Here is a 288,358-nt window from a genome sequence, read left to right on the forward strand (position 1 = left end):
CCTCATGATGAAACTCAGACTAAACAGTTTCAGCAAGAACACTGCATAGTTAATGCCGTCAGATCCTAATACAGTCCATCTAGTGGCAAAGAATGACCGGGTTGACATGTTGCCTTCTTCCAGTTGCTCCTGATGCCAGTGTGTGGAGGATGAACATTGAGACGAGCAAGAGTTAAGGTCTCTCCAAACTGTGACCATCAAAGCATTGGTCTCCTTATCGATTGATCACACTTGGAGGCTGATGACTGGGATTTCTTCCATCAGATCTATGTCTTGGAGTGTGGAGAGTAGTTGTTGGTTGTAAGGTTGATTCTCAGGAAAGGATCCCTCCAGTGTTCTGTTTGGGCTTTAACTTGACTTGCTGCTGTAGATTTTTTTTCATCAAATGGAAAAGGTACATTTTATAATGTGGTTTCTTCCAAATTGGCGATATCTTTTCTTAGTTCCTAAAGTAATTGGTATCTGTGAAAGACAGAGAGAGAGAGAGAGAGAGAGAGAGAGAGAGGGAGAGAGAGAGAGATGAAATGTTAGTTTTGTTAGGTCCTGCTGAGAGCTGAGCCTGGAGGGATGGCTACCTGGTGACAGAGGCCAGGGGCAGGCTGAGCTCCTGTTGACAGGAGGAGCTGAAGGGGGAGCCACAGGCTGGCTGAAGTGGAGAGTGAGGTACATCAGTTAGAAGAAATACCTCCCTAAACTTTCATCCAGCCTGTGGTGCAGAATCTAGGGACCCCTGTCCTCACCCCACCAGTGCTTGGTGACATCCCAGCTCAAAGCTGCTGCAGAGCCTTAGCCAGTTTCCTGCCACCCAATTCTCAGCAGCCACGTCCCTCTTGAATCCCCTTCATCTGGACTGAATGATGACTTTCTCACATGTACCAGGATGGATGTGCTTAGCATACCTTGTACACATTCAGAAACAGACTGCTATGGGAGCAGAGGATCCTTGGTAGAGAAACACACCCTCTTCTATCTCTACGTCCCTGCCTTCTGAGGAGGAGGGGCAGGCTACAGGGAAAGCCCTGGAATGTGGGAGCCAACAGGGACCTCAGAATGTATCCAAGTCCAGTTCCACCTTTTACAGATGAGGAGCTATGTTTCCAAGGGGCTAGGGACTAACTAAAACCACGTGGCCTCCAAAGGGGCTGAGGAACAAATGGAAAAACAGGAAACTCAAATGAAATTAGCAAAAAGAGAGCAGGGAGTGTAACTGTGGCCCAACCCATTTGCATCCCATAGACACCAACATTCTAGAAAGGTAATTTCATGCTGGATCCACCTTAGGGCATTTCTAGGAATATTCTCAACATATAGACAAAAAAAACTCTGAAGTAAAAGTGAAAAAGCATTAGTTTTAGTTATACTAGATTCTCATCACTTTTTTCTCAAACTTTTCCCAAAGAAAGAGTCTCTCCTAGTATTTTATGCTAGTGCATAGAAGGGCATGAAAAAAGATAAACATAGGAGAATGAGGCCTAAGATTCATTATGGGGTTTTTGCATAAGGAAAAAATTAAATGAAAAAAAAAAACAATTTGTTGATTCTGCAGTTCTGAACCCATTAGGGAAATCCATTTAGTGAATAGCAAACTGCAAGTTGCATTTTCACAGTAGAAAAGGAAACACTAAATTTCATTATTGTGGGAAGGGGAGATACTATTTTATACTCTGGGTTTTTATGTAATTTTTTTTTAACTCTATTTTGTATGATAAAAATTGTGAGAAACTTGGATCCAAACAGAGATATTATATATCTAACCTATCTTTTTTCTCTTTTCTCTTCTCTGAGCTGTACAAATAGTTCTGTTGAGAGAAGAATGCTAATTCCCTTAATGGCTGATATTCAGCTTTTCTATGAAGTAGCCACACAATGGACACTGCCATACTGGTTACTGATATCCTACCAGATCCACAGTCCTTCTAATCCCTAGATGCATATTAGCAGAGCTTTTAAAAATACTGATACCCAAACCTCACTGCAGAACTTTAGAATCAGAATTTCAATGGATTGGGTTAAGGCATTCATGGTAGATCAAAACTCACCCAGTTTTTATTTTATAATAGCATGATTTAGAACTACTCATTAGACCTACACTATTTCACACCATTCTTTTTCTTCTCTCCATCTACTCCAGCATGGACTTCTTTCCCACTGGCCCTAAAGATTTTTCGGTCTTTCTCTGACACTCTCATATAAATAACTTGCCTTCTCAATTAGATTTGTCTGAAGCAATGATCATCTTGTATTCTTGTGTATCTCCCTGGGTCTTCATAAATCTGGCCCAAAGTTAATTCACTACAATGCTCTCCTACATTCCTTGGCCTCAGATTCCAACTCAGTTCATTTCTTCTGGATTCTTACTGAACATGTAGAAGGAGTAATTTTAAGAAAGGGGAGAGGTCTGAATGCCTATGCACTTCATGCTCTTATGCATATTGAAAACCTGGCCTCTGGATCTCCTTTTGGCCAACGTCCCTTTAGGGTGCCATCTACTGTCCTCCACCTACTGCCAGCTCGTCAGTCCCTGGAAGCCCCATGCACATTAGCACAGAACTGCCCACCTGGGGCTGAGGGGAACCTGACTCCAGGCCAGTCCAGCACTCCCACCTATGACCCAGGTTCTTACTTAGTTTTTATACTCAGTGCTCTTTTTCCTCAGTTTCAATTCTTCTTATTCATGTGCAGAGGTTGAGGGTTAAGGGTTTTCCTAGATAAGGTTCTCCAAAAGCCAACCCAACATGCAAGTGATTCATTAACACATGATCCTGGAAGAAACAGGCAGTAGAGTTTGGGAACAGGGAAGGGAGAATAAGGCAAAGAAACCAAGAAAGTGTGTGATATCAGGCGAAGTACTATGTGTTCAGTGGCCTAAATGATGCTCTTCTGATGAGGAGGACCATGGATTTGGGCTTCCCTGTGGCTAAAAGGAAAGGTCAGAGGGAATATTAGGACAGCAGCTATAGGAACTCAACAGAGTTCAGAGTGTAAACAGGAGATGGAGATGGAAGGGCCATGGCAGGGTGGCAGCCCCCATGGAAAAGAGAGGAAAGACAAGACGAGGTAGCATCAGTTGTTGAGTGAACAAACGAGGAAGAGAAAAAATAGTGGGAGACTGAGCTATAATCTTAGGTAAAGAGTATAAGGAAGAAGTACACGTAAGAGCCTCAGATGTGATTATCGCTGTACCCTAAGCTTGAAGGCCAGGGAATCGGCGTGCTAGTCTCCACTTGCTGAACAGCAGTTTTCTTCGGATAATCTTCTGTTTCAGGACACTTAAGGCATTAATCTTGCTATAGACCAGACACTCATGCTTGCTGGCAGCTAAGACCTCACCCTTCAGCTTGGGAGGGTTCTTCATTCCAATGGAAGCATTCAAACCCAGCTCTGAAGATAAAACCACAGCCAACAGGATCCGTTTTTATGCATGATCTAACTATGACTTACTCCCCCACTCAGGAGGGACATCAAGTAAGGAAAGTGTTCAGGAACAAGAAAGGCCATCTGAAAGTCTATGGTGAGTGGAAACCAATGGAGACATTTTTATATTTGCTTTTTGTTGATCTTCCTAACACTACCCAGTACTGGTAAGATTGCCACGGGGCAAACATGTTCCCAAATGCCAAAGGAAAAAGTCAAGAAAAATAAAACTGATTAAAAAAAAGTTTCCTAGGTAGAAAAGACAAAGGCAAGAAAATCATGCTGGACATAGGCTATACTGCCGGGAGGGAAGAGATTGTAGAGATCAAGCAAAGTCAAAATTGAAGGAAAACCTCAGGATAGAAAAGAACTGGGGAGGTCTAAAACTAGAAAAATTTTCAAATGTGCATCAATATATATTTCACATATATATGTATCCATACTATGTGTAATACGTATACATACTCAATCTAAATAAGGCATGGAAGATATGATAAAAATGCAACAAGTGTGTGTGTGTGTGTGTGTGTGTGTGTGTGTGTGTATAATGGAACAAATGCATGAGGGTGTTGAGATACTGAATGGACCATTCTAATATCCTTCTGATGAGCTGAATTTGGAAAAGAAAAAAGAAAACCAAGAAGAATGAGACAGAAGCTCTGGTGGGTGACAGGAGCTATTAGATATGGGGGGCAGGAATCACTGGGTGGAGGAGTGTGAAAATAAAGGGCATTAACATTATCCTTTGCTGCAAAATCTTCTGTGAAGCCTGGATTCATCTCAGGCCTCCGTGGAAAGTGAGCGGGAGACAGAGTGACTGAGCCAGTGGGGTTAGGTCTTGGCTGGTAATGTGGGAAGCCAAGGACAAGAAGAGGAGAGACTAGAGGGAAGAGAAGACAACTAAATACCACAAGACCTAATGGCTCTTGTCAGGGCTACGCATTCCCTACATTCCCTGAGCACTTTCTGTGAGACTCTCCATGGTGCCACAGGGGTGCTCCTTCTTATCTCACCTCCACCTGAGGACGTGGGTCTTCCCTCATTTCTCAGATGAGGTCATCGCCTGAGGGATGAGCACCAGCCAGCCCCTGGCTCCAGTGCAGATGTGGAGAGAGGTGGAGGGTAAGGATGAACACGTCCCAGAAGAAATGGATGTGAGGGTTTGAAAGCTCTTTTAAGAAAATCTGAGCAGAGGTGGATCCCAAGGAGAAGAAAACTGAGGACATGGCCATGGAGATGAGTGAAGATGATGAATTAAATGGAGTGTCATAAAATAGACAGATCAGTACACCTCATGGGTGAGGGTGGCCCTTTATTTTAAAAAGAGGGGAAAAAAGGAAAATAACCTGGATATGAAAACTAAACTGGAGGCTGAGTTGTGTGGCCAGGGTTTACATTGCTACAGAATGTTACTAATACACTGTTACTGAGAGCACCTAGCAGGGGAAAATTGACTTGAGGGTGGATGTTGAAAGGAGAGGAAAATACTGGCCAACCTGCCTTTCTGAGGAAGTCAGGGAAGACGGGTCCCAGAGAAAGTGGGGATCAAAAAAGTGCTCTACCTCAGAGGAAACAACGCATGTGCAATCATTTTGTAAGTGTTAAAGCACCAGAAAGACACAATGGTTAGATGTTATATATTCATAGTTGTTATCAAACCATTTTTACTGATCAGGCATTCTGGACATCATGTTGCTTAATATTCCCAACAACCATGGAATGGGGATACAATTTTTCAAGAGTTCAGATGAGGGATGTGAGATATGAATACCTAAGGAGATAAATAACTTGGCCCAGTTAAACAATCAGGAGTTTGCAAACCCAGGGCCTGAGGCAGAGCTGGTCCTAAATCCCAGGCTCTTGCTCACCTCACTCTGTTAGAGCATCACAGATTTCAACCAGACCTACAGCGGGCGTGGGAGAGGCCCCATTGCCTCCTTCACCCTCAACCCTGAGACAACTAGAGCTTCCTAATCCCCTTTTATTTTTTTACCTAGGAAGAGTGGTCCTTGGCTTCCAGAATCGGGGTTGGCAGTAAAGCCCCAGATGGTGGAGGAAAGACCGAGTGTGACTTTGCTGTGCCCACAATTGAAACGCTGGTCCAGCTGCAGTTGCAGATAATTGGTCATGTGGGTGCTTTTCTGCAGCTGTGCTTGTGAAGTTTGTACCCCTGGGCCTTGGAAACTCAAAGGCCTTTGGTGACAGTCCTCCCAGTCACCTGAAAGGAAAAGAGGGTTCAGTAGGACCAATCCAAGTTTTCCTGTGCTAATCCCTCCCAGAACACCCATTTCTGATGTCCCTGCCTATGAGTGAAACCACCCAATAACTCAGACAATAAAGGCAGACATCACGTACATGAAGGAGATGTCATTTTTATGGCTGTGCCTGGGCATGCTGAGATGGCAGGTGCTAGGCTGCAACATCCTTGAAATGAAAAATCACCCCCTTGAATCTAGAGGGCTTTGGATGGCATATGAGGTCGCGCCTATTATTCAGCTATTAGCCTTAGTCCTGTAGCTTAGAGAGAAGGCTGTAAACAGGCCGCAAGGCATGGGGGAGAAAGAGTTGTTGATATCTACCCACAAGAATAAAAGAACAGGGGAAGAAGTATGGCCTAAAGACTTCAGGTACCACTAGAAAAAGAAATTGAGAATCTACAGTATATGGACCAAGTTAATAGAATGTTTCACAGTTCTGGAACCTTTCGAACTTCCTTACGTTTAATTTTTGTCTACCTTTCCACTCACCCATACATGTGTATATTCTATTGCCACATGGGGCAGAGTGGGGATGGATGGTATTAGCAGATAGAAGTAGTGTAGTAGAGGCCTGAATCCCTCATTGGAAGCTTAGATACAGAAGTGTTACAGAATCAGCTAGCCACACTGTCCTCAGGTTACCATCAGAACCCAGACACAGGTGGATCTGTGTATTATTTACATGTTCCATTCATTCCTCTCAGCCCATCTGTGTGGGGGGGAATTTGGCCTTTCCTGGCCCATTCTGAATGATGGCCTGGCAGGGCTGTGCCATATCACACACATCTCACTTCTGAGACGTGTGTCTGAGAATTTCTTCTCCTCCTCATGGAAACTCAGACCCAGCTGTTGGTGTTTCTGAGACAGAGCTCTGCAGCTTTTAAAGGGCACCAGCACAGCCAAATTCAAGGCCTCCCTGGACCCTGAGTGAGAGCAGATAATTCTGGGGGCAGGAGGTGCTGAGAGACATGGACCTCTCACCCCTGGCTGATTTTCCACAGAGAGCCTCGTGGAGCTGTGGCTTCGCCTGGAGGGGCTGGATGAGCAGCCGGCTCTGCTCACGGGACAAAGTGCACTGATGGATTAGGAGCTGGCAGATCTGAGCGAGGGACCACAGGAGTTCTCTGCGTCAGTCTGGCAACTTTGTGTTTAAGATTCAGATAGTGTCAAATCATTCGGTTCAGGGCAAAAAGGAAAAGGTGAGCAACATCCTCTCTTAGTCGCTGACGGGTCCGACTGCTGAGAGGAGCGCACAGAGCCTGAGCCAGGGAGTCAGGCCAAGGAGTGGCCAATGTCCCACATCCCAGTGGCCGGGAGTCTTGGGCAAGTGAAGGGACCTTGCTGAGCCTCAGTGCCCTTGGCTCTACCATGAGATACCACACCTACCTGAGAGTGTCCCACGAGGACTGAATGGGTTATGGCTCACGTGGAGCTTGCTTAGTCAGGTGCATGGTATACAACAGGCGCACAATAACCATGTGTTTCATTTCTGGTTTGTGAACTACTATAATCCTGAGAAAGCCTTTGCTTCTCTCTACCTCAGGGAGGAACGGGAAACAGGAAAGAGGATGATCCCAATGTGAAAAGGCACACACTAAACAAGAACGATTTCTCATGGCCAATTTAATTATACAAGAAGACAGATATAGTCCGATACATAATGGGGTTTCTTCTACTTTTTCAAGATGATTTTATGAGTAAAGCTTCTAACAATCCAAATGCTTCTCATATAGAAGAAAAGTCAAAAAAATAGCCCGAGAAGTAACGCAAACCAGGTTTTAATCTACACGCCCTATGAACTGCTGCCCAAGGGGATCTTGCTCATAAATTAGGCCAATACCCCCATCAGGTGTACAGGTTGTGGATAGTTTCCATGAGATTATACCACTGAGACTACACACACGATTGAAACTATAACCCACACATGGAAGGCTCGTCGTTGCTACACAAAGGAGGAGAACCATGGCTATTTCTGAAGGATGGGACACCAGAGCCAGATCTTTGGCTTCCTGGAAATCGCAGGGCATGGACAGGATTTCATATTCAAGATCTGGTATGTAAATGCTTCAGAGGGAGGTACGCAGCCCAGGGAAAAAGCCTGGAGCTGGGGAACAATATAACAGACACTGCAAATATGGAGCAGACTGCAAACGTGTGGAAAGCCAGAAACTTTGTAAGAAACTCTTCAAGAAATAAAATTAGCAACATAATTTCATGAGTATGAGGATCCTTATCTTGAAAAAAAGAGGTCTGTTACACAAATTCCTGCAGGTGAGACCGTGGCAGCCGAGATCCTGCCCTTACCCCTCCACTTCCCCTCTCTAGCCTGACTTGATACCGAACGCCTGCACTGGTGAGGGGGGTCCAGGTGACAGAGGGCAGCCTGGGACAAGAAGAATGAAAAGGCACATGATGGATGCCTTTTAAAAATTAAATCCAAGAACGTAATTCAAATCAACATGAGTCTGAGGACCTGTTTACAGGGATGCCGTTCATAGCCTGTACTGGTTGTTGGATACAAAGAATATAGATGCTACCTCGTGACCTACTAGGATCTTACTGCTCTTTATAATGGGAGTACTCACCATTTACGGATAGAACTGAGGAGACCTCCCTTTTATCCGACTGGAATGAGGCACTTCTGTAAGGCGTACAGGAGTCTGACAGATGATGGCCAATAGAACCAGCCAAATCACATTCATCCAGTGAGTCCTGCTGGACTTCATTCTCTTCTATCACCAGCAGCTCCATACTGAGCTTTGTGGGGTCGGGAGGACTGATGATTAAACAGCAAATATTCGTGAACACAGAGTCCTGGCGGGTTTTGATGGGAGGGTTAAGGGACCGGTCATGTTATGGGTTTGGTGTGCGTTGTGTTGGAGAGTTTCAACCGAGGAGGTCAACGGACGAATCTGGACCAGCCACCTCGGTCCTTGTAATGGTAAGCAAAGAATTGCAGACTAACACTTCGGGTGTAAGCTCAAAGCAAAGTTTACTTAAAGCATAGACACACTCTCAGAGAGAGAGCGCGAACTGGCTTCTGCGAAGTGAAACCAGCCCAGCTATACGGGCGCGGGGTGTTTATAAGTGCTTTGAACCTAAGGGTAGGGGTTGGGTTAAGATCAAGTGACAAGGTCTCGTCAAGTGAGTGACGGGTTTTACTGCGCATGCTTTTACCCCAAATTCCATGTTTTACCCAAAATTCGCTAAGAAAAGCCCATGGGGTAGGGGGTGGGGGTGAAGCCACATGTAAATTCTATTATAGTGATGACATAATGAGGTTGGGGTTATCTCCGGTTATCGCTCGGCTCAAACTGCGCCTGCGTGCCTCGGGGAATTCCCCTTCGGCCAGGTGCTTCCTGCTGCTTCAGGATGTGCTGACCGCAGCCTGCCCCTCAGGCCCTGTTTGGCTCACATATCCCGAGTCTCCACCTCCACCTTCCCTTGCTGCTCATCTCTAGCTAGCTGCCTAACAGTCACAGAAAACAAATGGGAAGTCCCCATAAAGGGAGGTATAACAATCCTCTCCTATCTGGGGAAAGGGAGAGAGAGGGAGGGGGAGAAAGTGAGCATGAGGTGCTCTGAGTACTGATCAGAAACGAGCCCAGGAGGAGGAAGACTGAAGTACCCCAGTACACAGCAGTCACATCACACACGCCTTCAGAAACCATAAAGGCAGCTTCAACTATAGCATAAGTTTTTGGTGAAATTTTCATGTAGCAGCCAAGTGAACACAGGCTCTGGCAGCATAATGGGCTCCTAGAAATCCTGTGTCTTCAAGGCCAATTTCTCTAATACTGAGATGTGACACGAATTTTTTTTCTCGTTACTTTCCTTGCCATCAAATACCTGCCAGTGTGGTAAGGCCAAACAGGCAGAGGCAGATATGCATCTCATGCTGGTTTTAATAAAAAGGAGAGAACAGGAGACTGCAAGAAATTGGGTGACTGATTAGTACCCCTGCATCAACTGACTGTAGGTTACTATAATTGAGAGGGATTCATAAAGTGGCCTATATAAGTACCACAGTGAAAACAGACAACATTATTAAAAGAGACACTTTGTGGTTGTCAGAATGGAAGAAATAGGCATATTCAGCACTTTCTGATTTCCCTGCATCTGAGATGACCAGAAGTCACCACTGAATTAAGACCCATGTTTCATCATCGTTACCTAGAACAGATAAGGTCTTGGTCTTCCTCTTCCTCAAGAACAGTATGACTTCCTACGGATAAATTCAGACAGGGCCAGAAACATTAAGCAGATCATCCTGTGTATGATAATAATCCAGTATCCAATACTACCATGGGGACAAAAACATCACCAGTGGGACGATAGGATATTTTAAGAAGAATATTCCAGGAGGCCTCAGGTTGTGTCTTGTGTACCTGCCTTGGTTTGCTTTCCTGAGCCATCAGCCAAAATCTCCCTGACCTGGTAGATCCTCACCACAGTATCCTCTTCCAAGTCTGAGTAAAAAGTTAAACACATCTTTTCCCCACAGATTCTGGGGAATAGCTCACCTGCATTCTAACAGAATACTGTAATATTCAGGCTTTTCTCATAATATGCTGGCTGGTTTAGCAGAATGATGGATGGAATCTACAAAACCTTGAATCAAAATGAACATTTGTTGCTACACTGAATCTTTGGCCATTCATGGGTAGGGAAATGCCAGGGCTCTGCCTTGGTTCATGGAAACATACAAGCAAGGTGATGGTAGAGGTCTTCGTGTCCTGGTGTTCAGATGACTGCTTCACTAAGACAGCCAACTTAGAGGAGACAGACACTGGGGATGACAGCAGTGACACCAGGGAAACAACAAATCCAAAAATGGAGTTAAGGCTGTCAACATCTCTGGAAAGGCACAGAAATTTAAGGGACATTCTTTGGGTATGAAAATGGGAGGCTTGTATGTAGGAAGAGACATTTCATAGGAATCAGGAAAAAAGACAGTCATCTCTGTGCACTTGTACAGCTGCAAGTGAGTGAGTTTGTCACACCTGCCTTGGATCCATTATCTAACTTGGGGCCTGACCCATAGGCTTGGCCTGGATGAAGAAGAGAGCACAGCTCCCTGACCCACCCGATGTCTGTGCTTAAAACTCTATCATAGAGCCTGATTTTAATCACTATGTCTACAGAGCTTCTACACAGGTATGACAAATCTCAGCACTGCCTGAGGGGTGGGATACAAAGAATACAGAGTCTACCTGGGAGTCCAGTTGGAGTTTTATCACATTGATAAAGAATACTCACTGGTTACATCCCGAGCATAAGAGACATCCACTTCCTCAAATGAGATGAAGGCAGCACTTGTATAAGGCCAGAAGGAGTCTGACAGACCAGGAAGAACTGAGTAAATCAAATAGTATTCATCCAGCAGTGAGTCCCATGGGACACCATTCTCTACCATCTGTGGCAGCTCCCTGCTGAGCCTGGTGGGGAGGCAGGACTGAAGATTAACCCAAGAGGGACCAGCAATCTTAGAGTCCTATCTGGTTCTGATGGCATGTTTAAGGGAATGGTGAAGCAAGCCAAGGGCCTGATCCTTTAAAGAGGGAAAAACTCCCTTTTGTGTGTGGGACAGAGTCTGCTTTTTCACAGGGGCAGGAGATAGAAAGGACACTAGGTGCTCAGTGCTCTGGCCAAATAACAAGCTGATGAAGAAAGAGACTGAATTATCTCTGGATGGTACAGTCATGACTCACAACATATAGAGTCACGTAACAGTGGCTTTCATCCTTTCATTTACATTGCATTGAGTGTCACATGAAACGGACAAGTGCATACAGGTTTTGGGGCATCTGGTGTCCCAGAAATCTCATGCCATCGAGGCCTCTCTAAATACTGTGGCATAGTATAATAATATTATGGTCTATTTACATTTCTTGCTATGACATACATGCCAACATGCTAACGCCAAACAGGCAAAAGACAGGTATGCATCTCACTCTATAAACCACACTGGAGATAACAAGTGAGTGCAAAAAATCACTCTGACTTAGTTCACCTGGGTCAACTGGCTTGGGTTATAAACTTGAGAAGTTAATAAGAAATGGGAAACAATATAAGTACCACAATGAAAGCAGAAAACATTACAAAAAAGGATAATTCGTGGTTGGGAAAATTGATGATACAATATATTCAACACTTTCTGCTTTTCCCTGGACCAGAGATCTGCAGATGTCATCACTGTATTAACGGCCCACAAATATTAAAATTACCTTGTGGCAATAGCCTCTGGTCCTTTCAGGTCACTGTGATCAGTTTGGCTCTCTACAAATAAATTAACAGGACAGTTACATCAGGCAAAACCCCTTCACAAATGCCCAATCCTGTTCCAGTCTTCATAGTGTGATAACAGGCTATTGTGAGAGAAATAGTCCAGGAGGCCCCAGACAGAGCCTCATAAGAAGGCACTGGGTTTCCTTCTTGAGCCATTGGACAAATTTCCTTGATATGACAGGTCATCTTCAGAGTATCCTATGTCCTGAGTCTGTGCAAATGGCTAAACAAATCCTTTTTCCCACAGATCCTGGGGAAATACCCAGCTACCATCCTAGAGAGTTGTTTAATAGTCAGGCTTTTCCATCTGAAATGCTGTTTATTAATGGGTTAGATGAATTATACATTGAGATTAGATGGGAGTGGAATCTACACACCATCAAGTCAAAAGAATCTTCAGGGACTTTCCTTGTGGCACAGTGGTTAAGAATCCGCCTGCCAATGCAGGGGACATGGGTTCGAGCCCTGGTCCGGGAAGATCCCACATGCCATGGAGCAACTAAGCCCCTGCACCACAACTACTGAGCCTGCACTCTAGAGCCCGCAAGCCACAACTACTGAGCCCGTGCACCACAGCTACTGAAGCCCGTGCACCTAGAGCCCGTGCTCCGTAGCAAGAGAAGCCACCGCAATGAGAAGCCCACGTGCTGCAAGGAAGAGTAGCCCCCACTTGCAGCAATGCACGGAAGAAAGCCCGTGCAGAGCAATGAAGACCCAACACAGCCAAAAATAAATAAAAAAAAAAAAAAAGATTTATTCTCACTGGTTTGTGATCAACCAGCTTGATAGATATGTACATTATATACCATTGTATACAGTGAGCTGACTGTCCTCTTCCTTTTTACCTGTTTCCTGTTAGGTGCCTGAAAGGTGGTATAATGTCACTCACTATTTCCATTGACATTCCAGGATGACATTGTGGTAATCTATAAAAACTTTTGTCTTTGTTTTTCTTTTTTTTTTTCTTAACATGAAAACTTTATTTTGCCTTTTGCCTACAAGCAAAACTAGTGAAAATTAAAATTAATGTATAAAAATAAATATAATTTACATTAATGGACATTCCACTCAAAGTAAGAATAACAAAAATAACATACATAAATAAAAATCCATTAAAAGCACAAAATAATGTCTGGCACTTTTATGAGAAAAAGCTGTGAACATTAAAAAATTTGTAAAACACACAAGGTTTTATCCTAAAAAAAAAAAACTCTAGTTTTGCATCCTTAATCTAAAACTAGTTTAACTTTCTCTGAAACATACTATTTGTTGTAGCCAATTTGCATTACTGTACACAAAACTTTTAGCATCTATCTTTCATACTGAAAGACCCACAATGATATGAGTAAGCTGTATCCTGAGTTTTCAGAATGATAGAGCACAATTTATCATATTAAGAAGATAATTTTGATACACTTTGCCCACAAATATAAATTGGTAACTCAGACATTTTTGACTGTGTTCTATTTCTAATTTGCTGATTCACTCATTAAATAAATGATACATCTCAATAAAGAAAATCAAGTTTACACCCAGAGTGATTACTATTTTCTGCCTACAGCTAGATGTAAAAGTTAAATTTTAAATGGAACAGAAAATCGAAGAAAACAATCTTTATCTCAACATTCTTAAGAGAATGTTAAGAATATATACAGTCTGCATTTTCAAAATCCCAGGATTTTTTGAAAATTCAAGTTAGAAAGATTAAATGTAAACAAATATGTTCCCAATTTTATGTGAGAAGCACAAAGCCCTTTTGGAAAGGGCATGATAAATTAACATTGACATTCTTTTTCATAAAATCATATTCTCCTGGTAATATTTTTTGGTTTATATTTTAAATGAATGTGTAGGTGATGAAAAACCTTAAACATTAGTGCCTCTTATGTAATGCAGACTTTCAACTGGACAATATTATTATCCCATTTGAAAATCTGAATTTATCATATTATATAGCCCTTTATTCTCTCCTAAATCAAGCATGCTAAAAAAAGCAGACTGGAGACAGGAGAAGCAAGAAGAACAACAATCTTACAGCCTTCAGGATGAAAAGCACAATCACAGAAAGACAGACAAAATGAAAAGGCAGAAGACTATGTCCCAGATGAAGGAGCAGGATAAAACCCCAGAAAAACAACTAAATGAAGTGGAGAGAGGCAAGCTTCCAGAAAAAGAATTCAGAATAATGATAGTGCAGATGATCCAGGACCTCGGAAAAAGAATGGAAGAAAAGATTGAGAAGATGCAAGAAACATTTAACAAAGACCTAGAAGAATTAAAGAACAAAAACCAGAGATTAACAATACAATAACTGAAATGAAAAATACACTAGAAGGAATCAATAGCAGAATAACTGAGGCAGAAGAACAGATAAGTGACCTGGAAGACAGAATGGTGGAATTCACTGCCACAGAACAGAATAAAGAGAAAAGAATGAAAAGAAATGAAGACAGCCTAAGAGACCTCTGGGACAACATTAAATGCACAAACATTCACATTATAGGGGATCCCAGAAGGAGAAGAGAGAGAGAAAGGACCTGAGAAAATATCTGAAGAGATTACAGTCAAAAACTTCCCTAACATGGGAAGGGAAATAGCCACCCAAGTCCAGGAAGGATAGAGAGTCCCAGGCAGGATAAACCCAAGGAGAAACATGCCAAGACACAGAGTAATCAAATTGACAAAAATTAAAGATAAAGAAAAATTACTGAAAGCAACAAAGGAAAAATGACAAATAACATACAAAGGAACTCCCATAAGGTTAACAGCTGATTTCTCAGCAGAAACTCTACAAGCCAGAAGGGAGTGGCATGATATATTTAAAGTGATGAAAGGGAGGAAACTACAACCAAGATTACTCTACCCAGCAAGAATCTCATTCAGATTTGATGGAGAAATCAAAAGCTTTACAGACAAGCAAAAGCTAAGGGAATTCAGCACCACCAAACCAGCTCTACAACAAATTCTAAAGGAACTTCTCTAAATGGGAAACACAAGAGAAGAAAAGAACCTGCAAAAACAAACCCATAACAAGAACATGGTAATAGGAACATACATATCGATAATTAACTTAAACGTGAATGGATTAAATGCTCCAACCGAAAGACACAGGCTCACTGAATGGATACAGAAACAAGACCCATATATATGATGTCTACATGAGACACACTTCAGACCTAGGGACACATACAGACTGAAATTGAGGGGATGGAAAAAGATATTCTATGCAAATTTAAATCAAAAAAAGCTGGAATAGCAATACTCATATCAGATAAAATAGACTTTAAAATAAAGAATGTTACAAGAGACAAGGAAGGACACTACATGATGATCAAGGGTTCAATCTAAGAAGAAGATATAACAATTGTAAATATATATGCACCCAACGTAGGAGCACCTGAATACATAAGGCAAATGCTAACAGCTATAAAAGAAGAAATTGACAGTAACACAGTAATAGTGGGGGACTTTAACACCTCACTTACACTGATGGACAGATCATCCAGACAGAAAATTAATAAGGAAACACAAGCTTTAAATGACACAATAGACCAGATAGATTTAATTGATATTTATAGGACATTCCATTCAAAAACAGCAGATTACACTTTCTTCTCAAGTGCGCACAGAACATTCTCCAGGGTAGATCACATCTTGGGTCACAAATCAAGCCTCAGTAAATTTAAGAAAATTGAAATCATATCAAGCATCTTTTCTGACTACAACGCTATGAGATTAGAAATGAATTACAGGGGGAAAAAAAGGAAAAAACACAAACACATGGAGGCGAAACAATACGTTACTAAATAACCAAGAGATCACTGAAGAAATCAACGAGGAAATCAAAAAATACTTAGAGACAAATGACAATGAAAACACGACGATCCAAAACCTATAGGATGCAGCAAAAGCAGTTCTAAGAGGGAAGTATATAGCAATACAAACCTACCTCAGGAAACAAGAAAAATCTCAAATAAACAATCTAACCTTACACCTAAAGGAAGTAGAGAAAGAAGAACAAACAAAACCCAAAGTTAGCAGAAGGAAAGGAATCATAAAGATCAGAGCAGAAATAAATGAAATAGAAACAAAGAAAACAAGAGCAAAGATCAATAAAACTAAAAGCTGGTTCTTTGAGAAGATAAACAAAATTGATAAACCATTAGCCAGACTCATCAAGAAAAAGAGGGAGAGGACACATATTAATAAAATTAGAAATGAAAAAGGAGAAGTTACAACAGACACCACAGAAATACAAAGCATCCTAAGAGACTACCACAAGCAACTCTATGCCAATAAAATGGACAACCTGGAAGAAATGAACAAATTCTTAGAAAGGTATAAGCTTCCAAGACTGAAGCAGGAAGAAATAGAAAATATGAACAGACCTATCACAAGTAATGAAATTGAAACTGTGATTTAAAATCTTCCAACAAACAAAAGTTCAGGACCAGATGGCTTCACGGGTGAATTCTATCAAACATTTAGAGAAGAGCTAACACCCATCCTTCTCAAACTCTTCCAAAAAATTGCAGAGGAAGGAACACTCCCAAACTCATTGTATGAGGCCACCATCACCCTGATACCAAAACCAAACAAAGATACTACAAAAAAAAGAAAATTACAGACCAATATCACTGATGAACATAGATGCAAAAATCCTCAACAAAATACTAGCAAACAGAATCCAACAGCACATTAAAAGGATCATACACTATGATCAAGTGGGATTTATCACAGGGATGAAAGTATTCTTCAATATACGCAAATCAATCAATGTGATACACCATATTAACAAATTGAAGAATAAAAACCGTATGATCATCTCAATCGATGCAGCAAAAGCTTTTGACAAAATTCAACACCCATTTATGATAAAAACTCTCCAGAAAGTAGGCATAGAGAGAAACTACCTCAACATAATAAAGGCCATATGTGACGAACCCACAGCAAACATCATTCTCAATGGTGAAAAACTGAAAGCATTTCCTCTAAGATCAGGAACAAGACAAGGATGTCCACTCTCACCACTATTATTCACCATAGTTTTGGAAATCCTAGCCACAGCAATCAGAGAAGAAAAAGAAATAAAAGGAATACAAATTGGAAAAGAAGAAGTAAAACTGTCAGTGTTTGCAGATGACATGATACTATACATAGAGAATCCTAAATATGCCACCAGGAAACTACTAGAGCTCATCAATGAATTTGGTAAAGTTGCAGGATACAAAATTAATGCACAGAAATCTCTTGCATTCCTATACACTAATGATGAAAAATCTGAAAGAGAAATTAAGGAAACACCCCCATTTACCATTGCAACAAAAAGAATAAAATACCTAAGAATAAACCTACATAGGGAGACAAAAGACCTGTATGCAGAAAACTATTATACACTGATGAAAGAAATTAAAGATGGAACAAACAGATGGAGAGATATACTGTGTTCTTGGATTGGAAGAATCAATATCGTGAAAATGACTATACTACCTAAAGCAATCTGCAGATTCAACGCAATCCCTATCAAATCACCAATGGCATTTTTTACAGAACTAGAATAAAAAACCTTAGAATATGTATGGAGACACAGAAGACCCTGAATAGACAAAGCAGTCTTGAGGGAAAAAAACAGAGCTGGAGGAATCAGACTCCCTGACTTCAGACTATACTACAAAGCTACAGTGATCTAGACAGTATGGTACTGGCACAAAAACAGAAATGTAGATCAATGAAACAGGATAGAAAGCCCAGAGATAAACCCATGCACCTATGGTCAACTAATCTATGACAAAGGAGGCAACGATATACAGTGGAGAAAGGACAGTCTCTTCAATAAGTGGTGCTGGGAAAACTGGACAGCTACATGTAAAAGAATGAAATTAGAACACTCCCTAACACCATACACAAAAATAAACTCAAAATGGATTAGAGACCTAAATATAAGACTGGGCACTATAAAACTCTTAGAAGAAAACATAGGAAGAACACTCTTTGACATAAATCACAACAAGATCTTTTTAGATCCACCTCTTAGAGTAATGGAAATAAAAACAAAAATAAACAAATGGGACCTAATGAAACTTCAAAGCTTTTGCACAGCAAAGGAAACCATAAACAAGACGAAAAGACAACTCTCAGAATGGGAGAAAATATTTTCAAACGAATCAATGGACAAAAGATTAATCTCCAAAATATATAAACAGCTCATGTAGCTCAATATTAAAATAACAAACAACCCAATCCAATAATGCACCAAAGACCTAAATAGACATTTCTACAAAGAAGACATACAGATGGCCAAGAAGCACATGAAAAGCTGCTCAACATCACTAATTATTAGAGAAATGCAAATCAAAACTACAATGAGGTATCACCTCACACCAGTTAGAATGGGCAGCATCAGAATATCTATAAACAACAAATGCTGGAGAGGGTGTGGAGAAAAGGGAACCCTCTTGCACTGTTGGTGAGAATGTAAATTGATACAGCCACTATGGAGAACAGTATGGAGGTTCCTTAGAAAACTAAAAATAGAATTACCGTATGACCCAGCAATCCCACTACTGGGCACATATCCTGAGAAAACCATAATTCAAAAAAACACATGAACCCCAATGTTCATTGTTGCACTATTTACAATAGCCAGGTCATGGAAGCAACCTAAATGCCCATCGACAGCCGAATGGATAAAGAAGATGTGGTACATATATAGAATGGAATATTGCTTAGCCATAAAAGGAATGAAATTGGGTCATTTGTAGAGACGTGGATGAATCTAGAGACTGTCATACAGAGTGAAGTAAGTCAGAAAGAGAAAAACAAATATCATATATTACCGCATTTATGTGGAACCTAGAAAAATGGTACAGATGAACCGGTTTTGCAGGGCAGAAATTGAGACGCAGATGTAGAGAACAAATGTACGGACACCAAGCGGGGAAAGCCATGGGGTGTGGTGGTGGTGGTGATGGGATGAATTGGGAGGCTGGGATTGACATGTATACACTAATATGTATAAAATGGATAACTAATAAGAACCTGCTGTATAAAAAATAAATAAAGTAAAATTCAAAAAAAAATGTATACAAAGAAATAAGATTTTCTTCCCCTACTTTGTTTCTAATTTCTGCACCAGTCCCTAGGCTGAGTGGGGAAGAATAGGAAAGACAAACTGTCCCTAAGAGCTCACCTCACTGTCTAATTCTTGAAGTCTAAGTTTAAAAGAATGATTTACCCTCTTGTCATTTTGTAACAATCCCCTATCTAAAAATATTAAAGGGCAGTTCTTACTTTTAGAGTGCCTCAGAATCAGCTGTGGAGATTACAGAAGCTCCTCCTGGGCTCCAATCCCCAGAGGTTTTGTTGGCATAGGGCCCTAGAGTCTGCATTTTTCACATAAACACAAACCACATGTTTCTGATGCGGGTGGGCTGCAGATTCCAGTTTAAAACTTATTGTTCTATAACACTGATTCAAACCTATAAATAAGCTTGTTTTCCTTTAAGAATCTTTAATTGAAAAGTGTATAAGTCATACCACAAATTGACATAAAGATCTCAAAGCATTCCTTGGGAAAGTCCTTAGTTATGTTCTTTTGCCTGCCAGAATTAAAATCAAGCACTCACGCCACAATTATTTCCTAGTAATGGTTGAAAAATTAAGCAACAACATGAACAAAAAACTCAACCATTGTCACCACCACCACCATCAATCACGAAAAGATCCATCAAAAGAATCATGCCTGAGGTAGACACATGCCCTCCTTTCGTAGTAGATGAAGTGACCTCGACTTCTGCTTTTACACTTGGTTGTTTAAGTATTTTCCATGAGTGCCTTTAGCTGTCACTACAGAGGAACTCACTGGCAGAATTAGCAGAATGGATGAAAAGTCAGCCAAACTATGAAGTATTACTTAAAGACAAAGTAGTAAAATTTGAGGACATCTTGCCCTGTGGTTATTCAAGCATCCCAGCAATTCTTCCTTCCTCCCTGTGCTGCCAGGGCTGGAAAGCATTGATAATGTAATCAGTAATCAATGGAGAACTCAAATATTACTTCTAAGAACTTCATTTATGGATGTAACATTTATGAAAACAACAGCATATGAATCCAGTAAATCTCAGACCTGGTCAGGATCAATTACTTTTAGGGAAAATTCCTAAAAGGCATTCTTGTGTTTCATCTTTGAAAAGTAGTTATTCACCCTAATAAAAAAAAAGTTGCAAAAAATGTAACTTTGGAATGGAGGATTCTACAGTATTTAACTTTCCATAAATTATATTGTTTCACTCTACATGTTAGAACCCATTCTTTTTTTTTTTTTTTTTTATAGTTGAAACAGAAGGAAGGGTCCATGCAAATGCTCCAGTTTTTTTTTTAAATTTTATTTATTTATTTATTTTTGACTGTGTTGGGTCTTCGTTTCTGTGGGAGGGCTTTCTCCAGTTGTGGCAAGCGGGGGCCACTCCTCATTGCGGTGCGCGGGCCTCGTACTATCGTGGCCTCTCTTGTTGTGGAGCACAGGCTCCAGACGCGCAGGCTCAGTAATTGTGGCTCACGGGCCCAGTTGCTCCGCGGCATGTGGGATCCTCCCAGACCAGGGCTCGAACCTGTGTCACCTGCATTGGCAGGCAGACTCTCAACCACTGCGCCACCAGGGAAGCCCAGAACCCATTCTTAAAAGCAAATGTGTCATCACCAATGTCTTCAATTTGCTGTAATTCCAATGAGAACCATCTTGGGTACACCTGTACAGGAAACAGGGTGAGAGTTCTTTAGGGGAAAAAATGGAAAGGAAAAAAGATACCTAATGTAATGCTTCAAACATGTACCAATATCTCTTGACCTGTCAGCCTAAGACAGACAACCTGCAGATTTATACAGGGTTCATTATGTCCCCCATCTTATTATTGCTAAGGTGAATGTGCTAGACACTTATTGAATTGGTGTTCTATGTCTGCTGTAATAAGTGACTATGAGTTTAGTGGCTTAAAAGAACACACATTTATTATATTACAGTTCTGTAGGTTAGGAGTCCAACAAAGGTCTCACTGGACTAAAATCAAGGGGTCAATAGGGCTGCCTTACCTTCTGGAGGCTCTAGGGGATAATTTGTTTCCTTGTCTTTTCTGAAAATGTTTTAGAGGTCACCCACATTCCTTGGCTTGTGCCCTCTTTATCCATCTTCACAACCAGCAACAGCAGGTAGAGTCCTTCTCACTTTGCATCATCCTGACCTTCTTTTCTGCTTCCCAATTTTAAGGTCCCGTGTAATTACAGGGGGCCCATCTGAATAGTCCAGGATAATCGCCTCATCTCAAGGTCTTTATCCTAATCACAGCTGCAAAGTTTCCTTTTCTACGTGATGTAATATATTCACAGGTTTGGGGAATTACAACAGGGACAACCTAGAGGGGGCATTATTCTGCTGCTGAGAACACTACTAACTAAGGTGCCAAGTAATATTGGAACAAAGAAAAAAAAAACTTGTCTACTTTCAACAAAGTTTAGTAAAATTAAGACAGTATATGAAAGTGCAATGTAGAACAGCAAAGCAAGACAAAGTCAAGTCAGAACCCTAGAAACGCTCCATTGATGACCGTACTATTGCACAAGAAGTAGTCAGTTTAGATTAGGTTTCTTTTCCCAGATGTTGCTTCCTCACCCTCCCCCCACCCCCAGGTTGACTTTGATGGTGGAAATCTCATCCGAGACTAAGAGCCTGTGGTGGAGGAAGTGAAGGTGGTGGTGGAGTCGGTGTGCCTGGGACCCCACTAACTTCTGACTATGAACTTTCAGCTGGTCTCCATGGAACAGATGGGTTTTCTCAGACCTACCCTTGCGTAAACACCAGGTGGCCAGTGGGGGACGCCATGCCCCTTCCCCTGGAACTTGCCTTGTAAAGAAGGCAGGCACCAAGATATTAACTTGTCTGGAATCTTGTGGACCAGATGTCAGCAATCCATGTCCAGAGGTTCCTGACTTTTGGTCACACATCCCCGGGGTCGGCCTAAGGCCCGTGCTGCCTGGGTTGGCTGTGGAGGATGAGCTCCTGAGGCAGCATCTTGCTCTGTCTCCTCCAAACCAGGTTCTGACCAGAGAGAAATGTATTCGTGTTTCTCAGGCTGGTGGAAAATACTCCCTCATCGTCCTCTCGGACTGGGGCAGCCCCTTCCCATGTTGGCCTGCTTTGTGGGGGGAAGGGATGGGGAGGATGGGAACAAGAGGAGCGGGGACAAGGAGGAGGAATGGGAACAAAATAAGCCTGGGGAGAAGATAGCGGAGGACGGCGAGGAAGGAGAAGGTGGAAGCTGAGGAAGAATAAGGAGGACGATGACCAGAGCGTGAATGCCATGGAGGTTCTAGCCTCCGGTCCCAGAATGGCAGCTGCCCTCTCTTGAACTTCCCCTGACCTCATGCTGGACACACACACACCCCAGCCTCCTCTCTCATCCTCCAAACTCCTTTAGTCACAGAAGAACAGCCTCTCAGCCCCTGCCCCCTCCCGTGCCCTGATTCTGGGGATTCTTTCCTTTTTCCCTAGGTTTCCCCAGAGCTAGGCACAGATTCCTCACCAGCAGCCAAACCCTGGTCTGTGGGTCTGGAGAGTCCAAAGCATGGAAATCTCCCATGAGAAAAGGAAATGCAGGCCCCGTGGGGTCATGGGGGCACTCTGCAGAATCTCAGTCCAGCTGTCCAAGTCATGCTAGGTTGATATTTGGGAAGATGTCAAACTTGTTTAAAAAAAAAAAAAACTCTAAAAAGATCCTTGGTGCAGGTCATTGTTACATGGAGTAAATTACACTACGAAATCCTAAACCAAGTGATCAATCTTCATTCTAAAGTCACCGATCAGCCCTAACAAGGGCAAAACAGGTTGTGAGTACTAGTTACAGGGAATGAACAAAACTGGGGCAGATCCCACAAAGGCCCAGGTAGGAGAAGCTGCTTGGGCCAATGGCTAAGTAACGTCCTGTATTAGTCAGCTTGGGCTGCCATAAAAAATTACCATAGACTGGGTGGCTTAACCATAAAACTGTTTTCACACATTCTGGAGGCTGGAAGTCCAATATCAAGATTGACGTTCTCGCCAATTCAGTTTCCGATGTGAGCTCTCTTCATGGCTTGTAGATAGCAGATGCCTCACTGGGTCCTCACATGGCCTTTTTTCCTTGCTTGAGCTGGGGTAGGGCAGGAGCCCAAGCTCTCTGGTATCTCCTCTTGTAAGGACACTAATCCTATCAGATCAGGGTCCCAAGGCTATGACCTCATTTAATCTTAATTACTTTTTTAAAGGCCCCTTCTCCAAATACAGCCCCACAGGGATTAGGGTTCAAGATATGAATTGGGGGGCGGGTGGTGGGACACATACATTCAGTTCCTAACACCCTCCCCAGCCTCCTCCTCCCATGAAGGCATTTGCAGCTCTCAGCTCTGGTCCCTGGGAACTTCCCAGGCACTGGGTCCTCAGATTCCTCTCCCCACAGACTTTCTCCTTCTCTCTCTCTGACTCAAATGCCTCAACACAGGGCACAGCTGTTGACTGGCTGACACTCAAAGACAGTGGACTGAGTTGCTTTCACCTGGCTGACTTTCAGAAGAGAGGGGCCACCACTGACTGATAGGTTTGCAGAAATGTGTTCACTGAGGAGACTGGCTGTGGTGGCAGAATAATGTTTCCCCAAAGATGTCCACATCCTGGTCCCTGGAATTTGTGAACATGTTACTTGACATGGCAAAGGACACTTTGCAGGTGTGATTAAATTAAGGACCTTGACATCTGGGGGGGGGGCGGATTATCCTGGTGGGTCCAATGGAATCACAAGGGTCCATATAAGTGAAAGAGGGAGGAAAGAGAGTTGGTGTCAGAATAATATTTTGTGAGAACAACTTGATCAGCTGTGACTGGCTTTGAAGATAGAAGGGGGCTTTGAGAGTAAAATGTGAGCATCTTCTAGAGGCTGGAAAAGGCAAAGAAAGAGATTCTCCCTTAGAGCCTCCAGAAAGAACCTCAACTCCACTGTCACATTAATTTTAGCCCAGTGAGGTGCATCTTGGACTTCTGACCTCCAGAACCATAAGATAATAAATGCATGTTTTTACAAGCCACTAACTGTGGTAATATGTTACAGTAGCAACAGGAAACTCCTACATTGGACATTGGTGGATAGAGAGGATTTAGAACCAGTTTTGGTGGCTATTTCTTACCATGGCTTTAGACCAATTACTCTACCCCAGAAATACGAACTTTCAAACTTTTCAATTCTCAGTGGAGATAATGTAAATAATACTGGATGATGTACCCACCATCCCTGTATAAGAGGTTGAAACCCTCACCCTGTGCTCAGGGATAAACATCTAGTATGCTCTGAGGTTGGGTTGTGCACGCATGTATATTTGAGGCAGGGCTGCCGTGGCTTGGGCACCGGACTTATAATGTTCTCCACAGGGCTGGCTACAGGGTGCTGGGTACAGGGGGGGTCTTATGCCATATCTAGGCCATCTACTATCTGAACCGCCTTCCTTTGTATGAGGAACTTCCCACATTCTGCAACTTTTAAGGATCACGTACTTGCTTTCTTAGTTTTCCTAGGGGCTAAGATGTGGGTCTATTACCGAGAGCTGGCCAATCCCCATCAGCAACAACTACTCCAGCATTTGACAGGAGTTGAGAGACACAAGGAGCAGGCCCTGGGGAAATTTTTTCTGTCCCCTGCAACAGAAGAATCTCCCACCTCAATATCCTTAGTTTAACACCGACCAGGTGCAGCAGAAGTCATGGAACCATTGAAGGTGTCTAGTGTCCAGGGCCAGTAGTGTCACCTGTGCAAAGCTACAGGGTCTGTCACTCAGCAGGGGGCACTAGTGTCCTTCCCATTTGGTCTGTGTGCTCCCTTCCATTGGCCTTTCTTATTCCTCCCTGTTTGTACAGTCTAGTTCTCCAGTTTGCTGGAGATTCTCTGAGCTATTACTATCCCTGGAATAAAGCATATTTGAGATGAAATGAGCCAGAATTTATTTCTGGTGGCTGCAGAGAGAGAAAGGAGGGGAAAGGGGGAAAGCAGGGAGGAAGAAAGGAAGCCTCTTCCTGGAAGTTGGCTGGGTGCTGAGTTCCTTTGTTGTCGGCTCCAAGATTCTCCGGAAGAGTCAACTTCCCCCTTAAGCCAAAGGCACCCTCAAGGATCAAGTTACTCCACTCATTGCTCTCTGGTCTGAAAACACAAGTTGGCTGCTTTCTGCAGTCTCCCCCCTCCCCGCCCTCAGGTCTAACCCAGTCTCACCCAGTAAGAGAAAACAAACCAACCAAGCAACCTCACTCCTCAAGCAAACATGTCATCTATCTATCCCTTATCTTGGTCATCAGCTTCATTTTCAGAATCTTCATTTCTTGTATTCTGTATGGTGGGGAAAGGAAAAACATGGTCCCTGGGATACCATGAGAATGAAGTAGGAAGGACGTGCACAGAAAATACACCGAGTAGCACTCTGAGATGTAACCCTAAATCTGTATGTTTATACACAAGACATACATAAATATATACTTGTATCCATTGTTTTACAACTTCTTTATTACTTAAAAAATTTTTGGATCAGCGTAACACACGACCCCAGAATTCCTTTCCCCGGCGTGTAACGCAGGACAAAAGGTAAGAATTCGAGGAGAGTGGCAAAATCCGGCTGTATCTCAGATAAAGGATAAGTTACCGCCGCTTGGTGGGCTCCCAAAGTGGGTGGATATGGTGACGTCACTCCCCCTTTCAGCAGCCGGCCCGCCCATTGGTCATCTCGGCAGGGCGGGGACAGGGCGGGGGTTGGAGGAGAGGAGCCGCCTTAGAGGTCAGGAATGGGGCTTGGCTTATGTAAATCTTGCAGCGCAGGGGTACAATTCCCCGCGAGCCACTTGCCGGGCTGTGGAAGTTTTCCAAAGAAGTTGCTTGGATTTTATTAGAAGAGTCGTTTGGAGGGGCTGAGAGGCATGGAAGGGGGGGGGGGGGGCGGAGGGTGGGTAGGGAGCGTGTGTGTACAGTGTAGGAATCTAAGGCTGTACGGGGGGGCGGGGAAAAAGCAGTTCATACTTACCTGGCAGGGGAGATACCATGATCATGAAGGTGGTTTTCCCAGGACGAGGCTCACTCATTGCACTGCGAGTGTGCTGACGCCTGCGATTTCTCCAAATGGGAGAAACTCGACTGCATAATTTGTGGTAGTGGGGGACTGCGTGCGCGCTTTCCCCCCGCAATTGCTGTTGAACAGTAGAATTAGTTTGTGTAGATTATTAAATAAGGGAAACGTAAGGATCTTGTATGTCCTGTTAAATTTTTTTCTCGTGTTTTGGAAAAATACCTTAAGAAAATCCCAGTTTTATGGGGTGGTGGGTGTTAGTCGTACTGATTTTTTCGCTGTGGAGAATCGTATATGAACTTTTCGTGCAATTGGATTGGTTCTTTGGAGATGAAAGTTTCGAAAAATTGCCTTAATACTTAAAGAATTTCTGCAAAAACTACTTTGTATTTCCACAGATTTTCTTTTTTTTAATGTTAGGCTTTGAACAGCAAACAACTCCTGGGAACGGGGAACAAAGGACTTCCGGTGTTTGGCTCTCCGGGTTTTCCTGGTAGAGCAGTGATTAAGAATCCAGCAGGCTACGCAGGGGACATGGGCGCGAGTTTGCAGGAGTCCCCGTGTCGAACCTACTGTAGTCTGCGGGCGGGAAAGACCTGCTCTGCAGCAAGACATGCCACTGCGTTAAGAAGCACCGCGATGACTAATAGCCACCGCCACCGCTACTGCTTACCGCAATAAGAGGAAAGCCCGCGCGGAGCAACAGAGACCCAACGCAGGAGAAGATCAGTGAAAGTAATTTACTAAAAAGACTGGGCGTCTGATGAAAAACGGTAGTGAATAATCCTTCATGGATGCGGAATTATGGGTCCAGTTTACTGCTTGGGGAGTTTCCAAGCGACGCACCCGAGGGCAAAGGAGCCCAGTGGACCTTGTTCAGTTAAGAACACGGAGCTTTACAGTGCAGGGAGGCCGGAGGAACTAGCGTCCACAGGACAGACTCACAGAGAAGAGAGAGATGCTGAAAGTAAAACAGAACTGCACAGGAGTTCTGTTCATCGTGCAGCACAGTACTGAGCAGTGCGGCCCTAGGAGGAAACTCCCCAAGGTCCGGAGAAATCTTTGACAAGACAAGAGACTCACACAGATAGTGCTTTCCCCAAGCAGATAGACTAAAGGGAAAAACAACAAGAAAAATCGTGATTCATGAGGGCAGGGGCTGGAGTACGCGGTAATATCTTGCCTGAGTAGCGAAAACTAGTTAGCCCCAGACTGAGCGCTGCTCGGAACCACTTCGCAAATCATAAAAGCAAGACCAGAAACGATCAAACTCTAAGGAATTTACTACATCCATGAACGAAGTTCAGCGTTTACAGGAACACACAACTGTCCAGTCTCCAACAAGGCAACATCCCACAGTGCGTGGCGTTCCATCAGCGATCTTGAGGTATCCAAAGAGGCAGGAGGAATGACCCATAATGCAGAGACACATCGGTCATTTGCAAATCACCCAGAGCTGATACAGATGTTATAATCACCAGAGAAGGACATTAAAACATTTATTCCACCTGTATTCCGTAAGTTCCAACAGTTAAATGTACACACGGGAACCATTTAAAAAAGACCCACTCTAACGTAAAGAGGTGAAAACTACACTGTCTGAAAGGGAATGTACTGCAAGGGATTAACAGCGAGCAATTCGAAAACGCAGAAGAAAGAATTTTGAATAGGAATTGCATTGACTCTGCAGATCACTTTGAGTAGAAAGCGGCAGTCCCAAATGCAAGGGCTGAGGCGTCCTGAGATGGGGCGGGGGATACTCCGCGCGGGTGGTGCCATGGAGCTTGATTGCCGACGTCGCAGCTTGAGTAAGGGATTGCCGCCACCCGTGTGCGTGTGCCTTCATCCTCTGGCAGTTGTCCTGGAACGTACAAGGCAGATGACTTAGTGAGGGCAGCCCTCCACGTGGTGCAGAGAGACCAGGGGCACCAGGTAAAAACCGGGAGCAGGCCGAGATCAGCTGGGTGGAGATTCCGGGAGAGGGGCGCTGGGGAGGAACTGAAAGGGCAGACGCATAAAAGCGACAGCTGAGGCCTCGCTCATCAGATTCCAAGAACCAAGTTCGTCCCTGGGTGGGCTCGAACCACCAACCTTTCGGTTAACAGCCGAACGCGCTAACCGATTGCGCCACAGAGACGAGCCGCTGCCAAGCTTTCTTGTAACATCCTGGAATCAGAATGTATTCCCCGTCCCCTCCAACCCCAGCGGAAAAGAGATTCAAATGTCTCTATCTTGTCCAACCTCGCCGGCGCCAGAGACACTGAGCGTTGTCGTCGGGCATGTCAGGCCGTGGACACCGAGCCCGAGTGAGCTGGAGGCTCAGACGAAGCAACGCCGCGCCCACGACCATCCTCGCCTGCTCCTGGCCGCCTCGAAAGCGGCCCCTCTACACGAGACGACTGCCGCCTCTCTCGGCCTCAAGTCCTCCATTTCCCACTCGTGATCGGCCTCACCCGTCGCGCTCACCGCAAGTCCCCCTCCAGGCCCGGGTGGTCGTACGGGGGAAGGACAGCAACCGGCTGTGTCCCCACCGTTCTGCCCCCTCTGGGCGCCTCCAGAGAAGGGCTCCACGAGGCACGACCCGGAGTTTGCTCACCAGGCAGCCCCTCGCCCGGAGTAGGGCCTGGCATCCAGCAGGCGCCCAATAAACCTCGCGGAGGATGCATTCCGCCGCCGGGGCCAGGGGTGGGGGGTAGACCAAGAATTCTTATGCCACCTGTAAGGTTTTAGTCCTCAAGGAACCTAGGCTTTTTCAGATCAGCTGTTCTTCAAAACCTTTCTTCTAGCAGCTGATTTAGAACCAGATAAAAGCCCTAGAAAGGCCAGGAGGGCACCGCCCCGACCGGCTCTGAACTCCCCACCCAAGGCGGTGCTGCGGCCTCAGCCTGCGGGCGTAGGTGTCGGGTCTGAGAGGCGTGAAGGAGGAAAGCTGCAAAGGAGAAAGACGGCTGCGCTAACGTGCATCCGACCACAGCTCCGTAGGTCCCCGGTGGAGCACAGTGGTCGTGGTGTGATTGGTGCGGTGATGGGAGGCTGCCTGCTTGGGTCTGAATTCGAATCCTAACAAAACGGGCTTCCCGTGCCTGATCACCCCCGGCAACACCGTATGGTTCTACCTTTTGGACTTGGTGCCTTGCCCCCTACTGGCCACAGAGCAGGCGGGCGAGGTGGCGAGGCGCACACCTCACCGGAGGACTCCACGTTCTGAGGACGCCCAGACTCCCCGCCCGAGACCCCCAAGGCCTGGAGTCAGCATTCCCTCCAGCTGCGCCCTCGCTGACGCTCCCGGTGCCGCCCACCCTGAGGAGAGCGCCTGCGGCTCCAAGAACAACCTTCTCCTCTGTCTGGGAGCATTTGGCTGGGTTCATTTGTTACATTGTGTTTTCAATGTCTAGAGGCGACCTTTTAAAAATTAACTTTATAATGATTTAAAAAAATGAATGTGGTTCCCAACTCAAATCAAACCAAACAAGGCATATTCACTGTAGTCTAGCCTTGACTATAAGATCTGCACGTGTCTCAAAGGCCTGGGTGGAGGTGGGTCAGGGATCCCTGCTCTCCCCCAGACGCCGGAATCCGCAGCCCGGGCTCCTCTTTCTGGCTGAGCTTGGGATGAAAGGATGAGATTTCCTGGAGAGAAGGTTCAAATCTTAGCCTAATAGTGCCTTTTCGTGTCCAATGGAGACTTAGAAGCGAGAAATTCTGAATAAAATGGGAATAAACTGGAATAGGATCAATTAAAATTCTGAATAAAATAGGGCACCTGAATACAATACAGTACTTCCCATCCAGGTCTGGAACGCTCGACCCGAAAGCTAAGACGCTGTCACCCTGGCTGCTCAGCGACGTCACAGCCCCGCCCCGCGACCATTTACTCACAGGGACAACCGCGCAGTTAGCTACAAGACGTGCGGGGCGAAGCCCTCTCGCGGGGCAGGACTCAGTGGGCGCAGCCTCTGTCTTTCGCCCCCGAGACCCAGGGTGACCCGACGAGGGGGCGGCACTGGCTCGGTCGCTGCGCCCCTGGGCGGCGGGGCCGGGGCCTCCGATGGCCCGCGACGGGCAGAGTCGCCAGGGTCCAGCGGGGACGCCGCGGGCTCGTCCCCTCACCTGCCCGCCACGTCCGCGTGGAGCGCGCGGACCGCGCCTCTCGGGGACGCGGGAGCGGGAAAGCACGTCCCATCTGAGGAGTAAAAAATCCCCTTTTTCTAACTAAACAGAAAGGTCCCACCGAGATTTGAACTCGGATCGCTGGATTCAGAGTCCAGAGTGCTCACCATTACACCATGGAACCTTCCGCCGGCCGCTCTGCTGCTGCCGCCACTCAGCCAGGCCGCGCACCGCCCCGCGGGCCCAGGAGCGGCCTCCCGCCGGGTGCTCACGTCACCCCGCCCCGAGCCCGCTTCCTCCGCGACGCCAGGAGGCGCCTGACTCGCCTGCCCTAGGCCGTCTCTTCAGGTTTGTTTGTCGTGGAATGAGATGAAATCCATTCGGGGTGAGCGACAGGGAAGGGCTTTTAGGGCTCCGCCAAATCCACCTGCTCTGCCGCCATTTCTAGAGTTTTCTGCCCTGAGGTAAAATTCCCGCGAGGAAAAAAAAAAGGTTCCTTTCCTCTTCTTTCCAAGTGTCCTCTTCCCGCTGCCGTGGGAGCTCTGAAGACCCTCAGAACAGCCCTTGGGACTTCGTGGGATTGCCTCCTCCTCCTCCTCCTCCGCCTCCGATTCTACTCTCGAGAGCCCTCTCTCCTCCCTGCGTTCCTTGCTGTCTTCCTCCTCATCTTTCCCGCTTCCTGCATCTGCTTTGCTATCACTCGTCCTCACTTTCCCTGCGCCCGCCCCAGTACACAGCTCAGGCTATCAGAACATGGGGAAGAGCGGCCACAGTCTGACAGGAAGGTGAGGAACATTTTCCATCAACGCGAGAAGCCCGACTACTTCTCGGGTCAGGACCCTTTAGGGGACTTTGCTCGAGGGAGTGGCTGAGTGTCCATAGCCAGTGCTCGAGGCCTTTTGCCCGCCCGGGACCACCCTGGAGCCGGGGTGACTCCAAGATGAAGAACTTTGGGTTCGGCGCAGCTCCTGGGTGATTGGTCAAATGCCTCGAAAGTGAACCGTCAGCACTCTTCCTTTAGGCCTTCAATTGGGACAAATCAGTGGCTCATATCGCCCCCTCGTGGCTACATCCGGTACCGCGCACAATGATGGGGTGCAGTAGATACCAGAAAATTCAAAGAACGCTGGGCGATACTCAAGACCTTGAAATTAAAAGTCTGACAAACTACCGACTAAAATAGATTAATGGAGGGAAAAAAGCATGCTCCTCCCTTTTGGCTACAAGCGGGGCTTGAAAAAGCAACTTTCTAATGTTTTAGGATTCAGGCAGAAGAAAGATGAATGGGTCAGAAATGGCAGTTGGTTTGTGGCCTTTTTGTAGCGTATTGTTCATAATTGTCCCAACAGTGAAGGTGTGCAGTTATTTTTAGTCCGTTATAGTTTCTTTGTATTCTGTTGCTCTAGGAGATGTTTGTCCAGGTGCAAGCACTCCAGTAAAGGGTCCTAGGTCCCAGCCTATCTCAACAGGATGCTATCTTTTATGTAAGGAAAAGGGGAAATAGATATGCTTATCTTGCAGGAAGGATAGGCCAGAAACTAATGAAAATGTTTTTATCTAGGGTTGCACAGGAATGGAGTCTAAGATATGGAGATGGGAGGGGATTTTTTCTAAGTGTATCTTACAGTTTTCATTTTTTAAACGATGTCACTGTTTTACATATTCCAAAAGAGGATGAAAAAGCTAACCTTAAAATTAAAAAATAAAAGCAGAACAAAAGAATTTAATTATATATCAAATGATAATATAACCACATAGAATATAATTAATTCAAGTAAATTTTGAAAGCAGTGCTTGTCTGTACACCCACAGTGGGATATATCCTAAGGACATCTTGAACTTTACTTAATAGGTTTAAGGTTGGTCATAGAATTGGTATAATAATTCTGAAGCTGTCTTGTGTGTATAGTAGGATAGAGCAAATAAGTAAAAATGTTGATATTGTCAGGAATCAAGGTTATCAACTTGGAAGATGGAGGACAAAATGATGAAATGGGAAGAGCTGAGGAAGAACCTTATAGTGTTGGACTGGAATTGGAGATAGCCATATCAACTAATTGTTACCAAGTCCAAGCTCTCCTAACGTGTGCTGCACAACAGACCAATAAATTGAGAGGTGAGTTGTTGGGACAAGAAAAAGTGACTCTATTCAGAAAGCCAGCAGACAGAGAAGATGGCGGACTAATGTCCCAAAGAACCATCTTATGGATTTAGAATTCAGGCTTCTTTTATACTGAAAGGGGAGGGAAAGTGATTGATTATTGAAAATTTCTTGGTGCCAGAATCCTTTGTTCTTGCAGCTGTCTGAGTAGGTCTGATCACAGTGTTCCTATAAACCTCCAACAAGACATTATGCCTTTTAAAGGTCAGAGCCTTGAGAATGGGCTGTCTTGTATATTTCAGGCTATAGGCAACATTCTTTTAGTTATTAACTTGTAGCAAAAGCAATAGAATACAAAGGTTAAAGTAAAAGAACCAGATCCAATCTGAAGTCAAATTTGTTCTTCCCTATTACATAATGATACCCACTGATAAGGTCTAGAAGCAGTGATACCTCACAGCAATGAACTCATCTAGTGGTCAGTTTCTAAATACCATTTGTCTGGGATCCCTTGTAGAAATGCCTGATTTTGTGTTGGGGAAGAAAAGTATAAGTGAGCCTGCAACATTTTGTTGTGTCCAAAGACTAGTAGAGACATGTCAAAAGATCACAGAAGCCAGCCTGAAAAGTTCCCCTGTTTAAACTGGAGACCAATGGAGCATCAAAAAGAATAATGATTATAACATACTGAATGAGGGAGGACTCCATATTATATATATGTAGTATACACATAGTATAATCCATGTGCTATACTTAAAGAAAAGATGGAGGAGGGAAAACTGTATTTTATAGAAGAATAGCAGTTAATAAGTGTGGAAGGAAAAATAAGGTTGTTTGTTAGAGTGCATGTTTACAAGAAATGATTAAGTTTTCATTTTTTGGGGGGGGACCAAAGCTAAACTGGGTGACCACAGGTTTTTTGTTTATCTCAGGTTCTAGATGTGTTTATTTTCTTGACTGCAGATGGTGTACATGTTTATTCATAATGGTGAAAGGGCAAAATGTCAGTTTTACTACCCTAGTTCCTCTCTGTAGTCAAATTTCTACCTGTAAGGCATGGTTCCATTCACCTAAGTGGTTGGCAATTTTCTGGTTCAATACAATTATTTTGAATTTTTCTTTTATTTGACAAGTTTTATTTGCATAGCTGTAAAAAGAAATGTTGATTAATGCTCATAAACATCCTTGTTAATATATAGTTAATATAATTAGATACTAAGGCTATGAGTTAACTTCTTTCTGGAAGCCTTGTAAAGCCTCTGGGGTTGTCATTTATTTTGGAGGGAATGCAAGAAGTATTTTATTCTCTTATCAGTTTTACTGAGATCAAGAACTAATAATTATCCAGACTACCTCTACCAGGATTTATCTGCTGCACCTAAAACTGTATGGGTCCTCTTTCCCTAAGATCCCCATACTTGTCAATGTTGTGGCCTATAGAAAGGGACATCTTTTAGTATCTGTAAGCCTGGGATTCCATAAGCCGTATACCAGGTAAGGGACCATTTTTCTGAAAGGACTTTGTAGGCATCAGTTCTATAAGTGAAGTATGGCTCTTATGCCTTAAAGTGAGCTTGCACACCAAATTTAACAAGATCTGTGGCATGGTCATATATTACAATGTAATTACAATATAATATATTATTATGTTCTGGTAGGAAGAATAAGGATTCTTACTGAATATTTGTAAGTAACTACAAGATCATGAAAAGTAAAGGAATTTAATAAAAGCATTTTCCATTATGTTTAACCATTGTTACATTATGCTGAATAGTTTTGTAAGCCAATCAACACATACTTTTTTTTTTTTGACCGTGGCATGTGGGATCCTAGTTCCCCGACCAGGGATCGAACCCTTGCCCCCTGCAGTGGAAGCATGGAGTCCCAACCACTGGACCACCAGGGAATTTCCCATATTATTTTCTATAGAGTCATTATTCTTAAAATTTCTTGATGTTTAATTAGCTTACAGTCTATAGTAAGACTTCCCCAGGATGTCTTTTCAGTATTCCAAAGACTCAGGTATCATAAAATACCATTTAAACAATGTTTCATTTCAGTTTGTACAAATAGACCCTGTTAAATTGAGGAGTCAAGGTATATTAAAAAGAAAAGGGGTTTTCTCATGTGCACACTAAAGAGAGAATATTAACCACAATTTGATTAGTTCTTTTGGTACATTTAGACCCAGTAATTAATTCATGTTTTGTTGATCTTGGGTAAGTAATCTACTTCCTTACAAAGTCATCTGCTTCTGGGTAAAAGAGTCCTGGAAATCCTTGCAGGAATCCTTGTACAAGTTGGAGTCACTTGTACAGTCTGACAAGTGTCTGTCTGAGGTGATGATGTTAGCTTACACTGGAAGCTGTACCCATGAGTCTATTTCCTGTACTATTAACAGTTAAGAAGACTAGATACAGTCTTTTACTGAGGCTCTTTTGATGTTTCTTTCAGAAGCCTCAATTTCTAATCTGTAGTTTGTAGGAGGGACATTGCATAAGGGAAAAGCAAAAATCACTGTGTATGAAAAGACTGAATGGCTCTGGATAATTCTGTATTATAACCAATAATCTCAGTATGGCTAAGAGTGCAGTTGTCTATAGAAATATACAGAAAACAAATTAATTAGAATTTAATCAGTGATTACCCTGAGACTTGTACCAATTAAGCCATTAAGTTATGTCTTCCTTGCTAACATAGGGAGTTTGAGAGCATTCATGATTGGGGGTATGCAGGTAACATGGTGTTCAATCTCTCTCTCTCTCTCTCCCTCTCCCTCTCCCTCCCCCCCTCCACCCACATACAACTGCCTTATTTGCACAGATTTACTATAAATAGCGTTATGCATTTAGTAAGTTACAGGCCAATAAATTCAACTGAGCAGTTGTGAAATCTAACATGCAAGAGCTTGACTTAACCTCAGACAGTGATTCACAATGTTTCTGACATGTCTTCAACTGGTGAAAGAGAATATTTGATTTCCTTCTTATTTTCAACCTGTTATTTGACTATCTTCCCAATGAACATATTTCATGTTCTTCTTTTCCATTCTTGTTTTTGCTTTTGGATCAGAAGCAATATGACTTGCATACACTTAAGCCCAAATAAAGCTCTTATATTTCTGTTGAACAGTTTCAATGCCTGTCAACATATTTTGCTGAAAAGTCAAGATTTTCAAGTCTACCTTGGTTATATTTAACTTCAGCTTCCGGCTGACAGCATCCCTAGATCTGACAGGGTGTGTTGTGTGGATTTGTCACCATAAGCTCCTCTAAACTAAAGTCTTCTTTGCATAATTGTGTTCATTGATGTATAGTTCTACAAGTTTATGCTATGCTTCTTGGTCCCCAACCCAGATTCTTCTAAATACTCATTCATGTTAATTCTGAACAGCTTCCACATTTCCCCAGGGGCTTTTTGAATTTCAATTTTATGTTTTCTTATAGAAGTATCAGCTGGATCTTCTTGTAAAATTGGGTCACATAGCTATATAACATCATTATATCTTTCCATGGCGTCAGATTTCACTTGACTCTGTGACTGCCAGGAAACTTCAACTCCTGAAGGCAAAACAATGCCAAGGCATACTGACCATAGCCTAGGGCTACAATCATTACCTATTCACATATTGTCCAACTACCATCTCCAACCATAGAAGCATATTCACTAATTAACTCTTAAACTTCTACGATTTGACCACTATTTCAGGAACTTTGTTCTTTCCTTTTTCTCATTTTATCTCACATCTTCTTCCCAAAGCTCAAATCTTCTAAAAGATAAGACCTTTGTCATCTTTCCAGAATCTAGAGGCAGCTGTGCACTTTCCCTGGAGAATTTTTAAAATTATAATCTTGTAATCATTTTGTTTTTCATGTCTTCATTCTTCTTTTTTTTTTGAATTTTATTTTTTTATACAGCAGGTTCTTATTAGTTATCCATTTTATACATATTAGTGTATACATGTCAATCGCAATCTCCCAATTCATCACACCACCACCACTGCCACCCCCCCTGCCACTTTCCCCCGTTGGTGTCCATAGGTTTGTTCTCTACATCTGTGTTTCTGTTTTTGCCCTGCAAACCAGTTCATCTGTACCATTTTTCTAGCTTCCACATATATGCGTTAATATACGATATTTTTCTTTCTCTTTCTGACTTACTTCACTCTGTATGACAGTCTCTAGATCCATCCACGTCTCTACAAATGACCCAATTTTGTTCCTTTTTATGGCTGAGTAATATTCCATTGTGTATATGTACCACATCTTCTTTATCCATTCATCTGTCGATGGGCATTTAGGTTGCTTCCATGACCTGGCTATTGTAAATAGTGCTGCAATGAATATTGGGGTTCATGTGTCTTTTTGAGTTATGGTTTTCTTTGGGTATATGCCAGGTAGTGGGATTGCTGGGTCATATGGTAGTTCTATTTTTATTTTTTTAAGGAACCTCCATACTGTTCTCCATAGTGGCTGTATCAATTTACATTCCCACCAACAGTGCAAGAGGGTTCCCTTTTCTCCACACCCTCTCCAGCATTTGTTGTTTGTAGATATTCTGATGCTGCCCATTCTAACTGGTGTGAGGTGATACCTCATGGTAGTTTTGATTTGCATTTCTCGAATAATTAGTGATGTTGAGCAGCTTTTCATGTGCTTCTTGACCATCTGCATGGCTTCTTTGGAGAAATGTCTATTTAGGTCTTCTGCCCATTTTTGGATTGGGTTCTTTGTTTTTTTTAATATTGAGCTGCATGAGCTGTTTATATATTTTGGAGATTATTCCTTTGTCTGTTGATTCATTTGCAAATATTTTCTCCCATTCTGAGGGTTGTCTTTTCATCTTGTTTATGGTTTCCTTTGCTGTGCAAAAGCTTTTAAGTATCATTAGGTCCCATTTGTTTATTTTTGTTTTTATTTCCATTACTCTAGGAGGTGGATCAAAAAAGATCCTTGCTGTGATTTATGTCAAAGAATGTTCTTCCTATGTTTTCTTCTAAGAGTTTTATAGTGCCCAGTCTTAAATTTAGGTCTCTAATCCATTTTGAGTTTATTTTTGTTTATGGTGTTAGGGAGTGTTCTAATTTCATTCTTTTACATGTAGCTGTCCAGTTTTCCCAGCACCACTTATTGAAGAGACTGTCCTTTCTCCAGTGTATATCCTTGTCTCCTTTGCCATAGATTAGTTGACCATAGGTGCGTGGGTTTATCTCTGGGCTTTCTATCTTGTTCCATTGATCTATATTTCTGTTTTTGTGCCAGTACCATATTGATTAGATTACTGTAGCTTTATAGTATAGTCTGAAGTCAGGGAGTCTGATTCCTCCAGCTCTGTTTTTCTCCCTCAAGACTGCTTTGGCTATTTGGGGTCTTTTGTGTCTCCATACAAATTTTAAGATTTTTTTTGTTCTAGTTCTGTAAAAAATGCCATTGGTAATTTGATACGGATTGCACTGAATCTGTAGATTGCTTTGGGTAGTATAGTCATTTTCAAAATATTGATTCTTCCAATCCAAGAACATGATATATCTTTCCATCTGTTGGTATCATCTTTAATTTCTTTCATCAGTGTCTTATAGTTTCCTGCATACATGTCTTTATGTCTTTTATTCTTTTTGTTGCAATGGTAAATGGGAGTGTTTCCTTAATTTTTCTTTCAGATTTTTCATCATTAGTGTATAGGAATGCAAGAGATTTCTGTGCATTAATTTTGTATCCTGCAACTTTACCAGATTCATTGATTAGCTCTAGTAGTTTTCTGATGGCATCTTTAGGATTCTCTATGTATAGTATCATGTCATCTGCAAATAGTGACAGTTTTACTTCTTCTTTTCCAATTTGTACTGCTTTTATTTCTTTTTCTTCTCTAATTGCCATGGCTAGGACTTGCAAAACTATGTTGAATAATAGTAGTGAGAGTGGACATCCTTGTCTTGTTCCTGATCTTAGAGGAAATGCTTTTGGTTTTTCACCATTGAGAATGATGTCTCCTGTGGGTTTGTCATATATGGCCTTTATTATGTTTAGGTAGGTTCCCTCTATGCCCACTTTCTGGAGAGTTTTTATCATAAATGGGTGTTGAATTTTGTCAGTTTGTTCTTCTTTCTCTAATTCCTTTAGGTGTAAGTTTAGGTTGTTTATTTGAGATTTTTCTTGTTTCTTGAGGTAGGCTTGTATTGCTATAAACTTCCCTCTTAGAACTGCTTTTGCTGCATCCCATAGGTTTTGGATCATCATGTTTTCGTTGTAATTTGTCTCTAGGTATTTTTTGATTTTTTCAGTGATCTCTTTGTTATTTAGTAACGTATTGTTTAGCCTCCATGTGTTTGTGTTTTTTAGATTTTTTTCCCTGTAATTGATTTCTAATCTCATAGCGCTGTGGTCAGAAAAGATGCTTGATATGATTTCAATTTTCTTAAATTTACTGAGGTTTGATCTGTGACCCAGGATGTGATCTATCCTGGAGAATGTTCCATGTGCACTTGAGAAGAAAGTGCCATCTGCTGTTTTTGGATGGAATGTCCTATAAATATCAATTAAATCTAGCTGGTCTACTGTGTCATTTAAAGCTTGTGTTTCCTTATTAATTTTCTGTTTGGATGATATGTCCATTGGTGTAAGTGAGGTGTTAAAGTCCCCCACTATTATTGTGTTACTGTCGATTTCCTCTTTTATAGCTGTTAGCAGTTTCCATATGTATTGAGGTGCTCCTATGTTGGGTGCATATATATTTACAATTGTTATATCTTCGTCTTGGATTGATCCCTTTATCATTCTGTAGTGTCCTTCCTTGTCTCTTGTAACATTCTTTATTTTAAAGTCTATTTTATCTGATATAAGTATTGCTACTCCAGCTTTCTTTTGATTTCCATTTGCATGGAATATCATTTTCCATCCCCTCACTTTCAGTCTGTATGTGTCCCTAGATCTGAAGTGGGTCTCTTGTAGATAGCATATATATGGGTCTTGTTTTTGTATCTATTCAGTGAGCCTGTGTCTTTTGGTTGGAGCATTTAATCCGTTCACGTTTAAGGTAATTATCGATATGTATGTTCCTATTACCATTTTCTTAATTGTTATGGGTTTATTTTTATAGGTCCTTTTCTTCTCTTGTGGTTCCCACTTAGAGAAGTTCCTTTAGCATTTGTTGTAGAGCTGGTTTGGTGGTGCTGAATTCTCTTAGCTTTTGCTTGTCTGTAAAGCTTTTGATTTCTCCATCGAATCTGAATATGATCCTTGCTGGGTAGAGTAATCTTTGTTGTAGTTTCTTCCCTTTCATCACTTTAAATATATCATGCCACTCCCTTCTGGCTTGTAGAGTTTCTGCAGAGAAATCAGCTGTTAGCCTTATGGAAGTTCCCTTGTATGTTATTTGTTGCTTTTTCCTTGTTGCTTTCAATAATTTTCTTTGTCTTCAATTTTTGTCAATTTGATTACTATGTGTCCTGGTGTGTTTCTCCTTGGGTTTATCCTGCTGGGGACTCTCTGTCCTTCCTGGACTTGGGTGGCTATCTCCCTTCCCATGTTAGGGAAGTTTTCGACTGTAATCTCTTCAAATATTTTATCAGGTCTTTTCTCTCTCTCTTCTCCTTCTGGGACCCCTATCATGTGAATGTTGTTGTGTTTAATGTTGTCCCAGAAGTCTCTTACGCTGTCTTCATTTCTTTTCATTCTTTTTTCTTTATTTTGTTCCGTGGCAGTGAATTCCACCATTCTGTCTTCCTGGTCACTTATCCATTCTTCTGCCTTAGTTATTCTGCTATTGTTTCCTTCTAGTGTATTTTTCATTTCAGTTATTGTATTGTTCATCTCTGTTTGTTTGTTCTTTAATTTTTCTAGGTGTTTGTTCTTTAATTCTTCTAGGTCTTTGTTAAACATTTCTTGCATATTCTTGATCTTTGCCTCCATTTTTTTCCTGAGGTCCTGGATCATCTTCACTATCATTACTCTGAATTCTTTTTCTGGAAGGTTGCCTATCTCCACTTCATTTAGTTGTTTTTCTGGGGTTTTATCTTGTTCCTTCATCTGGTACATAGCCCTTTGCCTTTTCATCTTGTTTATCTTTCTGTGAATGTGGTTTTTGTTCCACAGGCTGCAGGACTGTAGTTCTTCTTGCTTCTGCTGTCTGCCCTCTGGTGGATGAGGCTATCTAAGAGGCTTGTGCAAGTTTCCTGATGGGAGGGACTGGTGGTGGATAGAGCTGGGTGTTGCTCTGGTGGGCAGAGCTCAGTAAAACTTTAATCTGCTTGTCTGCTGATGGGTGGGGCTGGGTTCCCTCCCTGTTGCTTGTTTGGCCTGAGGCAACCCAATACTGGAGCCTACCCGGCTCTTTGGTGGGGCTAATGGCGGACTCTGGGAGGGCTCACACTAAGGAGTACTTCCCAGAACTTCTGATGCCAGTGTCCTTGTCCTCACGGTGAGACACAGCCAACCCCTGCCTCTGCAGGAGACCCTCCAACACTAGCAGGTAGGTCTGGTTCAGTCTCCTATGCGGTCACTGCTCCTTCCTTTGGGTCCCGATGCACACACTACTTTGTGTGTTCCCTCCAAGAGTGGAGTCTCTGTTTCCCCCAGTCCTGTCGAAGTCCTGCAATCAAATCCCGCTAGCCTTCAAAGTCTGATTCTCTAGGAATTCCTCCTCCTGTTGACGGACCCCCAGGTTGGAAAGCCTGATGTAGGGCTCAGAACCTTCACTCCAGTGGGTGGACTTCTGTTATATAAGTGTTCTCCAGTTTGTGAGTCACCCACCCAGCAGTTGTGGAATATGATTTTATTGTGATTTTGCCCCTCCTACTGTCTCATTGTGGCTTCTCCTTTGTCTTTGGATGTGGGTATCTTTTTTGGTGAGTTCCAGTGTCTTCCTGTCGATGATTGTTCAGGAGTTAGTTGTGATTCTGGTGCTCTCACAGGAGGGAGTGAGTGCACATCCTTCTACTCCACCCTCTTGAACCAATCTCCCATGTCATCATTCTTAATGCCAGTCCTTTTATCCTGAATCATCACAAAATAGCTTGCCTGGCTTAAGTTCTAAACAGACTTACGTGTGTGATATTTTGGACAAGTAAAATGCAGCTTTGTTCCCACATTCAAACTACAATTGAACCATATGAAGATATCATGATGGATTATTTTCTTTATTTCCCGGAGTTACTGACCTAAAACACCAATTTGTTTAATTTTTCCCACAGTCTTGAGGATCTCTGATAATACAAAATATGGAATCTCCCTAATGCACAGCCTTACCTGTCAAGGAGTTATCATTGAGCTTTGCTTTTTATAGTCTATGTCTTGAAAATAGTGGGCTTTTTTCGAATATCTTTTCTCAAACAATACATGTGCCTCTTTCCCTCCTTCACCCCGATATTGTTTCAACACCTGTCATTTCTTCCTTCTTATTGAGAAACTCTGTCCTAGTTATTCTGTTCCCCATTCCCATGTTTCAAAGCATTTTCCCTTGATGTCACACCAGTCACTAAGCTCCCTGTTCTGAGACTGTAGATTCCTGAGAAACCTAATTTAGGGGCTGAGCTAATCACTGATCATCCAGGAGATAATTCTTCAGATTTTGAACTACCTATTTACTTTGCTTCTTCAGTGGTGGTATAAGAATTACCTAGGAAATTTGTGGAAGAAAGAAGGGTCCTGTGCCCTATTCCTATGCCCAGAGATTATTAACAAGTTCCTCATGTGATTTTGGTGTAAATGATCCCTAGGTCTGCAGCCAGTGCACCAAGGACTGGAGAATAAGGAATTCATATTAATTGAGTGACTTCTCAGACACTGAACCTAGTAGTTTGTCTGTTTGTCTGTCTGTCTGTCTAGCCACACACACACACACACACACCCATACATACACAAACACATACACATATTTAAAATCATCCAAAAGATCTATACATAATGTTATATTCTCTATTTTGTAAAGTGGGATAATGAGGCTCAAAGAAATTAAAGAAATTGTCTACTATTGCATATTTAGTTAGTGGTAGATCTGGTATACAAATCCAATAATATCTTTTCCAAATCCATGGTTTTATTTCTTCAGTCCAGCCCCAGTAAAGGATTTTGTGAGGAGTACACTTGGAACTAAGGAATATTGGTAAAAATTAGCTGTTAATAAAATAAAAGTTTATACTGACTTTTATTCATTCATTCAACAAGTATTTATTGACTATTCTATGTGGCAGGGACTTGTATAGTAAGGACATGGGGGGAACAAGACAGGTCCTACACACACAAAGATTGTCTTCTAACAGCCAAACATTATATAGATAATTACTAAATATATTGTAATTGTGATGAGTGTTAATTATTATTTATGTGTTCCTTCATCTAGTTTCATCAGCTAGGGATTGAAAGCTGACTGAGCATAAAAAATAGACCCATGGAATCCATGAGAATATATTTTTCCGGGGCAGGAATCTTCTGATTTTTTTCATCTTAAAAGTGAGAAAATCACTGTTTATTCCACTCTGACATTCTAATATGAAGCTGTATGGCACAGTGCAAAGAGCACTAACCTGGAAGTCTTGAGGTTCCCAGATTTATAAAGGTACCTCTGCCACCAACAAGCTGTGGGAACTCTAGCAAGTTTCTTAATCTTTGTAAGTCTCAGTTTCTTCATCTATAAAATTAGGTTATTGTCCTTCATTTTTCCAGTTTTGCAAGTTTCCTATAGAGGAACAGCCCTGCCATGGTGCCCTGGAAACCTTCTTTGTATTCACATAGTTCACACAGGCTTAAATTGCAGCTAATCTGAGTTTTGGCAGAATGCATTTTTATCCTCTGGAATGCAAGAGGATGGGAGGCTTGTGAGAAGTTGCCTTGAAGATCCCACTAGTCTCCCTGTTTCCCCTGCTAGTCTCTCATGAGATAGGTTATCAACACCTACCAGGTTTCCATGAGATATGATGCTTTCTGCCTGCTTTTCTCAAGGTACAGCTGAGACTACAAAACCAATTAGTTCCAGTCTAGAATTGGCTCTTCAGCAGTGGGTGTCCTACAACTCACATTGCAGTCATCAGCCCCTTTTGTTCTGGTGTTGTACTTTTTGGTATATAAGACAACGGCCCAGGGAGCTGGTACGTTTGACTACTCTTTTTTCACTGTCTATGTAAGTAATAAACTGCATCTAAAAGTGGCTCATTGTATTTTTGCCAGCTGAGTCAGTCAGGCCTTGGTCTTATCTTGTGCGCTTGACAGTTTCTTTGAGCTGTGATGAACTTGGTGTGTGTTAAACGGTCATTAGGAACTGCAATCAAGACCAGGCCATAGTCCTTGGTGTATGTATTTGCTGAATAAACATTATGCTTAGCCTATGCCCTGAGAACATATAACTGAGGAACTAGCTGGAAGAGTGTCTACATGTTTAGAGAATTATAAAAGCATGTTGAAGGATGAGCTGATGGTAGTCTCTTGGTAGCCAAAGGGGATGAGAATAAGGACAGTATGCAGGCTAGGTTAGGAAAGTTTGAGGGGAAAATAAGAAATGCCTACAACAATATCCAACTCCTTAAGGGGCAGCCCGAGCTGAGCAGTGTGGCCTGAGTAGCTTACCCCACAGTGAATTGTGCACCTGGCCAAGGAGGTCCACAGGATGGACCCAGGGCTCATCTATACTGCTGGGGAGCATCACCTCCAGGGAGAGGAGGATGTAATCATGAGGCTCTGCTGCATACCTCAGAATTCAACCTTGGGGCTGTCCTTACAGTAGATGCCTACCAAATAACTTTTGGATGAGCAGGAATGAAAGATGCTTGAAGATTTATAATGAATTTTACCTTAATGGATCTTCTTCATAGGATCAGAAGGGGCTAAGGAAAAAGGACCATTGCATGTACAGAAATATAGTAATAATCATTTTCTTCTGTACTTGCAGTTTACAAAGGTTTTTATACACATTGTTTCATGAATATTTATTGAGTACTTAATTTCCTGACTCCATGCTAGGCACTGGAGTCACAGAGTCAGTCAAGTTCTCCTTGAGAACCTCAAATTGGTAGGAAATAAGTGCTCAAAAACAGATACTTTTATCAGAATGTGGCAACTGTCCTAACCTTTGGATATTATAGCAGCATAGAGGAGGGGCATGTAGTACAAGACAAGAACATGTCTTGCTAATGGGAAGGTGAAACAGTGAGAATTTTCAAGGACAATCCTATTCTCATGATAGTTCACCACAAGAGAATGTCCTCAAGAATGGATGGTATAAGGCAGGGTCTTTCTAAGGAAGGGTCTTTGCTGCATCTTTGGAGAGTGCAGACAATCCCTCAGAGGATTCTTGGGATAAAAATGCAGGGAGCTAAAAGCCATCTAAATTTTAAAAGGAGAAGTAAATTATCTCTGTTCATAGATGACATGATCTCATATGTAAGAAACGCTAAATGTTCCACACCAAAAAAAAGTTAGAAAAAATAAATGAATTCAGCAAAATAGTGGGATACAAAATCAACACACAAAAATCAGTTGTGTTTCTATACCCTAACAATGAACTACTTAAAAAAGAAATTAATAAAACAATTCCATTTGCCTCAAAAAGAATTAAATACTTGGAAATTAACCAAGGAGATGAAAGACTTGTACAATGAAATTATAAAACATTGCTGAAAGAAATTAAAGAAGACAAAAATAAATGGAAAGTTGGCCAGTGTTCATGGATTGGAAGACTTAATATTGCTAAGATGTCCATACTGCCCCAAGTGATCTGCAGATCCAATGCATTCCCTATCAAAATCCCAACTTTTTTCACAAAAATGAAAAATCCACCTTAAAATTCATATGGAATTTCAAGAGATCCTGAATATCTAAAACAATTTTGAAAATGAATAACAAAGTTGGAAAACTCACATTTCCTGATTTCAAAACCTACTACAAAGTGACCGTAATCAAAAAGTGTTGTATTGGCATAAAGACAGACATATAGACCAATGGAATAGAATAGAGACCAGAAATAAACTCTTGCATATATGGTCAAATGATTTTTGACAAGGGTGCCAAGACCATTCAATGGATGAAAGGACAGTCTTTTCAACAAAGAGTTCTGGGAGAAATGCATATCCACCAGCACTAGAATAGAGCTGAACTCTTATTTAACACCATATCCAAAAATTAACTCAAAATTGATCAAAGACCTAAATGTAAGAGCTAAAACCATAAAACTCTTAGAACAAAACACAGGGGGAAAGCTTCATGACATTGGATTTGGCAATGATTTCTTGGCTATAACATCAAAGGCACAGGCAACAAGAGAAAAAAATAGGTAAATTGGACTTTATCAAAATGAAAAATTTTTGTGCATCAAAGGACTTCTATCATCAGAGTAAAAAGGCAACCCACAGAAAAGGAGAAAATATTTGCAAATCATATATCTGATATGGGATTAATATCCAGGAAATATAGAGAACTCTTAAAACTCAACAACAAAAAACATACAACCCAATTTAAAAATGGGCAAAGAACTTGAATGGACATTTCTTCAAAGAAGATACAAAAATGGCCAATAAGCATGTGAAAAGATGTCAACATGACTGATCATTAGGGCAATGCAAATTAAAACCACAATGAGGTTTCACTTCACACTCATTAGGATGGCTATTATAACAATTTTAAAGATCTCTAAACAAGAAAACAAAACAAAACAGTTTCTACTCAGAGGTTGAGAATGTTTCCAGGAAAATTATGTACTCTATAATACCCCCTCTATCTCTTCCTGAGCACATATGTGAAGTTACTTTCTTACAGAATAGCCTTCAAATTAAACAAAATTCTTTATGTTCTCAAGGACAGTGTTTTCTCTTACCTAGTCTGGCAATCTTAATCTTTTAGTTCATTGAAATTTAATATAATTACTACTATAGCTGGGTATATGTCTACCACTTTATTACTTGGTTTCTATATTTACCATATGTTTTATGTTCCACTTTCCCCTCCTTTGCTTTCTTTTTGATTAGACAAATATTTTATGTTATTATATTTTCGCCTATTAACTTACTTTACCATTCTTTAAGAGTTTACCTTGGAAATATCAACATGCAACATTTTTCATTTAGTATATTTTTATACAAATGATTATTTTCAAATACTGCTAGAATTCCAACTAGGATTATTTTCATTCTTTCATAAAAAGTAGTTTTAATATATTTGTAATATCCTTTGCTGGTGAGTCTCCTCAGTTTTTGTTTGTCTAAAAACATAGTTATTTCACCGTCATTTTTTACTTCTTAACATTTTTTGATTTATTGAGGTATAATTAACATATAATTAACTACACATATTTAAATTGCACACTTGATCTGTGAGGCATCACCACACTCATGATAATGAACATAACCATCATCCCCCAGAGTTTCCTCCTGCTTTTTCGTTATCTCTCCCTCTTTCCTATCCCTACCATTGATACCTCCATCCCTAGATAATCACTGATCTGATTTCTGGATCATATGGTGTATGCTCTTTTCTGTTGGCTTCTTTTGCTCAGCCTAATGTTTTTGAGATTTAACCATGTTATTATGTTGTGATGGTTTATTTTATGTGTCAACTTGACTTGCCCAAATAGGATGCTCAGATAGGTGGCAAAACATTATTTCTGTGTGTCTGTGAGGATGTTTCTGGAAGAGGTTAGCATTTGATCTATTAAGCTCTATCTCTGTGCAGCTTTCTCCTCCTTGGTACTCTACCCCGTGCATTCTGCATTGTTGGTCTTTGCAGACCTACCAGCCTGGAAATTCTCAAGGTATTCAGCCTGGGCAATTAAAGGGCTCACTTCATTTGTTTCCTGTATTTCAGGGATTACTGTCCTTCATTGCTTGTTTTTGAATGTCTAAAAACCATTATTTAATATATTTTGTCTGGATCTTTGGTTGTTTTAGATGTGAGGATAAATCTAGTCCCTGTTATTCTATTTTGATCAGAAATAGAAGTCTCCTGGTAATTTTTGATTGGATGTCAAATATTGTGACTGTTTACATTGTTGAGTGCTGGATATTTTTGTACTCCTATAGGTATTCTTGAGTTTTGTCTTGGCATGCAATTATTTGGGAACCATTTGGCCTTTCAAGAATTTTTAGTATAGTTCTTCTGTGTCCCATCCCACATTAGTCCAATACTTGACAAATGTCTTGGGACCATGTGCTTCAATCAAGCCCCTTTTCTCTAGTTAGTCTTTATTACCTCAGAACCAGGAGACTTTGGGAGATTTCACTCTGCTTTTTATAAGCTCTCATGCTAGCTCTTAAGCCTTCCGTGCAGTCCAGACTTCAGTAAGTGTCCTTTAGGGAAAACTAGCTGTGCATCTGATGCCCTTCAAGTTTTCAACTCATCCTTCTATCACCACATACCACTAAGAGCTTTGTTGGTTTCACTTTACCCCCATCAGATACCCTCTGCCTGGGCAAAGCTCAGTCCTCAGCCCATGCCCAGAATCAGCAAATAGCTACAGCGAATAAGATGGCTGGTGCTCTCAGTTCACCTTGGACAGTTCTGCTTTCCCTCCTGAACGTTAGATCATTTAGTCCTGGCTGCAGCCACAGTTCTTTGTTACATCTAAAAATAAGATGCCACTCTCAGAATCCATTCTGTGCTCAGACTGGCTCTTGATCAGGTAGATCCCTGGATTGTCAAATTCCTTTACTCTCCTCAGATATCCTAACTCTAGGTCACTCTCCCAGACAACCTACAGGAACCAGCTCTGCTAATTCGGGGAGAAAAAGAAACACCATCTTCAGGTTGCAACAAATGTTTCCATTTGTGGATACAACAAAAGACCCCAAACATTCAAAATATCTCCAGTCTGTCCCCTGACCCTCAGAAATATTTTCTGAGATCCTGTTGAATGTAACACCCATTCCACTACCCAATCCCAAAATATAACTTGTAACTGTGACCCAGACTATTGTAATCGATGACAAAGATCCCTGAAAACAAGAACTAAGTTAGGTCTGTAGTCATAGTTTTGAGGATCAGTTGGCCTGGAGTTAAGACTTTTACCCCTAAGATCCAGGTATACAGGTCTGCAGTAATCTTTGTGGCTCTTTCAGGTGTTTAGACTTCTCACCTGATGTTCTCATCATAAGCTATCACTAGCGGGAGGGCTTTGGAAGTTGTAGTGAAGGGAAATTAGTTCTGGAGTAGTTGAGAATTTGGTGAAAAACTACTTTTGGTTTTAAAATATCATATAGCATATGGCCTTCTGACAAAGAACCTTGCCCTCCTCCCTAGAAAGTCAATGAAGAGAATACTCTCAAGACAGGAGTCTCCTTCAGCATATGACTGAGTGCCTGAAGAATTCTTACTGGTAAAAGAGCACAGAGAAGTTCATCTGTAAGTGCCCTGGAGCCAGGGAACGGGTTAGGGAAAGGGAGGTGGTACTCCAGATCTGCATATGTGCTGCTGGATGAATAGTGACCAAATAGGGCAGAGGAGAGACTCACAATGTCTCCCAACCACCTGTGTCATGGGTAATTGTTGATGCAGGGGAGGAGTTTGGAAGGGATACAACAAAAGACCCCAGTTCAACTGGGCCAGAAGGATGCACTTTGGAAAGCATATGTCAGTGCAAGTGTGGGTCTTGACAGAATTCTGGTGCCGTTTTATTGTTTCAGTGACCAGGGAACACGATGTTTAGGAGACCATCCTGTCAGTGCCTGAGTCCACGTTACACCTACCACTCTCTGCCTCTGGTCTGCAGGCAGTCTTCTGACCTGCTGTTGAGCTTTGAGGTTAACTGTGTTGGTCCATTTCTACTATCACATGTCTTCATTACCTGTCCTTCTACTTTACATCTCCACTTCTCTCTTCAACTCCCTCTATTCTTCTCACCCTCTAGTCACTCCCACAGTGTCATTCTCTTCTCTCCCTTGAGGAAATTTAACTCAGTTGAATCTTTACAGCAGCAAATACAGGGTAGCCTTGTGTTATTTGAAGAAAAGTCCAGAGACCAGCTATGTAAAAACCCCATGAAATAAAGGGATGGAAAATAAAAAGGATATTATAATCATGGCCCTGAACAAAGACATCTGAGGGAAGTGATTGCTGTCAGAATGAAGTATATAACCTGCTTTCAAGTACATATCTGACAGAGAAAGAATGAGTAGGGAAGTTCCAGGATAATGGATATATACATGTTAGAATCACCTGGGGAGCTTAATAAATATAGATACCTGGATCCCATAGCAGAGATTTTCATTTAATCGGGGTGGAGGTAGTAGACTGGGCATCAATATTTTTATAGAATCTGTATAGGTAGTATTAATGTCAGCCAGGCTTGAAAATCATTAGACTAGGATCTCAGCTAATCCAGCACAGGATGATAGCTAAGTGTGCAGTTTACAGAAAATGCTAAAAATCAAATCAGAGTTTGCATTCCTCTAGTTAATGTTGGCATAGCCTGGAACAAAAAGAAGAGGAAAGGTGGCAGATGGAGGGATGACACCATGTGTCCCATATACCTATTACTTTTCTCTTTATTTGAAAGTATCTGTGTGGCAATTTACATTCTTTAGATCCTGAGGCTAACTGAGTGGATAGGTCTTGATAATATAATCAGTAATCAATGAAGACCTCAAATATTATTGCTGTATAATACTTTTATTCAAGTTTTATGGAAAAAAACCCCTCACATTTCTGTATGTGTTATATCACACAATTTTCAGACATGTCAGAGTCCGGTGAAAAATTACATTTGGAGAAAAGCTTTAAAATTCATTCTTGTATGCCACTCCTTTGTGAAATACTGAAAAGCAGCTCTGTATCGCAGCACTAAAGGTTACAAAAAGCACCATGTAAAGGAGGACTCACATATTTAATTCCCTTTATAGTCTTATTCCCCCTTTATAACAGAGCTGTACTCACTCAAAATACTTCAGTGTAGTAACAACCAACATTCTCCAATTTACCAAAATTCAAACAAGTTTCACATATGGGGCCCAGTGTGGAGATTAGGACTAATCAACATTAGTGAGCTTTGGCTGTTGTAAAACCGCAACCTGGGTAGGTGTTCTGTAGATGGGAATAGAAAAGAAATAAGATGATGAACACATAATGTAATACTTATAGTAGGTTCCTCCTCGACCATTTTAACCTGACTATAAAATCCACATAGCATTTAGTTTTTCATATCAATCTTACTGCAAAAGCACTGTGCTACACAAAATTCGACTCCAACTAATGTTGGAACTAAAACAAAATTTAATTTTTAACAAAACTTATTCATTCAAAGCACAACTGAGTAAAGCAAATCAAGACAAAGCCCAAATTTGAATCCTAGAGGGATTCCACTGCGAAGAATTGGATTTCGTAAGTAACAGACTCTTGGAGTTTTTTCCTTTTCTTTCTTTTTTCTTATAATTTTTAAAGATTTGGCCTTTTTACTCCAAAAGTTTGAGTTCATTGCAGAAATCACAGCCCTTCAACCTCCAGTTGTGACTGGTGCTTAAGGAGAGACAAATGCCTAGATCCAGAGTTTTAAAAGACCCTAACTCCTATCCCTCCCAGGTCCTCCATCCCATGGGTAACTAGAGTCAGCAGTTCCTAGAAGACAGCAACAACTCAGCTTTAAGGATAAGTCACAATAATGCAGGGACCAACTGTGTATCTGCTCTTAAGCCTAGGCCCCAAATCACTAGAACGTGAGGATTTAGAAATCTCTGAGAATAGAATGTATTTCAAACATACACAAACATAGACTATTGCATATCATTTTTAGTTGAGGTCAAAAATTTAAAAGCTCTACTTCCCCAATTAAAAGCAGGGGATTCTATCATTAATATGTCTCCTTCATTTATACCCAGATTAATATAAGCCCAATCTAGAGGTAACACTTCTTTCTGAATTTAACTTCATTTTAGCAGCATATGTGGAGTACCAACACTTTTCAAAGATTTTATCTCAGATCCATTAGGTCTACGAGACTAGAAATAATTGGGGTGAAGTGAGTGGGCCTGGGTTTGTAGGATCCTGTCAGAAACCTCTCTTGGATTCTTCTTTTACAGAGCTTCTTTACCATGTATAAGCATTGTTTTAAAAAAAAGCCAACACTGTTGAGGCCAGGTATGACCTTCAGGGGTTTTGCCTACAGTGATTAAATCCCATTCAACTTTAAGCTTAAAACAAGCTAATAACCATGACACAGAAGTTCTCCTTACCAGCAAGATGACTAATATTTGTTTTAGGTAATGTTTGACTTTAGACCCTGGTAAAGTCTGCCTGACACGTGAAGTTAAAGCACAACATAGAAGAAAGTGTAGAAAATAGAAACAAGAAAAAGATTTTTTATACCGTAAATTCTGTACAATGAAATCCAAAGACACCAGTATATGTTTGATTTAATTTAAAAAAGGATATTTTTAGTTCTGAGTTACTTAAGCCTTAACTTTCCTAGTACCACTCCTCAGCTCAGTTACTCTTTCTTTTTCCCATAACTCCTAAACCATGATACAGTTCAAGAGTCAGCCCTCCCTAAGAATTACATTCTTACTCTTTGACTGTGAAACTCTTACAGGCAAAACAAATAAGAAAACCCTAAAAAATTTTTTTCCTTTATTCATTTTCAAAATCTGTCAAATTCTTCTGCAGAAAATAAACTATCCCTTTAACCAATATAAAAGAATGAGTGAGCTGTACTCTTGGGTACCTTCCTCCCTCCCTCTCAACCTTCTAGAACAGTTTCTAGGGGACAGACTGAGAGTATGATAGGCATTCTCAAGGCCATGGTATGTTAATCAGCAGTACAGAGAAGGGACAGGGCTGAATGAGTCATCATCCAATTCCTCTTACTGGTCCCTTTCCATACCAGCTGGTAGGCTCCACTTTCACATCTGGCTGAAAGATTACCTCAGAATTTGGAAAACTGACACTTTCTACACATTTCCAGATTAGAAAGATCTGAAGGTCACCAGCACCAAAACCTACTGTCACTGGAGACAGACCCATTTCACAGAAGCCTCTGGCCTGAGAGAAATTGAAGGAATCTCTTTTCCTGCCACACTCTAATGATCTATCTGTGCAGAATAGAGATTTTAATACAGGAACACACAGACAATTACATGTCAATACTGCTGACAAGACATATGAGTACAACAAAATCCTCTATGTAACAACCAAGATTTTAAATCCTCCTAAGTGGCCCACTTGTTTAATGGGTAACGGGAAAAACAAAATTCTAGTATAACTGAAGACAATGTAGATCCTGAGAGTTGGTAGTAACAGAATTTGGCCTGGATTTTTTAAATGGCATACCATTCTAAAAGTGATTGGAACCATAAAATGTTCTCCACAAAAGCCTTTTGAGGCAGATGGTGGCCTTGAGTGGCTAAAGCAATATTTACTCTCAGCAATTAACCACCAAAGCACTTAGCAATTTGCATTCCCAGCGAGACAACAATCCCATACCCTACTGCCTCACACACAGGATCTAAGAGTTCTACATACCCGAAGACAACTGTATCATCAGCTTTACATGGGAAAGACAGGAGGTAGCTAATTTACCTGTGGGTGCCCTTTCAGTGGGGCTGGGCTCATCTTAGCAGTCAAGGAGCCTCTCCAGCAACAAGTTTAGCCTCCTTCAGTATTGAATGTTTGGCTTGTATTTATCTGTAATGGAAGAGCCACAGAAACTTGGGGAAAAGTATCTTATCTCTGAATCTCAAGAGTGGATTGAATAGATACTTTTTACTGCGCAAATGGAAATCACTGACCCCACTTCATCAACAAACACTTTCTGGAAGATACAGAAGAACAAGATAACTCTTGTTAGCATTTAGTGCATGAAAGTGATACTTTTCATGGCTGGGAACACGAAGGGTAATTTCTTGCCTCTTGGTCTAATGAATCTTTAAGTTGAGGGACACTTTTAGGTACATGAAATGAGTTTGAATGGGTCTGTATCTAGAGCAATGTTTACTCTAATGATGTACACAGAGTCAGCCTCATTAATGTAAGACTGTAGGGGGCTAGACTAGAGAAGAAAATATTGGGAGCAATTTACCATAAGCCTGAAGTTCTCCAAATGCAGTCTCTTAAGACCAATGAAAAGGCATTTTTTGATAAAAGAAAAATGTAGGCACATAAAAATCTTCCAAGGACGAAAGACAGGAAAGTTTTCCCTGGTTTCACTCCTACCTTCAAAGCTATCTGCTCTGTGAAAGAAAACATGGAAGCAGGGCCAAACCAGGTGGGAAAAAGTATGGGAATGTGCCAATACAGCCTAAACTGTGGCACCAAACCAAAACAAAAAAGTAGACCTGCATTCTGCCTTTCATATGATGCTGAGCCATATTTTCTTCAGTAGAAGTTAAAATAAGTGGTAACAAAGTGTCATGGGCCTGTGCTGAGCTTAAAAAGACTTTCTGGCAGCCGTAGTCTGTAAGGTGGGTCAGGTCTCACACAGCCTTTGAAAGGGGTCACTTACCCACTGAGTTTTGTGTTAGGCAAGGGTCAGATATAGGATCTGAAGGAGGTTAACAAAGCAAGAATGTGAAATGAGAGGAAAAAGGGTTCTTGTGGGGCACCTGGTATCATATAAAAAACACAGATTGTGCACATACTCTGGGAATACAGAGAACCCATGCAAGAAAAGCTGCTCCTGCAAGGAGGCAGCTGGAAGTAGGGCAGCAGTCTGGCACAAGTCCATCCCTTGGAGAGCCAAGGTAGCAGTGATAGAATCTCCACCCAACAAGGATCCTGAGTTTGCTCTTCATTCACTTTAGGAAAAAAACTTCCTGTTATGGTTCTTCCTGCAGCTCTCCCCAACAGGTCTTGGTGAGTTCCCACAGGCAGAAAGAATACATCTAGCTAGGAGGCTTCCATTAACTTTCCTCCCGTGTGCGTGTGCGTGTGCATGTGCGTGCGTGTGTGTGTGTGTGTGTGTGTATATATATGATTTTTTCTTAAAATAAATTCCATGAACTCCTAAAGCTCTCATTTGCAATCAAACGCAAAAGCAGAGCATCCTACTCAGAGGCACTGAAACACACATATTAGCCTCAAAGCAAATCAGCCTTCCAGCCCCAGGTAAGACTGGTCTAGTCCAGAAAGGCAAGGGAGATGTTTCTGAATCCTGGGAGGCAGGAAGGAATCCCTTCAGATGGGCTTGTACAGCAGAGTAGTGACATACTTCTTCTTGTAGCGATGGGTTGCGCTAAGGACCATCACACTGTCCTGCAAGGGAAATAAACATATGTAGTTAATTCACTAGTTCAGGATGTAGGCAGCTGTTCCCAGCCATTAATCCTTCACAACTGCTCACTTTTAACACAGTTAGTTTGATATTATAAAAAAAGGTTGGTTTTGGATTCAAATCAATTTAAGTTTTGATCCTGACTCCAACTGTTACTCTATTTGTGACCTTGAGTAATCTACTTAATGTCTCTAAGTCTTTTTTCTCATCATTACAAAGGATAACACCTACCGTTAATATGGCTCTGATGATTACATGAAAATATCTGACACAGAAAGTAGGTGCTGAAAAAATATTAGTCTCCTACCTCACTTCCTTCCCCACCTCACCTTCAAATATTGGGCTTAAAACTATCATGGAAAAAAAGAAATATCCTGATATCCATTTCTAGAAGGAAGTCTTAAAAGCAATGAGAAAAAAGGGTAGTGATCCTTTTGAAAAACCATTTCCAAGCCCCATTTAATACCAGGGATGAACTTTAAAAAAAAGTCATCTCTGATCAAGAGGGGACTCAGGAATCATCTTCTATCCTTGAACAAAGTGGACCCTAAAATCCTCCTTGGAAAGACACTCAATCCAATGGATCAATTCCAAACAGCTTAAACAATCTGAGAGAACCAGGGATAGGTCAAGGCCAAGCTGAACCACAACAATCAAGACCTTAACCTGGGTCAGAACCAGTGTGAAGAGTAAGAGGTACCATTTCCCAAGAGGTGTTACAGACCGTGGGTGTACCATAGAAAGAGATTGCAGACCTGTGGACATCACCTGATAGCCAAAGAGCAGATACAGGAGGCAAAATTCAGTTAGATCACAAAGAATCCAAGCAAATCCAATTAAGAAACCAGTGCCTCTTCCTATTTTCCTCTATATTGTATCATCTACAATGAATACTTCTCAGATTGACATTCTGTGACCACAGTATGCAGATCACAGCCTAAAAATGACAGAAGCAAGGCAGGTAAAAAATTCAACTCCAGAAAGAGTTTGGTGGAAATGAGAAGTGGGTGAGAGAAAGACCTACTTGGAAGAACCAGCCCAGTGGTCTCTAGGAAAGGACATGGAATGAGGATGGGAGGACTGGACCTCAGTTCTCTCTCTGGTGCTTACTGGCAATATGACCTTCTATGAGCCTTAGTTTCTTTTTCTATAAAACAGGGTTAAAAAATAATACTTATCTCACAAGGTTATTATAAAAATTAAATTCAATAATATATATTTAATAAGTACCACGTAATCTGTTAAAGACAGCTGTATCAGTGATTTCCCTAATCTGGCTGCACATCTAAGAAATATAAGCAGCTTAAAAAAATTACTGAGGCCCATCCTAGATGCACTTATTCAGAATCCCTGGGGATGGAGCCTTTGAATCTATATTTTCACAAACTTTCCCCAAGTGATTCTGATGATGTTCAGCTTAGTTTGGTAACTACAGAACTATATAAAATATTATTCCAATAGCCAGACCACAAAGACATGACAAGACTGAACAGATATTTTCAATCCAGAATCTAAAGCAGCAGAGAAACCAAGAAGCATTCTAAGAGTTGGAACGGGGATGGGGGGGACAGGGCAAGTCTGGTCACATTTCTCCTTTACGAGTGTATAGGAAAGATGCAAGCACTTGGGTATATAGGACTCAGGCACCTGAAAGCAGCTCATGTCCACCTTTAAAAAAGTGGAAGCCTTAATATCACATTCAAGCATTCTTCGAACTGGAAAGTAAACTTGCTTTTTCTGTAAATGAAATCCTAGTACTATGAACTCAAACTTAATTAAGTAGGTGGTGCAAAGGTTATAGCTACCCAAAAAGAAACCAGGAAGCAAAAAAGTCCATTCAATCACAGCGCAATTTAGCTAGCCAGAACTCAGATATTGAGACTAAAACAAACAAACTCACCCACTAGTTAAAAAAAGAAACTTCTTCTCCTATAATTTGACTATTACTGCCAGCTTCAGCTTCAGTGAAGTAGCAGAGCAAGTAGCCACTACGGAACACGTGTTCAACTCTTCCCCTCCCATTTTGGGGAACTATGTGAAGAACCAGGCCCACCACTTACCTTAATGGACAGTGCATAGAGATGGTTCAGCATAACATGATTGGGCTCGGGAAGCAAGGCTGGATCACACTAAGAGGGGTAAAAAGAAAACAAACCAAAAAAACCCCACTAAATGGGGTTAAATGCACAATCCTAAACCAAACAGTTTATTCCTACTCAGAGATCTTTGGGACTGTTGAGAAACTCAAAACTAGAATGTATTATTTCTTTTAAGTAATGCACTCATCCTAGTATATATAAATAATACATTCTCATTACAGAAAATCAGGAAAATTCTGAGTCCAGGGCAGAAACCCTTAGCCTCACTATCTATTCATCCTCTTTAATAGACCTTGCCCACAACACATATAGAAGATTTGTGTAAGAGGCAAAAATAATCTTAGTGGGAATCAAGTGAATTGACTAGAAATGTAAATTATATGCAAAATATACTTCTTTTGGATATTCCCCAATGATAAATACTCCTTATCTTATGTTGGAATAGAAGTCTTAGAAACTGGTTCTAGCAATCCATAGCTCTGAGCCTGATATATTAGGACCAGAAGACAACTATGAATTTTGATAACAGTATTTGGAAAAGTCGCAACTCAGCCCTGGAAAAAGGAACTTGTAAAGCTACTGATACGTATATGATTTATACTCAACAAACCTTTGTAATAATCCCAACCTCTAGGATTACTACACTGTAGCTCAAATGGTCCTGGTAACCCCCAGATGCCCCAGCAATACTCTTAGGATACTCACAGATATATTAGTGTCCTTGTTAAGAATAACTTGGAGAAGGTGAGGAGGCAGGATGGGTGGGGATTTGAATCTCTCCTCTGATCGAAACACATACATTTCTTGACCATAAGGCCCTGGGGGTGAGCTGGAAAGGTCTGGAAGATATTTATTCAAATATAAGGGAAAGTTGGAGAGCTATTAAAGATGCATGAAAAAACTGTCAGTACATGGCAGCTAATATTAAATATGGTAGAAGTCAAGAATCATAAACTTGTGACTTGTTGGGTCTACAACTGTAAGGCAAACAAAGGAAAAGTCTGCGTCACCCTGAACATAAATCATGAAGTTCCTCAACATGGTAACATGACATGAAGGATAGGGGAGGAGATGAGGGGTAAAAGATGTATAGGTTCAGGGAAGAGCTACTCCATCTATCAATCGTATGACTTGGGACAAATCCCTCTACTATAGTCAGTTTCCTCATTCATAAAATTAAAATAACAATCTCTGCCCTATTTCACAGTGCTTTTATAGGAATCAAATGAGACAACAGATGTGACAATGCCTTATAAACTATCAAACAATATGAAAATATTAGATTTGTTCTTTTTTCCAGTCAAGCAACAACAAGGTTATAAACTCTAAGACTACTGATACTACGATGACTGCAACAAAAAGGAAAAATTAATAACAATGTAGTAGTCATTAGGGGAATGCAAATCAGAACCACAATGAGATCCACTTCACACTCATTAAGATGGCTAGAATAAAAAAAGACAGACAATAATAATTATTGGCGATGATGTGAAGAAATTGGAACCTTTGTATTATTCCCATTGCTGGTTGGAATGTAAAATGGTGCACCACTTTGGAGAACAGTTTGGCAGTTCCTCCAAAAGTTAAGCACAAAGTTACCATATGACCCAGCAATTATACTCCTGGATACATGCCCAAGAGAAATGAAAACATATGTCCACACAAAAACTTGAACACAAATGTTCATAACACCATTATTTGTAACAGACAAAAAGTGGAAACAATCCAAATGTCCGTCAGCTAATGAATGGATAAATAAAATGGTATATCCATACAATGTAATTTTATTCAGCCATAAAAAGGAAGGAAGTAATTATATATATTACAACATGGATGAACCCTGAAAACATTATGCTAAGTGAAAGAAGCCAGACACAAAAGACCACATAGTGTATGATCCCATTTATATGAAATGTCCAAAATAGGCAAATCCATAGAGACACAAAGTAGATTTGTGGTTGCCAGAGGTGGAGGGAAGGAGGCAATGGGAAGTGACTGCTAATGGGGATGGGGTTCCTTTTGGGGGTGATTAAAATGCTCTGGAATTTGGACTTCCCTGGTGGTCCAGTGGTTAAGAATCCACCTGCCAATGCAGGGGGACAAGGGTTTGATCCCTGGTCTGGGAGGATGCCACATGCCGCGGAGCAACTAAGCCCATGCGCCACAACTACTGAGCCTGCACTCTAGAGCCCACAAGCCACAACTACTGAGCCGCGTGCCTAGAACCCGTGCTCTGCAACAAGAGAAGCCACTGCAATGAGAAGCCCACACACTGCAACGAAGAGTAGCCCCCGCTCGCCGCAACTAGAGAAAGCCCGCGTGCAGCAGTGAAGACCCAGTGCAGCCAAAAAAAAACACAAAAAACAAAACTCTGCAATTATATAGCAATGATGGTTGCACAACTCTGTGAATATACTAAAACTTACTGAATTGCACACCTTAACAGAGTGAATTTTATGGCATGTGAAATTATATCTTAAAAAAAATGGAAAAAATGTATGCAGACAAGAATAGAAATACACAAAAATGAAGAGAACTATAATTTTTTGCTTAAAAATTTTTAATGTTTTTTACAGTTTCTAGTAAAAAGGATTTTAATAACCAGTTCAGCATAAGAACTCAGATTTCAATTAAATATATGTGGGACAAAAGAAAAGAGTAGCAAAAATACTGTTACATTAAACAATATCTTAAAAATGCATAGAACCTGAAACTTTTCAAAGTACTCTCAGTTATTTTGTCATGGATCCACAAAAACACTCTTTGCAAGTACATAGAACAGTTTTTTTTTTTTTCCCTTTCCGTCAGAAAAAAAAATGGTTGTCATTTACCCAAAGTCACAGACATGGCAAAGATGGTCACTGAGTGCAGATTAAAACCCATTATCTGAAGATTCCTAATAAAATGTATTCTAAACCCTACCTCAGTGGATCAGGAAATTGGGTGAAAGTGGGAAGAGAGAAATATCAAAAGTATGCTAGTTCTCTTTCTCTATAATTATGATTATATGTCTTATTCTTTGGTTGCTTTGCTAGAATCATATAATGCAAAAATTTAGAGTAACTATTGACCTCATCATTTATTTCAGTATTTTTTTAAAAAAATTGAACCATCTTTTCCCCTTTTATTTATTTATTTATTATTTATGGCTGTGTTGGGTCTTCATTTCTGTGCGAGGGCTTTCTCTAGTTGCGGCAAGCGGGGGCCACTCTTCATCGTGGTGCGCGGGCCTCTCACTATCGCGGCCTCTCTTGTTGTGGAGCACAGGCTACAGACACGCAGGCTCAGTAATTGTGGCTCACGGGCCCAGCTGCTCCGCGGCACGTGGGATCCTCCCAGACCAGGGCTCAAATCCGTGTCCCCTGCATTAGCAGGCAGACCCTCAACCACTGCACCACCAAGGAAGCCCCTAATTCAGTATTTTTAAACTCTTTTAAATCTCTGCACCACCAGTTAAGAAAAATGTCCAGCCTTACTTTCTGAGCTTATATAATGAAAACAATATCTTTGTAATTTTCCTAAACAATTATTATACTATTGATTATTCTTTTAGAAACTGCATAAGCCACTCTTGTGTCCTGAGATTTTAATATGTCTCACTTCAGGTATTGTGTCTCCTCAGCAGTGAATCGCTGAGAGTCTAAGCCTCTGATTTTACTGATAAGGAACCAAGAACCAAAAAGGTTGAAGGAGTTGTCTGTGATGGCAAAGCTAGTTAGTAGCATAGGCAGGCTTTGAACTCACAAGGGAGAAGTGTGCTTACTGGAAACAGTTCTTTAGACAGCCATAGCCTTTATTGTAAAACAACAAAATTGGTAACTGTGAGTATGGATAGCAAATCACTTTTCTGGTATTATAGCTAATGTAAGTAGAGATGAAGGCCTTGGAAAAAGCATTGGGAGAAACAAAAGGATACAGGTCTTTTCCTCTACGAAGGGATTTTTTTTTTAACCCAAAACTTACAAAACTTCAGTTAACATATAGACAAAAGAAATGTGAGGTTTTGGAACTTCCCTGGTGGTCCAATGGGTAAGACTCCATGCTCCCACTGCAGGGGGCCCGGGTTTGATCCCTGGTTGGGAACTAGATCCTGCATGCATGCCGAAATTAAGAAGCCCACCTGCTGTAACTAAAAGATCCCACGTGCCACAACAAAGAGCCTGTGTGCCGCAACTAGGACACGGTGCAGCCAAAATAAATAAATAAATAAATTTTTAAAAGAATTAAAAAAAAAAGAAATGTGAGGTTTTTATAACCCTTTTCCCCCCCAAAACTGCCATATATGTAGGGCCCTATAAAATTACAGAACTGCCAACTGAGCTATCAAACTGGCAGGATTAAGCTGAGGCAGCTAAACGAGGCATATGAGACACAGCTAGCCCCTGCTAGTTGATACTCTCAAAGGTCAATGAAAAACTTGAAATATTACTAGAAATAGCTTTTTAAACTATAGACCATAGCCCATTAGTGGTTTATAAAAAGAAAGATAAAATAGAAAATAGAGTGCTTTACATGTAATAAAGGCAAACATTATACTGTAAGACTTGTGTTACTGTTGTGTGTGTGTGTGTGTGTGTGTGTGTGAGTGTGTATTGGGTTACAGTGTAAACCTACTGGTTAAAAAGTTTGAAATCAAATACACTAGACAGATGTTTTTCTTGAAGACGGGGACCTAATGTTTATAGGAGAAACATATACATACAATTCATAGGATTCCTAAGGAGAAAATGAAAAAACACAAACAAAAACCACTCTTGGGAAGAAACACTCATTATAAGAAAAACAGATCAAGAAAGAGCAAATACTACAAAATTACCTCGACAAGATGTCTCTGAGCTTTCCATTGAATCTAGCTTTAAAGCATCAAACACCTCAAAATCAGATTTCTTGACATGGATCAAATTGTTAATTGTGCCAAGCTGACTGGTAACCACAGGCTGAAACAATGAATGGAAAAAAAATTCATGAATCCCCATTTCAAATACATCTGTTCTATTCAACTCTTCTCTTTTTAAAAGGGATCATACTTGGCACCACCATCTTTTATCAAGAAACAAATCCAACAGTATAGGAGCCTATCAATCCTGACTGCAATGATGTTTGACACCAAGGGGAATGATAGTTTAAAGGAGACTGTTAAGTCACTGGTTACCCTCAGAGATCAAGGCCTTACCTCTGATGGATCATGAACCCACTGTCCATCCACAAAGAACTTGTACTGGTGCTCTCCCTCAGGGAGGTCCAGGATGGCAACAAAGTCATTATGGCTATAGAAGAAAACAGAAAGTTAAATAGGCCAAATTTCTATTAGAAGACAGAATATAAATGTAAAAACCACGAGGCAATCACAATATCATACCAATTATCTCCCGCATTCTTAAGTGATTGCAACCCCTGGAGTAAAAAATAATTTATAAACCCATTCTCCTTTTTTATATCACCTTGAGCATGTATTTGCTAGCCCCTCCCAATAACTTTAGTTCTTAACTAATATCTGGAAAAGAACAATAAAGATGTTAATCCTCTCGAATGTTCCACCTTAGTACAACTATTTTGCTTCAGCAAAACGGATCCCTCATGAATGTAAATAAGATAGCAAGTAGGTTCAGGATAAGAAGTGCCTCAAGGTACCCTTCCATATTTTGGTGAGCAGATTCTAGGAAATTACCTTTATACAAAGGGCCATAATCAGTTACATAATTCACTGTTGCTCTGCAAGCAACAAACAACATTACTACCTAGAACTTTACAGTGTGTTTTGTTTCAGTGCAGAAGTCAGAGCAACTGGACTCAGGCAGTTATGGAAGACTTCCCACAAGCATAGAAAGGACTTGTATTAACACAGTCCTAAAGAAAATGACATTCTAAGTGGTAAAACATCTCTGACTCACTATGAGGTTAGAAAAAAATGTCACAGATGTAGTTATTGGTCACAGAAAATGTTCTAGAGAGAGTCCCTAGCAGGTAGAGAGGAGTAGTCCAGCCAGGTCTCTCTCCTGAGAAAGGAAATCAAGTCTCTACTCCTGGACCCTGTAGACTCAACCAAGACACTTGTCTTCACCTCTTAATCAGTGGAATCTTGGTGCTCCAATTGTTGAAGGACCCAGAGATGAAGACCTCCTTGCCTCCTTCAGACCAGCGGATAACAGTGGGCCGGGCCTGCTGTGTGGGCTTTACGGAGTCCTCCAAATCCTGCTGCCATGATACAAACTCTTTGTCCCCAGGGAGCTGTAAGAAGGATTAGGTCATCCCTAAATTGTGACCCAGGAATTCTGAAAAGGTCACTCTCCTCCCCAGGGCAGAGAGGGGTGCTATGTTTCTGCTAAGGACTAATAAGCCTTGAAATTAGCACCTAAATCAGATTTTGAACAAACTATAGAAAAAGAACTCATCTAGGACCAAAATGGTCAACTGGCTTATGCTCAAAGGCTACCCAAATCACAGCCTAACTTCTGAGTCTGCATATATCACTCATTCTTTCAGAACCTTAGGATTTCCCTTAAGAAACAAACAAACAAAAAACCTTACTTCCTCTTACCAGATTAACTCATAGGCAGACAATTATGATATGCTTCTGAGTGTCTCTTAAGAGAAAAAATATGAAAATAAAGTATGGTTCTACAAAAAAATAACTAAGTTAACCATGTATTTTTCACATGCAAATATGAGCAGCTCTCAATTTATCAGTTATAATAGAAATTAGAGATGCTAAAATTCATAAGTAATTCATAACCTCCACTTTAGTTAATAGGTTACAAAAGGACATTAAAAATGTAAAAATCAGATCATTGGTTTCATAAATTTTGAGAAATGGTTATGAAATCTTACTTGTTCACCTATGCCAGGTTTATACTAGTTATTTCAGGAGTAGGGATGAAAATTCTGGAGCTCAAGAAGCATCATATCAAAAACACAGTTTCCTTTAAAAAAGTGGTTCCAATATCAAATGAAGTATGTAGGGTTCCGGAAAAAAAACTGACTCCTTACTTAGTTTCTTTTCATTACCATCCTTCAGAACAGGAATTGGCAAACTATGGCCAGTGAGCCAGGTGCTTTTACAAATAAGGTTTTATCAGAAAATAGCCACACTCATTCACTTACTCATTTTCTACAGCTGCTTTCATGCTATAATGGCAGAAGTGAGTAGTTGTGACAGAGACCGTATGGTCCGCAAAGTCTAAAATATTACCTATCTGGCCCTTTATAGAAAAAGTTTGCTCACCCCCACTTCAGATTGGCTTAAATGACTTTGGTAAATAAGACTATATGGTACCAAGCCAAAATATTACCAAATAAAATAATGTGGGTTAAAAAAAAAAGGACTAGTTTATTCATTTGGGCTTTACTTTCAAAATGGCTGAGGCAGACTACCTTCCATACTGTCTCTCAATATTCCTCAAAACTACACTATGAGATACCAGTAGCAGCATAATCCAAAGCAAGCAGAGAAAGAGAATTGAAGGAACTTTCACATTATATAAGGAAGTGGCTTAAGAGAAAAGTTTGATCTCCATTTTCTCAAAGCAATGAACTCTTATTTGTCAGGCTGCATTAGAATTACAGAAATGTTTACATATGCCTAACAATTACATATGCCTCAGATTCTGATTCAGATATAAGGCCTGGGAATCTATTTTTAAAAAGTTTCCCAGACAATAATACTGAAATTATATTAAAAATAAAGAAAGAAACCTCATCTTTAGAGATACATCCTAAAATATTTACAGATAAAGTAATATTTGATATGATGGTCTGGGATTTGCTTCAAAATAATTGGTGGGGGAAGAGTGGATTGGGGTATAGGTGACATAAATTCATTCATGATTTGATCATTGTTTAAACTGGATGACAGTTATATAGGAGTTCATTACACTGTTCTCCTGACTTTGAAACATGGAAAATGTTTCAAATTTTCTATGCAGTGTTCAAACAAATCTCAGGTGAGTCTAATGTGCAAATAGGACTGAAAACCATTGAACTAGTCCACCGAAGAAGGCTGGCATTTGAAGCAATGTAGGCCCGCCTGCCACTGTTTCTATTATTTACTTGTATGATTTAATAGTTTCAGTTTAGAATTTGAAAGCTACAAACTATTAATATGCCTAGCTTTGGAAGAAAGCCCTTCCACATATGACATGACATTTCTGTGGTAGGCATGAGTGCAGCTGACTAGCAAAAAGATTGTTTACTCCAAGTTAAATAGTCAGCAAAATCATCAGGAAAAGAGGCAAAACAATTAGAATTATAATTGAAAAATGTTTAAGTGAAACATTGAGGGAAGAAATAGATTGAGAACTATAAAATCTTAGATTTGGAAGTGACCTTGGGAATTATTTGAACCAATCTTCTTATTTCACAAATGTCAAGATTGAGGTAAGGGAAAGAATGATCCAAAATAGGCTCCATTTCAGATAGAGCAACCTGGCTTTTATTCAGGACGCCGATTACTGCAGTCACAGCTTGACAAATACACTGTACTTAAATCCTGAGTCATCAATGTAGGAAATTGGTAAAAATACAATCACCTTGAGAAAGCTCTGAAGAAGTAAATTCAGATGGCTGAGGAGAGGGCCCAAATGTTGAGGAAGAAGTCCTGAAGTGGGAGAAGGAAGAAAGGAACGAAGAAGAAACCCCAAGAAATCACCCTCACTTCTCTTTGTCATTATGTTCTCAATTGTGATCCAAGAAAATAAACAGTAGAATCCACATTTCATGTGTTATCAACCTGGCAAATTATTGTCTATTTACAAGAGTAAATAAAATAAAACCCCAGATGGGTGGGACAGGATGAGTGATAACATCAAACCTACCCCAAACTCCCCAACCCCTCCATTTTTCTACTTCATTCTAGTCAGACTACCAGGAGGAATTAATGTATTTAATGCCTACAGCTCTGAAAGTGATTAGAAACATTCGAATGGTAATTACATTGCTGTCAGCTCCATCTATCCTTTCTGTAGGGTGAATACAAGTTGCCACTTTCCTGAAAGTCCTTGATTGAGAGCAAGGTCTTCAGGGCAACTGTGGGTTGTCCATTTTCAGCCGCGGTACGGTAACATTATGAAGTACTACCGGAAATTAGATAAATCCTGGAATTATTTGCTCTCCCACTTGAGAAGCAGCTGGATGTGAAAGAAGCAGCTCAGCCAAGACAACTGTAAAGTATGAGATGAAAACTAAGCAGTCAACCAAATAATGTCCTTTATTGATCCCCAAAACTAGAAGAAAGTATTCGTATAAGCAAGTGGTTGCTGCTCGCAGCCATGCCAAAGGGGAAGAGGATCTGAAGTGATGAGCTCCCAGAAGGGCAAAAATGATACTGATACACAACAGTTATCAGGAAAAAGAAATTCATTTACCTACCTCAAGGCAAATGTGAGGAAATGCCGCCTATGGTCAGCAACTCGGGTAACCTACCCTCTTAAGTTTTTCACCAGGGCTCACAACCTACAAATTCATCAGTACTCTAGAAGAGGGCACCCGTCCGTGCCTGTTAGGAGAACCAAGGGCGACCGGGCGGAGGTTTGTTGGCCTCATCCTAAAAATGTGGCCAAAAGAGTAGTCGAGTAACAAGAACTCCGCCTCTATCCCATTTTGAGACAGCACCGCGAAAGAAATTACCACTCAATATCTCCGTCCCCGAAAAAAGCCTTTAATTCTAAAAACCGTAACCCAGGTCAGTGTGATAAGAAAAAATCAAAATAGGGAGGAGGAGCCCTGACACCCAGACTACTGCAGCATCGCCACCAACTGGGGGCGTGGGGACACTCACCTTGGAATCCGGCAGGCTGAAGACGCTGGGGTCATCGGTGCTCCCCACCATGATCTTATGTTCCTTGCCCGGGGCATGGCCGCCGGCGCCCTCGGCGCGCGCAGCCTTGGCGCCGTGGCGCTCCCCGGCCACCCGGTCGCTGGTGGTGTTTCCCATGGCGGTGCAGCTCGAGTCGGGGGCCACCTGCCGTGGGGAACAACACGGGGCTAGGGACACCCCGGCGGTCGCGTCTGGGGAGCCCCTGGCCCCGCCCCTACGTCTGGGGACCCGGGCAAGGGAATCCCCGCCCCAGGAAAGCCGCGCGCGGGGGAGCCCTCCCTCCCTGCCCTCCAGGAACCCCCGGAACCCCCAATCCCAGTTGCCTGCTGCTCAAGAAACCCGCTTTCGGAAACTCCCCCGCACGCCCCGCGCTCACTGCCCAGGGGCGCTCCCACCCCAATCACCTCCCGCGATGCTCTGCCTCCTCCCGGGACCAATGGTGCGATGGCTGTTCTGCAGATAAGGCCACCAATAAAGTTATTGAAATTGAAGCCACGCCCCGGGCTAGCGACCCGGGTTTCCTCCTAAAATGGCTACAAGGCCAGAGGCGCGGGGTCGCCCCGCGCGCGTTCCCTGCGGCCGCGCCGCGGCAGCGCCCGGGGCCCGCCGGCCTCTCTAGCCACCGTCGCCTCGATGGTGGGCAGCCGCGCGCAGCCTCCAGTGCCAGGCGGGGGCGCCGGTTCCGCAATCCGCCGCGTGCGGGGCTGGGACTGCTTCGCTGGCAAGACTGCGCCGAGATCTTCGGTTGCTTGAGCCTCAGGGATTGCCATCTGGTGGGGACGGTCACCGAAGGACACGGGGTCCCCTCACGGGCTCTGGTGCTCTGCACCCGGTGGAGCGGCATTGCTTTTTCCCCCGCCCCCTCACCTGGCCTCAGGTTCGCCAAACGTTTTCATTTTGTAGCGTCTTTTCGACAGGCATCCCGGAGAGGTGAGTTCCTATAGGGAATAAGAAAACGGACTTGCAACTGATAGCTAAGGAAGTAGTAGTGGTAATTGCTCGAGGTTAAAACTAAGTGCTATGGGGAGCAGTCAGCCTGACTGGGTCCCCAGGGAAGAGGGAATAATTAGGAGATAAATTTTTTTTTTAATTTATTTTCATTTATTTATTTTTGGTTGCACTGGGTCTTCGTTGCTGTGCACGGGCTTTCTCTAGTTTGGGTGAGTGGGGGCTACTCTTTGTTGTGGTGCGCGGGCTTATTGCGGTGGCTTCTCTTGTTGCGGAGCATGGGCTCTAGGCGCACAGGCTTCAGTAGTTGTGGCTCTCCGGCTCTAGAGCGCGGGCTTAGTAGTTGTGGTGCACGGGCTTAGTTGCTCCGCGGCATGTGGGATCTTCCCAGACCAGGGATCGAACCAATGTCCCCTGTATTGGCAGGCAGATTCTTAACCACTGCGCCACCAGGGAAGTCCCAGGAGATAAATCTTGACAAATTGTTAAAATTAGTATAAGGAGAAGGAGAAAGCTATTCTAGGCTAAGAAACAGCACTTGCAGTGAGCAACCCCAGAAGAAATGAACTTCAAGAAAGAGAGCAACAGAAGCATCAGAAGGAATACTTAGGTAGAAAAGGGCAACGACAGTCTTGTTGGAGCAGATTCAGGTTTCTACTGATAATTAATGGGACTTCTGTGGTATTTACTAATTCTTACTTTGTATTATGACTATATGCATGTCTCACTACCTACTAGAAACCCTTGTCACTCAGCATGTGTTATAGTGACCAGCAGCATTGGCATCACCTGGGAGCTTGTTAGAAATGCTGAGTCTGAGGCCCCATCCTACAGAATCAGATTCTGCATTTTAACGAGATCCCCAAGGGAATGTGTATACACATTAAAGTGTAAGAACCACTGCATTGACAACTGGCAGAGAGCAAATCTAGGTTTGATTCTTCTTCATGTTCTTGCATGCACGTTGTACAGAGTAAACTTTTAATAAACATTTGCAGAATGAAGGGTACATGAATACTGTTTACTACATTTATAACAGGATAATTGCACTTAGTCTTAAACACAGCCAGGAATGGGGAACCCCAAGTCACACAAGGCCACCCTTTCTGAATGAGCAGCTCTATTTGTTAAAAAGTTCGTTTTATATTAAGTTGAAAACCCATCCGCTTAAGTCCAACAAATACGCTGCTCCCCCTTTTGTTTTTGCTCTGCCCCTAATAAACTCAGTTATTCTGTAGCTCTTAACCAAAGACAGTTTGCAGAAAAAAAGGTACTTTTTTTTTTACTGCAACCTTTTGCTCACCCCTCCAAAATCATTACTGTCTAGTTACCTCCTTCTTGGATAATCTTACCCACCCTTATTCCCTGAGTTCCTTTCAATCTTTCCACAGGACTCTGAAGCAAGGCCCTTGAAGGACTAATACAATAAACATTAACTTGTGTACTGTTCAGCTTTCTAGCCCCAGGGTGGTTTCTACATGCCAAGTAATATGTCCCTAGTATGTATTTCCTTACAAGTGTCAAATCAGCATAGGAGAAGCAAATCTGCTTTGGGGATTATTCATGACACTGTTCTGCTCTAATAGCATTTATAAATCGGTCAATAGTTAATAATAAAAGTCAACTTGGCATATTGTGTATTTTAGACATAAGACAAAAGTAATTTGACACTGTAGGAAGGATTAATTGCTTCTCCCTAGTCCCATGTTTGTTTGTTTTTTCCTTATACTCAGGAAAGACTAGGTAAAGAAACATGATCTCTTAACCAACACCAGTATAATTTCTCTCTTCAGGCTTAATGCTGTTGCCCCAGTGTCCCTCCTTCTAGAGGGAAGGAAAAGAAGAAGGTAATAGGCAAAATAATTGGTGGAGGTTCTCTTGATGTTACTGTATCTCAGATGTCATTGCCACTTGTCTCCTCAGATAAGCCATTCTGCCTGATAAACTGAGGCGAATAATGGAGAGCACAGGGGGCTTCACAACACAGTATACTTTTATGCATGCTGCTAAAGGTGTCCTACTTCCTCTAAGAGGTGAGGATGGGGGAATGGGGGAAGAATATATCGATTTTACAGAACTGGATGACAGGTGAGATTAGGCATCTGGAGCTGTACTTCCCTGTCTGCTCCCCAGTTTGCATCCCCACTTGTGATCAGGAATGAGTGTGACATCTCATCTTGGTGATTTCCATTTCAAAAACAATCTGATCTTTTTTATAAAGTTAAACATACACCTAACATGCAGTTTAGTAATCCCACTCTTAGGTATTTATTCAAGTGAAATAAAGACAGGTTCACACAAAAACCTGTACATAAATATTTATTTGTACAAAACATATGTGGCTTCACTCATTTTCACCCCAAAAGGTAAACAACACAAGTGTCTTTTGCCTGGTAAATCTATAAACAAAATGTGGTATAGCCATAAATGGAATACTGCTCAGCAATGAAAAGGATTAAACTCTTGATACACACAACATGGATGAATATCAAATGCATTATGGGAAGTGAAAGAAGCCAGAGTCTATTTACATGACATTCTGGAAAAAGCAAGACTTAGGGTCAGAAAACAGATCAGTGCTTTCCAGGAGTTGAAGGTGGGAAGAGGGGTTGACTACAAAGGGGCCTGAGGAAATTTGGGGGAGTTATAGAATACTTCTGTGTCTTGATTGTAATGGTGTTATGCATCTGTCAAAATTTACAGAACTGTAGACTAAAAAGGGTGATTTTATTGTATGAACATTATACCTCAATAAAAAATAAAAACAATTTAATACCATTTAAAATATCAGCTTTAGGAAGAGGAATGATACAAGTTTATACACAAAAGAGATTACTCAACCACTGTGGAAAGTAATTATTTTTAAAAACAAATACCATTGATATTAATTTTTTCCAGCTTTATTGAGGTATAATGATAAAATTATATATATTTAAAGTATGCAGCATGATGACTTGATGTATGTGAACACTGTGAAATGATTCCCACAATCAAGGTAATTCACATCTATCACTTCACACCTCTGTGTGTTTGTGTGGGAAAATGCTTAAGATTTACTCTCTTAGCAAATTTCAGGTATATAGCACAGTATTATTAACTATAGTCACCATGGTGTGCTTATTCATCTTATAACTTAAAGTTTATACCCTTTGACCAACATCTTCCCATTTCCCCTAACTCCTGACCCCTGGCAACTATCATTCTACCCTCTGTTTCTCTGAGTTCAACTTTTTTTTTAGATTCTAGGTATAAGTGATACAATACAGTATTTGTCTTTCTCTGACTTATTTCACTTAGCATAATGCCCGCAAGGCCCATCCATGATGTTGCACATGGCAGGATTTTCTTCTCATGGCTAAACAGTATTCCATTGTATATGTATATGCTACATTTTCTTTATCCATTCATCTTTAGACAGATACTTAGGTTGTTTCCATATCTTGGCTACTGTGAATAATACTGCAGTGAACATGGGAGTGCAGATATATCTTCATTTCCTTTGGATATATACCCATAAGTGGGATTTCATTTCCTTTGGATATATACCCATAAGTGGGATTACTGGATCATATGGTAGTTCTATTTTTTAATTTTTGAGGAATCTCCATACTGTTTTCCACAGTGGCTATACCAGTTTACATTCCCACAAAAGCATGCAAGGTTTCCCTTTTCTCCAAGTCCTTGCCGACTCTTATCTCTTGTCTTTTTGGAAATAACCATTTGAACAGATGAGGTGATGATATCTCATTGTAGTTCTGATTTACATTTCCCTGATGATTAGCAATGTTGAGTGCCTTTTCCTGTACCTGTTGGCCATTTGTATACCTTCTTTGGAGAAATACCTATTCAGGTCTGTGATATCATGGTTTATAATAGGAAACATATATTTGGTCTTTGTCCCTCTTTCTGAAATCCCAAAACCCTTGGCATTTCCTAAGTGATGAGAGCATTAAAGGTGTTTCTTGTTAGGTTAATGAAATGCCTTTTGGACTGAACCTAAGAATGGGGGCTGTTGTCAGGAAAACCAAACACGTGATGAGAGGGTTGGAACTTTCAGTTCTACACCCCGACCTCTGGGGAAGGGAGAGGAGCTGGAGGTTGAAACAGTTGCCAATGGACAATGATTTAATCAATCATGCCTGTGTACTGAAGCCTCCACAAACCCCCAAAAAGGACAGGAATTTGGAGAGCTTCCAGATGGGTGAACACATGGAGATTCATGGAGAGTGGCTCGCTTGGAGAGGGCATGGAAACTCTGAGCCCTTTCCCCATACTCTGCCCTCAAGGAGATGGATCATAACTGTCTACCCCTTAGGTATGGGCGGAGCATATTAACTTCCTTCCAAAGAATACAATATAGAAAAGGGGAAAAAAGGATAACTTTACAGTGGAGAAACTTCATAAACACCACCTCAGCCAGCTTAACATCATTAGTGGGAAGTCAGTAGCAGTACCTTTGATATAAGGTGATGAGAATAGCACTTTACCTCTCTAGTTTTCCTCCTGACAGCCCAAACCCCTAGACTAATCATGAGGAAAAAATATCAGACAATCACAAATTAAGGAATAGTCTACAAAATACTTAACCAGTACTCCTCAAAACTGTCAAGATCATCAAAAACAAGGAAAGTGTAAGAAACTGTCACAGTGTAAAGCAGCCTAATGATAAGGAGTAATGTGATACCCTAAGTGGGAGCCTGTGATAGAAAAAACATTAGGTATAAAGTAAATAAATCAGAATAAAGTATGGAACTTAGTTCTTTTCAAATTGTCAAGGTCCTGAAAGAAACAAAACACTGAAGAACTGATGAAGATTAGAGGAGATTAATGATACATAACAACTAAATGCAATATAAGATCCTGGAACAAAAAAGGGAAATTAGTGGGAAAAGTGGTGAAAATTGAATAAGTGATTTAGTTACAGTTTTATATCAATGTAAATTTTCTTGTTTTGATAATTGTTGTAATGTTATGTGAAGTCTTATCTTTAGGGAACCTGGGTAAAGCTTATACAAGAAGTCTTTGTATTATTTTTGCAACTTTTCTGAAAGAATGAAATCAGTTCAAAATAAAAAGTTTTAAAAATTACTAAAGTAATCCAAATAGCAAAACACATGAGGAAGCCCAGTGACATGATCTTGAGTCAGAAGACTTTTTTTTTTTTTTTTTTTTTTTTTTACTTTTTGGCTGCGCTGCGCAGCATGTGGGATCTTAGCTCCCCGACCAGGGATCAAACCCGCATCCCCTGCATTGGAAGCGCAGTCTTAACCTCTGGACCACCAGGGAAGTCCCAGAAGACTCTTCAAATGAGAGCATTTGCACCCAAAGAAATAGAGAAAAAGAATACTCTGAAGAGAGCTTTAAAATAAGTTTATTTAAAATCCTCAAGGAAGGGAAGATGCTAGTTTGAATACACCCCAGCTCCACACCACTCTCATCCCAGCCCAATTTTCATAACTCAGCATCTCTTGGTTCTGGTAGATAGTAGAGACCTCAGAATCTGTTCAAGTCCTGACAGAAAGAGCAATTACAGGTCTTCCTCACCTTTTGGCTAAATCAGTGGTTCTCAAACTTTACCATGCATCAGGAGGGCTTACTAAAACACAGATGACTGGTGACAGGAACTTCTGATTCAGTAGTCTGGGATGGGGTCTGAGAATTTCTATCAAGTTCCAGATGATGCTGATGTTTCTGGCTCAAGAACCAAATTTTGAGAAACACTGGGGCAGGCAACAGTCTGGAGACCAGTATGGGAGATCCCTAATAAAAGGCAGGATAAGGAAAGAGTTAGCCGACTCTTGGAACCATAATAGTGCTTCCCATATCTCCAAAAATAAAGAATTAAAACCAACCAGAATATGGGGAACAAATCTTCTATACAGAAAAATTCCACATGTATGTGTATATTGCCTTCTCAAGGAGGTGGAGCATAACCCCAGGCCTGAGGTTGCTTGTCCTTCGGAAGGCCACCTCGCATCTTTGGCCGATGGCTGGTGTCTGGGAATTTGGATTTTGGGAGGGTTCTTACCACCCCAGCTGATAAGAGTGGCTCTCTGTGCCTATACTATGTAACCGTGTGGTTTATACTGAACACCTGCTCTCCTTCTGGGAGTCTGGAATTTTGATATGTGCTGGCAGAGGGTGCCTGTGTGACTAGCCCTCATTACAGACCTTGGGCACAGAGTGGAAAGCTGTGAAAGTCTTCTGACTGCTTCTACTTTCTTAGAGAAAAAAGAAGCAAGGTTTAGTGGTCATGAATTTAAGACGTCAGATGAGCACAGTGATATTTTTGTCTTGCCATATTTAAGTGTTTTAATGCAGGCACATAACTAAAGGTAATGCTTAGCCAAGCAAGTATGGAGGAAAGGGCTAAGGAATTGAGAGTGCATGGTAGGATATGATTATGATGTTGGACCATGGCTTATAGACCATGTAGGCTAGGAAGTGAAGATGGAGCAGGTTGATGGAGGGCATGAAGTGGAGTCAAAAAAGTGGAGTTAGAGTACTGGAGTGAATGTGCTAAAAAGATAAAAGGTTTTGGAGAGTGGGTTGCTTGAAATCGAGATCTTGATGGTAATGACATAGGTAGATTATAAAATCATTGGAATGAGAAGGTCATTGAAGTGAGAGGCCAAGTGGTAAAGGTCTGCCTCAACACTCATACTCATTCTCCCCTCCTCCTTAATAACAGAACCTTGATTTTACCTGGACACATTGCCTCTCCGTATAAAGACATGTTTCTCTGTACCATTGAATTATCTGCTTGTCATTTTCTGTAAATTGATGCCAAGTCTAAATGGTTTAGCCCTGTACCATTTCACTCTTTTATGAGATTGCATTGGAAATACAATTTAATCTTGAAAAAAAAAAAAAAAAAAAAAAAAAAAAAAAAAAAAAAGACATGTTTCCTAGCCTCCCTGGATATATGCTAGATATATGTGACTAAATACTTCCAATGAGATCTAAGTGGAAATGTTACATGGAACTTTCAGTAATTTTCCTTAAAAGGGGCGTGGCCTTCTTCTATATTTCTCTTTTCTTCTGTGTAGAATGTCCATATAATGGCTGGAGCTCCAGCAGCCATCTTGGACCATAAGGTAGAAGCCACATGCTGATAGTGGAGCAGAAAGAGATGCTGTGGAGCTATTATACCATTTCAGGACTATCTTCCTCCAGACTTCTTCATATGAGAGGGAAATAAACTTTAACCTTGTTTAATCCATTGTTACTTTGGGTTTTTCTATTATATGCAGTTGAATCTAATCCTAACTAATACACTGTATTGGTGAAAGTATTACCTACACAGATGTGAACTACAGAATAATGCTGCACATCCATGTTCATGGCAGCATTATTCACAACAGCCAAAACATGGAAACAACCTAAGTGTCCATCAGTGGAGAAATAGATAAAGAAAATTGTGGTGTATATACACAATGGTATATTATTCAGCAAAGAAATGAAGGAAATTCTGCCTTTGCAACAACATGGATGGACCTTGAAGGCATTATGCTAAGTGAAATAAGTAAGACAGAGAAAGAGAAGTATTGTATGCTCTCACTTCTATGTGGAATCTAAAAAACAGAACAAAGCACCTGAACTCATAGATGCACAGAACAGATTGGTGGTTGGCAGAGGTGGGGGGTGGGCAAAATGGGTGAAGGGGGTCAAAAGGTAAATACTTCCAGTTAAAAGATAAACAAGTCCTGGGGATATAATGTACAGCATGGTGACTACAGTTAACAATACTGTACTGTATATTTGAAAGTTGCTAAGAGAGTAGATCTTTAAAGTTCTCATCACGAGAAAAAAATTTGTTAACTATTTGTGGCCATAGACATAAACTAGATTTACTTTGGTGATCACTTCATAATATATATAGAAATTATTGTATGGTACACCTGAAATTAATATAATGTTATATGTCAATTATATATCAATAAAAAGTTGAGGTTAAAAAAACTGCTGAAAAAATTAACTACAGGAGTAGTTATATATAGAGAGAGGTGGAAAGCTTGGTGCTAAAATCTTCACTGAATGAAGAGGAGTAAATGGGAGGTCCGTAAATAATTTCAAACAGGTGGGTGCTTTAAAGAAGCTGGGGAATTTGAGAAAGCAGGGAGAAACAGCAGTGAGGACCAAGGCAGCAAGGAGGATCAAGGAAGACACGCACCCCACCTTCGTTCCTGCGCTAAGATATTTCCTTTTTAAATCCTGTGTTTGACTGAGGAAATAAGTTATGGATAGGACATGTCACTTGTGTTTCAAACCAAACAGAATATTAGAGATGACATACTGACTCAGATCAATGATCTATCCCAGAATATTTTGTGGAAGAACATGCTTGCCCCACAGACATTTCAAAATGTTAAGTACCCCATAATCTCAATAACTTTTTAATAAAATAGTGAAGTATTATTATCTATTTTATTTACTCCTTTAAAAACTCATCCATATTTTTATCTCCCATGTTGAACTTAATTAATTAATCGTTTAATTAATCATTGATTTACTGAGGTCTTACTGTGTTTCAGGTACTATATTAGGCACTAGGAACATACAGATTAATTACAAAGTATCTTCCTCAAAGGAATTTACTAGTTCAAGGAGGAACTAGGTGACAGAAACAATTGACATTATATAGTGTGACAAATGATAGTCACCACATATAATTGAGCAATATACCAGGGGCAGTGTGAAGCATAAAGATAGGTCACCTATTTCATCCTGGAGATTTCTAGAACAGATAACAGATTACGTGAATCTTGAAGGTGAAATAGGTTGGGCAAGTGGAAACATAAGAATGTATGTAGAAACATGGAAAAACACAGCACTATGGGAAATTCCAAGTAGGCAGCTTGGAGGATGTTTGTATAGTATTATACATTATATTACTACTGACAAAAGTAACCATGCACAGATCCAGTATTGAGTAAAATTATCTCATTCATGAATGTACTTGTTATTAATATACCATACATTTTGCTAGTGGAGACTATTGGCTTAATGTGCTCAGCTATAAGAACTTATTTAAGTATTTTAAGAAAATGTGTCTTTTGACCTCATATTACCATTTTCTCCTCTCTACAACTGTAGTCTATACTTATTCAACAAAGGAACAAAATTGCTATAGTAAGTAATAGTATGCTTTATTAGAAGAACTTAATTTGTAGAGTAATCAAGGGAAAAGATAGTAATTTAAATGAATGGTACTATCCTATATTCTTCCTCTTCTGAGAAAATTCCACTAGACTATGCCTCTGGGTCAAATCCTGAACCAAAAGAATACATTTCTTTTTTTTAAAAAAAATTTTAAAATTTTAGAATAGTTTTAGATTTAAGAAAAACTTGGGAAGTTAGTACAGAGTTCCTGTATATCCCACACACAATTTATTTTATTGTTAACATCTTACGTTACAGTGCTACATTTGTCACAACCAATAAACCAATCAGTACATTGTTATTAACCAGAATCCATACTTTATTAATATTTCTTCAATTTTTACTTAATGTCTTTTTATGTTCCAAGATCCCATCCAAGGTACATTGCATTTAGACATCAGGTCTTAGGCTCCTCTATACTGTGACAATTTCTCAGACATTCCTTTTTCTTTGATGAGCTTCACAGTTTTGAGATGGTCAGGTATTTTGTAAGATATTCCTGAACGTGGGTTTGTCTGATGTTTTCCTCATGGTTAGACTGGGTCATGGTTTTAGGGAGGAAGACCACAGAGGCAAAGTACCCTTCTCATCTCATCATATCAAGAGTACATACTATCCACATGACTTTACTGTTGATGTTAATCTTGATCACCCAGCTGAGGTAGTGTTTGTCAGATTTCTCCACTGTAAAGTTATTTTTCTCCCGTTACCGCTCTTTGGAAGGAAGTCACTCTATGCAGCCTACACTTAAGGAATGGGGAGTTATGCTCCAACTCCTGGAGGGCAGAGTATTTATATAAATTGTTTGAAATTCTTCCATATGGGAGTTTTCTCTATTCTACCCCACTTATTATTCAATCACTTATTTATACCATTATGGACTGATGGGTATTTTTTATACTTTATATTATAAACCAATACTAAGTTATTTATATTGTTCAAATTGTTCCAGCTGTGGCCATTGGGACCACTTTCGGTTGGTTCCTGTGTCCCTGTGACATTCCCCCATCGATTTGCTTTTTGAGCACTTCCTTACTTTCTGGCACTACAAGAAAGCATTTTTCTGTATAATATAATTGGGAAAATGATACAACCTTTTAATATAATTACAAAAGTAAGATGTGGTAAATTGATGATTAATACACATTCATCAGTAACTAGGGCTTTGTATCTTGAGTTGTTTTGAGTTCACTTTCCTATTCACATCTTACTTTTACCTTGGTTTAGAATTTAACCAATGATTTTTTTTTTTTGGTAACTTTTCATATTATAAGGAAACTGAGAGAGTCAATGAGCTTAGAATTACATGCTTTTTATTTAAAGAGGAGACTGGGGTACTTATTGCTGATAACTAGGAATTACATTATCAAAGGACTTTAATTCAACAGACTTCCATGCTGAAAAAGACAAATTTATATGTTGAAAGAAGGAAATGGAAAAGAAGTGGCTTTCAATTTAATTTTGAACTAGAATAGTCTGCAGATTAAAAGATACTAGGTCCATTTTAATAGAGGGTAAATCCCCAGTATCATAAAGATTATGGAAGAAAAAAGACCTTCCAATTCTCAAAAAGCATGTGCACAGGCAAAATTAGGCGACATATCAGGGAATTGTACAAATAGTTATATGATTAGGAGGAAGTTGTAGTCTCACGTTTCTGGTTCTCTTATTTACTGTACATTGGGAAAGATAATGATTTCTAATGTTGTTCTTTCAGTTGTTCGAATTTATTCTTGGGTAAGCAATAGGTAGCAATCCCAAATGTATTACACCACAGCTTATTTATTAACACACTTGGCTGGTACATCCAGTTCCTTTCTTCATGAAATTAGGTGTGCCGGACATCTAACACTTAGTTAACTACTCTGACAGACAAGAACAGAGCAAAACTTCTAGGGAAGAGAAAACAGAATCAACAGCAGCACTTGGACGTAAACTGGAGTCCTTGGTTTCATTTCATTTGCTTTGTCTTTCATAACTACAGTGTGCGACACAAGAAGAACTATTATAAGCAGAATACCCCTATATTTAGTTGTTATCAATCCTAATTTATTACATAACTGACCTCTTTGAATACTTATTACTTAGACTCTCTGTGTGGGAGGGTGAGGAAGGGAGAAAGTAGGAGTTGGGGGAAGAAAATCCAATCACATTTGTAGGCTACACCACAGCAGTTGATGACTACTTATCATAGTTCCTAAGATAAAGTCTTGTATCCTATTACAGGAGCTAAGAGATCAAAAAAGACTGGACATCTCATTTAAAATCCCAATTTTTCCAGCCAAGTTGAACCTGCTGGTAGCTGCTAGATTGTTAAAATGATCCATGAGCCTAGGAAGTTGGAGGTAGTTTCTTCATTGAGAAAATAGAGATGTGTTGCTTAGAGGAAAAGAGTGAAAATGACCAGGTATCAGACACACTAGTGAACAGCTAGTGAAACAAAATGTTTAAGTATCTATATATATTATCTTAGATATATACAACTGTTATAAGACCATTATTTCTCTTATCTCTGAGGAAAAATACATTTAGTTACAATATTAAAAACAAATTAAAGATTAAAAGTCTAGTAGAAAACCAAATCCTGTCAGAAGCACAGTTACATGGAATCTCCCATTTGTTATGTAGATATTGGCTTATGCTCCCCACCATAATATTTGATAAATGACAGCAAACATTTATTAAGCACCTACCACAAGGGTGGAGTCAAGATGGCGGACTAGGAGGACGTGGAATTCGCATCTCCGCATAACTAGGGCACCCACCAGACACTGGTGGGGGACCACAGACAACTATGGGGAATGGGAGGAACCCCCAGTGATGGGGTAGGATGTGGGGCTTGGGGGGGGAGTGAGGGAGGAGGAGAAGTGGAGGTGGGACAGGACTGGTGCCCCTGAGGAGTGGCTGAGGGAGGGACGGGATCCCATGCCCAAAGGGGGAAATTGGGGGACCATTGGAAGGGCAGAGGATCAAAAGGGAGCATGCCCAAGTTTCCCCTGCCCTCTTGGGCCTCTGGGAGCCTGCTGAGATCCCGGGCCTGATCCTCTGCCCACCGAGGCCCCCGCCAGGCATGCGGGTCCTGAGGGAGTGGGAGGGAGGTAAGGGGGAGCAAAAATAAAGGCTGGACCTACAGGACCAGCACCCCTGAGGGGTGTCTGGGGGAGGGGAGGAGTTCCTACTCCCAGTGGGACCAACCCATGGTTAAGGGGACGGCAGTTGGGGGGACACCCTAGAGGGTGGCGTGGAGGAATGGAAGGGAACGTGGCCAGCGCTTTCCCTGTCCACTTAGGCACCAGGGAGCCTGTTGGGCTCCCAGGCCTAATCCTCTTACTTCGGAGCCTCCTTCCGGCCCCTACACCCCACCCAGGGACCTACCTCTACACTCGGAGACCCCCTCTGAGAGCCCCTCCAACCGCACTGGGCCTAAACCCCACCCACACACCCTCACCCAGGGCCTTACCTCCAAACTCCGGAACTCCACACTCCAGACACCCCCCTTTGGAAGTGCTGCCTCTCCCCTTCTGCGCAGACCCTAAGCAAAGCCCCTGCCCCACGTTTGAATGGAGCCCGCCTAGGCCCCGCCCCCAAGGCCTTTTCCAGCTGCATGGGTCCTGAGCCTAGGCCCTGCCCCACACCCAAAAGTCACCCATCTCTCGCCTAGTTTCCCCGCCCACCCTAAAGCCCACCACTGCCTAATTTCCACCCGCACCTAAACTCTGTGCCCCATAGCCAAGGCTTTTTTTTTTTCTTTTCTCTTTTTCCTCTTTTAGATTGAGGTTCTGTTTTACCTTGATTCATTCTTGTTGATTCATGTATACTTTTATTTTTTCTAATAAATCTTTTATTTAGTTTAATTTTATTCTTTATACTTTGTTATTGTTCTGCTCCTTTTGGCTTGTTCCCGCCTTTTTCTTTCCCTTTCTTTTTTCTGTTGTGGTTTTGTTTTATCTTGTTGCAGTTGTTTCAATTATATTTTTATTTTTCCTAATATATTTTTTATCTTTCTCATTTTATTTTGTTTTTTATTCTTTGTTCTTGTACTGCTCCTTTTTTTTTTTTCTTTTTTTTTTCTGCTGCGCCATGTGGCTTGCGGGATCTTGGTTCCCAGGCCGGAAGTCAGGACTGACCTCCTGTGGTGGGAGTTCTGTGTCCAAACCACTGGACTAAGAGAGAACCTCAGACCCTAGAGAATATTAATTGGAGTGAGGCCTCCCGGAAGTCCTCATCTCGGCACCAAGACCCGGCTCTATCCACCTGCCCGCAAACTCCAGTGCTGGATGCCTCAGGCCAAACAACCAGTAACACAGGAATACAGCCTCACCCATCAAATAAAAAAAAAAACAAACACACAAAAAATGTGTTACAGACGAAGGAGCAAGGTGAAAACTTACAAGAACAAATAAATGATGTAATAGGCAACCTACCTGAAAAAGAATTCAGAGTAATGATAGTAAAGATGATCCAGAATCTCGGAAACAGAATGGAGAAAATACAAGAAACATTTAACAAGTATCTAGAAGAACTAAACAGCAAACAAACAGTGATGAACAACACAGTAACTGAAATTAAAAATCCTCTAGAAGGAATCAGTAGCAGAATAACTGAGTCAGAAGAATGGATAAGTGAGCTGGAGATAAAATAGTGGAAATAACTGCCAGGGAGCAGAATAAAGAAAAAAGAATGAAAAGAATTGAGCACAGTCCCAGAGACCTCTGGGACAACATTAAACGCACCAACATTCAAATTATAGGGGTCTCAGAAGAAGAGAAAAAGAAAGGGTCTGAGAAAATATTTGAAGAGATCATAGTCGAAAACGTCCCTAATATGGGAAAGGAAATAGTCAATCAAGTCCAGGAAGCACAGAGAGTCCCATACAGGATAAACCCAAAGAGAAACATGCTGAAACATACATTAATCAAACTATCAAAAATTAAATACAAATAAAAAATTTAAAAGCAGTAAGGGAAAAGCAACAAATGACATACAAGGGAATCCCCACAAGGTTAACAGTTGATCCTTCAGCAGAAACTCTGCAAGCCACAAGGGAGTGGCAGGACATATCTAGACTGATGAAAGGGGAACACCAACAACCAAGATTACCTGGCAAGGATCTCATTCAGATTTGATGGAGAAATCGAAAGCTTTACAGACAAGCAAAAGCTAAGGGAATTCAGCACCACCAAACCAGCTTTACAACAAAATGCTAAAGGAACTTCTCTAAGTGGGAAACACTAGAGAAGAAAAAGACCCACAAAAACAAACCCAAATCAATTAAGAAAATGGTAATAGGAACATACATATTGATAATAACCTTGAATGTAAATGGATTAAATGCTCCAACCAAAAGACACAGACTGGCTGAATGGATACAAAAACAAGACCCTTATATATGTTGTCTACAAGAAACCCACTTCAGACCTAGGGACACATATAGAGTCAAAGTGAGGGGATGGAAAAAGATATTCCATGCCAATGGAAATCACAAGAAAGCTGGATTATAGAGAAATGGAAATAAAAACAAAAATAAACAAATGGGACCTAATGAAACGTAAAAGCTTTTGCACAGCAAAGGAAACCATAAACAAGACCAAAAGACAACCCTCAGAATGGGAGAAAATATTTGCAAATGAAGCAACTGACAAAGGATTAATCTCCAAAATTTACAAGCAGCTCATGCAGCTCAATAACAAAAAAACAAACAACCCAATCCTAAAATGGGCAGAAGACCTAAATAGACATTTCTCCAAAGAAGATATACAGATTGCCAGCAAACACATGAAAGAATGCTCAACATCATTAATCATTAGAGAAATGCAAATCAAAACTACAATGAGATATCTCACACCGGTCAGAATGGCCATCATCAAAAAATCTAGAAACAATAAATGCTGGAGAGGGTGTGGAGAAAAGGGAACCCTCTTGCACTGTTGGTGGGAATGTAAATTGATACTATGGAGAACAGTATGGAGGTTCCTTTATAAAACTAAAAATAGAACTACCATATGACCCAGCAATCCCACTACTGGGCATATACCCTGGGAAAACCATAATTCAAAAAGAGTCATGTACCAAAATGTTCATTGCAGCTCTATTTACAATAGCCAGGACATGGAAGCAGCCTAAGTGTCCATCATCAAATGAATGGATAAAGAAGATGTGGCACATATATACAATGGAATATTACTCAGCCATAAAAAGAAACAAAATGGAGTTATTTGTAGTGAGGTGGATGGAGTTAGAGTGTGTCATACAGAGTGAAGTAAGTCAGAAAGAGAAAAACAAATACAGTATGCTAACACATATATATGGAATCTAAGGGGGAAAAAAAAGGTCATGAAGAACCTAGTGGTAAGACGGGAATAAAGACACAGACCTACTACAGAATGGACTTGAGGATATGGGGAGGGGGAAGGGTAAACTGTGACAAAGTGAGAGAGTGGCATGGACATATATACACTACCAAATGTAAAATAGCTAGTGGGAAGCAACCTCATAGCACAGGGAGATCAGCTCGGTGCTTTGTGACCACCTAGAGGGGTGGGATGGGGAGGATGGGAGGGAGAGAGATGCAAGAGGGAAGAGATATGGGAACATATGTATATGTATAACTGATTCACTTTGTTATAAAGCAGAAACTAACACACCATTGTAAAGCAATTATACTCCAATAAAGATGTTAAAAAAAAGCTGAATTAGCAATACTCATATCAAATAAAATAGTCTTTAAAATAAAGACTGTTACAAGAGATAAGAAAGGACACTACATAATGATCAAGGGATCAATCCAAGAAGAAAACGTAACAACTATAAATATTTATGCACCCAACATAGGAACACCTCAATACATAAGGCAAATGCTAACAGCCATAAAAGGAGAAATCAACAGTAACACAATAGTAGTGGGGGACTTTAACACCCCACTTACACCAATAGACAGATCATCCAGAGAGTAAATAAATAGGGAAACACAAGCTTTAAAAGACACAATAGACCAGATAGACCTAATTGGTATTTTTAGGACATTGCACCTGAAAGCGGAAAAACACACTTTCTTGTGAAGTGCACATGGAACACTCTCCAGAATAGATCACATCCTGGGTCACAAATCAAGCCTTGGAAAATTTAAGAAAGCTGAAATCGTATCAAGCATCTTTTCCAACCACAACGCTATGAGATTAGAAATCAATTTCAGGAAAAAAACAGTAAAAGACACAAACACGTGGAGGCTAAACAGTGCCCTGCTAAATAACCAAGGGATCACTGAAGAAATCAAAGAAGAAATCAAAAAATACCTAGGAACAAATGACAACAAAAACACAATGATCCAAAACCTATGGGACGCAGCTAAAGAAGTTTTAAGAGGGAAGTTTATAGCAATTCAAGCTCACCTCAAGAAACAAGAAAAATCTCAAACAATATAACCTTACACCTAAAGCAACTAGAAGAAGAACAAAGAAAACCCAAAGGTAGTAGAAGGAAAGAAATCATAATCAGAGCAGAAATAAATGAAATAGAAATAAAGAAAGTAGCAAAGATCAATAAAACTAAAAGCTGGCTCCTTGAGAAGATAAACAGAATTGATAAACCTTTAGCCAGACTCACCAAGCAAAAAAGGGAGAGGACTCAAATCAATAAAATTAGAAATGAAAAGAAGAGATTACAAGTGGCACTGCAGAAATACAAAAGATTATAAGAGACTACTACAAGCAACCCTATACCAATAAAATGGACAACCTGGAAGAAATGGACAAATTCCTGGAAAAGTACAACTTTTCAAGATTGAACCAGGAAGAATTAGAAAATACAAACAGACCAATCACAGGTAATGAAATTGAAACTGTAATTAAAAATCTTCCAACAAACAAAAGTCTAGGACCAGATGGCTTCACAGGCGAATTCTATCAAACATTTAGAGAAGAGTTAACACCTATCCTTCTCAAACTCTTCCAAAAAATTGTGGAGGGAAGAACATTCCCAAACTTGTTTTACGAGGGCCACCATCACCCTGTTACCAAAACCAAACAAAGATATTACAAAAAAAGAAAATTATAGACCAGTATCACTGATGAACATAGACACAAAAATCCTCAAGAAAATACTAGCAAACAGAATCCAGCAACACATTAAAAGGATCATACACCATGATCAAGTGGGATTTATCCCAGCGATGCAAGGATTCTTCAATATATGCAAAACAATGTGATACACCATATTAACAAATTAAAGAATAAAAATCATATGATCATCTCAATAGATGCAGAAAAAGGTTTGGCAGAATTCAACACCCATTTATGATAAAAACTCCAGAAAGTGGGCATAGAGGGAACCTACCTCAACATAATAAAAGCCATATATGACAAACCCACTGCAAACATCATTCTCAATGGTGAAAAACTGAAAGCATTTCCTCTAAGATCAGGAACAAGAGAAGGCTGTCCACTCTTGCCACTATTATTCAACATAGCATTGGAAGTCCTAGCTGCAGCAATCAGAGAAGAAAAAGAAATAAAAGGGATACAAATTGGAAAAGACCTAAAACTGACTTTGCCAACGATATGGTACTATACATAGAAAATGCTAAAGATCCCACCAGAAAACTACCAGAACTAGTCAGTGAATTTGGTAAGGTTGCAGGATACAAAATTAACGCACAGAAATCTCTTGCATTCCTATACAGTAACAACGAAAGATCAGAAAGAGAAATTAAGGAAACAATCCCATTTACCATCACAACAACAACAACAACAAAATACCTAGGAGTAAACCTACCTGAAGAGGCAAAAGACCTGTACTCAGAAAACTATAAAACACTGATGAAAGAAATCAAAGATAACATAAACAGTTGAGCAGGTATACCTTGGTCCTGGATTGGAAGAATCAATACTGTGAAAATGACTATACTACCCAAAGCAATCTACAGATTCAATGCAATCCCTATCAAATTACCAGTGGCATTTTTCACAGAACTAGAACAAGAAATTTTACAATTTGTATGGAAACACAAAAGACCCCAAATAGACAAAGCAATCTTGAGAAAGAAAAATGGAGCTGGAGGAATCAGGTTCCTTGACTTCAGACTATACTCCAAGGCTACAGTAATCAAGACAGTATGGTACTGGCACAAAAACAGAAATATAGATCAATGGAACAGGATAGAAAGCTCAGAGATAAACCCACACACATAGGGTCACCTTATCTTTGACAAAGGAGGCAAGAATGTACAGTGGAGAAAAGACAGCCTCTTCAATAAGTGGTGCTGGGAAAACTGGACAGCTACATGTGAAAGAATTAAATTAGAACACACCCTAACTACAGACACAAAAATAACCTCAAAATGGATTAAAGACCTAAATGTAAGGCCCAGACACTATAAAACTCTTAGAGGAAAACATAGCCAGAACACTCTATAAGATAAATCACAGCAAGATCCTTTTTGACCCACCTCCTAGAATAAGGTAATTAAAAACAGGAATAAACAACTGAGATGTAATGAAACGTAAAAGCTTTTGCACAGCGAAGGAAACCATAAACAAGACCAAAAGACAACCCTCAGAATGGGAGAAAATATTTGCAAATGAAGCAACTGACAAAGGATTAATCTCCAAAATATACAATCAGCTCATGCAGCTCAATAACACAAAAACAAAGAACCCAATCCAAAAATGGGCAGAAGACCTAAATAGATATTTCTCCAAAGAAGACATACAGATGGCCAAGAGGCACATGAAGAGATGCTCAACATCACCAATTATTAGAGACATGCAACTCAAAACTACAATGAGGTATTACCTCACACCCATTAGAATGGGCATCATCAGAAAATCTACAAACAATAAATGCTGGAGAGGGTGTGGAGGAAAGGGAACCCTCTTGCACTGTTGGTGGGAATGTAAATTGATACACTCACTATGGAGAACAGTATGGAGGTTCCTTAAAAAACTAAAAATAGAACTACCATATGACCCAGCAGTCCCACTACTGGGCATATACCCTGAGAAAACCATAATTCAAATAGAGTCACGTACCACAATGTTCATTGCAGCACTATTTACAATAGCCAGGACATGGAAGCAACCTAAGTGTCCATCAACAGATGAATGGATAAAGAAGATGTGGCACATATATACAATGGAATATTACTCAGCCATAAAAAGGAACGAAATTGAGTTATTTGTGCTGAGGTGCATGGACCTAGAATCTGTCATACAGAATGAAGTAAGTTAGAAAGAGAAAAATACCGTATGTTAACGCATATATATGGGATTTAAAGGAGCGGTACTGATGAACCTAGTGGCAGAGCAGAAATAAAGATGCAGACATAGAGAACTGACTTGAGGACACCGTGGGGAAGGGGAAGCTGGGATGAAGTGAGAGAGTAGCATTGACATATATACACTACCAAATGTAAAATGGATGGCTAGTGGGAAGCTGCTGCATAGCATAGGGAGATCAGCTCGGAGCTTTGTGAAGAGGTAGAGGGATGGGATAGGGAAGGTGGGAGCGAGGCTCAAGAGGGAGGGAATATGGGGATATATGTATACATATAGCTGAATCACTTTGTTGTATAGCAGAAATGAACACAATATTGTAAAGCCTTTATACTCCAATAAAGATGTGAAAAAAAGAAAAGAAAGCACCTACCACGTGTCAGGAACTCTGCTAAGGACAAAACAAAGATGACTAAAAGAGTATCTGAGCTCACAGTCCAGGAATGACTGAAAGGAAAAAGTGATGGGTCATAAGAGTAAGGGAGGTAAGTCAGTACAAATGAAAAGCTGAGATTTCACTGTAGGGAAAAGAGGAAAAAGGATTAATGCTTTGGAAAGAGAAATAAAATTAGATTTCTCGGCAATGTGAAGCTGAGAGTTGTTCAATCTTGTCAGGTTCTGAAGGCATCTCCAGATCCAGCTTTCAAAGAAAACTGGGACAATGACAATGGAACAGCTAAAAATAGGTCATAATTATAGCAAAGAAAGCCACAGCCAGCATAAACCTGGCCATTGTTATTGTTGAAGTTGTGGAATTGTTGCTTTCAATTACTCTTGTCATTAGCGGCTTCCTGATACGATCTTCTGTGGTGAAGATAGCTTTTCGAGCTCCATCCCACTTTCCAGGGCCCTGTAGCCGATACTGGATTGGAGTACAGGGTCCCCAAAATAACTGTAATGCCAATTTGGGGTCAGTGAAGGCCAGGGACAGTAGATTGGGCCTGACGCCCACCAGATCAGCAAGCTCATCCATGGTATCTATATAGTCTCCCTGAATGGTATGGCGTTGGCTGTCCACATACCTGAAGCAGAGAAGACAGAAGGCATGCCTATTAACAATTCAGTCACTCCATCAATTAATCAATGCTTTCTATCTGCTCTTGGCTCAATATTGGGCTAGGAGCTGTAGAAAATAGAGAAGAAAGAAAAGACATGTCTCTATTCTTAAGGGCCTTATAATCTACTGAACTAGATAAGATAGATACACATGAAACAGAAGAATGTAAGACTTCACATGAAACAGACAAGAATATAAGACTTATGGTAAATCACGTGGTTTTAGACTGCTAAATAGAAATGTAGAAGTGGGTAGTTAAAATAGAGCTATGGTAAGTCCTTGAAGGATGTGGAAGAAATAGATAAGCTGAGAACAAAGAGGAAAGTATTACAAGTCAATATATATAATGTAGAATATATATTGTAGAAGTTTGGCAGTGAAAGGAAGGAGGAAAATAGGAGAGCACCTAGAAAGGGTATCAGGGTTAAGTAAAAACAGTCTTTCTCCTCCTTGCAGAAGGGAGAGTTATGCTGGTATAATCAGTTGAAGAAAACCACATCTTTGGGCATGGGATGATTGTGCCTCTGACTTTTCCACAAAAATTTAGGAACTTCATCTACATCAACTTTGTTCAAATAAAGATCACCAGTGAATAAGCTCAAGTTCTGAAATTCAGATTGCTAAATGTGTCCACCCAAGCACTAAAATACTGGCTGATGGTACCACCTTCCCAGATCCTATAGATTACTCATACTAAGAGCCACTGTGACCTAAGTACGCTGTCACATGACAGCCAGTAAAGTGGCCTCTGCAGATTTGTAAATATGCCTACAGATTTGTAATTTAACCATATCTACCTCTCATTAATTTATCATTGCCCTTCCTCTGGCAGCTCTAATAGCCCTTCATGTAATCCGTGCCAAAATAATATACCAGGTTTTCTCTCCATGTGCTTTTTCCTACTTGAGTTTTCTTTTAGGCCCTAAACGTAGAATTTTCTTAAGCTTTTCTCTCCTTTCCCATCCATATTCAAACCACTTGGTGGTAATTCTCTATTCTATTGTCACAACCTATTATTTCCTTTTCCTTCAAAATATAATCTAAATCCTTAAATGAACACGAGGACAATAAATACAGTACAACATTGCTCTTATTAAGAAGTAAGTTGGGGGACTTCCCTGGTGGCGCAGTGGTTAAGAATCCGCCTGCCAATGCAGGGGTCACAGGTTCGATCCCTGGTCCAGAAAGATCCCACATGCTGTGGAGCAACTAAGCCTGTGTGCCACAACTACTGAGCCCGTGTGCCACAACTCCTAAACCCCATGCACCCTAGAGCCCATGCACCACAACTACTGAAGCCCACATGCTCTAGGGCCCACATGCTGCAACTACTGAAGCCCACGTGCCTAGAGCCCATGCTCCGCAACAAGAGAAGCCACCACAATGAGAAGACCATGCACCGCAAAGAAGAGTAGCCCCCTGCTCTCCAGAACTAGAGAAAGCACATGCACAGGAACGAAGACCCAATGCAGCCAAAAAAAAAAAGAAGAAGAACTAAGTGGGAAAAATTAACCACCTGTCTTCCTGGGAGAACTCTTACCTTTTGCCCATATCCTCTTGAACCTTAGCTATTTCTTTTATCATTTCATTTTGTGAGGGTAATGTCTTTATCCCTAAAGAGAAAAATCAAAATTTTAAGTGTAAAATTACCTCAGTATGAACACTAATCCTATTAACAATTACCATGCTATGGAAAATTCAAAGGAATACAGGCTAGTTGTCTGTAGCAAGGGGGTTACACCTTCACTTGATCACCTTAGCCTACCACCACCAAAATATAATCATATTAACCTCAGTAACTTACTCTTTTCTACTTTGTCTTTGAAAGATATTTCTCCTAATCTGCTTTCCAACCAATACCTGCCTCCTCCCTAACATAGTCTTTCAATTGGGAAAGGAAATCTGGACATGAGGAAATGATAAATGGCCTTAAAAGTATATGGAAAATGAGGTACAAAGTAAAAGGAGGGGGGAGGATTGGAAACACCTGTACTTGTACTCTTAATAACAAAGAGGCTTTATACCACAGGGAGAAAGAAGTAAAAGTAAACTCTCAGTCCTATTGTATACCTAAAGTTCCATGGAAGATAAGCCTTACTTTCTAAATTTTTTATTTGGTGAGAGTGAGGGGGAAGGTCAAAGGCAATTCATAATACCCAATCTTAACAAATAAATTTAAGCACTAATGCACAAACAGTTCCAGTAGCAGGAATTTAACACCAAGGACATGGCTAGACAAAGGTAGAATAGTATTTAAGTCGACACAGACAACTCTCAATTTAAATGATTAGCTTTATGCCCGGATTTACAATCACTATGTCATGTAGAAAACTTTAGCCACACCCAACTCTAAAGTGTTACTCCACATAATTCTGGAACGTGTAATTTTAGAATGGGAATATATCTTACCTAATACAATCCTTCTCTGTACAAATACTCTCAAGAGGTTATCTCATTCCTCCTTAAATATCTCTGGTGATGGGGATCTCATCACCTGAGGAGATGATTTAATTGTTTGGCTGCTCTACTTGCTGGAACATTATTCTTTTCATTGACCCCAGAACCTGGCTCTATGCAACTGGCACTAGTGGACTTAGCTCTGCCTTCTGGGACCAAGGAGTCTAGTATTAACAAATGACAGCCTTTGAACCATTTGAGAACAACTGTCATAACTTCTTTAAGTCTTCCCATTATCAGCCTTAAAGCCTTAACAGTTCCCCATATAACCGGTTTCACGTTCTCTGCCCCACTGTTTGCCTTTCTCTGGGCACACTCTAGTAACTATCCTGGTGTGTCCCTCTTAAAACATGAGACTCAAATTCAACACTCAAGAAATAGCCTTCTGTGTTTTGCCATGTGTTCTTTTCATTTTAGCCTTGGGAATTATTATATACATAAGTCAATGAAGAATCACTGAAATGCTTCATTTGAAGTTAATCACAGGTCTTAAGATGCTCATGAAACACAGTTTGAGAGTTGATTTCCAAATTATTTCTCATAGTACAACCATAATTTTTACTTCTCTTAACTAGAAGCATTATGGAGGAGGAGGTCATTTCTTGCCTGTGAGGCAGCCAATTCATCGAAAAAACAAAACAAAACCCCAACCAAACAAAAAATCACTATAAATTAGATAGGTAGATAGGTAGGAATATATAAAGATGTGTACTGTATCCGATGGTGCAGTTCTTAATTCATTGATACTGTTGTTGCAGTGTTTCCTCATTCAGGCACATGTCATTTTTACCATATGTATCTCCCTCCTTCCTATCTTGCTCCTCCTCTTATATTACTAGTTTACACCAATGGCCATAGCCCCTGAGCAGGTTCTTTTCTCTCTTTCATCTCCAACCTACATTCCATCCAAATCCTTTCAAATTCACCAATGAAATTTCATTCAAATATTTCTCCTCGTATTCCTTTACCTTACTTTAAAGCCCTCATTATGTCTTTCTTCGACATTTGTCACAGGCTCGAAACTGACCTATTTCCCATTTCATTTCCCTCTAATACATCTTCTGAATTACAAACCTGATTTGACTCCCCATCTCCCAGTTAAACCTTCAATTGTTCTCTATTGCCTACATTGAATGTAAACTTCTGGCATGGCACCTAAGGATTTTTCTTGGTTTTGCCTCTATAAATATCTCCAGCTTCATTTTCTTTAATTCCTATAATACTTTATTCTCCAGAATTCTGAACTCCTTGTAGTTCTCAGGACTTGGTTTATTTTGTCATGTTCTCTAACTTTGCATAAATATTACTAATTGTTCTCTTCTCTGTTATGTTCAAGATGGCCTTGTCCTTTTAGTAAAATCTTACTTTTTTACAGTGTATTTGCAGTTGTAGGGAGAATTGGGTACTTGTTCCTTCCTGCTCCCATAGCCAGCTCCTCTACATTGTTATTGGACCCTTGTTTAGGATATAGTAAATACCTGCTGAATGAATGAACACATTAAATGTCTGTTTACTTGTCTACCTTGCTTGACTCTGAGTTCCATAAAGATAGATTTTCTATTTGGTCATATTTGCATCTCCAGCACCTAGCAGAGGGTCTGGCATATACTAAGAGGCCAGTAAATGTTAGCTGAAGAATGTTGTTGAAGAACAGTGTGGAACTGAAGTTCAGAGGTTTCCTAAGGGTTCCAAGACAAGGTTCAAAAGGGGCGAGCCTGAATTATAACTCTGTGGAACTAAGTCTTTCAGTGGGCTCTCAGGCCTAAGGCAGATTGTATTTATGTAATCCTGACTAGTCCCTGCATGTTTAATGTAAAGATAATGTTACAAGAGAAAGGAGGTGTGACTGCCATTCTGCTTTTTCAGTCCAGTCCAGCCTTTTACCATGACTGGAAATTGAGAAGGTAGTTCATAAGCTGAGATCCTCAGATAAGAACTTTCTACTATAGAGTTTAGAAAACCTCCAAAACTAAACTTGCAGACATTGAATAGAGATGTATTAGCTACCTCCCATGTGCTAGGCACTGGTCTAGACTTGGAAGACAAAGGCAAATAAACATGATTCTTTTATTTAAAGAGCTTTCAATATACTACAAAGAGATGGAGGAAATAAACAGGCTTTTTCCACACAAATAACGAGTAAAGGGGAGGAATACCAGGCAGAGAGAACAGCAGAAGCAAAGGCACAGGATACACGAGTATCTACTGTGTTTGCTGCATAGTGGGTAAGTCATTCAGTGCATCTAGAAGACTGTAGGATGGATGGTAAAGGCCTGCAAAAGATGGGCCTGAGAAAGCAGCCTGTATCCAATTTGTGGAGGAACTTGAATGCCATCCTATGACATAATGCCTCCTTGTGATCCAGAGAATTGGTATCATTTCATACGGTTTGCAAGGGAAGAAAGTTACTAAATGAAAGTAGAACACTTGCAAGGGCTCTTGAGAGGGCTACAAATGAGACAAAAGAAAACTAGATTTCTGTCAAGGCAAGCAAGTGAGTTCAGTGTTCTAGAAAAGGGTGGAATATTTTCTTGACAAGACAATAGTAATTCTAGAGAACAAAGGAAGTAGGGAAATGGGGCTTGGTGGGTAAAGGACAGGCCAGGGAAGAGGACAGGCTGAGTTGGGCAGGTGTGAAAGAATGGTCTTAAAATTGGCACAGTGAAGGTAGAATTCTGGGATGAGAAAGGCAAGGATTTGGTAGGCAGACAATAGAACAAAAAGCTCAGGGTTCCTTTTGGAAATTTGATAAAGTTATAGGGATTCTCTGATGATTCCTTCCTTCCAAGTGTTAAGAAGAAACCTAGAGGGATTAGCACTAACTAAGATTTGCTAGCATAGGAAACTGAACTTTTTGTGCATTTCCCCTAAGATCCCCTAATCCCACAGTCATAATGTGGAATCTTCCAAATACTCATTTTCCCTAATCCTCTCAATGGTTGACTTGGTCCTGGAAAAGAGTCTCATTTTTGTTCAAAGTGTACAAGATGCTGTGGCCTATTTTAAAACAACTTTTTCCTCTTACTTTATTGACCCAATGAAAAGATCCACTTTATATGACTGGAATTAAACCAACTTAACGGGTTACTTGCATTGGATTGCTGGTCCAGTGCTCAAGGAGTACATGATCTACTGGATAGAATTAAAAGGAATTGAAAATGAAAGAACGAAGAATGAAGAATGAAGAAATGAAAGAACTTTGGGACTTCCCTGGTGGTCCAGTGGTTAAGACTCCATGCTTCCACTGCACGGTGCCTGGGTTCGATCCCTGGTTGGGGAAGTATGATTCCCACATGCCACATGGCACAGCCAAAAAATTGAAAAAAAAAAGAAATGAAAGAAATTTGGGGAAATTTGGAAAAGTTTTTTATCTATCAACTCTAACATCATTGCTTCTTTTTTCTCTGCTACCATGAGGATCTTCACTAGGGAAGAAGAATCCGTAATTTCAATAAGAACGTTTTAAAAAAATATTTATTTATTTATTTGGCTGCGCCGGGTCTTAGTCGTGGCACACAAGATCCTCTTTGCAGCATGCATGATCTTTAGTTGAGGCACGTGGGATCTAGTTCCCTGACCAGAGATCAAACCCAGGCCCCCTGCATTGGGGATGCGGAGTCTTAGCCACTAGACAACCAGGGAAGTCCCTCAACAAGAACTTTGAATATTTTTAATTAAACATTAGTAATGGTAGCAAATTTTATTATAGTAACCATAGAATCAAAGGACTTCTTTGTTAGAAGGAACCTTAAAAGTCATCTGATTTCTCCCTATTCTGAGGCTTGAATCTACTTCATATTGGCCTGGTCAAAGTTTATTTTTAATGTTAAGCTGATACTGTGCAAACTCTCAGAATTTCACTCCTTGCTTCTGGTTCAACCCTTTGAAGTGATACTAAGCAAATATATAAAACCTTCTGCCATGGGGCATCTATTCAGGTATCTGAAGGGAACTCTCATATCTCCCCTAAATCTTATCCTCTCCAGGCCAAACCTCTGCAGCTCCTTTAGTTGTACTTCAAATGGCACATTTTCAAATCCCTTAACCATTCTTGTCTCTCTCCTTTTAATGTACTCCAGTTTCACTTTTAAAATATCTTTGGGTGTGGTCTTGCCAGTTCAGGGAAGAACAGTTGTGAATTCCAGGACATTATAGTTTTTTAATGATGCCAGATATAGTTAAGTCTTTTGGAAGCCACATCATTCTGCTGATTCATATTGAGCCTACTATCTCAAACCCCAAAGTTTTTTCTCATGTTTTCCTAGGCAAAACTTTCTGAAAGAGAGACCATAAAGGGGGGAAAGTAAGACTTTGAGTGGCTGAATCTTCTTCATTCTGGACTAGTCTTTAACCAGCTCTTAATTTTTGTCTGAAATGAAATCACAGCACTTCTATATTTGACTTTCTCTAACTATAATGAAAGAAGATTAAATTCTTTTGCTTCACAAATATGTATCAGTTGTCTAAAATCTAGATGAGTGGATTTTAATCTGGAGTGCACGTTGGAATCACCTGGGGAATATTTTCTCAACAATCTTATGTCAGCCCCACCCGAGACATTAAATAAACACCACCAGGAAAAACATGCCTATTTTCAGAAAACTTTCTAGTAGATTCTGCTATATGTCCATGGTTATAAATTACTACTTTATATTCCCTCAAAAATTAATTTTTGAGCACTAATTTTGTGCCAGGCACTGTTACAATCATACATACTGTCTCAGCTATTTATAAGCAAGAACATAAACATAATTAAACAAGCCACTAAGTAATTAGGTAGTCATCTTGCATGGTCACTTACCTTTAAATACTTGAGTGACCCAGCGTCCTTGGAGCTCTGAAATGGGCATAATGGCACCCAAGGGCTGGATCAAGCCTATGATTGCAAGAGTTGGCTTTTCTAGGTTAGGAGGGAAGACCTTCTTATACAGAGATATCTTGTTTTTGACTACTTTGACAGAATCTTCAAGAAAAGGAAAGGCAAAGCTATAGCCTGTAGCAAAGATAACAGCATCAATGTCATCTTCCCTGGAGCCATCCTCAAATATGGCCGCTGTCTCTGTGAATTCCTTCACGTTTGATTTCACCTTCACCAAGCCAGAAATTATACAATTTGGCAGAAAGTCATTTACCGTTGGATGCTGACTCAGAGCTCTGTGAATGACGATAAAGAAGGAGAAATCAAGAGAGATCATGAGAGGGAACGATCATTACCATGTAAGTAAAATTCTATTTTGATTGAGGTGGTTAATCAATATGCTAGTAGTCTCCCTTTATTCATGAAATTTGGGAAAGGTCTAATGTATACCAGCTTGATAAAGATAAGGATCTCAGAGTATAAGTTGGACCCTGGATGACATTTAAAGAGAAGATGTTGGAGAAGTGAGGGAAGAATTATTTTATTTGATGAGTACGTGCATGGCTTCTCAAGGACTAATAATGCTCTCAGTGATATGATAAGGCCACAGTCTAGTAGCTTCTATCCATATATCAAGAAATCTGCAGAACTGGACTATCAACATTCTGTTGAGTCTCTTTTCCTCTTCAAAGGCCCAAGAGCTAGGCTTGGACCATCATTTTCCAAAAGGTGTAATAAATTACACGTATATAGTGACTTACAGTTATAAATTGATTTTACATACATTAACGTATTTGAGTCTCACGCAAACGCAACGAAGGAGGCAGGACAGTTGTCATTATCCAGGTCTTATAGATGAGGAAACTGAGGCCTAAAGAAGTTAAGTGGCTTGCCCAAGGTCACACAGCCTAGGATTTTAGGATTTATATCAAATGGTTTTTTATGAACTCCCTTGAGATACTCTAGGCATGGTAAGTAGTGTTTCCTCGAAATAACATAGGATAAGGTGCAGAATCTTGGACCTTTCTAAAAGCAGTGTGAATACTTGGATCCTGTGTTAACAGACTCTGAGAATCCTCAGCCCATCATGTTCAGACAGAGCTGGCCTCTTCTTAGGAACAGCATATGTTTAAACAGTATTACTTGTTTGCTGCATTTAGTAATTCTTTGACTCAAACCTTTAGGTACAGATTCTGTTCTCATTCCAACCTCATCATTTCATCTTTCTCTCCAAACTTACTCCTGTTCACTAACAGTACCACCATCCACATTGTTGCCCAAGCCACAAAACTGTGAGTCTTACATCTGGTCACCAAGGCCACCCTTTCTCCTCTTAACATCCCCAGAATAGTTTTACTTATTCTGTTTCACCTGGGCCATTACAGCTGTCTTTTAGGGCCTCCTGCTCCATCCCCTTTCAATCTATCTTCTACATCATTTTTGGAGTGATTGTTCCAAAATATATTTATTATTATGTCACTCACTTGCTTAAAATCTTTCAATGACTATGGGCTGTCTTCATTCTAAACTTTTTGTTTAGCAGAGCATACAAACATTTTCATGTATCTGCCCAGTGAACAAGGAGATGTACTCAGTTACTCTTCCATCTTCGCCTATAGTCCAGCCAAACCAAACTATGTGCAGCCTCAGAGCATTATGTATTTTTTGCTATTCCAAGACCTTGTATTTATAATTAGAATGCTACTTCCTTACCCTGTTTGTTTGACTATGTCTTATTATTCCATAAAGCCTCAATTTATTTTGTGATCACCAAAGTTATGGATGCTACAGTTTCCATAATTGGGTGAAATAAATGGCTGAAAGGTTGGGGAACACAGTCTCAAAGTATCACCCCACTGGTTAGTTTGAAAGGAAAAAAAATCTTTACAAAAGAGAAACCTGGTAGACCACCTAATCCAAGTTGACAAATTTTACATCATTAATATGCAATAAACTGCTATCATATGGCTCCTGATGTGATCCACCAAGAAGGCACAACATAACCTATGAATATTCACACCAAAATTGTTTAACCTAAATATAATAGAGGAAGAACAACTATGAAAGTCCAAATTTAGAGACTTTCTGCAAAACAAATGTCTTGAATTCTTAAAAAAAACAAAAATCCATGTCAAGAAAATGGAGATTTATTTCAGATTAAGAGAGATTAAAGAGATATGACAACTAAATACAATGGTGTAATACCTTACAGGACCCTGGACTTAAAACTATAAAAGCTACAGGTAATTCCCTGGCATTCCAGTTGTTAGGACTCCAAACTTTAAGCAATGCAGTGTGGCCAAAAAAATAAATAAATAAGCTACAAATATTATTGAAACAATTTGGAAAATGTGAATATGCATTATATTAGATAATGGCATTTTATCAATGTTAAATTTACTAAGTGTGATAATTATGTTTATGTAGAAGGATGCCCTTTTTCTTAGGCAATATATGCTAAAGAATGTAGGGTAAAGTGTCGTATTGACTGCAGCTTACTCTCAAATGTTTCAGAAAAAAATTATGAATATATGTATGTATATATGGATGCTATATATGTATGGATCTGTCTATCTCCAGAGAGAGGGAGAGGGAAAAAGCAAATATAGTAAACTGTGAATAATAGGTGAATCTAAGTGAAGGGTATATGGGTGCTCATTGTACTTACTACTTTATAGCAAGTAAATCTAAACATTAAAAAATTTAAAAGCTGGAGGGGAAAACAGCATTAAAATCAGCTTCTAGAAATGCTGTCACAGTCTACCTTCTAGGCTGTGTGAGAACTCCCATCCTTCTTACTCTCATAGCACTCCATGCATTTCTTTATCATAGTCTATTGTTTGTCTTCTTGTTAGAGTATTAAAGGAAATATCCATTTCTCGAGTCTGTCATTTATTACTTGTGTGATCTTGGGCAAATTAGTTTCTCTAAGTGTCAGTTTTTATATCTGCAAAATGGAGATCAAAATAGTACCCACCTATAGCACTGTTGTGAGGATTAAATGAGATAATGCGTGTAACTCATTTAAAACCATGCTTGTCTTATATTAAGTCCTCAAAAAGGTACGGTGTTATTATTAGTATTACTATTACTATTAGGTCTTTAGTCTCAGTATTCTCATGCCAGTGTAATGCTTGGCTCATAACAGATGCTCAGTTGTTTGTTGGATGAATGAATGAATGATACATTGCCTGCTACTACCATTTTGTTGTTGCTATTGGGCATCATGTAAAAAGAACTGGTACCTCGGGGAATGATAAAATGGTTAATGCCAAGGAGAATTATAGCCTGAAAATTATAGACCAGTAGATCTTGGACTTCTGTGGGGGAAAGGTAGAAATCTAATCTCAGATTCTGTGGATTTGCTTAAAGTACAGATAGAGGTAGCTATACTATTAGCCTATGTGAACAGTCCTTATTCTTTGCCTTGGCTGTTACTGCCCACCTCCCAGCCTGGGAACATACCTGTGTTTAGGCTTCAGGCCAAATATTTCATGATCAAACCTTTGGTTCATCTTTTTTTCCAAAAATATATTTGCTAATGATTGACCACAAATCTTCTTCATAAAATATTGAAATCGAGAAGAGTATAACACATCAAAAGGATATCCATAGTCTCCGACACGATTGAAGATCCAAGCCCCTCTTCTGGTGCTGAGGAAAACCTGAGGCATGGGGAAAAAATGTTTGTTTTTGCCATTCCCTGACTCATTTCTCTGAAGGAATGGGAACCCATTTTCTTCAAGATGAATTTCAAACTGATTAGTCTGGCTTTTTATTCCCTGCCAATATATATAGATTTAAATTTCCTGCCATTTTCTTCTCAAACACTAAGCTTACAATTAAATTGGTGTAGTCACTGACCAAGACTATGTCTTGCTCTGAACTACCAGTGCATTTCTGTTTAATGTCATTATGCCTCCCTGAAAAGCCCCCTATCCCCTTCATTCTCCAAAGCCTATTCATTTTTAAGATCCAGATCAAGTCTCCCTCCTCCATGAAGACACTACTGACCGTTCTGGCTGATAATTTTCTCCCCATCTTCTGAACTTCTCTAGCACTTGTCACCTGTCCAACTCATTTAAAATCATGGAACAGTAAAGCTGAAAGCAACTGGACATCATTTGATCTGAAATCTTCTGTCTTTTTTTTTTTGCCTTTGACATTGTTTGCAGTAATAGAAAAAACTTATCATTTATATTGATATTTAATATTATATATTCTTATCTTTTATCTTTCCAAATGTGTTTTCTTCAAGGTGGGAGGTAGAGCATATACACCCTTTAGTCCCCAGCCTATCATCAGCATCACTTCCTTTTATTGAGGATTGTAAACTGTCAGTCACTGTACTAGGTCCTTTATCTATATTTTTATTTGATCAATACAACAGCCTCTTGAGGTAGGTATTGTTATGTCCATTTTATGGATGAGAAGCATGGAGAGGACGAATAACTTGCCTGAGATCATATAGCTACTAAATGGTAGAGCTGAATTTCCAACCTAAGTCTAACTGACTCCAAAGCCTGTCCTTAAGTAATGTTTCATTGATGATTTAAGGGAAAAACTGAAGATTGCAAGTAGAACCACAGGGAGCTGGTCCGTCTTTCTGTGTTATCTGCTGGCTAAAGTCCACTTAATAAAAGTTTGGTATTCAACTACCTGGCAAAAGCATCACTTTCTCTATATTATAAAACTCGCTGGAGATAGTTTCCAGGGTTGTAAGCTATATAAGACCATTGTTTTATGGTCTTTTGTCTAAGCCCTCATGTTAAAAGGTGACCTGTCTACAGAGGGATAATCATGTACTTCATAAATATATTCTCACCGATGGTGACCTTAACTGCTATCATAAATAAGCACTTTTACGTGTCACCGTTGAAAGAGCCTGTGTGTAGTCTTAGAAATCAAATGGTTTTGTGTGCAGTGTGTATAACTTTTTTAGTATCGGTTACGAGTAATGTAAATGCTCAGAGCTTCAGTTAAAAAGTTATCTATGTATAAAATAGTGGCAATAATACATAGGTCACAAAGCTTTCTCAGACACAACCACCTTACCTCCACCCGCTCTTGCTGCCTTGTTCTTTGGCAATTTACAATTCCTCAGTGCTTGTAAGGCCCAGCTCCTCTATAACTGACCATTTAACAAGCCAATGGTATTAAAGAAAGCTCATGCCTTCGGTCCCCACCACATACCTTGTACATTCTTTTATCATAGCACCCACATATATTTTTACCCTTTATTGTTTATATACCTATTTCCTAATAAATGCTTGTTGAATTAATTCATGGAGTAATATATGAAATCAGTCTTGTGGGGATAGATGGGGATAGACCTGAGAAGAAGTGTTATTGAATGGAATTTGTGGGTAAAGTTCATTTCACAAAGTTGTGGCATTAAACTTCTATTTGAGGTGGGATAGGGAGGGCGGGAGGGAGGGAGATGTAAGACGGAAGAGATATGGGGATATATGTATATGTATAGCTGGTTCACTTTGTTATACAGCAGAAACTAACACACCATTGTAAAGCAATTATACTCCAATAAAGATGTTAAAAAAATAAATAAATAAAAATAAAGTAAATGCCAACCCTAAAAAAAAATAATAATAATAATAATTTAAAAACAATTTGTGGAGAAGCACAGCTTAATTAAAATTACTGAAGAACAGCCAGACATTTACTTATTGCCAACAAAGTTACAATTCAATAAAGATGTAAATAACAAAATATATCAATGATGTCTTTTTCTAGGAATTTATAATTAAGATACTTTTTTCCCAGTTCAAAAGCTATGATACAAAAAACAGAACAAACAAACCAAAAAACCTCAAGGTCATAGAAATTGCTTCAGAGTGAATGTTATTCTGTGTTACCTAATGGTATGCAAAGGCTGGGGAGAGCTGCTTGCATGTGCTACAGTGTGGATGCTTTTCATACTGATAACCATGTTGTCTGCAGAAGGATTAGACTTCTTTTTTCCATTCGGGGAGTGATGAAGAGTGAAGAGGAAAATTCCCCCACCATCTTATGAGTGAAAAGCTTTCAATGACTGAGTACACTTTCCTTCAGATAAGAGCATAGCACTTCTGCTGGCCAACAGGTGATCCACACTCCAAATGCTGCATTCTAACAAGCTCTCCCAGCAGTCACTTGGTCTTCTTCAGAGCCAGAGGCACATTCTGAAGAGACAGCTGAGTGAGGTTATGAGCACAGTCTGTGGTCATGACCAAATTCCTTAGTGTGAGGCCAAATGAATGATGAGACTCTAATTTGTAACCTTGGCTCCATCACATCATCAATCATAACGTTGCCAACTGAGGCAGTGAAACCAAGCCCTGCATTTGCCATTGGCACTGATGGGCTGTGTGCAGGTATCCATACACTCTGCTGGGTCCACCTGCAGCTTCCTTGGTGAAGCAAAGTAAATAATTTACTAATTCAAACCTGCTTGGCTGTATGGCTAACTTCCACAGCCAGATCGCCTCCAGAATTCCCAATGCCAATTATAATGACTCTCTTTCCAGTGAAACTCTCTGAATTCTTATAATCTCGACTATGGAAGTATTGTCCTTTGAACTTCTCAATTCCTGCAAGAGAAGGGAAAATAATTATTGGGTGATGGTTTATCTGATATCATTTGTTAAATCATTCATTTTTTTGCAGTGTGTAGAGTTTATGCATATATTCTCTGTATGTTCTGCTTTTACTCAGGTGCACTCTTACCTTTCTGAATATTTTGCCTGTTTCCTTTTCCCATAGCCTAAGAGTGGAACCTTGTGATTTCCTTATCATAAGTAGTCTGCTTAACTCAGGATCTGTTAGTATTTTGGACCTGTGGACTCACAAATCCAAACTGCTTCAGAAAATCTCCATTCGCTTTTGTCTTTTCATCCTGTTTATTTTTTTTTAATTGAAGTATAGTTGACATAATATTATATCAGTTTTTGATGTACAACATAGTAACTTGATATTTATATAGATTATGCAACATACAAAGTTATTACAATATTACAGTATTTTGACTATATTCCTTGTGCTGTATATTACAACCGTGTGACTGATTTATTTTATAACTGGTAGTTTGTATCTCTTAATCCCCTTCACCTATTTTGCCCATCCCCCACCCCCTCTTTTCATCATCTGTAAATACCTACTTACATTCCAATTGGAGTATATATGTTCTTATATACTCTAAACTATACATAGAGTGCTTTTTTCCCCAAAAAATGAAAATCCAGGTCAAAGACTGTAATTAAACTCTTTCTTTAAGCTTTATTTTCTTCCTTAGAAACTCAGTGTTTCTGTTTGTTTCCTCAATTGCTAAAAAAGCCCTCATTCAGGTTGAAGAAGATGTGGTAAAAATATACAATGGAATATTACTCATCAATAAAAAAGAGCAAAATAATGTCATTTGCAGCAACATGGATGGACCTAGAGATTGTCATATTGAGTGAAGTAAGTCGGAGAAAGACAAATATATGATATCGCTTATATGTGGAATCTAAAAAAATGGTACAAATGAACTTATTTAGAAAACAGAAATAGGGGCTTCCCTGGTGGCACAGTGGTTGAGAATCTGCCTGCCAATGCAGGGGACACGGGTTCGAGCCCTAGTCTGGGAAGATCCCACATGCCGCGGAGCAACTGGGTCCGTGAGCCACAATTATTGAGCCTGCACGTCTGGAGCCTGTGCTCCGCAACAAGAGAGGCCGCGATAGTGAGAGGCCCGCGCACCGTGATGAAGAGTGGCCCCCGCTTGCCACAACTAGAGAAAGCCCTCGCACAGAAACGAAGACCCAACACAGCCATAAATAAAAAAATAAAGAAAAATTAAAAAAAACAGAAATAGACTCACAGAGGTAGAAAACAAACTTATGGTTATCAGGGGGGAAAGGTGGGGGGGATGCCTAAACTGGTAGACTGGGATTGACATATACACACACTACTATATATAAAATAGATAACTAATAGGTACCTACTGTATAGCGCAGGGAACTCTTCTTAGTACTCTGTAATGAGCTATATGAGAAAAGAATCTAAAAAAGAGTGGATATATGTATATGTATAATGAATTCACTTTGCTGTACAGCAGAAACTAACACAACATTTTTTAAAAAAATAAATTTATTTATTTTTGGCTGTGTTGGGTCTTCGTTTCTGTGCGAGGGCTTTCTCCAGTTGCGGCGAGAGGGCGCCACTCTTCATCGCGGTGCGCGGGCCTCTCACTGTCGCGGCCTCTCCCCTTGCGGAGCACAGGCTCCAGACGCGCAGGCTCAGTAGTTGTGGCTCACGGGCCTACCCGCTCCGCGGCATGTGGGATCTTCCCGGACCGGGGCACGAACCCGTGTTCCCTGCATTGGCAGGCAGATTCTCAACCACTGCGCCACCAGGGAAGCCCTTACACAACATTTAAAATCAACTGTTCACCAATAAAAATTTAAAAAGAAAAAAAGGCCTCATTCAATCTAATGCGGATCAACTTTTTATCCTTAAAAAAACTAAAATTATTGTAAAACTAAATATAGAACCTTCTAATTTTCCTCTAGTCCCCCAAATTACTGTTATCGCTACATCCTAAATAGCATTAATACAAGTTACCCCAACATCTTTCAGGAGAATATGCAGAATTAAGATAAGCCTTATTTCATCCCAAGGTAGGAATCACTCAGACCACAGTCCTCCCATTCTTTAGGGATCAGGTCACAGGCATAGTTCAAGTGTCTTCCTTCCTGGTAGGCTACTTACCAGGGAAGGTTTCCAAGGGTAAGTAAGCATTGGTGTGATGGCCAGTGCAAACCATAACTCCATCGAAGACATTCACCTCCTTTTTCCCTTCAGATTCTGTGACCACCTCCCATTGGCCTGAAGTGGAGAAATCAGGCTGCTTCTTCACACAGCACACGGTGGTCTGAAAAGAAAAGGGGTAGCCACAGGAGACTATAACCACAGCCTATATAGTGGACATCTTCCCTGACAGGACTCTCCTTGCAGAGGGTAAACAAAGGGCGGATACCACATAACAGGCCTCATGCAGGGGTATTTGGTTTTCATACTCCACAAATCAGAACTTTTTTGTTTGGGGCTGTGGTCAGAGTGAGAAAACTTCCATGAGGCAAGCTAAGTAAAACATAGAATTGGCAGACTAATGTTGCACTCTCCTCTGCTTCTAGAAAAGTGCAAATTACTAGTTCTCTTGGACCATACCCTAAGGCAATGTGATACTTGAATAAAGTTTGGGCTTCTCTTGTGCTTCTGAGACACTCCATGCACTAAATGCCTATTCCTCCCCATATCCCCAGACATCCTGAGACTCTCTGATGCCTTCTTACCTCAAGTCCTGTTCTCACTGTCTGGCCTTAAACTTGTGACTGAGCTAGAGGGCTCCCTTTCCTAATAGAGTAGAAAAACATCTCAGTGGCTCATATTTTATGTAAATGAACCTCTCTTTGACTCCCATAAATGCCCATTTTACAAGTAACTATAAAGAAAGGAGGTGTGAGGTGGGATAGTCAGTGGCACAATTTTTAGCTTTAAAAAATAATCATAAATATGGGTTACTCTACCCAGGTTAAGGAAACATTAAAAATGTGTTCCTGTGCTTCTAGGGTTTATGACCATAATGTCTTGGTTGACTAGTAGAGATACCCCTCTTGTATACCTGAGACATCCTATACTATTTATAGTTCCTCTCTATCATGTTCTTATTTTTACACAAGCTGGTGCTTCTGCCTGGATCATCCTTTTACTCTTTCTTCATTTGGAGATACTCACCCTTCAACATTTAGCTTGGTATTATCTCCTCTAAGAAAAATTCCCAGGTGCCTGATGCCTCATGCCCTGATGGGCTGTGTCCCTCCTCTGAGCTGCAATGTATAGATTTCAGTGGCATTTATCACTCTGTAGCTCTTTATTTTTATAATTATGTTTACAATGAAATTTCTTTTCATTATTCTATCTCCTTAACTAGACTGTGAAATCACTGTTTTTTTTTTGTTTGTTTTTGTGTCTTCACTGCTTAGTATGGTAACAAACCTGTTCAATAAGTGTTTAAAGAAGTGAAGAGAAGGACCACTAGGCTGTAAATGACTGACTTTGTAAGTCATCACTGGATATTGCCATTTTAATTTTGTTGTTAAAGAGAAAGAGTCATGATTTAGTAGAATGATCAGAAGGTAGAAGATTTCAGCTTTTTGCCAGCTGTTAGAAATATCGATTATTTTATGGTCGTGGTTTAGAATGATAGAAATAACGCGGAAGACTTTATAGCAGGAAGGAATCACTGACGTGATCTAGTACAATCATCTTGTTTTACAAATAAACTTAAGACACATCAACATTGAGGAACTTACTTGTCTGAAGTCACAAGTTGATTAGTGGTAGAGCAAAGACTAGAATTCAAGTTTTTGTTTCCCAATTCAATGTTCCTCCCTCTACACCAGAGTTAACTTATTTGTTCTCTCATAACTTTTCAATACCTACTTCACTGGGTTGTTGTGATCACATAAATAATGCACTGGAAAGTACTTCAGAAACTATGAAAGGGCTAAGCAGCAAGTTGTGGAACAAGTGGTGGAACCAGAAGGTTTTAAAGTTCCCATACCTGTCAGTTCCCTTCATTGTTTTATTGTAATCAAATGATATAGAATGAAGGCAATGAAATGAAGGTGGCTTCCTGGATCTGCAGTCAAAATATATAGAAGAGGGACCTTTCCATGAATATTTTCAGACACAAAGAAGACATAGAGTAGAATCTGTCTGGATAGGATAGATACATGAGCATATCAAACCAATCTATACATAAGCACTGGTAAATGAGAACAGTTATTCATTTACTTGAAACTCTGAACACAGAGATACCCACGAAATTCCCTACCTTAAATCGAATGTACTTTAGAAGGTCAAATTCTTTGGCATACATCCTGAAATACTCCAGGACCTGGGAGTTGTGCATGAAGTTAGGATAGTGATCTGGGATGGGATAGTCACTGAAGCACATCATCTCCTTAGAAGTGTTGATGATCAGTGACTTGTAAATACTGGCCCTTCCTTCTTCAGGTTCTTCCTGCAGTAAATAAAAAGCATTCATAGCAACTTGAGAATTAAGGTCATGGTTTATAAACAGCCAACAAACATTTGAAAATGTTTTCTGAAAGAAATGTCAATTAAAGAAAAGTCCCCTCCCCACAACCCTTCACATCTCCCAGTATTTGTGCCTTCATGCAGTCTCTTCCCCTTGAATCTAAATTGTCTTTATGACTTGCTTTTGACCAAGAGCATGCAGTTGGAATGATACTGAATGGCTTCCAAGACTAAGTGATAGGTAGTCTTGCATCTTCTGTCTGGGTCTCTTAGAAAGCTTGCTCTGGTGGAAGTCAGCAGCCACGTAAGAAGTCCAGCTACCCTGAGACCACCATCCTGTGAGGAAGCCCGAGCTAGCCACATGAAGAGCATGTTTGGGATAGAGAGATGTGCAGCTAGCCCCCAGAAGTTCTAGTTATCCCAGCTGATGTTCTAAATATGTGAGCAGAGAGGTCACAGCACACGTCCAGTCCCAGCTGTCACCTGAGTGCCATGACATAAGACTCCAAGTGAGAACTGCCCATCTGAGTAATAGTCTTTTAAATAGTATATATATTTCAAAGCTTAGGGAAGTTTCAAGAGTTTCATACACTTGCCACATTGTTCTCCAGGAAACACTGTACTAACTTATATTCTGTCCACTATGTGTTCCCATTTTACCTCGTTTTTACTAAATTAAAAGACAATTACTCAGTGTTAGCAAAAATGAGGTGAAATGAGATCTTAGTACAATGTTTTCTGGACAGCAGTGTGGCAAGAATATGAAACCCTTGCAACTTAGCCTTTTAAAGAAAGATTCAGCATTGTAGACAAAGATTTATGTTAAAGGATGTTAATGATAGCATTATTTATAACATAAAAATGAAATAAGCTAAATGCCTGCAACATTGTGATTTATAGGAAATATATATTTGGTCATCCAGATAGTCAAAATATATTTCTCATATATATCTGGTCTTTCTCCACAGTTCTTAGCTCAAAGCTCCCAAAACTCTCCTAGTTTCCTAAGTGTTGAGAGTGATAAAAAGTGCCCTTTGTTATGTTAATATGCTGACTTTTAGAAAGCAACTAAGGATGGGGGATGGTTGCCAATGGAGCAAACCCTGTGATTAGAGGGTTGTAACTTTCAGTTGCCTATCCCCTGATCTCTGGGGAGGGGACAGGGGCTGGAAGTTGAATCAATAGCCAATGCCCAATGATTTAATCAATCATGCCTATGTCATGAAGCCTCTATAATAACCTAAAAGAATGGGGTTCAGGGAGCTTCCAGGTTGGTGAACCGAAGAGATTAGGGGAGAGCGGTGTGCCTGGAGAGTGTATGGAAGCTCAGTGTCCTTTTCCCTATGTATCTCTTTCATTTGCCTGTTCCTAAATTATATTCTTTTATTACAAACCGGTAACCTAGTGAGTAAATGGGTTTCCTGTGTTGTGTGAGCTGCCCTAGCAAATTAATCAAACCCAAGGGGAGGGGATGGGGGGTCGTGGGAATTTCTGATTTATAGTCAGTTGGTCAGAGGTATAGGTAACAAACAACCTGGACCTGAGACTGTCATCTGAAGTCCAAATCCAAGGACGGGGTCGTTGGAACCTCCAATCTGTAGCTGGTTGGTCAGAAGCCCAGGTAATAACTTGGGCTTATGACTGGTGTCTGAAGTGGGTTCGAGGGGGCAGTCTTGTAGAACTGAGCCCTCAATCTGTGGAATATGACGCTGTCTCTGGTTAGATAGGCATCAGAATTGAGTTGAATTCTTGGACATCCTGCTAGTGTTGAGAATTGTTTGCTGGTGTCTGGGGACCACCCGCCACCCACGCACACACACACACATTGGAATTGGTCTCAGAACCATTTAATGCCCAACAAAATTCACTGTAATTTTGAGAACGCACTGCTCCAGATCTTTGCTACCTAAAGTAGGATCTGTGGACTAGCAGCAGGGGCATCACTTGGGAGATTGTTAGAAATGCAGAATCTCAGGCCCCACCCCAGACCTACTGAATCGGAACCTGCCTTTTAACAAAGTCCTCAAGAGTTTCAGATGCATCTGAAAGCTGAGAAGCATTGATCTAGCTGATATCAAACCCCAGTTCACTGTTCTTCCCCCATCAAGTTTAACTTCTTTGCTTCCTCAAAAACTTCTAATAACTACCTCATGGGAGTGTTGTAGTGATCACATAAAATAAAGCAGTATCTACCCAGATTGTTATATTAGCCTGTCACTGAGATATCACAAACCATGACTTTTCAACTCTATTAGACTTTTTAAAAACTGTTTTGATTATGGAAAATTACCTTAACCAATTTGGACCCCCTCTTCTCTTTTTATTCCAGAAATAGATATTTGGATGCTGGGTATTGTTGAACATTAAATGGCCACAAAGGAGAGTGTTCACTGGCTTTGCCCACATTAGAGATGATTTTCCTCCCATATTTAGAGAAGAATTTTTCAGTTTCAGAATCCTGAATTGATCATTTCCATTTCTCTGCCCCATCCTTCAAGATCTCATTCCCTTTGGCTGCTAATGATGTTTTTACAAGTCTCTTCTAATCTATCCTACCTGTTTCAACCAAAATGTTCTTTCTAGGGTATGATTGTATCTCTGTCCTAATTAAAATTTTGGATACTGCCCCATTTTCTCTAGTGTATGTTTTTCAGCTTAGGATTCAAAGACCTCCATAATGTCTTATAGTCTATTCCTTATCTCCCCAACTAGATTGTAAGCCCCTTTACTTGTATTCATGATCCTTCCTATAGCATATAAAATTATAAATAGCACTTAGTAGATATTTAGTAGACGTATGTTGAATTATATTGAGAAAGGTACATATAGAAACAGGAAGTAAATTTACATAATGCATAACAAACTAATGAAATACATCAAAATTCATTTAAAAACAGTTGAATAAGATATTTTAATCTTATTCACAAAAATTTGTTGTAAGGAAAATTGCAAAATAATATAAAATCAAATGCATAGAGATATTCATTTTATAGTATTTAAAATACCTATTAATTAGAAACCACTTAAAATGCCCCCCTCCCCCAATAGGAAAAGAGTTTAGTAAATTACGGTATCTCAGTATGATTCAGAATTTACCTTCTACACTACTCCTTAAGTATCCTGCTAAATTCAAAGCAGACCCTGTCACCCCACTGCTTCATGGGCTCTACTGATTCCATTTGGAAAAGTAGATTTCTTATTTTGAAACTCAGCATATTTCACAATCTATTCCAATCTACCTTTTTATCTTCATTTAGTTAACTTCAAGCTTCTGAGTCATTAAATTGTTGTTGAAACATTCCAGACTCTTTCACAACTTTAAACTTTTGTAACACTACAGTACTGCTTCTTCATTTGGAAAATTCCTATCTATCATTCAAAGGTTACATCAAATGTCACTTCTTTGGAGAAGTATTTCTTGTTCTCTCCACTGAGTTAAATGCCCCATTCAACCTCCAAGCTGCCAAAACTCTCCACTCATATTGCCATCAAGGCAACTTAGAACACACGATATTCTGCATTTGTTTCTATGACTGTGAGGTACCCAAAAGTAGAATTTGTGTCTTATTTTTTGCATCTCTATCATCAAAACAGTACCTCATATATAGTGGATACATAATAAATGCTTTGAAATGAATTAATGGGTGAATTATAGAGATTGAATTTGGAGATACTTAAAACTATGATTTTGAAATCTGTGTAGAAACATTGAAAATGGCCTATGATATAACTTTAAGTGGAAAAAGTAATATTACAAAATTCAGGTCACATTCCAATCACCAAGTATATAATATGTATGCCTAGGGCAACTGTATACCTATGTCTACCCATATTTATATAATTACACATTGTATAATCTCTCCCCTGTTATATGAGTATATTTTATTTATTTTAAATCAATAAAACTTGAAAGTAGGAAAAACAAATTGATTTTTTAAGGAGGTATGATTTTTTTCTTTAATTTTTTAGAAACGTTGTTTATACTACACCTTCATGTTAAAAACCTTCAGCAAACTAGGAATAGAGGGAAACATCTTCAATTTGATAAAGAACATCTACAAAATACCTGCAGCTAACAGCATACTTAATAGTGAGAAAATGGACAATTTCCCCATAAAATTGAGAACATGTTAAGGATAGCCTCGCTTACACTTCTATTCAACACTGTACTAGAAATCCTAACTAATGTAATAAGATAAGAAATGGAAATAAACGTATACAGATTGGGAAGGAATAAATAAAATGATTTTTATTCACAGATAATATGACTGTCTATGTAGAAAATTGCAAAGAAGTAAAAAAAAAAAAATCCTGGAACTAATAAGCAATTTTAGCAGGGTTGCAAGATACAAGGTTAATATACAAAAGTCAATTACCTTCTTATATACCAGAAATGAAAAATTGAACTTTGAAATTTAAAAAAAAATACTATTTATAATAACACTACCCAAATTAAATGCTTAGGTAAAAATCTAGCAAAATATGTGTGAGACTTACATGCAGATACCATAAAACACAGAAGAAGAAAATCAAAGATATAAATAAATGGAAAGATATGCTGTGCTCATAGATTGGAAGACTCAGTATCGTTAAGATGTCAATTTTCCAAACTTGATTCGTAGATTCAACGCAATCCCAGTCAACATCCCAGGTAACTATTTTGTAGATATTGACAAACTAATTCTAAAATTTATGTGGAAAAAAAAGAGGCTTAGAATAGCCAACTTTGACCTTAAGTGTGGACTGTGCATAGTGACTTTCTTCCAAAGAGTATAGTATGACAAGGGAGAAAAAAAAGAGCAACTTTACAGTGGCAAACCCTGATAAACACCATCTCAAGCCAGGTCGGCAAGGTTAACATCAATCAGTGTGATAAGTTTGATAGTATGTACCATTGATATGATGTGATAAGAATAGCACTTTACCTCTAAGGTCTTCCTCCCCAAAATTCATAACTCCAGTCTAACCATGATGAAAACATCAGGCAAATCCCAGTTGAGGGACATTCTGTAAAATACCTAATGAGTAATCCTCAAAACTGTCAGGGTCATCAAAAACAAGGAAAGTCTGAGAAATTGTCACAGCCAAGAGGAGCCTAAGGAGACATGACAACTACATGTAATGTGTTGTCCTGGATGGGAACAACTGGAACAGGAAAAGTCCACTAGGAAAGAAACCTAAGTAAATCTGAATAAAGCATGGACTTCAGTTAATAATAATGTATTAATACTGGTTCATTAATCAGGACAAATGTGTCATGCTAATGTAAGATGTTAATAATATCTGGGCATGGGGTATATGGGAACTCTGTACTATCTTCCTAATAATTCTGTAAATCTAACACAGCTCTAAAATTCAAAGTTTATTTAAACATGTTGTTTGTACATAGCACGTTTTTTAAAAAAAATTAAATTAATGTGTGGTAGTGTCCTTTTGGAACCAAGATGTTTGAGGGGGCAGGGGTAGACACATTCCTAACTATTAAATTTGACTTCATTCATTCATTCAGTAGATATTTCTAAAGTCCCTCTGTAATAAAAACACTATATTAATGCTAAAAAATACAAGTCTGTCCCTGTTTTCCAAGGGTTCAAAGTTAGTACAAGGAGTAGAGCCATGCTTTCCACAGCAGGTCTGTTGGGGTCACTAAGCTAAATGAATCACAGATCTTACCCCATGACAATAATCATATATTTGTATTCTTTTTCAAGTAACTAAGACAACAAAGTGTTATTGTGTGTCAACAAAAACCTTCAAGCCCTTCTAAACACCTGATTGGATCCTAGGTGGTGTTCATCACTGTCAACTCACTGCTTTATAAAACAGAGTGAGGGCAGAGCAGTACTGGGTCAGTGAGTGGAAAAAGAAGCTTCTGCTCCTGCATTTTAGTATTTCCTACCATCAGCGAATAATCTGACCTCTAGAGATGTGCCTTGATTCTATTTCCTGCCTAAGCACATGACTCGCATTGAGTAGGAAGTTCATATGAGAAAAGAGAGAACCAGGGACGTAGGGTAGTGTAATTGGAACTGAAGGGATTGGAGGCAATAGTAAGGGCAGAAGAAAGGAGAAAAATGACTCCCCTTCAGTGGGAGGAGTGAGAACAGTGTGGAGCTTCTGTTGCTTTGACAGACTCTCAGAATCCCGTGGGACAGAAGCTGTCTTAGGACTGTTGTTCACAGCATTGTCTTCACACTGGACTCATCTGGGGAACTCTAAAATACTAATGCCTGGTCCTTACTCCCAGAGACCCTGTTTTAATTGCTCCTTGTCTAATGTGTAGACAAGGTTGAGATCTGCTGGTAAGAGGTGGTGTGCTGGCCCCGGAAAGCTCAGGGCACCAGAGTTTATCCCATCCACCTCAGAAGTCCTTTCTCCATACATCCTTAGCTAAACTGCAGAATGCCTGAGGGCAGTGGCAGGAGGTTATATAACTCTGTATCTCCACACCATCTAACAAAGTCTGAGCTTCAGAAATGTTTGTTCGATGAACTGTTATCGATTTTGTTTTAAAGATGCAATGTCATCCTCATTAATCACCTGGGAAAGCTGGAGTAAAAGCTGAAGGGCAAAGGTTTCCATGTTGGCTGCACATTAGAAATAACTAGTGGAGAGCTTTATTGGCACCCAGGCCAATAAAACTAGAATCTGGATGGACTGATATCATTATTTGTTAAAGTTTGTTAAAGTTCCCCAGGTGATTGTTCAGTGGTGCAGCCAAAGCTGACAACCACTGCTCTACAGTTACCCTCTTTTAAGTATTTTTGTATCCATTCAGTTGTCTTTTTTGGGGGGGGGGGGTGGTTGATATTTAAGAATTAAAAACACCTATTCATCTAAGGATGTTTATTACTTAATTTCATACTTTAAATAAATGTATTAAATATGCCTCATTTTACATTATGTTGTATCCGTGTGGTATCTTTGTATCACATATACACTTTAGAACCTCACTACGTGAACTGTAGTTATCAGATCAGCAGCATCAACATCACCTGGGGCTTTACCTGAAATATAGAATCTTGGCACCACCCCAGATTAATGAATCGCAATGTACACCTCAGCAAAAGCTCCAGTGATTCATGTGCACATTAAACTTGGAGAAGCACTGCTTTGGTATACTTTAAGGATTTTTAAAATTCAGATTGACTAAAGAATATTAAAAATTATTTTCCAGCATTACATACTTCTTAAAACCTCAGCATTTCATAAGGATTTATCATTTTAAGCTATTTGGATGTTTATAATACCTCAGGCTCCACAACTGTGTAACTGTGGAATATGTGAGAATGAAGGTCTCTATTTCCACAAGCATTCTAAGCAGCCACCCAAGATATTTTGTTTCTCTAGGATTTACTTATAAAATGTAAATATATTTGGTGCCTAATATATGCCAGGCATCACCCGTGGCTCTAGAGATATAGTGGTGTTTGTGTGTGTGTGTGTGTGTGTGTGTGTGTGTGTGTGTGTATAATATATGTAAAATATATGTATGTTATGTATAATATATAGACACAGATGTGGTCTGTCTTAACAGAAGTCAGAATGTTATAATGAAATATAGCTTATTTATTTTCAAGGAAGCAGTTTATAAGGTGTTGAAATTTTACCAAGGGTATAATCAGAAAAAACTCCAAATTGGGTCTTTAACAGAGAGGAAGTTTAAACCACTTTGGAAATAAAACCTGACAATCAGGTAGGATGGTGGACCCTTCACTAATTTCATGCCTGGTCAGTAGTTGCCAGACCTGGCTAGGATGCTTACCAGACACCAAATGTGTGGGCCACACTCTAGGCCTACTGAGTAATAACTGATGTTTAGCAATTATTGTGCCACTGTTATTAGTCATGACATAATTATTCATTCACTTAATCCCCACAATAACTCTATGAAGTGGGTGCCAGTATCATCTCCTTCTTAAAGATGACAACACAGAGGTACAGAGAGGTTTAATGGTTTTCCCCAACGTCACAGTAGGATTTGAACCCAGACGTGCTCTTAACCTCTACACTATGTTGTGGCTGGATTTCAAAAGTAAAATTTTCTATTGATTACAAAATATTTATTAACAGTCTTTTCAGCCCATGCCCAAGACTGATTGTGACCGAGGCATGGGTGGTGTGCTAAGGCGTATCCGCCCTAGATCCGAATAAGGACGATTGTCAAATAGAGTTAGTCCCCAAGGCAGAGCCAAGATGCAAAACAACTGTACTGCTCTTCTACTAAGGAATGCTATGAACGAATGAAACCACTTTTAAGTAGCTGGCCAACACCGTGTTCGTTTTGTGAAATATGAAACAAATCTGGACACCTTAATACCATTCACTGGCTTAAAAAGTGAGTTGAAAAGCAAACCCAATGGATGTTGCTTTGGAGATCAGTTAAGGAGGGTGATATTCTTTGACATATAATAAGCTTAACTATCATTTAAGTAAGAAGATACCTTAACTGTTAGTAACAAGTTGCAGGGCTGGGTGTGCATATTAAAGCAACTCAACTTTAAAACTGAGTCTGTGCAAGGACAAGAAAACCCAGTTGCAGGTGCCCTCTGCCCTTCCCTGAAGACAGGACAACTGCTTTGATTTCTCAAGTGAAGGAAAAGTGCAAAGCAAGGAAGGCAGCCAGATTTTATATCCTATTCAAGCACTAGAATCATTAGAGAATTGTTTAAAGTAAAGAAGGAAGGGAGCAACGAAGGAAGGAAGGTAAGAAAGAAAAGAAAAAAAAAACAGTAAGGTTAGAAGAGATTGAAAAGCGGGACTCCGGGAAGGAGTTGTAAGCAGTATTCTAGATCACTTCCCGATGAACGCAGACCAAGAGCAACCACTTTACATGTCTGCCATTCTGCTACACCCCCCGCCACCAAAATTGTTACCCTTTTCTGGATAGCGGCAAAACTCATTACAGACAGTGCCCAACTTGTGATTTTTTTGACTTTACAATGGTTCAAAAGCGATACACATTCAATAGAAACCACACTTCGAATTTTGAATTTTGATCTTGTCCCCGGTTAGCGATATTTTGTATCATACTCTGGTGATGCTGGGCAGTGGCAGCTTCCAGTCAGCTGGAAGGATCAGGGCGGTAAACAACTGATAGACTTGCAACCGTTCTGTACCCAAACAACCATTCTGTTTTATGTTCAATACAGCATTCAATGAATTACATGAGCTGTTCGACACTTTATTATAAAATGGGCTTTGTGTGAGATGATTTTGCCTGACTGTAGGCTAACGTAAGTGTTTTGAGCACGTTTAAGGTAGGCTAGGCTCAGCTATGGTGTTAGGTAGGTTAGGTGTATTAAATACATTTGTAACAGGATATTTTCAATTTACGATGGACTTATCAAGATGTAACCTCATTGTAAATCAAGGAAGATCTGTAAATGAAAATGATCTCTGTGCCATTTTCACAGACATCAGTAAAGGGAAAAACGAGTGATACCTGCGTCCCATTTTGCTGCCAGCGTAGGGAAAGAGGAACCTGCATAGAACCTGAGGTGATGGCTGCTGAGAGGAGGTCATCAGGTTGAAGTCTGGCAGGTTTAATCACTGTGAAGCCCGTCATACTTCCTGACACGAGGTAAAATATCTTATGCACCTAGTTACGGCGAGAGTTCCAAGTATTAAGGAACCAGGAGATTTACCTGAAACCTCCACAGCCCTCCGATGTCATCAGTCCCTTCAAAGCAGACGGGCTCCAAGCCTTCTTCCAGGCAGCACTTGATAGACGTGAGCCCACTCACTCCTCCTCCAATCACAGCAATTCTTTTCTTGGTCATGGTCTCCAGAGATCTTCACCGGGCTGGGTCAGTGTAACCTGTCCTAAAGAAAGGATGACAAAAGACAGAAAGCACACGTCAGTTAACACCTTTCAAAGAAGAGCTTGAATGTGGCATTTAGATAAATGCTGCAACAGCAGGTGCCTTTGGGGAACCGAGATTCCAGTGTCCTCGTGGACCACCGGGAAGTACTACACCTTGGATGGGTGAGCCCTGTACCTGGAAGACCCAGAGCTGAGAGCTCTGCTGCAGTGCCCGACCTCGCTGCCTTTGCCCCAACACTGGCAGATCCTTCAGCTGCGATCTGGAGGGCACTGCACTTTCAGTTCTTTGCAAAGAAATGGAAAGCAACAAAGTACAAACAGCAGCAATAGCCAATGTGGAGGGGCTGTTCAGCTCCACCTCCTTTCAGCCAACACACCGCCCACTCAGCAGCATTCATTACCCCCACAGAGGGTATAAAACGTGGGCCAAACCTGCTCTGGGCAGAAAAAATTAACCCTATAACCTCTCTGTTTTTCAGCTGCAGTTGCCCGCACTCTCAGCTACTCTCAGGGGAAACCCTAGGGGTCGGAATCTCCATCACCCGCCCTTCCCATTCACTTTTAACTTCCTGGTGTTGTCTTAGAGTCAAACTCCTACTGGTGAAGGGAAACTGTCACCAACAACCCCGAAGCAAGTCTTGCTCCAAAACCTTAAGCGGAGAACATCTATCTTTCAGGAGATCTGTTAGAACACATCCCGGCCCCTCATCCACCTCTCCAACCCAACCCCCAACCCCACAAATCAGATCTTTGGTTCTGTGCTACGGGAAGAAATTTACTTTAAAATACCCATGCACTGAGCTGGGTGCTGGGGTACAGTGAGGAGTGAGGGGATTAAGTTTCCTACTTAGAGGAGTTTATAGTTTAGTAGAGAAGTCTGAAACACAAACATAATTTCAAAAAAATAAAAATACTGTAAAAAAGAACTTTCCTCACACAGTTACCTATGTGATTACAAACACAAAATATCCACTTTTAAAATGTAACAAATTATTCAGAAAAGACCAATGTAATGGATATAGGATTTCATACACTGGGTCAGAATCAGGTGTAAGGGGTTCTGGGAGAGCTGGGTTGTGACCGATGCCATACATCTTTGTGCACCTTATACTACTCCCTGAGTCAACCTTGCTGAAGATGATTTGATGCCAATAATTCCAGCACTGGGTTTTGACTTACTGACCTGGCTTTGACTTAGTGACCTCACCCCGAAAGTATCCTTCCCAGACCAATGGGTTATTTCTCAAGGGTTTACCTTACATGGTGCAAAAGATACAATGGGAATGGATCGTATCTTTTGGGAAGGCACACATGTAATCCTCTTGGCAACCCCATGAAGAAAGTACTATCAAGTACTTTCAAGTATTATCAAGTAAGAAAAAGTACTTGTACTTTCAAGTAAGTACTATCAAGTTCGTTCTTACTTGCAATTAAGTGAAAAGGCAGGTAGGTACACCTGGCAGTCTGGCTTCAGGCCTGGGCTTCAATCACTATATATACTCTCCTTTATGAGAATATTTTAACATCTTATTTAGCCACAAGTCCTTTGTCCATTTCTCATCTCTCTATTGCATCCCTTTGCTTTGCCTAACTCCTGCCTTTACAGTTTACACTTTAGTTGAACTGCTTTTAGCTGTTGCCTTATTTCAACTACTTTAAAGTATGTTTAAAAATAGATCTTTGGTTTTGGAAATCATTTGGCTCCATCAGGAAGACTCCTGCTCAAAATATGGTCTGAATTATATGAACACACACACACATAAACACAGACACACAGTGGGGAACACATGACATCAACATAGCCTAATGGGAGAATAAAGGGAAAGAAGCTTAAGGATGGAGTTATATATATTTCTCAGTAATTAAAAAAAGTTTTTGTTTTTCGATGTAGTTCTGTCTTTTTGATATGGTTCTTATTTATCAAAATGTCATTAATCTCTCAATAGTCATCTCAAGACGAGCTAATCAAAAAGTTCGTATTTTTCTTTAAAAAAAAGCTGCTATTTACTTTTGTTCTGGATTCTCTTCTCACTTTGCTCCAGAAATCCCTTATTTAACTAGTGTCCTCACCGTCAAATACCATGAAATAGAATGTCTTTTGCCACCAAATATCTTTTCTGCTGTCTAAGGCTACTTTCTCCTAGAAAGAAAAAGCAGGGTTTTTTGGTTTTTTTCCAGTTACCTCTTGTCTTATCCCTCCCCAAGATTTATGGCAGTGGAAGGGCCACCGAATACTAAAGAACAAGTTCTCATATAACCATCCTGTTTCTATTAGACCGTGGTTTATTGGGTGTTGGAGAAGTAAGTGACTTCCTTTGAGTTAATGAGTTGCTGGACCACAAAAAGCCAATCTGAGTCTGAGGGAGATGATTGCAAGTCACCCAGAGATCCCAGAATTTGAGCTGGATGTAGCACCTGGATGGAATTTGGAGTTGTCTCCCTTGGGATGGGGATGAGCATATCAGGAGAAGGATGAACACAGAATTCTAGTGGCTAGAGGGGTGTCAGACACTGCTAACTCTTCATTAAAATCTGTTTTCCTCCTATTACAGCATTATAGGACTGTAGCTGGGATGGGGCTGCCCAAATAGCAACAGTATTTCCCAGTTTCCCTTGCAGCTGCATGTGGCCATATGACTAAGTTCTCACTAAGTTCTGCCTAACCTGTTTAAAAGACAATGGTTTGCCCTGGACTTCTGCTCACTCTTCTTTCCTGTAGCCTAGAATAATGATAACTAGAGAGGTGTTTGGGAACTATGTATTGAAGTAGGTCCACCATCAGATTGGGGTCCTAAATGACTGGATCTTCTAATATGGATCTATTAATCTTGGACTCTTACATGAGAGATAAGTAAATTGCTATTTTGTTTGTGCTATCGAGTTTTTAATTTTGCTTTTTACAGCAGTTTAGACAACCCTAATTAATATTAGTATCAATATTCTTTGGACCTGTAACTTTTTAAAGACTGATATCTTTCATAAAAGTTTTCAGTTATAGGGCTTCCCTGGTGGTGCAGTGGTTAAGAATCCACCGGCCCGTGCAGGGGACACGGGTTCGAGCCCTGGTCCGGGAAGATCCCACATGCCGCGGAGCAACTAAGCCCGTGCGCCACAACTACTAAGCCTGCGCTCTAGAGCCCTCAATCCACAACTACTGAGCCCACGTGCCACAACTACTGAAGCCCACGCACCTAGAGCCCGTGCTCCACAACAAGAGAAGCCACCGCCATGAGAAGCCCGCGCACCGCAACAAAGAGTAGCCCCTGCTCACCACAACTAGAGAAAGCCCACGTGCAGCAACAAAGACCCAATGCAGCCAAAAATAAATAAATTAATAAAAAAGGTTTTCAGTTATAAATGTGAACTTATACTATGATAATACTTTTAAAAATAAAATTCTGAAAAGAGTGTTTTAATGCAACCATTTTACATATTGGAATTTTAACTTATAAATGAATTACTTGAATAATTTTAATGTATTAGAGATGCCTAGTTATAGGAAAACTGATGAATACTTTTATAAACTGAATATTAATCTCTCCCTACTGAATCAGTTTTACAATTTCAGAACAATACAAGAATTACTTTTAAAACTTCATATTTTAAAATGTAATTTTAATGCTCTACTACTTTAATTGTGTTTTGTAATTAATTACTTTTAAACTTGGCAAATATGTTTTATGTTGTGTTTAAATTACCTGTAAAATGTTTTAAACCTTGACTCAAATTTTCTCTGTTTAGGCTAACTGCAAATTTGCAAGTGAGTATATACAGGCTCAACTTTGACTAAAGTTTTTCTACAGACAAGAGGCAGGCAGAGGACATGGTGGGTGGGGGGAGGACCGTAGGGTCCTGCTGCATTTCAGCTGTGCTCCCTGTGCATCCAGTGCTGCATGCCGTGCTCTAACACACAAACACAAGTAATGGAAGAGCCTGCCCTGCGTGATTTTCAAAGATGATTGGAAATGCAGAAAATAAACCCATTAAAAAGACTTAGAGATACTTAAAAATACCATAAAAAACAAGAGGAAAATCTCCAATGAAGAAATGACTGGGTTCTAAAAAGTTAATCAATTTTAATCAATTGTTGAAAATCAGAATACATTTTCCCATAGAAACAATGTCATTTTCCATGGTTAAGGCAGTGGAAATATTGTAAAAACCAATGGAAGCGCAAAAGAAAATCAGTTAAAATTCTGGATCAGTAGGAATGGAAGTCTTGTGGTAATGGCTCATTCACATAGAGAAGAACAACACTCATATCTGATGAGTCTCTGGGGGCTCTTGTCCTCCCATTCGCTCCTCAGGCACAGGGTCCTTCTTGTGGCCTGCACATCAGAGACAGCTGAGACTTGGCCTAGGGTGGGGACAGTGGAGATCATGAGAAGGAGATGATTCTAGGTATGGTTCAGAGGTAGAATGACTGTAATGACGGATGTGGAGCAGAGGTGTCATACAGAGGGTTTTCTTGTGCACTTTCCCAGCCAATATCCACCTCCAGAGGTAAGCATTGTTTCCTTTTGTTTTTGTTTGTTTTTTATGACTGAGGTATAACTGACATGCAACATATTAGTTTCAGGTGTACAACACTTGTGCATCTGAATGATATTTGTATATTGTGAAATGATAACCAAAATAAGTCTAGTTAACATTTGATGCTTTTATTTGTTCTCAAACTTCATATAAATAGAATTATATAGTATGTACTCTCTGTGCTTGGAATCGTTACACAATGTAGTGTTTTTAAGATTTATCCAGAAAAAAAAAAACAAAACATTTATACAGGTAGTTGTGTGTATCAGTAGGTTGCTCTTTTTATTTGTATGAATATATAATTTGTTTATCCATTCTCCTATTGATGAATATTTGGATTATTTCCACTTTTTGGTGTAATGAAGAAGGTGTTTTATTCTTGAACAAGTCTTTTTTGTGGACGTCTGCTCTCATTTTTCTTGTGTGCCTAAGAGTGCAATTGCTGGGTCATAGGGTAGGTTTATGTTTAACTTTAGTTGAAACTGCCAAAAAGTTTTCAAAAGAGGTTGTGCCATTTTATACACTCACTTGTAATATATAAAAGTTCCAGTAGCTTCATAGCCTCTCAACACTTGGTACTGTTAGTCATTCTTGTGGGTGTGTGGTATTATCTCATGGTGTTTTGGGTTTGAATTTCCCTGATGACTTATGACATTGAACCTCTTTCCATTCAATTTCTTGGCCATTTGTACATCTTCTTTGCAAAGTGTTTGTGAAAACGTTTTGCCTGTTTTTTAAAAGCTGAGTGATCTTATTATTGAGTTGTAAGAGTTCTTTGTACAAGCCGGTTACAAATTCTTTGCAGATATATTTATTTCAAAATATTTATTTATTTATTTATTTATGGCTGTGTTGGGTCTTCACTGCTGTGCACGGGCTTTCTCTATTTGCAGAGAGTGGGGGTTACTCTTCGTTGCAGTGAGCAGGCTTCTCATTGAGGTGGCTTCTCTTGCTGTGGAGCACAGGCTCTAGGTGCGTGGGCTTCAGTAGTTGTGGCATGCAGGCTCAGTGGTTGTGGCTTGCGGGCTCTAGAGCGCAGGCTCAGTAGTTGTGGCACACGGGCTTAGTTGCTCTGCGACATGTGGGATCTTCCCGGACCAGGGCACGAACCTGTGTCCCCTGCACTGGCAGACGGATTCTTAACCACTGTGCCACCAGGGAAGTCCCTCACTTTCTTAATTGTGTTTATTGATGAGCAGAAGTTTTAAATTTGGATGAAATCTACTTTGTTATTTTTTCCTTTACGGTTAGTACTTTTTGCTCTTATTTAAGAAATCTTTGCTTACTCCTCATATAGTCATATAGTCTCCTGTGTTTCCAGCTAGATTTGTATTTTAGATTTCACATTTAGATCTGCAATCCATTTTTTAAAAAATTTATTTTCTTTATTTTTTGGCTGTCGGGTCTTAGTTGCGGCATGCGGGATCTTCACTGAGGCATGCGGGCTTCTCTCTAGTTGTTTCTCTCTAGTTGTGGCATGTGGGTTTTCTCTCTCTAGTTGTGGCGCTTAAGCTTCAGGGCGCATGGGCTCTGTAGTGTACGGCACGCAGGCTCTCTCCTTGAGGAGCGAGCTCAGTAGTTGTGGCACTCAGGCTTAGTTGCCGCATGATCTTAGTTCCCTGACCAGGGATCAAACCTGCCTCCACAGTATTGGAAGGTGGATTCTTTACCACTGGACCACCAGGGAAGTCCCCTGCAATCCATTTTAAATTAATTTTTTCTGAATGGTATGAGTGTAAGAGTCAAGGTTTATTTTTTTCTATCTGGATGCTGTATTCTACCAACACCATTTATTCTAAGACCTTTCTTTCCCTATGAATTGCATTGGTGTCTTTTTCATTGGTCAAGTAACAATATATGTGTGAGCCTATATCTGGACTCTATTCTGTTCCATTGGTCTATTTGTTTATCCTTATGCCTATACCATACTGTATTAATTACTTGCCTTGATAGTAAAATTAGAAAATTGGTAGCATAAATCCTCCATCTTTATTTTAAAGATGATTTTGACTTTCTAGGGTTTTTTGCAATTGCATTTAAATTTTAAAATCAGCCTATCAATTTCTACCAAAAAAGCCTGCTGGCATTCTGATTAGGATCGCATTGAATGTATAGACCAATTGGGGAGAAGTGACATCATAACAATTAAACCTTATTCCATGAAATAGGCTATTTCTTCTTTTATTAGGTCTTCTTTGATTTCTCCTTGTTTTATGATTTTCACTGTAGAATCTTCTGCATTTTATTTAGTCCTGTGTACCTTATTATTTTTTAAATCCTATTATAAATGGTATTATTTTTACACTTTCATATTTCAATTGTTTGCTGCAAGTATAAAGACATATAGCTGATATTTGTATATTGACTTTATATCACATGGCCTTGCTAAATTCACTTATTACTTCTGGTAGTTTGTAGATTCCTTGGATATTCTATGTACACAATCATGCCATTTATGAATAAAGATAGTTTTACTATTTCCTTTGCAACAAAAAAATTTTTTTTCTCTCCTTATTGCACTGGCAGGAACTCCAATACAATGTTGAATATAAGTGGTGATAACAGACATCCTTATCTTGTAAGGGCGAAGCATTCAGTATTTCACCATTAAGTATGATATTATTTGTATGTTTTAGGTAAATAATCTTATCAAATTGAGGAAGTTTCTCTCTATTCTTAGTCAACTAATAGTTTTTATTATGAATGGGTTCTGAATTTTATAAAATGCTTTTTCTGTATCTTTTAAGATGATGACATTGTTAAAATTATACTGAATGACTTTTTAAGTGTTAAGCCAGCTATGTCTTTCTGAAATAAACTCACAAGACCATGATATGTATGGTTCTTACATAATACTGTATCTGATTTGTTAGTATTTCATTTGGATTTTTTTTCCACCTGTATTCTTAAGGGATATTACTCTGCAATTTTTTTTTCTTGTAATGTCCTTGATAGATTTTGGTATCAAGGTTATGCTGGCCTCTCTGAAAGATTTTGTGTAGAATTGTTCATCTTTTTCCTTAAAAGTTTGGTAGCATTTATCAGGGTAGCCATCTGGATCTGGTGTTTTTGTTGTTGGAATGTTATAAATTATGGACTTAATTTCATTAAAAGATACAGGATTATTCAAAATTTCTGTAAGTTGTGTTTTTCTAAAAAGTTGCACATTTCATCTAGATTGTCAACTTCATTGACATAAAGTTGTTCATGAACCCTCATATTATTTTTTTAATGTATGTGGCGTCTATAGTGATGTTACCTCTGTCATTCTTGATATTAGGTACATCTGTTTTCTCTCTTACTCTTTTCCTTGATCAATTCTATCAATTTTATTAATCTTTTCAGAGAACCATCTTTTGGCTTCATTGACTTTCTCAGTTTTTTAAATTTTTATTTTAATTATTTATTTTTGACTGCATTGGGTCTTCGTTGCTGGGTGCGGGCTTTCTCTAGTTGCGGCGAGCGGGGGCTACACTTTATTGCGGTGCGCAGGCGTCATTGTGGTTGCTTCTCTTGTTGTGGAGCACGGGCTCTAGGCACGAGGGCTGCAGTAGTTGTGGCTCGCGGGCTCTAGAGCACAGGCTCAATAGTTGTGGCACACGGGTTTAGTTGCTCCGCGGCATGTGGGATCTTTCCAGACCAGGGATCGAACCCATGTGCCCTGCCTTGGCAGGAAGATTCTTAACCACTGTGCCACCAGGGAAGTCCCCGACTTTCTCTGTTTTATATCTCTTTTCTATTTCATTAATCTCTGATTTTATTTCTTTCTTTCTACCTTCTCTTTTTTGTACCTTGTTGAGATAGATAATTAGTTCATCAAATTTCCATCTAAGAACTACTCTAGCTGTGTCTCACAAATTTTGATATGTTGTATTTTCATTACTGTTACTTTCAAAATGTTTTCTAATTTCTATTGTAATTTCGTCTTTGATGAATCAGTTACTTAGAAGTAAGTTACTTATTTTCCAGATGATTTGGGATTTTCTAGATATGTAACCAAACAGGATCCTATGGGTCCTTCCCCTGAACAGACCTCTTCCCTATACCCTCTGCTTTAGCTCCTCTGAAGTATTGTACTTAGATGATTGTATCTGACACACAGTTCCTGAGTTGTTTTATAGATGCTAAAACCCGCACCAAATGGAATAAATTAACTACTTGACTGTGGGCACGTAGCCCGCAGACCTACTGGAGCCTGAGGATTGATAATGTTAACCCCTGTGACACCGCCCTGTTACCTCACCATCAACCAATCAGAGAATTCGGCAGGAGCTCATCACATACACTGGGATGCCCCTCCCTTACCTTGCCTTTAAAAATGCCTTGCTGAAACCCATTGGGGAGGTCAGGCTTTTTGAGCACTAGGTGTCCCGGGTTCCTTATATGGCGCCTTACAATAAATGCTGCACTTTCCCTCACCACAACCCACCAGGCGAGTGGACCCACGTTTTGGCTTGGTAACAGATATCTTATTGTTATTGATTTCTGGTTTAATTTTTCTGTGGTTAAAGAACATATTTTGTATAATTTTAATCCTTTGAAATTGATTACTAGTTTTATGGCTCAGCATATGATATATTTTGTTCAGTGTTCCATATGCACTTGAAAAGATGGAGCAACCTACAGCTGTTGAGTATAATTTTCTACAAGTGGCAGTTAAGTTGCTTAGTATTGTTGCTCAAATGTTCTATATCCTTACTAATATTTTGTCTTCTTGTTCTATTGATTACTGAGGAGGTATGTAAAAATCTCCAATTCTAATTCTATATTTGTCTTTCCCATACAGTTCTGTCAATTTTTTGCTTCATAAATTTTGAAGTTATATTATTAGGTGCATATACATTTAGGATTATGTATTTCTCCTATGGAATTGATCTTCTAATTATTATGAATTTCCTTTTTTTCTCTGTTACTTCTTCCTTAACATCTATTTTGACCATTAATAATATAGCCATATCAGTTTTCATATGGTTACTGTTTTCACAGAGTATCTCTTCCCATGTTTTATTTCCAATTACTTATATTTAAATCAATTATGTTTAAGGTGTATCTCTTGTAGTCAGGATATTGTTGGTTCTTTTTAAAAATATAGTCTGACAATCTTTTTCTTTTAAAGAGTGATTAGTCCCTTTAAATTTTTTGTGATTACTGATATGGTTAGCTTTAAATATATCATATTTGTGTTTTTAATTTGTTCCATCTGTTACTTGTTTGTTCCTCTTTTCCAGCTTTCTTTCAGGTTAGTCAAGTATGTTTTAGTTCTCCATTTTTCCTCTTTTATTGTCTTTTTACATATAGTTCTTATATATTTAGTAGTTACCCTAATGATTACAAGATACATCTTTAATTTATTACTATCTTGAATTAGTACTTAATTGCTTCACAAACAACATAAGAGCCTTACAACCATATAATTATAATTTTATTTATCTTTCCTGAATTTTGTGTTATCATTGTCATATATGTTACTTCAACATGTTATGAACCCCATAATACATTGACAGTATTATTGTTTTAAACAGCAAATAGTCTTTTAAAAAGAGTATGAAGTGAAAATTTTTAAATTTTAAATTTCTACCATTTATACCATATCAAGATATCAAATTCCTGGGAATAAACCTAACCAAAGATATACAAGTCCTCTATGCAGAAAGTGGGAAAAAATATTGGAAGAAATTAAAGAGACCTAAAGTAATGGAGTGAGATACCATGTTTATGCGTTATGAGTCAATATTGCAAGGATGTCAGGTCACTGCAATTTAGTCTTCAGATTCAATGCAATGCCAATCAGAATCTCAATGTGTAGTGTGTGTACACGTGTGTCTGTGTGTGTGTAGCTGATTTTAAAATCTTAGCCAAGGCACCTGAAAAAGAACAAGGCTCACCAAAGAAGATATACAGATGGCAAATTCTAAGACTCACGATTGAAAAGCATATGAAAAGATGTTCCACATCATACGTCATCAGGCAAATGCAAATTAAGGTGACAGTGGCATAACACTACACACCTATGAGAATGGCCAAAAACCAAGAACACTGATGACACCAAATGCTGGCAAGGTTATGGTGCAACAGATACTCTTTCACTGCTGGCAGGAATGCAAAATGGTACAGCCACTTTGAAGGTTTCTTACAAACTTTACATACATCCAGCCATCAGCAATTGTGAGTCTGGGTATTTCCCAACGGAGTTGAAACTTATGTCCATATGTAAACCTGCACTCAGATTTCCACGCCCCACCACCCAGCTTAATTGAGGTATAATTGACAAATAAAATTATATATATTTAAAGTGTACACCACGATGATTTGCTACATTTATACATTGTCAAATGATTACCACAATCAAGTTAATTAACACATCCATCACCTAACATAGTTACCTTTTGTGTGTGTGTGGTGAGAAAGCTTAACATTTACTTCCTTAGCAAATTTCAACTATCCAACACAGAATTATTAACTATAGCCACCATGCTGTACATTAGATTCTCAGAACTTATTCATCTTATAACTGAAATTTTATACCCTTTGACCAACATCTCCTCATTTCCCCTACCTTCTAGCCCTTGGTAACCACCGATCTATTCTGTTTTCATGAGCTCAACTTTTTTTTTTTCAGATTCCACATATAATAATTCCACATCCTACTATTTGTGATAGCATACAATACTTATCTTTCCCTTCTGGTTTATTTCACCTAGCATAATGCCTTCTAGGTTCACCGATGTTGTCACAAATGACAGGATTCCCTTTTTATGGCTGAATAATATTTTATTGTATGTATATATAACATAGTTTCTTTATCCATTCACCTTTTGGTGTACACTTAGGCTGTTTTCATATCTTGACTATCGTGAATAATGCTGTAATGAATATGGAAGTGCACATATCTCTTCCAGATACTGATTTTGCTTCCTTCAGATACATACTCAAAAGTGGGATTTCTGGATCTTATCATAGTTCTATTTTTAATTTCTTGAGGAACCTCCATACTGTTTTCCATAATAGCAGTATGAAATTACATTCCCACCAACAGTGTACAAGAGTTCCCTTTTTGCCACATTCTTGCCAACATTTCATTTGTTATTTCTTACATATATTTCTTTTGATAATAGCCATTCTAACAGGTATGAGGTGATAGCTCATCGTAGTTTTGATTTGCATTTCCCTGATAATTATTGACGTTGAGCACCTTTTTATCTATCTGTTGGCCATTTGTATATTTTCTTTGGAAAGATATCTATTCACATCCTTTGTCCAGTTTTTAATCAGATTATTTGTTTTCTTCCTATTGAGTTACATGAGTTTCTTATATATTTTAGATATCAACCCCTTATCAGATATATGATTTACAAATATTTTCTCCCATTCTGTAGGTTGTCTTCTCATTTCCTTTATTGTTTCCTTTGCTGTACAGAAGCTTTTTGGTTTGATGTAGTCCCAGTTGTTTATTTTTGCTTTTGTTGCTTGCGATTTTGGATGATCTAAAAAAATCATTGCCAACGCCAATGTCAAGGAGCTTTTCCCTATGTTTTTTTCAAAGAGTTTTATCATTTCTGGTCTTACATTTCAGTCTTGAATCCATTTCAAGTTAGTTTTGTGAGTGGTATAAGGTAGGGGTCTAATTTCATCCTTTTGCAATGTGGATATCTACTTTTCCCAACACCATTTATTGAAGATACTATCCTTTTCCCATTCTATATTCTTGGCACCCATGTCAAAGATTAGTTAACTGTATACATATGCATTTATTTCTGGGCTGTCCACTCTCTTCCCTTGGTCTATGTGTCTGTTTTTTATGCTTGTATCATACTGCTTTGATTACTATAGGTTTTTAATGTAGTTTGAAATCAGGACATGTAATGCCTCCAGCTTTGTTCTTTTTTCTCAAGGTTGTTTTGGCTATTTGGAGTCTTTTGTTGATACAGATGTTTATAGCAGCTTTATTTGTTTGTTTTTCATTTTTAAATTATTTATTTATTTATTTAGGCTGCGCTGAGTCTTCATTGCAGCACGTGGGCTCTTTGTTGCAGCATGTGGGCTTCTCTAGTTGCGGCATGCAGGCTCTAGAGTGCACAGGCTCAGTAGTTGTGGTGCGTGGGCTTAGTTGCGGTATGTGGGATCTTAGTTCCCCGACCAAGGATGGAACCCTGGCCCCCTGCTTTGGGAGCATGGAGTCTTAACCACTGGACCACCAGGGAAGTCTCTATAGCAGCTTTATTTGTAATTGCCAAAACTTGGAAGCAACTTGGATGTCTTTCAGTAGGCAAATGGATAAATAAACTGTGGTACATCTGGACAGCAGAATATTATTCAGTGTTAAGAAGAAATGAACTACCAAGCCATAAAAAGACATGGAGGAAACTTAAATGCATGTTACTAAGTGAAAGAAACTAAAATGAAAAGGCTACTGTGATGGTTAATTTTAAGTGTCAACTTGACTGGGCTAAGGTATGCCCAGATAGCTGGTAAAACATTATTTCTGAGTGTGTCTGTGAGGGTGTTTCTAGATGAGATTAGCATTTGAATTGGCAGACTGAGTAAAGAAGATCACTCTACCCATGTGGGTGGGCATTATCCAATCCATTAACATCCTGAATAAAACAAAAAGGTGGGGCTTCCCTGGTGGTGCAGTGGTTGAGAATCTGCCTGCCAATGCAGGGGACACGGGTTCGAGCCCTGGTCTGGGAAGATCCCACATGCCGCGGAGTGACTAGGCCCGTGAGCCACAATTGCTGAGCCTGCGCGTCTGGAGCCTGTGCTCCGCAACAAGAGAGGCCGCGATAGTGAGAGGCCCGCGCACCGCGATGAAGAGTGACCCCCACTTGCTGCAACTAGAGAAAGCCCTCGCACAGAAATGAAGACCCAACACAGCCATAAATAAATAAATAAATATTTTTTAAAAAAAGAAAATATTTGTATAATCTGGGAGGAAAGGAAGGCATTTATAATAAGTAAGAGACCAAAATCCAAGAACAGTGAAGGAGAAGTCTTACACATGCAAATTCAAAACTCTGTATATAAATAATGATAAATAAGGAATTCAACAAAAGATTAAAATTCAAAACGCATGAAGAACTTCACACAACTATTAAAAAACGACAAAACAGTAGAAAAATAAGCAAATGATATGAACAGTCCATTCAAATAGTAGGAACTAAAAACGGCCAATTAGTTTATTCAGACATGTAACCAAAGAAATTTTAGGTAATATTATATGTTTTCCTCATCAGATTGGAAAACAAAACAAAAAGATTGGTCATATTCAGAACTGGAGAAGTGATGGAAGTGGGCATGCTCGTCTACTGTGGGTGGACGATAAATTAATTAAGCTTTCATGTGTAACAATTTTATCAAAACTGTGAGTTCCTTTTACCACCAATTCCCTTCCAGGATTTCCTGCAGAAATAGTTACATGTGTATAAACAAAGATGTTTATTGTAGCATTGTTTGGGGTATAGCTTAGGTGCTGGAGCCGGACTATGTGGACTCTACCACTAACTACTTTTCTGACCTCAGGCAACTTAATATTTTTGTGACTCAGCTTTCTCATCTGTAAAATGAGGAATAGAATATTACCTACCCTGTACATTGTTGTGAGGGACAGAGAAAATAATATATATGTAAAGTGCTCAGCACATGGCCTGGCACATCGAGTTCAAGTATCAGGTGGCATTAATAGTGAAAAATTTGAAATAACTTCATAAATGTTCATCAAGATGGCCAAGGATTCTATTATGGGACACCATACTGTAGACTAATACAGTGGTCCCCAGCCTTTTTGGCACCAGGGACTGGTTTCGTGGAAGACAGTTTTTCCACGGATTGAGGGGATAGTTCAGGCGATAATGGGAGCTATGGGGAACGATCGGCAGAGGCAGATGAAGCTTTGCTCTCTCGCCCGCCTCTCACCTCCTGCTGTGCAGCTGGGTTCCTAACAGGCTGTGGACCGCTACCAGTCAGCGGCTGGGGGGTTGGGGACCCCTGGACTAATACATACATATATATATATATATATTTTTAAACTAATTAATTAATTAATTTATTTATTTTTGGCTGTGTTGGGTCTTCGTTTCTGTGCCAGGGCTTTCTCCAGCTGCGGCGAGCGGGGGCCACTCTTCATCGCGGCGTGCGGGCCTCTCACTGTCACGGCCTCTCTTGTTGCGGAGCACAGGCTCCAGACACACAGGCTCAGCAGTTGTGGCTCACAGGCCTAGTTGCTCCACGGCATGTGGGATCTTCCCAGACCAGGGCTCGAACCTGTGTTCCCTGCATTAGCAGGCAGATTCCCAACCACTGAGCCACCAGGGAAGCCCCATACATATATTTTTTTAAAGTATATTTTTAAGAATTTATTTTGAATGAGACGAATTTATTGTACTGACATGGGAAGATTAGGAAAGAGTTTAACCAGCACAGCCCCTGTTTGGTTTCTATAGCTCTCTTGGCAAAGGGTAGGAACAATTTAAGCAAGCACATTTAAAGCTTTAGCTCATATAGAGTACATCACATCCACTTGTATTCCATTGACCAAAGCAAATCATACGGACCCTGCCTATTGGGAGGCACTGAAGTCTATTAGCTAAGGGCTGAATGTACAATCATCTTATAGGGGAGAAAGTGAATAGCTGAGAACAGTAATACCATCTATCAAAGCTGGCTATCCATGACCCCACGACCCCACCATTGAGTAGACATCCCACACTCTATGTGTGAGTGTGTGTTTTTATTTACCTTCAGAATCCGTATCTATGCGCCACACATATGAGAAAAACACTATGGAACATTTGCCTGTGGATTCCCCGAGCAAATGAGGTTACAATGGGACCTCAACAATGAGAGATAAATCCTGATTTCTCGTGTCTCCACTGGTAAGATGTAGTAGGTACTTAGGTGATCACCAGGCTCATTCCCAACTTAACTTTTTTGTTCCTTCACAATATCCTGGACATTCAAATTTGTGTTTAGTTCCTTGTAAAAAATTATTTCATTTAATTTTAACAACACCATTATGGGGTAGCTATTTTATCCTCATTATAAATTATTGTGTATCATAGGCCTTCCAGAAGCACTCTCTTATTGTTAAAACTCTTTGATTATGAGTATTAATTGTGCATGACAATTTTGAGTAGTTTGAAGTGATGGTGTTGGGAGAACTCCCTGGCATCAGTGTTATAACAGTGTCTCAGGAATACATGTCTGCTGCAGGTGTGCTCATTTTTCAAACCTAAGACCCAGCTTTGTGGGGTTAGGGCATGAGTTGGCTTTGGGCTCTTGTCAACCACAGCAGAAGGGGGTACTTAAGATTGTAGCCCCTTTCATCCTAGTGCAGTCACTAGGCCACTGACATAGGGCACTGACGTAATCCTAACCTGAGCCCAAAGGTCTAAGTCCATGTACTCAACAAGAAGTCTGTACAAATTTTCACCCATGGTCACAACTTTTACTCAAGCTCCATATCTGACTCACTAGATGCTGCCAGCTAGTGTCCTGCTGTGACCCAACAGAGCAGGGACATAACAGACAGCAAACACAACTTGTTCACTATCCTGTGCTCGATCATGCATGTTTTGGTAGGGTTGGCATATGCCAAAGCCCATCACTGACATGATTTGGATACTATTAATCTTATCAGGTTGCCGTTGGCAGAGGGTGTACCTTCTCTGTGGTGTAATCAAAGAATTAATATGAACACCATGCTTATATAACCTGAGCAATGAATGAAACAGGACTTGGGGTTGTACTTTATTCTGGAAGTTAACACTGACTCACTAGAAAACATTGGACAAGTTGCCTAAACTCACTGCACCTTCGTTTACCCATTTGTGAAATATCCTCTCTGTACCTCAAGGTTATAACAATCATAGATCCTGGATTTTAGAATTGTTCTACAGATACCTCATTCAAACATTCAGCAATACTTATTATGTCAGGCACTCTTCTAGGTACAGTTGAATTTTCAACATATCTAAAAGTGAAATCATTATCTTCTCTTCCTCAAACCAGCTTTTATCTCCTATATTCTCTGTCTCAGTGGTGGCGTCAACATCTATCCAGTTGCCTGAGGCAGAAACCCCTGGGCGTCAGTCTCAGTGTTTCTCTTTCCCTCAGCCCTACATCGGTCCTCTCAAGTGTACCCTCACCAATTAAAAGAATCTATTACTCCCTTGCTAACCCTGCCTCAGTGTTTTCACCCTTGTGGTCTCTCTGCCTTGAACACGCTCCTTCCTGATTTCACATAGCTGGCTTCTCATCATTCAGATCTTAGCTCAAATGTCATTTTGTTAGTGACATGTTCTTCAACCCATCCAATACAGAGCTGCTCCCCAGTCCTGCTCTTAATCTATTACCCTTTTTTATTTTTTACCATCTTATTAGCACTAATACTACCTGATAACTCACTTGTACACCGCCTCCCCACCGCCACCACCATTTTGTCTGTCTCCAACACAGAATCTAAGCTCTGTAAGTGCAGGGACATTTTCCCTGCAAGGTGACTTGTTCACCTCCATTCCAGACACTGGGGATGTGGCTAGCATAACCACTATTTATTGTATTCATCTGGAAAAATCCAACCTGGTAAAATCCAGTTCTCTAACTATTCCTCACTTGTACCCAGCACACACTATGCAGACTGGTCTCGTGACCATAAACCTCAAGTGTCCCTTGCTGCTGTTTGGCATTTTTCTCCAGTCAATTCACTCTCCCACTTCCCCAGACAATTATTTCACACCTTTCCCTCCTCAAACCTCTAACCCCACTCCCCCTCCTCAAGCTCATCTGATGACTTTGTTACTTACTTCACATAAACAACAAAAACAGAAGAGATCTTCCATGTGCTCTCCCCACGACTTCTGTACATACATTGTGCCTCTGTGTGTTCCAATGTGTGGACTGTCCATGCTCCTATCTGGACCAACCCCTCCACTCGTGCATTGGGTCCCACCTCCTCTCACTCAAGGACATCACTCCTGCAGCATCAGTTTTTCTCTCGATTGTTTTTCCCTGAGCTTTCAATATGCTCTAATGTCACCCATCTGCAAAACAACCCTCCCCTTGACCCTATTTCCCCTTTCAGTTATTGCTCCCAGTTTTCTGCTCCCTTTTACAGCAAAACTCTTTGAAAGAGGCGTGAGACATTTTGTCTCCACTTTCTTTCCTCCTATTCCATTTTTAAAACCCACTTTTGTATACAGAAATCATTCTGGTCACGGTCAACAATGACTACCATATTGCCCAATCCAGTGGTTATTTCTCTATCCTATCTTTACTCCACCTCTTAGCTGCATTTGACACAATCACTCACTTCTTAAAACGCCTCATTTGGCTCAGGGACAGCATGTTCTTAGTTCTCATACTATGTCACAGGCTGTTCTTCTTAGTCTCTTCTGCTGGTTCTGCCTCATCTTCTTGACCTCTAAATATTAGTTGTCCAAGGCTTAGTCTCTTTTATAGTTTCAGTCATCTCTTAGGGGGACCCATCTAGTATCAAGGCTTAAGGTCTATCTTAAAATGAGGACTTCCATATTTATACATTCAGTTCCAGTCTCTCCCCTGAATTCCAGACTAATCTGATTATCTATTCAAAATCTATACTTGAATATCTAGTAACCATTTCATGCTACTCCATCCAAAAATGAATTCTTCATGTTCCTCAAACCTCCTGATTCTCAGTCTTCTCCCCTCCATACATGGAAACTCCATTCTACCATTTTCTTAGGCCAAATCCCTGAAATCACCCTTTATTCCTCTACTTCTCTCAAATACTTAGCCAGTGTACTTTTTTTTAAACTTAAAAAAAATTTTGGGCTTCCCTGGTGGCGCAGTGGTTGAGAATCTGCCTGCCAATGCAGGGGACACGGGTTCGAGCCCTGGTCTGGGAAGATCCCACATGCCGCGGAGCAGCTGGGCTTGTGAGCCACAATTACTGAGCCTGCGCGTCTGGAGCCTGTGCTCCGCAACAAGAGAGGCCGCGATGGTAAGAGGCCCGCGCACCGCGATGAAGAGTGGCCCCCCGCTTGCCGCAACTAGAGAAAGCCTTCACACAGAAATGAAGACCCAACACAGCAAAAAAATAAAAAAATTAAAAAAAAATTTATTTATTTATCTTTGGCTGCACTGGGTCTTCGTTGCTGCACGCAGGCTTTCTCTAGTTGCGGCGAGTGGGGTCTACCCTTCCTTGCAGCGCGCGGGCTTCTCATTGTGGTGGCTTCTCTTGTTGCGGAGCACGGGATCTAGGTGCGTAGGTTTTAGTAGCTGTGGCACGCAGGCTTGGTAGTTGTGGCTCACAGGCTCTAGAGCGCAGGCTCAGCAGTTGTGGCGCGCAGGCTTAGCAGCTCCTTGGCATGTGGGATCTTCCTGGACCAGGGCTCGAACCCATGTCCCCTGCATTGGCAGGTGGATTCTTAACCACTGCGCCACCAGGGAAGTCCCTGAATCAGTGTATTTTATAGGCTCTACCTTTTAAAAATATCTAGTATCTTACCACCTCTCACCACTCCACTGCCACCACAGTGACCCAACAACTATCATCTCTTGCCCAGACACCTGCAACAGTCTCCAAACTGGTCTCCCTGCTTCCACTCTGCTCTCTTCTATAGACTTTTCATACAGCATTCAGAGTAAACTTATAGGCATCATCTCAACTAGCTGACTTGGAGTCTCTCAGTTACCTTTATACAGTTACCTAGCTGTGCTTTAGATGCCAGACTAAATATACCAACAGAACACTTAGCTTATAGCTAGTATCCTATCTCTGGTATTATACAAAAACAAATGTACTTTAAGTGAAAAATAATGAACACCCTTTTGTTTGAGCTGCAGGTGGTTGATATTGCTGCTTTAGTGGATAAGTCTACCCACAGAGCCTAGAGGGGAAGAAATAAGTCAAACACAGAGGCCAGGATGCAAACGCCACTCAGGAGCAGCCACATAGGACAGAAGCCCCTCCAGAGAAGCCAGCAAAGGGCACAAGTCTATGTTAAGGTTTTGAGAAAACACCCAGGTAGGAAATCAGTGTAGCCCCATTAAGTGACTTTCTCTTTCACCTTAACGTTGATCACTACCTGATTTTATTTGCTTATTACTTGTCTCCTCCTTTTGAAATATAAGCTTAAACTATAAACTTAATATAAGTATAATTTACTTAAATATTCTACAGATGAGATCAGTGGCCTCCATCTCCAGTGCCAAAAGAGTGCTTGGCACATAGTAGATGTTCAATCAGTATTTACAGAATGACTCAAGACACAAAGCTAGCTTCACAAACAGTGCTTTGTTTGAGTTTTTATGAATAAACCAACCTGAAGACATCTCCTTTGTAGCTAAGTTTCCCCCTTTATTTAAAGGGGGTGAAGACGTGGGGAGTGCAACTTTAATCTGTGTTTACTGAAGGTGGAAGCACCAAGATTAACCTAAATGGGAATTCAGTAGTCTTATGACATTACCCAGAGAATAACATGGCTCCTGTTCCAGCTTTGTCAATTACCATTCCAAGTCACAGTTTCTTCAACTGTGGAGGAACAATTATGGTACCTATTTATAGGGTTATTGGGAGGATTAAATGAGACAGCAACTCTAACGCATCAATAAATGCAGGTATTTGGTTGTTATCATAATATTTGTATTAGCGGTACACGACTAATCATAAATCACTACATCTTAAATCCACTTAAAGTTTATGTTGAGTCATGGTGACTCACAATCATCGCTTCAATTCGCTCCCCATAATTCACTTAAGAAACCCATTGTGGCAACGACATCTTTCATGATTTTAATTTTCTACCATTCAGAAGTTCCAGCCTACAGACAACAGGGAGTAAGTAAGAGGATTTCAGGGCCCAAGCCAATTTATTACTCGTGTGAACTGAACTTTACAATCTTGCTGTGAATTGCTGAGGGGCAGAGACGATGTCTTATTGAATGCTATAACCCCAGAGCCCAGCAGAGCACCTGGCACATGACAGTCAATGTTGATTAAATAATAAGTGAGTGACGAGTGTTTCAGGTCATCAGTCGCCTAGAGAGGGCATAAGCACAGCCAGAGGCACAGGTGTGAGAATCGAGCGGCCCCACACGCACGCGGCTGCAAGCGCTCCTCAGCAGCGGGTAGGACACCTTCCGGCACTCTCCGCGCCCAGACCTCAGCGCAGGACGCGCCCTCTGGTGGCGGCGGCGCCCGGGGGTCAGGCCGCGAACGTCGGGAAGGAAGCGCGCGGGGAGACGCAGGGCGGAGCCTCGCCGTGGCTGGATGGAGCGTGAGGGCGCTGCGACCCGCGAGGGCGACATGCCCGGCTTTCTACAGACTCTTCAGAGCGAGAACCGAGTCGAGGCGGCGCGGGCGCGGGTGCAGGAGCAGGACCTGCGGCAGTGGGGCCTGACAGGTTAGTGGCTGCGGGGAAACTTCCGGCTACGTCGGCCGACTCTGGGACTCTCCTCTCCCGGCCCGGGACCCGGCGCCAGGAACGGTCCGGCGCCGCCGCGGGTGGACCGTCTTGTGGGTTTTTAACCTGCGGGCAACAGGGCCTTCCTTTTCCGCCCCTGCGGTGGGGCTGGGCGGAGAGGAACCCCGCCTGGGGCCAGGTAGCCGTTACCCCGCCTGCGCGGCGCGCGGGGCCCGCGGACGCGGGAGGAATGTGTTTCCCGGCCGGGAAGCGAGGCCCGCCCGTGGCCCCCGCCACCCGGCACGCTGGCCCTGGGGAGGGGAACTTGGTGAGGCCCCTGTCCGGAAGGTAGGACCGTCCTCTCGGAAGAAGCGGAGGGCGTCCTGGCGCCGCAAGGGTGTGGGTTTAAAATTTCTGTTCCGGTGGGTTTGGAGGCCTGGCTTGGGGGGTTTAACTGGTTGCTTGTGTAAAACTATCAGAACTCTTCTCCAAGCTTCACTTTTCTTCTTCGTTTACCGTGCGCGCGCAGTTCTCTGATAATACTCCACTGGTTAATTCTCCCTCGACGCTATAATTTGAAATATGCAGCTAAGCAAAGTTCATAAGCTCATTACTGCATGTAGCTATTTTATTTATAGTAACCTTTCCGTAGAAACTTCGAAGCGCGAAAACTTGCATCCCCCTGAGGTCTGCAGGCAGGGGGGCAGACCGCATCTCTGGATGGAGGTCATAGGACGGAGAGACCCAGGTCCTAGTTCCTGGCCTGCTGTTGACTCACCACCTAACCGCTCCCATACTCGTTCTATTTATAAAATGGGGAACGCAGTGCTGTGCCTTAACTGTCTTAATCTCGGATCAATAATAATGAAATAGTCGTTAACTCTTTATTGAGTGCTACTGAGAGCCACATGCTGCAGGATGTTAGGTGCAGAGATGAGGATACAAATGCGGGCTCTGCTCTCCTAGAGTTTCTAGACTGGAGTCTGTGAGTGATTTCAAAAATATAAACAAGTATTTATTGAACTCATACTGTGTGGCAAATACGAAGGAAGTGTGAGGTTTTGTTATGAATGAAACAAAAGGGGCAGTTCTATGTCCAACTTAGAAGAGGGGTGGGAAGAGATAAATGGATAGGATACAGACATGGAAGACAAAGACCTCTCCCTTCTTGAGGCTCTGAGTCTATGAAAATGGTATCTCTGTGTCTGTAAGGAGTATGTATCCAACTTAAATATGAATTTACAGACTGATGCTTTTAAGTTTGGTGTAAAGTTTATATGTTTATAGAGCCAAAGTTTATACGTGATTATTTGTGTGTTTGCCTATTTCCTTGCATGTGTTTTTGGGTATAATACTATGTGTGAGAGAAGGCTAGTTCTAATGTGCACATTGATACTGGACTGTCAGTAATACACTTGGAGAAATATACATATGGACAAGTGCTGTTACTGTAGTGAAATTGAGAAGATAGATAAGAGGTTGCAAGTTTGCCTGGATGAATTAGAGTGAGTGAATGAAGAAGCAAATAGACAAATGTGGAAACTTGGTGGTGGGCATGGATAAGTGAATAGTGGGGGGAAAGAAAAAATTAGAAGATAGGTATACTTAGAGGAATAACCATTTAATCTTATAACTTGAAATTCCTATTTCTATTTGCCAGAATAAATTAATATTCTTAGAAACTATTCTTTGTGAGTTGGTTAAACATGGTTACTGATTTTTTTTCCTTCTGATTGACAGAAGTAGTACATGTTCTCTGTAAATCATTTAGGGTAATATTTTATGCATAAAGAAAAAACAGTAATATACATAATCCTATTACTGTTAACATCTTATTATCTATCCTGCCATTTCTTGGTCTGTGCATGCATATGTGTGTATGTAATTTCTTTTTTTCTTTCTTTTCCAGGGTGGAGCAGGGACTGAGGGAGAAGTGCAAAAATGGGGTTTCATGTACATACTTTTTGGAAACCATAATTTTTTTCCTTATTATCATTTAGTCTTCTTCAATATCATATTTACTAGTTACAGACTATTTCGGTGTATGGATGTGCTGTAATTTAGCCAGCCACTCTATTTAGGTATTTAGGTTCTTTTTTTGTTGTTTTAAATAATACTAAAAAATATCCTTGGAACCAAATATTTATTATTGAATTTTTTTTTAATTGGGGTATAGTAGTTTTCCAATGTTGTGTTAGTTTCTACTGAACAGCGAAGTGGAGTTCCCTGTGCTATACAGCAGGTTCTGATTAGTTATCTCTTTTATACATATTAGTGTATATATGTCAGTCCCAACCTCCCAATTCATCCAACCCCCCCTTTCCCCCTTTGGTGTCCATACGTTTGTTCCCTACATCTGTGTCTCTATTTCTGCCTTGCAAACCGGTTCATCTGTACCATTTTTCTAGATTCCACAAATATGCATTAATGTACGATATTTGTTTTTCTCTTCCTTACTTCACTCTGTATGACAGTGTCTAGGTCCATCCACATTTCTACAAATGAACCAATTTCGTTCCTTTTTATGACTAAATAATATTCCATCGTGTATATGTACCACATCTTCTCTATCCATTCGTCTGTCGATGGACATTTAGGTTGCTTCCATGACTTGTAAATAGTGCTGCAGTGAACATTGGGGTGCATGTGTCTTTTTGAATTATCGTTTTCTCAGGGTATATGCCCAGTAATGGGATTGCTGGGTCATATGATAATTCTATTGTTAGTTTTTTAAGGAACCTCCATACTGTTCTCCATAGTGGCTGTATCAATTTACATTCCCACCAACAGTGGAAGAGGGTTCCCTTTTCTCCACACCCTCTCCAGCATTTATTGTTTGTAGATTTTCTGATGATGCCCATTCTAACCGGTGTAAGGTGATGCCTCATTGTAGTTTTGATTTGCCTTTTTCTAATAATTAGTGATGTTGAGCATGTTTTCATGTACCTCTTGGCCATCTGTGTGTCTTCTTTGCAGAAATGTCTATTCAGGTCTTCGGCTTATTTTTTCATTGGGTTATTTGTTTTTTTTGATATTGAGCTGCATGAGCTGCTTGTATATTTTGGAGATTAATACTTTGTTGATTCATTTGCAAATGTTTTCTCCCATTCTGAGGGTTGTCATTTTTTGTTTATGGTTTCCTTTGCTATACAAAAGCTTTCAAGTTTCATTAGGTCCCATTTGTTTTTATTTCCATTACTCTAGTAGGTGGGTCAAAAAAGATCTTGCTGTGATTCATGTCCAAGAGTGTTCTTCCTATGTTTTCCTTTAAGAGTTTTGTAGTGTCCGGTCTTACATTTAGGTCTTTAATCCATTTGGAGTTTATTTTATTTTATTCATTCATTCATTCATTCATTCATTCGTGGCTGTGCTGGGTCTCCATTGCTGCACACGGGCTTTCTCTAGTTGTGGCGAGCAGGGGCTACACCTCGTTGCAATGCGCAGGCTTCTCATTGTGGTGGCTTCTCTTGTTGCAGAGCACAGGCTCTAGGTGCACAGGCTTCAGTAGTTGTGGCACGCAGACTCAGTAGTTGTGGCCCACAGGCTTTAGAGCGCAGGCTCAGTAGTTGTGGCACACGGGCTTAGCTGCTCTGTGGCATGTGGGATTTTCCCGGACCAGGGCTCGAACCTGTGTCCCCTGCATTGGCAGGTGGATTCTTGACCACTGTGCCACCAGGGAAGTCCCACACCGAGTCTTAGTTGTGGCAGGTGGGCTCCTTAGTTGTGGCTTGTGGGCTCCTTCATTTTGGCAGCCAGGCTCTTTAGTTGCGGCATGCATGTGGGATCTAGTGCACTGACCAGGGATTGAACCTGGGCCCCCTGCAGTGTGAGTGCGGGGGCTTATCCACTGTGCCACCAGGGAAGTCCCTCAAATTTATTTCTTCCCCAACCCCCAAGCATGCCTTACTGCCTCCTAGAGGTTAGAAAGAAAAAGACATTTCCGAGACTTGCCTGGAGTTCTGTTGTGCTTGTGACTTGACTTCCACCTAGCAGATGACTGTGGAAGATTTGGAAGAGGAAAGTGAGGGAGAAAGGCTGCCGTCCCTGAGGGATTTAAATTTTCTACTTTTCTCTTGGCCGTGACTCTTAACCTCAGCGGGGTTGGGTAGGGTACTGAGCATCCACTCTCTGGCATGGATTGCAGCTGAGGCAGTAGGGTCTTGGAGCTGACAGTTGGGGTAATAGCCTCCTGGTTTTTCCCCTCTAGGTAACTTATGTCATTTTTCTCTGGCTGCTTTCAAGATATTTTCTTTGTCTTTAGTTTTTAGAAAGTTAATTATGATGTGTCTTGGTATATATTTCTTTGGATTTATTCTTTTATTATGTTTGAAGTTCATTCACCTTGAATCTGTAGGCCTTTTGCCAATTGTGGGAAGTTTTCACCCATTTTTGTGAGTACTCTTTTTTAGCCCTGTCCTGTTTCTCATCTCTTTCCAGGATGCCAATGAATGAATGTAGTTCTTTTGTTAGAGACTTGCAGTTCCCTGAAGCTCTGTTCATTTGTTTTCAGTCTGTTTTCTCTCCATTGTTCAGGTTGAGTAATTGCTATGGTTCTGTCTTACAGTTCACTGATTCTTTCTTCTCTCCATTCTGCTATCAAGTATGTCCTCTGAGCTTTTTACTTTAGTTATTGTATTTTTCAATATCTTCTTTTTCTTTGCTGAGACTTTCTATTTCTTTACTGAGGCTTTCTATTTTTTCAGTTGTTTTAAGCATGTTCATGGTTGCTTGTTGAAGCATTTTATCATTGCTGCTTCAAAATAAGTGTAACATCTGTGTCATCTGGGTTGGCATCTGTGGATTATCTTTTTTCATTCAGTTTGAAACCTTCCTGGTTCTTGGTATAATGTATGATCTTTTTTATTGAAACCTGGAAATTTTGGGGTTATGTTTTGAGACTCAGGATCTTATTTAAACCTTCTGTTCAATTGTCTGTTTCATGCTGCTCTGGCAGGGGAAGGGGGGTTGCTGCTTTGTTACTACCAGGTGGAAATAGAAGTCAGGCTCCCCCTATGAGCTTCTCTTGATACCTGGGGATAGGGAGGGGGGTTCCTCCTTACTTCTGGGTGAGAATGAGAGTACTGGCTCCCAACTTGGTCCCCACTGACACTGGTAGGGGTGGTCTCATTACCTCTAGGCAGTGATAAAAATCCTGAGTCTCCACTGGGCTTCCTTTGACACCATTTCTAGGGGTAGTTGGGGAGGGGGCTCATATGATCTAGTAGGGGTAGAAGTCCAGGCTCACTATGTGGTCTCCATTGACCTGCATGGGAGGGAGAAGTGGAGTGGGGATGGCCACATTATTGGTGAGTGGGGATGAAAATCCTGGCTCCCTCCCTAGCCCTCTCTGGTACCTTCCTGCTGGCGATGTTGGGGAACTTCATTACAGCCTCTTGAGGGTGGAGGTCTAGGCTCCCACTTGGCCTTTGCTGATGTGGTGGGGCCACTTTTTTTCCCTGTGGTGTTTGGCTTAACTGGAGTGGTTATTGTCTAAAAGTTTACATTTTCTGTCTCTCTAGGCTGTCCCTTTTCCTTTGGCTAGTGGGAGTAGGCTTTTGTGGGCTTTTTTTTTTTTTTTTTCTTTCTATGTCCATTGGCATTTCTGGGTGACCAATTTCTTCACCTCTACGTCTGGGATATATGAGGCAAAAAGAAACCCAGGGAACTCATCACTGTGTTGTTTGCTGGGTCCCGAGGTTACTAACCAGTCTGCCTTCTTCACCCCACCTTTTCAGAGTCATCTTATTATGTTCCTTTTCTTTGTAATATTCAGGAGTTTTAGTTGTATTAGCAAGAGGAATGGGGAAAAGAACATCTCCATCTTCCCAAAAGCAGAAGTCTCCAGATTTCACATTTTAATCTTCTTTGATTTTCTGAATTTTCTAACGTACAATATGCGGATAATACCTAGTGCATGGGATCATTATCAGCATTAAATGGGGTAACTTATGTACAGTGTTTACTACTCTCCGTGGTATTTAGTAAGTGTTTAATAAAAATAATTCGTTAATCTTTTTAATGTTCTACAATTATATATTGTTTAGTTTCTTTTTAAATGTCATGAGTTCAAACCAGAGTTTTACTTCTGTTAATAGTTTTTCTATAAAGTATGTTTGGGGTCTTCCGTCTCCCAAAGATATGGCTGTTCTCTGAAATTGGATTTTTTTTTCAAGAGAGAGAGAGAAAAGACAGACGGCAGAAGCTCTATGTGGATTTCAGACATTTTCTGTTGTCCCTGTGCACTGTTAAAACACCTTCTATGTAACATTGTTTCCATTCTTAACAGCACTGCTTCTTGATTGAAGCATGAGTTAATCTTGTCCTGTCTTGATTTTTTTCCTTTAGCACCTGAGGGCAAATTTACATCGTTGCAATTAAGCAAGCAGACACATGTACAGTCCATGTGTTGTTTGCTGTTGTATTGCATCAGTAAAGCCTCATTTCCTAGAATGGACACTGGCATGAGACTCAGGCAGTCTACAGGCCTAATCCCAGGCTGATTTTCTCAACTGTCAAGTGGATCCTGTAACACTGACAGGCTATTCTGGGCTTTGATTATAGTGGTGATTAAGTCTGCTCAAAAAGTAGTTTGGAAGTCAGCAAATATTTGCATATCTGTAACTTCTCAGCAAAGGATGTGGCCCTTAAGGTTTGGGGTATGGGAATTTAGGCTGTGTTCTTTAGTCGAAGTCTTAAGCATAGCCTGTGTGTATGCTTAAATGTCTGCTCTTTGGACTTGCTGCTTTTTTTATTTCTAGGGATCCATCTACGCCCTTATCAGCTGGAGGGAGTCAACTGGCTAGCCCAACGCTTCCATTGTCAGAATGGCTGCATACTGGGAGATGAGATGGGCTTGGGTAAGACCTGCCAGGTATGTTACTGTGGAGTGAGTACTGTTCACCTCTACTGAAGTACCTCCACACGACTCATTACTATCTTTAGCTGCCAGCTGTTGGTATGTATTTTTATACTAAGAGGTAAAATGCCTGAACCTTTGTTAAGAGATCATGACCTTGGACTTGACTTTTCTCTTCATGGAGATGGTTTTGAACTGTGTCACTACCTTTATGTTATCTATCACTCGACATATAGAATCACAATTAATGGGCAGGGTTTTTCTCTATATAAAGCAAATATACCTGTCCCAGGAATCAAATTGACTCTGCCCTCCTTAGTAATATTTTATCTAGTTAAGATAACTGGATCATTTCTAATATTAGTCTCCCTTCCTCAGTGGGTGGTGGGGCTAATTCCCATTTCTCTGCCATGCTAGAGAAGTACAGAGGAAATACTCTATGTTTTCCAAAATGCCTTGGCCATCTAATTGTAGGATATAGTCTAGACACCTGGAGAATTAGATGTGACTTCCTTGGGCATTGATTAGCAGGTTGCATGTTGAGATTGATGCTTCCAGTAGGATGATCACCAATACAGCTCATGTTGACAGATGTCAGTGGTAGGCTTGGATTGATGAAAAGTCCAGACACAGATACTCCTTGGGTTCATCACACAAGGTTTATTCATCTATAAGGTACCAAAGAAAGTCAGTGCAGTCAGGATACACAATAGAGGCAACTTGAGCAGAAACCATGGAACTGTAGGTTTCTTGATTCCAAAAAGGTTTCATCAGTGAACCCACAGAGTGAGTAAAGTTCTCATTAATCCTTTTAGAAGCTTAACCTGCCCCCTCTAACCTCACATCCATAAACGTCAAGCTGGAGCAGTTCTGCTCAGAGTCTAGGCTGACCATGTGTTGGAGACGCCTTAATCTAATCCAGGTGTACCTCATCAATCTTGTGGTTATTCAGGATACAGTATGACCTCCGAGCATGGTAGCCCCAGGTACCTCATTTATTACCCTCAGGTTTCTCAGGCAATAATTCTGGTTCTAGTATATTCCTGAACTGAGAGCTATGGAACAAAGGTAAGTTTCCTAGTGTTTCTGGGAGGGAGGCTAACAGACTCTTGTACTCAGGTACAGAGCTCTCCTTGCAGTCTCCTGTGCCATGGACATTGGAATCGCCCAGACTTGATTCAGAGCCAGCAAATTCCACATGTCCTTTGCCTTTCCCATGGTGTTCATATAGCTCTACTTTAAGTGCCCTAAAAATCACGCCTCCAAATTCATCTTATTAAAATTTTGTTTAGAATTTTTGCATCTGTGTAATTTTGCATTGAGTAATGTCTTTGTATGGTTTTGGTATTGGGGTAAATCTGGCTTCATAAAGTGAGTTGAGAAGTATCCCTTCCTTTTCAGATTTATGTAAGAGTTTGTGTAGAGTTGTTACTGTTTCTTCCTTAAATGTTTGGAAGAATCCACTAGTGAATCCAAATTTGTTTTGTAGATAGCTGGTTTAAGATAATAAAAGATAAATTTTCTCTAAATAGGGTCTTCAGCACAAACTAAACAGAATGGTTTTAATTCAGTAAATACTTATTGGGTGGTTGTCTGGGCACAATCTGGGCTGGGAAACCATGGGTAGTTAAAAAAGAAAAATATTTCCATTATGAAATTAACGTATTATCAGTTAAAACCCGTAACCATAGCACTCTAGCCATAATCATGAATAGCAATATGTGTTTTACATGGTTGAAATTATAGTACACATATAGTTTGCATTTTATTAATCTAATAGTAATTGTTATTTTCCATTTTATATTCTTCACAGTGATTATTTTCTATTGGCTGCATAATAGTCCATCAAGGGAATTGATCATAATTTACTTGAATGTTCTACAGATGAGGAATGGAGAGTTCCCCTCTTTTGTGATATTTAAATTAACCTCTATAGGAACATCTTTGGGCTTGTATAGCTTTCTTAGGATTTTGGATTATATCCTTAGGATAGATTTTTCTAAGAAACAGTTCAGCCATTGGGGACGGTGGGCCCTCAAACTTTTTGTTTTATAAAAGAGTGCTATTTTCTCTATGTATCACAGCAACCTTTTAAAGAAAATTTTCTGGTTAAAAGTGTGTATAGCCATATCCTAAAATAAGCTATTGGGCTTTACAAAGATTTTCAGTTTAGACCCTGACCTGAGTTCATGAGGCTATATTATTGTTTGTTTTCCTCACTGGAATGTGTGCCCCAGGAGAACTAGGAGTTTTGTTTGTTTTGTTCACTATTATATACCAGAGCTCAGAATAGTGCCTAGTAAATAGAAGGTGCACCATCAATGCACATGGAGGCAGGAAGGAAAACATTGTCTCTTAGGAGATGCTGGCCAACAGCAAGAGGCCACCACATGGTTGGGCCTCTTTGCAGTCAAGTCTTGATACTTCTTACCTTATGTTTTTAGAGCATTCCTGACCTTGTGCATCATTTGCATTGTTTTTGTTGATTTCTATTGTCTTTCCTGATGTTTTCCTTTGTATAAAAGGTTCAGTTACATAAATTTTGAGCACCATTGCTTGTTGACTGTTGATGTAATTGAGTACCATACATTTCTTTGGCAGTCATATTGAGGCTTACCTGATTTCACTCTAGGAATGGGTGACTCTCCTAATGTGTGGAGGATTGTACATTATTTTTGTTTTTTGTAAAGCAAGTCTTCTACAACAATTTGTGTTTGTGTTTTATTATTTTTGATGCGATTGTAAGTGTTCTCTACAAGGTTGTGGGGACTTTATCGTTGTTTCTCACGTGGAAATGTGGTCAAAACCGCCTTCCTTTTCTGTGTTCCAGACTATTGCTCTCTTCATTTACTTGGCGGGAAGATTAAACGATGAAGGACCATTTCTGATTCTTTGTCCCTTGTCTGTTTTGAGCAACTGGAAAGAAGAGATGGAGAGGTACAAGAGTAGATGTTGCTGAAATTTTATTTTTTACATTAAGGTTTTGTTTTCTAGGTGCTATGTGAAATACGATAAAACAACATATTGTCCTAAGCAGTGAGTTTATTTCTTCCAGAAAACTCTGACATGAGACAGTGTAGATAGAGACTGAGGATCTGATGGGGGAGGGTCCAATGGATGTTATTGTTACCTTTTGTCAATTTGAAGGTCAGTACTCATTTTTAGTAAATTTTGCTGAACTAAGGAAGAAACCATCTTTTTCATAGTGATATAGTGACACTTCATAGGAAGTAACGAACGTGGAAAAATAGTTTTTTTTTTACAGTTAACACAAGGCCCTTTTAGATGTTTATCTGACATGTCTCCCTCTTCACACGGGGACTTACCCTTAGGTTTACCCATTGCTGTAGGTAAGAGTTCAGGGTCCCAGGACTCATTCTGACTGCAGGGCATCCTGGGGTCTGCACATCTGCAATCCTTCCATGAAAAGTAATTTTCCAGACATGCACCCCTTTTCCATGGCTCTATGTTTGTGCTCATCTACCTCTTTTCTTGGATTCAGATTTGCTCCAGGTCTTTCCTGTGTAACATATTCAGGTGACAAGGAGGAGAGAGCCCACCTACAGCAAGACCTAAGGCAGGAGTCACGTTTTCATGTGCTGCTAACTACCTATGAGGTATCTGTTTGTTTTTCTACAGCCAGAACTCTAAACCTGGGACCTTAGAAGTTGTAGAATCTACTGGAATTATATTCAATTTTTTTTTTTTTGAGGGTTCATATTGTTCTGAGAAGAAGGTCTACCTTTATTAGATTCTCACAGAGAGGCTGTGAGCAAAGGAAGCGAAAGACCATTGTGCTCCAAGTTAGTTAGCTGTCTCTCCCTCTCTGTCCTGGTGGATCAAGGGGGAAGGCTTCCCAGGTAGGTACTACTTGAGCTGCCTCTTGGCCGATGAGTAGAAGGAGGCAGGCAGGCAGGGGAAAGGGTTTTTTGGGCTGAGGCATCGTCTCTTGTTACTGGAGGGTGGGAAAGGAGGACACTTAGTTCCAGACACTTAGTTCCAGTCCCTGTTTAAGTCCTTGTTCTTCAAGCTAAGACTGTCCAGGTCACTGTAAGCAAGACCTTCCACTCATTCATGCCTCCCTTTGTTTGTCTGTAAGATGGTGCTACTTAGAAGTTATGCTCAGAATTTCTTACGTAGTGAATGAATAAGACTTAGCTAAATCCTGTAGTTTAGGAGAGTTAATAAAAAGTTAGCTTATTAATATCAGAGTTATATCAATATCAGCCTTTGTAATGTGTCTTCCTTAATTTTTCAGGTTTGCTTGAAAGATGCATCGTTTCTAAAGTCGTGAGTATGTTGCACTACTTCAGAAATTGCCTTAAATGTATCATGAAAGTCACGTCTTTACTTCACATTTTAGCACTTTGCGTTTTTTCCTGATGTGTCATCCATGAGTCTTATCTGGTGTGCAGCGTGGCAGGAGTCTTACAGTCTAACCCCCTACTCATTAGGTGTAAATCTGTGGGTTCATTACTTAACCTCTGTGAACTTCAGCTTCTTCATCTGTAAAATGGGGATAATGAAATTTTTACCTTGGATGTTTGTTGTGAGGATTAAATAAGATAAGGTATACGTGGTGGGTGGTTAATAGATACTAGATTCTTTACATCACAACTTGCACAGACACCTTGCAGGACTGCAGTGTGGAGATTTTACTACAACACAGTAGGTGAATTATTTGAGCCTCTTCCTGGAAGTATCCTAAAAGATACTATAAAATTAGCTTTTTATTTATTTATTTATTTTTTACATCTTTATTGGAGTATAACTGCTTTACAATGGTGTGTTAGTTTCTGCTTTATAACAAAGTGAATCAGTTATACATATACATATGTTCCCATATCTCTTCCCTCTTGCGTCTCCCTCCCTCCCACCCTCCCTATCCCACCCCTCTAGGTAGTCACAGAGCACCGAGCTGATCTCCCTGTGCTATGCGGCTGCTTCCCACTAGCTGTCTGTTTTACGGTTTGGCAGTGTATATATGTCCATGCCACTCTCTCACTTTGTCCCAGCTTACGCTTCCCCCTCCCCATATCCTCAAGTCCATTCTCTAGTAGGTCTGTGTCTTTATACCCGTCTTGCGCCTAGGTTCTTCAGAAAGGGATTTTTAAGTATACTTCTTTCCAGTGAATTGGCTTTCAGGCCTCTCCTCAGCTCGTGAAGTGCAGGGAACGTAGATGTAACTCTTAGTACTACCTGGCAGTGGGGACAAGGTGTTGCAGTATGTGGTTAAGACAACAGTCACCATGTAAATCAAACAAGAGCTAGTTTTAGGTGAATAAGAAGTTATATGGACAGAGTTTCATTCTCCATAGCATGTGTAGTTATGACATGGTTAGGTGGGGTTTGCATCTTTAATATTTGGAGACTTTTCAAAGTGCTTTATCAATATTTTCAATGTTATTTCCTATCCAGGTTCTTCTGAGTTGGATTTTTATTTTCATCTTATTTTGAAACACTAAAGGCTCAGTCATAGATTTCATGACTTCCATCTAGTGTTTTTGTTTCACTTAAGTTTCATTTAAGTAAGCATATTACCTTACTTTTCTTAGGAAAAGTATATGTATTCCCTCTCACTTCTTTTTTATTATTAATATCCAACTTAATATTTATTGAAGATGTGTCCCCTGGAAAGACACTGTTCTGGGAGTTATCAGCAATACCAGGAAAGTAAACCATAGAGTGACACTAAGAGGACATAAACTCCAGTAGAGGGGTAAGAAGGGTAGAGATATCCATAATACAAGGCAATATATCGGAAGTCTCAACAGACAAGAAGATTGGGAGATAGATGTTACTGGGTACTTTACATAAATTATCCTATTTAATCTTCATGAAAACCCTAAGGTGGTTATTATCATCCGTTTTATAGATGAGAAAGGTAAGAGATTAGGTGACCCATCCCAGGGCACATTGCTAGTAAATGGCAAAGCAGACATCCAAACCCACCACTCAGTGCTGGGGAGCTTCTTCATAAGAGAGCTTTACAAAGTATCTCGGTGCACTGGAGTTGCACATTTTCAGCAGAAATACAGTCTTTCTATATTAGATCATCTGCCTTCAATCCATTCCAGGTGAATTTAAGAACCTAAATAATAAAGAGACATCTATAATGTTTACTTAGTATGAACTCTAAGAACACGGATTTAGTCTTTTTTTTTTTAATAGATCTTTATTGGAGTGTAGTTGTTTCACAGTACTGTGTTAGTTTCTGTTGTACACCAAAGTGAATCAGCCATATGCATATACATGTCCCCATATCCCCTCCCTCTTGAGCCTCCCTCCCACCCTCTCTATCCCACCCCTCTAGGTCATCGTAAAGCACCAAGCTGATCTCTCTGTGCTACGCTGCTGCTTCCCACTAGCTATCTATTTTACATTCGGTAGTGTATATTATGTCGATGCTACTCTCACTTCGCCCCAGCTTCCCCTTCCCACCCCGTGTCCTCAGATCCATTCTCTATGTCTGCCTCTTTATCCCTGCCCTGCAACTAGGTTCATGTATTTGGCAAAGTTATACTTTGTATTACTGTATTGCACACTCTGAGAACAGCCAGGGAGTGTAATGTAATCTTTGCCCTAAAGAGGCTTATCATATAAAGGAGGCAAGCATATACAGTGGAGAAAAGACAGCCTCTTCAATAAGTGGTGCTGGGAAAACTGGACAGCTACATGTAAAAGAATGAAATTAGAACACTCCCTAACACCATACACAAAAATAAACTCAAAATGGATTAAAGACCTAAATGTAAGGCCAGACACTATCAAACTCTTAGAGGAAAACATAGGCAGAACACTCTATGACATAAATCACAGCAAGATCCTTTTTGACCCAGCTCCTAGAGAAATGGAAATAAAAACAAAATTAAACAAATGGGACCTAATGAAATGTAAAAGCTTTTGCACAACAAAGGAAACCATAAACAAGACCAAAAGACAACCCTCAGAATGGGAGAAAATATTTGCAAATGAAGCAACTGACAGAGGATTAATCTCCAAGATTTACAAGCGGCTCATGCAGCTCAGTAACAAAAAAACAAACAACCCAATCCAAAAATGGGCAGAAGACCTAAAGAGACATTTCTCCAAAGAAGATATACAGATTGCCAACAAACACATGAAAGAATGCTCAACATCATTAAGCATTAGAGAAATGCAAATCAAAACTACAATGAGATATCAGCTCACACCGGTCAGAATGGCCATCATCAAAAAATCTAGGAACAATAAATGCTGGAGAGGGTGTGGAGAAAAGGGAACCCTCTTGCACTGTTGGTGGGAATGTAAATTGATAGAGCCACTATGGAGAACAGTATGGAGGTTCCTTTAAAAAACTAAAAATAGAACTACCATACGACCCAGCAATCCCACTACTGGGCATATACCCTGAGAAAACCATAATTCAAAAAGAGTCACGTACCAAAATGTTCATTGCAGCTCTATTTACAATAGCCAGGACATGGAAGCAACCTAAGTGTCCATCATCGGATGAATGGATAAAGAAGATGTGGCACATATATACAATGGAATATTACTCAGCCATAAAAAGAAACAAAATGGAGTTATTTGTAGTGAGGTGGATGGAGTTAGAGTGTGTCATACAGAGTGAAGTAAGTCAGAAAGAGAAAAACAAATACAGTATGTTAACACATATATATGGAATCTAAGGGAAAAAAAAAGGTCATGAAGAACCTAGTGGCAAGATAGGAATAAAGACACAGACCTACTAGAGAATGGACTTGAGGATTTGGGGAGGGGGAAGGGTAAGATGTGACAAAGAGAGAGAGTGACATGGACATACATACACTACCAAACGTAAAATAGATAGCTAGTGGGAAGCAACCGCATAGCACAGGGAGATCAGCTCTGTGCTTTGTGACCACCTAGAGGTGTGGGGTGGGGAGGGCGGGAGGGAGGGAGATGCAAGAGGGAAGAGATATGGGAACATGTGTATATGTAAAACTGATTCACTTTGTTATAAAGCAGAAACTAACACACCGTTGTAAAGCAATTATACTCCAATAAAGATGTAAAAAAAAAAAAAAAAGCTTATAGAGAGCTGAGACTGTGCATGTAACAGTATGAAAAATCAGAAAATTTTTTGACAGCAGACTTACAAAATCTTTGGATCAAGGGGACTAGAAGTTACTTTGTCCCACTTTCTGTTCAGTGCTGGAATTCCCTGTGCCTCATCCTCTCCAGGAAACGTCCCTTGGCGTGTCCTTTGATGAGTGACTTGACCTCCTTCTTTCACTGAGCCCAGATCCACCTCCCTGAAGTCTGTTTCATTGAATACACTTTTTATTGGATGCTTGCGGTGTGTAAAAACCTGAATATCTAGTTCTTAATACCTTAATAATACCATAATAATCTTAATAGATTAATCCCTAATCTATTTTGAACGGTAATTCAAACAGGAGCCAGGCACTGTGCTGCAGCCACTTTCACACCTTATCTCATGACCAGTGTCCAACATCAGCTGCATTCTTATTCTTTATTATCCTTCAGTGCAGCCCCTGGTCCTGCTACCCAGCAGGAATGATCCCAATTCCTGCTGGAATTTTACCCGTGTTTTGGATTTTCTTTGTGGCCTCAGAGGAAGAAGGCTTCTTCCTCTAAGGCCAACCTCTGCTCAAGATCTTCCTCTAATATTTGAGGGATTTTTATTTCCATACCTACTGTCTTCCCAATATTCTGCTTTACTTGTATATACATTTAGTTTTTTAAGTATAAAAATAATGTAGTGGGAGTACAGAATGTTTACAAATGAAATAAAAAGTTAAAAAACCTTCTAACTTCCACTTTATTATCTTTTGCATGGTTTTCACATTTGTGAAAAAGATATATAATACCTTTTTTAGTTATATAGGCCTTTATATTATAACATAATCATATTTATCATTTAAAATGCTATATTTTGTCACCCATTATTGGACCTATTATTATTATTTTCAATTTTTTGCTGTTTTAAATAATGGAGCTTGGAACATATTCATACATACATAGTTTTCCATATTTTGAATTTTTTTGGTGGGAAAAACAGCTTCCCAGGAGTATATGCAGAGGATGTGCTTTTATGACTTCTTGAGAGTTTGTGGTCGTAGCTATCATGCTGCAGAAGTGCTCTGGCACAGCTACCAACGACTGCCACGTTAACAGAGCCAATGATGTATCCTACTATCTGTAACATTTGATCGTGTTCACCACGTCCCCATCTTAAAATCATACTTTTTTAGCTACTGTGACACCACTGTCTCTTGGCTTTTCTTCTGGGTCTGAATCTCAGTTCTGCCTCATACTAGCTTTATGACCTTGACCAAGTCATCTACCTTTCTGAGCTTTAGTCTGTGTTGTTAAAATGGGTACAATAATGTCTGCTCACTTTATATTTTTGATTTAAATAACATACCTCAAGCCCCAAGCTGAGTGTCTGGCACATAGTAGGTGGTCATAAGCGTTTTCTTTTGCTTTATGTCTCCGACTCCTTTCTTTCTGCCTTGAATGCATAGATCTTTCCCATAAATTTCCTTAATTTTACTACCTTATCCAGATTGTCTTATGTACATGGTTAGCTCTCAGATAAGAAGGCAATTTGGGTGTGTTTCTAATAGAATGGGCTTGCTATTAGTCTTCCCAGCAAGAGTCATGGTTTTGTGGTAAGACTTTTGGTTGTGAGATATATGTTTGAGTTACACAAAACTGAAGGCTTGGATTTTTCCCTCACAGCTTCCCTTGGAGTGTTCTTGTTGTGGATGAAGCTCACAGGTTGAAAAACCAAAGCTCCTTGCTGCATAAGACACTTTCAGAGGTAAACTCCCAGGATACTCTTAGCTTTTATATAACTCCATTTTAAAAAATATTAGTTTAGTCCTATATAGAGCCAATTCAGTTGAAATTTTTTTTTTCAGTGAGATTTCTGCAGGGCTTAGTGAACATATATGGTGACAGGAGTAGTACTTAATATGGCTTAACTACTTCTTCCTCTTTTACACAGGAGGTGATGTTTACTAAAATCTGGTTATCAAATGAATAAGACTCTACCCCAGGAAAATATATTGTATTTTTGGAAACGTTTCAACTGTCTTTTTGATCTTCTTCAAAGAGGCAGTTTCTTTAAAAATAATCTTACTGTAGTTTTTCTGTCTGCAGTAACAAACATATCTGACATATTGTACCCCTCCCCCACTTACCTGTTTAAAAAATTTGACAGTTCACAGAGTCGTGAAGAGACTGATTTCACACCGTTGAATAGTCCCTCCAATCTCTCCTGTCTTTGTCATACTTTTGAGTATGACACCCTTGATCTTATTCCATTCTCTTAATCTCTGGCATCATTCCGGCAAAGTAAACGAGAAATGTCATTGTAGCCCTAGATATGCCCTCTGTTCTGAGGAGCCAGTGGAACAGCTTGTGAGTATGAAGTGCCCTTCTCCTTGTTGACCTAGTAAAGGCTTGTTCGTTCATGAGACCCCCACGTGTGAATGTGTGGGACCATCACTGAATTTTGGTCCCTATCCTAAAATAGTTCAATTAATAAATTTAGAGGTCTTTTGGAAGAAAGTCTTAGATTTTAATTCTATATTTATTGGCTAAAAATTGCAGTTTTTAGTGTTAATGCAGATATGGCCACTGTCTATTATTCGCACAGTCTCAAAGATTCCTGTCCCTTATTGGGGGCCCCTCTGCTCTGTAGTGTCCTTTACGTTCTTTTTAGGGACTCGTAACAGTATCTCTTTCCCAAAAGGTTGTCATATTCTGGCGCCTAACCTTATAAGAGACTGCTTCATAAACTACCATGCCAGTTTACTGATTTACAGTGGGAGAAGAGAAGCGGGTGTAGTAAAAGAACCCTGAGCTTGGAGTGGGGGAAGCTAAAGTCTGTTGCCTGCTCCAGAGCCTTTTCTTCTTACTCATAAGGAAACTAAGGCTCAGAGGGGCTAAGTGAGGAAATTGTTCTGCATCATCTAAGTATTCCTTTTTAGGTGAGGTTTGAATTGCAGACAACTAGTTGGTCAGAAAAAAACACTCACTTTTATAATTTTTATTTTTTTCTTTTCCGTTATGGTTTATTACAGGATATTGAATAGAGTTCCCTGTTTTATGCAGTAGGAACTTGTTGTTTATCGATTCTATGTATAATAGTTTGTATCTGCTAATCCCAAACTCCCAATCTATCCCTTTCCCACCCCCCCTTCCCCTTGGCAACCACAAGTCTGCTCTCTATATCTGAATACTCACATTTATTGATTGGTGGGGAGAAGGGTACTGCCTTTTCCTCCTTCCTAATGTTGTTTTGAGCTTGTTTGTAAAAGCTAGAAGCAACCTAAATGTGAATATAAGGAATTGGTTATACAATTTATGCTATACCCATACAGTACACTTACAAAGTAAGGCTGCCATGAAAAATTATGCATAAGAATATTTAATAATGTAGAAAATATTTGCAAAATATTTTATACAAAAATGTTTACAAAATATTATACACAAACAGATTGTCTCCGGACCTTTTTTTTTTTTTTAATAAATTTATTTATTTATTTGTATTTGGCTGCGTTGGGTCTTCGTTGCTGTGCGCGGGCTTTCTCTAGTTGCTGCGAAGGGGGGTTACTCTTTGTTGCATTGCACGGGCTTCTCATTGCGGTGGCTTCTCGTTGCGGAGCAAGGGCTCTAGGCGTGTGGGCTTCAGTAGTTATGGCACGCGGGCTCAGTAGTTGTGGCTCACGGGCTCTAGAGCACAGGCTCAGTAGTTGTGGTGCACGGGCTTAGTTGCTCCGAGGCATGTGGGATCTTCCTGGACCAGGGCTTGAGCCCATGTCCCCTGCATTGGCAGGCAGATTCTTAACCACTGCACCACCAGGGAAGCCCCATCTCTGGACTTCTTTTTTTTTTTTCCCCGAGTATAAGTTTTGATGCCAAAATGGTCACTGCTTTGAATAAAAATGTTAACTCATGTGATAGTGTAAGTTGATTTTAGTGACTGACAACCTTGATTATCTTTGTTGACCTCATTATTTTGGTCACTTTAGTTCTTTGCTTGGTGAGCACATATTTTAAAAATGTGATTTGGTTATTGGAAACCTTTATTGTTGAACTACTATGAAAACACTGTCCTACAAGCAGAGCAGGCATGAATGGGCATTGATTAGACAATTTAAAAAGAAACGAGGGCTTCCCTGGTGGCGCAGTGGTTGGGAGTCTGCCTGCCGGTGCAGGGGACGCGGGTTCGGGCCCTGGTCTGGGGGGATCCCGCGTGCTGCGGAGCGGCTGGGCCCGTGAGCCACAATTGCTGGGCCTGCGCGTCTGGAGCCTGTGCTCCGCAACGGGAGAGGCCGCGATGGTGGGAGGCCCGCGCACTGCGATGGGGAGTGGCCCCCGCTTGCCGCAGCTGGAGAAAGCCCTCGCACAGAAACGAAGACCCAACACAGCCATAAATAAATAAATAAATAAATATTAAAAAAAAAAAGAAAAAAAAGAAAAAGAAACGAAAAAAGGGAGAGTGCCCCCCCAAAAAAAAAAAGATTTTGAAATCAATTTTAATTGATTGTGTCGTTTCATTTATCACCTTTTCTTATCTCAAAAGCATTGTCTCCTTTTTTTAATTTAATTTAATTTTTTTTAATTTTTGGCCGCACTGTGTGGCTTGTGGGCTCTTAGTTCCCTGACCAGGAATTGAACCTGCACCCTCGGCAGTGAAAGCACGGAGTCCTAACCACTGGGCCTCCAGGGAATTCCCAAAAGCAGTGTCTTCTTATGACCCCCTCCCAAATCAAAATATAGAAACACAAGAAGAAAAGTAAAAGCTACCAAAAATCCTACTCCACTGCATATGTTAACATTTGGTGTATGTGCTGCCACATCCTTTGCAGTGCTGTGTATACCCAAACATAAATATGCATATATATTATTTAAAAAATAAAAATATATTACTTTAAATATCAAAGTGTATATATGTATCTATATAGATACATACACTCATACATAATGTATTTTGATGTTTAACATATATACACAGGATATGGCTTTCTCTTTGTGCTGTATTATTTAACTCAAGTGGTCTAAGTTCTTGTTAATGTTAGTTCAGAGGTTGTCCTTTGCTTTACCTAATATCTGTTGTTACTGTTTTTCCTAACCTTTTACTTCATTAGTCTGATATTCTTGGTGTTCTCATCTTTTGCTCAAAATTTAAAGAGTTTGTTTCCATTTTGGACTCTATATGGTCCAGAAATGTCCAGAAGTCTTGATGCCTTGCATTGGCTGCACCTGTAAAGTTTTACAAAAGGACATTCTTTTAAAAGAGATCTTTTTGCTTCTTGCTTGTAGTGGTGGGTCCTGCTGCTATTGCTTTGGGCTTCTCAAACTGCTTGGGTCTATGCTGTGTGCTTGAATTCCCGCATAGATAGAATAACAGTACCCATATTCAATACTCATGCAGTACTTTAGCGTTCAAAATGTGATTTTACTTACCTTATAATGGTATCTCCTTCACAGGATTATTACCCCTTCTTATAGTCTAAACTGAAGAGATATTATTTCCTACATCAAACAGTTATATACATTTTGAACCTGAGCCTTCTGATTTCATGTCCCTTTCGTCATTTCATTAAATCATGCCTCTCTTTGTAAAGGCTGTGATGGGTAACTAAGTCTTGCTTTCCAGGGTTATGGATTTTTCACTTTATTTATTTATATATTTGAGTTTTCAGTCGTCTTCAATCTCCTGTTGACCGGAACTCCCATCCAGAACAGCCTTCGAGAGCTCTACTCTCTCCTCAGTTTTGTGGAGCCTGATCTCTTTTCCAAGGAGCAGGTGGAAGATTTCATTCAGCGTTACCAGGATATTGAGAAAGAGTCTGAGTCAGGTAAGTTCCCTTCTTACAAATCATGCCCAAGAGGTCTGGCCCAGAGACTTCCCTAGCGCATGAGGGTTATAGAAAGAAAAGAAAGAGAATCGATAACCAGAGGACACCTTCCAGGGAGATACAGAGCCACACAAAGATAAGGTGATGTCAGAGCCCTCCTGCTGTTCCCAGCTCCTGCTATTCATGACTCTCTAACTCGTTTGTTACATGATTCTATAGTCGTGCTTATTTGGGTCATTTTCAGAAGAAATAATATCTGCTGATTTGCAGACCTTTTTTTTTCCAACATGTAATTTCTATAAGGACATTGTTAACTTCTCGTGCTACTCCCTGAGGCAGAAAAGTATGCGGGTGCTATAGTCTGAAACTGTCATTCAGCGTTCCACAGCACTGGTGTTTCTTTTAACACTGCACCAAAACCAAAAGTCTGGGATGGATGGTGGTGGAAGTACAGGGGAAAGCCTTCCTTGTTTGTACAGTCACCATTCGTAGTCTTCTTCCTCTTGCACCTTTGCCCCCCTGCCTCATAGCGTTGTCTGTCTATCTCTGTGATGTTATCCCAGGATGGTTACTCAAAACAAGTGGTAGGCATGCCAGCTAGTGGGTATGTATGTAGTAGGTGAGTGTGAGTTGGAAAGGCTCCTCACAGCAGAGATCCCCACACCACAGGCTGAAATTTACCTGGGGAACCTGCTCTGATTGTTCCCATGTTTAGGGTTGCTAGATAAAATATATGACACCCAGTCAAGTATTACACAGGACATACTGATATTAAAAAAAATTATTTGTTTATCAAATTCAAATTTAACTGGGCACTTGGATTTTTATTTGCCATATCTGGTAATCCTACATGCAGTGTAATTCCAATTTAGGCTAGTTTTCGAAGTTCACGACAGCTGGGGAAGGAACAAGGGCGTTGAAGTCAAAGAACTAAGTTTGAGTGCTAGCAACATTAGAGCCAGCTATGTGACTTTGGATAAGGGGTTTAATTCCTCTGAGCTTCACTTAACTTAGTTATACAAATAGAGACAATATTACGTATTGCCCTACATTCCTGAGTTGTTATGCTGATCAAATGCAAAAGTATCCTGGAAACAGACTGGCTCTATGCAAATCAGATTATTAGTAAGAATCAGAAGGAGTTGGAAAGAAGAACCCAATGAAGGAAGAAACACTATGAAAAATTACCGTGCTGGCCTAGAACCCAGAAATGAGAAACAAAAATAAACTGTTGTATGTTCTCTAGTAATTGATTGCCTTGGTCTTGCTTTTGTCCCACACTACTCTTGGGTGTGTGTGTGTTTTTCCCTCATACAGCAAGTGAACTATACAAACTCTTGCAGCCATTTCTGCTGAGGCGAGTGAAAGCTGAGGTAGCCACAGAGCTTCCCAAGAAGACGGAAGTAGTGATATACCATGGCATGTCAGCACTGCAGAAAAAATACTACAAGGCCATTTTGATGAAAGACCTAGGTAATCAGAGGGCACTTGTCCATTTAGAAACTAAATGAGGATATGATTTGCATGCAAGGAAATATTTTATAATCACACTCACTTTGTATAGCAAGAATATGGGATGGAATTTTGTATTCTGAATAATATTCGGGTCAGCTGCATAGTATCTTTAGTATAACTCAGACTTTATTGGTTGTTGCATTTGTGAAATTTCCTCCCCATCCCCCTGCTCCTGGTTTTCCTTATTGCCTTTAGTTAAGCAAACTCTTCTAGGTGTCCCAGTCATGCCTTTCATTTTCCTATCCTGACACATATTTAACACATTGCAAAACGTTTCGGTTAAATCATATTGGGTTGGCCAAAAAGTTCGTTCGGTTTTTCTGTAAGACGTTACCCGAATGAACATTTTGGCCAACCCAATACTATCTGGAAGGAATGGGGACTGGGAAAGGAGAGATAGGAATAGACAGATCTCTCAATTTGCACTTTTTTTGTCCCTTGGCTCCAGAATAGCAGTTGAAGAAGGAAATTTAGAATTCTGCAAAAGAGTAACAAAGTACCCCCTGAGTTTGTTTTATAGTTAGGCTTCTTTCTTGAAACAAGGTGATGGTTAAGAAAACGTTATATCGATGTGCTATTAATTCTTAATGTGATTCAGTGAAATTTGGGAAGTTAATATAGGTTTTAAAGATATATTATTGAAATGAGTAAGGTTATGTATGGACACTTACAGGGTTTTTTCTGTTGTTGTCCAGTAGTCCATCTCTCTCTCTCTTTTTTAAATTTCAGACGCGTTTGAAAATGAGATGGCAAAGAAAGTTAAACTTCAGAATGTCTTGTCCCAGCTTCGAAAGTGTGTGGATCACCCATATTTATTTGATGGTGAGGCAGTGCCCTTTTTTCTCACATTACTTTTTGTTGTCATTTCTGTGGCCAGCTTCACAGCAAAATTCTTCAAAAGATTTGCCTATACTTACTGTCTATTTTCCCCCATTTTCTCTTATTAATTTTTTATGTTGATGTTATCTAATGTATTGTTCATATTCAGATTTCTTCAGTTGTCTCCTAAACATCCCTTATGACTTTGTTTTTCTTTTTTCTTTTCTTTTCTTTTTTTAAAGTAATTTTATTTTTATTTTAGATACAATGGGAAAACCGAGGAGAATTTTAATCAGAGGAGTGACATTATCTGATTTAAATGTTTTTATTGTTTTGAGCTACGGACACTTAAAAAAGAAACAACAGCAAAAACGAAACAAACAATCCAACCCCCAAAACAGCAGGTGCAGAAAGGATAACATATCCATCCCCCCATCCCCTCCCACCATGAAGACCTCCTCCCTTTGCTGGGAGGAGAGTGACATGGTTATACTCAAGGGTAGAAATTGGAGAATGAGAGAATTCTGTACAAATAGGCCTTGTTAAACACAATTCTCATTCTCCTTAGCCTTTCCCACATAGTGTGGTTCCTTTTTCACAATTGCCTCTCTTTGTTCAGCACAATAGAAAAGCATTTAAATTTTGCCACTTTTCTGGGTCTTTCTTCATCTCCTTAGGAGAGCTCCCTGTGTCATGTAAAAACTTATGGGAAATAATGTGTATGCTTCTCTCCTGTGAATCTGTCTCGTGTCTGTCTTTTTTTAAAATTCAAGATCTAGTCATAGGTCCTGCATTGCATTTGTCATTTTTTTAAACTTAATTCACTTATATTGGTAGCCTTCGGGACAATTCTAGGCTTTTTGTGGCTGTGAGGGCTCTCTTTACTCTCCTATAATCTAGAAATATTCCTCAGCATTTTTTTTTTGGTCTTTGATGAAATTGACAGTTTTGAAGAATCAAGGCGGGTTGTTTTATGTGATGTCTCATAATCTGAATTTATCTGATCATTTTTTTTTAACATCTTTATTGGAGTATAATTGCTTTACAATGTTCTGTTAGTTTCTGCTGTATAACAAAGTGAATCATTATCTGATCATTTCTTTATGATTGGATGCCCCTTGGTCTTGAACCCACTTGTTGAGCCTTTTATCACTACTATTCCTAGTTCACCAGTGGTCTCCGAGTGGCTCAAACAATAGTTGTCAGTTCACATTTTAATTACCCTCTCAAAATCTTGACGTAGTTGATTGCGTCTTGAGACGCCTTTATCCTTTGGCTTCTGGGACAATACTTTCTCTCGCTTTTCCACCTGCCTTATGTCTGCTCCTTCTCAGCCTCCTTTGCTGCTTCCCTTTCATCTTATGGATGTCTAAATTTCCCTCTTAAGTGCTACTTTAGTTGCATTCTATACATTTTGATATGTAGTGTTTTAATTTTCATTTAAAAAAAATTTTTTTTTTTAATTCACTCTGATTGGTAGCCTTTGGGACCATTCCAGACTTCCTGTGGCTATGAGGGCTCTGTTATTGATAGGATCAGTGTGGAGGGTTTGCCAAGTCATCTTAAGGAAGTCCTTGCCAAGTAGCAGTATGAATTGTTTTAAAGTGTCACAGAATCTTAATTAGGTGCATATCAGAGCTTTTTTTTTTTTTAAGAGATGGGGCATTGGGAACATGTAGATTTTGAAGGAAGCCCTCCAGGTTATTCTACTATCCCCACCTTGAGAATGACTCATTTATACATCTGAGCCTATTTCTTGATTTGTTTTCTAGAGTGAGAGCCTGAAGATTTCAATTTTGGGTCTCTTTGGTCTTTAGCATCTCCCTGTGCCTCAGCTTCCTAAAGAGTGGGTTTCTTCCTTGGGTAAACATTTCTTAGGCATATTGGGTGTGCCAGGCTCTGTGACTGATGTTAGGCAGTGCTGAGATCATCATGTAAAAAATAATTATGAAATGCTTCAAAGAGATATGAGACTTGGGCCCTTTATCAGTTAGAAGGAGCTTGGCCTCTCTGTAGCCTCGGCTATCGGCTTTTCTGTTCAGTCTGCCCTGACTGGGGACACATTTACGGGGAGTGGGTTCTTTCTTTTCCAGGTGTGGAACCAGAGCCTTTTGAAATTGGAGATCACCTGATTGAGGCCAGTGGGAAACTTCACCTGCTGGATAAGCTGCTGGCATTCCTGTATTCCAAGTAGGTGGTAGGTTCATATTTTCTGCTCTGAGCTGGTGACTGTTAAAACCAGAATAAGGAGCAACTCACTGGTTTCTTGAGACTAATCCCAGTTCTCCTTTTTTCAAGACCCTGATTCAGGTTCCATCTTCTCTGCAACTACAAACCCCCCCCATTCCATTCCATCCCACACCATCCCCTCCATAATCATCCTTTCCTTTCCTGATTTCATACAGCACTTAGGATCCTAATCCAGTGCTTGCCAATGTGCTGCCTTAATCTGCTGTCTGGTTAATTGCTGTATATTAACCATCTCACTCCAGCTATATTGTTTAGTTCCACAAGGACAGAGATAACATCAAGCATTTCTTGTTTCATTTCCTGCTGGTACCTTGCATTGAATTGGCGCATAATAAGTGCTTAGTAAATATTTACTTTTGTTAACTTGTGGGGCTTGGTTTGAACCCAGGGAGAACTTGGGGACTCTTTCCTTGAGACATGAGTCGGACATCGGATGACCGAGTCACTTTTGGAGCCTCTAAAGTTTCTGCTAAGTGTTCAGTGGCCTGGTGTCCAGCCTGTATCTGATCTTCCTGATCCCCAGAGGGACAGAGGAGTCTAGAAAAATCCTAGTTTCCCAAGGATTTGAAAGTTATCCCTTAGGGACAACTGACCCAAGTAGGCCTGAACCAACCTAAAACCTCAGATTTGGCAAAACTGTCCAGCATTAGGAATGTGCAAGTCAAATAACTGCATGTCTTACTATATTTTATTGGCTATGATGTATCTACTCTAAGTGTCTTAGTGTTGGAGAAGGACCCATAAGTATCTTCTCTCCAACCTTTTCCTTTCACAGGTGATGAAACAGGCCCAGAGAAGTTGTGTGGCTTGTCTGAGGCCACCACAGCTAGCAAATGACAGAGATGGGATTAGAACTGAGGTCCTCGATTTTAAGTTCAGTGCGTTTTCTACCAATCTGGGGCTAGAGCCTTGAAGGAGTTGTTTATAGTTGTTCATCTACACCCATTGCAAAATCAGATTAAATTAGTTTTCCTAATGAGAATGTTGTTTTGACAGTGCTGTGCTTCTTTGTTTACACAAACTTTTTTTTTTCTTTTTCATTAGTTATCTACTTTATACATAGTATCAATAGTGTATATATGTCAATCCCAATCTTCCAATTCATCCCACCCCTCCCTTTCCCCCCTTGGTGTCCATATGTTTGTTTTCTACGTCTGTGTCTCTATTTCTGCTTTGCCAATAAGATCATCTATACCATTTTTCTAGATTCCACATATATGTGTTAATATACGATACTTGTTTTTCTCTTTTTGACTGACTTCACTCTGTATGACAGTCAAATAATGGCTGATAGCATGGGGCTCTAAGCTTGACTTTGTTTTTTGTTTGTTTGTTTTGGTCGCACTGCGCAGCTTGTGGGGTCTTAGTTCCTCAACCAAGGATTGAACCCTGGCCCCCAGCAGTGAAAGCACAGAGTCCTAACCACTGGACCGCCAGGGAATTCCCTTGAATTTGTTCTTGACTTAATCCATTTTACCTCCTCCTTTCCTCTCTCCTCTCCCTACATAAATTTTATCATGAATCACATGGGATATGAGATGCCACCTGCCCCTTGCTTCTCTAAAGTGATGTTTCTCAGAATTTTTAACCAATGATGCTATACATTGAGAGGATAGTAACTTTCACCCCCAAGTAGAGGATAGCTATAGATTGCCAACCACAAGCTCTTTAGGGTTATCAATTTTTGTTTTGTTTTTTGTACATTTGAATTTTGCATTTTTCTCTTCACAAATCTTTGTTATTTTGCTGTTAAAATAAAAGTGTATATTTCTTTCCATTTAGTATTTGACATCCTAGAAAGAGGTGTCTTGGTTATCCAGTCTTCCTACACCCTCTGGTGCATTGACACATGCTCCTGGGAATATCCCCACTCTAGTTTGAGAACTGCTCTAAGGATACAGCTACATGTGCAGTTATATCCTTATATAAAGCATTTTGCATTACTGAAGAAGTCTCTGTAAATGATTATGACATTTATATTTCTGCTTCAGTATTTCATTTCTTTATAAACTTGCATTCTTTGGTAAGTGTCACCTGAGCGAAACCCACCTTAAATACTATCAGAGGTGGCAGTTTTCCTTTTCTTTTTCTTGCCAGGGGCCATCGAGTTTTACTTTTCTCCCAAATGACCCAGATGTTGGATATTCTCCAAGACTACATGGATTATAGAGGTGACATCCCTTGACCACTACATTGCTCAAGACTTTTAGACTTTTAACAGTCCAGATAGGCCCCTGAAGAGTTACCTGGGGTGTGGGGCTGTTACAGAGGAAAGCAGTGTAAGAACATTATTCAGAACCAAAGGAAGATTGCTTACAGTAGGGGCATGCCTGTATATGAGAAAGGACAAATTAGCATTTGGTTTTGAGCTGACAGTGTTTAATTCCACAGAGAATACTTGGAAATGGTTAATGTTTCTCTGTTTTCTCCCTCTGTGTGAAGGCTACAGCTATGAGCGTGTGGATGGCTCTGTGAGAGGAGAAGAGAGACACCTGGCCATCAAGAACTTTGGACAGCAGCCCATCTTTATTTTTCTCCTGAGTACCAGGGCAGGTAGGCCGCATAGACACTGACAGAAGCAGACAAATAAGGGGTGACACGGTACATTTACATCCTAACCATTAGTATGTTTTTCCTTAATTCTCTGAAAGGTGAGGTTATTACTGAGGAGTGTAAAAAAGGGGGAATTGAGGCAGATGACATAAGTTTATCAAGGTGCTGGACTTCTAGCATGGTGTTCTTTTCTATCCAATCGATCTAAGCTTTCATCTCATCAAAGAAGTAAGGCTAAAACCTGGGGTCATTGGAAAGTAATTCTAATCTGCTTTGACTATTGACCTGGGATCATCCTGAAAGATTTCTATGATTTTCTGCAAAATTTTAGTCACATTTGATAGAGACAGCTTACCTTCCCAGCCATGAAATGAGATAGCAACCTGTCTACTAGTTGTCCTTCCTACAAGTAGCTCTGGAATAGTGTTGTAAAAGCTTAATAAAAATCTAGTATTAAAAAATGTGATTATAATGAAATTGCCAGCTTGTTAGAATTATTTATAACATTGCCTATATAAACTTGTTACAAATATTATACATGACATTTATAGTGTTTTACCAGTTACAGAATGTTTTCATTTCTTTAAATAATATGACATCAGCTCTTGGAGATGAAATTATTCTCATGCCATGGAACAAGCAGACCTTAAGTTAGTTTTAAACTCATAGAATCTTAAGTTTCATTATTTTATTTTTTGTAGACCTAAATCTTGATGGACTAGATGCAGGAGCTCTGAAGGGATATGTGTCCTCTATTAATAAGGAGAGATCAATATCTTTATGAGAAGAGAGTTCAGGCTCACTTAGTAAGCATTTATTAAGCGCCTAGTACTACAGGGTATAAAAAAGAAGTGTTAGATACACTCGTTGATGGCAGGGAGATTGTTCCGTCTGTGTACGTCTCACCTCTGTATTGTGAAGATCTGGTCAGATTGATTTGACCCCACTCGCTTCCAAGATCATCGACTGCACCCTGGATCTCAGCCATTTGTTCCTGTCATTAGTTGTCTCAGGGGTAGACTTAGGAGAGACCGAAAGGATCAGGGCAAACATCATCACTGTTGGGAAAACAGCCCTATTTATGCTTTACTGATTTCATCATCTTCATATTCAGAGTGCAGCATTGTTTGAAACGTCTAAAATTAGGAGGAAAGAGATCTCTGCTTTTCAGCTAATCTCCTTGGAGTACTCAGAACTAGTTGAAACACAGTGATCTTTTAGAAGCCAAAGCAGTTCTGGACATGAGTCTTTTCCAAACACTGTCCTGTTTGCTCTCGCTTTTTAGCTGTAGATTTGCATCATTATCATTTTATTCAGCAGTTTCCCTCCAACTTTCAAATATTTCTGATTGAGTCATATTGCCACCAGGTGGCAGTGATAGCTCATGAATATGTCCCGAAGAAGTCTGGCTACAACTTATTTATAAAATATCACCCCTTCATGAAGAAGAGTTGAACTTAGACGACATTAACCCAAGAAGAAGAAGAAAATTTTTAGGGAGCACACTTTAATGAAAGAAGTGCCTGGGAGGTATTATGGAATAGTGGGTAAAAAGCATAGGCTCTGGAGCCAGACCATGTGGCACTGAATCTGGTACTTTCTCTTTCCAGCTGTGCAACTTCCAATAAATCCCTTAACCTCTCTGTGCTTCCATTTCAACATCTATAAAATGAGCATAATAACAGTAACTGCTCATAGGATTGTTGTGAGGATTAAAGGAGTTAATATATGTAAAGTGCTTATTACAACAGTGCCTGGCAAGGAGTAAAGCACAGCACCAGGGTAGCCATCATTATTACTAAGTATAATTTAGCATCTCTCAGCAATCAGTCTTTATTATCTCTTTATTCCAACTTTAATTTTATATGAAGGCTTTAATTAGAATATTCCTGCCTGGCTTGTCTGGAGATCCAGCTTAGAGACAGTAGCCTGTCTCAAAAGTTAGTCCTTAATTTTGGCTCTTGGAACAAGCCGTTTCAGGCTTGCTTGTTTCAGCAACGAGCTGCAACGACCCTGCAAAGAGGGAGTCGGTTTTGTACTTGTTTCCACGTTAATCAAAGAGAAGGCTGTAATTTGCCTTCATGGTTCTCTTAATTAATTCCTGTAGTCCAAGGAGCCTCCCCAGCCCTTTTCTTTGTTTATTTATTTATTTATTTATTCTTGGCTGTGTTGGGTCTTCATTTCTGTGCGAGGGCTTTCTCTAGTTGTGGCAAGCGGGGGCCACTCTTCATTGCGGTGCGCGGGCCTCTCACTGTTGTGGCCTCTCTTGTTGTGGAGCACAGGCTCCAGACGCGCAGGCTCAGTAATTGTGGCTCATGGGCCCAGTTGCTCTGCGGCATGTGGGATCTTCCCAGACCAGGGCTCGAAGCCGTGTCCCCTGCATTGGCAGGCAGATTCTCAACCACTGCGCCACCAGGGAAGCCCCCCAGCCCTTTTCTTACAGTGCTGAAGAAAGACCAGAAAGTTGTCCCAGGGGGTGTTCTTGCCCTTCGGTTGGTTTTGTTACCTTGCCTTTGATTAATGTGGAAACACATACAGAAGAGACTTACTGAAGTTTTCTCCAGTTAGAGGGAGGTAGCTTCCCCGCTCCTCTTGGGAGTGTAATAAATGGCATCCCCTCTTCTCATTACCTTGTATCGGGGGTCTTACTACTTAGTTGTACCTTGCAGTGGATGTTAAGAGCTCTTCTCTTAATGTTGCCCACAGCAGACCTCACTCATATTTAAAACTGGTTCTGAAAGAGCATGTGGCCTTTTCTATAGACGATTCTAAACAAATTGCAGTGAAGATTTTTAAACAGAAGAGATTTAAGATGGCTTCAGGGCATGAACTTCAGTACCCACTTTTGCTCCTTACCCCTGCTGCCCTCGTTCTGTTACTTTCAGTCGTTAAACTTTCCCAAGTCAGGCGATAGGAGCCCAGGTAGGACTTTTAACCACTGCAAGGCTCTGTCTGGAGTTGGGGATGGGGGTGCCAGTTTGAAGGATGAAGCCAATTGTTTTGGCTGCTTTCGATTTATCAATCTGGCCACTGTAGCCTTGCGTCTTTATTGTCTGGTCCCTAGCCCATGTGCTGCTGATAACATTCTTTTTTGCATTGTTTTCAGGTGGAGTTGGCATGAACTTAACGGCGGCAGATACCGTTATTTTTGTTGACAGTGATTTCAATCCTCAGAATGACTTGCAAGCAGCTGCCAGGGCTCACCGAATTGGCCAGAACAAGTGAGAGATTTAAGCATAGCACGGCTCCACTTCCTTGGCTCCTGAGCAGTTCTGGGCTGGGGAGGAGGGTGAAGAGTGTGGGCCGGTGACAGTCCTAGACTGGAGGGCGAGAGACCGCTAGGCTTTAGCCCAGCTCTGTTGCTCACTCACGAGTAGTACTGGGATGGGCATGTTATTATTCCAGACTTGCTTTGTTAAAAAGAGCAAAGTCAAATTGTGAAAGGACTGGAAGGAAGCTTTAGAAGTTATTTATCTCATTCTTCCTGAGTTAAGGTCTAATTCACTTAAAAAATGAAGTTATGGCTTTATGGAGCTAAGCTAAAAAGATAAGTCTTACCCTTTGGCCTGAGGATGATTTAGATCTCCCAGAAGTTTTCCTCCACCACAGATAAGGAACCCCAGTTATGGCCATCTCATTATCCCTCCCTTGACTTTTTTGGAAAGGTTCAGTGACAATTAGAGGCCGGATCTGCCTAACAAATGCTCAGGTTCACATACAACCACTTCCCTTTAGTTGTACCCTGAACATGGCATTTTGGGTTTGTTTTCTTTTAGGTGTATTGACCTTGCATGCTTGTGCCCTTCTTTGCAGACCCTTCTATGTTAGCTCATTGCTTTCCTTTGACTTCTGTACAGGTCCGTTAAAGTCATTCGGCTGATTGGCCGAGACACTGTGGAAGAAATAGTCTGTAGGAAAGCAGCCTCCAAGCTGCAGCTCACCAGCACGATCACAGAAGGGGGCCATTTTACTCTGGGAGCCCAGAAACCTGCTGCGGATGCTGACCTCCAGGTAAAACATATTCTTCACTTTAGAATATGTCCTGGTTTTAGCCAGTGCTCCTGTGGATGAGAAAGTAAATGCATTAACCACCCACTCTCCCCAACCACACATTTGTTCTCTGGCCAAATTCCTACCGGCCATCGTATCTACTGCATGCAAGCTGCTGTGGGAGCTAAAATGAATCTGATATGTAAAGGCAGAAAAATACAGAATGAGGATGGGCTTTGGATCCCTCTGCTGGGATTCAAATCCAAGCCTTGCCACTTATTGGCTGAGTGGCTTTGAGCAGATCTCTTAACCTTTGTTTTTCTAAAAGTGAGGATACCACAAGTTACCTCAGGAGGCCTTAAGAGAATTAGATAAAATAAACAATTCAGCATAATAAATAATGATTAATCTCATACCTCCATCTTAACCCCAGACCCTTTGATCAGCGCTCTACATCACCTTCTTCATACTCAGAGGAAGGTGGACAAGATCAGGAATTCAAAATTATGCCATAGGAAAAATAGACGAAAGAACTAGAGTTAATTGCTTGAAGAAGGGGACGCAGGATAGGAAGCAGGTGCTGGCTTGGAAGACTGTAGAGAAAGCTGTCTTCTGGAAGAGGGCTTAGAGATATTCCGTAGCAGCCCTTGGGTTAAAATTAGAACCCATATTACGATATATCCCAGGTTCTCCCATTTTGACCCAGGGATGAAGGGCTGGAAGCGGAGAGACCAACTCCTAGGATACTGGAAAGATACAGGCGTGAAGTGAGTAATAGACCTCTGACGGGGCAGTAGCAGTGGGAGGGTCTGGAGTGAGCAACGTTACAAAAGAAGAAATGACAGGAGTCGGCTGCTTAGAGGTGGGAAGCTAGGGAGACGGAAAATTCAAAGATGTCTGTAAGCCTGGATGATGAGGAGGATAGAAATTAGGAAGATAGAAGGTAGGCAGAGTTTTAGGAAGGGAAGATAATTTATGCTTTAGTCAACAGAGTTTGCAGTAAAAAATAAAATATAAACAAAACTATTATTAGAGGAAAACTCAGAGACAAAAATTTCATTTGCAAAAGTTTGTAAGAGAGTAGGCTTTAAAGGGACTAGTTTACCAAACAGAAAATATCAATACAACAAGTATTTAAAGGAAAAAAAAGTTAAACACTATTATAAGCAGAATTACCCAGTTTACAGTTAGTCTGTAAACATTAATGTTAAAAAATGTTAAAAAAACATTTTCTCACATGGCTATCATATCCACAAAGACCAGTGCATATCTTTACACATCAGCTTTGCAAAAGACAGGGCTCACATTGGTTTTGTTAGTGAGTCAGTAACTTACAGGAAAGGCTCAAGGTTTCTTTTATTTTAGGTCTAGAACTAGAAAGTATCCCTGGGTTTTATGCATTTACTTGTTTGATTTTTGTTTATCTCAAGGTGCAAAGTGTGTTTTTTTTCTTTCTCTGTTCTTCCTTTGGTTCCCAATTGATGTGTGCATGCTTATCCATGTTGGTGGCAGGGCCGGCTGTACGTATTTTTTTCACATTATCCAAAAGGCAATTACAAATGTAAGAAGAAAGCTTGAGAGAGAGGTAGGGGCAGACTGCAGAGACTCTTAAATATAGTTCTCCACGCACGAGTTCTCCCATAGAACCTTGAGAGTGACAAGTTCAGCATTGGGTCTGGTGGTGGGAATAGATGGCGGAGCCTTGGAGTGCCCACATTCTGGGTGTGGGAGGAGGAGGGGTTGTCAGTGAGAAGTTTGAACTCTCTCCCAGTGCGGGAGGGGCTCAGGGGATTCAGTTGGGGTGTCCCTGTGATGCGGGCTGCTGGACATGTCCGTGTGATTGAGTAGACATGCCTCTGTGCCGTGGGCCAAATACTAGTGGGAACATAGACCCCTGGCTGTTTGAGGGGGGCTCTCTCGGAATCTTGCCCAGCTCGTGGTTATCGGAAGGTTACGTTCTGGTTTAATGTCTGATTTCTCTCTTCCCTACCAAGACTCTGCAAGTTATCTCTTTGGTTGCCAAAAGCAAAGGTAACAACCCAATGCCCTTGTCTCAGAAGAAAGCAGCGTTTGTTTGTAAAATAAAAAGAATCCAATAGTAAAAGATGTAACTGTTGTTTAGTAAATTTAAGAAGTATAGGATCCTGAAGTCCTCAAGGAAGGAAGAAGGTTTGTTATCCTGCAGGAGGAACATAATAGAAACAGAGAGAGGCAGATGCAGATGTAGTGAACATTTATTGAACGCTTACTGTGTGCTAAGTATCATATGAAGTGCTTCTTTCCGATTGTTTCCGTGATATGAATAACAAGAGAATGAGGTAGTCACTCTATTCCTATTTTAAATAATTTGCCCTAGGACATTCATTTATTAGGACACCAATCCAAGTACTCTCTAACTTCCAAGCACATGCCCTTGCCGTTAATTACTGTAATATATTGCTTCTCTAAAAACACATGTAGTCCCTTGGTGACTGAGACACATCACAAGTGAAAGCATAAATGTAAGGTAGACTGAAGGGAGTGTCCCAGGACAGACCAGTCTTTTTCATAAATAGTTGGCTTTCTTCTATTTTTGGTGCCAGTCGCCTTGTTATATATATCCAGGTTAAAGATCAGTGTATCCAGGTTTGTTTGATGCTTAGGTGAGCTGTCTAAATTTTTTTCAAGCTGATACAGAATACATTAAGATTCCCAAGTTACTCACAAAATACACCATCTGGAGATAACTGACCCAGTCTAAAGAGACAAGATGCAAATGAGCCAAGATGTGAATGCGGCTTGGTTCAGAGTCTCAGAGTTATCACTTAGGGAAGTACAGAGTTGGAAGTAGGAAGCTAAAGCCAGGAAGGATGATCTGAACTTTTTAGGTGGTTCCTACAGCCCTAGGGATAGGCTGAGGGTACATTAGAGAGAAGGAAAGAGAAGCAGGGTAGTGCAACGCTAGAGGAATGTCCAGCAACATTAGAATTGAGAAAGGGCTTTCAGGTCTAGTGGGTGGGAGTTGTTACTGGTCTTTGTGAAGGCGGTTTCCATAGAGCACTGTGGCAGGAACAAAATTGCCAAAGGAAGGAAGTCACTTAAGAAGTACCCCGTGTAGCCTTCTCGTTCCAAGAAGTTTGGCAGTGGAAGGGATGGGAGAGTAGCTAACAGGGTCTGTGACTTCTCATGTGGCTGCTGGGATTGCCTGTGAAAAAGACTCCATGAGAAGTGCTAAGATAATGCAGGAAATGGCTGTTATTCAAAAAAAAAGAAAAATTGGAGGCTCAGATTTTTTGTTTATTGAGAATTGTCAAAGTCAGCATCTCTGACTATCATTTATCACTCTCTGCTTACCCATCATCCAACTACAGAACAGCCCCATTGGTGTCATCTGTCATGGGGAGAGAAGGAAGGCTGACCATCAGGGAAGGCATGCGCCTGGTGTCGTTAAGCCACTTTGCAAATCACTGATATCCAGTGTTTGTTCTCATGAGGGCCAACTGGACTTTTTGTTTTCTTCATTCAAGTTGAGTGAGATACTCAAATTCGGTTTGGATAAACTGCTGTCCTCTGAGGGGAGCACCATGGATGAAATAGACCTGGAGTCTATCCTGGGAGAAACAAAAGATGGCCAGTGGATCTCTGGTGCCCTGCCGACAGCAGAAGAAAGAAGCAGAGAACAAGAGGAAGGAAGTAAGTGGGGGGTGAGAGCAGAGCCAATGGCACGGCGCCCCCAGGCTAGAACATGAGTGAGATGGGTCCCCAGGGAAAGTCCTGGATACTGCTTCTGGGACATCCTTTTCCTGCCCAGCCCTATTCTCATCCTGGGCACACTGTTTAAGACTTAACATGGTTCAAGAACTCTTCCTAGGCTGATTGGAAATTGTCTGGCTGTTCCCTTGTATCTGAACTTTGAACCAAATTGATGATACTAATGCTTATGGTAGTATCAATCTCAAGGATTTTAATTTGTGTTTTTTCCTCCCTTGATTGCAAGCATCTTCTCCTTTGTTTATTAGTAAATCCTTCTGTCCTTAGTATGGTGCTGCACATAGTGATCCCTTTTCTGAATAGTAGAATGAGTTATTTTTTTAAGTTATAGTTAACACCAGTTCAGCATTAAGTGTGAGCTTACGTGCCTTATACCTATTTTTTCATTTCACTGCTCTGTGAAGTGAGGTACTGTTAACTTTAACTTTTCTAGTGAAGCAATATATATGATCATGAGATGATCTTGTCTTTTTTTTTCTGATTTGGGTCAACATTTGTCTTTTGTCCATTTCTATTTCTATAGTATTTTAATTTCTGATTTGAAATTTTTTTTTTCACATAGTAGCTTTGTAAGGATGTTCCCTGTTGTCTTAGGGTTATTTTGAAATGACTTTATTTTCCCGTACCAGTGGCAACAGAGATTCAGTGTGGACTGGGGTGAGAGGTCTGATAGTCTTCCTAGGCTTCTTAATTCAAGAGTACCTTATTCCATTCATACAGAGAAGGGCAGTTTCTTTACCCGACACTGCTTCCTTTTATTGGGTGGAGAGTGGGCTGGCATGACTTCTGGTTTTGTGATTCTCTTTTGTTTCTGTAGGACCCTGAATTTCCATCACTTGCTTCCTTCCCTTTGCCACCGAACTGTCAAAGCACGTCTTCCCCTTGTAAGTTATCTCTTTGCCCCAGAAGCAGTGCCTTCCCAAATTGTAAGCTGCAACTACTTTCTAGTTCCTTCCTTTCAATTCCTTAGTAGCCGCTGCTCTGATCTGCCAGGTCTCAGACCTTTCCTCATTATTTTCCCATTTGGGGTGTGTCCTCGTGTGGGATAAATTTGATCTGTGTCTGACGTTGCTAGAACCCTGCTGCCTCTTTTCTAGGCGGTCTCTGCCTGACTCTCTACTCTAGTGTGGGCTTGGGAGCCGACTCAGCTGGTTTGAGATGTTCATTTCTCTGCCTACCTGCGAATTGAAGTTTGTAGTACTCTCTGCCTCCTAGTTTTGTAGTAGGCGTGGGTTCAGGGTGGTTTTGTTATCCCTGTTGTTCTGTATGGTTTTTATAGGATGTTTGGGGAGATTGGAATGTCAGCAGCTGGCGTGATTCTACAAGACACTGCTCTTTGACTTTCCTCGTAGTTTAGCTTGTAAATTTTTTAATATTAGCATCTCATTTTTATGCTTCAAGAACTCTTTCTTATTCTCTGCTTGTTGTTGTTTTAAATCTGTCTTGTTCTCATTCCAGGGATATAACATCCTCTCTGAGGACATTTATTGTAGCTTTTAAAAAGTATTCCAGGGAGAATATTAATTGTAGCTTTTAACAAAGTATTCCTCCACTTCCTGTGTTGTCTCTCTTTTCTCCGATTGCTTCTCCTTCTTTTTAAAAAGTTTGTCTTGTCCTTGTTGGTAGTTTTCCTGAAATACCTGGTGCGCTCTGGCTGTCTGTTCACGTGTGCTGGTGAAATGCCAAAGCTGATGGTCAGCTCTGGCCTGAGCAGGTATATGGGCTCCCGGGGCTTATTCCAGCATCACTGGTTGGTGAGCTGGCTTTCACATTGAAAGAGACCTTCCCAGATGTCTGTATTTGAAGTCTTTTCTCTGGGCAACTCCATTTCTCCAGAGACGAATCCTTTAATATCTTTCTTGGAAGAGGTGGGTAAGGGACGGAATAACCTGTTTGCTCAGATTGAGGAGACAACGTGAGTAAAGGGGTTCAGGGCACTCCTGTATTTGGTGTGCAGATTTTCTCTCAGTTCCCCCACCCCGCAGTTCCTCGTCCATGGTAAGTTCTAAGCTTTTGGGGGATTGAAAAGGCCTGTGTGCTTATAATCACCCCTTGCCTAGGCACCTGTGTTTTGCTTCCACTGTTCTTTTCACCCTGTTATCATCCCTCTAGCCACTTCTATTTTCTAAAGAGTTATTGACCTTTTCATCCACTGTCGTCTCATATATCTTTTTAAAATCCCTTTACTGCCATGTAGTTATTTTAGGTGGGAGAAGAAATAGATGTATGTGGTCCTATTTTTAAGTTGCATTTTGATTACATTAAGTACTGAAGCTTGCACCCATTTCTGCACTCATCTAGATTAATTTCAGCCTATTTTCCTAACGTTTAGTAGAACAAAATAAAATTTCACTGTTTTCCAGAAAGATAATTACAAATTTTTTGGCAGTTGGACTGAGAAATATTTTTTTTTTCAGGCAGTCCAGCTGCCAGAAAAGATTTCCCAGTTGTATTAAAATTTGGAATTTTGTCTTTGATCAATGAGTATAGAGTTCACTCTGTGGTAGATGGTTCCATTGGCAGGCTATAGATAAGTGTCTAAGCCTGTGGTCTCCAAACTTCTCTGGGCTGCAGACTGAAGACAGATAGCATGGTTAAAAGAATACAAATAAATATGAAAGACTAGTGATTACAGCATCCCCTGTCAAAATTAAATAGAAAACAGGGTGGCTTTATCTTGAATGCCAGGCTTTTTTTTTTTTAAATCACGTTCGTAAGTTGAGAATTGCATGAAGATACATATGTTGATATTTTACACTTCTCGGCTCTTTATTTTTTTTTTTTCCACTTGTTGATAGAGCACCTCATTGAAAGCCCCCTGCTGATTTAATTAGCAAATGCCAATTAGAATTACAGCTGGTTGGATTTGGGTAGAAGTGTGAAGCAATTGATCTCTTGAGAATGAAAATGTTTTGCTTTCCTACTCTCTGGGGAAAGCATACTTACAGCTGATTTTATAATGCTGTGAAAATACATTTTTGGTAACATGTGCTATTAAATATGTTTCACTTTAGAATCATTGTCTCACCTCTCTCTGGTTGCTAGTCTTGGCTTGTTATGATTTCTCTTTATCATGTGATTCATGATCTTGGCACATCACCCAACCTCTCTGAGCCTTTGTGTCCTCATCTGTAAAACGGTGCTATTAGTATCTTTTTTACTCTTCTACACAGTTGCAAAACACATAGCATAAAATGCTATTCAAGTTTACACTGTCACCATTATTGTTGTTACTGTAATTGTTATTTGCTGGCCTGTTACCTTTCCATCCTTCTATAGAGAACAGTAATGTACTGAAAAGAGCACACTGGCCTTAGAGTCAGAAAATCCTGCCTTCTTCGCTTATTAGCAATGAGAACTGGGGAGTCTCTTGATCACTGTCTGAGCCTCAGTTTTCCCTTTCTTAAGTGGGGTTAGTTATATCAGAACTGTGGTGAGGCTCATGAAGATGCTTCATGAGATCTACAAAGAATATTGTAAATCTAAGGGATAGTTTTTGTGCTTCTTTATTCCCTCCTAGATTTTCTACTTGTTCCTTTTAATATTACAGCAAAGGGGGGAAAACGTTGAGTGTTAAAGGTGTGTTTGGAATTTAAAAAATATGCTTTTGGTTACCTTTATTAGATAATCTTAATGTCAGTGAGATTTATGCTGGGGAGTAGTGTGGAATGAACGAGTGATGAGTGTTCCAGAACTCAGCAGGGTGGAGGCATCCAGCAGAGACTCACAGACCATCTAGAGATGGACCAAAAGGGCTTTAGCTGTGCTCTCTCCTTTGAAAAGTAAATACACTAGATCCCCATGTGGATCCCAAACCCATCAGCATTAGTGAGATCAGAAATCCAGTACCTTCATCACAAGCTAGTCTTAGCCTGTTTAGAATACAGGCTGCTGTTTTGTTCGCCCTGGTTATTGCTTTGACTAGAATCAATCTATTTTTCTTTAGTATCTAACATTTCTCTCTGTGTTTTATGTTTTTAGAAAACCACATGTACTTATTTGAAGGTAAAGATTATTCTAAGGAGCCTAGTAAAGAAGACAGAAAATCATTTGAGCAACTGGTGAATCTTGAGAAAACCCTTTTGCAGAAGACTAGTCAAGAGGGCCGGTTACTCCGAAATAAAGGCAGTGTAAGAACTATTAATTTATGTAAGGATAAGTTCTTTCAAACGTTCATCCTAAGAGAACAAAAAATGATGCTGGGAGTGATTGGTTAAGAAATAAGTGTGTAAGTGTTTGTTGAAATACAAGTATCATTGACTGTACCCTAGTATAAAAGCTGTGTAAGAGGTTGGCATAAAAATAATAGCAAGGAGGGTATATTTTACCATTTAATGCAGGTGTTAGCAGCCTTGTCTATCTAAGCCACCCCTGAAGGGATCACTGTATTACACCAAAATACCATACCCTGCTGCTGACAATCATGACCCTATGTCATTAAGAGAGGATGGCAATCATAAATGATGTATGTAATGTCCACAGTATTTGGCACTTAATCTGTGCTCATTAAATGCTAGTTATCGTTAAGATAATCATGATGTTGAAATACTCTGTTTAAGACAGAATGATGTAATACATTGAGGAAGATTTCCATTAAAAATGGTTAAACCTAGAATAGCATCCTGCAGGGTATGCCTTCAATTTTTTAAAAAGTTATTTTCTGAAGTACCTTATTCCTAATGAAATTAATCAAAATGATGTATTGCTGTACTAACCATGGCAGTGCTTTGGTTGAGTTTAGAGCACAGTATCTTGGTTACCATGCCTACAAGATGTATTAATTGAAGTGTCTTGCTGCCACTTCCCACCACCCAAGGTGGCGTGGAGAGGCAGTGTCTTGTGAAATATTAAGCACGTTGCCTCTGTTCAGAGTGTGTTTTAGGGATGAATGAAACTCGTGAAGGAACAGGTAGCCCCCAACTTTCCTGGTTATGGAGCTTGTTCTTCCTACAGGTTCTCATCCCAGGCCTTGTGGAGGGGTCTACCAAAAGGAAGCGGATTCTGAGCCCAGAAGAGCTGGAGGACAGGAGGAAGAAAAGACAAGAAGCAGCAGCCAAGAGAAAGAAACTATTAGAGGAGAAGAAGAGGAAAAAGGAAGAAGCAGAACATAAGAAAAAGTATGTATGTGTTATTCGATTGTATTATTAATAAAGCTGAGGGTCCCAGTTGGTAAAGGAATCACTATTGCATAGTGAGTCCACAGTTGAACATCACTTTACAATTGCAGAAAATGTCTGTAAAGCTGGTAGTTCCTACTGGTAATAGAATACATTTTTAAAGATTAAACTTTAACCTTAACAGTTAGTCTACTTAAGAGAACAGCCCTGAGTGCCTAAGGCAGAGAAGATGCATTCAGTTGAAGCTAGAAAATTTTAGGATTTTATTTCAGCTGCCTAACGAGAGTAGTTTACTTGAACATTCCCTTTTAGTCACATGTTCTTAAAAACAGTGACATCCGGTGGCTGCTCATTTTTGAAGTGTAGTCAGGAGGCAGTTAGGCTAATCAGTAAGGCTTCTTGTTTATTTACAAATAGGCAGAAAACAGGGTGAGTTTTTCTAATTGCATCTCCACTTGCCACTTACTGTTTGTGAATAGCAGTACAAGATGTGCTCCAAGGGAAATTGTGATAAGCCCAGTTAATTTCCTTTCCTCTCTGGCCTGTTGAAGGATGGCCTGGTGGGAGTCCAACGATTACCAGTCCTTCTGCCTGCCTTCCGAGGAGAGCGAACCAGAGGACCTGGAGGACTGGGAAGATGAGCGCTCTGCCCAACTGGATTATGAGGACCCAGACTCGACCTCCATCAAGTATGTAAGCGGTGATGTCACCCACCCACAGGCTGGGGCGGAGGATGCTGTCATCGTGCACTGCGTAGGTAGGTAGAAGTGGTGGGGCCTGAGTCTTTATGGTACCAAGGTCTGGGGAAGATGAGGCAGAACCCTGATTTAGGGGTGATTAATGGCCCCAGTGTAGTCTTGTGTGGTCAAAAAGAGTGAATTTTAGAACCAGGAGACTGGGATTTGACTCTTGTCCCTCTTGTTTATCTGGTTGAGCAGCCCAGCCTCTCTGGGCCTCAACTTCCTTATCTGTATAATGGTATAAGATCTGCCCTGTTCTCTGCACAAGGTTTTTAAGAGAGTACAAGGAGGTAACATCTATAAGACAAAGGAATCCTTTCAAAACTCCAAGCATGTTCTTCCCTCATGACCTTTGTACTTTTTACTTCCTCTGTCTGGAGCCCTCTTTCCCCACTTCGCCACATCAAGCATTGTTCAAATGTCTGCATCTCAGAGAGGTCTCTCTTGATTGCCCAGACCCCATCCTCACCCCTCTATTCTTCTCTATCCACTTTTTTACCTTATTTTACTTGATGATACATCACCATCTGACGTATTGCCTATGTATTTGCTTATTTGTTTCACTGAACTAGAAAATAGCTTCATGGGAGTAGGGATTTTTTTTTTGTCCACTGCTGTAACCCTAGTGCCTAAAACAGTTCTTGATATGTAATACTAACAAATATTTATAGTATGATTGAAAGAATGAATGACTGTTAATACCAGGTACTAACTAGCTGTGTTAGTACCAGCTTGAATAAATCATTTAACCTTTCCACTTTCTTACCTGTAAAATGGGAGTTGTGTGCTGTTGTATTAGGTCTGCTCTGCATCTTTCCTCAGCCATCTCCCAGGAATTACAGAAGTACTGCAGAGATTCTGCTCTTTCAGAACACTAATTTTTTTGATGCTTTTCTGCTGTGATGGCCAAGAATATTCCAGAAAACCTAAACATGTTTGAGAAGTCCAGTGTATAATATGTGCAGGAGATTAGTTTCTTCTGCTCTTTGAAAAATCATTCTTCTACAGGTCTCTTTGGTGTACCTTTGTTTTTTTTAAATTGTGGACTGGATTTTGCCTCCTATAGAAGAAAATTTTCTCTTTCTTCTATCAGATGACTCTGGCCGCTGGGGCAGAGGTGGTTTATTCACAGCTCTGGAAAAAAGATCTGCTGAGCCAAGAAAAATATATGAGCTGGCTGGGAAAATGAAAGGTAAGAAGCAAAGCAGAGAGAAGGGTTAGGGATGGGAGAAGAGGGGAGAGGACACTCAGGACAAGTATTAGGTGCGTTAAAAAGCACTAGATGAGGAGTCGGAAGAGCTGGTTGGAGTCCGAATTCTGTCATCAGTTAGCTAGTTGATATGTGACTTTGAGGCAATCCCTTCCCCTCCCTGTGTCTGTTTTCTCATTTGTAATTTGTGAATAATACTTATTCCACCCACCGCATGGGACTATAATGAGGATAATGAATGAATGTGTAAGTACTTTGATAAATGTCAATCCCTGCATGCATGTTAAAGTGTTGGCTTGAAGATCATTTCATTGTTTACCCAATTCACTCCATCTTCTTGAGGGAATATCTCCTGAAAATGTCAGACTCCTGTGGGAGAGAACTGAGACATACTATTGAAGTGCTAACAAGACCTGGGTGCTGAAGGGAAGGAGGTTGTATTATGAAGTAACACTCCCTGGAGGCAGAAGTATAGAGCTGTGCGGGGCAGGGGAACTTGGAAGCTGAACAGTATTCCCCCTTGGCATAGGGAGGGGCCAGGGCACCTCCTGTTATGTGTGGAGATCACAAAGTGGCAAGAGGAGTAAAGTGATTATTGTGATTAGCCTCTCAAGTTCCATAGGAAATAAAGGATCTTGCCCAATAGAGGAGGGCTCTTCACATTTCTTAGAGATTGGTTTTTTCCTAATTCTTCTGCTCACTTCTCCAGGGTAGAAGGGGATGTAAGGACTTAGAGTGAATACTCTTTCGACTAAAACAGATTACATATTACAGGGTTTCATATGTGTGAAATAATTAACCCAGATCTAGATATTGATTGGGCAGCTGGAAAAGGAGAGACTTCAGGAGGAGGTCGGAGTTAGAGATGCAGGCTGAGAAGTTCCCATTTGGATGAGGAACGGGAGGGCAGAGAACAGAGCATGGAAAACACCTCCGTTTAGGAGCAGAGGCAAGAAGGGGAGAAAGAAGGAATTGTCAGAAAAATAAGAGAACCTTGAGAATGTAGTGTTTTGAGGTACAAGGGAGGAGAGATGTCAAGAAGTGGTCTGTAGTGTCAGACACTGAAGTGAGGATGAGCACTGGGAAAAGGCCATTGGATTTGCCCCAAGGGCAGTCACATGACCTTGGACCACTTGGAAGAGAGTGTGAAAAGTAAAACCTGGTTGCACAGTGTTAAGGCATAAGTGGTCAGTAAGGAAACAGAGATGGGAGTGTGCACTGTTTTCTGAAGAAGGATTGAAATAAGGTAGAGCAGGGTAGATGAAAAGTGGGCTTGAATTATCAGGGAGGGCTTCACGGAAAGTGGTGAAAGTTCTCTTAGGCCTGGAAGGGTGGGTTCGGTTGAATTTAAATAGGTGGAGAGAAAGGGCAGGAGAGTCCATAACCATGTCTCATCCTTTTTGGTATCCCTGTAACTCCACCGTTCCCAGTATGGGGTATTGAATGACCCCTGCAGCTACACAGCGAATGTTTTTGGGGAATGTTGTGTAGGTCAGACAGGCTGGAATAGAGGGTTTAGGCTGAGGAACAGAGGAGAGTTAGATTTTAAAGAAGAGAGATTTGGGCCACATTATAGAAGACCGTACATGACTTGTCCAGGGAGATGCCGTTCTAGGCAGGACCTTATCCAATGGCTAGTGGCTAGATATGGGAGATTTGAGTAGAAGAATGGCATAGCAGCACAAATATTTTAGAATGACTTGAACAATTGGGGTATGCAGGATGGATTGAGAGGACAAAAGGTTCAAACTGGAGTAGGCCAAAAAAAAAAAAATTGTAGTATGCAAAGCCATAGAATTAAATTAGCACGTTTCTCTAGAGAATTTGATTTGATTTGGATGAGGTAGGAAAATATACAAATACAAATATATAAGTATGGTAGAATACAATATTTGAATAATTTAAGACAAACATAAGACTCTTCTAAAGGAATTTTACGTTCATAGTGCCCCACCCCCTCCCAGTCCAGATGCCTCTGGGTTTTGCATTCACTCTCCAATGCCTACAGGAGTACTTTGTAGGCAGCGTTTGAGAGGCATTGAATTAGGAGATCATAAAGATTCAGGAGTGAAGGGGGTGACATGGTTGCATAAGACATTCCTTCTTTAATCTCCCTTTTTAACCAACGGTTTAGACATCTATACATGAACAAAGGTGCTTTGGTGGGTCTTTTGGGAGACCCAAGAGGAGACTCACCCACCACTGCAACTGGTAAGAGACAGACAAACCTCCGTATAGGCAAGGAACCAATGGAGCCAGCAAAACTGCCTAGACCCCTCTCACTGCTGTAGGGCAAAAATCAGGTGAATGCTGCCCTGGGCAAGTACTCACACACAGAACTTGCAGAAGTCCAGCCTTCCTGAAGGGAGACTCTGGCACACCATTGGAGAAAAAGAAAAATATGAGTTTGCTTGCAGCAGAGGTGGTAAGAGAAACTTTCCCAGCATCAACCCTCCCCACAGGGAAACACTTCGAGGGGCTGATTTTTCTGGAAGAGGCACCCAGCTACCCTCACCAGGTGGAACACAGCTGGAAAAACCTGTTTCTCTCCACCAGCATCTGGAGTACTAAGGTGGGAGCTCCACGACTGTGGGAAGGAAGGATATTGGGAAAGAGGCAGATAAGAATTTCAAATCAGTAGGAAGTTCACTCAGGGACCCCTGGGGGGTACCATCCTGGGGATCTCCCTACCAGGTGTGTGGGCACTCCCAATGCACCAAGTGTTAAACCCACACCTCCCCCCAACTCTGCTGCTGGCTCCCTGTGCTTGCTCTGCAGTGTGTCCATGTGAGCGAGCTCTGCTAGACCAGGAGCCCACTCAAAACAGGTCCTGTTGATGGGCAGGGAAGAAACCACAAACTTGAGTTATAGCACCACCTTCTGGGGAAAAAAGGTGTGCAGCCAACCTGGTGAATTGTAGGAATCAGAGAAGACACAAAAGCTTAAACATATGGCCACAAGACAGAGCAAGAAGAGTGGAGCACAAACACATAGGAAAAACTGTGATAATACCAAAACCATAGAACATAATACCCCATCTGCTGAAGGTAATGAGCACAGAGTTTAGGATGTATCTGCTACTTCAGATTCAAAAGCACCAGCATGTACCAGGAATATGAAAAATCAAGGAAATATGGCATCACAAAAAGAAAATGACAGTTCTCCAGCAACCATGCTCAAAGGCACCGAATATTATGATCTAACTCACAAAGAATTCAGAATAGCAGTTAGTTATAAAGAAACTCAATGAATTTTACAAGAAGACTCAGGCAACTCAGTAAAATCAGGAATAAAATATGTTAACATAATGACTTCCTTTCAAAGAGATTGAAATTTTAAAAAAACAAATCGTAGAGCTGAAGACGTCAGTGGATGAGATGAAGAATGCAATAGAGGGCAGCTATAGCAGGGGAGACCATATGGAAGAAAGAATAAGTGACTTCGGGAGATAGGAATTTTGAAATAACACAGAAGAGACGAAAGAACAGAAATTTTAAAAGAGCGAAGCAAGGCTATGTGAGTTATGAGATTGAAACAAGAAAACACAAATATCAGAATAATTGGGCTTCTAGAAGGAGAAGGGGACAAAGAGTTTATTTTAAGAAATAATAGCTGAGAACTTTCCAAACCTGGGGAAAGACTTGGACATACATGTCCATGAAGCTAATAGATCACCCTGTAATCTCAATGCAAGAAGACCTTCTCCAAGACACATTATAATGAAACTGTCAAAAATCAATGATAAAGAATCTTAAAAGAAGCCAGGGAAAACAAGAATGTAACCTACAAAGGAACCCCTATTAGGCTATCAGCAGATTTCCTAGCAGAAACTCTACAGGTCGTGAGAGTGCAATGACATATTCAAAGTGTTGAAAGATCAAAATTTCCAGCCAAGAATACTTTCCCAGCAAAGTTATCTATTGGGTATGAAGGAGAAATAAAGGCTTTCCTAGGCAAACAAAAGCTGAGGGAATTCACCACCACTAGACCTGCTTTGCAAGAAACGCTGAAAGGAGTTCTTCAAGCCAAAATGAAAAGACACTAATCAGTGACATGAACACATATGAAAGTACACAGCACACTGGTAAAGGTAAAATATATAGAGTCAGATTTAGAAAACTAACTCAGTGTTAGGATGGTGTGTTAACCACTCAACTATAAAGTAAAGGTTAAAGGAGAAGAGTAGTAAAAATAACTATAGCTACTATAAATTGCTAATGAATAATATAAAAACATAAAAAGAGGTAAATTGTGACATGTATAAAAGGGAGTAGTAAAAGAGTGGAGCTTTTATAGGCAATTGAACACTGTTCTATGTCTCATGTAAGCGCCATAGTAACCACAAAGCAAAAACCTAGAGCAGATCCACAAAACACAGAGAAAGGGGAACCAGAGTATACCACCACAAAAAATAACCAATTTACAAAGGTAGGCAGAAAACAGGGGGAAAGAGAAACAATGGAAATACAAAACCACTGGAAAGCACAAGATGACATTAGTAAGTCCTTACATATAATTACTCTAAATGTAAATGGATTGGGGACTTCCCTGGTGGCGCAGTGGTTAAGAATCCGCCTGCCAATGCAGGGGACACGGGTTCGAGCCCTGGTCCAGGAAGATCCCACATGCTGCGGAGCAACTAAGCCCCTGTGCCACAACTACTGAGCCCGCGTGCCTAGAGCCCGTGCTTCACAACAAAAGAAGCCACCTCAGTGAGAAGCCCACGCACCACAGTGAAGAGTAGCCCCCACTCGCCACAACTAGAGAAAGCCCATGTGCAGCAATGAAGGCCCAGCACAGCCAAAAATAAATAAATAAATAAAATCCAAATGGATTGAATTCATCAATCAAAAGGCACAGAGTGGCTAGATGGATAAAAATAACAAGACCCAACTATATACTGCCTATAAGAGACCCACTTGGGCCTTAAAGACACATGTAGACTCAAAGTGAAGAGATGGAAAAATACATTCCATGCAAGTGGAAACTAAAAGAAAGTGGAAGTAGCTATATTTATATCAGACAAAATAGACTCTAAGCCAAAAATGGTAATAAGAAACAAAGAGGTTATTATATAATGATACAGGGATCAATTCATCAAGAAGATATAAGAGTTGTAAACATATATGCGCGTAACATCTGTGTACCTAAATACATTAAGCAAATATTAATAGATATGAAGGGAGAAATAGACAACAATACAATAATAATAGGGGACTTCAGTACTCCACTCTCAGTGATACGTAAATCATCCAGACAGAAAATCAACAAGGAAATGATGAGCTTGAACCAAACATTTGACCAAGTGGACCTAACAGGCATCTATAGAACATTCCATCCAACAGCAGCAGAATACACATTCTTCTTAAGTGCATGTGGAACATTTTCAAGGAGAGATCATATGATAGAGCAAAAAAAAAGTCTTAGCAAAATAAGACAATTGAAATCATACCAAGTATCTTTTCTGTTCACAATGGTATGAAACTAGAAATAAAACGAGGAAAGCTGGAAAATCTACAAGTGTGTGGAAACTAAACAACACACTCTTGAACAACCAATGGGTCAAAGAAGAAACCAACAGGGAAATCAAAGAATATTTCAAAAAAATGAAAATGGAAACACAACATACCAAAACCTATGGAGTGCTGCAAAAACAGTTCTGAGAGGGAAGCTTATAGTAATAAATGCAAATATTGAGAAATTAGAAAGATCGCAGATAGTCAACCTAACTTTACCCCTCAAGGAATTAGAAAAGAGGAGTAAATTAAGCCCAAAGTTAGCAGAATAAAGGACGTAAAATTCAGAGCAGAAATAAATGAAAGAGACCAGAAAAACAAAAGGTCAATGAAACTAAGAGCTAGTTTTTCAGAAAGATAAACAAAATTGATAAACCATTAGCAAGACTAAGAAAAAGAGAGAAGACTCAAATAAAACCAGAAAAGAAATTATAACTGACCCTACAGAAATACATAGAATCATAAGAGACTACTATGAATAATTGTACACCAACAAATTAGATAACCTAGAAGAAATGGATAAGTTCATAGAATCTACAACCTACCAAGACTGAGCCAGTAAGAACTAGAAAGTCTGAACAAATCAATGATGAGTAAAGAGATTGACTCAGTAATTAAAAACCTCCCAACACAGGAAACTCCAGGACCAGATGGCTTCACTGGCAAATTCTACCAAACATTCAAAGGAGAATTAACATCAGTCCTTCTCAAACTCTTCCAAAAAATTGAAGAGGAGGGAACACTTCCAAACTCATTCTATGAGGCCAGTATTACCAATATCAAAGCCAGATTCGGACACTACAAGAAAACAAAACTATAGACCAATATCTCTGGTAAACGTTGATGCAAAAATTCTCAATGAAATATTAGCAAACCTAATTCAGGAACTCATTAAAAGGATTACATACCATGACCAAGCAGGAATTTTCCCTGGGATGTAGAGATGGTTCAACATACACAAATCAATAAATGTATGCACCACATTAATAGAATGAAAGATAAAAGTGATCATCTCAATAGATGCAGAGAAATCATTTGACAAAATACAACATCCTTTCGTGATAACATACCCTCTGCAGATTGGGTATAGAAGGAACATACCTCAGTATAATATAAAAGGCCGTATACAACAAACCCACAGCTAACATTATATTCCACAAGAATTGAAAGCTTTTCCTCTAATACCAGGAACAAGACAGGGGTACCACTCTTACCCATACTGGAGTGGATTTGGAAAAGGCAAGACATAAGGAGGATTCAGAATAGTCCTTCCTCAGGGATCTCATTCTGTAGTGAACTTTGTCTTCTTTCTGTTGCTCCCTTTTGTTTTACCTCAGATTTGAGTTTGGGAGGTGTCCTTTTATTTCCTATTGATGATAAAGAGTCAAGAAACAAAGGGCAAGATTTGGTAAGTAAAAAACCACATCAGTTTATCAGAGCTGAACTTTGACTCCCATCACCTCCCCTTGAAACTACTCCTGCTCCCACCCAGTTAATGATTGTTCCTCCTAGTTGGCCTTGATTGTGGCCCAGCACCGTGATCGCGCCAATGTCCTGTCTGGCATTAAGATGGCAGCCCTAGACGAGGGCCTGAAGAAGATATTTTTAGCAGCAAAGAAAAAGAAAGGTAAGCTCTTCCACTTGTGCTCAGGGATAGATGAATTTCTGTTCCCAAGCATATGATGTGATTTTTAAAGGGAGGTAAGAAATGTCAAGACCCCATTCAACATACATGGTAAAGGTAAGCCCCAGTATGAGAGATCACAGAAGTAACAACCTCCCCATCTTGTATTTGCAAAGCCCTTTTCCTTTCTACATCACTTTTGTATCCATTATCTGTGTGGACCGCCTGCATCCACTTGGCTATTTGTATCATTTTACAGATGAGGAAGTAAAGGACCAGAGATGAAGTAAACTGGTCATAATACAGTTGTGAAATGCCTCTTGGAGAGTCCCAGTCCACATTAGCAGACAGTTCTCTGCCAAAAACCCGACTTCAATTTTGTTTCTAAGCCCAGTGTGTCTCAGAGTTTCTTGAACTGATTGACTTTTTTTTAAATAAATTTATTTTATTTTATTATTTTTGGCTGCATTGGGTCTTCATTGCTGCGCATGGGCTTTCTCTAGTTGCAGTGAGCGGGGGCTACGCCTTCGTTGCGGTGCAAGGGCTTCTCATTGCAGCGGCTTCTCTTGTTGCGGAGCACAGGCTCTAGGCGTGGGGGCTCAGTAGTTGTGGCTCGAGGGCTCTAGAACGCAGGCTCAGTAGTTGTGGCACACAGGCTTAGTTGCTCCACACCATGTGGGATCTTCCCGAACCAGGTATCAAACCCATGTCCCCTGCACTGGCAGGCGGATTCTTAACCACTGCGCCACCAGGGAAGTCCGCTTGACTTGTTGAAGAATCTTTGCTTATTTTAATTACATCTTGATCATTGATTGTATTTTATTTCCATAGTACCTACTTATTTCCAGAGCCTGTAGGTCCTTGTGTTCAATAGAATTAATTTAATTTTCCCCTATTACAACCCCTCCCCAGAATATTTTTGACATTATAATCATATGCTTTGAGTGGGACACACCAAGATTATATACATTTTGTTCATTGGAAACCACAAAGTGACTCAGAATATGTTATTATCTCCTGTGTATATTTTATACACATTAATCAATTTGATGAATGAAGACATCATGATCTTTTTTTTTTTTTTTTTTAACAGCAAGTGTCCATCTTCCACGCATTGGACATGCCACGAAAGGTTTTAACTGGTATGGTACTGAGCGACTTATTCGGAAACACTTGGCCTCAAGAGGCATCCCAACTTACATGTATCCTTTTGTTATCCTGATGGTGTGCACTTCCAGCTCAAAAGGGGAAAATGTCTTGCATTTTTCTGGTGTCATTATTTAATCCAAGGCCAAGTCTTCTTCTGCCATGTTTTTCAGTCTACCCCTCTTCAATGAGAAAAAACTAAGAAGCACTTTCTAACTTGTATATATCCGAGGAGGTAAATATACCCAAGCATTTCTGGGTGCCAACAGCTAAATTAAAAGATATATGAAGAGGGGAATTAATTGAAGAATTGCCATTTGCTAACATACTGAATCTTATTCACATCAATTCTCTGGAGATCCTTCAGGCCCATAGACCAAGGCCTGATTCTAAGAACTTCACTCTGTTCACTAAAATAAGCAAACAAGCAAACAGACAAGTGAACTGTTTTATTTCTGAACCCATTCAATGTATTCTTAAGGAGCAGTGTGAAATTCATTTTGACCATGAGGATATAATCTAGTTTTGCTGGACTAGTATTTTCTTCTAATGACCTGCTTGCTGTATAAGTTAACATTGTTTGGACTATACTGAGTCCAGAATTACTAGAAGAAGCTGAATTGGCCCCCAAGTGCTATAATTAATTATACAGAAACTTCATCTTTTTACTTAGATACTTACTGAAATTAATTCACTCAGTGGTGGTTTATTTAAACCACTGTAAAAACTTAGCAGAGAAGTTATGTTTTATACACTTGCACAATTCAAGCAGTATCAAGAGAGTTTTAGTATATCAGATAATTCTACAGTAATAAGTACTAACAATATTGGAAAGATTTATGATATGGTAAAAAGAAACTAAGGCATGCTACTTCTGGAGTGGTTATTTCAATAATTACTAAAGAACTAGTAGTTTTGGTAAAGTTGATTTTAGTAGATTTAGTAAAGTTGATTTTAAAAACTTTTAAAGTTTTTTAAAGTGATCAAATATATATTCCTTGACCATCCTTATCAGCTACTACTTTCCTAGAAGCAAGGCTGCCATCCTTCATCCACAGGCCTCATCTTCCTCCTTAGGACAGCTGGTGCCTTAACAATCGGCTCAGCATCAGATCCAGCCTTCAGCAGCCAGCTGAGATGTTTGCTCAAAGCTACTGTAATTGAATATTTCAAAAAGGAATCAGGATCTGGTGGGCCTCTGAGCTACTCTGTTTTCTGAATTCTAATTTTGTTCTCCTGGATGTGCTACTGATGTGGTACGTGTAATACAGGGATGCACGAGATAGTTGGGAAAATCCTTTGGCAGCTTGCCAGGGCCCCAGTTTGCACAGCTATTTGCCTAATAATAAATACATTTTCTATCTCTAATGGTTTCTTTGCTTTCTTTCCCCTCAATCTAGTTTTCGTCCCCTCCATCAGACTGATTTCTTTATAGTGAGAAGGGTGAATGGATTAAGGAGAAAGGAAAGGTAATAGGAGAACAGGGTGGCTCTAGGGGAAGGACGCACCTTCAGCCAATTCGTGCTTTGGAAAGATAGGTCTCCGAGGGGAAAGGCTGAGAAATGAGATACCTGATCCAGACATGTGGAGCCCCTCCTGCCCTTCTCTTCATCCTGCTCAGCATTCAGAGCTAGAAGAACACACGTTGGCCCAGAGGCCTGTCAAATGTGACTTCAGAGAAACCAGAGGATCACTCCCCCTCCCACCGAATCAGTTCAGCTTCAAGAAATAAGGGAACTGTGGAAATGGCACAAAGCTGACAGCAAATGTCAGACTGGGGAGGGCAGGGGGCAGAGATCCACAGGAGGAGTCTTAGGAGGAGACACCCATGTAAGCTATGGCTTTTCACACCTTGTACATGAAGTCTCAGTCTTGGCTGACTAGCCTCAGCCAGCCTGATTGCTGCTGCTTTGAGGCCATAAGTCTCAGGAGCTGGGACCATGACCTTCTAAGGAGAGTAGTGCTGTTGGCACCTGGGTTGTACTGTTCTAGTTGACTCCCTCTCGGCTCCTTCACCCTTCAACAATTTAGCATCTGTTTTGAAGACCTATTAGACCCTAAATTCACGATTCCTTAATTTGTTTTTCCTAAAATTTCTTACTTTCATTTTTATTGCCTCCTATCTATTACTCTTAACCACCAGCCCTTGACACATGGGTGATTATAATAACTTTAACCTCTTGACTGGCATCTTAAGTCTTAGAAGCAGAATTGGAACTCCAAAAAGGGAGAATGTAGAGGAATCTAAGCTAATGCATAAGTAAGCTGCCGGGCCTTCAAAAGCAGCCAGAGTCCAAACAGGTGAGGTATAAGCAGATGCAAAGAAAACTTGATTGTCCGAAAGCTGTATACCCTCCTGAGAAGCTGTACTTCCTTTGGATATCAGAGTGCCTAGGGCTAGCTGTAGATGTTTCTGAACATCTGCGAGGGGCATCAGAGCGGGGAACTCACCCCCAAAGGGAGTATAACAGACATTTTTAGGGACACAGATATTTTTTTTTGAAAAGAAAGGGGCTTCTTTTCACCCTATACTGTCCCACTTGCTCCAACCGTATGGGCCTTTTCTCTGGATGAAGGCCCTGGGCCATGGCTGTCTGCCCCCTGGTAAACTGGGCAAAACAACACGGAAAGAGAACAGAAAACTCATGTAGCACTTTCTCCCTTAAACATGAGGTCACCTGTTAGTGGCCGCTCCCTGCTTTCCTTTCTGACTTCTAGCTCATCAGTCAAAAATGCTGCTCTGCTTTATCTCCGTATGTCTTTCCTGTCTCATAACCCCTTCACTCTTCCCATCAAAGGGTGTCACTGTCTGGGAAGGAAGAATGAGAGAAGCTACCTACTTTGTTTATCCCAAGGGTTCTGTCCCATTTCTTCCACAGCATCTTTGATGCCATCTGGCCCTCCCCTCTGAGGAGGCCAAGATAGGGCCAAGAGGACAATATAAGATTGTTTTCACTGATGAGCCTTTGTGGAGAAGTTTGTACCATAAACATCAATTTTAAAAAGCCCTGCTTATTGAGATAGTGAGGAACTTAAACTTGAAATTTTCTTTATGTATAATCTTACATATTTTCTTGATTTTTAATAAACTTTCCTTCACTTTGTAACATGCCTATTGTTTAATTTTTTGTCCCATCAATCTAAACTACATTCTAAGTTAATTAATCCTCTTCAAGTATAGCTTGAATCACCCATTTTAGAGCCCCGAACCATCTCTAGGCCAGTGTGTTTTCTTTTGCTGTCTACTAAGTGAAGAATAAACTCACTCGAGCATTACTTATCTTCCACCATAATTTACTCTTATTTCCCAAAGACATCCTACAGTTTCTTTCTTGGGCCTTTGCTCATTCTGGTCCCTCCCAGGACACCCTGCACCCTCTAAATCCCCTCTCGTATCTCCAACCCGCTATTGTCCCCTATCAAATCTGATTCTTGAGGAATCCAGAAAAATCTAACCTCTCTGTGGTTGAACTACAAATGATAATTGGGTTTATGGCACTTAATTTGTTGACATATTATACTCATTGGTATATTTATTTAATTACTGCCTAAATACTAAGGCCTTTGAGAAAAGTGATTTCTCATTTATTTTCCCTATCACACAAATCAATTAATAGGTACTCAAATATTGAACTGAAAATGGTATGTGGATAACTGGCTAGCAAGTTGGGAAAAGTATTAGACTTCCTGAATATATCATAAACGCCAGATGGCTTAAGTACTTAAATGTAAAACTTGAGAATATACAAACTTGTCATTTTTATGGCGTCTGACTAGCAACTGGCCTTTGAAGCTTCTCCCAACTTCTCACTCAAATACCAGTGGCATTAAGGTGAAGACTCACAACCACACTGAAAATAAGACAACCAACCAACTAAATGCCAGAACATGAGAGGAAATGACACTAGTTATAAGACAAAGTTGAACTGAGATTTCATTTTAGGAAGCAAAGATTGCTTAAAAACCTAGGACCTTCACCAGCCAGAAAGTGAACAATGATCCTTCTATCCTTTCCTTCCCTTATGTTAACAAAAAGGTCAGCTGCCCCCTTCCCCCATGTCTGCTGTGAACTCTGTCCCCTCCAGCCTTCTCAAGAATGTTATTCTTCCAATTACTTTCTCTTATATATTCACTTTGTTCTTTAAATTAGAATCTTTCCATTGACTTATAAACAAGGTCAAGTCACTCTCATTAAAAAGAACTCCCGGGCTTCCCTGGTGGCGCAGTGGTTGAGAGTCTGCCTGCGGGTGCGGGGGACACGGGTTCGAGCCCTGGTCTGGGAAGATCCCACATGCCGCGGAGCAACTAGGTCCGTGAACCACAACTACTGAGCCTGCGCGTCTGGAGCCTGTGCTCCGCAACAAGAGAGGCCGCGACAGTGAGAGGCCTGCGCACCGCGATGAAGAGTGGCCCCCACTTGCCGCAACTGGAGAAAGCCCTCGCACAGAAACGAAGACCCAACACAGCCAAAAATTAATTAATTAATTAACTTTAAAAAAAAAAAGCAACTATACTCCAATTTAATTAATTAATTAATTAATTAAAAAAAAAGAACTCCCTAGGGACTTCCCTGGTGGTCCGGTGGTTAAGAATCCGTTTTGCAATGCAGGGAACGCTGTTTCAATCCCTGGTAGGGGAACTAAGACCCCACATGCCACAGGGCAACTCAGCTCACGTGCCACAACAACTGATCCCATGCACTCTGGAGCCCGTGCGCCACAGCTAGAGAGAAGTCTGCACGCCACAGCTAGAGAGAAGCCTGCACACCACAACAAAAGATCCCATGTGCCACAACTTAGACCTGACGCAGCCAAAAATTTTTTTACATAATAACAAAAAAATTTTTTAAAAGAACTCCCTAAATCCTCATTCCCTCCCCCGTCACAGCCCAACCTCCAAAGAGTTGTCCCATCTACAACTGCTTTTGTTTCTTCACCTCCTGCTGCCTCTAACCCACACCATTCTGACTTTCTGCGCTTTCACTCCACCAAGAAAGTCTGTGTTAAGAATGACCAATGACCTCCAAGTCGCTAAATCCAAAGAACATTTTTCAGTTCTCATCTTGACCTCTGAGCAGAGTTCAACACTGTCCACTGCTTCCCTCTTTTTGAAACACTATTGCCTTGGCTTCTGTGACAAGATACTCTTCTGTGACACAATAATCCAGGAACTTATCTTTTATCATCTTTGCACAGTTTTCCCCCATGGTCTTCTTTTTACCTAGTGTATTAGTTTGTTAAGGCTGCCATAACAAAATACCACAGACTGGGTGAAAACAAGAAATGTATTTTCTCACAGTTCAGGAAGCTTGAAGTCCAAAATCAAGATGTCAGAAGGGTTGGCTTTTTCTGAGACCCCTCCCCTTGGCTTGCAGATGGCCACCCTCTTGTTGTATCCTCACAAGTTGTTTCCTCTGTGCGTGCATACCCTGGTATCTGTATTTCCAAATTTCCTCTTCTTACAAGGACACCAGTCAGATTGAATTAGGTCCCATCCTAATGGCCTGACTTTAACTTAATGCCTCTCTAAAGGCACTGTCTACAAATACAGTCACATTCAGAGGTACTGGGGATTAAGGCTTCAACACATGAATTTTGGAAGACACAGTTCAGCCCCAAACACCCAGCCATTAAATGTTGGAGTTCCTCACCATAAAAGACCCTGAATTGTCAAAACAATCCTGAAGAAAAAGAACAAAGCAGGAGGCATAACCCTCCAAGACTTCACACAATACTACAAACTGACAGTAATCGAAACAGTATGGTTTGGGCACAGAAACGGACATATGGATCAATGGAACAGAATAGAGAGCCCAGAAATAAACCCACACACCTATGGACAATTAATCTTTGACAAAGGAGGCAAGAATATACAATGGCAAAAAGACAGTCTCTTCAGCAAGTAGTGTTGGGAAAGTTGGACAGCCACATGTAAATCAATGAAGTTAGAACACTCCCTCTCACGGTACACAAAAATAAACTCAAAATGACTTAAAGACATAAATATAAGACATGACATCATAAAACTCCTAGAAGAGAACATAGGCAAAACATTCTCTGACGTAAATTGTACAAATATTTTCTTAGCTCAGTCTCCCAAGGCAATAGAAATAAAAACAAAAATAAACAAATGGGACCTAATCAAACTTACAAGCCTTTGCACAGCAAAGGAAACCATAATCAAAACAAAAAGCAAACTACAGAATGGGAGAAAATATTCGCAAATGATGCAACCGACAAAGGCTTAATCTCCAAAATATACAAACAGTTCATACAACTCAACAACAACAAAAAACAAAAAACCCAATCGAAAAAATGGGCAGAAGACCTAAAAAGACATTTCTCCAAAGAAGAAATACAGATGGCCAATAGGCACATGAAAAGATGCTCAACATCACTAATTATCAGAGAAATACAAATCAAAACTAAAATGAGGTACCACCTCGCACTGGTCAGAATGACCATCATTAAAAAGTCTACAAATAACAAATGCTGGAGACAGTGTGGAGAAAAGGGAACCCTCCTACACTTTTGGTGGGAAAGAAAATTGGTGCAGCCACTATGGAAAACAGTATGGAGGTTCCTCAGAAAACTAAAAATAGAATTACCATATGATCCAGCAATCCAACTCCTGGGCATATACCCAGACAAAACTATCATTTAAAAAGACACATGCACCACTATGTTCATAGGAGCACTATTCACAATAACCAAGACATGGAAACAACCTAAATGTCCATCAACAGATGAATGGATAAAGAAGATGTGGTACATATATACAATGGAATACTACTCAGCCATAAAAAGAACAAAATAATGCCAATTGGAGCAAGATGGATAAAAATAGAGGTTATCATAATAAGTGAAGTAAGTCAGAGAAAGACAAATACCATGTGATATCACTTGGTATTTGTTTTTATTTTTGGCTGTGTTGGGTCTTCGTTGCTGTGTGCGGGCTTTCTCTAGTTGTGGTGAGTGGGGGCTGCTCTTCATTGCAGTGTGTGGGCTTCTCATTGTTGTGGCTTCTCTTGTTGCAGAGCACAGGCTCTAGGCATGCGGGCTTCAGTAGTGTGGCACATGGGCTCTGGAGCACAGGCTCAGTAGTTGTGGTGCATGGGCTTAGTTGCTCCACAAATGTGGGATCTTCCCAGGCCAGGGATTGAACCCATGTCCCCTGCATTGGTAGGCGGATTCTTAACCACTGCACCACCAGGGAAGCCCCAAAAAGGTCCTTTTGTATAGCAAAGGGAACTATATTCAATAGCCTGTAATAAACCATAATGGAAAAGAAAAAAAATAAAATTTAAAAAATTACATTTAATAAAAAATAATAATAAAATGAGAGATTAACAACTTGAGAATTGATAGTGTTCATAGAGTACTAAATAGAATGGATAAGAAGAACCCATACCTTAAAAGAGAAGAACCTGTACACCTAGGCACATTATTGTATAATTTCCAAAAGTCTCAGAAGGTTTGTCACAAAAGACCCATTTTAAATATACTTTTGGAGGAATTATTCAAATAAGAGGAATAAAACCAGCAGATGCTCCCTGGACAACATACTACCTCACTAACTTATCTTACTCCCTCATCGTGCTTGAGGAACTTAGTATATCTGAGGATCTTTTATTATTCATATACATTTGAATGACTTTTTGGCTAAATCTGAAATTTGTTTCAAAGGTCTTTTCTTCAATATTTAAAAAATAGTACCACATTGTCTTCTTGCATATGCTGTTGCAGTTGAGAAGTAGAGGGTATGGCAGGGATAAAACCAAGAAGTGGTCTCCCTTTTTTAGAGGGAACATATAAATACCAATTTGACAATCCAAAACAAACAAACAAAGAAATCAGGTAAGGAGGAAGAAAACTGACAGAGATTGATGTAAAATATAACACAGTAGAAGCAAATCAGTATGTAATTAATTACTAAGTGTAAATGGACTACATTGCCAGTTAAAAGACTAAGCTTATCATATTGCATAAAGCAAAAAGACTAAGCTTATCATATTGCATAAAGCAAAACAAAAGAAGCAAACAAAACAAAATAAAATATGTAGAGTTACATACTCAAGACACCAAATCTGACTGTATCATTCCCTGCTTAAAATTTTCAGTAACTCTCATCACTGATAGGGTTCACAGCATCACCTCGATTCACTCTGACTTAGAGTCAGTCAACCAACCTCTCTAGCCTTATTTTCCTTCAGCTACCTTTTTTCATTTGTTCCAATAACACCAAACACTCCTAGTTCACTGCATTCACCATTTGTTTCAGGATTCTGTGTCTTTATTTATACTGTTTTCTCTTGACACACCTAACCCCTTCTTCAGAGTATTAATTCATGCAAAAGGACTTACTTTAGTTATCATTGCTTCTGGGAACTGTCCCCTAACCTACAAGAATATTCCAAATGCCTTTCTTTTATGTTTCCCAAGGCACCTTGTACATTCCCCCAATCACTCTTCTTACCTTAAAAGATCAGGAGTAACAAATAGCAGAATTAGACCCAATAGACCTCATGTTGGAATTATCAGATGTAAAATATTAAAAATATATATACGACATTTGTAGAAATAAGATTGAACTGAAAATATGAACAAAAATGAGAGATTATAGTAAACGACCAGGCAGACTAGAAAAATAGCCAAATAAACTTGTAGAAATGAGATATAAAATCACTGAAATTAACTCAGTGGATGTGTAGGCAGAATAATGGTCCCCCAAAGATGTCTGTGTCCTAATCCCTGGAGCCTATGAATATGTTATGTTACATGAAAACAGGAATTAAGGTTGCAGATGGAATTAAATTTGCTAATCAGATTTCCTTAATGTAAAGAGACTAATACTAGATTATCTAAGTGGGCCCAATATAATCACTTGGGTACTTAAAAATGGAAGAGGGAGGCAAAACAGTCAGTGTCAGAATGATGGATGTGATTTTCAAACTGGAGGAAGCAAACCATCAGCCAAGAAATGTGAACAATTTCTAGAAGCTGAAAATGGTGAAGAAGCAGATTCTTCTCTAGAGCCTCCAGAAAGAAATGCAACATTTGACTTTAGCCCGGAGACCCATTTAGAAATTCTGAACTATAGAACTGTAAGATCATAAATTTCTATTGTTTTAAACATTGTTTAAATTTGTGGCAATTTGTTACGGCCGCAATATGAAACTACAATGGGTTAATCAGATTAGACACAATAAAAAGAGAATTGGTGGAATGGAACATAGGTCTAAGAATGTAGTAAAGAGGGACAAAGATGGAAAATATGAAATAAGAGAATAGGGATAATGGGTGAGATGTAATAATCAATTTGCTGAAAATTCAATGGCTGAAATATTCTAAAATTTATGAAATATATTAATACTTAAATTTCATGAAGCAATGATTCCCAAACAGGGAATGAATAAATAAAAAGAAATCCACATGTAAACATATCATAGTAAAACTTCAGGGCACCAAAGACTAAGAGAAGATCTTAAAATAGACATAGAGAAAAAAACAAAACAAAACAAAAACAACCAACCAAACAGATAACCTTCATGGAATAAAATTTATACTATGAACAAATTTCTCAACAGCAAATGGAAGGTTAAAAATAGTAGATTAATATCTTCAAATTGCTGAAAGGAAATAACCTAGAATTGTTTACTTGGTTAAAATATCATTTAAGAATTAAAGCAAAATAGATATTTTCAGGTAAATGAATATTGCAACACCAGGCCCAAAATACTTTACAGAAAAGCTCTACTAAATAACCCAGAAGGTCATTCCCTTTTTGTATATACTCCCTTTTGTATAGAGGATAGATAAAGAGGTGGTATCCCTGATTCATTTCATGGGGCTAGTATAACCTTAATAAAACAAAGCCAATACAAGCAAGGAAAATGATAGGCTATTCTTACTTATGAACATAAGTACAAAAATTCTAAATAACATAAAAACAAATCAAATCTAGCAACGTGTATGAACTAATTTGGTTAAACTGACTTTGTAGTTAACAGATTAGTATTAAAAATCTATTCTCATAACTTAGCAAGTAAAAAACTTAAGACTTATCTGCCAACTGAGTGCATTGTCCTACATATTTTAAAATGATTTTTTCCTCAACCTTTTACAATTATCTTGTCCAAATGTAATTTGACATCAATTTTTTGGTGACTCATCTTTAGTAAATCTTTCCAAAGACACCAAATTTTTCTACACATTTTATCAGTTTATCTGACATTTCTGGCATATAACAGGTGGGAGCAAAGGTGCTGATTCTCAGCTAATATTCAATGTACAAGAGCACTACTGGTTAACACTGAAAAACTTCCACACCAGTTAGTAAAGAGAAACTCTCTACTTATTTAGATTATAAGTTGGAAAGGGACATCAACATGTGGCAGCATAAGATATTCCTCTTTTTTAATCCCCCTCATTAATCAACAAATTGGACATCCATAATGAACAAGGTCGCCTCTATGAGGGTTTCCAGATCTTGTACCTTTCCCCAAGGGATCCAAGGGGAATCTTGCCCACCAGTTCAGCCAGTAGCAGAGGGACATACCTCCATACAAACTGTGGAACCAGCAGAGCCAGTGAGACTTCCTGGACGCCTCTTGCTACTGTTGAGCAAGAATTAGGTGAGTGCTGAAGTGGCCAGATACTCACCCATGAGAGAGAACTTGCAGAGTCCAGCCCTCCTGAAGGGAAAATACAATACACCACTGGGGAAAAAGGAATAAAATACAATTGGCCTTTGAACAATGTGGGGGTTAGGGGCACCCACCCTCTGTGCAGTCGAAAACCCGTGTAGAACTTATAGTTAGCCCTCCATACACTTGTGGTTCCTCTGTATCTGCTGTTCCACATCCATGGATTCAACAGATCTCGGATCATGTAGTACTGTTGTATTTACTATTTTAAAAATCCACATATAAGTAAGTGGACCCACATAGCTGAAACTCATGTTTGAGTCAACTGTGTATGAGTGTGGTCACAAGGGAAGCAGGAAGAGAAACTTTCCCAGTGCTACCCATCCCCCCAGAAGGCCCTGACTGGGGCTGATTTATCAGGCAGAGGGGACACCTCTCAATTACCTGGGTCTTGTGGCAGTGAGTCTTACATTCAGGGGTCCCATAGAACTGTAACAAATGGAGAAAGAGTTCTTAACCGGCTGCCAGTAAGATGAACCCACAGCCTTCCTGTGAAAGGAGCCAATTATCTTATCTTCACAGCTGTGGCCTTAGGGGTAATCTTCTAATTAAACACATTAGTGGAAAGAAGGAACTAAAGACTGGAGTGGAAATACATAAAAGAGAGACTAAAAAGAAAATAAAAAAAGATGAATGAAACTAAGAGCTTCTTTAAAAAAAAAAAAAAAAAAAACCCAAAACCAAAGAAACAAACCTTTAGTTAGATATACCAAGAAAGAGAACTCAAGTGAAATTACAAAGAAAGAGGATACATTACAACTGATAATCACATAAATACAAAGGATAAGAGAATACTATGAAAACTATATGTCAAAAAATTGGACAACTTAGAAAAAAATAGTAAACTCCTAGAAGTGTATAACCTACCAAGACTGAATCATGAGGAAACAGAAAATCTGAACAGACCAATTGTTAGTAAGAAGATTAAACAGTAATTAAAAACCTCCTAACAAAGAAAAGTCCAGGACCTGATAGCTTCACTGGCAAATTCTACCAAAATGTTTTATTTTAAAGATTTATTTTATTGATTGATTGATTGATTGATTGCTATGTTGGGTCTATGTTTCTGTGCTAGGGCTTTCTCTAGTTGCGGCAAGCAGGGGCCACTCTTCATCGCGGTGCGCGGGCCTCCCACTATCGTGGCCTCTCTTGTTGCGGAGCATAGGCTCCAGACGCGCAGGCTCAGTAGTTGTGGCTCACGGGCCCAGTTGCTCTGCGGCATGTGGGATCTTCCCAGACCAGGGCTCGAACCCGTGTCCCCTGCATTAGCAGGCAGATTCTCAACCACTGCGCCACTAGGGAAGCCCCTACCAAACTTATAAAGAAGAATTAACATCAATCCTTCTCAAACTCTTCCAAAAATAAAAGACGAGGGAACACTTTCAAACTCATTTTATGAGGCCAGTACTATCTTGATACAAAAACCAGACAAGGACACCACAAGGAAAGAAAATTACAGGTCAATACCCCTGATTAACATAGATGCAAAAATCCTCAACAAAATAATAGCAAAACAAATTCAAAAATACATTAAAAGAATCTTACACAATGATGAAGTGAGATTTATTCCAGGCAATGGAAGAACAACTGAATGGTAGATGTTGAATCAATGCAATATACCATATTAACAAAACGAAGGGTAAAAACTGTATGATCATCTCAATAGATGCAGAAAAAGCGTTTGCCAAAATTCAAATCTATTCATGATAAAAACTCTCAGGGACTTCCCTGGCGGTCCAGTGGTTAAGACTTCACCTTCTAATGCAGGGGGTGCAGGTTCGATCCCTGGTTGGGGAGCTAAGATCCCATATGCCTCAGGGCCAAAAAACCAAAACATAAAACAGAAACAATACTGTAACAAATTCAATAAAGACTTTAAAAAAAAAAAAAAAAAACTCTCAACAAAGTGGGTATGGGGGAACATACTTCAGCATAAAAAGTCACATATCTCGTAGTTTTGATTTGCATTTCTCCAATAATTATTTAATAATTATTTCTCTAATTATTAGAGAAATGCAAATCAAAACTACAGTGAGATATCACCTCACACCAGTCAAGATGGCTATCATCAAAAAATCCACAAACAGTAAATGCTGAGAACCCTCCTACGCTGGTAAGAATGTAAATTGGTACAGCCACTATAGAGAACAGTATGGAGGTTCCTTAAAAAGCTAAAAATAGAACTATGATATGATCCTGCAATCCTGCTCCTGGGCATATATCTGGAGAAAAACATGGTCTGAAAGGATACATGCACACCAATGTTCATTGCAGCACTGTTTACAATAGCCAAGACATGGAAGCAACCTAAATGTCCATTGACAGAGGAATGGATAAAGAAGATGTGGTACATATATACAATGGAATACTACTCAGCCATTGAATAGAATGAAATAATGCCATTTGCAGCAACATGGATGGACCTAGAGACTGTCATACTGAGTGAAGTAAGCCAGACAGAGAAAGAAATATCGTATGATATTGCTTATATTTGGAATCTAAAAAGAAATGATACAAATGAACTTATTTACAAAACAGAAACAGACTCACAGACTTAGAGAAGGAACTTACGGTTACTGGGGGGAAGGGTGGGGGAAAGGGATAGTTAGAGAGTTTGGGATTGACATGTACACACTGCTATATTTTAAATGGACCTACTGTATAGCATAAGGAACTCTGCTCAATATTATGTAACAACCTAAATGGGAAAAGAGTTTGAAAAAGAATATATACATGTATATGTATAACTGAATCACTTTGCTGTACACCTGAAACTAACACAACATTGTTAATCAACTATACTCCAATATAAAATAAAAAGTTAAAAGAAAAGCCACACATGATAAGCCCACAGCTAACATCAATCTCAATGTTTAAAAGCTGAAAGCTTTTCCACTAAGATAAGGAGATGGACAAGGATGCCCAATTTGCCACTTTTATTCAACATAGTATTGGAAGTCCTTGCCAGAGTGTGTAAGCAAGAAAAAGAAATAAAAGCCATCCAAATTGGAAAGGAAAAAGTAAAACTGTCTCTATTTGCAGATGACATGATCTTATATACAGGAAACCCTAAAGACTCCACCAAAACACAGAACTAATAAACAAATTCAGTAAAGTTGCAGGATACAAAATCAATATACAAAAATCTATTGCATTTCTATACACTGATAAACGCTCAGAGAGAGAAATAAAGAAAACATACCCATTTACAATTGCATCAAAAAGAGTAAAATACCTGGGAATAAATTTAACCAAGGAGGTGAAAGACCTGTACACTGAAAACTATAAGATATTGATGAAAGAAATTGAAGAAGACACAAATAAATGGGAAGATATTCTGTGCTCATGGGTTGGAAAATTTAACATTATTACAATGATTATATAGCCCAAAGCAATTTACAGTTTTGATGCAATCTGTGTGAAAATTACAATGACATTTTTTCACAGAAATAGAAAAATAATCCTTAAATTTGCATGGAACCACAAATAACTAAATAAGTGAATAACTAAAGCAATCATAAGAAGAACAAAGCTGGAAGCATCACACTTCCTGATTTCAAACTATATTACAAATCTATAGTAATCAAAAGAGTATGATATTGACATGAAAACAGATGCATAGGATGATGGAACAGAATAGAGACTGTTGGCACCAAAAACAAAGGCAACAAAAGCAAAAGTAAATAAGTGGGACTACATCAAACTAAAAAGCTTCTGTACAGGAAATCATCAACAAAATGATAAAGGAACCTAGAGAGTAGGGGAAAGTTTTTGCAAATCATATATCTGATGAGGGGTTAATATCAAAAAAATATTTTAAAAATTCATACAACTCAATACAAAAAAAACACAAACAATACAATTAAAAAGTAGGCAGTGAAACTGAATAAACAGTTTTCCAAAGAATACATACAAATGGCTAAGTGGTTGATGCAAAAGTGATCAACATCACTAATCATCAGGGAAACACAAATCAAAACCACTGTGAGATATCACCTACATCTGTTAGAATGGCTACCATCAAGAAGACAAGAGATAACAAGTGTTGGAGAGTGTGAAGAACAGGGAATCCTTGTGCACTGTTGGTGGGAATGTAAACTGGTACAGCTACTGTGGAAAACAATATGGATGTTCCTCAAAAATTTAAAAATAAAATTACCATATGGCCTAGCGATCCATTTCTGGTTATATTTTTAAATACAAAATATCAAAGAGGAAAATAGGGAATCTTGACATTTGCAACAACATGGATGGACTGTGAGGGCATTATGGTGAGTGAAATAAGCCTGACAGAGAAAAACTAATACTGCATGTATTACTTATATGTGGAATCTTAAAAGAAAAAAACCCTCAAATTCAGAGAGTAGAAAAATGGATGCCAGGGATGGAGGCTGGGAGAAATAGGGAGAGGTTGGTAAATGGGTACAAACTTTCAGCTACAAGATGAATAAGGTCTGAAGATCTAATGTAAACATGGTGACTATAGTTGATAACACTGTATTATATAATCAAAATTTGCTAAGAGAGTAGAATTTAAATGTTCTCACCAAAAGGAAAAAAAAGATAAATATGTGAGGTATTGGTTGTGTTAATTAACTAGTTGGAGGGAATCCTTTCATAATGTATGCATATATCAAATCACCACAATATACACTTAAAATATCTTACAGTTTTATATATCAGTTATACCTCAATAAAGCCAAAATTTCAAAGAAAAAAAAAAGGATAAACGTTATTCACCTGGAATAAGATTAAATATATTAGCTGTCTCAATAGATGGGTGATGGGGAGCTAAATAGAATATACGATTTATTTTTATAGTCCTATATAGAGATACGTAAATGTAGCAAAGAAAAAAAATCCCTGACAGAAAAATAGAACCAAAAGTAAATGGTAAATGTAGTAGGTTAAATTACTGGTGTCAATGCTTACCCTTCACAGTATCCACATCCTCACCCCTGGACTTTGGGTTGGCTATATTACCTGCTTCGATAAATGGAATGTGGGTAGAGGTGACAGTCTGCCATTCTGAGCCTCAGTCTTGAGACCTCAATTCTTTCTAGTTGCCTTCTTTCCCTGTGCTATCACCCTGTGATCTTCCAATGAGTAGCTGTAATCCTGTTAGCCTATACCTTAGTGGAACACATATGAAGCAAAGCTATACTTGGCTGACCTGCAGAACTTAGTGAGAAGCAGGGCTCCCTCAGCTAAAGCAGAGGACTTGCAGATCCATGAGTGAAATAAATGCTTATTGCTGTAGACCACTTAGAGTTTGTGGTTATTTGTTATACATCAAAAATTAAAATAATACAGGACTTCCCTGGTGGCACAGTGGTTAAGAATCCACCTGCCACTGGACACGGGTTCAATCCCTGGTTTGGGAAGATCCCACATGCCACGGAGCAACTAAGCCTGTGTGGCACAACTACTGAGCCTGCACTCTAGAGCCCCGCAAGCCACAACTACTGAGCCCATGCACCACAACTACTGAAGCCCACGTGCCTAGAGCCCATGCTCCGCAACAAGAGAAGCCACCACAATGAGAAGCCTGCGCACCACAATGAAGAGTAGACCCCACTCGCTGCAACTAGAGAAAGCCTGCACACAACAACGAAGACCCAACACAATGAAAATAAATAAATAAATTAAATTAATTAAAAAAAATTAACTAATACAAACAATGAGAAAACAGCCATTTCATTTTAACAATTGAGATAGTAGGTATGATGAAAATGAAATATCTAGCTCGCTCATAAATTTGATCCCAGAATCATAATATGGTTTGCACATACTTGGAAATAAGTCAACTAACATTTGGGTTGTCACCCAGCAAGAATTGCACAGGTGCTGAACAACACTGTATTAAATGGCAAACTACTTCCCTTATTATAATAAAATAATAATATATGGAAAATACGTGCCAAAGAAATACTAACAGCAAGAATCAGGATTGGCAAATGTTAATTTTAAACAAAATATAATTCAAGAGAAAGCATCAAAGAAAATTACCTCACAGTGATAAAAGGTATAAGACAAATATAACTGTCATTAACTGTCTTGTACTTATACTACAGTTTTAAATTGTTTCTCTTGCTATATCTATCTAGATATATATCATAGTTTTATATGTCAATTATGCTTCATTAATGCCAAACTTTAAAAAAAAAGAAAAGAGAAACTTAAGTCACATGAAATAAGATTCACTAGACCAAATTACATATATATGGCATAAATTGAGGTAATTTTCTATATATTAACATATCAAAAGGGGAAAAAAGCATAAGATTATCACCATAGATGCCACAAAAGTCTTTAACAAACTTCACTAATCATTTTGATTTTTTAAAATACTCAAATTAGGAATTGATGGATACAGCCTAAACATGATAAAATATATACACCTTACTCCTACAGCCAATATTTTACTAAATGGGAAAACACTAAAGCCATTTCTACTAAGGTCAAGAACCAAGAAAGATACCTATTATCTCCTCTACTATTTAACATTGTCCTGGAGGTTTTAGCCAATGTAACTAGAAAGAGAAAACAGTTAGAGACATAAGAATTGGAAAGATGATGTTAGACTATGTTAAAAGGTGATATGAGAGTTTAACAAAATAATCAATTATAAACTCAGGCAATTAAAAAGTAAAAACCCCCAGTAAAGTAGCAATATATAAAAATTTAACATACAAATTCAATAGTCTTCATATATACAACTGATATATGATTAGAAATCATCAAGGAAGAAGAACACATTTAAAATTCTAACAAAAAATACCTATACACTGGAAAGTATAAAACATTGATAAAGGAAAGTGAATATCACTCAAAGAAATGGAAAGATATCCCATGCTCTTAGATTGGAAGAATTAATATCATTAAAATGGCCATACTACCCAAAGCAGTCTACAGATTTAATGTGATCCTTATCAAAATACCCATGACATTTTTCACAGAACTAGAACAAATAATCCTAAAATTTATATGGAATGATAAAAGACCCAGAATTGCCAAAGCAATTGTGAAGAAAAAGAACAAAGCTGGAGGCATAACCTTCCAGACTTCAGACAATACTACAAAGATACAGTTATCAAAACAGTGTGGTTTTGGCACAAAAACTGACATATAGATCAATGGGACAGAATAGGGAGCCCAGAAATAAATCCACACACCTACAGTCAAGTAATCTTTGACAAAGGAGGCAAGAATATACAATGGGGGAATGACAATCTCTTTAGCAAGTGGTGTTGGGAAAGCTGGACAGCCACATGTAAATCAATGAAGTTAGAGCACCCTCACACCATACAGAAAAATAAACTCAAAATGGCTTAAAGACTTATACATAGACATGATACCATAAAACTCCTAGAAGAGAACATAGGCAAAGCATTCTAGGACATAAATTGTACCAAAGTTTTCTTAGGTCAGTCTACCAAGGCAATAGAAATAAAAGTAAATAGAAATAAATGGGACCTAATCAAACTTAAAAGCTTTGACACAGCAAAGGAAACCATAAACAAAATGAAAAGACAGCCTATGGACTGGGAGAAAATATTTGCAAATGATGCGACCAACAAGGACTTAATTTCAAAAATATACAAACAGCTCATACAACTCAATATCAAAAAATAAACGACTCAATCAGAAAATGAGCAGAAGACCTAAATAGATATTTCTCCAAAGAAGCCATATGGATGGCCAGCAGGCACATGAAAAATGCTCAACATCGCTAATTATTAGAGAAATGCAAATCAAAACCACAGTGAGGTATCTCCTCACACCACTCAGAATGGCTATCATCAGAAAGTCTACAAATAATAAATGCTGGAGAGGGTGTGGAGAAAACAGAACCCCACTACACTGCTGGTGGGAATGTAAACTGGTACAGCCACTATGGAAAACAGTATGGAGGGTCCTTACAAAACTAATAATAGAGTTACCATATGATCCTATGATCCCACTCCTGGGCATAGATCCAGAAAAGAAGAAAACTCTAATTTTAAAAGATACACTCACCCCAATGTTCATAGCAGCACTATTTACAATAGTCAATACATGGGAAAAAAACCCAAGTGCCCATCAACAGATGATTGGTTTAAGAAGATGTAATATATATATCACATGATGTAATATTACTCAGCCATAAAAAAGAATGAAATATTACCATTTGCTGCAACATGGATGGACATAGAGAATATCATATTAAATGAAGTAAGTCAGACACAGAAAGACAAATATGATATCACTTATATGTGGAATGTAAAAAATAATACAAATGAATCCATATAGAAAACAGAAACAGACTTACAGACATAGAAAACAAACTTCTGGTTACCAAAAGGGAAAGGGATAGAGGGGAGAGATAAATTAGGAGTATGGGATTAACATAAAAACTACTATACATAAGGTAGATAAGCAACAAGGATTTACTGTACAGCACAGGGAACTATATCCAATATCTTGTAATAACCTATAATGGAAAATAATCTGAAAAAATATATAGCTGAATCACTTTACTTTACACCTGAAACTAACACAATATTGTAAACCAACTATACTTTAATAAAAAACAAATAAAATTGCAACAATAAAAATAAAATACTTAAGAATAAAATCAACACGAAAGGAGCAAAACCTATACAAGGAAAACTTTAAAATACCCCTAAAAGATACAAAAGCATATTTGAACCAATGTAAACACATTGAATAAGATACTTGAATAAGTCAATATTACAATGACCTTAGTTTCCCCTTATTTATATATTTAATGCAATCCAAATAAAAATACCACGTTGTTTCCCAAGAGTTTCATACTAAATTTCACAGTATTTAGTGAAGAAAGCCTAAATAAGAAAAGCAGATTTAAAAGTATAGGATAAAGTCTCTATGAATAAATGTGTCCTACTGTTACATTGATTGACAGACAGAATAGAATTGAAAGTCCAAAACGAAGTCCTAAAAATGTAATGAAAATTAGTATGATTACAGGGGAATCTCAACTTACTGGAAATGATGGAATTTATAATAAATAGTATTGGGACAACCAGATAACCATTTGGAGGAAGATAAAATTGGAACATACCTCACACAATACACAGGAAAAAATAACAAGTGAATCAGATCTAGATGAGAAAAACAAATACTGTATGATTTCACTTACATGTGGAATCTAAAATACAAAACAAATGAACAAACATAACAAAACAGAAACAGTTATAGATACAGAGAACAAACAGCGGTTTGCCAGAGGTGGGGGTGTGGTGATGGAAGGAAAGAAATAGTTGAGGGAGGTTAAGAGGTACAAAGTCCCAGTTGCAAAATAAATGAGTCACGAGTATGAAATGTACAGTGTGTGGAATATAGTCAATAAATGTGTAATATCTTTGTATGGTGACAAATCATTGTGATCATTTTGAAATGTATAGAAATATAGAATCACTATATTGTGTAACAGGAACTAATATAGTGGTGTAGGTCACTTATACTTCAAAAACAAACAAACAAACTCATAAAAAGAGATCAGATTTGTAGTTACCAGAGGTGGGGGAGGGGGGACAGGGAACGGGGAATAGGATGAAGGGGGTCAAAAGATACAAACTTTCTGTTACAAGATAAGTACTATGGGTGTAATGTACAACATGAGAAATAAGATTAACACTGCTGTATGTTATACATGAAAGTTGTTAAGAGAGTACATCCTAAGAGTTCTCATCACAAGGAAAACTTTTCCTATTTCTTTAATTTTGTATCTATATGAGATGATGGATGTCCACTAAATTTACTGTGATTAAAATTTCGTGATGTATGTAAGTCAAATCATTATGCTGAACACCTCAGATTTATATAGTGCTGTATATCAATTACATCTTAATAAAACTGGACAAAAACAATGAAAAAATATAAATACTAGAAAAAAGTGAGAGAATGCCTCTATAAGCTGTGTGGGTTTTTTTTTTTTAAACATCTTTATTGTAGTATAATTGCTTTACAATGGTGTGTTAGTTTTTGCTTTATAACAAAGTGAATCCGCTATACATATACATATATCCCCATATCTCCTCCCTCTTGCGTCTCCCTCCCACCCTCCCTATCCCACCCCTCTAGGTGGTCACAAAGCACCGAGCTGATCTCCCTGTGCTATGCGGCTGCTTCCCACTAGCTATCTGTTTTACGTTTGGTAGTGTATATATGTCCATGTCACTCTCACTTCGTCCCAGCTTAACCTTCCCCTTCCCCGTGTCCTCAAGTCCATTCTCTAGTAGGTCTGCGTCTTTATTCCCATCTTGTCCCTAAGTTCTACATGACTTTTTTTTTTTTAGATTCCATGTATATGTGTTAGCATATGATATTGGTTTTTCTCATTCTGACTTACTTCACTCTGTATGACAGACTCTAGGTCCATCCACCTCACTACAAATAACACAATTTCATTTTATTTTATGGCTAAGTAATATTCCATTGTACATATGTGCCACATCTTTTTTATACATTCATCTGTTGATGGACACTTAGGTTGCGTCCATGACCTGGCTATTGTAAATAGAGCTGCAATGAACATTGTGGTACATGACTCTTTTTGAATTATGGTTTTCTCAGGGTATATGCCCAGTAGTGGGATTGCTGGGTCGTATGGTAGTTCTATTTTTAGTTTTTTAAAGAACTTCCATACTGTTCTCCATAGTGGCTGTATCAATTTACATGCCCACCAGGAGTGCAAGAGGGTTCTCTTTTCTCCACATCCTCTCCAGCATTTATTGTTCCTAGATTTTTTGATGATGGCCATTCTGACCGGTGTGAGATGATATTTCATTGTAGTTTTGATTTGCATTTCTCTAATGATTAATGATGTTGAGCATTCTTTCATGTGTTTGTTGACAATCTGGATATCTTCTTTGGAGAAATGTCTATTTAGGTCTTCTGCCCATTTTTGGATTGCGTTGTTTGTTTTTCTGTTATTGAGCTGCATGAGCTGCTTGTAAATTTTGGAGATTAATCCTTTGTCAGTTGCTTCATTTGCAAATATTTTCTCCCATTCTGAGGGTTGTCATTTCATCTTGTTTATGGTTTCCTTTGCTGTGCAAAAGCTTCTAAGTTTCATTAGGTCCCATTTGTTTATTTTTGTTTTTATTTCCATTTCTCTAGGAGGTGGGTCAAAAAGGATCTTGCTGTGATTTATGTCATAGAGTGTTCTGCCTATGTTTTCCTCTAAGAGTTTTATAGTGTCTGGCCTTACATTTAGGTCTTTAATCCATTTTGAGTTTATTTTTGTGTATGGTGTTAGGGAGTGTTCTAATTTCATTCTTTTACATGTAGCTGTCCAGTTTTCCCAGCACCACTTATTGAAGAGGCTGTCTTTTCTCCACTGTATATTCTTGCCTCCTTTATCAAAGATAAGGTGATCATATGAGCATGGGTTTATCTCTGGGCTTTCTATCCTGTTCCATTGATCTGTATTTCTGTTTTTGTGCCAGTACCATACTGTCTTGATTACTGTAGCTTTGTAGTATAGTCTGAAGTCAGGGAGCCTGATTCCTCCAGCTGCATTTTTCTTTCTCAGTATTGCTTTGGCTATTCAGGGTCTTTTGTGTTTCCATATAACTTGTGAAATTTTTTATTCTAGTTCTGTGAAAAATGCTGGTGGTAGTTTGATAGGGATTGCATTGAATCTGTAGATTGCTTTGGGTAGTAGAGTCATTTTCACAATGTTGATTCTTCCAATCCAAGAACATGCTATATCTCTCCATCGATTTGTATCATCTTTTTCTTTCATCAGTGTCTTATAATTTTCTGCATACAGGTATTTTGTCTACTTAGGTAGGTATATTCCTAGGTATTTTATTCTTTTAGTTGCAATGGTAAATGGGAGTGTTTTCTTAATTTCGCTTTCAGATTTTGCATCATTAGTGTATAGGAATGCAAGAGATTTCTGTGCATTAATTTTGTATCCTGCTACTTTACCAAATTCATTGATTAGCTCTAGTAGATGTCTGCTAGCATCCTTAGGATTCTCTATGTATAGTATCATGTCATCTGCAAACCGTGACAGCTTTACTTCTTCTTTTCCGATTTGGATTCCTTTTATTTCTTTTTCTCCTCTGATTGCTGTGGCTAAAACTTCCAAAACTATGTTGAATAATATTGGTGAGAGTGGGCAACCTTGTCTTGTTCCTGATCTTAGTGGAAATGGTTTCAGTTTTTCACCACTGAAGACGATGTTGGCTGTGGGTTTGTCATATATGGCCTTTATTATGTTGAGGAAAGTTCCCTCTATGCCTGCTTTCTGGAGGGTTTTTATCGTAAATGGGTGTTGAATTTTGTCGAAAGCTTTCTCTGCATCTATGGAGATGATCATATGGTTTTTCTCCTTCAGTTTGTTAATATGGTGTATCACATTGATTGCTTTGCGTATACTGAAGAATCCATGCATTCCTGGGATAAACCCCATTTGATCATGTTGTATGATCCTTTTAATGTGCTGTTGGATTCTGTTTGCTAGTATTTTGTTGAGGATTTTTGCATCTATGTTCATCAGTGATATTGGACTGTAGTTTTCTTTCTTTGTGACATCTTTGTCTGGTTTTGGTATCAGGGTGATGGTGGCCTCGTAGAATGAGTTTGGGAGTGTTCCTCCTTCTGCTATATTTTGGAAGAGTTTGAGAAGGATAGGTGTTAGCTCTTCTCTAAATGTTGGATAGAATTCGCCTGTGAAGCCACCAGGTCCTGGGCTTTTGTTTGTTGGAAGATTTTTAATCACAGTTTCAATTTCAGTGCTTGTGATTGGTCTGTTCATATTTTCTATTTCTTCCTGGTTCAGTCTTGGAAGGTTGTGCATTTCTAAGAATTTGTCCATTTCTTCCATGTTGTCCATTTTATTGGCATATAGTTACTTGTAGTAATCTCTCATGATCGTTTGTATTTCTGCAGTGTCAGTTGTTACTTCTCCTTTTTCATTTCTAATTCTGTTGATTTGAGTATTCTCCCTTTTTTTCTTGATGAGTCTGGCTAATGGTTTATCAATTTTGTTTATCTTCTCAAAGAACCAGCTTTTAGTTTTATTGATCTTTGCTATCGTTTCCTTCATATCTTTTCCATTTATTTCTGATCTGATCTTTATGATTTCTTTCCTTCTGCTAACTTTGGGGGGTTTTTTTGTTCTTCTTTCTCTAATTGCTTTGGGTGTAAGGTTAGGTTGTGTATTTCAGAACTTTCTTGTTTCTTAAGGTAGGATTGTATTGCTATAAACTTCCCTCTTAGAACTGCTTTTCCTGCATCCCATAGGTTTTGGGTCATTGTGTTTTCATTGTCATTTGTTTCTAGGTATTTTTTGATTTCTTCAGTGATCTCTTGGTTATTAAGTATTGTGTTGTTTAGCCTCCATGTGTTTGTATTTTTTACAGATTTTTTCCTGTAATTGATATCTAGTCTCATAGCATTGTGGTCAGAAAAGATACTTGATATGATTTCAATTTTCTTAAATTTACCAAGGCTTGATTTGTGACCCAAGATATGATCTATCCTGGACAATGTTCCATGAGCACTTGAGAAAAATGTGTATTCTGTTGTTTTTGGGTGGAATGTCCTATAAATATCAATTAAGTCTATCTTGTTTAATGTATCATTTAAGGCTTGTGTTTCCTTATTTATTTTCATTTTAGATGATCTGTCCATTAGTGAAAGTGGAGTGTTAAAGTACCCCACTATGATTGTGTTTCTGTTGATTTCCCCTTTTATGGCTGTTAGTATTTGCCTTATGTATTGAGATGCTCCTATGTTGGGTGCATAAATATTTACAGTTGTTATATCTTCTTCTTGGATTGATCTCTTGATCATTATGCAGTGTCCTTCTTTGTCTCTTGTAATAGTCTTTGTTTTAAAGTCTATTTTGTCTGATAGGAGAATTGCTACTCCAGCTTTCTTTTGATTTCCATTTGCATGGAATATCTTTTTCCATCCCCTCACTTTCAGTCTGTATGTGTCCCTAGGTCTGAAGTGGGTCTCTTGTAGACAGCATATATAACGGGTCTTGTTTTTGTATCCATTCAACCAATCTATGTCTTTTGGTTGGAGCATGTAATCCATTTACATTTAAGGTAATTATCGATATGTATGTTCCTAATACCATTTTCTTAATTGTTTTGGGTTTGTTATTGTAGGTCTTTTCCTTCTCTTGTGTTTCCTGCCTAGAGAAATTCCTTTAGCATTTGTTGTAAAGCTGGTTTGGTGGTGCTGAATTCTCTTAGCTTTTGCTTGTCTGTAAAGGTTTTAAATTCTCTGTCAAATCTGAATGAGATCCTAGCTGGGTAGAGTAATCTTGGTTGTAGGTTTTTCTCCTTCATCACTTTAAATATGTCCTGCCACTCCCTTCTGGCTTGCAGAGTTTTTGTTGAAAGATCAACTGTTAACCTTATGGGGATTCCCTTGTGTGTTATTTGTTGTTTTTCCCTTGCTGCTTTTAATATGTTTTCTGTATATTTAATTTTTGATAGTTTGATTAATATGTGTCTTGGTGTGTTTCTCCTTGGATTTATCCTGTATGGGACTCTCTGTTCTTCCTGGACTTGATTAACTATTTCCTTTCCCATATTGGGGAAGTTTTCAACTATAATCTCTTCAAATATTTTCTCAGTCCCTTTCTTTTTCTCTTCTTCTTCTGGGACCCCTATAATTCGAATGTTGTGCATTTAATGTTGTCCCAGAGGTTTCTGAGACTGTCCTCAATTCTTTTCATTCTTTTTTCTTTATTCTGCTCTGTAGTAGTTATTTCCACTATTTTATCTTCCAGGTCACTTATCCGTTCTTCTGTCTCAGTTATTCTGCTATTGATCCCTACTAGAGAATTTTTAATTTCATTTATTGTGTTGTTCATCACTGTTTGTTTGCTCTTTAGTTCTTCTAGGTCCTTGTTAAATGTTTCTTGTATTTTCTCCATTCTATTTCCAAGATTTTGGATCATCTTTACTATCATTATTCTGAATTCTTTTTCAGGTAGACTGCCTATTTCCTCTTCATTTATTAGGCCTGGTGGGTTTTTGCCTTGCTCCTTCATCTGCTGTGTGATTCTGTCTTCTCACTTTGCTTAACTTACTGTGTTTGGGGTCTCCTTTTCACAGGCTACGGGTTCGTAGTTCCTGTTGTTTTTGGTGTCTGTCCCCAGTGGCTAAGGTTGGTTCAGTGGGTTGTGTAGGCTTCCTGGTGGAGGGGGCTAGTGCCTGTGTTCTGGTGGATGAGGCTGGATCTTGTCTTTCTGGTGGGTAGGTACACGTCTGGTGGTGTGTTTTGGGGTGTCTGTGGCCTTATTATGATTTTAGGCAGCCTCTCTGCTAATGGATGGGGTTGTGTTCCTGTCTTGCTAGTTGTTTGGCATAGGTGTCCAGCATTGTAGCTTGCTGCTCGTGGAGTGGAGCTGGGTCTTGGTGTTGAGATGGAGATCTCTGGGAGATTTTCACCATTTGATATTATGTGGAGCTGGGAGGTCTCTTGTGGACCAGTTTCCTGAACTTGGCTCTCCCACCTCAGAGGCACAGCCCTGACGCCTGGCTGGAGCACCATGAGCCTGTTATCCACATGGCTCAGAATAAAAGGGAGGAAAAAAAGAAAGAAAGAAAGAAGATAAAATAAAATGAAGTTATTAAAATAAAAATAATTATTAAGAAAAAATTTTTTAAAGTAAAAAAAAAAAAGGAAAGACAGAACCCTAGGACAACTGGTAAAAGCAAAGCTATACAGACAAAACCACACACAGAAGTATACACATACACACTCACAAAAAGAGAAAAAGGGAGGAAAAAATACATATCATTGCTCCCAAAGTCCACCTCCTCAATTTGGGATGATTCATTGTCTCTTCAGGTATTCCACAGGTGCAGGGTACATGAAGTTGATTGTGGAGATTTAATCTGCTGCTCCTGAGGCTGCTGGGAGAGATTTCTCTTTCTCTTCTTTGTTTGCACAGCTCCCGGGGTTCAGCCTTGGATTTGGACCCGCCTCTGCATGTAGGTCATCTGGGGGCGTCTGTTCTTTGCTCAGACAGGATGGGGTTAAAGGAGCAGCTGCTTCGGGGGCTCTGGCTCACTCAGGCCGGGGGAAGGGAGGGGTACGGGATGCAGGGCAAGCCTGCGGCGTCAGAGGCCGGCGTGACGTTGCACCAGCCTGAGGTGTGCCGTGTGTTCTCTTGGGGAAGTTGTCCCTGGATCACGGGACCCTGGCAGTGGCGGGTTGCGCAGGCTCCCAGGAGGGGAGGTGTGGATAGTGACCTGTGCTTGCACACAAGCTTCTTGGTGGCTGCAGCAGCAGCCTTAGCGTCTCATGCCCATATCTGGGGTCCGCGCTGATAGCCGTGGCTCATGCCCGTCTCTGGAGCTCCTTTAAGTGGCGCTCTTAATCCCCTCTCCTTGCGCACCAGGAAACAAAGAGGCAAGAAAAAGTCTCTTGCCTCTTCAGCAGCTCCAGACTTTTTCCCCTGATTCCCTCCCAGCTAGCTGTGGTGCACTAGCCCCTTCAGGATGTGTTCACGCCGCCAACCCCAGTCCTCTCCCTGCGATCAGACCAAAGCCCAAGCCTTAGCTCCCAGTCCCCACCTGTCCCGGCGGGTGAGCAGACAAGACTCTTGGGCTGGTGAGAGCTGGTCAGCACCGATCCTCTGTGCAGGAATCTCTCCGCTTTGCCCTCTGCACCCCTGTTGCTGCGCTCTCCTCTGTGGCTCCGAGGCTCCCCAACTCCACCACCCACAGTCTCTGCCAACGAAGGGGCTTCCTCGTGTGTGGAAACCTTTCCTCCTTCACAGCTCCCTCCCACAGGTGCAGGTCCCGTCCCTATTCTTTTGTCTCTGTTTTTTCTTTTGTCCTACCCAGGTACGTGGGGGAGTTTCTTGCCTTTTGGGAGGTCTGAGGTCTTCTGCCAGCATTCAGTAGGTGTTCTGTAGGAGTAGTTCCACATGTAGATGTATTTCTGATGTATTTGTGGGCAGGAAGGTGATCTCCGCATCTTACTCTTCCGCCATCTTGAAGCTCCTCTTGTGTGGGTTTTTTTTTTTTTAGTAATTTCTTTTTGTTTTAAAAAATATTTATTTATTTATTTTTGGCTGCATTGGGTCTTCATTGCTGCACACGGGCTTTCTCTAGTTGTGGCGAGCAGGGGCTACTCTTCATTGCAGTGGGCAGGCTTCTCATTGCAGTGGCTTCTCTTGTTGTGGAGAATGGGCCCTAGAGAACAAAGGCTTCAGTAGTTGTGGTGCATGGGCTCAGTAGTTGCAGTGTGCAGGCTTAGTTGCTCCATGGCATACGGGATCTTCCTGGACCAGGGATCAAATCCATGTCCCCTTCATTGGCAGGTGGATTCTTAACCACTGTTCCACCAGGGAAGTCCCTAAGCTGGGTTTTGAGAAAGGCTTTCTAACTATAACTCAAAATCCAAATGAGATCAAATATTGATAAATTCAAATATTTAAAAACCCCCTGACAAATAAAAAATGCTGTAAGCAAAATCAGAACACAAGTGATAAAGTGGAAGAAAATATTTATAACATCTCTTAAATAGAGGACTGACATCATTAATATACAAAGAACTCTTAAAAATCAGGGTAGAAATGACAAAAAATGGACAAAAGAGATGAGCAAACAATTTACCAGAATTTTATTACAATGGCCCTATAAAATACTCAACTTCACTCATGATTAGTGAAACTTAAAACTCTTCTTATAAGCCATTTCTCATTTATCAGATTGGCAAAAACTCAAACGTTTGACTGCAAGCTTTTTTTAGAGAGATATAAGCAAATAGGCACTATCATTATATTGCTAGTGAGAATACAAATTCCCCTATAGGGGAATATCTAACAAAGCTATGTATTCATTTACTCTTTGATCTATTAATCCCACTTCTAGAAATTTACTCTGAAGATATATGTCTCCTAAGAAAGGATAAATACACATGATCTATTTGAGCATTATTTTTCATTGCAAAATACTGAAGTTACCTAAATATTCATACCTAGGATATGGGCTGGAAAATTATGGCACAACCACACAATGGAGTAATATGCAGCTGTAAAATTTTTAAAAGCTGGTTCAACTAGTGAAGCAGAATGAGCTGAGGGGTTGCTGAACTGGAGCAACTGAGTTCTTTCCATACCCAAGACTGGGAAAGCTTAAGGAAAGGAGGATAGAGAGGCTTCTTCATTGTAACTCCACTGGAACCAGACAACACCCTGCCTCACTGAGCCACAGGAACAGAGGCTCATGCTTTCTGCTACTTGTGAATCCTCCATCACCTAAGGCAGATGAACACAAGCTAGTTTAAGGAGACAGGAGAAGTAACAGCACACCTATGAGGGACCAGCAGCCAGAGAGAAGGAAGGATAAACAAACACTAGAATAAGCCCTTTACTAACTATAATAGCTGGAAGAGATAGACAACAGTTTGAACACAAAAATAATTTGAACATCCCCCAAATATTTCCTGGAACTAAGAACATGGCTTTTTGAACTACAATTTTATAATAAATACATTTTAGGATAGGATGAGACTAAATGATAGTATGGCCTGGAAGATCAAGTGAAAGAAATATCCCCAAACTCAGAGGTATTATATTAAAATATGGCATAAATTCTAGTAAAATCCTTGAACTCCAGGCATAAAGGTAAATCTTATAAATTCCCAAAGAGAAAAAATCAAATTGTCCTCAAAGGTAGAAGAATGAGACTTGTGACAGACTTCTTATCTGTACACATATCCAACATACTGCATGTTCCCAATCCTTGAAATCTATTACATAGATATAAGAGCACAAATATGTAAGGATATGTTTACACACATGTATGTACGGTTGATTTTCATCACTGAACACTAGAATGATCATACAATTTGTGTACAGCTGGCATCTGTTCTATTAGAGTTAACAAAACTTCTGGCTGGTTGGGTTTCAGGTCATACTGATTGCTATTATTTCTAATATCACTCTAGTAATATATATATATATACATACACACACACACACATATATATATATACTTATAGTCTCACCAGAAATTAGAGTGATAATGTCTACTGCCAGCAGTTTATGTATCTCTCTCTCTCACACACACACACACACACACACACACACAGTGCCAGCAGTAGACATTATCACTCTAATATCTGGCAGTATATAGAATGAGAAGTAATATTGTTATTTTAATTTGTATCCTTAACTCCAGTGAAGTACAGAGACGTTTTATATATTTACTAAACTCTTAGACTTGCTCTGTTTTCTATTGGTCTATTTTTGTTTATTCTAGCTTTCTACTTCTTTCTTTTCAGGTCAAGGTTTTGGTAATTAGTATTTTCATGAGAATCATCCATTTCCTTTGTTGCTATAAGGTTGGACACTAATATCTCATATATATGTATATATGAGAGAGAGTATGTATGTATATATAGGTTTGTAGTGGCAAAAACCAAAACCAAACCAAAACAAAAACCCCCTAACTACAGACAAGTGTCCACTAACAGAGGAGGAATGGACATATAAACGATAACATTCATATTGTAAAACATTTTGTAGCCATTTAAAAGTTTTATATTATTGATAAAAACAAAATGAAGAGTTGTAGCAGAAACTGCTAGTTGCCAAAATGATATTCATTCTTCCTGTCCTCTATTTCCTCCATGTAACAGAATACTGTTTTATTGGTGTGTGTGTGTGTGTGTGTGTGTGTGTGTGTGTGTGTGTGTAACGTATCCAATTAAACAACTACACATTCCAGCTGCCTTCACAGTTAGAAATGGTCATGTAGTGACATGTTCTGGCTAGTGATAATATAGGTGGAAGTTGTTAGATGGGGCTCTATGAGAAATAGCTCCAAAAACTGTGAGGCGTCTTCTGCTTCTGGTCATGAGCAAGAAACTGAGTCCAGAATTATGCTGCCAGTAAAGACAATTAGAAGACTGGACAAAATATAGAAAGAAACCTTATCAGACATTGGACAACAGGAAGCTCTGAACTGTGATCCCTGAGAGAAAAGAAACAAGGTGAATCCTACCACACCTAAGCTTTCTTCTTGGAGACAATTTCTGGAATATGGCACAGGGAAGGAACGACAAAAAAAAAAAGTTCAGGAAAATTGCTGTTAAAGAAAAAAAAAACCACAGTTCAAGAAATCTTGAATTTTTGCATAGAGTAACTGAGAGGAGGGAGACACACAAAGAAGAGTTACTGAAATATACATAATGGGCCCCATGAATTAATAGCTGAATAGAAGTCTGTGTATGGTAGAGTAAACTTCCATGAGCCTGGGAAAGAACAGATTCTGGGCAAAGAACAGTGACTAGGAAGAAGACAAATAATTCCTAGAGATCACACTGGACTGGAGATCATTACAGCCAGGGTGGAAAAATGGAGAAATCTCACTGAGTATACAGGGCATACAGTAGAGACATCAAAAAGGCCATGCCTTAGAAGTGGGTCCAAGTCAGCCCTGGAGCAAAGACTACTATAGACTTGCCCTGAATGAATTTTAAAACAAGCCTCAAAAGAATCAAACTGAACACAAGTAACTTAGCTTCTGGGGAGAACAAAGTACAACAATCTTTAAAAACAAAATTCAGTAACCAACAATGGATAATTCACAATGTTCAGCATCTAATAAAAAGTATTATACATAGGACAGGAAAATATGACCCATAACCCGGAGAAAAATCAGATAACAGAAACAAACTCAGAAATGAAAGAGATGATGGAGTTAGGCAAAAATATTAAAACATATAATTATGCTTATATGTTCAAAAATGAAAAGAAATGAACATAGAAGGAGAGAAATGGAAGATATAAGTATAAATGAAACTCCTAGAGATGACAAAATATCAGAAATAGAAATATATATTACTGGATATGGTTAATAGCAGATTAGAGACTGCAGAAGAAATTTTCATTAAACTTGAAGACATAGAAAAAGAATTTATCCAAAATGAATCAAAGAGAAAAAAAGAGTTAAAAAGAAGTTTAAGTGACTTGTGGGACAATGTTAAGTAATATAGTATATCCAAAATTGTTGTCTCAAAAAGAGATAAGAGAGAGACTGGGGCAGAAAAATATTTGAAAAAATAAAGGCTCAACATTTTCTAACTTTTTGGAAAAGTATAAACACACAGAATGAAGACTCTTAATGAACTCTTAAGCAAAATACACACACACCGAACTACCATAAGGCATACAACAATCAAATTATTGAAAACTAGAAAACTGACCAACTAGAAAAAGACACCATACATATATAGGAACAACTAGAAAAATACATTGTACATACATAGGGAAAAGATAAGAAGGTTTAAAGACTTCTCATCAGAAACTATGTAAGTCCACAACAATGGAATGGTAACTTTAAGTGCTGAAAGGAAAAAACAAAAACTTTCTACCTAGAATTTTCTATCCAGTCAAGTTATTCTTCAAAAATGAAGACTAAATAAAAGCTTCTCATCAGAAACTATGTAAGTCCACAACAATGGAATGGTAACCTTAAGTGCTGAAAGGAAAAAACAAAAACTTTCTACCTAGAATTTTCTATGCAGTCAAGTTATTCTTCAAAAATGAAGACTAAATAAAAGCTTCCTTTCCCAGATAAACAAAAGCTGAGAGAATTCAGCAGCAGATCTGCACTACAAAAAATGTTAAAATTCTCAAGACAAAAAGAAAATGATGTTACTTGTAAACATGTGTCTACACAAAGAAATGAAGAATTCTGGAAATAACAGACATGTGGGTATACAAAAAAGACTTCTTCCTTTCATTTTTAATGTCTTTAATAGATAATTGATTAAGAGCAAAGCAATTTAGTGTGTGGTCCATAACATGTAAAAGTAAAATGTATGACAGCAAGTAATACAAAGGACAAGAGATAAAAATAGAAATATATTACTTTAAGGGTTTCTAAATTATATATGCAGTGTTATAATGTTATTTAAAGGTAGACTGTAATGAGTAACAGATGAGTTTTTTAAACTATAGAGCAGTGCTAGCAAATGGAAGTATGTGAACCACATATATAAATTGCTATTTTCTAGTAGACACATCAAAAACCTAAAAAGAACCAGATAAATGAATTTTAATGATATATTTTATTTAACTCATATTCAAAAATATTATCATTTCAACATGTAATCAACAAATAATTATGAGTGAAATATTTAACATTCTTTTTTTATACCAAGACCTTGAAATCTGGTGTGTACATTCTCAGCACATCTCTATTTGAATGGCATATCTCCATTGGAAACACATTATCTGTTTTTAAATTTAATGAAATGTACAGTTGGAAAAATAGATTCCCATACCCAAATTGTTCCAAACATACTTAAAATTTTCCAATAACTGAATCAAGTATCAGTTTTTAAATTACATTGCACTTGCAGGTTCGGCTCTGAAAAATGATTCAGAACTAAGTGTCACTCCCCTTCTTACAATAAAGTAGAAGCTAAACAAATCAGTGACTTATCTTAGACCCATGAAAGAATTGAGGTTGTAGGGCAAACTGCCACACTGAAATCTGGAGAGACAGGCAAAAATAGAGAATCACAGCTGAGATCTGCTTACCTGGAGCACAAGCTTCTGCAGCCAGCAACTGGTAGGAACAACTAAATGGTAATTTTTATGAATTGATGGAGGCTGAGTGTAATCTAGTGTGAGAACGAGAAACTCCTGGGGGATACAGTCTTAGCGGTGTCTCCACATTTCCATGGGTGTTCCCTCTAGAAACCCCACCAGGTCTTCGTGATGAAGAGCCAAGAAAAAAATATCCTGAGGCGCTGGCAGGGAGAGGGGAAAAGTAACCTTTTTGGAATATGCCCCAAGCATTCTCCATAACAAAAGTCTACTCACCAAGGACAAAGACTTTATCAGAGCTTTATCGCACCTAGAGAAAAGGACATTCCCCCAACTTCAGCCACCTTTTGCCTACCTGTGTCACCTGAGGGTAAGTTGAAAAAACACTTGTGGAGGTCACAGCCTAGAAACACCAGCCCAATAAAACACTGAGATTAATTACAAGATTATTATGCTTTTTCTCCCCATACCTTACCACCATAGCAATAGGGCTTCAGAGTAACAACAACAGATTACAGTTGAAAGAGCTGCAAGATATAGTTAATATTTAAGGAGGAGGCCAAAAGAAGGACAGAGGAATTTGAAGGATCTGGCACTGATAACTATAGCAAACATTAAGCAGCCCAACTCCCAGCTAGATTAACATAAAACCTCACACTGAAGACCATTTACCTCAGTTCCCATTACCCAGTACATATGTCTTGCTTTCAACAAAAATTACAAGGCACACTAAAAGCCAAAAAAAAAAAAAAAAATTAAAAAGTTTGAAGAGACAAGGCATGCATCATAACCAGACTCAGATATGATACATATTTTGGAATTATTGAAGTGAGGACTTAAAATAACTATGATTAATAGGTTAAGGACTCTAGTGGAAAAAGTAGAACACATGCAAGAACAGATGGGTAATGTAAGAAGGGAGAAAGAAACTCTAAGAAAGAATCAAAAGGAAATGCTAGAAATCAAAAACACTGTAACAGAAATGAAGAATGCCTTTGATGGGCTTATCATCACTAAACTGGGTATTGCTGAGGGGAGAATCAACGAGCTTGAAGAGAAGCCAGTGTACTACTTTAAAGTTCTGCCATTTAAGAAAGCTGTAGTATGCACTCAATGTAAGTATAATCAAATTTCTAGGCAATTTTTATATCTCTAGGGCCCTTGATTTATAAGGATATTCTTTACTTATAAAGTAAATAACTGATTCATAAGAGCTACTAGGAAAATGTTCACAGCATCATGTATATTTTGTTCCTTTCAAATCTGTTATCACCAAGTTCTTCCTTCAGAAAATGGATGGATGAGATGTCACATATTTTGCCTATTTAAGTGGTTCACAAATGAAAAGTTTTAAATCCTATTGATGTAAAGGTTATTCTAGATCAGAACCATATACCATTTTACTTCTAGAAATTTCTCACCTGCCTTTGCTAACTCTATGAGCATTGGGCCCTGCCAGTTTCTCTTCTTTTGTGCATGTCAGCCAGAGAGAAATGTAAAGGGTTAAACAAAAAGCAACATATATTAATTTAGTAAGTAAAAAAATAAAGTAAAACACAAGAGAAAAATGTAATAAGAGATGGGAGGGAGGAATTGAGAATACTCTGTTATAAGATACCTGCACTAAACACGACAAAGTTGGCAAATTAATTGTAAATGTATATTGCAAACTATAGAGCAACCACTAAAAAAATTGACAAAGTAAGTGTAATTGGTATACTAACAGAAGAGATAAAATAGAATCATGTAAAATGCTCAGTTAAAATCAAAGAAGACAGAAAAAGAGGGGAAGATAAAAGACCTACTTCAATAAATAAGAAACAATTACAAATATAGTAGATATTAATCCAGTGATATCAATAATCATTTTAAATATGAGTGCTCTAAATGCATCAATTAAAAGAGAGATTGTCAGGACTTCCCTGGTGGCACAGTGGTTAAGAATCTGCCTGCCAATGCAGGGGACACGAGTTCAAGCCCTGGTCTGGGAAGATCCCACATGCCGCGGAGCAACTAAGCCCATGCTCCACAACTACCGAGCCTGCACTCTGGAGCCTGCGAGCCACAACTACTGAGCCCACGTGCCACAGCTACTGAAGCCTGCAATGCCTAGAGCCCGTGCTCCGCAACAAGGGAAGCCCTTGCACTGCAACAAAGAGTAGCTCCCGCTCGCCACAAGTAGAGACAGCCCGCACACAGCAACGAAGACCCAACACAGCCAAAAATAAATAAATAAATAAATAAATTAATTAATTAAAAAATTTTTTTAAAAAAAGAGAGATTGTCAGAGTGGATAAAAAACAAGATTCAATTGCCATATTTGAATATATTTAGATGTTATTCCCAGACTGCCTTAAGACAACTAGCTACTGCTTTTTGTCATCTGGTTTCCTGTTATTATTTTCTTTTCAGAATTAACAATACTCATTAATCTTATTTATTAGTTTCATTATAGTGTGATTTACTAATTAACATAGAGATAATAGTTGACATTTTCTAAATTCTCATTCCTTGAAGAATTAGCTGACTCATCATTATTTCTATTTTACCTTTCATGCCTTTGTGAAAAGATTCTTTATGTGAAGGCTATTATTTTCCACTTATCTGTTCTTTTCTGGTTTAGGCAATTTATATTTGACATGCATAAAAAGTTTTCAAGTTCATCTAAGCATCACATCCTCCAAATTATAAAAGACATAAAAGACAACTTAAACATTCTACCATATACAATTTGGAGAGAAGCACAAAAGAGATACTTAGGTAAATGTTTCTAAGAACACAGTAGGTAATTTTCTCCATGTTCTTTATGCTACCAGTAGTTGACCAATGAGTCTGGAATTTCTTTCTTTGATTAAGGCAGCAATAATGGTGGCACCTTGCCTTAAACTTTCCTGTAGCTTCTGTTCATCCCAAAGTTTAATTGTGACTTGTGCCAAGATTTTCTTCTCCTTACCCTTTCGAACTTCCTCAGCCAACCCTATGTCCCTCCACTTTCAACACACTGCTCTACCTTAAGTCAAAAAATTCAAGATGAAAAAGGGTCCGATGACCCATCTTCACCCTTGTTCAGTGTACACTTCCATCCTGTGCCAGTGACAGTGAGTTGACAAAGTCTGGTTTCCTGTTATTAAAACAAGCTAATTAACTTCCCTCATAACCGGTATATCCAAATAGTGCGAGCTTAATGGACAGGGGCTTTTAGCAGAATGGTGGCAGACTGAGTATAAAGGAGTAATAGTGGTGAACCAGTCAAGTAACTTCACCTCCTGAATCCAAGTGCCTTTAAGGAACTGAACTTATTTAACTATTCTCTGTCATCCTTGGGAAGCAGGGATTACTTCTACTTTACATTTTGTGAAAATTGTTAAAATAAGGGCCTCTGGTGCACTCTAGACAGGAAACCCAACTTTCTCCCACATGGCCTGCCCTTAATTCCACAGATCCCTTCTACTCTGCCCCCATGGATTTGTTCTCACCCGACCCCTTGTCCCCTGCCAGTCCCATTGTGGTTTTGTAGGAAAATGGGCCATCATTCCCTAAAAATGTGAATTATGCATTTTTCTTTGGCTTTAAAATATCAGGCACGTAATAATAAAGATCCAGCAAACCACTAAAAGGAAATGGCACCTACAGAAATCTCTGGCGACTCTGTCTTTTCCTCTTTCTTTCTTGGTCCTTCTCAGAGTTGTCTCACTGGCAAGCAGCCGCCTGTGAAATGTGCACATTTCAAAGCAAGTGGTTCCAGGAGCTCATAATTGCTGCCAAACGTGTGTGGATTTTAATAGCCCATTTTCATTAGCCCTGTGTGAAATCACCTGTCTCTGTGTTGTTACCCAACTTAATTGTCAATTATGGTGATTAAGCTTGGCTTTCACTACCATCATTGGTAATCATTAGTATTATCTCTGAGGCTGAACGAAGGAAAAAAATCATGCCAGAAAGAAAATCATTTTGTAGGTGAAGGCGAATAATTTGGTGTCAGTGAATGAGGTAGAATTTTTCTTTATTCAGGCTGAACCAAACTTGAGTCTAGCTGTCATTTCCAATTTGCCTTTAGATATCTTGGGACAAATCACCTCTCTTTTGTCACTTGGTTTCCTGTCATCAAGGAAGCGTTCCTGATACCCATCCCCTTTCAGTTCTCTAGAGATGTGCCCCATAACTAATTAGGAAAGTAAGTAAGATAATTAATACCTTTCTTTAAAGTGCTTTCAGCAATGTTGATGATTCTAAGTATAATAGGTGAAGCCGTAGAAACATTTTTGGGGGTAGAACAGAAAGTGCTGCCGATGGGAAATGAGATTTCGACGGCTGATTCTTTTCTACTTTCATCAACCCTGTTAAATTTTGAACTTCTAGCCTTGGCTTCCTATATAGAATCATCAAACTGTGAGTCTTGACTGATAGTTTACTTTTTCCTGGAATTTGGTATGAACAATAATGAAAATCAAGGAAACCATCATTTCTTTCCCTCCTCCTTTACAAATTTTAATTTAGTAAAATTCCCAAGCTCATTTCTGTTATGCTTTTATGGGATTTCAGGACATAACAAAATAATGAAAGACATTTTAAAAATGATATTATTAGACATCACCTAGAGTATCTGAACGCCATGTGTGTCCCCAATGTTTCCAATACTCTTAAGACTTGATGGTTTCCTTGCTCTTTCCAAAATGCTTTGAGGAAAAAAATAAGAGATTTTTTCTAATTTAATGGGAAGAAAGAAATTAAGTAATGCAAGCTTAAGGGATATGGAGAGTGAATCAGTAACTGTTTAGTGCCTTCTGGGGTATAGAGGGAATAAGGCTCTATCCTACACAATCCTTAATAACAACACCTAAGTCCATAACCTAGCAAAGACTCTCTGGCAAGTCTAGACTGAGGCTGGGAAGAATTATAAAGGAATTAGCTTTATTTCCCCTTCTCTTCCAACTTTTTTTATTTTTAATTTCCCCAAAAGGGGAATATGATTTAAAATATCACCTAGGAATAAAGGAGGAGGACAAAGTACAGCTCCAATATTTTCTCTTTTATGAAGCTTTTGCCAGCTCTTCCTCTCCCAAGTCCCCAGGACAACATAAACTGCCACCTTTCTTGTGTTGCCACTGTATTTTGTCCTTATATGGGTACAGTGTGACCACATTTTATTATAGTTTTTTGTTGTGTAGCCTAAACTTGTTGTCCTCAAATTTTGGCCAAGAGACCTTCTTTTTCAGCTGCTGTAGAAGTAAGGATAAGGTTGATGAAGGAAAGAGAAAATGGAAAAACCCAAGAACTGTGAATGATGAGTCCATTATAGGGGAGCTACTGCCTCATGGTGAACTAATTCAAAAGAGAATGAACTGCCTTGGTAACTTGGATGTGCTATGAAGGCTGAGTGCCTTCTTTATTGGACTACATTCCCCAAATTCATGGAGATTCCATGTAAGCTTACAAATACTTGTGCTTTGTGATAGAAATGCCTCTGTAAGAGCTGACTTAAGTCTAATTGGAAACTTTTTTGTTTCCCCCTAATGTGTATGTATCTCCCATTAGGACAGATTCTATATTGTATTCATTCTTTTCCATCACCTAAGTCAGTGTCTGGCATAAAGAGAACGGCAACAAATGTTTGCTAAATAGGCTTAAACTATCACTCCACCCCGTAACTCCATAAGTCTGTTTTGAAATTATAGTTAAGGGATAAACAATGTCAGATATTCATTTTCTTTCTTTAAAGTTCACACTTTTAATATATTCAAAACAATGAATGAAACAAGGCATAATTCTTTTGATATTAGGATCTCAAATTCCACCTCTACTTCTATTTTTTCATAGAACCTATGATTTCCCTCAAGAAGCTGGCAGGACAAGAGGTGGCTGTTTCTAGACCTCCTTTTGCTTTTCCTTTGTGGTTATGGATCTGTTTCTTTCTGGTTAGTTAAATTTAGAGCTGCCTTTGAGATTTCAGCCCCCAGTACCAAGGGCTCCCAGTATTTCCTTGCAAAACTTCCCTGATTCGGCCATCTCTGCCAGTTGGGGCTTCTGAGGAAATGAACCAAAGCCAGCAGTGGTTGCTATGGTGACCAAGTCTCTATGGAGTGAAGTCAGGGGAGCATCCATTTGAAAGAATGGGGGAGCCATATTATAGTAGAATGGCCATCTGCTAAGAATGAAGTGGTCTTGGAGAAGGAGTGGGGTCAGTGGAGGAAGGTTTAGGGAGTATGGAAAAATATAGAATAGATACTAAAAGGGATGTATCTGGGAGTCAACAGCGATAAGTAAAGTAATTGCCTGAATAGCAGTAAGAGTCCAGCCCAGGAGAGTTTGCATATATCAGAGTGGACCCTGGGAGTATGGCTTTGTGGTTACTCACAGAAATTCTCAGTAGCCTGGGGGTGGCAGCAGAGAGAACAGACATGAGGAATTACCCAGGGCTGGGTACTGGCAATGAAGATACAAGATCAAAAAAACCTGTGAAACATAAACACATGTCAGATTACTAAGAACTACACTCAGAAGTTTTTTGAACAGTTTGCCACAGAATGAACAGAAGTATGTTTTTGTGAAACTTACATGTGATGGAAAGCAAAACATTTTATTATTTTAGTAATCATCCCTAAATCACAGGGTTATTATGAGAATAAATTTTATAATTTATTAGTTGGTGCTGACAGAGTGTCTATTACATAGTTTATGCACAGTAAATTCTTATGTAGGTATTTCAAAAAATTATTTTCTGAGATTCCAACTAATGTTCAGTCTGAAGTCATAGCACAGTTAACATTTCTTCAAAGAGCTCATAGCCCTGAAAAAGATGTGATGAACACAGCAAATAGTCCTATTAGGTAACTTAGAAACAGGTGTCATTAACTTCATGATATAAAACAGCAATTTGACCTCTAGGAGAAGAAAGTCATAGCCCCTCTTGTCCTCTCTTTCACCCAACACTTCCCTGCCCCCTGCCCTCTCACAGGATGATTTGGGATACAGAGGAATTCTCTCCCCTAAGGAGGAGTCCAGGTTTGGATTGGCCAGTTACCAGCAGGTGAAGCTCTTAAAGAGAACAGCCTCAGTGTGCATGAATGTGGTGTTTCCTCTTCTCTCCTTTTGCTTCCTTCCAAGGGCAGCCTTGGCCCTCTTTTCTTCCTCTTCTCCCACATGATGGCAGGATCTACTGTTTAGGAAGACCCACGACAGGTAGCAGAGGCCAAGTCCACATGGGAATTGCAACTGATATTTGTCTTTTCCTTGTTGCCTATTATAGTTGCAGGATCTGGGACAGGGATTTGGGTTTGTGGAAGGTACAAAGAGCAAGCCTAACAGCCTGCTTTGTTTCCACGCCATTCAAGCCAACCTAACTTAGAGAAAGAATTTCTCCCAGGGGTACAGCCTAGGCCACTGGAATTTACAGATATTGCACAGTATGGCTTTACTTTCTCTGGTTTACTTCGTCTTTTGTCTATAACCATCAGAATCTTTTAAATGGAGGGGTTATAGGGCATCCCTAAAACCCCTGAATAAAATACCACTTTAATACAGTATTGTCACCCCAAAATTAAATCTCCATTCTACTATGTGCAACACCTGATCCAATACTCACCCTATCCCTCAATCTCAATTCTTTCATCAATAAATGAAGCTACAAAGATGTTGACTTTAACCTCAGTTGTAAAAGGGGGAGTTTGAACTATGCATTATCAAATTTATTTTTTAACCTGTCTTTTTATCCATTAGTTGGCAAGTAATTTGAATGTAAGAATCATGCCTTATTTTTGTGCTTCAAAGCACTGATTCAGTGTCTCTTGTATAGTAGCTTTCTATTACCTGTTTGTTGTATCAGAATAATAAATTCTCAAGGTTGGGAAGGATCTGAGAGGTCGTAGGACACAATCCCATATCCTGGGATGAATCTCCTCCCAAACTTCCAGGGCAAGTGGTATTCCTCGTTTTCATGGAATCTTCCAGGATGGGGAGGCTGCTGCCTGACACAGGAGTCCATGCTGTTGATGGACAGTCCTCATTGTTGGAAAGTGCTTCCTTACCTTGTGTTGAAATTTGTCTCCCTGTGAGACCCACTCATTGTGCCTCTTGCTGTTCTCAGAACCCCACGTAGTCCTTTCCCTAATGCATCTCAAGGCTCTTCAAGTATTCAAAGCAGCTTTCATGTTATTGGGGTTTAAATATCCTCCATTCCTTTATATGTTCTTCAGAAGAAATGTCTTTCAAGACCCTGTATCTCTCCTTTGGGGGTCTGGTTGATCAAAATTTCTCATAAATTGTGGGGCCTGGAATCAACTCCACAGAACAATGAGCAGAGAATAGAGTGGACAAAGCTTCCGTTCATGTACTTAGGAAAACTTAAGTTTTCTGGCAGTGGTTCTATTGCCTCCCATTTAACTTACAGTCAGTGAAAATACACATGTCATTTCATACAAAATTCTGTGGAGTCCAATCTTACCCATCCCAAACTTGTGCAGCCAGGTTTGGAGACCAGGTAAATGGCTTTATATTAATTCCTATGAATTGTCCTCACTGATCAAGCCTATTGAGATGCTTTTAAAACCCTGGCTCCATTAGGAATAATGATCCCTTACTCAAGTGTTATTGTGAAGATTAGATGAAATAATGCATACAAAGCACTTAGAATACCCCACACATAGTAGTTCCTTAATAAATAGTTCATATTATTACAGCCAACCTAATGATGGATTGAACTGGATAAACTCTAAGTTCTCTACCAGTTCTGGCATCCTGGGATTTTATTATTTTTTAGGATAAACTGGTAATTTGGAACTCCTGGTTCTCAGTTTCATACTTAACCTAACATTTTTGTTTGTTGCATGTTTTTACACCCTGCCATTGACCTAAAAGGAGTAGAAGTAACAGGTTAAAAGGCAAAACATTCCTTTTCCCACCTCTACAACTATGTTAGCCAAGTGATACAAGCGGTAAGATCATCAAACTGTCACCAGCAATAAATTATTTACTAAAGGAAAAGAGTTTGCTGAGAAGATAGAGTCAGAAGCATTCATCAAGAATTATTAAGAAGCAGCAAGTTCAATGCTGGGAGTGAAATTGGGAAATAGAAATAAAACATGATGCCAAAAAAGACATTTTTGTATTTAATGCAAATTTGAGTCAACAAAGGAAATAATTTGATGTATGTAAACATATAAAATGAGCTAAATATAGCTTTAAGGAGTGACTTTTAGCTGGTTGCATTATTAGGGTCCTGAAAGTTGCCATCAAGCTGGTAGTACCAAATTTCTCAAAGTGTGATTCAAGGACTTCATGCACCAGAGTCACCTGAGGTACTTGTTTAAAATGAAGATTCCTATATATACACACTACTATATATAAAATAGATAATCAACAAGGACCTACTGTATAGCACAGGGAACTACACTCAATACTTTGTGAATACCTATATGGGAAAAGAATCTGAAAAAGAATAGATATATGAATAACTAAATCACTTTGCTGTACACCTGAAACTAACACAACATTGTAAATCAACTATCCTCCAATAAAAAATTAAAACTTAAAAAAAAAAGAGGATTCCTAGATATTGCCCCGAATCACTGAATTGGAATTGCTAGGATTGGACCTGGGAATCTGAATTTTAACAAGCTCTCCAGTTAATTCTGGTGTCCACAAAAAACTGAGAACCCCTGCAGTGTAGTGGGTACCTGGAGGGAAAAGAGCAGCCGCTGCATGGAGGAAAGAGAGGGAATGTCATCACATGTACCTTCACACACATCTGTAGGCCTCAAGTCACCCCCTTCCTTGGAAGCTGTGTAGTTTGGAAGTCTCCTTTATTTTGGACCACAGGCGACACCATACAGAGAAACTGGGGTCTTCACAGCCCTCAGACCTCGATATGCCTCAGAGAGGTAACTTACCCCGGAGTTAGCTAATCCCTGAGAGGCCAGAGAGCCCCCTACTATTGCCAATCCCATATAGCCAGAAAAAAACTTGTAAGGATAAATTGTCTTGAGTGCATTAGAGTCAACTTCCTGAGTCACAGTTTGGGGCAGCACTCCTGACCCACTGGAGTTCAGGGCTAACTGTCACGTTTATCACATGTGACTCTGCTCTCCTGGCCAATAGGAATAGGGATGGACACCTACCCAGGCTGTGACAATCAGATCTTCCCTCCTGGGATTTTGGAACTGGGTCTGAAGTTGGTTGCAATTTGCTAGCTCATTTGGTTGGAAACAGAATGTGTAAATTTGAGATCTGCATCCACTCTTTGGACAAAGAAGCAGAGAAAATTAATTAGTTGTATATAGAGATAAGAAGAAAGAAAATGGGCAAAGAGAAGCAAAGACATAATAGTTCTTGCTTCCAGCTTCTTCCTCAGGTCCAGCTGCATTCTTACCGTTGGTTCCATGAAAGACTTCTGCATCCTTATGCCAAATTCCCCTGCACTTCTTTTTAAAAAAAAAAACCAATTCGGGCTTCCCTAGTGGTGCAGTGATTAAGAATCTGCCTGCCAATGCAGGTGACACGGGTTCGAGCCCTGGTCTGGGAAGATCCCACATGCCGCGGAGCAACTAAGCCTGTATCCCACAACTACTGAGCCTGCACTCTAGAGCCCATGCGCCACAACTACTGAGCCTGCATGCCACAACTACTGAAGCCCACGTGCCTAGAGCCCGTGCTCTGCAACAAGAGAAGCCACCACAATGAGAAGCCCGCGCACTGCAACAAAGAGTAGCCCCCACTCGCCACAACTAGAGAAAGCCCGCATGCAGCAACAAAGACCCAACGCAGCCAAAAATAAATAAAATAAATAAATTTAAAAAAATAAAACATACCAATTCAAGGGACTTTCTATTGCTTTCAACTAAAAGGATCCTAATTAGCTAAGCCCATTTTGCCATGTAACCATTTATCTTTTCTCACCACCTAGTATGCAATCTCTTCCTGTTATCTAACCCTCCACTCACATCTTTGTGTTCTGTGCTTTTGATTCAATTTCCCACTGTTGCTCTGCCACACAGTTTCCATGAAATCTTTCCTATGATTGATAAACTCTCCTCCATCTTTAACTGTTTATTCTTACTTCTTCAGGCTTTAATTGAAGTCCAGTTCTTCCCAGAGGCTAACCGTTCCCTGTGGCCCTCTCAAGGGGAGGCTCCTCTTTTCATATGTGCCTGCTAGTAGACCAATCACTGGTCAAGAGAGAAATGAAACTAGGTGAATCATGATTTATTCTGCATGCTGAGGTAGAGGCCTTCTTCCCTATGATTAAGGAATGTCCACTGGGGTTTATCTAGAAAGAAGTGGCAGATTGGCTACTGGGTAGGCATCTTATGTCTGAGATGCCTCCCGTTACCCTACCTCTCTCCACCTCATGTGTACACACACACACACGCACACACACACTCAGACACTCCATTCTCTAGCCATACTGGGGTTCTTTCATCTTTGGGCTTTTCTGTGTGCTGTTCCCACTGTCTGATAATCTTTTTACCTTCTTCTTCACCAGACTAACTTCTACTCACACTTTAGGTCTTACTAAAATGTACCTAGCTTTGGAAGTTTTCCCTGATACCCTTTCCTGAGGGTCAATCCCCCTTGCTCTGTTCTCCCATTATAGTGTGCTTCCCCTATCTTCATGTTTATCCACCTTCCAATTCTATTGGGTTAATCATCAGTCTTTCCTACAGACTTTAAGCCCCACAAAACCAGGGGCTTTGTAGTTCTTGTTTACTCTTTCCCAGGACACACAATTGAGAGAGGGGATTTTGCCTTATTTGTACTCCCAGTTGCTAGATATTTCATGGCAGGAATTCCATATACATTTGTTGAATAAATGAACAGTCTTCCTCTGAGCTAAGAATATTGACCTGCGGATTTCCATAATATGATGACACATTTGGGATCCTGAGAGATAAAGAGGCCTTAGATAGCTGCCAAAAAATATATGAGGGAGTTTTGCAACTACAAAAGAACAAGACATTTTGCAATGAGTTGATTGTAGTACTTGGGACATTCCCTGGGTGAGAATCTTCTTCCTGACCTGAATGTATGGGACAGACCCAGCAAACAAACAGGCAGTATGACAGGAACTAACATAGTTGTGCTTCTCTGTGCCATCCTGATGGATGAGCCCCCTCATTGCCTCCCTTTCTCTTCCTCCTGTGTGGATCTTCATATCTGGTACAAGGGAATACAGAAAGCATGGCTCTGGTCTTTTAAATTTGTCTCCTAGCCTTGAAAATCCTTTTTCCTTCTCTCCTCATTTCTCACTACTTACCCCAGGACAAATACTGGTGGCTTTTCTTCTGTGTACATTAGATAAGAAATTGAATTTAGTCAAGGCAGGAAGCTTTAGACTAGATTTCTACCTGGGACTGCTGTGAGATATGGAATAAGATAATAAGGGGCAAAAAAAGGATAAGTAAGATGATAATAAGGGACAAACATCTAATATTATATAGAGAGTGTTATTAATCAAGATTGGTCCTTTTCAGAGAGAAGGCAATGTAGCCCATTGCTTTCCGAATGACTTCATAATTATCTGTCTCATGGTCCAAATAGCCAGGTAACCCTGAGTACAGGTAACAGAAAGAGAATGCTTGGTTAAGATTTCTGTTATATTATTCTTCAGTTTTTTAGAAAGCAAAGTTTATTATTTAAATAGCCAACATTAAACACAACCATTTAAAATATTATAAGTATATGAAAAGTACAAGATTCAAATAAACACTTAGAAAAGAATGTCTATACGTGGATAACTGAGTCACTTTGCTGTACAGCAGAAATTGGCACCACATTGTAAATCAACTATACTTCAATAAAAAATAAAAATAAAATTTAAAAAATTGAATAAACACTTAGGTAAAAATCAGAAATCTTTCTCACATTGTATATCACTGCTCAATTTAATCCTGATTCATATTCTCAGGCTTTGGTAAAGGTTTCCTTCTAACTCATCTGAGTTCTTATATTGCTTTCATTCCTGGAATATCTTATTAGGATAAAGCAGGGATTTCATGTGATCTTTGTATCAAAAATTTACCACAACTTCCCTCAGTCATAGCCATGAGTGATTTCTTTACCCTGCTTGACTATTAGGACTGAATATAGAACTCCGCTGCCTTCCCCTCTGGCTCATCTTATCCTGCTTCTTTTACTTCTTCTCTTATAAGCAGCATAAGTGGAAAGAGAACAATTAGTCATGTTGGTTGTATCTGTAGCATGAACCTCTGTGACTATCTTTTTCATGATAAGGGAATAATATTTTATTCTCCTCAGAACAATAATAGGAGCTATTCCTCTTTGAAACAGTTTTTCCTCACTAGGAAGCCCTTAAGTTTGCATAAAATGATTTCTCACAGCAGTTGCTCTACAAAGTTGTTGCAGAAACAAAGTGCTTCCAGTTAAAGGAACCAGGTGCCTTTTCATATAAGACAAGTTTTAAGAAAACACACACACAAATTGAACATTTAGCAATACTTTACAACAAATAGCCTCAGTAATTCTATCTTACCACAATCCTCCATGAAGAAGTTCAGACGAACATGTGCTATGGTCATACTGTGGCATTTCTTTTGGTTTCTAAGGTCATTTTTTTCCCAACCCTAAAAATGCAGAAATACCAAAGGCTGCCAGCAAAATGTCTAGTTGAGCCATTGAGTCAATGAATCCTGGCTTTACCCTTGGGAAGCTGTGATTTATCCTCCTCTGCAACCAGGATCACTAATGGGAGCAGAGTGGCCATGTGAGGAGCCTCCTTCTTCCCGCTTTCCTACATTCAATTTTCTTCCCTTGGAGAAGACCTGACGCAGCTAATAAATAAATAAATAAAAATGTAAAACTATAAAACTCCTTGAAGATAACATAGGAGAAAAACTAGATTACCTTGGATATGGCAATGAGTTTAAATACAACATCAAAGGCACAATTCTTGAAAGAATTAATTGATGTTGGACTTCATTAAAATTAATAGCTTCTACTCTGTGAAAGACAATGTCAAGAGAATGAGGAGATAACCACAAACTGGAAGAAAATATTTGCAAAAGACACAGCTGATAAAGACTTATCCAAAATATACAAATAACTCTCAAAACTCAACAATAAGAAGACAAACAACCCAATTTAAAAGTGGGCCAAAGGCTTTAACAGACACTTCACCAAAGAACAGATACCGATGGTAAATATGAAAAGATGCTCCACATCATATGTCACCAGGAAAATGCGAATAAAAACAACAATGAGATACACTACACACCTAATAGAATGGCCCAAATCCCAAACACTGACAACACTAAATGCTGGTGAGGATTGTGGAGCAATGGAAACTCATACATTGCTGGTGGGAATGTAAAACGGTATAGCCACTTTGGAAGACAGTTTGGCAATTTCTTACAAAGTGAAACATACTCTTACCATGTTATCCAGCATTCATGCTTCTTGGTATTTACCCAAAGGAGCTGAAAACTTATGTCCACACAAAAACCCGCATATGGATATTTATAGCAGCTTTATTCATAATTGACAAAAGTTAGAAGCAACCATGATGTCCTTCAGTAGGTGAATGGATAAGCAGTGGTACATCTAGACAATGAAATATTATTTAGTGCTAAAAATAAATGAGCTATCAAGCCATGAAAAGACATGGAGGAACTTAAATGCATATTACTAAGTGAAAGAAGCCAATCTGAAAAAGCTACATACTGTACGATTCCAACTATATGACATTCTGGAAAACGCAAAACTATAGAAACGGTAAAAAGATCTATGGTTGCCAGGAGTTGAGGGTCAGTTCATATACTCTATATGATACTATAATGATGCATACATGTCACTATACATTTGTCCAAACCCATAGAATGTACGACACCAAGAGTGAATTCTAATGTAAACTATGGACTTCGGGTGATTATGATGTGTTACCGTAGGTTCTTCCATTTTAACAGATGTACCACTCTGGTGGGGGATGTTGATAATGGAGGAGGCTATGAACGTGTCGGGGCAGGGGGTATATGGGAAATCTATATCTTTCCTCTCAATTTTGCTGTGAACCTAAAACGGCTCTAAAAAATAAAGTAATAACAATAAAAAAGGATTGAAGTACTAATATATGCTACAACATGGGTGAACCTTGAAAATAGTATGCTTATTGAAAGAAGACAGACACAAAAGTCCACATATTATTCCATTATATAAAATGTCCAGAATAAGCAAATCCATAGACATAGAAAGTAAATTTATAGTTGCCAGGAGCTGGTTGGGGAGGAGAGTGGCTGCTGTTGGGTAAGGGATTCTTTTGGGGGGGGGATGAAAATGTTCTGGAATTAGACGGTGGTTATGGCTACACAATTTTGTGAATATAGTAAAAACCACTGAATTGTACACTGTAAAGGGGTGAATTTTATGGTATGTGAATTTTATGTCAATAATTTTTAAAAAGAACAATTAACAACCCTTGAATTTGAATTGGTTGGGGAAAAATCAAGGAAACCACTACTTGGTTGCATTATCTGGATCATACTGCTTTAGCTAGTCAGTTTGGTCAGCCAACCCAATAGCCCCACATAGTTTCAGTCAGAGGTAGAAGAGAGAGGGATCATTTTATGTCTTTGCCTATTAGACTCTAAGCTATAATGGCTGAGGCTGTCTCTTTTTATTGCACTTGTAAATATGCACTAAGGTTCTCAAATAATGGACAGAGCCAATAAACATAATGAATAGATTAATAATAAAACCAAATTATGAAAAGAAAAGAGCAAATGACTGGCATGCACTGTTGTCAGAACAAATTCACTGAAGTGAGAAAAACAGCCTGTTGGATTCAGCTGCTAAGGAACAGCAATTTATTTAGAAAGCAGCTGCCTTTCCAGAATGGATTATCTTCTGATAAAAGTGATGAATATGTATGTATGAACAGGAAGGGGGGCTGGTTAAAGATTGCACTCAGGATAACTCAATTGATTCTTTCAGAATTGTGCAACTTGGCAATGAATCAGCATCACTGGCAGGACATTTGCTTTTCTGTAGCAGTGTGTAGTTGAAACACACTTTTCTCTCTTATCCTCCATGTTATACTAGCTAACCCAAGCCTACGAAGTGAGAGAAAAGACTGTTACCATAAGGATTTAGGATTGGGTCATTTTCATATTGCTCCCGTCACTTAAATGTGAAAAAAATCATCATACTCCTTTTTAAAATTTTTTTTGGTTGCGCCAGGTCTTAGTTGTGGCTCGCCAGCTCCTTAGCTGTGGCATGTGAACTCTTAGTTGCGGCATGCATGTGGGCTCTAGTTCCCTGACCAAGGATTGAACCCAGGTCCCCTGCACTGGGAGTGTGGAGTCTTAACCACTGTGCCAACAGGAAAGTCCCCATCATACTCCTTTGCAACTCTCAATTGAAAAGGGGGATTCAAGAGCAGGTCAGGCATAAGATCTCTGCAGAAAATCAAGACAAAACCCACCCCACAAAAAGCACAAAATTAACAATAACCTTTAAACATCCACTCCCCGCCAAGGAGTGAGTGAAGTGGAGAGGTATGCCGAAACTGGTATGTAGGTAAGAAGCCCTTTCTATCTTCCAGGTTTCTTTCATTCACCTTACTGACCCTTAGATAAAAGGACAAAGCTCTCAGCTTCACCTAGTGGGCAAAGAAGGCTCCTCCCCTGTCAGCAGAGCCTGAATATTGTGGATCAGAACCAGAGCCCCCCCTCTACCTCTGGTCATATCCCTTGGAGTCCTTACCTCCTATGTGTATCACAGGATGAGTTAGTGGAGGACATGCCCCACAGTCACCTGTACCTGCCTTGTGGGTTACTAAACTGAGCCAAATGATGCCAGAGGAGGTGAATTCCAGAAAGAAAACCTTTTCTTTTCATCATCAGAAAACAGTTAAAAGTTACTGGTAGAGATTCATTCTTTTTCTAGTGATTTATATTTATCCCTTGATATTCTAAACTAGTAACTCCGTCTCTTTCACCTTACATTTATGTAGGAGGGATACTTAGGTAAGGAGAAATAGTAATATTAACAACAATAGCTAATGTTTACTGAGTACTCTATGTCCAAATTTCCATGCATTACCTCATTTAATCCCCTAGTAAACCTGTGGATTAAATACTATTATTATCTCTATTACACAGATGAGGAACCTGAGGCTTAAAAAGTAACCTGCCCAAAGTTATTAGAACTGGGATATATACCTGGGATAAGACCCTTACTCTATCCCTGCTCAGCTCTTTTATAGTTCCCGTCAGGTCTTCATTGCGGCATGCGGGCTTCTCTCTAGTTGTGGCACATGGGTTTTCTCTCTCTAGTTATGGCGCATGGGCTCCAGGGTGTGTGGGCTCTGTAGTTATGGCGCACGGGCTTAGTTGCCCCGCAGCATGTGGGATCTTAGTTCCCCGACCAGGGATCGAACCCACGTCCCCTGCATTGAAAGGTGAATTCTTTACCACTGGACCATGGGGAAGTCCCTATAGTTTTACATTTTTAATTTAGATCTTTGATCCATTTTCAGTTAATTTTTGTGAAGGGTGTATAAGGTTTGTATCTAGATTAATTTCTTTACATTTTGATGTCCAGTTGTTCAGCACCATTTGTTTATTTATTTATTTTTAATAGAAGTATAGTTGATTTACAATATTATATTAGTTTCAGGTGTATAGCATAATGATTCAGTATTTTTATAGCTCATACTCTATTGAAAGTTATAACAAGATAATGGCTATAATTCCATGTGCTGTGCAATATATTCCTGTTGCTTATCTATTTTATACATGGTAGTTTGCATCTGTTAATCTCATACCCCTAATTTGCCCCTTTCCCTTCCCTATTCCCTGTGGTAACCGCTAGTTTGTTTTCTATACCTGTGAGTTTTTGTTTTGCCTATACATTTGTTTGTATTATTTTTTAGATTCCATTGCCTTTATTGGCAAATGATATCTAATATATGGAAAATCCTAAAGACTCAACCAAAAAACTGTTAGAACTAATCAACAAATTTAGTAAAGTTGCAGGATATAAAATCAACATAGAGGAATTAATTGCATTTCTGTACATTAAGAACAGAATAGTTGGGGGAAAATATCTCATTCACAACAGCATCAAAACAATGAAGTAATCCAGAATAAATTTAACCAAGGTGGTGAAAGATATGTATACTGAAAACTAAATGGCTTTGATGAAAGAAGTTAAAGAAGAGACAAACAAATGGAAAGATATCCTGTGTTCATGGATTGGAAGAATTACTACTGCTAAAATGTTCATACTACCCAAAGCCATTTATAAATTCAATGCAATCTTTATCAAAATTTCAATGATATTTTTTCACAGAAATATAACAAATGATCCTAAAATTCACATGAAATCATAAAAGACCCTGAGTAGTCAAAATAATCCTGAGAAAGAAGAACAAAACTGGAGGCATCACACTTGCTGATTTCAAAATATACTGCAAAGTATAGTAATTGAAACAGTATGATATTGGCATAATAACAGATACATAGATCAATGGAACAGAATAGAGAGCCCAGAAATAAACCCATACATATATGGTCAACTAATATTTGACAAGGGAGCCAAGAATACTCAATGGGGAAAGGACAGTCTCTTCAATAAATGGTGCTGGGATAACTGGATAACCACATGCAGAAAATAAAATTGGACACCTAGCTTACAGCACTGACAATGATGAACTCAAAATGGATTAAAGAGTTGAACACAAGACCTGAAACTGTAAAACTCATAGAAGAAAACATAGGGGGAAAATCTCCTTGACATTGGTCTTGGCAATGATTTTTTGGTAATGATACCTTAAGGACAAGCAACAAAGCACAAATAAATAAGTGGGACTACATTGAACTAAAAAGTTTCTGTGCAGCAAAAGAAATAATCAACAAAATGAAAAGAAAATGTATGGAATGGGAGAAAATATTTGCAGACCATATATCTGATAAGGGGTTAATATGCAAAATATAGAAAGAACTCATAGAACTCAGTAGAAAAATAACAAACATTCCAATTAAAAAATGAGCAGAGGATCTGAATAGATATTTTTTGCAAAGAAGACAAATAAATGACCAACAGGTACACAAAACAGTGCTCAACATCATTAATCATCAGGGAAATGCAAACCAAAACCACAATGAGATATTACCTCACACCTGTTAGAATAGCAAACAGGACAGAAGATGAGACAAAAAAATTAGAGATAATAAGTGCTGGCGAGGATGTGGAGAAAGGGGAGCATTTAGGCACTGCTGGTGGGAATGTAAATTAGGGCAGCTACTATGTAAAATAGTATGAAGTTTCCTCAAAAAGTTAAAAATAGAACTACCGGGGCTTCCCTGGTGGCGCGGTGGTTGAGAATCTGCCAGCCACTGCAGGGCACACGGGTTCGAGCCCTGGTCTGGGAGGATCCCACATGCCGCAGAGCAACTGGACCCGTGAGCCACAATTACTGAGCCTGCGCATCTGGAGCCTGTGCTCCGCAAGAAGAGAGGCCGCGATAGTGAGAGGCCCACGCACCGCGATGAAGAGTGGTCCCCGCTTGCCACAACTAGAGAAAGCCCTCGCACAGACATGAAGATCCAACACAGCCATAAATAAATAAATAAACAAATACTTTAAAAAAAAATGTGTTAAATGTTTAAAAAAAAAAATAGAACTACCATATAGTTCAGCAATCCACTTCTTGGTAATTATTCAAAGGAAATAAAAATAGTAACTCAAAAAGATAAATGCAGCCTCATATTTATTGCAGCATTATTTATAATAGCCAAGACATAGAAGCAACCTAAGTGTCCATTGATAGATGAATGGATAAAGAAAATGTGCAATATACATATAATATTATTTGGCCATGAAAGAGAAGGAAATCTTCCCATTTATGACAACATGGATAGACCTTGAGGACATTATACTAAGTGAAATAAGTCAGACAAAGAAAGACAAATACCATATGATCTTACATATATGGAATCTAAAAAAGCCAAACTGGTAAAAACAGAGAGTAGAATGATGATTATCAGGATCTGGGGAGTGGGGGAACTTGGAGATACTGGTCAAAGTTATAAACTTTCCATTAGCAGATGAATAAGTTGTGGGGATCTAGTGCAAAGAATTGTGACTACAGTTAACAGAACTATATTGTATACTTGAAAATTGCCAAGAAACTAGATCTTAAATGTTTGCACCACAAAAAGAAATGGTAATTATGTGATGTGATGGAAGTTACAGCAAATGCTACAGTGATAATCATATTGCAATATATAGTGTATCAAATCACATTGTACACTTTAAACTTATACCATGTTATATGTCAATTATATCTCAATAAAGCTGACAAAATGAAATAAAGCTGACTATTCAGCCAAAAATAAAATAAAATAAAATAAAATAGAATATTCCTTAAAAAAAAAGATGATCATAGCAGATGCACATGCATTCAGGAAAGGGGCAAGAAATATTTTTTCTCATATAACCCATTGATTAATTTTGAAAAACGATATCTTATCCACATTATTAAGTAATATCAAAAGGTTTTCATCATAACTTTTAAAAGATGCAAAGGATACAATTTTCAGTGTATCATACATATTAGCATGTTTAATTAAAATGGGTACATCACTCCTGTGGAATATAAATAACAATTTGATTGCTACCATCACCCATTTTTGTTTAAACATCTTTATTAGAGTATAATTGCTTTACAATGGTGTGTTAGTTTCTGCTGTATAACAAAGTGAATCAGCTATACATATACATATAACCCCATATCTCCTCTTTCTTGGTCTCCCTCCCACCTTCCCTATCCCACCCCGCTAGGTGGTCACAAAGCACTGAGCTGATCTCCCTGTGCTATGTGGCTGCTTCCCACTAGCTATCTATTTTACATTTGGTAGTGTATATATGTCCATGCCACTCTCTCACTTCATCCCAGCCCACCCTTCCCCTTCCCCATGTCCTCAAGTCCATTCTCTACATCTGCATCTTTATTCCTGTGCTGTTCCTAGGTTCTTCAGAACCCTTTTTTTTAGATTCCATATATATGTAATAGCATACAGTATTTGTTTTTCTCTTTCTGACTTACTTCACTCTGTATGACAGACTTTAGGTCCATCCACCTCACTACAAATAACTCAATTTTGCTTCTTTTTATGGCTGAGTAATATTCCATTGTATATATGTGCCACATCTCCTTTATCCATTCATCTGTTGATGGACGCTTAGGTTGCTTCCATGTCCTGGCTATTGTAAATAGAGCTGCAGTGAACATTGTGGTACATGACTCTTCTTGAATTACAGTTTTCTCAGGGTATATGCCCAGTAGTGGGATTGGGTCATATGGTAATTCTATTTTTAGTTTTTTAAAGAACCTCCATACTGTTCTCCATGGTGGCTGTATCAATTTACATTCCCACCAACAGTGCAAGAGGGTTCCCTTTTCTCCACACCCTCTCCAGCATTTGTTGTTTGTAGATTTTTTTTTTTTTACATGGATGACCACAACAAAAGCAACAATGATTGCAATTATGAAACATGAAACACACTCATACTTTGTCATAATATTGACATTCAGTCCAGTAATCCTCCACTGTAACAGCTCCTTTACTTTGCAGTGAAAATTGATTTGTATATTCTTTGCCTCTGAGTCCTTGTGGAATTTTTTTTTTTTTTTAAATTCAGACAGAAACTCACAAAAATTATACTCATCCTCATCAGTTCACTCAGTCCCATGTAATTAATTTTTTTTTTATCTTGATCTTTTGTTAGCACTTTTATGAGTTCATCAGTTTTTCATTAGAGTTCTGAAAATGCTTATTCATTCAGTTCAGCAGTACAGTCCGTTACCAGAAACCTGTACTTGTCAGAGTCTTTTCCATGTATTTCTTGAAGATGAAACCCTTTTATAGGAACATATTTGCAAAATCATCAGAGTACACCCAGAACTGTCTGTAAATGACAAAAGACTTAAAAATGACCACGGTTAAAGATTTGATGACAGTTCATAATAATGCAGTTGACAAGAAAATTAGTTATTTCTGAGATATACATTTTAAAGTAATAACTAGGATTATTACTTATAACATTATACCAGAACATATAAGATTTTTAGAAATTTCATGTAATGTCTGAAACATTTATATTAACATATTTCCATACATATTTCCATACAAGTACAAATATAAGATTTTTAGAAATTTCATGTAATGTCTGAAACATTTATATTAACATATTTCCATACATATTTCCATACAAATACAAATATAAGATTTTTAGAAATTTCATGTAATGTCTGAAACATTTATATTAACATATTTCCATACAAATAACCCAATGAAAGTTTAGTATTAGTTGTTTTGTTTGTTTTTTTATACTGCAGGTTCTTATTAGGCATCAGTTTTATACACATCAGTGTATACATGTCAATCCCAATCGCCCAATTCAGCACACCACCATCCCCACCCCACCGCAGTTTTCCCCCCTTGGTGTCCATATGTCCATTCTCTACATCTGTGTCTCAACTTCTGCCCTGCAAACTGGCTCATCTGTACCATTTTTCTAGGTTCCGCATACATGCATTAATATACGATATTTGTTTTTCTCTTTCTGACTTAGTTCACTCTGTATGACAGTCTCTAGATCCATCCACGTCTCAACAAATGACTCAATTTCGTTCCTTTTTATGGCTGAGTAATATTCCATTGTATATATGTACCACATCTTCTTTATCCATTCATCTGTTGATGGGCATTTAGGTTGCTTCCATGACCTGTCTATTGTAAATAGTGCTGCAATGAACATTCGGGTGCATGTGTCTTTTTGAATTACGGTTTTCTCTGGGTATATGCCCAGTAGTGGGATTGCTGGGTCATATGGTAATTCTATTTTTAGTTTTTTAAGGAACCTCCATATTGTTCTCCATAGTGGCTGTATCAATTTACATTCCCACCAACAGTGCAAGAGGGTTCCCTTTTCACCACATCCTCTCCAGCATTTGTTGTTTGTAGATTTTCTGATGATGCCCATTCTAACAGGAGTGAGGTGATACCTCATTGTAGTTTTGATTTGCATTTCTCTAATAATTAGTGATGTTGAGCATCTTTTCATGTGCTTCGTGGCCGTCTGTATGTCTTCTTTGGAGAAATGTCTATTTAGGTCTTCTGACCATTTTTGGATTGGGGTGTTTGTTTCTTTGATATTGAGCTGAATGAGCTGTTTATATATTTTGGAGATTAATCCTTTGTCCGTTGATTCGTTTGCAAATATTTTCTCCCATTCTGAGGGTTGTCTTTTCGTCTTGTTTATGGTTTCCTTTGCTGTGCAAAAGCTTTGAAGTTTCATTAGGTCCCACTTGTTTATTTTTGTTTTTATTTCCATTACTCTAGGAGGTGGATCAAAAAAGATCTTGCTGTGATTTATGTCAAAGAGTGTTCTTCCTATGTTTTCCTCTAAGAGTTTTATAGTGTCCAGTCTTATATTTAGGTCTCTAATCCATTTTGAGTTTATTTTTGTGTACGGTGTTAGGGAGTGTTGTAATTTCATTCTTTTACATGTAGCTGTCCAGTTTTCCCAGCACCACTTATTGAAGAGACTGCCTTTTCTCCATTGTATATCTTTGCCTCCTTTGTCATAGATTAGTTGACCATAGGTGCATGGGTTTATCTCTGGGCTTTCTATCTTGTTCCATTGATCTATGTTTCTGTTTTTGTGCCAGTACCATATTGTCTTGATTACTGTAGCTTTGTAGTATAGTCTGAAGTCAGGGAGTCTGATTCCTCCAGCTCCATTTTTTTGCCTCAAGACTGCTTTGGCTATTCGGGATCTTTTGTGTCTCCATACAAATTTTAAGATGATTTGTTCTAGCTCCGTAAAAAATGCCATTGGTAATTTGATAGGGATTGCATTGAATCTGCAGATTGCTTTGGGTAGTATACTCATTTTCACAGTGTTGATTCTTCCAGTCCAAGAACATGGTATATCTCTCCATCTGTTGGTATCATCTTTAATTTCTTTCATCAGTGTCTTATAGTTTTCTGCATACAGGTCTTTTGTCTCCCTAGGTAGGTTTATTCCTAGGTATTTTATTCTTTTTGTTGCAATGGTAAATGGGAGTGTTTCCATAATTTCTCTTTCAGATTTTTCATCATTAGTGTATAGGAATGCAAGAGATTTCTGTGCATTAATTTTGTATCCTGCAACTTTACCATATTCATTAATTAGCTCTAGCAGTTTTCTGGTGGCAGTTTTAGGATTCTCTATGTATAGTATCATGTCATCCGCAAACAGTGACAGTTTTACTTCTTCTTTTCCAATTTGTATTCCTTTTATTTCTTTTTCTTCTCTGATTGCCGTGGCTAGGACTTCCAAAACTATGTTGAATAATAGTGGTGAGAGTGGACATCCTTGTCTCGTTCCTGATCTTAGAGGAAATGCTTTCAGTTTTTCACCATTGAGAATGATGTTTGCTGTGGGTTTGTCATATATGGCCTTTATTATGTTGAGGTAGGTTCCCTCTATGCCCACTTTCTGGAGAGTTTTTATCAGAAATGGGTGTTGAATTTTGTCAAAAGCTTTTTCTGCATCTATTGAGATGATCATATGGTTTTTCTTCTTCAATTTGTTAATATGGTGTATCACATTGATTGATTTGCGTATATTGAAGAATCCTTGCATCCCTGGGATAAATCCCACTTGATCGTGGTGTATGATCCTTTTAATGTGTTGTTGGATTCTGTTTGCTAGTATTTTGTTGAGGATTTTTGCATCTATATTCATCAGTGATATTGGTCTGTAATTTTCTTTTTTTGTAGTGTCTTTGTCTGGTTTTGGTATCAGGGTGATGGTGGCCTCATAGAATGAGTTTGGGAGTGTTCCTTCCTCTGCAATTTTTTGGAAGAGTTTGAGAAGGATGGGTGTTAGCTCTTCTCTAAATGTTTGATAGAATTCACCTGTGAAGCCATCTGGTCCTGGACTTTTGTTTGTTGGAAGATTTTTAATCACAGTTTCAATTTCATTACTTGTGATTGGTCTGTTCATATTTTCTATTTCTTCCTGGTTCAGTCTTGGAAGGTTATACCTTTCTAAGAATTTTTCCATTTCTTCCAGGTTGTCCATTTTATTGGCATAAAGTTGCTTGTAGTAGTCTCTTAGGATGCTTTGTATTTCTGCAGTGTCTGTTGTAACTTCTCCTTTTTCATTTCTGATTTTATTGATTTGAGTCCTCTCCCTCTTTTTCTTGATGAGCCTGGCTAATGGCTTATCAATTTTGTTTATCTTCTCAAAGAACCAACTTTTAGTTTTATTGATCTTTGCTATTGTTTTCTTTGTTTCTATTTCATTTATTTCTGCTCTGATCTTTATGATTTCTTTCCTTCTGCTAACTTTGGGTTTTGTTTGTTCTTCTTTCTCTAGTTTCTTTAGGTGTAAGGTTAGATTGTTTACTTGAGCTTTTTCTTGTTTCTTTAGGTAGGCTTGTATAGCTATAAACTTCCCTCTTAGAACTGCTTTTGCTGCATCCCATAGGTTTTGGGTCGTCGTGTTTTCATTGTCATTTGTCTCTAGGTATTTTTTGATTTCCTCTTTGATTTCTTCAGTGATCTCTTGGTTATTTAGTAACGTATTGTTTAGCCTCCATGTGTTTGTCCTTTTTACGTTTTTTTCCCTGTAATTCATTTCTAATCTCATAGCGTTGTGGTCAGAAAAGATGCTTGATATGATTTCAATTTTCTTAAATTTACTGAGGCTTGATTTGTGACCCAAGATGTGATCTATCTTGGAGAATGTTCCGTGCGCACTTGAGAAGAACGTGTAATCTGCTGTTTTTGGATGGAATGTCCTATAAATATCAATTAAATCTATCTGGTCTATTGTGTCATTTAAAGCTTCTGTTTCCTTATTTATTTTCATTTTGGATGATCTGTCCATTGGTGTAAGTGAGGTGTTAAAGTCCCCCACTATTATTGTGTTACTGTCGATTTCCTCTTTTATAGCTGTTAGCAGTTGCCTTATGTATTGAGGTGCTCCTATGTTGGGTGCATATATATTTATAATTGTTATATCTTCTTCTTGGATTGATCCCTGGATCATTATGTAGTGTCCTTCCTTGTCTCTTGTAACATTCTTTATTTTAAAGTCTATTTTATCTGATATGAGTATAGCTACTCCAGCTTTCTTTTGATTTCCATTTGCATGGAATATCTTTTTCCATCCCCTCACTTTCAGTCTGTATGTGTCCCTAGGTCTAAAGTGGGTCTCTTGTAGACAGCATATATATGGGTCTTGTTTTTGTATCCATTCAGCCAGTCTATGTCTTTTGGTTGGGGCATTTAATCCATTCACGTTTAAGGTAATTATCGATATGTATGTTCCTATGACCATTTTCTTAATTGTTTTGGGTTTGTTTTTGTAGGTCCTTTTCTTCTCTTGTGTTTCCCACTTAGAGAAGTTCCTTTAGCATTTGTTGTAGAGCTGGTTTGGTGGTGCTGAATTCTCTTAGCTTTTGCTTGTCTGTAAAGCTTTTGATTTCTCCATCAAATCTAAATGAGATCCTTGCCGGGTAGAGTAATCTTGGTTGTAGGTTCTTCCCTTTCATCACTTTAAGTATATCATGCCACTCCCTTCTGGCTTGCAGAGTTTCTGCTGAGAAATTAGCTGTTAACCTTATGGGAGTTCCCTTGTATGTTATTTGTCGTTTTTCCCTTGCTGCTTTCAATAATTTTTCTTTGTCTTTAATTTTTGCCACTTTGATTACTATGTGTCTTGGTGTGTTTCTCCTTGGGTTTATCCTGTATGGGACTCTCTGCGCTTCCTGGACTTGGGTGGCTATTTCCTTTCCCATGTTAGGGAAGTTTTCGACTATAATCTCTTCAAATATTTTCTCTGGTCCTTTCTCTCTCTCTTCTCCTTCTGGGACCCCTATAATGCGAATGTTGTTGCGTTTAATGTTGTCCCAGAGGTCTCTTAGGCTGTCTTCATTTCTTTTCATTCTTTTTTCTTTAGTCTGTTCCGCAGCAGTGAATGCCATCATTCTGTCTTCCAGGTCACTTATCCGTTCTTCTGCCTCAGTTATTCTGCTATTGATTCCTTCTAGTGTAGTTTTCATTTCAGTTATTGTATTGGTCATCTCTGTTTGTTTGTTCTTTAATTCTTCTAGGTCTTTGTTAATCATTTCTTGCATCTTCTCAATCTTTGCCTCCATTCTTATTCCAAGGTCCTGGATCATCTTCACTATCATTATTCTGAATTCTTTTTCTGGAAGGTTGCCTATCTCCACTTCATTTAGTTGTTTTTCTGGGGTTTTTTCTTGTTCCTTCATCTGGTACATAGCCCTCTGCCTTTTCATCTTCTCTATCTTTCTGTAACTGTGGTTTTTGGTCCACAGGCTGCAGGATTATAGTTTTTCTTGCTTCTGTTGTCTGCCCTCTGGTGGTTGAGGCTATCTAAGAGGCTTGATGGGAGGCTCTGGTGGTGGGTAGAGCTGACTGTTCTCTACCTATTATCTTAACATGAAGGAATTTCAGAGATGTTTTTCCTTCTTCCCAATTTACCAGAGGTTCAGCGCTCCCTACCATGGGCTGGAAGGATCCAGAAGTGAGACAGTCAGCATCTATAATTCTCCCTTTCTCCAGTTTTTCCTGCCTGATCCTCGCACAGGTTCTCCAGGATTGCCACAGACCGAGGTCCCAAAATCTGTCTGTGCTGTACTGAAGTTACTTATACGAAAGAATTTCACAGCTCTTCATGCAGAGGCTTGCTGCCTTTTCTTCATGACATTCCCTTAAGGATTGGTCAGGTAGACAAGATCAAAGGAAGGGAAATCCAAGCAGCTGTCAAGTCAAAGCGCTGATACACCGAGGTTTGCAGAGAAGAGAGGGTTTACTCGCAAGGCAGTCCAGCGAGGAGCAGGAGAACGAATCCCAAAGCCGCCTTCCGCCTTCCCTGAAGGCAAGGGGCTCCTGTTTGTAGATTTTTTGATGATGGCCATTCTGACTGGTGTGAGGTGATACCTCATTGTAGTTTTGATTTGCATTTCTCTAATGATTAGTGATGTTGAGCATCCTTTCATGTGTTTGTTGGCAATCTGTATATCTTCTTTGGAGAAATGTCTATTTAGGTCTTCTGCCCATTTTTGTATTGGGTTGTTTGTTTTTTTAATATTGAGCTTCATGAGCTGCTTTTATATTTTGGAGATTAATCTTTTGTCAGTTGCTTCATTTGCAAATATTTTCTCCCATTCTGAGGGTTGTCTTTTGGTCTTGTTTCTGGTTTCCTTTGCTGTGCAAAAGCTTTTAAGTTTCATTAGGTCCCATTTGTTTATTTTTGTTTTTATTTCCCTTTCTCTAGGAGGTGGGTCAAAAAGGATCTTGCTGTGATTTATGTCATAGAGTGTTCTGCCTATGTTTTCCTCTAAGAGTTTTATAGTGTCTGGCCTTACATTTAGGTCTTTAATCCATTTTGAATTTATTTTTGTGTATGGTGTTAGGGAGTGTTGTAATTTCATTCTTTTACATGTAGCTGTCCAGTTTTCCCAGCACCACTACTGAAGAGGCTGTCTTTTTTCCATTGTATATTCTTGCCTCCTTTATCAAAGATAAGGTGATCATATGTGCGTGGGTTTATCTCTGGGCTCTCTATCCTGTTCCATTGATCTATATTTCTGTTTTTGACCATCACCCATTTTTGAAAATGCATAAACATGTTCTTCTTTAAGAGTTGGAAATTTACATTATTTAATTTTCTTATTGAACTTGCATTTTACAAGAATTTTTATCTAAATGTATTATAGTTTATGCTCTTAAGTATATAAATTGAAATTAAATTTTAAAATTTCTTATGACCATAAAGCTCTAAGTATAAAAACATATTTCTGGATTGAATTATTATTGTAAATAATAGTAGTACACATTTGGTCAAAATAACACGACATCACTTCAAATTGAGATATGTTAGTAAACATAAAGGAGTAAAATTTCATTGGAAATGGTACTTTTTAAAACAGTTAATTCATATGTCCAACATTATTTATTGGTAGAATAAAATAGGATTTACTGTCAATTCTACTTCTACTTTTTTAAAATAACTTTTAGTGCTAAGCAATTAAGCCCAAGTAAGTAAGTGGCTGGATATGGAAAGAGTTTTGCTGTACCGCTGTCACTCAATTCTTTTAATATCTTCTGAGCTATAGGCCAAAATCTCAGAGCATTGTTTAATCAATTATATCAAAGTATATTAGCTAATACCTAACTTTAGTTGAAAGCAAAGAATTGGAAATCACTTAACTTACAAAATGATTAACTACCCATTCATTATAGTAATTCACTTTCTCATATTCTGGGAAGGATCCCAAAAAGGCTTTATGAAGACGTGTCAAATTACTATTAATTATGCCTTTTCCTCTCCCACTTGGAGATATGTTTTACTCCATAAACTCGGAAAGAATTCAGAAATCAAATTACTGTTCATCTTAATACATCTTTGCAAATTTTTTGAATAAAATGTTTTTATTCTATCATGTGTTTTTGTCAAAGCCTTGGAGTTGCTATTTGATACCCACCTCATTCAATATATGGTAAATATCCACTACATAATCTAAGTGACAAAACCAGTTCTCATCAAATCAATCTGCCAATCAGAAAAAAAAAAACTGTGTATTCATTTTTTTATTCAAATAAACATATTATTATGCATTCCTATCAGAGCCGTCCACCTGCTGCCTTTTTATAAGATAGTTAATATATAAATACAAAATATACAGACTTCCCAAGATTGAAACAAGGCTTTGCTGCCTTCACTATTCCTTATGATGCTCTCCTTGTTTTATGCTCACAGGACCAGCCCTCAGGAAAGATGTATTCTTGGTCAGGGAATGGAAGAGGTGAGATCATATCGAAGAAAAACTGTCATCACTTTGGCTGCAATCTATAATACAGACGTTATATTACCCCTTAATCATGTTGCTAATGAAGGATCAAGCCAAGATTTAAAATCACCTCTCCCATTGATAATGGACTTGAGGACACGGGGTTGGGGGGGGTAGGTGGGGAAGGGTAAGCTGGGAGGAAGTGAGTAGCACTGACATATATACACTACCAAATGTAAAATGGATAGCTAGTGGGAAGCAGCTGCATAGCACAGGGAGACCAGCTCGGTGCTTTGTGACCACCTAGAGGGGTGGGATAGGGAGGGTGGGAGGGAGGCTCAAGAGGGAGGGGATATGGGGATATATGTACACATATAGCTGATTCACTTTGTTGTACAGCAGAAACTAACACAACATTGTAAAGCAATTATACTCCAGTAAAGATGTATAAAAAAATTAAAAAGAAAAGAAAAAAAATAAAGGCTTCATTCTGGGGAAAAAAAAAAAAGAATGAGGACAAGTTCTATAAACTGACATGAATAACTTCCAAGATATATATAAGAGGGGGAAAAATGTACAAAAGAATGTTTTTGGTATGATATCATTCATGTAAGAAATAAAGGGGTATAAGAAAACAAAACAAACAAAATGAAATCCCCTCTCCTGACTAAGTGATACACTAGAGCATTCTCATTAGAATTACTTAAAATTTTAGTTAAAATAATTTTGTTTCAGCTAGAGATGATCATGACAGGTACAGATCTGAATTTGTAACACCTAACATGGGTCAAAATGACACTGTTTCTGAGGTCGGAGATAAATGGACCCCTGGGCCAGACAGCTGGTGTTTGTCAAGTGGGGTAAAATTGAAGCTTTGTTCTCATCCAGACACTCCAAGGACAAAGCTAGTGGCAGAAGATGAGCTCTGCTAAAGTAAAGAGATAAGGTACCCACTCCTGAAGTCAAGGAAAACTTCCCTTTCTGCACATGCGCAGGAAGGCTCCTTGGGGGTCAAAAAGGAAGAGGGCACCACCCCATAACGTGTGTGGACATGTACGCACAGGCCTCTACGGTGAGATCCATCTTAGCAAAAAGTTGCGCACGCATCTTGGGGAGGGTTCTAGGACCAGTCAGGTGTGAAAAAAGAAACAAGATAATTGGCCAAGTGTAAACAAAGACCCGAAGGACTGTCCTATATAAGTGATTTAAATCACCTCTTTACTACGCTCCTCATTCAGGACGCCTGCACTCCTCTCCCGGTGCGCATCTCTGTCTAGTTTCTGACTTACTGCACTCCTCCTCATTAGAGAGGACACCCATACCCTTTCTCTCTGGCTGTGTATCTCTGCCTTGCTTCTGTCTTAAATAAACAAACTGTTTCTCTGTGTGCTGTCCCACATGTTATGCTGTGTCTCTAGTAATAAACTTTGTACCTGTTTTTACAGTTTTTGCCTCCGTGAGAAATGCATTTTTCACTGGGGGCAAGAGCCAGGGAAAAATAGCTTCTAGCCTCTAACCCTTGGGGGTCTGGTGGCTAAGATCCCTGGTTTTCATCCAGGCTACCCAGGTTCAATTTCTGGGCTGGGAACTAAGATCTCTCTTCAGGACTGCTTACTGCTGTTCCTCCGAGATCATTTCTAATGTGAAACTTCTCCCTTAACAGAATCTGTGAAAGACAGATAGTCACACTAAGGTGCCTTGAATTAGGAGGGTTTGCCTAAGTCAATATTGTAAATTGTCCCTTTGTTTGGTACCCTGACACAGTGAGTTCATTATGGATTTGGGATGGGTGAGAAGTATGTCCATTCTTGTAAAGTAGAAGAAAGGCAAATGGAAAAGTGGAGATGAGAAAGGAGAAACAACAGGGGCCCTCCAGCCCAGAAAAATTGACCTACCACGGTGAAAATCATTTCATGAACTAGATGGGTTTTGGCCTTAAAAGAAAAAAGTACATATGGTATATGACAGGCTAGAGGCAAACTGATTTGTAAAGGACACTACTGTTAATTGCAAAAAATTGATAGGCCAAGGTCTGAAATACTGAAAAAGATTTGTTCTAAATAGTACCCTTAAGTGCTACCATTAAGCAGATGGTTTCCATGTTCAGCAAATGCACAACCAGTGATTCCCTAAACGTTCATCGAAATTAACTAATGAAGCAACTAAAAGACAAATGAAAAAATTGTAGATGAATTTTTTGATTCATAGTTTCAGATGAACATGCTGGACTTCCCCAGAATGTTTTAATTAAATCGCTTCCAGGGCTTCCCTGGTGGCGCAGTGGTTAAGAATCTGCCTGCCAATGCAGGGAACACGGGTTCGAGCCCTGGTCTGGGAAGATCCCACATGCCACGGAGCGACTAAGCCCGTGAGCCACAACTACTGAGCCTGCGCGTCTGGAGTCTGTGCTCCGCAACAGGAGAGGCCGTGACAGTGAGAGGCCCGCGCACCGCGATGAAGAGTGGCCCCCGCTCGCCGCAACTGGAGAAAGCCCTGGCACAGAAACGAAGACCCCACACAGCCAAAAAATTAATTAATTAATTAATTAATTAAAAAAAGAAAAAATCACTTCCAGCTCTTTTAAAGGACAAAGGAGAATGAATGCAGAGCAAAACTAATTAATTATTCAGAAAACCATGATAAAAACTATATCACCATAAAAAGTTGAAAGAATCCCCAAAATGATCAGTGCGGTGGTCAAACCTATACTCAGTCAAGCTCTCTATAAACGAGTAAGAACTTAACTCTTTTTACCACTTCCCTGTATCCACAGATCCTGCTTAAACTTATTTTTGACATGTTCATCTTTCTAGTTTCTTCAGTCTTCTTTCTTTGATGCTAAGAAATTTGCTGAATCTGGAGCTTCATCAGTGTAAGGAAAACACCACCCTTTCCCCCATTTATTTCCTGCTCTATTTACAGTGACTATGATTTTCCTAAAATCCATTCTAATTATTAGTCTCTTACCTACAGTTATTCCAAATCAAATATAGATTACATAAGATTTTGATAAGGGGGATGCAGTGACTTTCCCATTCTGATATAAACTGCTGAACCCATTGAAGGTCTGGCGCTGAAATAGATGAGAGGTAAGTCAGGACAAATGAGACTGGGGCACAAAGAAGTAGAAGTTAATGTTTTTGAACTATAAAGATAGTGTCATAATTTAGGTTGAAATTATTATATTCTGTGCTTTTCTGCTCTAGTTTATGGATTTCTAACAGGCCTCTGAGATGAGAATAAATAAAAACCAAAAATAAATAAGGCAGATCTTCAAAAATAGTTATTGAGCCCTTCATGACAAATAAGGTAGAGGGGAGACAGAGATGAGGCAACTATTTGTTCTTCATATGATCTTCATCTAAGACCTCTGCAGTCAAATCTTTGCATAGCCTGGCTATATCCCCTAACACCCTGCCTCAGGAAGCCTAAACGCTAATCAGTGGCAATTAAAAGTTTCATTGGGCACTATTAAAACTTTCAAAGTCAATGAATTGGAGGAGCAGTGGCAAATGAGTGGCAATGGGGATTGTTAAATAGTCACTGTTTGCAAGATACCTCAGTGGTAGGAGTGTGCAAATTAAAAGATTTCTCCTGTGACACCAAGTCACTGGGAAACTCATTTAATCACATCCCTAAATAATTAGAAGCTCCATGCCTTCATTAAGAACCAAAAATAAGTGCTTGCACCATGTGCAGGTAAATGACAGCAGGGACGTGCAAAAGTTGTTTTCTAGTTCAGACTCAGAAAAATGTGTCAGTTTTATTGGTTGAAGAAAAAAATTCCCTATAATAATTTTGTGATTATGCTCTCATTAGGAGCCAAGAGAGTGCTCAAGAAGCCCAGAGCTCGCATAAAGTATCCTGTTATTTCCATCTCCTCCTCAATAACAGTTTTATGGTAAAACCAACATAATGAGACTTACTACTCTTTAGTCCTTATCTGGGGGTTGTCAGTGACATTAAACACATTAAGGTTAAGATGAGCCTCATACAAAAAATATCAGGTGGGCAGAGATCTACACAGCTTGCATTGGATAGATTTTTTCAAAGAAATTATGCCTAAATTTCTTTGGAGGCTGGTTTGCAAAGAAGGGGTGAAGAAGGAATTAGGAAAATATGTCATCTTTTAGCCAATTTTTAATGGGAAGTAATATGTCCACTCAGTCACTGGTGATGGTCTCTTGTACCAAGGTGTCATCTCTGCTGGGATGAGCCTCTGATACAGATGCTAAGTTCCTTACAAACTTGATAAGAGTTTCAGTTTGAGTTAGAAGCAGAAAGAGATGACTCATTCCTTTTACAAATATTCCACCAGGCATAAAGCTCTGGGATAATTACTGAGGGGATACAGTGTTGAATCACTTGCAAATCTTGACTTCAAGAGCATTGATAGTGAAGATAAAGCAAGTTCTTCAACATTGATAATGCAAGATATAGAGAGAAAGGTACTTATAAGTGCTTTAAATGTTTCCGGAAGACTACAGAAGTTGTTAAAGTTGTCTGGGAAAGGTGACTGGGGTCCAGGAGAGAGAGAGTATATCATCTAACAACAGCAGATACACATTCTTGGTGAAAACATTCACCAAGATAGACCACATTCTGGGCCATAAAACACCTTAAAATTTTAAAAATAGAAATCATACAATGTCTGCTTTAAGACCACAATGGAATTAACTAGAAATCTATAACTGGAAAATCAGAAAATATGTGGAGATTAAACAAAACACCTTTAAATAACACATGGGTCCAAGAAAAAATCTCAAGAGAAATTTTAAATACTTTGAATTATATGAAAATGAAAACCAACTTATTAAAATTTGTGGAATGCAGTGAAAATAGTGCTTTGAGGGAAATTTACAGAATTGAGTGCATATATTAGAAAAGAATAAAAATCTAAAATCAATAATCCAAGCTTATACCTTAGGAAACTTGAAAAAGAAGAGGAAATTAAATCCAAAGTGGGCAGAAGAAAAGAAGTAATATGAATTAGAGCAGAAATCAATGAAATTGAAAGCAGGAAATCAATAAACAAACTCAACAAAACCAAAAGCTGGTTCTTTGAAAAGATCAGTAAAATAAATAAGCCTCTAGCCAAGCTAACTAAGAAAAAGAAAGGGGGGACATAAATTACTAATATCAGAAGTGAAAGAGGGCAGATCACTACAGATTTTATGGACATAATAAGGACAATAGAGGAATACTCTGAGCAATTCTTTGCCCACATATTTGATAACCTTGATGAAACAGACCAATTCCTTGAAAGACAGAAGCTGTCAAAACTCATACAAGAAGGAATAAACAATCTGAATAGATCTATATTGATTAAAAAATTTAATCAATAATTAATAATTTTCCAAAACAGAAAGCAACAGGCCCAGATGGGTTCACTGGTGGTTTCTACCAAACATTTAATGAAAAAATTATACAAATTCTTAACAACCTCTTTCAGAGGATAGAAGCAAAGGGGTTTCTTCCTAGTTCATTCTATGAGGCCAACATTACCCTAATACCAAAATCAAAGACATTATAAGAAAGGAAAACCTCAGACCAATATCTCTCATGAACATAGTGAACTTAGATGCAAGAATCCTCAATAAAATATTAGCAAATCAAATCCAACAATGTATAAAAAGAATTGCATAACATGACCAAATGGGATTTGTCCAAGGTATGCAAGACTGAATCAACATTTGAAAATCAATTTACTTAATCTATCACATCAACAGACTAAAAAAGAAAAATTACATGATCATATCAAAGGATGCAGAAGAAGCATTTGACAAAATTCAACACCCATTCATGATTTAACAAAAAACTCTCAGTAAACTAGAAACAGAGGAGAACTTCCCTCACTTGGTAGAGAACATATACAAACAACAACAACAAAACAAAACAAAAAACAGAAAAACTACAGCAAACATCATGCTTAATGGTGAGAAACTTGAAGCTTTTCCACTAAGATCAAGAACAAGGCAAGTATGTCCTTTCTCATCACACCTTTTCATCATCATACTGGAAGTACTAGCTAATGCAATAAGACAAGAAAAAGAAATAAAATATACACAGATGGGAAGAAAGAACTAAAATGGTCTTTGCAGATGACATGATCATCCATACAGGCATACCTCATTTTATTGTACTTCGCAGATATTGTGTTTTTTACAAATGGAAGGTTTGTGGCAACCCTGCACTGAGCAAGCCTGTAGGTGCCATTTTTCCAACAGCACTTGCTCACTTTCTGTGTCTGTAACATTTTGATAATTCTTGCATTATTTCAAATATTTTTATTATTATTATACTTGCTATGGTGATCTGTGATTGGTGATCTTTGACGTTATTAATATGTATTTCTGAAAGCTCAGATGATGTTTAGTGTTTTTTAGCAATAAAAATTTAAAAATTAAGGTATGTACATTGGGTTTTTTAGACATAATGCTCTTGCACACTTAATAGAGTACCTTATAGTATAAACATAATTTATATGCACTAGGAAACCAAAAAATTTGTGTACGTCACTTTATTGAGATATTCTCTTTATTGGGGTGGTCTGGAACTGAACCTGCAATATGTCTGAGGTATGCCTGTATTGAGAATTCAAAAGAATTGACAAAAAAACTCCTGGAACTAATAAATGATTATAGCAAGGTTGCAGGATCCAAAAGTCAAATGCTTTCCTATATACCAGCAATTAACAAGTGCAATTTGAAATTTAAAACACAATATCATTTACATTAGCAACCCCCAAAATGAAATATTTAGGTATAAATCTAACAGAATACGTACAAGATCTGTATAGGAAAACTACAAAACTCTGATAAACAAAATCAAAGTTCTAAATAAATGGAGAGATATTCCATGTTCACTAATAGGAAGACTCAGTATTGTCAATAGGTTAGCTCTTCCCAACTTGATCTATAAATTCAATCCAATCCCAACTCATGTTATTTTGTGGATAGTGACAAACTAATTCGAAGATTATATGGAGAGGCAAAAGACCCAGAATAGCCAACACAATATTGAAGGAGAAAAATAAAGTTGGAAGACTGACATTACCTGACTTCATGACTCACTATTAAGCTACAGTAATTAAGACAATGTGGTATTGGTGAATGAGTAGACAAATAGATCAATGGAACAGAATAGAGAGCCGATAAAATAGATCCATAGGAGCTGGGAGAAGATGGTGGAAGAGTAAGATGCGGAGATCACCTTTCTCCCCACAGATATATCAGAAATACATCTACACGTGGAACTGCTCCTATAGAACACCCACTGAACGCTGGCAGAAGACCTCAGACCTCCCAAAAGGCAAGAAACTCCCCACGTACCTGGGTAGGACAAAAGAAAAAAGAAAAAACAGAGACAAAATAGGGACGGGACCTGCACCAGTGGGAGGGAGCTGTGAAGGAGGAAATGTTTCCACACACTAGGAAGCCCCTTCGCTGGTGGAGACTGTGGGTGGCAGAGGGGGGAAGCTTCGGAGCCACGGAGGAGAGCACAGCTACAGGGGTGCAGAGGGCAAAGCGGAGAGATTCCTGCACAGAGGATCAGTGCTGACCAGATCTCACCAGCCCAAGAGGCTTGTCTGCTCCCCTGCCGGGGCGGGCAGGGCTGGGAGCTGAGGCTCGGGCTTCGGTCGGATCGCCGGGAGAGGACTGGGGTTGGCAGCATGAACACAGCCTGAAGGGGCTAGTGCGCCACAGCTAGCCAGGACGGAGTCTGGGAAAAAGTCTGGAGCTGCCAAAGAGGCAAGAGACTTTTTCTTGCCCCTTTGTTTCCTGGTGCACGAGGAGAGGGGATTCAGAGTGCTGCTTAAAGGAGCTCCAGAGACGGGCGCGAGCCGCGGCTATCAGCGCGGACCCCAGAGATGGGCATGAGACGCTAAGGCTGCTGCTGCCGCCACCAAGAAGCCTCTGTGTGAGCACAGGTCACTATCCACACCGACCCTCCCAGGAGCCTGTGCAACCCGCCACTGTCAGGGTCCCGTGATCCAGGGACAACTTCCCTGGGAAAACGCACGGTGCGCCTCAGGCTGGTGCAACGTCACGCCGGCCTCTGCCGCCGCAGGCTCACCCCGCCTCCTCCGTACCCCTCCCTCCCCCCGGCCTGAGTGAGCCAGAGCCCCCGAAGCAGCTGCTCCTTTAACCCCGTCCTGTCTGAGCAAAGAACAGACGCCCTCAGGCGACCTACATGCAGAGGTGGGTCCAAATCCAAAGCTGAAACCCGGGAGCTGTGCTAACAAAGAAGGGAAAGGGAAATTTCTCCCAGCAGCCTCAGAAGCAGCGGATTAAAGCTCCACAAACAACTTGATGTACCCGGCATCTGTGGAATACCTGAATAGACAATGAATCATCCCAAATTGAGGAGGTGGACTTAGGGAGCAAGATATATTATTTTTTCCCCTTTTCCTCTTTTTGTGAGTGTGTATGTGTATGCTTCAGTGTGAGATTTTGTCTATATAGCTTTGCTTTCACCATTTGTCCTAGGGTTCTGACCATCCGTTTTTTTTTCTTTTTTTTTAATTAAAAAAAATTTTTTTCTTTTTTTCTTAATAATTATTTTTTATTTTTTTATTTTAATAACTTTATTTTATTTTATCTTACTTTATTTTATTTTATCCTCTTTCTTTTTTTTCTTTCTATTTTTTCTCCCTTTTATTCTGAGCCGTGTGGATGAAAGGCTCTTGGTGCTCCAGCCAGGTGTCAGTGCTGTGCCTCTGAGGTGGGAGAGCCAACTTCAGGACACTGGTCCACAAGAGACCTCCCAGCTCCACATAACACCAAACGACGAAAATCTCCCAGAGATCTCCATCTCAACACCAAGACCCAGCTTCACTCAACCACCAGCAAGCTATAGTGCTAGACACCCTATGCAAAACAACTAGCAAGAGAGGAACAAAGCCCCATCCATTAGCAGAGAGGCTGCCTAAAATCCTAATAAGGCCACAGACACCCCAAAACACAGCACCAGATGTGGACCTGCCCACCAGAAAGACAAGATCCAGCCTCATCCACCAGAACACAGGCACTAGCCCCCTCCACCAGGAAGCCTACACAACCCACTGAACCAACCTTAGCCACTGGGGACAGATACCAAAAACAACAGGAACTACGAACCTACAGCCTGCAAAAAGGAGACCCCAAACACAGTAAGATAAGCAAAATGAGAAGACAGAAAAACACACAGCAGATGAAGGAGCAAGGCAAAAACACACCAGACCTAAAAAATGAAGAGGAAATAGGCAGTCTACCTGAAAAAGAATTCAGAATAATGATAGTAAAGATGATCCAAAATCTTGGAAATAGAGTAGACAATATGCAAGAAACATTTAATAAGGACCTAGAAGAACTAAAGAGGAAACAAGCAATGATGAACAACACAATAAATGAAATTAAAAATACTCTAGAAGGGATCAATAGCAGAATAACTGAGGCAGAAGAACGGATAAGTGACCTGGAAGATAAAATAGTGGAAATAACTACCACAGAGCAGAATAAAGAAAAAAGAATGAAAAGAATTGAGGACAGTCTCAGGGACCTGTGTGACAACATTAAACACACCAACATTCGAATTATAGGGGTCCCAGAAGAAGAAGAGAAAAAGAAAGGGACTGAGAAAATATTTGAGGAGATTATAGTTGAAAATTTCCCTAATACGGGAAAGGAAATAGTTAATCAAGTCCTAGAAGCACAGAGAGTCCCATACAGGATAAATCCAAGGAGAAACACGCCAAGACACATATTAATCAAACTATCAAAAATTAAATATAAAGAAAACATATTAAAAGCAGCAAGGGAAAAACAACAAATAACACACAAAGGAATCCCCATACGGTTAACAGCTGATCTTTCAGCAGAAACTCTGCAAGCCTGAAGGCAGTGGCAGGGCATATTTAAAGTGATGAAGGAGAAAAACCTACAACCAAGATTACTCTACCCAGCAAGGATCTCATTCAGATTTGATGGAGAAATTAAAACCTTTACAGACAAGCAAAAGCTGAGAGAGTTCAGCACCACCAAACCAGCTTTACAACAAATGCTAAAGGAACTTCTCGAAGCAAGAAACACAAGAGAAGGAAAAGACCTACAATAACAAACCCAAAACAATTAAGGAATTGGTAATGGGAACATACATATCGATAATTACCTTAACTGTAAATGGATTAAATGCTCCCACCAAAAGACACAGACTGAGTGAAGGGATACAGAAACAAGATCCATATATATGCTATCTACAAGAGACCCACTTCAGACCTAGGGACACATACAGACTGAAAGTGAGGGGATGGGAAAAGATATTCCATGCAAATGGAAATCAAAAGAAAGCTGGAGTAGCAATTCTCATATCAGACAAAATAGACTTTAAAATAAAGACTATTACAAGAGACGAAGAAGGACACTATATAATGATCAAGGGATCGATCCAAGAAGAAGGTATAACAATTGTAAATATTTATGCACCCAACATAGGAGCACCTCCATACATAAGGCAAATACTAACAGCCATAAAAGGGGAAATCGACAGAAACACAATCATGGTGGGGGACTTTAACACCCCACTTTCACCAATGGACAAATCATCCAAAATGAAAATAAATAAGGAAACACAAGCTTTAAACGATATATTAAACAAGATGGACTTAATTGATATTTATAGGACATTCCACCCCAAAACAACAAAATACACATTTTTCTCAAGTGCTCATAGAACATTGTCCAGGATAGATCATATCTTGGGTCACAAATCAAGCCTTGGTAAATTTAAGAAAACTGAAATCGTATCAAGTATCTTTTCCGACCACAACGCTATGAGACTAGATATCAGTTACAGGAAAAGATCTGTAAAAAATACAAACACATGGAGGCTACACAATACACTACTTAATAACGAAGTGATCACTGAAGAAATCAAAGAGGAAATCAAAAAATACCTAGAAACAAATGACAATGGAGACATGATGACCCAAAACCTATGGGATGCAGCAAAAGCAGTTCTAAGAGGGAAGTTTATAGCAATACAAGCCTACCTCAAGAAACAGGAAATATCTCAAATAAACAACCTAACCTTGCACCTAAAGCAATTAGAGAAAAAGAACAAAAAAACCCCAAAGTTAGCAGAAAGAAAGAAATCATAAAGATCAGATCAGAAATAAATGAAAAAGAAATGAAGGAAACAATAGCAAAGATCAATAAAACTAAAAGCTGGTTCTTTGAGAAGATAAACAAAATTGATAAACCATTAGCCAGACTCATCAAGAAAAAAAGGGAGAAGACTCAAACCAATAGAATTAGAAATGAAAAAGGAGAAGTAACCACTGACACTGCAGAAATACAAACGATCATGAGAGATTACTACAAGCAACTCCATGCCAATAAAATGGACGACCTGGAAGAAATGGACAAATTCTTAGAAATGCACAACCTGCTGAGACTGAACCAGGAAGAAATAGAAAATATGAACAGACCAATCACAAGCACTGAAATTGAAACTGTGATTAAAAATCTTCCAACAAACAAAAACCCAGGACCTGATGGCTTCACAGGCGAATTCTATCAAACATTTAGAGAAGAGCTAACACCTATCCTTCTCAAACTCTTCCAAAATATTGCAGAGGGAGGAACACTCCCAAGCTCATTCTACGAGGCCACCATCACCCTGATACCAAAACCAGACAAAGATGTCACAAAGAAAGAAAACTAAAGGCCAATATCACTGATGAACATAGATGCAAAAATCGTCAACAAAATACTAGCAAACAGAATCCAACAGCACATTAAAGGATCATACACCATGATCAAGTCGGGTTTATTCCAGGAATGCAAGGATTCTTCAATATACACAAATCAATCAATGTGATACACCATATTAACAAACTGAAGGAGAAAAACCATATGATCATCTCAATAGATGCAGAGAAACCTTTCGACAAAATTCAACACCCATTTATGATAAAAGCCCTGCAGAAAGTAGGCATAGAGGGAACTTTCCTCAACATAATAAAGGCCATATATGACAAACCCACAGCCAACATCGTCCTCAATGGTGAAAAACTGAAACCATTTCCACTAAGATCAGGAACAAGACAAGGTTGCCCACTCTCACCACTATTATTCAACATAGTTTTGGAATTTTTAGCCACAGCCGTCAGAGGAGAAAAAGAAATTAACGGAATCCAAATCGGAAAAGAAGAAGTAAAGCTGTCACTGTTTGCAGATGACATGATACTATACATAGAGAATCCTAAAGATGCTACCAGAAAACTACTAGAGCTAATCAATGAATTTGGTAAAGTAGCAGGATACAAAATTAATGCACAGAAATCTCTTGCATTCCTATACACTAATGATGAACAAACTGAAAGTGAAATTAAGAAAACACTCCCATTTACCATTGCAACAAAAAGAATAAAATATCTAGGAATAAACCTACCTAAGGAGACAAACGACCTGTATGCAGAAAATTATAAGACACTGATGAAAGAAACTAAAGATGATAAAAATAGATGGAGAGATATAGCATGTTCTTGGATTGGAAGAATCAACATTGTGAATATGACTCTACTACCCAAAGCAATCTACAGATTCAATGCAATCCCTATCAAACTACCACTGGCATTTTTCACAGAACTAGAACAAAAAATTTCACAATTTGTATGGAAACACAAAGGACCCCGAATAGCCAAAGCAATCTTGAGAACGAAAAATGGAGCTGGGGGAATCAGGCTCCCTGACTTCAGACTATTTTACAAAGCTACAGTAATCAAGACAGTTTGGTACTGGCACAAAAACAGAAATATAGATCAATGGAACAGGATAGAAAGCCCAGAGATAAACCCACGCACATATGGTCACCTTATCTTTGATAAAGGAGGCAAGCATATACAGTGGAGAAAAGACAGCCTCTTCAATAAGTGGTGCTGGGAAAATTGGACAGCTACATGTAAAAGTATGAAATTAGAACACTCCCTGACACCATGCACAAAAATAAACTCAAAATGGATTAAAGACCTAAGTGTAAGGCCAGACACTATCAAACTCTTAGAGGAAAACATAGGCAGAACACTCTATGACATACATCACAGCAAGATTCTTTTTAACCCAGCTCCCAGAGAAATGGAAATAAGAACACAAATAAACAAATGGGACCTATGAAACTTAAAAGCTTTTGCACAGCAAAGGAAACCATAAACAAGACCAAAAGACAACCCTCAGAATGGGAGAAAATATTTGCAAATGAAGCAACTGACAAAGGATTAATCTCCAAGATTTACAAGCAGCTCATGCAGCTCAATAACAAAAAAACGAACAACCCAATCCAAAAATGGGCAGAAGACCTAAACAGACATTTCTCCAAAGAAGATATACAGATTGCCAACAGACAAATGAAAGAATGCTCAACATCATTAATCATTAGAGAAATGCAAATCAAAACTACAATGAGATATCATCTCACACCGGTCAGAATGGCCATCATCAAAAAATCTAGAAACAATAAATGCTGGAGAGGGTGTGGAGGAAAGGGAACACTCTTGCACTGTTGGTGGGAATGTAAATTGATACAGCCACTATGGAGAACAGTATGGAGGTTCCTTAAAAAACTACAAATAGAACTACCATACGACCCAGCAATCCCACTACTGGGCATATACCCTGAGAAAACCATAGGTCAAAAAGAGTCATGTACCAAAATGTTCATTGCAGCTCTATTTACAATAGCCAGGACATGGAAGCAACCTAAGTGTCCATCGACAGATGAATGGATAAAGAAGATGTGGCACATATATACAATGGAATTTTACTCAGCCATAAAAAGAAATGAAATGGAGGAATTAGTAATGAGGTGGATGGAGTTAGAGTCTGTCATACAGAGTGAAGTAAGTCAGAAAGAGAAAAACAAATATAGTATGCTAACGTATATATACGGAATCTAAGGAAAAAAAAAAAAAAAGGCCATGAAGAACCTAGTGGCAAGACGGGAATAAAGACACAGACCTACTAGAGAATGGACTTGAGGAGATGGGGAGGGGGTGGGGTGAGATGTGACAGGGTGAGAGAGTGTCATGGACATATATACACTACCAAATGTAAAATAGATAGCTAGTGGGAAGCAGCCGCATAGCACAGGGAGATCAGCTCGGTGCTTTGTGACCACCTAGAGGGGTGGGATGGGGAGGGTGGGAGGGAGGGAGATGCAAGAGGGAAGAGATATGGGAACATATTGTATATGTATAACTGATTCACTTTGTTATAAAGCAGAAGCTAACACACCATTGTAAGGCAATTATACTTCAATAAAGATGTTTAAAAAATAAATAAATTTAAAAAAAAGTAAAAAAAAAAACAAACCAGAAACATAGATCATGGAACAGGATAGAAAGCCCAGAGATAAACTCACGCACATATGGTCACCTTATCTTTGATAAAGGAGACAAGCATATACAGTGGAGAAAAGACAGCTTCTTCAATAAGTGGTGCTGGGAAAAATGGACAGGTACATGTAAAAGTATGAAATTAGAACACTCCCTCACACCATACACAAAAATAAACTCAAAATGGATTAAAGACCTAAATGTAAAGCCAGACACTATCAAACTCTTAGAGGAAAACATAGGCAGAACACTCTATGACATAAATCACAGCAAGATCCTTTTTGACCCACCTCCTAGAGAAATGGAAATAAAAACAAAAATAAACAAATGGGACCTAATGAAACTTAAATGCTTTTGCACAGCAAAGGAAACCATAAACAAGACCAAAAGACAACCCTCAGAATGGGAGAAAATATTTGCAAATGAAGCAACTGACAGAGGATTAATCTCCAAAATTTACAAGCAGCTCATGCAGCTCAATAATAAAAAAACAAACAACCCAATCCAAAAATGGGCAGAAGACCTAAACAGACATTTCTCCAAAGAAGATATACAGATTGCCAACAGACACATGAAAGAATGCTCCACATCACTAATCATTAGAGAAATGCAAATCAAAACTACAATGAGATATCATCTCACACCAGTCAGAATGGCCATCATCAAAAAATCTAGAAACAATAAATGCTGGAGAGGGTGTGGACAAAAGGGAACACTCTTGCACTGTTGGTGGGCATGTAAATTGATATAGCCACTATGGAGAACAGTATGGAGGCTCCTTAAAAAACTAAAAATAGAACTACCATACGACCCAGCGATCCCACTACTGGGCATATACCCTGAGAAAACCATAGTTCAAAAAGAGTCATGTACCAAAATGTTCATTGCAGCTCTATTTACAATAGCCAGGACATGGAAGCAACCTAAGTGTCCATCATCGGATGAATGGATAAAGAAGATGTGGCAAATATATACATGGAATATTACTCAGCCATAAAAAGAAATGAAATTGAGTTATTTGTAGTGAGGTGGATGGAGTTAGAGTCTGTCATACAGAATGAAGTAAGTCAGAAAGAGAAAAACAAATCCAGTATGCTAACACATATATATGGAATCTAAGGGGAAAAAAAAAAAAGGTCATGAAGAACCTAGTGGCAAGACAGGAATAAAGACACAGACCTAGTAGAGAATGGACTTGAGGATATGGGGAGGGGGAAGGGTAAGATGTGACAAAGTGAGAGAGTGGCATGGACATATATACACTACCAAACGTAAAATAGATAGCTAGTGGGAAGCAGCCGCATAACACAGGGAGATCAGCTCTGTGCTTTGTGACCACCTAGAGGGGTGGGATAGGGAGGGTGGGAGGGAGGGAGATGCAAGAGGGAAGAGATAGGGGAACATATGTATATGTATAACTGATTCACTTTGTTATAAAGCAGAAACTAACACAACATTGTAAAGCAATTATACTTCAATAAAGATGTTGAAAAAAACCCCAGCATGGTAGTGGCATAAAGATATACATGTAGACCAATTAAACAGTATAGAGAAGCCATAAATAAGCCCCCACATATATGGTTAACTAATATTTGACAAGGATGTCAAGAACACTCAATGGGGACAGGACAATCCCTTCAACAAATGGTGCTGTAATAACTGGATAACCACATGCAGAAAAATGAAATTGGATCCTTGTCTTACAGAACTCGTAATAATTACTCAAAATGGATTAAAGACTTGAACATAGACCCAACACCATAAAACTCCTAGAAGAAAATATAGGGAAAAAACTTTTTGACATTAGACTGGGAAATAATTTTTTGGACATGACACCAAAATCACATGCAACAAAAGCAAAATCCACAAGTTGGCCTACATCAAACTAAAAAGCCTCTGCACAGCAAAGAAACAATGACAAAATGAAAAGGATACCTATGGAATAGGAGAAAATATTTGCAAACCGTATATTGAATAAAGGGTTAATATACAAGATATATAAAGAGCTCATATACCTCAATAACAAAAAAAGCAAACAGTTCCATAAAAAAATGGGCAGAGAAACTAAGTAGACATTTTTCCAAAGAAGATATCCAAATGACCAACAGACACATGAAAAAATGTGCAACAACACAAGTCATCAAGGAAATGCAAATCAAAACCACAATGAGATATTACCTCACACCTGTTAGAATGGCTGTCATCAAGAAGATAAGAGATAACAAGTATTGGTGAAGATGTGGGGATAAGGGAACCCTGTAACTGTTGGTGGGAATGTAATTTGGTTCAACCACTATGGAAAACAGCATGGAGGTTTCTCAAAAAATTAAAAATAGAACTACCATATGATCCAGCAATACCACTTCTGGGTATATAGCCAAAGGAAATGAAAACAGGAGTTCAAAGAGATATCTGCACTCCTATGTTTATTGTAGCATTATTCATAATGCCAAGATATAGAAACAACCTAAGTAGTGTCCATCAACAGACAAACGGATAAGGAAGATATAGTATATACATAACATGGGATATTATTCAGCTGTGAGAAAGAAGGAAATCCTGCCATTCTCAATAACATGGATGGACCTTGAGAGAATTATGCTAAGTGAGATAAGTCAGACAGAGTAAGACAAATACTGTGTGATATCACTTATATGTCGAATCTTAAAAAGCTGAAATAGTAAAAACAGAGAGTAGAATGGTGGTTACCAGAAACCAGGGGAGGGTGGTGGAAGAATTGGGTATATGTTATTTAAGTGTATAAACTGGGAATTGGTAGATAAATAAGTCATAGAGAGCTAATGTACAGCACAGTGATTATAGTCAACAATGCTGTATTTATAAACTTCAGAGTTGCTAAGAGACTAGATTTTAATTGTTCCCACCACAAAAAAGAAATGATAATTATGTAACTTAATAGAGGTATTAGCTTTATCTCTTGATAGTAGTGGTAGTAATCATACTGAAATATATAAATGTATCAAATCAACATGCTGTATACCTTAAACTTATACAATGTTATGTGTCAATTATATTTCAATTTTTAAAAACCATAAAATAGTTGTCTCTGTCTCAAAAGTGTTTTTGGCTCTTACTTTGTTCTCATGCTGTCAGCTGTTGCCTGTGTCTGTTGACACACTTGCAACCAGCAGAGCTCTACATTTCTTTTTAGCTTTTAGCATCTTTTTTGTTTTTTTTGGCAGCGAGGAGTGGTTGTAGTAGTATAGAATTTTCATGTCTTTTCTTTTTATAAAAAACACTTTCTGTTTCTCAATTGTGTTATGGATATATGAGATTGTTGGGAAGTTAACCTCTGGAGAAATAATATGTAACTAAGTGTCTTAGTCAGTTTGGACTACTGTAACAAAATTTTATAGACTGGGTGACTTAAACAACAGATGGCTATTTCTCATAGTTCTGGAAACTGGGAAGTCCAAGATCAAGGCACTGGCAGATTTGGTTCCTGGTGAGAACTCTCTTCCTGACTTGCAGATTGTTGTCTTCTCTCCATATCCTCACATGGAAGAGAGAAAGAGAGCTCTGGTCTCTCCTCCTCTTCTTATAATGATACTAATCCCATATCCCATCCCCATGACCTCATTGAAACCTGATTATCTCTCAAAGGCCCCACCTCCAAATACCATAAAACTGGGGGTTAGGGCTTCAACATATGAATTTTAACATATGAATATTCAGTCCATAACACTGAGATTCCATGTTATTTCTATTTCTTTTTTATCCCAAGAAAAGTGATGAAAGTATCCTAGCTGTAAGGCATCAGTAGGATATATGATATTTTATATCCTGACTCGATATAAAAGAGGGGGGTAAACAACTTGAGGTATCTCTTTTGTAGAGAAGCTAAGGAGAAACAATGTTTTAAGAGTGGAATGGTTTTTCTATTGGTTTCTGGTTCCTTGACGCCTCTAGATATCTTTTTAAGGGCAATTTTCAGTCATCAGCCATGGGGTGATTAGGGACAATGCTCCTTTTGATTTTTGTATGAATGATACAGTTATAAGAGAGAGAAGCTGACATTCAAACCCAGTGCTCTTTGACTCCTAAGTTTGAGGACTTTCTACATAAACACATGATCTCCACAGACAGCATCCCCATCCTCTATGAGTCATGACTTGCTTCCTGGGTCCAGTTCTTGAGATGAGCTCCTAGACACACACACACACACACACACACACACACACACACACACACACACACACACACACACTTTCTCTATGAGGTATGGCCAAGTCTCTTTTGCTGTAACTCTACAGTTAAGCATCGATATAGAGCAAAATCAGTTTGGGTAACCTACACTCAGGGACAAAAATGAGCAACTAAGCTTATAGTTTGGACCAAAAAGCAAAACAAACAGCCCTGTTTCTATGGCTTACTATAATGAGCTTAAAAGCAAGAATTCCATCAACTAGTTGTTTTGTATGACTATAATATATTTTTTCCTCATTAAATTGTTTACACCAAAAGTTGGGTTAGCAAAATTGTAACAAACTCAAAGCCAGTGAATTTTGAGAGACTTGCTTCCGTATAATTTACTGTCAAATTAATTACTTTTAATGACTCTTTTCACATGTCTGTTTTCATCAAAAAATTCCTTCCTGTTTAACTACTTTGACCAAAATCTTTAGAATGAATATTACTGCCAGCCCAGATTTCCTCTAGGGAAGAAGTATAATGGGGGTGAAAGCCCCACATAAAACACAGGATGGAGAAATAAATAAAAGGAAATATATATAATTAAGTGTCATATAATAGCCTCTATTTCACTGAGGAAAATCACTCAGGTAATTTGTATATATGTTACCAAGGCTCTAAAAGATAATATTTTCTGTAACTCTGGGTCAAAACAGCCAGCACTGTTTGTTTACATGATAGTATGATTAGAACAACTCATACTTTATACCTTTGCTGATTACACAATGTTGTAAATATACCATCTTGATCAGAAACTTAAATACAGAACATTTCTTAGAAGAGGCAGCTCAAGACAGCTCTAGATCTATTGATGCCTATGGAAATCCTAGGAAAAGTCAGACAAGAAATGATTGCTTTCTTCTAAAGTCACCAGCTTTTGACATTTTTCATAACTTGATTCAGATTTTCTCATCCAATCATACTCTCTTCTGCACCTAACCAGTTTTTGTTTTTTTTCAGCTTGATACAATTGAACCAAGACCTTTGTCTAGAAGACTGGTACAGCTGAGTTTGAATAGCTGCTCCAACCTCTCACTAGTTGTGTGATTTTAGGAAGTTTTTAAAATTTTTTGATCCTCAGCTTCCTCATTTATATATAGGGGATAATAATAGTATATTCCTCATATTGTTGTTAGGATTAAGTGATATAATGATATAAGGTACTCAGAACAAAGCCTGGTACATGGTGGGGACACCATAAATATTAGCTATTACTATTTTCATTACTTACAAATAGGAGTAACTTTTCCAATTAATCTATGGTGCTTATAAGTGCAATGTCAATTACTTTTTCAAACTAATTACAGAATTCTAATGATAAAGGTCTTTTGTGCATATATATGCACACACACAAACTCGAAGACATATTTTTATGGGAAATAAAAACAATGTAAAGAATTTAAAAATTAATTACAGAATTCTAGAAGCTGAGATAAGTGTGATGAGCACTTGAAAAGGGCACTTCTGTGTCCTGATTCATCGAATTTACATGTAGTTGTTCCCAACGTCAGCTTCAGAAAATAGTACACTAATTAAAGGACTGAAACAAGCTTGGTGTTCAAGAAAGTCTATTGAATTTGCTAGTTTCTTCAATATCACAGAAGTTGACTAAAATATAAAGTGGGACAGGACATTTCTGGTTTCAGGAGAGAAGGTTGTTGGGTATGAGTAGTTATTAATAATCTCTAAAATATGATATGATTAAAACCTATGGCTTGAGAAGCTCTAAGAGAGTAACAGAAGGGCTCTAATGGAATGTGGCAATTTCCTACAATGTTTCTCTAGGTTGCCTCACTCGCAGGTCACTGTCATCTCTGTTGACCACTTTTCTCAGTTCTGTGTGAGCCTCTTTTTCCACTGATATTAATTCTATCATCACACTTCCTCCTCAGGAGGGAATGTGATTTTTTCTGTGCCCAGCAGAGTAGGTGGTCAATAAATGACATCAATAAGTTCTGAAAGTTGACAAACAAAAACCACTCCTTTTAGCCTTCTAAAGCCCACAGAAATCTAAAAAGTTCTCTTTTTTAAAGGGTAAAAGGATAAGTAATGTTGAAAAGAGTGGGTTAAGCTATATGGAGAAATACATATCCAAGATGTTCTAAGTACATTCAACTTAGTCTTATCCACAAACTGGCAAAACAGATGAAGATAGCTCTCTAGGAATGAATGACATCCAACCATGCATCTGAAAGTTCCACAGGACTCCCAAGAATGAAAATGAAAGATAATGGCCTATTCCTGGACCATGAGGTCAGAGAATTATAGGTGTGACTCTCACTTATAAGAAGGACTCCAACGTGAACTAATTGGTGAATCTCCCCTCCACACTGGGCAAGCTGGGCAAAATTAGATGATTCAAAACTAAAATAAAAATAACCTATTTAACCATGGCAAGATAGTTCCTGAATTCTTCAAGTGAACAGATAGATGAATAAATGAAATAAAATCCAATGGATTTATTTTTATTTCTACTTGGGCTTTCCACCTAGAAACAGTGTAGGCAATTGTCACATTCCATTGGACCTCTTCTGTTACCCTTTTAGAGTTTCTCAAGCCATAGATTTGGTATATTAGATTTTAGAGATTATTAGTAACTACCCATATGCACCACCCTTGCTTTCCTGAAACTGGTGTCTTTCACCATTAGGAAATGAAGAGTAAAAGAAGGCACATCACTAGATGAAGAAGAGTAAGATTGTTCAAGAATCCATACTAAGGCAGAGATTGTTAAATAGATTTATAAATGATGATGATGAAGATGTTCAAATCTCTTCACACAGTAGAGAGACACCCAGAGGCGAGAGAGAGACAACAAAATAATCTTATGAGTCTGTGTCAGTGGGCAGATCCTTATGAGATGCTAGAATAATGAGTATGAGGGAAAAGTAATGAGTTTGGGAATAGCTAATCTAAAATACTCAAAATGAAAGACTCTCCCTTATCAGATTTTACTCAAGAAAAAGACTCAGAATCACTACAGATTGACACTAGAATATGGACCCAATATTCTGCATCAGTCAAAAAGCCCTAGAAAGTGAAGAAAACCATTAAAAAGTACACTGGAAACAAAGCTTTGTCCTGGTATATCTGTGCTTGAAAGGATTTATGTAGTTCCCGCTGTTTCAAAAAAACAAGTTTGCCATAACTTGGAAAGGTCCAGAGAAGAAGAATCCAAAATAATTGGAGATACTGGAAGTAAAAAGGGCATCTTTTGTTCAAGGTTAGATTTAGACTTTCAGTCTATAAATGAAAAATCTAATTACTTAGAAGTAATTAAATCTACATGATCATAAGTAATATGAATAGGTGAGCAGAGACTTGCTTACTCACTAACCTCAATGTCCTGGGACAGGAAGACGGCAACTTTTGAAACACAAAAAATAAATTAATTAGCCCTAGGAAATATAAATGTATTTCAAAAGCATTTGAATAAATTATGACTAATACAGTTATTAATGACTGAGATATATTTAGCTCCTAGAATTAAGATGACTTCAGAAGGGGCAATAGAAGTATTTTCTTGACATCTTTGTGAGCAAGAGAATTCATGTACGGATGGGTCAAATGTTCCCAGAGATCTCATGAGTTTAGAAAAGTTTGAAAACTATTAATGCAATAACAAAATTACCTGCAATTCATTCAGCATACTGCTTTTTATCCCTCTTCCTCTCTATTTCACATCCAAGTACAGTGAAGACAAACTTTCAGCAGTGAATGCTCCCCTTTGATTGATGGCCAGAGATCAGGACTCGCTAGCAATTCTGATGAATATATGTAACTTCTTGGTTCATCTCTATTGTTTCATCTTAAAATCTGGAAATGAGATGATGCAGATGAGCAGTGCTGCAGTTCCTTCTCATTTGCATTTTATTAGCTTTATGACAGTTTCCTTCTTGCATGATATTACCTAATTACATCCTTCAAAGAAGCACTAACATATTACTCTCCACTTTCAATTATTCACTCCAATGAAGGGAATCATGAAACACCCACTTTCTCCCAGAAAATCCACCCAGCAATTGGGTCACTGTGGGAGGGAGATGATGTGGAGGAGTGGGACCACAATCCCAATCAGAAAGTCTTAAAGGGAAGCCTGGTTTTGGCCCTATTTCCTTTCAAGCCAATTTTCTAACCACATAAGAACACAAGTCTCAGAACCATATAGGCCCAGATGGTATTACCCCACTGTATTGCTCACGTGATTCACTGGATTTATTCTAAAAACAACTTGTTTTGAATAACTTTGATATATTTCCAAAGATCATCCATTTACAAAGAATCATATTTGCCCATATTTCAAAGAAAAGATTGTAGTCTCTGAAAATTTTTGAAAAGAGAAAATCCAGAGTGATCTTAAGTGCTGTTACAATCGGTGTGTAGTTTCCTAAAGGGTCTGCTACACCTTTTGCATGCAGATAATCAGCTTTATGTAAAATTTTCCTTCTTTGACCCTTTTTTATCTTGATGTTATATCACCTTTATTTCTTGGTACTCAACTCAGGTCCTCAGACTTCCCTTTTGTTCTACCTTACTCAGTTAGTATATCCTGGTTATGATAAGGAAGGATTTAAGGCTCAATTTTTAAAATCGATTTTCTAACCCTTTTTCATTTTGTCTACATACACTTCCTTTAAGTATTACTCTGTTGGGGTAATGAGTTTATTATGTGTTGCACTAAGTCACAGAGGTTGAGTAGTAGAATAAAAAACACACTATAGAAGACATGGCTGTGTTACTTGATTGTTGTATGACCCTGTTGATTTAACTTTTCTAAACCCTTGTTTCCTTATTTGTAAACTGGAGTTAATGCTTAGTCTGTCTTCCTTACAGGACTTCTGTAAGCCATAAATGTTAAATGAGTCTATGTATACCTTATCTATGCCCTTCATTATTTGACAGCTTTTAGTCATGTCCCATTTCTTCCTTAATCTTTCCAAACTTCTTAATTTGTCTATTCATCCCCCTGCTTATTTTTCTTTACTTTCACTTATTCCATTTTTTGATTATTGAGGGTCAGCACTCAGAACTTCATACACTATTCCAGGGGTTATTGTCTCTGAGACTACTGTAGTATTTCATTTCTTGTTCCCTTTTTGTTGATGATCAATATTTTGTTTATTTCTTTTAAATATCAAAGCAGTACATGGAATGAGTCTTTAGAGAATAATCTCCAATTGCTTCTAGAAACTTTTCTTGTACTATACCAAATATTAGTTACCCCTTCGTAAGAGTAATATTCTACTGAATCATCTACACACTGGCAAGAACATGTGAAATGTTTCTGGAGTCTATCTCAATACCTTGACTGATTCTTAGCTTCCTAATAGAGTTTCATACCATTCTTGTGCTTAGAGACCAAGTTGTGCACCATCTATTGTGCTGTAGAATAAATCTAAAGATGTTAAATTAGATCAGCTCAAGCGCAGGTCCTCAACAAATCCTCAATCAAAACGTCTCCACTCTGATAAGCATTCCTTTACTTATTCCTTGCCAATGTCAAAGTGACAATAGCTCCAAGGCAGTTCAATTTTTAATAATCTTTGACATTTAAACTTTTCAAAGACATTTTTAGAACCAGAATAGTTTTCATGTTTCTAATTGTCGGGGATATACTGGATGATTAATAAATTTCTGTTAGCTGAATCATGGGTTTCTCTTATCTGTTTGCCTCATTCCTTACTTGGAAAATAATATATTAGTAAGACATGGTTTTCTTTTGCAGAAACCACATTGCTCTTGCCCCAATAGGCTACTTTTGTTAAAGTGTTAGACAACTGAATACACTAACCATCTTGCTTTAGAATGGAAGGAAATATGGCAATTTGCAATACCTTGAGTTCCCATGGGGGTTTTCATGAATGAACACTATAGGTGCAATTCTCTAGACTCCTAACACACTAATACAACAAAGTACAAAAGTGGACTAGAGATTCCCTGATTTTCATTCTTAACATTCTATAAAACATCTAGGCTAGAAATTTGTTGCTAGTTTTTCTGTCAATTTCCCATAGAATACTTATTATAATTACTGATTGCTTTTTTGAACTCATAAGGTAACATCAGGCTCACCTGAATGAAATAAAGATCACAGGAAAAAGCTAAAGAGATCAAAGTTGCCAGGCAACACAAGTGCATCTTAACAGTGGCTTTCCATAGAGGAGCTTTAAACTTGGGTTTCTGACCCATCAGGAACATCTAGGCCTTTTGGGCCATTTGGTGAGGGAGGTATCTGGGGGACCTGGCACATTTCAAATCATACAATGTGGATACGGACCTTCTCTGCTTCCTTGTTCAGCCAGTCCTGTGTGTTGTTTGTCTGGCCCAAGCTGTGAATCCAGTGCCTGGGCCCCACATTTACATGAAAGCTTGTGTTAGTCTGAGTAAATTGCTTATTTCCTCTAGTGGTTCTTCTGTGTTAGGTCTTTCCCTGTCCGTGGACGCCAAGGCATTCATGGCAAGATTTTTTCCTAATTCATATGTTTTACCTTATGAATAATAAGCCGCAACTGGCACAGAGCTCAGGATACTGGTTATTTTCTGGATGACCACTTATAGTCATTATCTCTACACCAGCATTTTTGAGATGACTTTAAAATACAAGGAAAGATCTTGATTTGCTTAATAACTTTACTGATGTAAAATTGATATACAATAAACTGTGCACATTTAAAGTGTACAATTTGATGAAGTTTGTTACACATATAAACAAATGAAACCATCACTACACCAAGAGAATGAATATTTTCATCATGCCCAAAAGATTCCCTGTGCCTCTATCACTCCCCCAAATCCCTAGGCAACCATTGATCTGATTTTTTAAATTATGCTTTAGTTTTCATCTTTTTAAGAATTTTTAGAAATGGAATCATACAGTACTCTTTTTTTAAAAAAAATCTGGCTTCTAACAATCAGTGTAATTATTTTGAGATTCATCCATGTTGTTGTATATATCAATAGTTTGTAATTTTTGTTCTTTTCTTTCTCTTTATTTTTTCTTTTCCATATTAATATTCTATTGTGGGGATATACCACAATTTATTTTACCATTTACCTGTTGATAAACCTTTAAGTTGTATTTAAGTTGTTTTCAGTTTGGGGCTTTTACAAATGAAGATGCTATAGATAATTCATGTATTAGTCTTTGAGGAGACATATACTTTTCTTTCTCTTGGGTAAATATCTACAAGTGGTTTACGGGGTATTATGGCAGATGTATGCTTAACTTTTTAAGAAGCTGCCAAACAGTTTTCTAAAGTGGCTGTTATTTTACATTCTTATTAGCAGTGTATGACTTGGCTTGCTCAGTCTTTTAAATTTTAGCCATTCTAGAGGAAGTGTATTAGTGTCTCATTTTGGTTTTAATTTGCATTTCCTTAATTGCTAATGATGTTGAGTATATTTCATGTGCTCGTTTGCCATCATACATCCTCTTTGATGAAATGTTCAAATGCTCGCCCATTTTTTGATTGGGTTGTTTGTCTTCTCATTGTTGAATTATAAAGGCTTTTGTATTCTAGATACAAGTCCTTTTTTGGATATATGTTTGCAAATATTTTCTCCCAGTCTGTGGCTTTGTTTTTCATTTCCTTTACAGTGTCTTTTTGAAAAGCAAAACTTTTAAAATTTTGATGAAGGCAAATATATGAATATTTTCTTTTATCGCTCATGTTTTTTATGTCATATCTATGAAATCTTTACCTAACCAATGTCATTAAGATTTCTCCTGTGCTTTCTTTATAATTTTCAATCTTATAATTAGAGCTATGATCCATTACAAGATAATGTTTTAAATAGTACACATAAATTGTTTTCACTATTTTAGGTTTTTTGAATTTCCATATAAATTTTAGAATTGTCAAAGTCTTTTTCTGACCTTCTAATATTTTGACTGAGATTGTGTAGAATCTATAGAGCAATTTTGGAGGATAATTAATATCTAAACAATACTGAGTCATCCTATACATGAACAAGTCCTCAACTTTGTTCTTTTCAAAATAGTTTTGGCTATTCTGAGTCTTCTGCATTTTCATATAACTTTTAGTATGTGCTTGTAGTTTCTGCAAAAACCTGCTGGAATTGCATTAAATCTATAGATCAATTTGGAAAGAAAAGCCATCTTAACAACAGTGAGCCTTACAGTGCAAGAATATTGAATGTTTCTCCATTTATTAAGATGTTGGAAAAAAATCTTTCTGCAATGTTTGTAACTTTTAGTGTACAAGACTGGCACTTCTATTAAATTTATTCCTAAACATAGAAATAAATAGTTTGTGTTTTTCTAAGAATTGGGCTACTTCATCTAACTTGTCTAATTTGTTGGCATAAAGTTTTTATAATATTCCCTTATCATGCTTTTGATTTAATTTGGCATACTGTTCTTTTCTAATATAGGCATTTAAAGCCATAAAGTCTCCTCTAAGTATTGTCTTAGCTGCATCTCACAAATTTTGATATGTTGTGTTTTCATACTTACTTAGTTTAAAATACTTTCTAATTTCTTTTGTAATTTCTTCTTTGATCCATGAATTATTTAGAAATGTGTTGCTTAATTTCCAAATAATAGTGGAAGATTTCCAAATATTTTATTCTGTTGTTATTTTTTTTACATCTTTATTGGAGTATAACTGCTTTACAATGGTGTGTTAGTTTCTGCTTTATAACAAAGTGAATCAACTATACATATACATATATCCCCATATCTCCTCCCTCTTGCGTCTCCCTCCCACCCTCCCTAACCCACCCCTCTAGGTGGTCACAAAGCACTGAGCTGATCTCCCTGTTCTATATGGCTGCTTCCCACTAGCTATCTGTTTTCCATTTGGTAGTGTATATATTTCCATGCCACTCTCTCACTTCGTCCCAGCTTACCCTTCCTCCTCCCCGTGTCCTCAAGTCTATTCTCTACGTCTGCGTCTTTATTCCTGTCCTGCCCTTAGGTTCCTCAGAACCTTTTTTTTTTTTAGATTCCATATATATGTGTTAGTATACGGTATTTGTTTTTCTCTTTCTGACTTACTTCACTCTGTATGACAGACTCTAGGTCCATCCACCTCACTACAAATAATTCAATTTCGTTTTTTTTTATGGCTGAGTAATATTCCATTGTATATATGTGCCACATCTTCTTTACCCATTCATCTGTCGATGGACACTTAGGTTGCCTCCATGTCCTGGCTATTGTAAATACAGCTGCAATGAACATTGTGGTACATGACTCTTCTTGAATTAGGGTTTTCTCAGGGTGTATGCCCAGTAGTGGGATTGCTGGGTTGTATGATAGTTCTATTTTTAGTTTTTTAAGGAACCTCCATACTGTTCTCCATTGTGGCTGTTCTCCATTCAATTTACATTTGCACCAATAGTGCAAGAGGGTTCCCTTTTCTCCACACCCTCTCCAGCATTTGTTGTTTGTAGATTTTTTGATGACGGCCATTCTGACTGGTGTGAGGTGATACCTCATTGTAGTTTTGATTTGCATTTCTCTAATGACTAGTGATGTTGAGCATCCTTTCACGTGTTTGTTGGCTATCTGTGTATCTTCTTTGGAGAAATGTCTATTTAGGTCTTCTGCCCATTTTTGGATTGGGTTGTTTGTTTTTTTAATATTGAGCTGCATGAGCAGCTTTTATATTTTGGAGATTAATTCTTTGTCAGTTGCTTCATTTGCAAATATTTTCTCCCATTCTGAGGGTTGTCTTTTCATCTTGTTTCTGGTTTCCTTTGCTGTGCAAAAGCTTTTAAGTTTCATTAGGTCCCATTTGTTTATTTTTGTTTTTATTTCCCTTTCTCTAGGAGGTGGGTCAAAAAGGATCTTGCTGTGATTTATGTCATAGAGTGTTCTGCCTATGTTTTCCTCTAAGAGTTTTATAGTGTCTGGCCTTACATTTAGGTCTTTAATCCATTTTGAGTTTATTTGTGTGTATGGTGTTAGGGAGTATCCTAATTTCATTCTTTTACATGTAGCTGTCCAGTTTTCCCAGCACCACTTATTGAAGAAGCTGTCTTTTCTCCACTGTGTATTCTTGCCTCCTTTATCAAAGATAATGTGACCATATGTGCATGGGTTTATCTCTGGGCTTTCTATCCTGCTCCATTGATCTATATTTCTTTTTTTGTGTCAGTACCATACTGTCCTGATTACTGTCACTTTGTAGTATAGTCTGAAGTCAGGGAGCCTGATTCCTCCAGCTCTATTTTTCTTTCTCAAGATTGGGTCTCTATTTGGAGTCTTTTGTGTTTCCATGCAAATTGTGAAATTTTTTCTTCTATTTCTGTGAAAAATACCATTGGTAGTTTGATAGGGATTGCACTGAATCTGTAGATTGCTTTGGGTAGTATAGTCATTTTCACAATATTGATTCTTCCATTCCAAGAACGTGGTATATCTCTCCATCAGTTTGTATCGTCTTTAATTTCTTTCATCAGTGTCTTATATAGTTTTCTGCATACAGGTATTTTGTCTCCTTAGGTAGGTTTATTCCTAGTTATTTTATACTTTTTGTTGCAATGGTAAATGAGAGTGTTTCTTTCATTTCTCTTTCAGATTTTGTTTTACATCTTTATTAGAGTATAATTGCTTTACAATTGTGTGTTAGTTTCTGTTTTATAACAAAGTGAATCAGTTATACATATACATATGTCCCCATATCTCTTCCCTCTTGCATCGCCCTCCCTCCCACCCTCCCTATCCCACCCCTCTAGGTGGTCACAAAGCACCAAGCTGATCTCCCTTTCAGATTTTTCATTGTTAGTGTATAGGAGTGCAAGAGATTTCTGTGAATTAATTTTGTATCCTGCTACTTTACCAAATTCATTGATTAGCTCTAGGAGTTTTCTGGTAGCATCTTTAGGATTCTCTATGTATAGTATCATGTCATCTGCAACAATGACAGTTTTATTTCTTCTTTTCCAATTTGGATTCCCTTTATTTCTTATTCTTCTCTGATTGCCATGGCTAAAACTTCCAAATCAATGTTGAATAACAGTGGTGAGAGTGGGAAACCTTGTCTCGTTCCTGATCGTAGAGGAAATGCTTTCAGTTTTTCACCATTGAGAACAATGTTGGTTGTGGGTTTGTCACATATGGCCTTTATTATGTTGAGGTAGGTTCCCTCTATGCCTACTTTCTGGACAGTGTTTTTCATAAATGGGTGTTGAAATTTACTGAAAGCTTTCCCTGCATCTATTGAGATTATCATATGGTTTTTATCCTTCAGTTTGTTAATATGGTGTATCACATTGATTGATTTGTGTATATTGAAGATTCCTTGCATTCCTGGGATAAACCCCACTTGATCATGGTGTATGATTCTTTTAATGTGCTGTTGGATTCTGTTTGTTCGTATTTTGTTGAGGATTTTTGCGTCGATGTTCATCAGTGATATTAGCCTGTAGTTTTCTTTGTTTGTGACATCTTTGTCTGGTTTTGGTATCAGGGCGTTGGTGGACTGGTAGAATGAGTTTGGGAGTGTTCCTCCCTCTGCTCTATTTTGGAAGAGTTTGAGAAGGATAGGTGTTAGCTCTTCTCTAAATGTTTGATACAATTCACCTGTGAAGCCCTCTGGTCTTGGGCTATTGTTTGTTGGAAGATTTTTAATTAGAGTTTCCATTTCAGTGCTTGTGATTGGTCTGCTCTTATTTTCTGTTTCTTCCTGGTTCAGTCTTGGAAGGTTGTGCTTTTCTAAGAATTTGTCCATTTCTTCCAGGTTGTCCATTTTATTGGCATAGAGTTGCTTGTAGTAATCTCTCATGATCCTTTGTATTCCTGCAGTGTCAGTTGTTACTTCTTCTTTTTCATTTCTAATTCTATTGATTTGAGTCTTCTCCCTTTTCTTCTTGACGAGTCTGGCTAATGGTTTATCAATTTTATTTATCTCCTCAAAGAACCAGTTTTAGTTTTATTTATCTTTGCTATTGTTTCCTTCATTTCTTTGTCATTTATTGCTGTTCTTATCTTTATGATTTCTTTCCTTCTGCTAACTTTGGGGTTTTTTTTGGTTCTTATTTCTCTACTTGCTTTATGTATAAGGGTAGGTTGTTTATTTGAGATTTTTCTTTTTTCTTGATGTAGGATTGTATTGCTATAAACTTCCCTCTTAGAACTGCTTTTGTTGCACCCCATCGGTTTTGGGTAGTCCTGTTTTCATTGCCATTAGTTTCTAGGTATGTTTTGATTTCCTCTTTGATTTCTTCAGTGATCCCTTGGTTATTTAGTAGCATATTGTTTAGCCTCTATGTGTTTGTATTTTTTTACAGATTTTTTCCTGTAATCGATATCTAGTCTCATAACATTGTGGTTGGAAAGGATATGTGATAAGATTTCAATTTTCTTAAATTTACCAAGGCTTGATTTGTGACCCAAGATATGATCTATCCTGGACAATGTTCCATGAGCACTTGAGAAGAATGTGTATTCTGTTTTCTTTGGATGGAATGTCCTATAAATATCAATTAAGTCCATCTTGTTTAATGTTTCATTTAAAGCTTGTGTTTCCTTATTTATTTTAATTTTGGTTGATCTGTCCATCGGTGAAAGTGGGCTGTTAAAGTCCGCTACTATTATTGTGTTACTTTTGATTTCCCCTTTTATGGCTGTTAACATTTGCCTTATGTGTTGAGGTGATCTTGTGTTGGGTGCATAAATATTTACAATTGTTATATCTTCTTATTGGATTGATCCCTTGATCATCATGTAGTGTCCTTCTTTGTCTCTTGTAATAGTCTTTATTTTAAAGTCTGTTTTTTCTGATATGAGAATTGCTACTCTAGCTTTCTGTTGATTTCCATTTGCATGGAATATCGTTTTCAATCCCCTCACTTTCAGTCTGTATGTGTCCATAGGTCTGAAGTGGGTCTCTTTCAGACAGCATATATACGGGTCTTGTTTTTGTATACATTTAGCCAGTCTATGTCGTTTGGTTGGAGCATTTAATCCATTTACATTTAAGGTAATTATTGATATGTATGTTCCTATTACCATTTTCTTAATTGTTTGGGGTTGTTTTTGTATGTCTTTTCCTTCTCTTGTGTTTCCTGCCTAGAGAAGTTCCTTTAACATTTGTTGTAAAGCTCGTTTGGTGCTGCTGAGTTCTGTTAACTGTTGCTTGTCTGTAAAGGTTTTAATTTCTCCACTGAATCTGAATAACATCCTTGATTATTAGAGTAATCTTGGTTATAGGTTTTCCCCTTTCATCACTTTAAGTATGTCCTGCCACTCCCTTCTGGCTTGCAGAGTTTCTGCTGAAAGATCAGCTGTTAACCTTACAGGGATTCCCTTGTATGTTATTTGTTGCTTTTCCCTTGCTGCTTTTAATATTTTTTCTTTGTGTTTAATTTTTGATAGTTGGATTAATATGTGTCTTGGTGTGTTTCTCCTTGGATTTATCCTGTATGGGATTCTCTGCACTTCCTGGACTTGATTAACTATTTCCTTTCCCATGTTAGGGAAGTTTTCAACTATAATCTCTTCAAATATTTTCTCAGACCCTTTCTTTTCTCTTCTTCTTCTGAGACCCCTATAATTCGAATGTTGGTGCATTTAATGTTGTCCCAGAGGTATCTGAGACTGTCCGCAATTCTTTTCATTCTTTTTTCTTTATTCTGCTCTACAGCAGTTATTTCCACTATTTTATCTTCCAGGTCACTTATCCATTCTTCTGCCTCAGTTATTCTGCTATTGATTCCTTCTAGAGAATTTTTATTTTCATTTACTGTGTTGTTCATCATTGTTTGTTTGCTCTTCAGTTCTTCTAGGTCCTTGCTAAACGTTTCTTGTGTTTTCTCCATTCTATCTCCAAGATTTTGGATCATCTTTACCATCATTATTCTGAATTCTTTTTCAGATAGACTGACTCTTTCCTCTTCATTTGTTTGGTTTGGTGGGTATTTACCTTGCTCCTTCATCTGCTGTGTATTTCTCTGTCTTCTCATTTTGTTTAACTTACTGTGTTTAGGGTCTCCTTCTTGCAGGCTGAAGGTTCATAGTTCCTGTTGTTTTTGGTGTCTGCCCCCAGTGGGTGAGGTTGGTTCAGTGGGTTGTGTAGGCTTCCTGGTGGAGGTGACTGGTGCCTGTGTTCTGATGGATGGGACTGGATCTTGTCTTTCTGGTGGGCAAGACCACATCTGGTGGTGTGTTTTGGGGTGTCTGTGAACTTACTATGATTTTAGGCAGACTCTCTGCTAATGGCTGGGGTTGCGTTCCTGTCTTGCAAGTTTTTTGGCATGGGGCATCCAGTGCTCGAGCTTGCTGGCCATTGGGTGGAGCTCGGTGTTAGTGTTGAGACAGAGATCTGTGGGAGAGCTCTCACTGACTGATATTACATGGGCCCAGGAGTTCTCTGGTGGTCCAGTGTCCTGGACTCGGCTCTCCCACCTCAAGAGGCTTAGGCCCGACACCGGCCAGAGCACCAAGACCCTGTCAGCCACACGGCTCAGAAGAAAAGGAAGGAAAAAAAGGAGGAAAAACAATTTTTTAAATTTAAAAAATTTTTTAAATTTAGAAAAATTTAAAAATTAAATCAAAAATTAATCAAATAAAAAATATAAAATTTTTAATAATTAAAAATTAAAAATATAAATTAAGAAAAAAGAAGAGGGCAACCAAACCAATAAAGAAATCTACCAGTTATAACAAGCACTAAAAACTAAACTAAGATAAAAATAAAAATCAGAAACAAATCAGTTGCAGACAGCAAACCCCAAATCTACTGTTGCCCCCAAAGGCCACCACATCAATTTTGGGAACATTCATTATCTATTCAGGTATTCCACAGATGCAGGGTTCATCAAGTTGATTGTGGGGATTTAATCTCCTGAGGCTTCACAGGGAAATTTCCCTTTCTATTCTTTGTTTGCACAGCTCCTGGGGTTCAGCTTTGGTTTTGGCCCCGCCTCTGTGTGTAGATCACCTTCAGGTGTCTGTTCCCCACCTAGACAGGAGGGAGTTAAAGCAGCGGCTGATTAGGGCTCTCTTGCTCTCTCAGGTTGGGGAGAGGAAGGGTTTTGGTAGTCATAATTGGAATGCAGGGCAAGCCTGTGGAGGCAGAGGCCAGAGTGATGTTGCAACAGCCTGAGGCACACCGTGAGTTCTCCTGGGGAAGTTGTCCCTGGATGTCAGGACCTTGGCAGTGGCATGCTGCACAGGTTTCTGTGGGGGGTTGTGGATAGTGATCTGTGCTTGCACACAGGATTCTTGGTGGCAGCAGTAGCAGCGTTAATGTTTCATGCCCGTCTCTGGAGTTTAAGCTGATAGCCGCAGTTCACACCCATCTCTGGAGCTTGCTTAGGCAGTGCTCTGCCTTCTGTGGGCACACGGGGAAGGAATCCCCTCTCCTCACGCACCCCAATACAAAGGTCTCTTGCCTCTTCGGCAGGTCCAGACTTTTTCCCTGACTCCCTCCCGGCTAGTTGTGTTGCACTAGCCCCCTTCAGGCTGTCTTCATGTGGCCAACCCCAGTCTTCTACCTGGGGTGTGACCTCTGAAGCCCGAACCTCAGCTCCCAGCCCCCACATGTCCCAGCAGGTGAGCAGACAAGCATCTCAGGCCAGTGAGTGCTGGTTGGCACTGATCCTCTGTGTGTGAATCTCTCTGCTTTGCCCTCTGCAGCCCTGTTGCTGCGCTCTCCTCCATGGCTCCAAAGCTTTCCCCCCTGCCTACACCCCATCTCTGCCAGTGGAGGGGCTTCCTAGTGTATGGAAACTTTTCCTCCTTCACAGCTCCCTCCCAGAGGTGCAGGTCCCATCCCTATTTTTTTGTCTCTGTTTTTTCTTTTGCCCTACCCAGGTACGTGGGGATTTTCTTGCCTTTTGGGAAGTCTGAGGTCTTCTGCCAGTGTTCAGTAGGTGTTCTGTAGGAGTTGTTCCACATGTAGATGTATTTCTGATGTATTTATGGGGAGGAAGGTGATCTCCACGTCTTACTCCTCCGCCATCTTGAAGGTCCCCCTGATTCTGTCAGTTTTTGTTTCATATATTTTTGGGCTCTGTTGTTAAGTACATTTATATATATACATACATATATATGTTCACATATTTATAATTATAGCTTCCCTCTGAATTGAATTTTTTTCATATAAAATGTCCTTCTTTGTCTCCAGTAAGTTTTTTTGTCTTAAATAAGCTTGTTTTTGGTCTTAAAGTCTGTTTTTCTTGATAATAATATAGTCATTTCAGTTCTTTTAGTTACTGTTTGCATGGTGTTTTAGTTAGTGATTGGACATATTTTTCCATTCTTTTACTTTAATCTATTTGTGTTTTTGAACCTAAATTGTGTTTCTTGTAGAAACACACTTTATGTATAATTGGGTATATAAAATTGGATCCTGTTTTTAATCCAATCTGACAACTCCTGCCTTATATTTGGAGTGTTTAATCCACTTACATTTAATGTACTAATTGAAATGGTAGGATTTACATCTGCCATTGTGCAATTTGTTATATGCACTTGTTGTTCTTTAATTACTGCCACCTTTTGTGTTAAGTAGATATTATCAAGTGTATTATTTAAATTCTTTTATTTTTCTTTTGTTTTGGTGATTTGCTTTTTTAAAAACTTAGACTTTATTTTTGGAGACATTTTAGTTTTACAGCAAAACTGAGTGGAAGGTACAGACAATTCCATATACCTGGACTCTTCACTATATATTTTCAAGTTATTTCCTCAGTGTTTACTATGACGGTTGCAATATGCATCTTAATTTAAATCAAACTAGCTCAGATTAATACTAACTTAATTCCAGTGGTATATAGTAACTGTGCTCCAAACTCTCTTACTTTCCATTGTAAGCCCATTAGTGCAGATTTGTAATTATTATTTTACACAGAAGTCTTTTAAATCAGTTAGGAGAAGAAAAATGTTTTAAAATATTTTTATAATGTCTTTTGTATTTACTTATTAATTATCTTTACTGGTGCTCTTTATTTCTTCATGTGGATTTGAATTACTCTCTAGTGTCCTTTCTTTTAAGCCTGAAGAAATCCCTTTAGTACACCTTGTAGGATAGGACTTCTTGTGATTAATTATCTCTACTTTGTTTATCTGGGGATATCTTAATTTCTTCTTCATTAAAATTTTTTAAACTTCTTATTTGAAATAATTTCATATTAAAAAAGTCATAATGATAGTACAGAGAGGTCCTATGTACCCTTCAACAAGTTTCCCTAATTGGTTACATTTTACATAATTATAGTACAATATCAAAACCAGGAAACTGACATTATACATTATAATGTGTGTGTAGAGCTCTGTGTTATCACATGTGATTTGTGTAACTACCACTACAGTTAAGATACAGAACTATTCCATCACCACAAATCTCTCTCTCATGCTACTCTTTAATAGACCTGATCTTCTTCCCAAACATTCCTAACTCCTGGCAACCACTAATCTGTTCTCCATCTGTATAATTTTGTCCTTCTGAGAATGTTATATAAATGTCCTTCTGAGAATGTTACATAAACCTTTTGAGATTGGGTTTTTTGACTCAGAATAATGCCATTAAGATCAATCCAAGTTGCTATACATATCAATAATTCATTTCTTTTGTTGCTGAGAAGTATTCTATGGTATGTATATACCAGAGCCTGTTTAACCACTCATCAATTACGGAACATTTTAGTTGTTCCCAGTTTTTGGCTACTACAAATAAAACTGGCTTGAATAATCATATACAGGCTTTAATGTGGGTATTAGTATTCATTTCCCTAGGCTAAATGCCCCAGGAGAGCAATTTCTGGCTGGTATAGTAAATGCATGTTTAGTTTTTAAAGAAACTTTTAAACTATTTTTCAGAGTGGTTGTGTCATTTTATATTTCTACTAGCAATGTGAGAGAGATCTATTTTCTCCACATTCTTGCTAGTCTTTGGCACTATCACTATTTTTTATGTGAGCTACTCTAACAGGTATGCTGTGATATCTCATCATGGTCTTTATTTGTTCTTCCCTAGTAGCTGGTGATATTGAGATTGATATGATCTCTGTCTGTATAACCTCTTTTGTGAAATGTCTCTTCATGTATTTTGCCATTTTCTAATTAGAATGGTTTTTTTTTTACTGTTAAGTTTGAGGCTCTTAAAAATATATTCTGGGCTTCCCTGGTGGTGCAGTGGTTAAGAATCTGCCTGACAATGCCGGGGACATGGGTTCAATCCCTGGTCCGGGAGGATCCCACATGTCACGGAGTAACTAAGCTCGTGTGCCACAGCTACTGAGCCTGTGCTCTAGAGCCTGTGCACCACAACTACTGAGCCTGCATGCCACAACTACTGAAGCCCAAGCCTAAAGCCTGTGCTCCGCAACAAGAGAAGCCACTGCAATGAGAAGCCCGCTCACCGCAACTAGAGAAAGCCCATGTGCAGCAACAAAGACCCAATGCAGCCAAAAATAAATAAAATAAATAAATTTATTTTAAAAATCTCTATTAAAAAAAAAAAATATATATATATATATATATATATATATTCTGAGTCCTTTGTCAGATATCTGGTTTGGACATGTTTTCTCCAAATCCATAACTTGTATTTTCACCTTTAATCATTCTCAGAGTAAAAGTTTTTAGTTCTGATGGGAAATTTATCATTTTTTTCCTTTTATGGATCAGACTTTTGATATCATGTCTGAAGAATCTTCACTAATCATAGGTCCCAAAGATTTTCTCTTATTTTTAATCTAAAACTTCAGTTTGGTGGTTTAAATTTAAATGATCCATTTTGAGTTAATTTTTTATATAAGGTGTGATTTAGGCTGAGGTTCACTTTAGAGTTTGTTTTTTGTTGT

At 39.3% G+C, this 288,358-nt stretch overlaps 4 protein-coding genes, 3 non-coding genes and 1 pseudogene across 12 annotated transcripts; 2 read left to right on the forward strand and 6 right to left on the reverse strand.

The window, feature by feature from the left end:
• Window positions 1-244: 244 nt before the first annotated feature.
• Window positions 245-10,163, reverse strand: LOC132364196 (neuroblastoma breakpoint family member 4-like). Its single transcript, XM_059919936.1, has 5 exons — window positions 10,061-10,163; window positions 9,846-9,897; window positions 8,258-8,448; window positions 5,408-5,632; window positions 245-462 (listed from the first exon to the last, which is right to left on the reverse strand). Exons 1-5 carry the CDS (start codon window positions 10,161-10,163, stop codon window positions 440-442), a joined length of 594 nt encoding a protein of 197 aa, XP_059775919.1. The 3' UTR covers window positions 245-439.
• A 15,868-nt stretch (window positions 10,164-26,031) lies between these two features.
• LOC132354709 (U1 spliceosomal RNA) lies at window positions 26,032-26,195 on the forward strand. The gene has a single exon (XR_009499377.1). It is a non-coding gene; the product is annotated as a U1 spliceosomal RNA (small nuclear RNA).
• A 1,949-nt stretch (window positions 26,196-28,144) lies between these two features.
• TRNAN-GUU (transfer RNA asparagine (anticodon GUU)) lies at window positions 28,145-28,218 on the reverse strand. The gene has a single exon. It is a non-coding gene; the product is annotated as a tRNA-Asn (tRNA).
• Window positions 28,219-30,303: 2,085 nt separating this feature from the next.
• Window positions 30,304-30,375, reverse strand: TRNAQ-CUG (transfer RNA glutamine (anticodon CUG)). Its single transcript has one exon. It is a non-coding gene; the product is annotated as a tRNA-Gln (tRNA).
• Window positions 30,376-35,211: 4,836 nt separating this feature from the next.
• Window positions 35,212-36,038, reverse strand: LOC132364440 (ER membrane protein complex subunit 2-like; annotated as a pseudogene).
• Window positions 36,039-49,855: 13,817 nt separating this feature from the next.
• On the reverse strand, window positions 49,856-66,861 carry PRKAB2 (protein kinase AMP-activated non-catalytic subunit beta 2). Of its 3 annotated transcripts, none has more exons than XR_009504442.1 (8): window positions 66,334-66,666; window positions 62,623-62,789; window positions 61,735-61,828; window positions 61,378-61,498; window positions 57,267-57,400; window positions 56,523-56,591; window positions 52,773-54,443; window positions 49,856-50,285 (listed from the first exon to the last, which is right to left on the reverse strand). XR_009504442.1 is itself a non-coding variant. In XM_059929214.1 (8 exons), the coding sequence occupies exons 2-8, from the start codon at window positions 66,487-66,489 to the stop codon at window positions 54,366-54,368; spliced, it is 819 nt and encodes a 272-aa protein (XP_059785197.1). In that variant the 5' UTR covers window positions 66,490-66,516; window positions 66,777-66,861; the 3' UTR covers window positions 49,856-54,365. The 3 variants fall into 3 exon arrangements, 2 of the variants coding, with proteins under 2 accessions (XP_059785197.1, XP_059785203.1); XM_059929214.1 differs by adding an exon at window positions 66,777-66,861 and having other exon boundaries at window positions 49,856-54,443; window positions 66,334-66,516; XM_059929220.1 differs by adding an exon at window positions 66,696-66,745 and having other exon boundaries at window positions 49,856-54,443; window positions 66,334-66,516.
• A 137-nt stretch (window positions 66,862-66,998) lies between these two features.
• Window positions 66,999-189,258, forward strand: CHD1L (chromodomain helicase DNA binding protein 1 like). Of its 3 annotated transcripts, XM_059929200.1 has the most exons (24): window positions 66,999-67,302; window positions 95,225-95,481; window positions 143,701-143,813; window positions 146,629-146,735; window positions 147,301-147,415; window positions 148,057-148,088; window positions 153,528-153,609; window positions 157,498-157,660; window positions 158,978-159,133; window positions 159,905-159,997; window positions 162,088-162,184; window positions 164,342-164,415; window positions 164,687-164,797; window positions 167,904-168,018; window positions 168,655-168,808; window positions 172,294-172,459; window positions 176,519-176,667; window positions 177,491-177,654; window positions 178,206-178,411; window positions 179,488-179,586; window positions 186,458-186,528; window positions 186,633-186,747; window positions 187,838-187,946; window positions 188,906-189,258. In XM_059929200.1, exons 2-24 carry the CDS (start codon window positions 95,403-95,405, stop codon window positions 188,982-188,984), a joined length of 2,649 nt encoding a protein of 882 aa, XP_059785183.1. In that variant the 5' UTR covers window positions 66,999-67,302; window positions 95,225-95,402; the 3' UTR covers window positions 188,985-189,258. The 3 variants fall into 3 exon arrangements, with proteins under 3 accessions (XP_059785183.1, XP_059785184.1, XP_059785181.1); XM_059929198.1 differs by lacking the exons at window positions 66,999-67,302; window positions 95,225-95,481 and adding an exon at window positions 136,736-136,942; XM_059929201.1 differs by lacking the exons at window positions 66,999-67,302; window positions 95,225-95,481; window positions 186,458-186,528; ... (1 more) ...; window positions 187,838-187,946; window positions 188,906-189,258 and adding exons at window positions 136,731-136,942; window positions 182,067-182,783.
• On the reverse strand, window positions 76,960-115,983 carry FMO5 (flavin containing dimethylaniline monoxygenase 5). 2 transcript variants are annotated; one of them, XM_059929209.1, is made up of 8 exons: window positions 115,849-115,983; window positions 105,996-106,184; window positions 103,868-104,030; window positions 101,567-101,709; window positions 98,588-98,787; window positions 95,066-95,418; window positions 89,348-89,420; window positions 76,960-77,020 (listed from the first exon to the last, which is right to left on the reverse strand). In XM_059929209.1, exons 1-8 carry the CDS (start codon window positions 115,981-115,983, stop codon window positions 76,960-76,962), a joined length of 1,317 nt encoding a protein of 438 aa, XP_059785192.1. The 2 variants fall into 2 exon arrangements, with proteins under 2 accessions (XP_059785192.1, XP_059785188.1); XM_059929205.1 differs by lacking the exon at window positions 76,960-77,020 and adding an exon at window positions 87,427-87,772.
• Window positions 189,259-288,358: the final 99,100 nt, after the last annotated feature.

This window comes from Balaenoptera ricei, chromosome 1 (assembly GCF_028023285.1).
Source record: "Balaenoptera ricei isolate mBalRic1 chromosome 1, mBalRic1.hap2, whole genome shotgun sequence".
Lineage (NCBI taxonomy): Eukaryota > Metazoa > Chordata > Mammalia > Artiodactyla > Balaenopteridae > Balaenoptera > Balaenoptera ricei.

What these genes read in the sequence shown, in the direction of transcription:
- LOC132364196 (XM_059919936.1), bottom strand. Translation starts at nt 10,163, where the DNA reads ATGTGTTTAACTTTTTACTCAGACTTGGAAGAGGATACTGTGGTGAGG. An exon ending in CTCAGTTCTATCCGTAAATG is followed by an intron (nt 5,633 to 8,257) that starts GTGAGTACTCCC and finishes TTTTCCTTTCAG; the next exon opens with GTGACTGGGAGGACTGTCAC. An exon ending in CCAAGGACCACTCTTCCTAG is followed by an intron (nt 463 to 5,407) that starts GTAAAAAAATAA and finishes TGTCTTTCACAG; the next exon opens with ATACCAATTACTTTAGGAAC.
- PRKAB2 (XM_059929214.1), bottom strand. Translation starts at nt 66,489, where the DNA reads ATGGGAAACACCACCAGCGACCGGGTGGCCGGGGAGCGCCACGGCGCC. An exon ending in GGGTTCATGATCCATCAGAG is followed by an intron (nt 61,499 to 61,734) that starts GTAAGGCCTTGA and finishes TCATTGTTTCAG; the next exon opens with CCTGTGGTTACCAGTCAGCT. An exon ending in CTCAGAGACATCTTGTCGAG is followed by an intron (nt 57,401 to 61,377) that starts GTAATTTTGTAG and finishes AATATCTTCCAG; the next exon opens with ACCTTTCCAGCTCACCCCCA.
- FMO5 (XM_059929205.1), bottom strand. Translation starts at nt 115,983, where the DNA reads ATGACCAAGAAAAGAATTGCTGTGATTGGAGGAGGAGTGAGTGGGCTC. An exon ending in TTAGCCATACAGCCAAGCAG is followed by an intron (nt 98,788 to 101,566) that starts GTTTGAATTAGT and finishes CCCATGCCTCAG; the next exon opens with GTTTTCCTCAGCACCAGAAG. An exon ending in GGCCTGAAGCCTAAACACAG is followed by an intron (nt 95,419 to 98,587) that starts GTATGTTCCCAG and finishes CGTCATTCACAG; the next exon opens with AGCTCTGAGTCAGCATCCAA.
- CHD1L (XM_059929198.1), top strand. Translation starts at nt 136,810, where the DNA reads ATGGAGCGTGAGGGCGCTGCGACCCGCGAGGGCGACATGCCCGGCTTT. An exon ending in TGAGAAAGAGTCTGAGTCAG is followed by an intron (nt 157,661 to 158,977) that starts GTAAGTTCCCTT and finishes TCCCTCATACAG; the next exon opens with CAAGTGAACTATACAAACTC. An exon ending in GAAACAAAGGGCAAGATTTG is followed by an intron (nt 186,529 to 186,632) that starts GTAAGTAAAAAA and finishes TGTTCCTCCTAG; the next exon opens with TTGGCCTTGATTGTGGCCCA.